At 37.0% G+C, this 233564-nt stretch overlaps 8 protein-coding genes across 30 annotated transcripts; 4 read left to right on the top strand and 4 right to left on the bottom strand.

Moving 5' to 3' along the window:
• Positions 1-1475: 1475 nt before the first annotated feature.
• On the bottom strand, positions 1476-14809 carry ATG3 (autophagy related 3). The gene is made up of 12 exons (XM_039327338.1): positions 14569-14809; positions 11587-11628; positions 10893-10942; positions 10289-10359; positions 8819-8926; positions 8500-8549; positions 6848-6929; positions 5912-5946; positions 5587-5745; positions 4623-4750; positions 2587-2655; positions 1476-1752 (listed from the first exon to the last, which is right to left on the bottom strand). Exons 1-12 carry the CDS (start codon positions 14638-14640, stop codon positions 1671-1673), a joined length of 948 nt encoding a protein of 315 aa, XP_039183272.1. The 5' UTR covers positions 14641-14809; the 3' UTR covers positions 1476-1670.
• A 389-nt stretch (positions 14810-15198) lies between these two features.
• Positions 15199-101632, top strand: SLC35A5 (solute carrier family 35 member A5). Of its 9 annotated transcripts, XR_005554751.1 has the most exons (12): positions 15199-15322; positions 16772-16828; positions 18777-18929; positions 19705-19803; positions 22538-22671; positions 24362-24429; positions 25048-25837; positions 28196-29874; positions 48647-48787; positions 50066-50132; positions 96488-96598; positions 99996-101632. XR_005554751.1 is itself a non-coding variant. In XM_039327357.1 (9 exons), exons 3-8 carry the CDS (start codon positions 18800-18802, stop codon positions 28262-28264), a joined length of 1290 nt encoding a protein of 429 aa, XP_039183291.1. In that variant the 5' UTR covers positions 15199-15322; positions 16772-16828; positions 18777-18799; the 3' UTR covers positions 28265-28270; positions 28967-31936. The 9 variants fall into 9 exon arrangements, 3 of the variants coding, with proteins under 3 accessions (XP_039183291.1, XP_039183289.1, XP_039183290.1); XR_005554754.1 differs by lacking the exons at positions 48647-48787; positions 50066-50132; positions 96488-96598; positions 99996-101632 and having other exon boundaries at positions 28196-28318; positions 28404-28492; positions 28967-31936; XR_005554752.1 differs by lacking the exons at positions 48647-48787; positions 50066-50132; positions 96488-96598; positions 99996-101632 and adding an exon at positions 41041-44169.
• CCDC80 (coiled-coil domain containing 80) lies at positions 33470-54130 on the bottom strand. Of its 3 annotated transcripts, XM_039327353.1 has the most exons (10): positions 53901-54130; positions 53340-53413; positions 50996-52850; positions 44282-44438; positions 40384-40520; positions 38363-38511; positions 36747-36850; positions 35493-35573; positions 34699-34725; positions 33470-34056 (listed from the first exon to the last, which is right to left on the bottom strand). In XM_039327353.1, the coding sequence occupies exons 3-10, from the start codon at positions 52841-52843 to the stop codon at positions 33704-33706; spliced, it is 2856 nt and encodes a 951-aa protein (XP_039183287.1). In that variant the 5' UTR covers positions 52844-52850; positions 53340-53413; positions 53901-54130; the 3' UTR covers positions 33470-33703. The 3 variants fall into 3 exon arrangements, with proteins under 3 accessions (XP_039183287.1, XP_039183286.1, XP_039183288.1); XM_039327352.1 differs by lacking the exon at positions 53901-54130 and having other exon boundaries at positions 53340-53756; XM_039327354.1 differs by lacking the exons at positions 34699-34725; positions 53901-54130 and having other exon boundaries at positions 53340-53756.
• CD200R1 (CD200 receptor 1) lies at positions 96936-116444 on the bottom strand. 3 transcript variants are annotated; one of them, XM_039327364.1, is made up of 6 exons: positions 116327-116444; positions 106437-106739; positions 104887-105129; positions 103146-103260; positions 102532-102592; positions 96936-98377 (listed from the first exon to the last, which is right to left on the bottom strand). In XM_039327364.1, the coding sequence occupies exons 2-6, from the start codon at positions 106717-106719 to the stop codon at positions 98294-98296; spliced, it is 786 nt and encodes a 261-aa protein (XP_039183298.1). In that variant the 5' UTR covers positions 106720-106739; positions 116327-116444; the 3' UTR covers positions 96936-98293. The 3 variants fall into 3 exon arrangements, with proteins under 3 accessions (XP_039183298.1, XP_039183297.1, XP_039183296.1); XM_039327363.1 differs by lacking the exon at positions 116327-116444 and adding an exon at positions 109258-109587 and having other exon boundaries at positions 102532-102589; XM_039327362.1 differs by lacking the exon at positions 116327-116444 and adding an exon at positions 109258-109585.
• Positions 116353-125546, top strand: GTPBP8 (GTP binding protein 8 (putative)). Of its 4 annotated transcripts, none has more exons than XM_039327358.1 (8): positions 116353-116495; positions 117195-117249; positions 117388-117617; positions 120880-120978; positions 121930-122060; positions 122525-122624; positions 124981-125099; positions 125446-125546. In XM_039327358.1, the coding sequence occupies exons 1-8, from the start codon at positions 116370-116372 to the stop codon at positions 125525-125527; spliced, it is 942 nt and encodes a 313-aa protein (XP_039183292.1). In that variant the 5' UTR covers positions 116353-116369; the 3' UTR covers positions 125528-125546. The 4 variants fall into 4 exon arrangements, with proteins under 4 accessions (XP_039183292.1, XP_039183293.1, XP_039183295.1 ...); XM_039327359.1 differs by having other exon boundaries at positions 116412-116532; XM_039327361.1 differs by having other exon boundaries at positions 116414-116449; positions 117195-117617.
• A 2461-nt stretch (positions 125547-128007) lies between these two features.
• TAF13 (TATA-box binding protein associated factor 13) lies at positions 128008-135656 on the top strand. 2 transcript variants are annotated; one of them, XM_039327240.1, is made up of 4 exons: positions 128008-128157; positions 130254-130354; positions 131314-131411; positions 132007-135656. In XM_039327240.1, exons 2-4 carry the CDS (start codon positions 130291-130293, stop codon positions 132175-132177), a joined length of 333 nt encoding a protein of 110 aa, XP_039183174.1. In that variant the 5' UTR covers positions 128008-128157; positions 130254-130290; the 3' UTR covers positions 132178-135656. The 2 variants fall into 2 exon arrangements, with proteins under 2 accessions (XP_039183174.1, XP_039183173.1); XM_039327239.1 differs by having other exon boundaries at positions 130254-130332.
• On the bottom strand, positions 134242-148168 carry NEPRO (nucleolus and neural progenitor protein). Of its 2 annotated transcripts, none has more exons than XM_039327238.1 (9): positions 147979-148168; positions 146744-146898; positions 146106-146182; positions 144921-145052; positions 144552-144629; positions 143202-143404; positions 142419-142486; positions 140673-140926; positions 134242-139748 (listed from the first exon to the last, which is right to left on the bottom strand). In XM_039327238.1, the coding sequence occupies exons 1-9, from the start codon at positions 148076-148078 to the stop codon at positions 139370-139372; spliced, it is 1446 nt and encodes a 481-aa protein (XP_039183172.1). In that variant the 5' UTR covers positions 148079-148168; the 3' UTR covers positions 134242-139369. The 2 variants fall into 2 exon arrangements, with proteins under 2 accessions (XP_039183172.1, XP_039183171.1); XM_039327237.1 differs by having other exon boundaries at positions 143202-143551; positions 147979-148163.
• A 97-nt stretch (positions 148169-148265) lies between these two features.
• LOC120300784 (protein spire homolog 1-like) lies at positions 148266-174546 on the top strand. 6 transcript variants are annotated; one of them, XM_039327233.1, is made up of 14 exons: positions 148266-148321; positions 148809-150586; positions 151989-152032; positions 160009-160173; positions 162510-162635; positions 162810-162866; positions 163954-164076; positions 164423-164552; positions 165150-165325; positions 166228-166338; positions 167140-167201; positions 170443-170470; positions 170764-170900; positions 172605-174546. In XM_039327233.1, exons 2-14 carry the CDS (start codon positions 150325-150327, stop codon positions 172780-172782), a joined length of 1599 nt encoding a protein of 532 aa, XP_039183167.1. In that variant the 5' UTR covers positions 148266-148321; positions 148809-150324; the 3' UTR covers positions 172783-174546. The 6 variants fall into 6 exon arrangements, 4 of the variants coding, with proteins under 4 accessions (XP_039183167.1, XP_039183169.1, XP_039183168.1 ...); XR_005554742.1 differs by having other exon boundaries at positions 148294-150586; positions 170724-170900; positions 172605-172733; XR_005554743.1 differs by lacking the exon at positions 167140-167201 and having other exon boundaries at positions 148294-150586; positions 172605-172733.
• Positions 174547-233564: the final 59018 nt, after the last annotated feature.

Here is a 233564-nt window from a genome sequence, read left to right on the forward strand (position 1 = left end):
AAAAAGACTGGATCTCCTAGAAATTGGAGGTAATTGTAATTGGCAAGGTTTTTGGTAGTTTTTGAAAATAGAAGACATGTTAATTTGTACTGTTACAATAACATATTTACTGAACAAAGAAAAAATAATGGAAATCACGAAGGTTGTTTTCATCTGGGGCACAATCTCATTTTTCCACGTTTTCCATTATCTTTCACACCACTGAAATTCAAGAACTAAATCCCAACATATGAGAAAAGGCTAGCTGTCCTTCATTTAATATTTTTTAGATGTCTTAGCCTACAACTTCCCTCATTCCTTTCCCAGCATGGCATTGCTATCTAAGAGGATGAGGATTGTAGTTCAACATTTCTTGATTACCATTGGAACACGTTATTATCCAGAAGATTCAGATGTGCAACTGGTTTGGGCCATTGTATTATTCTGCTCACAATACTAATATCTGTATCATTTTTATTTTTATTCATCTTAACAGTCTGTAAGGCAAGAAAGAAACAAAGCAAAATTCCAGAATATGGAACTGCAGTTTTAGCCTGTTGGCCTGTCACAATAGAGGTTAATGTTTTTATAGTGAAATGATTGGTTTCTAAGTTTGTACTGTTCTTTAAAAATACTTTCACTCATCTACTACAGTATATCCTGGATCCTATGTATTTAGACTTCTATTGTTCCATCCATTCAGGCTAATAAGAACTATAAGAATGTTAGATCCTAGTGTACCGTTTGGCCAAGCTTGCATAAAGTTCAAAGCTCATTAAAATTTTGTTTACTAAATTAATCCAGTTAATTACATTTCATTGGATTAAAATGTAGTTGCCTAATAGACTTCAAATTTCTAAATGGTACTTTTGCTCCTAAATATACTAGAACATAAAGATTCACTAAAAGGAGTTAAATGCAACCCTGAAATCAGAAGTTTTGATGTAAGGACTAATAAAGTCCCTATATATTCTTAATTAATGCATTTCCTAGGAAATGGAGAATGGGAAAAGGAGTCATTAGCTGCTATTCTCATTAAAACAATTGGCAGTTTTTGACTCCTGATGCAATCATATAGAGATCATATAATCTAATTCCCGCCTTCTCTATTTTTACAACAAAAAACATATACTCATATTAATATTTTCAAAATGCTTCTAGTTTAACTGCATAAACTAGAAAAAAATCAAATAAAATATTTTTTGTTATTTTTTATTTATTTTTCACACTTTTGAATCACCTATCTCCTTCAGAGAAGAACATTGGAACTTTGTATAAATTGTATAAAAATGTGCATAGATTAAAACTACTTGATTATAAACTTAGATTAAGAATATACTAAAGGGTTTTTTTAATTATCAGCTTTAGTTACTGACATAGTTATTTTAATTATGCAATAATGAATATTTTATAGAAATATATAACAACTGATACAATTATGTTTTTATTATTCTTTGCATTATGTAAAAGAAAAGCACAATTCTATAGTCAGCACAGGAATGAAAAAAAGTGATTTATTGTTTTTACACATAAAGATCTTTATTAAAAAGTAAGGCTGATAGAGGAATTTTATTTTGATGAATGACACATTACAGAAATTGCACACAATGGTGGATCAACAAGTCAGTCACATTGGGTTATTCTTTTTAAAAATTAGAGTCAATATTTACCATAAATGTTATTTCCAGTAATTACATTGTAAAGTGTCTTGTATAATCATATTCTATTGTTGGAATGACCGCTTGTACAAATTTCAAAAAAATCAGAAGGTACCTAAAATTTAATTAAGGAAAATAAACCTAGTATAATATTAGTTTCACATTCTCTCCTTTGAAATGCAAGAGAATGCTAAAAAGATACTTTCCTTCTTCCAAAATCAAACACGTTTATCTCTCCTTATCTGGATCTTTCCTAGAATTCACTCTGATATAATGGTTTAATGACTAATACCCTATGAAGCACTTCTTAGTCTGCAGATAACCTTATTTAACAATTAGTTTTTGTTACAGTCATTGTTACTACTGAAGACAGCAGGAATTTGCTGATCATCATAAATGTTCTTTTGAGTCTTCTATCCCAGACCCACCATTGTTTTTGCTAATGCTGCTTTTAAAAAAAAGCATGCATTAATGTCAAAAGATACAAGTGTTTTTTTCCCATCATATAACTAAAAGTATGTAAAAAACAAATCCACTTTTTCTAATGTTATCTCTACTTTCACTTATTTCTAGTCTTTTGAATGAAACAATGTATCTAAAACTTGAAAAAAGTAGTTGTTGAGAAGAGTTCAAGTCCCACCTTAGCCGTGAAACTGGTTGGGTAACTTTGGGCCAGTCACTCACTCCCAGCCCAACTCACCTCACAGAATTGTTGTAGGGAAAATAGGAGGAGGAAAGTGTGTTGGATATGTTTGCCACCTTGAGTTATTTGTAATAATAAAGGTGGGATAGAAATAAATATAGATAAAAGACAGCAGTAGATAAATAGAAAAGTAAAAATTAGAAATCCATGCCTTGTGCTTTATCTGGCTAAATAAAAAATAAATGGCATTGTTACTGAGTCCTTTATCCTCTTTGATGGAAAAAAGTTTGATTGTAAAAAGGATACATATGAACACCAAGTTCACCCCCACCTTCTGCCACCGTTTCGATTATTTTCTTCATCACTTCTGCATGCCTGAGAAAGTGAAAGTGAGAGAAAGTGAAAATATGTTCCATTCAGTAGTTTTCAAAAAGCATTATTTCAGTTATACCAATTCCATCAAGTTGCTCTTTTCATTGCCAATTGCAGCACACTTTCATCAGATTGCCATAGAAGGAGATGCATGGGGGATCAAACCATATAGTATGCCTTATTTTAATTTGATGTTTCTGACATGAATAAACAAACAACTTCAGTGTGCATAATGGAGAGAGCAGTTATTATTTAAGAATTAGTTTTTAATTTCAAGATTTGGTGTCTGACCTTGCTCCCCTTCATGCCCTTTTTCTTCCCCTAGTATATATTTTTCAGTCTGTAAGACTGAACAAAGCAATTGCCTTTTTAAAAATTGTTTCCTCAAACTGCTTCTCAGAAAACCCTGTCATGTATTTCTTGAAACAGGAAACACAAAAGATCAGCTAAACAGAAACAACAAAACTAATATAACCAGACTGACATGCTACAATCAATACTATTAATGATAACAGTAAAGCTGAAAATTTACACAACTCTACTCTGCACTTCAATAAACTCAGGATTTTCCTGAATTAATGAAAAAAATCTGAAGGAATTTTATAGCGAGGATCCAAACTGCTGGAATTTCAAAATACAAGCTTTGATTTCAAATCCTGCAGATTGCATCACTTCACTGAGATCCAAGAAGAATTGACAGGAAGCATACAACGGAAACAATTGCCACACTTTTTAGATTAATACTTTCTGAAGCAAAAGGAGAAAAGGACTTGTACAAAATATAGACTGAGCAAGCTTTTTATACTTTCTTTCTGGTGTTACTACCTCGGCTCCTTTTTTGCTATATTGAGCGTAATACATCTATGATATTTTCACATGGCCTTTGCTTCTATTTCTAAGAAATTTATCTTGGGCAATAGTTGCCTATAGGTCAATTCTTAAAAAAAACAATCAATACAGATCTCCTAGACTGCAAAAAAAAATAAAATAAAAAATCCACAGCAGATAAGAATAAAGCATATTTATCTAGCATTTAGTTCTAAATAGCAAAGGTACTGAGACAAATTCCAAATTATGAGAACAATATCTGAACGTATTACTTGTTTTAAATTAATTCTACTGTGCTTTTGGTTTGTTTCTAAAATGAAAGAAAATGAAGAAGCAAGAAAATTATCTTCCTTTTTTATTCCTTATTTTTAAAATATAAATTCCAAAACTAGACCAATGTTGCAATACTTAGGTATTTTTATGCAGATACAAGCCATTTTTCATTTCTTTCCCCTCTCGAGAATGCACTGATGCAATCTCTATGCACTGATCCTATATATCAGATAATGAACTTACAGTTATTTAGTATGGTTAACTGTCATATAAATCTGGAGGATCTCAGGTTCAAACATGCTGTCTGCATAAAGTTATTTTCCATCACAACAGAGTCCAGAATTTCCATCATAAATTGTTGTGGTCATTAAGCGGGTCATTACTTAGCCTAACTCAATTTTACAACTGTTTTTACAATAGTCATAAAGCGGGTCACTGCAAGCAAGTGAATCACATGGTGAGTAAGCAAATCATATGATGTTTTTAAATAAATCCATTCCCCTAAATGGACTTTTTTCCCCAAAAAACCCATACAAAATAACACAAAGCTACAGAATGTTGCAAATGCTCATAAATCATAGGCTGGTTGACAGGCACCTGAAGTGTGATTATGTGACCAAGAAAATGTGTATATGCAGCAGTCATAACTTTGAGGACAGGTCCTAAGTAACTTTTTTGGGGGGGGAGCTGCCATAACTTTAAACAATTGTTAAGCGACTGGTAATTAACTGGGGGCTATCTGTAAAGTTGAGAAACAGCTTCTGTTGCTAACAGATAATCAAACAGAAAAAAGATACCAGCCCAGAAAATTAGTATTTTGGATTATTTTAGCTATTTCTTTAAAAGCAAGAATTAAAAAAAAAAAATACCTGCAGGGATGAACCGAACACATTGGAGGCGGAGGAAGATGGGGGTGATTTTCAATTGTTACGGTCTTTTTGACATGATCTTGACTAATATCTTCATACATACTGTCTACATTTAAAGGCTGCCGTTGCTAAAAAGAAAAAGAAGCATAGCTCAAATTCAAGTCTCTGCTTCATCCATTGCAGCAGAAGATACACAAGTCCTTGTGTACCAACTTTCCCAACCTCTCCCTAACACATGAATGAGCTAAATAGGAATATAGTGCTTATTGCAACTGCAACTTCCATTCCCATATACATGAATGTATAACTGAGCATAGTTGTTATTCCAGTAATGTAATTGAAGTAATATACTGGGGAGTATATGCATAAGCTGTGTCATTGAGGCTATTCTGAAAAAAGGAAAAAAGCAGTTTTATTTCCCAGGTAATAAGAATCAGGGAGAAAGAAATATTACTTTTTCCATACTTGGATATTGATAATCCTTGGTCCTTTTACCCAAGGGCCATTATTATACAGATAGTCCTCCATATATCACCATAATGGAACCTACCATTACAGTCATATGTTGTAAATGGTAAAATGAGTCAGTCACATGGCCAAATGGGTTTTAATTTTCTTTGTGGCTGTCATTAAGATAATGCCATGGTTAAGCAAATGCTATGGTCATTAAGTAAATCAATGGTTCACCATGGGTGTGATTTTACCAAAGGCCAGAAGTGCTGGTTTTCAGCAAAACATGGTCATGTGACCACAGGACACTGCAAATGACCGTAAATGCAGCCGTGTTGCCGAATGCCCAAACTTTGGTCATGTAACCACAAAGGAGGCCTGACTATTGGAACTTCAAATTCAGGTCATACGCTCCCTTTTTCAGGTTGGTTGTAAGTTGAGGGCTATCTATAACCAATTGTGAATTTGTTTCACTACTGGATACCTACATTTCCAAATAAGGGGGGGAAATTACCTCATCATAGCCAAATAACCAAAGCCTGGGTGTTTGGTAGTATTTGTCATATGTGATATAAAGATCATAAGTCCTCGTTTGTAGAATTGCTTCTTCTCCGCCTCCAACATCAGCTTTAGTCTTGGCAGCTTCTACTATTTTTCTTGTGTCTAATGTTGCCTATTGAAGATTTCAAAAAACAATGATTCAAATTCAGTGTCTGCTGCTGTTAAATGGTGCTGCTGAAATACCATATTAAGTTTTTTCTATTTAACCCTAATATCACTTTAAGGAATACTCTGTTGAACTCCAAAGAAGCATTACTAAATAAACAGATCACACTTACATCATCTGTCTCCAACAGTCCTCTCTCCTCATATTCTGAAAGGACAACATAAAAATATCACATTAGTATTTTTGTTAACTTATCCCAGGACAGGGAGCAATGTTTAAGAACAAATCCCTTGTAGTTAAATAAATATCCTTATATCTACATGTACGAGAGATACAATACATATCAAGAACATTGTAATTTGTTTACTCCCAGCTGCTAAACTGGAACATTCTTGATCAAAAACTAGGAAGAAACCAGAAAAGAGCCAGAGAGAAAAAGTCACAATCACAACAATGCCTGAGACCACAGGTGAGAAAGGTAGGGACCTGAGGACTTTTACACTGTTTCTCATGAGAGGTTCAGAACAAATTATTGTTCTTGCCATGTCTCTTGATTAGTCTCATTCTTTAAAGAAAGAAAAACATTGTTCCACATTATACAGATAGACTTGCATTAATGGCAGTATATATATGTATCTTCAAACATTTAATGATTGCAATACTTTAATGCAGTGTTTCCCAAACTTGACAATTTTAAGGCATGTGGACTTCAACTCCCATTGCTGGCTGTGGAATTCTGGGAGTTGAAGTCCTCATGCCTTAAAATTGTCAAGTTTGGGAAACACTGCTTTAATGGAATATTTTTATTTGCCAACACCTTTCTCCTGTATAGAAATGTTCTGGCTTCTTCTCACCTAATTTGTCTCATTGATGAGTATGTCATCAACTTGTTTACTTCCAGATTGTTTAAGTTCTCTCTCTTCCCCAATTTTCTGGCTTGGATATTTAAAAAGAAGATATGGTTCTTAAAAACAAAGTGACAAGCAAAATGGACTAAAACATACCCCATTATACAATATTGAAAAAAAGCAACAATAGCAAAACAAAGTTTGGTTTTCATTTATTTAATATGATGCAATATGTCCACCTTCAGATATATTAAATATACCTTCCATATCAGCTGCTTCTCCTTCATCATCATCATCATCATCTTCACAGGAAACTAAGCGTTCTGATAACTTTGAATTGTCCTTAAAGGGCGTGAAGGAAAAAAAGCAGAGCACTTTCAATTATCAACAGACTCACAGGCCAGAATGTCCATTTGGTGAATTCAAGTTATGCTATCAGTGAGAAAATACAACCCTGATAAAGTTAAACTTAATGTAGATTTTTAAAATCATTTTATTAGATGTGCCATATTGAGTATATGAAACAGATATAATCCCAGGTTGTGTCTGAAAACACGTTTATGGTATCCATTTAAGAAGCATATTATAGAAGAGAAATGGCAGATAAATAGTTGACGTATCAATTCCTATTAGAAAATTATCAAGGGGAATTTAAAATCAAATCAAGAGAATTATTCATAGCAGAAGGATATAGTTGCCAATGGTTCTCCCATGTCGTTATCTCAGATTTAAAATGGATGAAAAGTCTTACAGTATGGAGCAAAGTAGCTAGAATTTTAAACACAATTGTGTACAGATGATGAACATGTAATTGCTAAAATGTATAAACTTTTGTTGAAATTTGAAAGAGAAAATAAAGAACGTATGATAAATTGGGCTAAGAATTTTGATTATAATATGCATAGGGATCAATGGGAAAATATGTGGTTAAAAAGCTGAAATTTACATTGTATTATGATCTCAAAGATAATTTTTGTAAAACAATGCATTGTTGGTATATGATACCAGAAAAATTGTCTACAATGTATAAAAACATTTCAAATGTATGTTGGAAATGTGAACAACATGAAGAGACATTTTATCATGCTTGGTGGACAAAAAGATAAAAAAATGGATCCAAATACATACTTTGAAATAGAGGGCTTTAAATATCAATATTCAATTAAAACCAGAATTTTCGTTTTAGGATTAATAGATAAATAGAAAAAAGCTATGGAAGATTATTTTAGTATAATAATAGTGAGATTACAATATGCAGAGATTCCAAGATTTGGCACTACCCAATCTGGAGGAATAGTTGGTAAATTTGACAGATTTTGCTGAAATGGATAAATTGACTTCTTTGATTAGAGAAAAGACATTCTCTATATTTATTGCTGACTTAAAGCCTCTTATGCACTTTGTGGATAAAAATAAAAAAGTCAACTTGTGACTTATGGTTTTGATGATTGGACAGATTATAGAAAGAAGAGCAATACGATGTAACCTTACAGAGAGAGAAGTCAAAATATATTTGTACTTATAATTGCTATAAAGAATATTGGAAGCTACTGTTTTATACTTCTTTTCTGTTCTATCTTTAACTTTTCGTGTCATACTTTTCACTTTTTAATTTCTTTCATCTTCTTTAAAAGTGTTAATTATACACATACTGTATATGTATGTATAAAAGAGAAAATATAATCCTGAAATAAACCCCATCAATTTACTCTAGTATCAAAGAACAAAGATAAAAATGTTTTGTGTATGGTTCTTATTTTATAACTAGTCATCTGCAAAAATCATGAATTCAGTAACTTATTTAAATAATTTTTGCGTTATGAAGAAGGGTTGCCTTTTTATGAAGAAGGGTATTTCAGTAAGTATGCTATATGAAAGCTTCTCTGAATCTGTTAAGTAAATCAGATAATACCTTATTTTCCACTGTGATCTCCTTAATGGCTTCTGTTACTCCTGTAATACCTGTTGGAAACATTAATAGGAATATGGATAAACCCAACGCTAATTTGTAATTCCATAAAAACTTATCACTTTACAAACCAATCATACTGATAGCAAACTTTCAAGGTTAATATATTTAAAAATTCAGTGAAGAATGCCAAAATGAAAATGCTTTCTGTAATTGCACACTTATACACTTTGGAGCACTTTATACTTCATTGAGAGTGGTGGTCACAACGTCAATATAAGCTCAACATATAAGAGAAGTGTATTAAAAAAAACTAAATTACCTGCATTGTGAAATGTATCCACCCATCCTCCATCTCCATCATCCTCTTCTATAATAGCTTCCAGCTCATCTGAATATTCCATCTGTTTACATCGCTTGTAGCATGGCACTGTATAAAAAGTGTTAATTCTGTGTTCATTCACTGAATAATAGGAAATAAAATGCTACAACATTTTAGAACTGTGCTTTAAGTAGAACGGCATCTATTGTTGATAAATGTATTTCATGTAGGTTGATACAGGCAGTTCCTGGGTTACAATCCTAATTGGACTGGAATATCTGTCACTAAGTGAAATGGTCATCAAACATTATGGGACTATGCCACTTAACAGCAGCAGTGGACTGCCTTCTGAAAAGGCTGACCCTGAATACTAGGCAAGTACAGACAGTCTTCCACTTACAACCACAACTGAGCCCAAAATTTCTGTTGTTGAGCAAGGCAGTTTTTAAGTAAGTTTTGTCCTATTTCACAACCTTTTTTGCCACAGTTGTTGATTGAATCATTGCAGTTGATAAGTTAGCAACCTGGCTGTTAAGTGAATCTGGCTTCCCCATTGACTTTGCTTGTCAGAAGGTTGCAAAAGATGATGACATGACCCTGGGATACTGCAACCGTCATAAATATGAGTCAGTTACCAAACATCTGAATTTTGATCACATGATCGTAGAGATGCTTCAAAGGTCGCAACTGTGAAAAACAGACATAAGTCTCTTTTTTTAGTGCCGCTGTAACTTTGAACAGTCACTAAATGAACTGTTATAAGTTGAGGACTAACTGTATCATTAAGTTTCCAATCTTTCCTTCTTAGGCTATTTGGTGAGACAGTGGTGGCAGACAAACTTCATAGCATCCTAGATGAAATAGATCAGTGATGGCGAACCTTTTAGAGACCGAGTGCCCAAACTGCAACCCAAAACCCACTTATGTATAGTTGGGTGCTGGATGGATGTGGCCAATTGGGTGGGCGTGGTTGCAGTAGTAACAGCAGACTGGGTAGGACTAAAAAGTTCAATCAATCAATTCCAACTTTGCAAGATCTTTTTTTCCGCGAGAAGTTGAAATTGATTGATTGAACCTTTTTTTTTTACACACGGCGGTGGTGGCCTAAAATGAAAAGGTTTTATAAAATCCAGCTGAAGGCCTAGGACTGGGGCGATGGCGCACGTGCCCACAGAAAGGGCTCTGCGTGCCACCAGTGGCACGTGTGCCATAGGTTCTCCACCACGGAAATAGATTATATGGATCTTCTTCAGATGTGGTCAGTTAATTAATGTCAGAAGACTTTGTGAGTATACAAAAAAGCAATTTAATTGAATATTCTGCCTTGAGAGTAATATTATACCTCCATTTCATCTAATCCATCCACCTATACCATAAGTACTGCCTATACATGTTCAAAATATACTAATATGCAGTTATAAGAAATATTTGATGAGAAACCTGGATATAAAAGCACAAACCCAGACATACCATTTTTAGTAACCAAAAACTGCTTATCTGTTGGGAGGTAAGCCTTGACTTTTAATTCTTCTCCAGTACCCCTTAAAATGCAAACACAAACAATAATAATAGCAACAAAACAGCAAATTATTATGTTTTTGCTGAAGTTGATATAAACATAGAAACAGTTTTTAAAAATAGTTTGCTATTTGCCTTGGGAGGGAAAAGTGACTATAAGCCTAGAGTCTAACTAACAGATAATTGTAGTTTAATAGTTATGAATCTTAGTTCAAATTTCTACATTACACCAATATTTTCAAAATGTTATTAAATGACAACTAAATCTGGAGTATGCATGAAAGGAAACTAAAACATTATTAATTTGGAGTCAGAACAGTTGTAACTATGTGGCCTTTTTGTCTTATCACTTTTATAACATAAACCTATAAAAACATGGTAACTACACAGGTAAGAAACCAAAAGTCAAATTTAATTCTACCAAAGGAGGAAATATATTTGAATTTAGATGATTCTCCCTTTCTGTTAACTCACAACTTATTGTAAGAAACACACGCATCTTCATACAACATACCTAAATGCTCTTAAGAGGCAGATTCTGCAGAATTTTACCTACCATTGCCAAGTAGGACAGTGGTGAACTAAATGGTCTCCAGCTGCTATGAACTGTCAAAACAAAACAGCAAATGTTGATATATTTTATATACATATACATACATATGTAGGTCTTTGGTTGTTCGGGTTTTCTCCCGCGTAAAATTGGAAGTGTCTTGGCAACGTTTCGATGAAGTTAAAAGGAAGAAACAGCTAAGACCACACATTGCTGCTCGAAGCACGAAGCTGAAAACACCAGCCTGAAGATGACGAGTGGGACTTCGTCGAAACGTCGCCAAGACACTTCCAATTTTACGCGGGAGAAAACCCGAACAACCATAGACCTACATACAAACACCCGCGAAAACCTCAGAAAACAAATACATACATATATACATACATAACTTACACACACACACACACACACACACATAGTGTTAGCCTACTGTCTTTTCTGGACTTAATCTACACAGGTTATATTTAGGCTCACATAAACCACTAAATAATGTAAAACATAAACAATTCCAAGTACGTTCAATGGGAGTTATTCCAGCAACAGGCCTACATTACAACATTAGCTGTAAACCTTAAATCTTAGTAACATGCTATGATTCTAGACAGATTTAATAAGAAGTAAAAAAAACCTGCCATAGGAATTTCATTTTATCGTTTTTCAATATTTACTTCAACAAATAAGTAAATCATTATATACATACCTCCTCAGGAGTGATAACTCCAGTTTCTTTAAACTTTGATTCCTAAAGAAAAAAAGTCTGTAAACATTTAAAATCAAATGCCTTAAGATAATGAAAAGAAAATGATAATGCTTTTAACCTGTACCCATTCTATTTGGTCAAATATTTCCTTAGTTTAACTTTCCAGCAGTCTTCACTTTGAAAATTTTCCCAATAACCCTTGTCTACAATAGAATACATAGAACAAGAGGTTATCCAAGCATAGTTGCACCATAGAAATTGATTAGCTTTTTTGCCTAAGAACCCAGGCAGAATCAAGCAATCACTGCTTTTATTGCTCATATAGCATTTATATTAATGAAAAATAGATATGACAATTTAAGTTTTTTCACAAGGAGAGGAAACTACTTTTAGATAAAAAAAATAAAAATAAAACACTTTCCAGGCTTTAATACAGTTTGTGCTAACTATCTGTATTTCTTGAAATTTTGGTTCAAGAGGAGATTAGACGTTTCATAAAGTGTCAGAATCACCATATTTGAAATTTCAAGGCAAAAATATCTGCTCTCTTGTATTACTATACATAATGAATCTCTGAAAATGCATCATGCCAAGAAAGTGACATTTGATTTTAATGACAGGGTACATAGATAGGCAAAAATAAAAGATAATTAATATTTAGAAAATACTGGTTTTTAAAGAACCCTGTTGGAAAGTATTTTATTTTTTTATTTTCTATTACCCAAAAGAATATTTCACATCACAAAAGACTTCTTTATTTTTCAAATATTATAATAGTGTAGTAGAAGATTCTAGAGATACATTTGATAGAGCAAAGAAGAAAAATCTGGGGACAATCATTTGTTGCTGAACTATGACTTTCAACATTTCTCACTGTTGGCCATCTAGGCCAGGACCACAGGAATTTTAGTTCATTAACTTCTGGAGGGCACCAAATCCCCAATCATGTTTTAGAGCAAGTGATAAAAATGTAATATTTCAGGAATTCTATTGAGAGCTGCAAAGTTTGTAGGGGGAAAAAAACCTAATAAAGTTTGTGAGAAAGTTAAAAGCAACCTGAGGCAACCAAAAGAATAATAGGAGTTAACAACAATATACACCAGTACAATAAAATGCCTACACTAAAAGTTAAGATCAATCCTAAAAAAAAAATACAATACAGAGCTGTCCACTATACAATTATGTTTTCTCAGACATTTTAGCCCTCTCCACTGAAACAATTCCATTTTTAACTATTTCAGAATATCAGGAATGTTGGGGGTCATTCCTACCAGCAAGAAACTGTTTCAGAGTGAGTGTAGCCACCAAAATAAAGACTGCCTGCTTTTCACACTAATAATGTGTATGGGGGGGGGGGCATTAAAGATTTCTCCTGAGACACAAATGCCAGGCAGATTGAATTTGGCTGGAAATGTTTTCACCTTTAAGTTTCACTTTACTTTGTTTTTTCTATATCTTTATTGTTAAAATATTGAAATATTGTACCTTGCTACCTTAATAAGCCTTTTTTTCTCTCCACTTATCTCTCCGCTGTACAAGAATCAAAACATTTTAAATTTTAGTCTATATTTGACATAAGATGAAAGCATAAATATGTTAATGAGTTTGATACAAGAACCAATAGATACAAGAACCAGTAGAACCATTGCACATATTCATCACACATTCATGCCATATGCTCACTCCAGAAATATGCATCTTTCTCCACTATCGTATGTTGTGACAAAATCCTGCAATGCCAGCAATCCTCTAGAGAATTCTGAACCAAAGAATTTTCAGATCCTTTATTTTTCAACAGAAAATGGCAATTTTAAATTTGCAAGCATATACATTTGCCTATCAGACTCACTTTTACAGACATAGTTTTCTTTTTCATAGACCAGTGGTGGCAAACCTATGGCACGGGTGACAGCGGCGGCACTCAAAGCCCTCTCTGTGGGCACGCGCACCGTCACCCCAGTCCTAGGCCTTCAGTTGGGTTTTATAAAACCTTTTCGCTTTAGGCCTCTGCCGCCATGTGCAAAAAAAAAAAAAAAAGGTTCAATCAGTCAATTTCAACTTCTGGCAGGAAAAAAAAAGAACTTGCAAAGTTGGAATTGATTGATTGAACTTTTTAGTCCCACCCAGTCTGCTGTTACCACTGCAGCCGTGCCCACCCAATGGGCCACACCCACCAAATTGGCCATACCCAGCCAATGGGCCACACGCACCCAGCACTGTGAAGATGCATAAGTGGGTTTGGGGTTGCAGTTTGGGCACTCAGTCTCTAAAAAGTTTGCCATCACTATCATAGACATAACTAGTGCCTTATCACTGATCTTTAGACACCTGTTCAGTTTGGAAAAGTAACAAGACTCTTGCCACTATTGCAAAGGATAATTGAGCAAAATGGTCTCCCACTTCATTCCCTTCTGTGTGTGAGACAGAAAGAGTGAGAGAAATACTCAGACAGAAGGAACTAGTTCTCTTGGGCCAAAGACCACCGGCTCCTGGACTCTTAAGTCTAGTTGGGAAACTCATGTTCCTCCAAAGTGGCTAAATTAGAATTCCCAGATTGTTTTTAAATTTCATAATTTTAATTGCCTTAAATTCTGAAAACTGCCGTCCATCAAGATCACAGATTCACCATTAAGTTAAAAAGTTTGAGACCTCTCCCTACTGACTGAAGAAGCATATTTCCAAAACCTAGCATTCTTCAGACCTACGCATTATATTTCTGACCCTTTCCAGCCTGCAAAGGAACCATACGTTACAGACAAAAAGTTTGGGGAACAGTGAAACGACCGTTCCTTTTTCCCCCTTGCAAATCTTACACACTTCAAAACTACTGCTGTCCAAGTCTATCGGACTACAATTCCCACAATCGGCCCAGGGATTATGGGATCATTAGTCCAAGTCGAAGAGGGCTACCAGGTAATGAAAAATTATCACTGCCTGTAGCTCCTCCCCTCCCCATTTTGTCCTCGGTAGGCGGGGCCTCACCTTTAATACCGGTGTGAGGTATTCGGCCACCTCCAGCGCCTTTCCCTTCACCGTGTTGATGACGCTCTGCATGGTGCCTTGCTCTGTAAGGGGGGCAGAGGAAAAAGTGCCTGTCACCAACAGCCGACCCGCAAATTCAACTGCGCCGTCGCTCTTCCCTTCTTTAGCCTTTCCTTCCGGGAGCTGAGAGGTACCAAGCGCTCCCCCCCCCACTCCCCGCCCAGTACTTTCAATGGGGGGGAAGCAGGGAGTCACGTGAATTCCCTTGACACATGACCTTCTAGAGTCCCGCCCCGCCCCTTCTTTTTGCCCGGCGGCAATCGCAGAACCTGCGCCTGCGTGGAAATAGAGAGTTGAGTTCATGGCTGAATTGCATCATCCATAGATCTACAAAATTTGTACTTTGTTTACTTGGCTTGTGCCTCTTACGTCCCCAGAGTCGTAATTCTAGATTGTCCCATGTGGTCCATTTGTAAAACTGTAAGCTAATGCTTAAATGGATATCAGAACAGCTCTCTACGGCACTTCTTGTGACTTTTCGAAAGTATTTACGAAAATACTTTCGAAATATTTTCCTAGCTCTATGGATGCCGTTTCATTCGAGTCATTGCGCATGCTTCTCCGCCGGGTGCATCATGGGACAAAGGAGGCGGTTGGCAGGTGCCGGCTCTCCTTCTCAACTCTGCGCGTGCGTGCCTGAGTGACAGGTAGACTAAGGCTGGGGCGATGCCGGGAGAGAACCCGCAACTGTCAGGTAACCGAGCCTTTGGCTGAGGGCTTAGGCAGATGGGATCGAGCGCTGCTCCTACATAGCATAACTTTTAAAAGCCCGCTCTTTTGGAGAAATTGCCGCTCCATCAAGAAGGAAAATGGGAGCTACATCGTTTTATTCTCGCTCAGTTGTATGGGCTCCAGAGTCCTAAGTCGAAAAAAGACGGGCTTTTTGGCACAGCATTGCATATGCCGGCCTTGTTGTGGCTTCCAGTGGTGTCACATTTCAGCCTCTATTACTTCCAGTTGGGGTAGACAGCTGTACATCTGGAAGGCGAAGAATTGGTGCAGGATGTTTTATAGTAGCTAAGGCTTGGTTCACACATATTAAACCAATATTAAAATATTTCGGTTTGCATTTTTTCTTGAAGTATATTACAATATGTTGAATTTAATATTTCCAAATGTAAAGGTGAATTTTCACATAGCTTAACCAAAGTAGCTAGATCTTCCATTTAATGCTTTAATGTTATTAAAAGGAATATTACATCAAGATTTTATATTTCATATTTCTTAACTGCCCCTCTCCCTTGGATCTCGGCTTGTCTGACTCTGTCTGTCTGTCTATCATGCTATTGGGCCAGTCACTCTCAACCCACTCCGTCTCTCAGAATTGTTATTTTGAGGAAAATAAGAGGCTTGCATGCATTCATGTTAGAAGCACTGAGGTGCTTCAGATTGAAAGGATTAACTGTTGACATCACCTATGGCCAGGCAATGTGCTGTTGGGGGTTTCTTTCATGTCTCAATGTGCCCACCAAAGTGGTACCTATCTACTAGTAATTACTCACTTTCGAACTGCTAGGTTGGCAGAAGCTGGAGAGAATGATGGGAGTTTGCCCTGTCACACAGCAGCACTGAGGTCTTGAACGTGAGCCACACAACACTCCTTAATAGGAGGTAGAAGGAGTGTTGCGTATTTTCAGTGCCTTGATTGACTTGTAGAGTGATAAAGGTGGGATAAAAATCGGAGAAGGAAGGAAGGAAGGAAGGAAGGAAGGAAGGAAGGAAGGAAGGAAGGAAGGAAGGAAAAAACAAATTCCAATGTTAATTCCTATTAGATGTTTCACACAGATGAGTTAACAAAGAGATTTATATGGCAGGCTAAAGCCACTACAATATCTCTGGCTAAATTGTGACTTCCTTACAAGGATTTGATTTTATTTATCAAATTTTGACACCAAACATCTGAGCTGTGCACAGATTTCCAAAGCTGCTTCAATTTTTCTGATGTCAAACCAATGCAATATTGGCTTGTTTTGTTCCTAACATTCTTTGATTTTTGTTCTTTCATGTTCTGTAAATTATTTGCAGCTGATCTTTATGTTTTTATTTTGGCTTCCAATCTGATCTATGACTTTAGGACTGGATATGAAAGTTGTTTAACCTAAAAAATGTTCATCTTATATCACTGGATTATTTTCTGTTACAGTTGCTTTCCTGTTTGGACTCACTTGAAGAGCAAGCATGTAATACTTTTGAAATCTGGGTAGGTTTTAGGGTCCAGGTATACTAAACTGGGATCTTTATTTCCTCCTTTGAAAGCTGCTAGATTATTTGGTTATTAAATAGTGAGCAGTTATATTTCATCCAAAATCAGATTAAAAAATTGAAAATAGTGCAGAAGTAATTATATGGAAACCCCTGTGTTAAAGAAGAGATTAATACTTTGTTTCAGTTGATTTTTAACAGTTGTTATAAAGATGTTGAGAAATTGCCTTTTGAGCTTGACCTCCCTTCATTATATGCTTGGCAACACATGCAAGTGAAACGTGTATTAATTGAACAATATGGCTTGCAATTCTCATTTCTTAGAGATCCTGTGCTTAAATGGAAGCAAAAATGGAAGCTTATGCTTTTTTTTGCACTGACATTTAAAATAACTTATAGAATGAAAAAAGGCATGCATGTTGTCACCAAAGTCAAACATGCTAATACTATAGGTAGTTCTTGACTTACAACCAGTTCATTTAGTGACCGTTTAAAGTTACAACAGCACTGAAAAAAGTGACTTATGAGCATTTTTCATACTTATAACCATTGCAGCATCTCCATGGTCAGGTGATCAAAATTCAGCTGCTTGGCAACTGACTCATATTTATGACAGTTGCAATGTCCTAGGGTCATGTGATCACCTTTTGCAACCTTCTGACAAGCAAAGTCAATGGGGAAGCCACATTCACATAACATCCATGTTACTAACTTAACAACTGCTGTGATTCACTTAACAATTGTGGCAAGACAGATAATAAAATAAAATGGGGCAAAACTCATTTAACAAATATCTAGCTTAGCATCAAAACTTTTGGGCTGAATTGTGGTTGTAAGTCGAGGACTATCTGTATTTTTTATGAGGTTGTAACAACAGAATTTTGCAAGTCTGAATGCATGTCTCCCCTCCCTCTGTCCCTTTATCTTTGTGAGAACTAAAAAGGGTCTTGTCTAAAACACTTACTTAGATTGCAGATCTGGCATGGACTTAACTTTTCTTTTACCTGACTCTTGTCTTGGTTGAAGTTATTCCTTCTGCCTATTGCATTGATAAACTCCTCCCCAAAAGCAGAACAAGATCTGTTATTGTCATTCAAGTTATTTAAGGTATAAATAAGATTTCTGAGCTTCATCTCAAAATCCTGATAGAAAAATTAGCTTCTCCAAACAATGAATAGTTGAGCAGTTGTATCATTTACTTTGGAATGAAACAAACAAAGTGATGTAACCGAAAAAAGATTTTTTCCTTGAGATTATTGTAGCATATTTAAATATGATGAATGGTGAAACTAATACTTAATTTTCTTTTTTTTTTTACTAATATTTCTATTCCACTATTGCGGAAGGTAATACCTACAATTAATAATAAAGTTCAGGAGAGTATTGTGGTGTGGTCAGTTGCTTCAGTTGAAATGCTTTATTCAGTGAAGGTTAAATATAAGATGCATGATGATGATGATGATATAATATAATATAATGTTGGAAAGGACCTTGGAGGTCATCTAGTCCAACCCCCTGCTCAGGCAGGAAACCCTATACCATTTCAGACAAATGCTATCCAATCTCTTCTTAAAAACTTCCAGTGTTGGAGCATTCACAGCTTCTGAAGGCTGGTTGTTCCACTGATTAATTGTTCTAACTGTCATGAAATTTCTCCTTAGTTCTAGGTTGCTTCTCTCTTTGATTAGTTTCCAAGATCAGGGAACATTTTTATTAATTTTATGTTACTAGTACTATCTTTAAAGGGTTTACTAAAATAGTACTCAAGCTTACCATAAAGGTCACTAAATTTATGTTCAATGCCTCAGAAAAATGTGCATTACAAAACTTGCATTTATGCAGTTTGTGAAGAATCAAGCACTAAACAGCTTTCTGAGTAGTCTAAAAGTAATAAATGTTATTTTAATGGACATATCTGATACAGTGTTTTGCTTTGTGGTTCAAAGGACACTGACAACATAGCAACAGCATGGATTCCAAATGTTGCAGTCAGTCTGCTCGATGGTCCAAGTCAGCTGTTTATACACTGCTCCTAGGAGGTACCTTTGTAACACTGGGTTCAAGTCGTATTCTTTTGATGAAATACTCTGCCAATGAAGGTATGTTGGAGTATTTATTTCTGTATAGATACTACCAGAATTTGTTGGCATGCTCTTTGCTGGTCTGTGACATGAAGTTAAAATAATTAGGTTTTGTAGAGTCTTGATTGCTTTTCAGAATTGCTTTTCAATATGAGTTTGGTTCCCAGAGCCGTTTTAGAAAAGAATACATCTTTCATATAGTCAGAAACTCTTTTTGTGACATCAAATACAGCACTGAAGCACTTTCTGTTAACGATCTGGTCAAAAGTGAAAAGGCATACTACACAGTTCGGATCAGAACACTAATTTATAGTACAAAGAAGCCCCAACCTTGAATTTCACTCCCTGAAACCCCTTATTTACCAATCAATCAGAATAGAGCTGGAAGGAACCTTGGAGCCTTCTAGTCCAACCCCATTCTCAAGCGGGAGACCCTATACCATTTAAGACAGGTGGCTATCTAGTCTTTTCTTAAAAACCTCCAGTGATGAAGCACCCACAACTTCTGAAGGCAAACTGTTCTACTGGTTAAGTGTCCTCACTGTTAGGAAGTTTCTTCTAACAGAAATATTAAAATATGTTTAATATTAAAAATATCAACTATTTTCCAAAAGAAGAAAATATATTTTAATTTTTTTTAATGAAAAATTATTATCTGGAAATAGAAGTGGAGGTTTTCTCAAATACATCTTGCTGAATGTACATTTCTGCATTGGCTGCCTGTTGTAGTATTTTTACTTTATTTAAAGTCATTGTGTGCAGTATTCATGTGACTTCTCTAAATATTTTTCAGATAATAAGTATGATTATCTTCCTGCAACTGTGAATGTGTGCTCAGAATTAGTTAAGCTTGTACTTTGTTTGATAATGGCTCTCTGGGTAATCAGAAGAGGTAAGCCGTTAGAGCTAAATTATGATATTTAGGAATGGTTATATCTTCTCTTGTTGCTTAGTATGTGTTAATGTACAGGTGATCCTCATTGAATGAGTTTGTACAACCAGTCGACAATGTTCCTGCCATTGCAACGTTCTCACAGTCATGTGATTGCAATCTGGACAGTTGACGACTGGCTCACAATTACCATATTGCAATCTTCACTGCTAGCTTCCGACAAGCAGGAAGTTAGCAGGAATTTGCAAATGGCAACCATATGAAATTGCATTTAATGATGGTGGGATTTGCTAAATGAGAGCAGCTGGAAGTGCTGTTGCTAAATGTCACAGTCACATGATGTTGCGCTTATGATTCCATCATTTAATGATGGAAAGTCCGGTCCCAAATTCCATAGTTAACTGAGGACTATATGTTATATAGTCATATTTCAGTCACATTATGTGTCTTTCAGTCATATCATGTGTCTTTACATCAACAGAGATCCCATACCATTGTTAGTGTTATTGTACTGAAAATTGAAATCAGGCAAATACTTCTCTTGAACTTCAAAAAAAAAAATCTGTAAAGTCTGAAATATCTTAGCAATTAACTATAATTATTGTAATATTTGTCTTTATCTCTTCTTCTATAGAAAAGAGTTCTTGCAGGATTTAAAAAATGATTTATATTTTGTAAAACTGCACAAATTCAGAGGTTTGGCTATATAAAAAGTAGTAACTATCTTCTATACAGTGAAATGATATTCTTTTCTTTTAATCTGTGTAATTACCTTTTATAAATGACATGCTATGGTATCCTTCTCTATTTGTTGTTCCGGCAAATTATTCATAGGGCATCAGTGTTGTAAAATGCATTATGTAGGAAAGGATTGGCCAACAGAATTTGGTATATCTTTTTAGTTCTGTAAATCCTTTTGTGATTAATAATTTTTTAAAATATAGTCCAGATTATGTGCAATTCTTTATAAACACTTTATAAATTTATAGTGATTTACAAAACAACACATGAATGTAAATGAAATGAAAAGCTTTATGAAGTGAAAGCTTGCTAGAAAATATTAATAAGCTGGACATTTTCAGGAGTCTAGATTCATGAAATCTGCTCCTGAATCCAAGGAAATTTCAGGTATTGGCTTCCTAGGCATAAAATTCCTTGACTGACATGGAAAAATACTGCAGAAAAGAGGATTTGAAAAAAATATCTGCATATTTATGATGAAAAAATATGAAAAAATGATGTCATATTATTGTATTGGCAGAAACCAATCCTCATTAAATTAGGCAGAACTTCAGGCAGAATTGGTCCAGAAGTCTAGCATTCTAAAATGCTTAACTAATAAGTCTCCAAGAAAAATTGCAATTATAATTTTTCATAATATTAATGAGAAATAAACTTTATTATGGTTTATAATAAAGTTTATAATAACAGAGAGAGAAAGAGAGGGATACATAATAAGGAGCTCATTGTGTTGGGGGAATTCAGTGATATCTATCAATAAATTTAGCAAGGTAATGAAATAAAAAATTAAAAAGACCCCAGCATTACAACTCCATCTACATTTAAAGGATAAAATACATGTAATTTCTAGGAAGGATATTTTCTTTCAGGAGGCTGGAAATCAATAAAAAATAGAAGGGGGGGGGGTAAAATATAACATGAATTATCCCTGGAAAAATGAAATGAAGAATAGGAACAATAATTAAGTTGGAGAAATTAAAAAGGATATTTTGAATATTGTATTGTATTTTATTATAACAGAATCACATTAATGAATTTACTTATCAGAAGTAATATAAATCCCAAATTCTGCAGATGGTTGAGATAATCTTTATAGAATTTCAAATACTAAATTACATTGTTGCTTAAAACAATGGTATAGGTATGTGAATATAAATTTATTTTGGTGCTTAATGTATTTATTCGTAGTTGTTGATTTTTAAAGTATATAAAATATTAAGGTAATTAAATTATATTCAAATTATCAAGAAAAATAATTTAAATAATTTTTTAAAAAGGTAATTGGAATAGAGAGTGTTTAAAACAGCCTTCCATTTACCACACAGGATGATTTAACAAACAAATTATATGTAAATATGTTTAATTTACAGAGAAAAAAGAAAATTATAGAGATCAGAGATCAAAATTTCAATTTGAATATCATTCAAAATCTTTAATAAAGCGTGGTAAAGTTTCATACCTGTGTTTAATAAGGAAGCTTCCAATTATGGATTTCTTAAGGCAGTGGTTCTCAACCTTTTTAATGCCGCGACCCCCAACCGGTCGTAAGTCAAGGACTACTCAACCGGTTGTAAGTCGAGGACTACTCAACTGGTGCAGCACCGTTTGCAGAATGGGACTCTTGGCGGGCTCAGCAGGGCAGAGACAGCCTGGACAATTCCTATTGGCTTTTGAAAGCCAATAGAATTAGACTCTATTCAAGAGAGTCTATTCTATTGGCTTTCAAAAGCCAATAGAATAAAAGGGAGTAGCACAGCTAAGAAAAAGGGGGAAAAAATGGCGGACTGCGTTGTTTGGCGACTCCCATGAAATGGTCGTTCGACCCCAAATGGGGTCCCGACCCACAGGTTGAGAACCACTGTCTTAAGGAGTCTGTCTCTAGTGATATGTTCTTTTTAAAATCAATAATCATATGTGCTGAGGACAGTGTAGATATGTATTGATAATTAAATGCATTGAATAATTTTTCTTGTTACTTCTTTTTCTTTTTTAGGAGGACATTCCCATAGTGGATTTGGCTGCAGCTCTTGGAGGCAATTGTATAGCTACATAAAGTGGTCAATTCCAGCTTTTCTTTATTTTTTAGATAATTTGATTGTCTTCTATGTATTATCCTATCTTGAACCAGTAAGTATCATTTCAGAAATGTAGAATGGTCTCTATATGTTCTAATGAAAAGAGAATATATATTTTATCATCTTAAGTGCTTATATCAAATTTCAATCATTTTCAGAGATTATAGGTAAGATTGCTTCCTCCTTGAATAGTATTTCAGTATTTGAGTTGATATTTTAGAGATGTTATGTTTGTTATGTGCTATAATATAAGCAGAACACAAATTTAATTGGTCAAATGACTGTATTCAATTCTTATGTTTTGTCATTTATGTTTCATAAATCTTTCAGACAAGAAATCTGTATTGTAAAGGGTGTTTTCAATTGTTTGAACATAAGTTTACGTAAGAAGCATAACTATAAGTAAAGACAAGGAAATTAAAGTAAACTTTTTAATTAGAGCCAGGGTATAAAAACCTTAGCTTACCAGAATCCATTGAACATTGGTTTAGAATGAGAACAGGTAGTCCTTGGGTTATGATAATTAGGACTGGAATTTCCATTGCTAAGTGAAGTGATTGTTAGATGAACCATCACATGACTGCATTGTTTAGTGATGGAAGTTCCAGTAGACCTGGTTGCAGTTGTTAGGCCAGGACTGTGCCATCGTTAGGCCAGGATCTCATGCTTTTCCTGCCCTACCATGAACCTTTCACTATGATCCTTTCTGCTTCAACTCCATCCACCTACATATCTCCTTCCCATCTCGGTCCTTTTCGCTGCCCTCCACTCTGTCAACACTTGCTTCTGCCAGCTCCAGCTGACCTTTGCTGTCTTGCTCCTCCCACTGCTGACAAGGCATGCCCAGCTAAGGCAGGTGGTGGTGGGAGGGGAGTGGCAAGATTAGGCAGCAGAGCACACAGTGGCAAAAAAAAACAGAAATGGGGGAGAAATAAGTGGGTGGGGAGAGTTGAAGTGCACTCTGCAGTCATAAATGTAAGCAAGCTGCCAAGCATCTGAATTTTGATCATGTGACCACAAAGGCATTGCAACAGCTGGAACTTTGAGGGCTGGGTTGTAAATATCATTCATTCAGCACTGTTGTAACTTTGAACACTCACTGAATGATCCAATAAGCATTTTGCATTTTTCATGCTTAGGAGGAATTTGGGAGGGAGGGAGGGAGGGAGGGAGGTATATATTTTCATAATAGTGTCAAAAATCTGAAGACAGTTTTACTTATACAGATAAGAACAGTGTTGAAAAAAAATAGGCTTGGGTATAGTTTTACAATTTATTAAGATGGAATGAATGCTGGCTACTTTCAGTATGACACAGGCTGATTTCCATTTGCAAAATAGAACAACCCTTTGATCTTCTCTGGTTCTTTCCATATATTCCCCCCATCACATTTGCCCTAGAGCAGATTTGAGAGAAGTCACTGCTCATTTTGATTAACCAGTAGGTTCAAAGGATGGGAAACTATTTCTCACATTCTTCTGACTTTCTGTTTCTACTCAAATCGGAATCAATAATTTGGGGAATAAGTGTTAAGGCTTTGTTTTTCTGCTTGATTCTGTGAAATGTAGGAATGGTTGCTTTCAGGACTTTTCTAGAAAGCCAGTTCATTTTTTTAACAAGTGCTATTTAGCTCAATAAAATTTGGTTCCACAACCAGCACATTTTAAGGTGGTTGTACTCTAATAGGTATCCTATTTCTAGGCTGCATTTGATTTGTAACATAATATCTTTTCTTCTTCTAGGCCATGGCTGTTCTGTTCTCAAATTTTGTTATTATAACAACAGCTCTTCTGTTCAGAATAGTGCTGAAGTGAGTAATTATGGAAACATGTTATCTTTTATCATTTCTTTGTTTCCTCAAAGTTCTCTTCTGAAGCAATTTTAAATAAGGCTCTAAAGGTAATGAAAATTAAAAGCACATCCAAAATGATTATAATATTACTACTATTGTCATTTTTTGTTAATGAATACATAGCTATTGAATTTGGTATACTTTCTATGTTTTTTTTGTGTGTTAATGACTCAGAAGGCAGTCCTAAATATATGTTAATCTTATCAAACTGGGTCATACTTGTACTTGCTCCCCCCAATGGTTGTTTTCAAAGTCAGACATAATCTACTAATATTTACTTTCATAGTGTAGGATATTGTTAGAAGAACAGCAGCTGTCCAGAGTTGTCTGGAACATTGGCACAGCTTCAGCAGATGCAAAACAATTCAGTGTGCAAAGTGAATCATCCTGTTAGGTATGAGAGGTATTGTAAGCATTTGAATTTCAGCATTATTGTCCAAAGAACTTTTCCTGGTATGATACTAGAACAGAAGTCACACTGCTGCCTTACTAAAGTAGTTAACTTTTTTTTACACCCCTTACCTATTATTTGTGCTTCTTTGAATCAACTTACTTTATTTTTTCTTCTCCATGCAGGCGGCAGGTCTCCTGGGTGCAATGGGCTTCTTTGCTGATTCTGTTCCTATCTATTGTAGCTCTGACTGCAGGGACAGGAAGCAATAAGCATAGCTTGGCTGTGCATGGATTTCATCATGACATTTTTCTCAGCCATTCAAACAGTTGCCTGCAGTATACCAAGTCAGAAGAAGAATGTTGGGGAAAAGAGAACTGCACTCTTAGATGGTCCTTTCCTGGCTTTAGCTGGAATGTCACAACTACTGCAGGTCCCATGAAAACAGTTCGTCTTGGACTGGGACATCTGCTCATATTAGTACAATGTTTTATTTCAGCCTTAGCCAACATCTACAATGAAAAAATACTGAAAGAAGGAGGCCAATTCAGTGAAAACATCTTCGTGCAGAATACCAAACTGTACCTCTTTGGAGCTATGTTCAATGCACTGATGCTAAGCCTGCGCCCTGAAAACAGGCGCCAGATAGAGTATTGTGGTTTTTTCTATGGTCACAACGTATTCTCAGTGGCCCTTATTTTTGTCACTGCCTTCCTTGGGCTCTCCGTGGCCTTCATTCTGAAGTTCCGAGACAACATGTTTCATGTTTTGACTGCACAAGTTACAACTGTGATCATCACCACAGTGTCAGTTTTTGTATTTGACTTTAAGCCTTCCATGGAGTTCTTCTTGGAAGCACCTGTAGTTCTTTTGTCTATATTTATCTATCACTCCAGCAGCCCTCGTTGCACAGAATACACTGTGCAGTGGGAGAGGGGCAAACATAATGGAGGTGCATGGCAGCGCTCTAGTGGGGTAAGGTTTGAAAGGTTACCTTTCTAGATATTCTTTGGGCCAACTGATTTCAGTGCACACCTCTGATTGTGATGTGAATATAAATGTTTGCCATCATTGTCAAAATAGCATTATGCTGCTAGAAGGGAGTCCTTGGTTATGACTGCCTGTCGAGTGACCGCTCAAACTTATAACAATGCTGAAAAAAATAGTTTGACTATTTTTGAACTTACGATGGTCGCAGCGCCCCAACCCTCATATAAACATGATTCTAGCATTTGACAACTGGGGCACTTTTACAGTGGTTGCAGAGTCCTGTAGTCACACAATTGCCGTTTGCGACCTTCACAGCTGGCTTTCAACAAGCAAAGCCAATGAAGAAGCTGGCAATAACTCTCAAGTTGAGTTTACATGACATCACACTTAATGACCGCAGGTGATTCATTCAATGACTGCAGTGGAGCTGATGTAAATTGGCTGTGGTCATGTGATATTTCACTTAATAACTGTGTCACTTAGCGATGGACTAGCTGGACCCATCTGTAGTGATTAAGTGAGGATTACCTATAAATGTGCGCTTCTGTTTTCCTTATAATTGTTTGCTTAACCGAGTGTGTCCAAATGATATACTAACATTTACAATTTGTTATGAATGCATCCAGTTAAGTTAGTTATGGCCCTGAATAGATGTTGGAGAAATCTATACATATAACTGGACACACTTAACAACAAACTATAAAGGAAAGTCATGCCATGTTGAAACATGCTGTTGGGCAGTCCTGGTGAAGCCATTCCAGCGCTCTCAGAATGTAGTAGAAAATGCTGCTGTTGTGGGAGGGGGAGGACAGCAGAGAAGTACTTCTGTGTGCAGACCCACAAGAGCTATTGCTCTTTGTAATAAAGGATGTGGTTCATTCAGAAAACTAGAATGGTAGTTGTGCCCATGCTGGAAGCTGCTTAACTAGAATGGTAGTTGTGCCCATGCTGGAAGCTGCTTAATCTTACTGTGGTATCCCACTATGAACCATTTTTTTCCTTTGCATTTCCGAAATATATTTGTGTTCCCTAATCACATCACACTATATTTGGGATGTGCAGCTCTCTAGATTCCAGAAATATTTGACATCATAAATACATCAGAGCATTTTGAGACATTCCATTTTGTTTCAGGTTTTCAACTCAGAATCCTAGTGTCCCAAGAAGTTTACAGTAGTATAGTGTGGTTTTTTGGGACATCGTAAAAGAATAGTTTGTATTTTTCAGATACATTCCATATGAACATTAAAGTGTATTTTTAGAATAGCTTTGAATGTATAAAATTCTTTTTAAAAAATACATTTGTGGCTATTTGCTTAGCTTTCTATTGAATTAAAGTGATTTTTTTTTAAAGATTGAACACCAGAGGGCACAATTGACAAACGAGGTGCACTTACAATGTGTTCCTGGGTATGCTTCAGGCATCATTTGAATAAATATGTAGATTGTATGCAAAAGGTAATATATTAATGTGTATGTATCTGTGAAAGTAACTACTTATAATTTTCATGTGAATTTGTAACTACATTAAGCCTAAAAAAAAAAAGCAACCACTTTTTACTAACTTTTTTGGGGTTTCTCTTGAAAAGATACAGAATTGGACTTATTTAGTTTCCCTTTTATCCAAGTTTTGCCAGGTGCCATTGCAAAAATTATGTAATACAGATTTAATAAATGTATTTGACAAACATTTGACAAGGTCAAATTCCTACTCTTTCTACATGGGCAAATATTTTGCGTGGCATATAAAATATATAACAATTGTTATGAAAGAGGAATAGGCAGTCTTGACAATGCATCTCAAAGTGACTGATTAGGAAGGATTTAATATTGTGTAGATGGTGTATATTGTAGGATCTGGCCTCAGTGTCCACTAAATTGTATTTATTAGTTATGGCATGGTTGTATGACAAGGATATACTGTAAAAATTGCAGCCCATGGGTCTTGTATGGCTTACCAACAACTTTTTTGAAAGCCGCAGATCCTATACTAGAATTGACAGAACTATCTAGGGGTAATTTGGAGGGAGAAAGCATCCATTTCATACTTAAGAACTCTCCTAGTTAGGATCCTGGCTCTGTCCACTTTGGGATTGTTATCTTCCGCTTGTTGTACCTCTGTGATATAATTAAAAAGGTAACTTAAATTGTAATCCAGTTTCAATGAAAGAAACACTATTATAGAACAAGGACTAGTGAAGTTCTACTACCGCAATTACTATATGGCCAATACCAAAAGTAGCTGTACTTCAAATTATGGTAAACATTAGACAAATGACATAATCTATTCATTTTATGAACTTGTTTATTAATTTTTCACTATCTTCCCTTTATTTTCTGTAGGATGGAGAAGAACTTGAGAGACTCACCAAACCAGGCAGTGATCATGATTCAGATGAGGAGGCCTTATAGCAAATGGTGGTCACAACTAAAATTTGGGGGAGATTGCCTGGACATTCATGCCAAGTAGATAATGGGAGGAGGGCTTTGCAAATTCACAAAATATCTCCTATGAGTAACATAATCAGGCATATTTCTGTTCCAACTCTAGTTGGAAGGCTCTTTCCCAGCATAGCATGTGAGGAGAGGAAACTTTTTCACAGTGGAAGTGGTGGAAATCTCTTAAATGTTTTCACTAAGGTGGGATATTTTTTTTTAAAGTCAAGTTCTGCTAGATGATATTTTAACTACTAACCAAACAGGATATTAAGGTGGGATTAGAAAAATCAGTGAAGGTTGTAATTTCTCCTAGTCCTCATAACTATGCACTACTAATGGTGTTCAAAACCATACGCCTTTGAGTATTAAATGCGATTAGAATTTTGAGGAGATCTAGATATTTTTGCCAAATGGCAGGAGAGTTTGCCTATTTACAAATTACTATTCACATAATGGGTCATAAAGCACATTTACTGGAATGCTATCAATATATTAATTGATGGGAATTATTGAGGGGCAATCACTGTCCTTTTCTTCTAGTAGACTTCCCATAGGCAACTAGTTGGTCATTGTTGAAAATACGATACTGGAGTAAATTGAGTTTTTATGTGATCCAGCAGAACTGCTCATGTTTCTGTGTATTTGATCTTCTAAAATGAAGATTTATTTTTGCAGCAAGAGTCATTGGAATGCAGAAGATTTGGATGCAGAAGGAAAGCATCATTTTGAACCATGTATTTTGAGACAGTTGGTTAAAATAAAGAGACTGGAGTGCTAATGCTGACCAAGATATCTCAGTTTAAAGATGATGTGAAAGAAGAATTTATTGATGGAATTATGAAAGCTATCACTTTATGGAAATTCAGAAGCACAGTCCTCAAAATATTATTGCATACCACAAATACAGAGATTACATGGTAACATTTTCTTATGTGTAAGATGTGCTTTATTCTTTAAGTTTTGGAAAATATTGTTGCCATCATGTGTTGTATGCCTCGAGTATCATATAAATCATTTATTTTTATATGACTACCCCTGTGATACTCAGTGTTAAAATCTGCATGTGTTTGAGCCATTTTGCATATTTCCATACAATTTGGGTACTATTTTTAGTTCATGAAAATAGATGAATTATGTATTTAAGCATAAAATTTAAGGTTACTTCTTTCAAAATATACCAACAGGATCATCCTTTCAGGATAAAGCAAAACAGGATCCAGAAAGTTATGGTATTCCAAATATTTGTTCATTCTTAGCTGGTGTAGCTAAAGCAGGGGTGTCAAACTGCTGACCCGTGGACCAGTTGCATCATATGGAGGCCATGCCCACCCCACCTCCAGCAATACTTTGTGAGGCGTCGTATGATGTGGCAAGTTTGACACACGTGAGCTAAAGGGATGAAGGGAATTGCACTCTTAACATCTGGGGTTGAGTGATAAAGGTTTCTACGCCTAGTGTAAACCATGTAATACTGGATAACGCTGCACTTAACCTTTTACATGCCATATGATCATGTTCACAAGCTATGCGTTTCAAGTGAATTGTTACTTTCCTGGTGAATAATTAATGTGCAACTATGTCAGGTTGGTGCTATATAGATATTCCATCTTTTCTGACTAATTTATCCAGCGACTATCCTTGATGGTGAATTGCAATCCAATAATATTTGGAGGTCAAGTGTTTGGAGAAGAATCTTTTAAGGCATGTCAGTCAGGAAAATTTATAATCCAGTATTTCTAATCTTTAATAGAAATTTTAAATATAGGCCATCTTTCATTTCAGGAAAATTTGTAATCCAGTATTTCTAATCTTTAATAGAAATTTTAAATATAGGCCATCTTTCATATCTAGGTTATGTACTTTAAGGAATGTTAATCCCTTAAAGAAATGTTACCTACTCTATGAATATTTCCTTAGCTTTCAGCTTGGAACCAGCAAATTAGAGTGCTTCCCAATCCTTGGGTTGTCTTGGTTCAGTCTTTTGTACACATTAATGTTTGTGTTAAATTCCATAAAAGACAAAATAAATACAGGCATAAAATGCAGTGCAACATAGAGTTTGTGCTGACATATATTTAAAGCTGTAACAATGCATGCAAATTTTTCTGTGGATATGATAAAGAAGTGTATGTTTTTCTAGCATTGGTGATTCAGTTTTGGAATGGAAATGTATAAAGAAAATAGTATGATTCAAGACATTTAGCAACTGTGACATAGAAATTTCTAAATTATATTGTGTAAAATAATGCTTAAATTATGATGTGAAGTTTCAGTTCAGTTTTATACTTCAAGTTTAAGATTCATTTGTAAAGATGCCTGCAGGGGCAAGAGTTAATATTGCAAAATTATTGGAAGAGGAATGTATGAAAATGCTAGGCAAATATTCCAATCAGGGTTATTGTGTTGATAGAAGGTGGTTCTCTTATTTGCTTATATAAGTTAATTTATATTTTTCTGTAATGTTGCTACTACACTGGTACCTGGTATAATGAAGCATCCTTTTGACCCTGCTTTATTTCATGTTTGTAGCATTTATTCAGAAATACTGTTTGAAGTAAGGATTTCTTTTACCATCTTCGTTGACGCAAGTATCCATTGTGTTTTTATTTTTTGGAAGCCTTGATAGTTTCTGAAGAAGTAGTTCTAACATAACAGAATGCATGTTCTTTAACAGCAGTTGTTTAAATACAGTTGCAAGATGAACTTTGCCTAACTTGTGCCTGGAATAAATTAAAATTTGGGAGGGGGAGCTGAGTTTCAATTGTTTTCCAGAACAGAAAAAATTACCGTATTTTCTGGCGTATAATCTGACTTTCTAAAGCATGGAAATCGGCGCTGAAGTTGGGGGTCGTCTTATACGCCGAGTCGTCTTATACGCCAGAAATTACGGTAGTTTCCGGCGTATAAGACGACTTTCTAGGCATGGAAATCGGCGCTGAAGTCGGGGGTCGTATTATACGCCGAGTCGCCTTATACGCCGGAAAATACTGTAGGTAAATGGGTGTTGGTTGTATGCATACCAATAGAATTAGAAACATAAAAATTAATATTTTAGTGACCAATATGGACTTTTCAGAGCAGTTAGGAAACCAATATTCAAATACATATTTTTAAAAGCTGGTAATATCACACATATAATTATGCTTTCAGTAATGAACAAATTAAGAGTCTTTTAAGGTACATGAAATTGTTGGCCAAACTAGGTATGTTCAAGACCTTTGATACTTAGAAGTAGCTGATTAAGCATTCCTGACCTAATATATATAAAAGTTTTTTTGTTTTGTTTTTGCAAGGGCCTACGTGGCTTTGGGTTGGATATGGAGTACTTTAATAATTTTCCTATACTGGAAAAGGTTAAATATCCATCTGTTAGCAAGTCTTCTTCAAAGGATTGTCCTTTTGCATTCATGTGGCCTGGCAGACTCATTTCGGGAACATATATTTGTCCACTAAATATGTGTTTTGTCTGTGTTTGAGAAAGAAATATGCTTTGTTTGGCTTATGTGGAATTTAACAAGAAATTTCTTAAAAGAAAATTCTGAAAGTTTTTTCATTAGTGGTATGTAGCTTTTTTTCAAATATCTAATAACAAAACAAAAATAAATAAAAACCAATACCGTCAAATTTAAAGCTAATGTTGAACAACATTGTTTTCAGTTGTGTTTTTTGATTGGTTTGGTCTTACTTATTTTAACATTACAGTTATTCCTAACATGATGTTTTCAGGAAGTTGTGAAATCAGTCATTTTAGATTACATTGCACTTAAAGATATAAAACACATTTCTGGAAAAAATCCTCTCACAAAACATTTGATAAATCTCCCTAGCATGTTTTGCAAGTTAACTTTAATCAAGTTTAGTGAAATTTTGAGATGACATATGGACTACATCCTGTCTTACAAATTGCACATGAACATCAATTAAAACCCATCTCACTATTTAGGTTTAGCTCACTATGCCTTCTTTGGCAATTTACACAAATGTTCTCTTGTGATCCATTCAGATTGGTTTGGTAATGGTAGAGGTGATGTGTGTGAAGCTGCTTTTGAGGTTTCCTCCCTTTGGTATTGGAGGATGGAAAAACTAATTGGATTCAAGTATAGGACACTATAGATTGAGAATCTCTTGAATTCCAAAACCAGAGAAATTATTTCCTTTTTTTCTTTTCTGCATAGGAATTGGGACAGTATTGTTGTTTTACTGCTGGCTTTTAGGCCTCATGTAAGTTGCAGCAATTGCTATGACATATTAAGGTTTTTCTGACATGCTAAGATTTTTATCTAATTAAGAAGAGTATATTGTACCTGTATAGAGGAATGTTATACTTGTTTCCATCTGCAGTTTGAATTGATACATACAAAGTATAGATATTTCTATCACGCCTTTATTATTTTTACAAATAACTCAAGGCGGCAAACATATCTAACACAACTTCCTCCTCCTATTTTCCATACAAGAACAACCCCATGAGATGGGTTGGGCTGAGTGACTGGACCAAAAATGTTAGATAAAATAAAGAGGGGTTATTGCATTAAGGTTCTGCCCTGTGGCTTTGCGTAATATATTGCTGGCTAAAAAGCTGAAATAGTTTGATCCTGATGGGCTCAGGGTTGAACTCAAGCCTTCCATCCTTCTGAGGTTGATAAAATGAGGACCCAGATTTTGGGGGGCAATATGCTGTTTTTGTAAAGCGCTTAGAGAGTGCTGGAAAAGCACTATAAAGCGGTATATAAGTCTTAAGTGCTGCTGCTATTGCTAAAGCTGAAATCTTTGTTCTCTTGTATTTTCACTCAGAATCAGACTATTCTTAAATTGTTAGTTCTAGAAACTCTTCAGATTGGTAATTGACAGAATCATATAGAGATTGCATATTATGAACAAAGTTATTTTAGTCAAAGCATTTTTAAAACGCCTCTAGAAATCATTTTCTGTAACAACTGTCATAAACCCTCCTAAAAAACTGCAGTGTGAAGATTGTATTCTGCAACACAATTCACTATTCTTCCTCTTCAATAAAGCTTCACAGCTTTCAAATATATATTTCCTGGGGGAGTGGGGATGCAGTTCGACAAAAACTGAAGTCCATTGTATATGTTATATCCTATCCGCCATACAATAATCATCATTAGGAAAGAGTTTCTTATTCTATATACACACAACACAAGGAAATACCTCAAGTTAGAAGAGCTCTAAAATATAAAGGAGTCTTTATTTCATAAGGCATCAGTGAAATTAATTTCACCACTTTCAGTTCATGAAAATGCGTGTTACAGAGAAGGCCAAATTTTATTCACTCCCTTGACTGAACACTAAGGCAATAGAAAATGTTCACGCAATCATAAAGCAATTTCCGCATGTGGCCTTTTGTGACTTGAATGACTAGTAGAATGCAAGCAGTCGAAGGCTAAATTGCTACTTTCTGTAGGGGTATCCATGGTGGTAACTTCCATGATGATGATAATCATCTTGGTAACCTTCCTGATAACCTTGATGATAACCATGATAGCCATACTCAGCATATTCATCTTCTGGGCATCGCATGCCAAGTGACTGCTGAATGGCCATCTCCTGTCGTCGAAGTTGCATAGAGTCAATTAAATCATATACAATCACCATGGACCACATTGGGGAAGGATACCAAGATTTGACATTCCCATCTTTGCCAACCAAAAGCATGGAAAAATATTCAGGACTGATCTGGAAATAATTGCGAATGTCTTTCACCAAATGAATGGGGACATCTTCTCTATCCACACTGGAGCTCCCTAAAAAAGATCAGAATTAGGGGGAAATGTTAACATTTTCAGATCAGCAGATAAGTTGGTCTTGAAAGCATAGCATTTTTAATTGAATATATTTTTACTATTTAAGATAACTGCTATTGCTGAAATTGACTTGGAATTAAATTAGTTGTAGTAGAAATGCTTTTTGATGCTAGAAAGAATCTTTGATTATCATATCATCTAAGAGAAAAATCCCTCCTTTTTTGTGTTTTGAAACTCCATTAAGACATTTTTCCAGTAGCAAGTCCAGTGCAATGGGAGAAATTTCTCTTTAGTGTGTCTAATTCCTACAGAATCCCTATTGATAAGTAAATTTAGTATAAAACAATAATGCCATAGGTTTTTTAAATGCAAATTTTCCTAATACTATATATTTTTCTTACTAATATCCTTTGTAATTTAAAAGGTTTGAGAACTTATTCCTGGATGCACAAATACATACTCTCTGAAGAACAAAATTAGCAAACTACAGATTCAAATGATTTCAACAGGGTTTTCCCAGCAATCTTGTGGGCAGTTAAATGCCCAGTGTAGCTCTGGCAATAGGAAGTGACCTAAGCAGTCGATATGATTGTTTCAGTAGCATCTCTCTGTTGAATAAACTTAAATTTAAAGCATATTTACCAAAATGCTGAACATCAGAAAAGATGCCTAGAGCAATGGTAGAGAAAGATGAAAAGTTAATTCTGATTGTTATGACCACCCTGCACAGCATGTTACTCAGATTCATTTAACTCTTTATTTTCATAGGCAGAGCATGACGTTATGACTGGAACAGCATCTTGTTGTCTTCTGGCCTGTATACTCAGAGAATATAATACTCTCTGGGTTGTCCTCTTGTGGGCAGGAGCCATATCCCTTTGGGAAATGGAGCATAACATATGGATCTGCAAGATTGTCTGTGGTTCTCATGTAGAAGTGGTGATGCTGACAGTATTTAAAGAGCATGTGGTATAGGACTATGAAAAGTTCCAGAGTTCACAATAATAGCTATAGTAATAAGACATGATAGAAGTTGATTTGATGCGTATGGAAGAAATTAAATCTGCTTTCCAAAATGTGTTTAGTGAAGTACTACCTGCTGTTTTGATTTGGAAACAAACAAAAATCCAACAAAATCTAATGAAAACTATATAAAACAATAATACATGTATCTACAAAAAGTAATAGAAAAAAACCGTAAAACAGCAATAACACTGGCCTCCAATTGGGGCTCCAGCACATCACATGTCAAAGAGTTAGAGAAGGATGACACTACTATGTACTTATATGAGGTTACTAATAACATTGTACTGCCTAGTCTCAAGAATAATTCACTATTTCTAAATATAAACAAAATAAATAATGGTTCAGTATAAAGAATAATATGTTTGTGTTTGGAAATTTAGGACGGTCAAAATCTGAAAAGGATTTCTTACCATTGATTGGATATAGTTCTAGGACTCCACCAATCTCCTCTCCCAGGCCTAATAACTTAAGGATAATTATATGCCGCAGACCTATAGAAGAAAGGTATCAATTACTGAATAACATCTTGATGGCAATAATTTTGATAAAGCAAAATATACAACAATTATAGAATTGAGGGGGTCCTTGGTGCTCTCTGAGCTTGCTTGTTTTCTTACAGACATTTCATTACCCTAACTAGGTAACATAATGTTAGTAAGGAGTGCTGTTTGCTGTCAGTTTAAATTCTATTTAATTATAGAATTAAATGCAACATTTTGCAAAATATTTTTACTTCAGTTATATAATCATAATTTTTATACTTCCCATGTGTGTAGCCCACTGAATATATCTAGAATTACTTCAGGCAGTTCCCCAATCATGGAATCTAATAGAGCTAGATACCGCAAGTACAATTCACATTGATATGTTATTTTTTTTTTTGAAACTCTGTATCAGGATTGCTCAAATCACTATCAAAAAATACAAAGGGAAGCTAGTCCATTGTACTATTTTAGTAGTTTACAAGAATACCATAATTTGACTAAACCTTGGTGAGAAAGGATAGTAGGAAAATCTATATTCATGATCAGTCATTTTTTTTCTCTTCATAATTCAGACACTAAGATTAATTTTGGAGATGTTTGTTTTGTAAGAATCTAATATTAAACATTTACAGTGCAATCCTATAGATGCCTATTCAATAATCAATTCTTTTATGTTCCAGGACAGGATTGCCGTTTAAGAAACCATCATTTGATCATGATTGTTCACTAAGACCTAAGAAAAAGGAGGCTTGTAATTTATCAATTGCCTTATTTCAAAAAAGGAAGAAAATATGAAATTGACCACATGGCCTTTTGACTGATTGCACTATGATCCCTCCATTTGGAAGATTCTTAAAATGATTCAGAAGTTTAAGAAACCTCACTGTAATGGAATTATTTTTAACAGGTATAGATGTAAAGCCACAAAAAAAGAAAGAAAGGAGGCAATTATTATCCCACCTTTATTTATTTTTATTAATAGTCCTTCCTACTAATATTTTCCCCACAGTAACAACCCTTTAAGATGAGTTGGGCTGAGAAATAATGATTGGCTCAAAGTCACCCATCCGGCTTTCACGTCTAAGGCAGGACTAGAACTCACAGTCTCCTGGTTTCTAGCCCGGTGCCTTAACTACTAGATCAAATTGGTTCTTATTATTTACCAAAATTATTACTTACCAAAATTGCATGCTTGCCCATTCAGGGCTGCAAGCTGCTGCGAATAGGCCCAGTCTTCTTCATTGGGAGTGGATATTACCAACAGTCTCCTTCTCCAACGGAATCTGGAATGAAAAAGAGGACATATTAAAAAAAAATCCCGACGTTACTGAGTAGAATTCATCAGTTAGTCATTACAACTTTCTGTGTAGCTTCTGCCTATGTATGACAGACATTGTAAAGCAATCAATAGCGCTCCAGATATTAATTCAACATCTGTAGCCTTAGCCACAATGGTCAATGTTGAGGGAGACTGGAGGTTATTCAGCAACAGCTGGAAACTACAGTCTCAAAAGTCCTTTTTTTTTTTTTCAAAAGGCAACTGGACTGTTTCTTCCTTGAAGAAAAAGATGTTTCTCTTCTCATCCAAGAAGCCTCATCACCCCACCCGATGATGTGGGGTGACGAACTGATGAAGCTTCTTAGATAAGAAGCTAAATGTTTTCTTCTTTGTCCTCAAGGAAAAAACAAGTCCAGTTACCTTTTGAAGAAACAAAACACCTTTGAGACCTGGATGGCTGAGAATCTCACCAGACATCTGGAAACTATAGTTTATCCACTCCTATCTAGTACAGGATGAAGCAGAGTCTATTTAAGGGAAGGGAAAATAATCTACACTTTTGGTTCAGCTGGCCTTGATATGTTGTTAAGAAACTCTCCTATTTGTTGCAGCTCTGTTTTATTAATTTATAGCCAGACTCTTCATTCCCCTGGAAAAAACTAAAAGACTACATGAAAATTGGCAGGAACTGGACGATTATGGATAAAAAGGTAGTTTGGAAATATGAGCAAAGTCTTATTTATCAAAAGTCCAAAACACTTTCTTCAGTTAATTAGTTCTGCTGGGAATACAGTTGTACTTGTTCTCAGATACCTGGGTTGATAGCTATAGTCACTGGCTGGCATCAAAAAGGCTAGCAAGATTGGACAATTGAAGCCCTGCTGCTGTTTATGTACAAGCAATGCACATAAGACATATTAAAAAGATGACAAGATTTTTAATCAGCTGTTTGTACCCAACAATTTGAAATCAGTGATCATTGCTACAAATCCCCGTTGAAGCACCCCAAAATTTACTCCTTAGGTTCATCCTCCTGATATTTTATTCTGCATTGCTCAGTTTTTGTAGGACTTTCGTAATTCTTCTAACAAACAAAATACATCATACAAGCTTGAAGTCTGTCCAGTCTTGTTCTATACCTTATGTCAACACATTTAGGGTGAAGACTTTTATTTCCAAAAATCTGACTCATTCTGGAAAGTGAGAAGATCCCTGAGGATGCGCTCCAGCATGAGTCCAAAACCTTGGAAGAATAAATCTTTGGTCCAGGTGACTGACTCAGATTGGATCCTGCAACATTATCCTATATTCGCTTTCATTCACAAAATGACTCACTGGGGCTGGAAGGAAATAAGCTTAAGTAATGTTCTTATTAGGTATTTATTTCTGAATATATAGGCTTTTTTTAAAAAAAAAAAACTCAAACTCATCAGCTGATGGCAATTGCATTCTAACATCTTCCTCATTTTATATTATTAAAAGAAAATAAGATCTGTGAGGTAGCTTTAGGAAATACCTGGACAAAAAGTTTTCCAGAGATTGTTTCTTATTTTCTTTGCAAACAATGCCTTCCCGTTTCTGCTTTTCCATTTCTTTGATACGCGACTGGAAAGTATCTATCAGATCAAACACAGACTTCATGGCAATAGGCACTTCATAGTATTGCTATAAAACAAAGAATTAAGAAGAGCTTTAATTGAAAACAAATCTCTTGGCATCTCCCAACTCACATGACTTATGGATACAAGCAGTTTAATATTATCATGATCCAAAAGCTGATATAGTAATAAATTTGGCTGTTCCTAAACTGGTCAGATGTAGTTTAATTGGAAGCTTTTTGCATGCCATCTTGAATTCCATCAGGAAAGAAAGGTATATACCCATACCTATATTTGTTTTGCTAAAGGCGACATAGTGAAAACTTCAATGACATCGTAAGGTCTTTAGAATTGTATGTCCTGGACTTCTCCCAAGGGATTGCAGGGCTCCGCACCCCGGGCCAGTTTTGCCCTGCCTGGGGACAAATAAATGGGTCAAAAGTCAGCCCGGAGAGGTGACGAAGGAAGGCTCCCCTATTGATCATGGAAAGACAGAGGTCAATCCGTTTGATCTGGGGGAAGCCCTTCAACTCGACAGGAGAAAGGCTAGCTGCATTCCAGTAACTAGCCCAAGCTACCGGCATCTGAAGTCCAAAAGCACCAACTAAGAACAACTGTGAATATCTGAATAGCTGAGAATATCAATCTTCTCTATTTGGAAACTGATTTCCTGGAAAAGATCCCCAAGAAGCAAAAAAAATCCTCCAAAAGTGAAAAGGAAGGGGATTATAACCCCACCCTTCCATAGATGTAAGCAGCGATTTAATTTTTATGGGGGACAGAAATACATTGAAATGGATTAATGTAAAGCTATAATCTGGATAAAACTGAAAACTATGGAAATTGTTAAGATTTTCCATTTGAAAGAATATTGAAATTATAAGAAAATATTTTTTTCATTTTAAAAGTTGGAAAATAATCAGCTACTGACATCTAGTGGTGGATCAGAGTATAGAACTACAGCTGCCCTGCCTCAGAAATTGGCAAGATACTCCAAAACAGAGCACAACTTGTTCCTTTGATTCTCAGTGACTCTAGCTAAATAGAGAACAGCTAGGAATAGAGGAAAGAAAATACACTGGGCTATCTATTGTAAAATGAGAAATACAATTGTTATAAAAACTGCTGACCTTCTTGAATTATAAACGCTAAGCTTGGTATTTAACTTCAGGAATCATTTGCAGGGAAAGAAAAACTTTGACTTTCTGGCTATTGTTCCAGGGGGGAAATTACTGGATTGTTTTAAAATGGTTGAACATTTTGGACTGTTCATAAACATAAGAACTATATAAGTCTATGGTGTTTGGAACTTAAGACTGGTTGGTTTGATGAAAATGGAGGTTGTGTACACAATTAAAAGTGGTAGGAAACCACACTCAATATTCTTTTCTAAAATCCCCAGTCTGGTATATCAGACATCTGCAGGAGTAATACTTCAAGACAAGACAAATATCTTCCAGGAGGAAATGCATGCTACGTTGCAATTAATCCAAATGACAATTGTTTCAAATCATGATAAGATTAAAAATAATTTTGATGATATAAATGAGCACAGCCTTGACTTAAGCTCACAATTAAAAAACTCTCAGAAAATGATGTCAAAGAATGAACAAATAAATCAGACACTAGAACAAAAGCCAGAGGAAAGTGACTCAAAAATGGAGGCTACAGACGAAGAAAATCACAGCTTAAATTATTTTAATAATTTAATTTTATTTAATTTTAAATTATTTCTGCAACTCCACTTTCCTCTTGAAAAACAACCCACTTTTATATTCGTACCCTGAATCATATCTCTCATATGATCAACTCTCCTTTCTGCCCTTCTCATCTCTATTCTTAGTTGGTCACACTAGTCAAATATCATAGTAATTATAATAAAAACCATCCACAGGACATCTGGTCTGTTCATTAATTTTGCTAATATACTTCTTCCTACCTTGGCCTTCATATCAGAATCTGTTAACACCATAAAGAAGTCATCATAGGTCATTCCATATTCTCTTCTCAGCTCATTGATGAGATTCTGATCCACCAGGTCTTCATCCTCTATCACCTTCATTGGATTCTCATTATCTTAAAAAGGAACGAAATTGGGATGAGCAGATGTCTCTGTTCTCTTCTTCAAAGATACCTATCAGATATCACATTAATTTCCACTAATGCAAGCAATGATGGTGAACGCTTGCTACCTTCTTATCAAACATGAGAAGATTATTCCTTAGATGCTACTAATAGGCAGATGGTCTGATATAGACAAAGCAACTTATGAGTCATAGGGTAAAGAATCTATGAGCTTATCTAGGGAAAGAAAAAATTAAATATGGTGGAATCCAGACTGTCTCTGTCTCTTTACTATATATATATTAGAACTATATATTAGAACTATCTCTGTTGTGCAAATTAAGCAGATCTTCCTCTCCACAATAAAGGAGAAGGTCTGCATGTCTTTTAGCCATGTTATGCCCTCAAAAGAAAGTAGGTTTGGCTTTCTGATGATGTAACATTAAAATTAACTGAGATGTATCATCCAATGACATAATTTTCATTCTCTTTAGATATCAGTGAATCATTTTAAGTATTTTTGTATATGCAGCACAACTTAAAAACAAGAATGAGCAGTCCAAAAATCTACCCAGAAATGGAGTTTGAGAAGACCGGAGAGATCACCACATCCATGGGGAAATGTGCTAAATTCCAAGATCTGTTTAAACCACTTTCCGTATTCATGCCTTTATAAATATTAAATTAATCATGTCATGGTATGTGGTTTTGTTCATTTTTATATAGCAGTAAAATTTGTTCTCATGAAAGGGATTTCAAGAGATTATTCTAATAAAATGTTCTCATTATTCAATTACACTCATTCCTAAACAGTTTCCTAAACAGAAAATAATTCAAGTATATTATTCTCCTGTCTTTAACTCTCAAAGAAAAACACAGACATGCTACAAAATGACTGTATTTCCATGCCATAATACCAGTAGCTGTAAGCTGTGTTGTTTTTTTAACCTAAACAAATTAAAGGTTCTCATATACAAATCTTTTGTTTTTGTGTATGAAAATTTATTTACATGCCACAATTGGCCATGATCACACACTGCACTCAGTCATGATTCATACAAAATGTTAATCCACTTCTAACCAAGTTACGTGGTTTATGTAATGTATGGACTCAGCTTTTCCCTTCATTGTTTATTGAATTAGCCAGAAAAAAAGCTGGCTTCACTCTGTTGCCTTTTAAAATAATACCTTGGCAGTTACTGATGCCATTGCCTATCTTCTATAGGATACCTTAACTAGTATATTCTCACAACCCCAAGATGAGACAATAAGAACTCTTACAATCTTGTATGTATACAACAATCTGTCATATTGGCAATGGAAAAAGTACAAAGGAAAATGTCTATAATGAATCCTCTTAACCATAGCTTAGAGGTTTCAACACTTCCTTGGGATATGGACCAATTTCACAAAAGTTAAGCAAACCTTATAAAAAGATGGAGGTATAAAATAGATCCAATATAAAATCCCCTTTTTACTGAAATGAACACAAATACAGTCAACATTCAAGGCAAACTTTAGGATCATGCTAACTTGCTACAATTAGTTTAATTTCCTTTGAGAAACAAGAGATGTTTTAATTTCATAATATAGATTAAAAAGAGCTGTCTATAAAGTTAATGACCTCACACCTAGTCTGAAGTATGGCTCAATAGCATTCAATAACCAAGGACACTTAGTGTTACACATTAAAAAAGAAATAAAAGAATCCAAGCTTACCTTCCAGCCAGACAGCTATCAAGTTTAATAAAAAATAAAAGACCCTTGCAACAGTTGTTCTTTTTATTACTTTTTTTTTCCTGGAAAAGTCACTTTAATCAAAAGCTGAGGAAGGCCACTTCTAGAGTATTCATTTTTCCTGCCCAAATTCTTTGGTTCTCCTAGGAGTTCTGCCTTTGTTTTTAAAGCTATCTGTAGCCCAGAGAGAGATTGGGATATTTCTCTGTGTCCTATTTGATGGAAGGTACATCACTCTCCTGTAAAGTTCTATATTTAGCCAATGGACCATGAATGTCTGAACTTGTCTGGGTTGCCAGCTGATCTTTACAACACAAGCCCAGCATCCAGATATGTCCAGTTCTTTATTCTCTTTTATTGGACTAAAAGATAACAAAATTAGTGAAGCACAAAAGCACATGAGGACATAACTGGGAGGGACAGCCACAGGAGGGGAAACAGAAAAAAATCTTTTCCTTTCCTCTGATGGAATATCAGTGTACGCTCTTCAAATTCACAAAATGGCTTCTTTGGATCCATCCTGATATTTTTAAATTGATCAACCCATCAGAAGCAACTAACAATTTTGCAACATTACAAAGAAAGCAATGGAATATTTTTATTTTTATTATGTCTATACAGCATGAACTTTCTAAAATGTAAATGTTTGTAGCCTTAAGGTATGTAATATCAAAGATCATAATACTTTAATTGACAAGAGGAAAGATGTACAGAAGAATACATTTCATTTACTTTTACTTTAGTAAAAAAGAAAACTAACAAAAAGTAAGGCAAACCTTCCTTAGAATCACAAAGCTTGTTTAGAGACAGACTTTCTCCTGCCTTTTCAATTAATTGTCAGAAACTGTTTTACTTGACTCTATAAAATAAGAATATACTAGTCTTGGCAGTATAAGCATACACTCCCTCTTGTGTATGAACAGTCTCACAACCCAGGGAGTTTCAAGAAATCTCCCCTAGTAGAAGTCTTTGAAGAAAGACTTTCTTGCCCTAAATATTCATGCTGGTGAATGGACAGTAGAAGTTAGTGTAATTTTGAAGACAGGACAAATGGGATGATTGCCCCCTACTCCCTTTCACTGTTGTCTGGCCTTTCATACAGGTAAAAATTAAGTAAACTTCAATTACATAAAAGAATTAGATATAAAATATGTGGCTAACCACATATTTTATGAGTTAAAGGATTTTGAATCTATTTTGTGATCTAATCACACTTTTAAACTTTCAGTTGTTTTACTAGTTTGTAAGCTATTAGAAAGATACTCAATAAATCTGAATATGATGCTTAGGAAAAGAAATATCCAAAGGAAATACTAGAGCCATCTGTATACATACAAAAAGGGAATACAAATATATGTTATCTGAAAAAGGGTTTTCATATTCTTCCCAACCAGAGGTTGTTCTGTCTGTCTATGTCAACACTGCAACAATCTTGGCTGAAGAAATTTTTGCTTCATTTTCGGTGCCACAGTACTGGGAGGGGAAATGAATGGTTTTAAGGTTAGACTAAACAATAAATATGTCCCGTGGGAACCCAAGGTCATTGCTGCCTGACTTTTAGTGAGCTGAGCCTTCCATTAGAATGTCAGCCAAAATATTCTATTGGGGAACCTGGATAATTACATAGTGCTGGGGTGGGAAGTTCAATTTTGTAACATGGTAACGCTTGGGAGGGAATTCCAGACTAGTTTTCACTTCTGACTGTGCTGATACTTTGTAGCCAATAAATATGTTCTTTAAGGAAACCTCTTGCCTTGGATTTTCTGCTTTTACTGATCTCATCTATCGGAACCAAGTCAGTCAGTCAGTCAGTCAGTCAGTCAGTCTGTCTGTCTGTCTGTCTGTCTGTCTGTCTGTCTGTCTATCTATCTATCTATCTATCTATCTATCTATCTATCTACACAGCTGTCCATCTCACATTTGTGATTCTAGGTGACTTTCCACACCCACCCCATCCTTTTAAATGCATACATATATTTATATATTTCATGGTTGCTAATTTCCTTGAGCATTCTATGTAATAAAATTAAACCAACCTAGCTGGAAATGATCGATCTTCATATGACTGTTGTTCATTGTGCCAAAGATGGTGATAACTGAAATTTTTCTAGTCGCCATTTTGCAAAAGCTCTCCAAATATTCATCCCTCTGTTGCGCATACATGTTGTTGTCAGCTTTGGGTGTTGTGATCAGCTAATAAAATGACAGAGCATTAGTTTCAGGAAACCAAACAACATAAGGCCCAATAACTCATACCCCACCCACCAAGACTTTTCCTTTCCCTGTATTTTAATGGTGATGAGAAACAATATTTACTAGTTGGAATTTTAGATATAATTTGTGACAAGTCAGCTCTCATGATATGTACAGTATATTGGATTTAATGCTTTGCCAGAATCAGTTTTGGGGAGAAAACACAGCTAGGCACAGAGAGTCTAAGGCTAGCTACCAAAAAATGAATGAAAATTTATTAACTTATCTTTCCAAAACCAACATTCTAATTAATAACACAATAAAATGTTTTGATAGATTATTAGCTACATGTCTAGTATTTCCACAACATTACCATATAGAGAGAAAAATACTATGGCATTAATTAAGTAAACATCCTGATTGTGGATGATAGTGTCCTTGTAAATAGAGTTTTTATGCATTTGAATTTATTACATATTGCAAATTGCAAATGTACATGGTTAAAAAAAAAGGACAGTTTGAAATATACAGAAAAAGAGCCCTTTTGAATTTGTATAATTTGCATTTTAATAGTTAACTAAGTAAATTTGTCCTCTAGAAATTATTCCTGATTATTTTTTTCAGCTAGAGTCCAGTTGTAAAAACAAGATTGTTTGAAGGCTAGCATTGTTTGCCTGCCTGATTATTCCGATGATGAAGCAAGAAAATATGACTTGATAAAAGCCTAGAATTTCTATCACTGAAATACAAACTATATCTGTAGTTTGTATTTTTTTTACACTGATAGAAGGTGGGATCCACCCTTCTTTAAAAAGTATACAATAAATAAAATGTATTTTTTATACTATAATCCAGTTAGGGTGGAATGACTTGATTTATCCATACCTTGCTAAACAAAAGTTATGTGACTGGTTTTACAAGCTACACTACAAGATCTAAATTGCAAAAATCCAGATAGCCACTGATGGCAGCATGCAATGAAGAATGTGTTCATTTTTTACTGCCATTCTAGATTTTTCAGCCCATATCTGGGAGACCTAATTCAGGATGAATATATTGTGTGAGGCCACTCATGGGGGATTATAAACCAAGGACTTTTGTTGTACAACTGCAGAAAAATATGGATTATTTGATAAACCATAGTTAAGTTAGAGTTGCTACACAGAATCTGGGCAACCCTGAGATAGCAACTCTAAATTACATAAATCATGGAAATGTAGTGTCTGTACCTAGTCAAAGAATAATCAATTATTTCCCTTATAGTGAGTGCCTTCCTAATTCCAGTTCATTTCCACAGGGTAAATTTTTTTAAAAAAATGAAGGTAGTAAAGATCTGATCATGGAGCTCTTCTTTAAAATCAAAATTTTAAAATCAAATATAATTATTTCTGAAACATAGAAAGCATATTTTGATTTAAAATTGTCAATGAATTGCTTAAATTGGAAGGGAAGGATTGGCAATTAAAATCGCTAGATGAATTAAGGCAAGAAAATATTGTTTATTCTTGGTTTCAGTATAGGCAATTGTTAGATAGGTGGAGTTTAGACCAAAAGGTTGGTATTACTTTAGAGGATGAGAATTTGATAAAACAGATTAAAGATCAAAGTCGAGCTCATATAAAGAGAGTTTATAATGTATTAGTGGAATTGGATTCAGAGACGGAATTAGTCAAAGATTGTATGGTAAAATGGGCCCAAAATTTTCAAGAGCCAATTTTATTAGATACATGGGAGGCAATTTGGGTTGGGAATGTGAAGTTTACTCAAGCTCAAAATTTAAGAGAAAATTTTTATAAAATGTTTTATAGGTGGCATTTGGATCCCCAAAAATTGTCTCGCATGTATCCCAATTTACAGCCTAAGTGTTGGATATGTGGTTGCTTGGATGCAACCTATTATCATATTTGGTGGACGTGTAGAAACATAAAATCTTTTTGGATTAAGATTTGGTGGAACATTCAAAAGGTTTTCAAGAGAAAGATAAAGTTTTCTCCCCAAATATTTTTGTTAGGTATTATTGTAGATTGTGATGCTAAAGAAACTATTTTAATGTTGAATCTTATTACAGCTGCAAGGTTACTGGTTGGGCAATATTGAAGGAAAGGAAAGATTCTTTGCCCACTATTGAAGGAAAGATTCTTTGCCCACTATAGAAGAATGGTCTCTTAAAGTTTCTAATTTAGCAGAAATGGCCAAAATTTCTGCTTATTTGAAGGATCATTCACAAGAAAGATACATCTCGGTGTGGAGAAGATGGATAAATTATGTACAGAATAAATATGGGATTAGAAAGTATCATTTAGTTTTTGAATAACTTATAGTTTAAAGGGGGAATTGTTTATATTGTTATTTTTGTTTTTAATTTTTTTTTGAAATTTTCTTGTATTTGAGTTAAAGTATTTTATGGATTTGGTTATTGGTATAGTTGGATAAGCTTAGTTAGAATTTGTTTGCTTATTTGTAACCCTGTAATCAGCTCTGGGAAGTGAGGGAGGGTTAGGGTTAGGGTGGGGGGGGAGGGAGGGAGGGATGTTGTATTGTAATAAAATGGAAAATTTGTATAAAACTTTTCAATAATAAATAAATAAATAAATAAATTCTGGAAGTGTCCATAGACCAAAAAAGGTTGATTATCCTGATCTTTATGAGGGGAAATTACAGGTTACATTCTTTTGCATCATTCATATGATATCTGCTCTGCTCTCATTATCCCCTTTTTAGTCAATAGACTAATCAATATGATGAGTTTTGTTGTATACTTAATAAGTTTGATAGATCTGAAGTTTTCAGTTATTCTCAACAGCGTAAAACTCTATGCTGCTGTTTGCAAAGTTAGGCAAAGTTGGCCCAGATCATGGTTAATTTACAGCATACAAGTAAGTGTCCAATTCAATAGGTGCAACTGGTAAACATGCTATTGTTTCTCTCATGTGGATTAGTACGATACTGTGAATTTATATACCATTAGGATCATTTCTGTACATCTGCTGATATGCTAGGTTGTTTACTTTTTGATGAAAGTCTCTAATAAATACTTTTTAAATTCCTAAAAAAAGAAATGTCAATGGGTTAAATTTAAAATTTAGTAAAAATGCTGCCTGGCTATGAATTTCTTTTATGTTTATGTATTAAAAAAAGGCATTCAAGATTTCATACTGTAATTCCACACCACAGAGTAGCAAACAAATGTAACTTGTCCAGGGTAGAATAAACGAGCCTGAAGCAAAACCACAGACACAAACAGGAGAGAGGAAAGCAAGGCCAGAATTTGCAAATGACCCCACATGTTATCTACAAACATCATTAGTATGTCCATAAGCTTGTAGTCTGGGAAATGAGTAATTCCAAGATCCTCTTTTCTGTTCTCCTCATAGAAGAGCAAACGTGGACTGGTTGGTCATGCCTTGGACCCATTTTGCAAAAAGCACCTCCCCACTTCTCTGCCAACATGAGTGTCTTCACAAGCCATCCCTAGAAATCAGAATACTCTTCACTCAAATAACTTAGCTCCACCCTAGAGAAATTCATCTGGATATCCTTAACACATTAAATAGTTAACAGACACACACAAGCAGACAAAACGCATGTACACATATATACTTTAATAAAATTACTCCCTTAGGTTTTCATCATGTATCTCCCAACTAATGTTTTTCTTTGGGTGGCAAGGAAACTAGTCAGGCTTCAGAATAAGGGAGTTGGCTGCAACTATCACCATTTTTATTTTGTAAGGATTCCTCCAGGTTCATGTAGGATAATACTGCATCTACATTCCAATTTTATTTATTTTTTAAAATTAACAATAAAGAGATATAAGGAATCCAGCAAGTTTAGTGCTAATAAAATAAAATATGGGAACAAATTAATTGCCTAAAGAAAATCTATTCCATAGATTTCTAATATTATTAAACATAACAAAATAAAATTTGTGTTTCACTTATCATGCATAATCATGTTTTGTTTTGCATTTATAATAACCATTACTTGCATAAATAATAACCAAGTATGAATTCTCACAATATGCCATGAAATTAAATGTTATTTGTTAAGGAAAACATCTGAGGAGGTTGCCATGTTGTCATCAATATGATGAATAAAATATCAACTAGAAATGTTGGAAGTTGAAATATATATAAATATATTTAGCATGAACTGTAAAACAATAAACATACATCCTTTTTTCAACTGTTGTTAATTCATTTCCTCAGATTACTGGGACACAGATTCTACCATCTCTGTTTCTTGTTTTCTGACAATTTGTGCAAATTACTGAGAAAAGATTTAATGATTTGCTCCACAAGACTTATAATTACATTTTTAGAAACATGCCATGCTAATGACAAACTAAGGTAAGGATAGAAAACTTTATCTTTCAAAATTGTATCAATCACTCTTATCAAGTATATTAATTTTGAAGAATGATGAGACACATATTGTCCTCCTCCATCATAAGGTGCCATGGTAGGCAATATTTTGGGTCCCAGTGAGCCTTATGATTCTTTTCCTAAGTCACCCGTGCACAGGGAGAAGTCCTTTTTCTATTTTCATATCTCATAGCCAAGCTGACTCATGTGATTGAAAAAGGAACAAATGGTTAATTTGTCTGACATTTAGGAACATGAAATAATCTGTTTCTGAAGTTATAGAATGTGAATAGTCCACTGTCCTTAAACTAATGTTTACATTTTAAAAATCTCTATGACAGAAGGGGATTATTAAAAATATAAGAAGTAATCATATTAATTGTACTTTATTAATTCTGGGACCTACCCACTTTTAAATGCAGCCTGTAATTCATCACTCTAAATCCTGTTCTTATGGTACTTGCAGTTTACATTGGCACCCCTTGGCAATCTGTGTTCCCTCTTAATCAGAGGATGCTAATGTTTCATATGCTAACATCTTATCCTCAGTCCAGAAGTGTTTAAATGTTCTTACACTGATTCTTTTTGTTATGGAAATAACTGGTGTTCAACAACTGGCAAAGGAACTCAAGCAACCTCTTGGAAGATGTGGCTAGACTTTTTACCCTCAGCTCCCTGACTACAAGATATATCAGCCACACCACTGACTAGGCAGTTTGAAAATATCGCCTCCCAGTCAGGGAGCACAAAGCCTTTGGTTAGCAAGGTACTATAAACCCAGGATGCCCCAAATTTGCAATGGCCCTTATTTTGCTGACTGACAGCAAAGTGGCAAAGTAAGCTAACAGTGCACGTGACCTGAAAATTTTACACCTGAAAATATTGCCCTAGAGGTTGTCAGGAAGAAAAAAAATGTGAAAGGGGGAATGGCATAATTCTTTTATAAAATGTCAGATGAAGACAGAAGGGTCCCCAACCATTCTGAGTCTAGTCTCACCCATAATTGGTAAGTGTAGGTTCCTAGGCAATTATTCCAGCAGGTATGCAGCCCAGGTGTAAAACTGAATATGGAAAGCTTTCTTAGATATGGCAATGTAAGACATCTCTTGGAAAAAAAAGCAGAAGATAGTAACAGCTGTTTCTGTGAATTCAGCACATTAAAAAAGCCCTAAACATTCGGGGATATGTGCAATATTTCATGTGTGGACCTTCACTTGTGTAACTTGATTTTGTGACATTTTTCTCTTTCTGCCCATATCTCAGGTCTATTTTGAAAGGTCCTTCCTCTTCAGCAGTAAATTTGGCACTAGAATACAGTGAAGAGAAATTGGTAAGTAGCCCCAGTTCAACTAACTAAAAGACTTGATTAATTCATTACTATATACTTCAACAACATAGACAGTAAAGACTGATCTATAAAAACAGGCTTTTCCCACAGAAATTTTAAAAAATCCTAAGAGCTGTTCTATCAACACACAATTTTTTGCCTTAGTGGTGCAGCTGGATGCAGCTGGATGAGTGCAGAGGTAGACTTTGCACCAGGTAAGGGCCCACAGTTGAGCAGAGGCCCTATCTTGTCTTTCTCATGCTCTTTACCTTAGCAACTCTCTGCAGAAATGAGTGTCTTTGTTCTGAGGTGACCAAAAATTCTTTAAAAAGTTATATGCTGGTGAAAGGAAGGCTCCCAATACTTGTAAAAGGAATGAAAATGGACAGAAGGTAGGGAATATATGCAAATATGAGTGGGAAGAATGCAGGTGGAAGCTGAAAGGACAGTGTGCATGTATAACACTCCCAAGGCCTCTTCCATTCTGGCAGCCCCTTTGGTTTACAAGAATAACATTGGCTTTCTCAGAAGGCAATTCAAGTAGAGGAATGCAGTCCTTCAGATATTGCTGGACTTCAATTTCAACAATCTCAGCCAACATGATCATAGATGAGGGATGATAGAATTTGAATAACAGAGTATCTAGAAAACTATAGGTTCATCATGCTTGATTAAGAGAAAAGCTAATATTATGGTATCATCAAAATGAAGATGTCAAAATATTGGCTGCCATCGAAAACTTTCAGAAGCCAAACAAATGCAATAGATGCTTGTTTAGAAAGAAAAGTCTATATTTATAGGGTCTCATTAAGAGACTTAATTATGAATAGATGTGAGTGATGTATGTTCAGGGATAATCTACTTACCAAAAGTCGTCTTTTGCCTTCAAAGAAGTTCAGAAGGTTTGTCACAGATTTCTGTGTGAAAGACTTAGCATGAGGTTTCAGGCTTCCTTCATTCTCTATTTTGCTCCCTTTCTTGTTTTTCTTGTTGCGCTCTTTCTCTTGCTTGCTTTTCCTTTCAGCTCTGTCCTTCTTGGCCTGCCTCTCAATTTTCTTGTCATATCTTTCTTTCTTCTTTTCAGATTTTTTTGAAGGGATGTGTTTCTTTGACTCTTTGGCTTTCTTGGGTGGAATATTTCCTATGGGGATGCTTTCCTCCAAATGAGGAATGGTAGGCTGCCCTAAGTCATATTTATCTTCATATTCATTGCTCAGTATCTTATCCTGGGCTTTCTGTTTGGACTGCTTGCTTTTAGGAGGCTTCTGCTGGCCAGCTGTGATGCCAGGGTCCCGACTCTCCTTCTTGTCTGTCCGATTGTCTTTGAATCTGCCAGCATTTGTCTTGGTGTATTGATCTGAGGTGGCCCTTGGGATTTCTGTGTAAGTGTCATAATGACTGGCTTTCCTGGGTCTTTTAGTAGCTGTTGGTTGTCTTTGACCTGGATGCTTTCCTCTGCGGTTTTCTTTCCACATGGAAAGAGATGTCTCTGTCTCAGGAGCGATACTTGTCTTGGGCTCTGTAGGAAGTTGGGTGAGTGACTTTGTGGTCCATATTCTCTGTGTAGTTGGAGTAGTTGTGATGGTGGTTGTGGGTCTGCTTGGTATTGTCGTTATTCTGGCAATTGGCTGGAGAGTTGTGGTTGTTGGAGGGAAGGTAGTGGCTCTAGATATAGTGGGCGAAAGAGATGGCACTGTGGCCACTGCCACTTTCTTCACAGTTTTCACTCTGGTTGGTTGCATTTTACCTTTTCTTGTTTCTTCCTTTCTCGGGAATGACTGCACACGACCACCACTGGGAGCTGCTCTTGTGCTGCTGCTCCCATTGATCCCTTCCTTGATGATCTGGCCCTCTCCTCCAGCTGCTTTACATTTCTGAATGAAGCCTTTTTGCCTTGCCTTCTCAATCTTCCTGATGGGACTCTGGTCAATAACTTCATATATAGCTTCCAACCTTACTGGGTAAGGGTACCGTTCCTCAACTTGTAATGTCTTCTTTAACAACACCATTCCAAATTTCCCGTTCTCTAGTTTCAAAAAGCTCATGAGTTTGGGAATGAGGCTTGGATCTAGAGGCTGCTCTAGGATTTTCCCTTCAGGGGATATCTTCCTAACTTTACTACCTTCTTCACCTTCCCCATGGAACAGTATAATCTGCTGGACATGCCTTTCCGCTAGCTCACAATAGACATTGTCCTTCAGCAGACTCATCATGAGCCGGTAATAACCATCTGAGGCATGAGGAACAGAGATGATCCAGGCTCTATTCTTGCCTGCAAAGCTAGCCAAGATATTGGGAGAACTGGACCCTAATGGAAAACGCACAACACGTGATTGGACTGCAGTGGATGTTCCTTCATCTTTAATCATTTCCAACTTAGGTCTTTTCATCTGCCGTATTTTTATCTTGCCAGTCCTTATCTGAACCTGAGATTTATTTTTTGAGGAAGACGTTGCTAGGTTTTTAGGTTCCAAAGAATCCCTTTTAACAAGGGGACGTTGCCAATACCTCCCAGAAAGATTTACACGTCTCTGAGGCATCTTGCCCAACCTGGGCTGGGTTGAAATAGATCTCCTGAAATTGCTCCTGTAAGCCACAGGTTCTTTTCTGATTCCAAGACTCCCTCTCTCAGCTTGCCTCATTGGCTTATGTGAGCCACACACTAGCCATGTTGCCCATAACACAGTTAAGCTCACAACTGGTGTCCAGTTCATTGTGACCCTAAAAAAGAAAATGGGAGGAAAAACAATTATTAGTGGGCTCTCAGAAAAGACCAAAGGTATACAACATTCTTAGAGTGAGTCGTCAGCAACAGAAATCTTGCTGATCCTCCCCAAACACATTTTTAAAAATCGCTTTGCACATTTCTACTGTTTTTTGTGTGTGTGTCAGTCTTCTCTTTAAAAGTGAGAGTATATGTGTCAGTAACAACCCCTTCAGTGAAGAACAAAACTAACCACATTCTATTAGAAGAGACTGTTGAGATTCTGAAGATGAACCTATAGATTGAAAGTAGACGAGCTCTCTTGTCCCTGGGAATGGGTGGGGGACATTCTTTAACAATAATGGCAGTTATCAATGCCTGGGAGTGCTTGATACAGAAAAGTCAAAAAGATTTGTACAATCTACACGCTATTAATACAGCCTGCCTGTCTGTCTCCCTAGACACGTACAGGATGTCAAGGGTCTCAGAACAGCAATGAAACTTACTCTTGCAGCAAGTTACTCTTCTCCAAGATTCTTTCAGATCCTCTCTTTCAGACCGCGGGGGTTGCCATGTAGCTCTGCTGGGAGCAAAACAGATTCCCCCCCGAAAGGCTTGTTAGTGTTCAGGGAAGCGGATGCAGGCAAACAGACGCTGCCGCCCGGAGCTTTCCTCTCTCCATCTAGCCACTGCTCTGCCTCTTTTCGGGAGCAGCCCCAGAGGGGCGCTTTTCACAGAATTCGCTGCTGCTCCGCTCTTTCTCTCTCTTCCACACTTTCACGGCCCCCTCCACAACAGTTCCGCTCTCTGGCCTGCAGCGGGGCGCCTTTGTCTCGCCAGAACCGAAGCACCAGGGCTAATACATTTACCAGGCAAAAGGGTTTAAACGCTCACCAAGCGAGCGAAGAAAATAACGCGCTTCTCTTTACCTTCCTAATCTTCATTCCCAAGGCTGTCTGCCTCCCTCCCTCCCTTTCTCCCCTCCTCCCCCTTTTGGAGTTCCTCCCAGAAATACTAGAAGAGAGAGAGAGAGAGTCAGTCTCTTGAACTGATAGAAAACTCATTACCTTCTTTCCCGGTTGTCTTCACTTTTGACGGAGAAACGAGGAAGTTTGTTATGGGCCTGTTATATTACTTAGGTCTTAGGACAACTATAACGGCTCCTTCAGCGACCTCTTTCCAAAAGTCCTTCTCCTTCTTAAAGCTTCCACGTTTTCAAATCGATCCTCTGTTTTTAAAGACTCGAGTAAAGGTGAGGACCAGACTTGCTGAGACTTAGTGCAGCCTATGGAAATCATCTAGACGAACTCCTCACAACCAAATTTGAACCTATTGAGTTGAGGAGTAACAGTGGACTGTTTCATTGATTTCTAACAGCAGCCTTGTGGTCAATTCTTTTATAAAAATGCAAGTATTATATTTGATTATAATGTTCTTCAAAGTAACAATATACTAACAGCAAGATGTTTCTGATGTTTTAGCCAGTGTTTGGACAGTCCATATTCTTAATTTAGTTCAATCAATCATTTTAATTTATGGCCCAAAGGCCGAAAAGCAAGTTATAAACATAATCTAAATTTGACATTGGATAAAATAGTTTAATAAATAAAAAATATTTAATATATATTTTACAATAGTCTTAAAATCCTAGCTCATAGTAGATTAAAAGTCTACTAAAAAGTTTTCTGTCCTCCCAATGTTAATACCACAACAGCCTGTTAAGTAGTTTAGACCCAAAGTTACTTAATCAACTTCACAACAGAAACTGAAGGAGATTCTTAGACACTCACTAGTTATCTTAAAACCTACATGCTTGTAATGGAATTATTGATCCACCATAAAGCATATTCCTTCCACATAACCGCCCCTTTTTTAAAAAAGGAATCGAAATTTAATAGATATACATAATCCAAGACACACACACACAAAATGTATATATATGTATGAACTTTGTCAAAGATTATGCTGCAAACAAGCAACATCTTTTTTAATAAGAATAACAGTTTGCAATTTGTTATTCTTTTTTAAACAATCATAGAGGAAGATTCTACGCTAGCATGTTAATATCTGCTACTCCTGTAAAATTATTATCTTCCAACCCACTTCCACTTCTTTTTAAGCTAGAAACCTCCCAGCATTCCACTTATTTGGCCACCACCTATTATACATTTATTTATCACTTATTATATAATGCTACATTAAAATTCCTTATTGTTTACAAATACTACATCAAACAGTAATTACATAGGAATCCTTTATTTAAAACCTACAGTTGTTGACACAGCATCACAAATACATGTCCTACTAATTTTAGGAAACTGATGTGTTACACTAAGTAAATGGAACATGTATCTGTAGTGCCCAAAATGAATGAAAGAAAAATACAAATAGAATACGGCCCAAACAAACAAACACAAAATGTTTACGTTAAAGACCTTCTTCCAACAATCTAGAAAATGATTTACATATGGATATTACTGAACTAATAATACAAAAATCAAATTATATAAGAGGGAAGAGAAAGAAAGAAAGAAAGAAAGAAAGAAAGAAAGAAAGAAAGAAAGAAAGAAAGAGAAAAGAAAGAAAGAAAGAAAGAAAGAAAGAAAGAAAGAAAGAAAGAAAGAAAGAAAGAAAGAAAGGACGGCCATTTGTCTGAAATGGTATAGGGTTTCCTGCCTGAGCAGGGGGTTGGACCAGATGACCTCCAAAGTCCCTTCCAACTTTATTATTATTATTATTATTATTATTATTATTATTAAAATGTTGACATGCAACTTAGCTGCTTCTTGCAAAATCACAACCTAAGCTAAAGAAAGCAAAATCATTAGATCATCTTTTTCAAGTTCCGTCATGTTTAGGGTGTAGTGAGCACTGATTATGGCGCCCTATTAACATAATTGTGGCTGCTCAGTTTCTTCTATTATTTTCTTGTATGTTAGTAGCCACTCTTCTGAAATGAAGTAGTCCATTCATTCCAGAATGCCAGTGTTAGACCTTACATTTTTCTCGACAACTTCATGTTTGCCTTTATTCACAGTTCTGACATTCCATGTGTCAATCTGGAATTTGCAGCCTCAAACTTTTCTTTTCCCTCTGTGACATCAGCAGCTGGACGTCTTTTAGCTTTCATCCACTCATCCATCATAAATACGTTTTAAAAAACATTAAAGACCCGGATGTACTCCAGGGCCTGGAAATGGGGGCTGGACTAGAAGACCTTCAAGGTCCCTTCCAACTCTGTTATTATTATTGCTATTATTAAGTACAAGTTACTATTTTTCTAGGGCAGCAATGCACAGCATTGACCTCTATCACTTTTTTCTCCCTTATGGAAGGCAGAGAAAACCAATCTTTGCCTATCTTTTTCTGCTACACATAAAAAATAGTGTTTTCTGACATGGGCAGTTCAAGTAGTGCTGTCTTTTCATCTGCCTCACTTCAGTTTATTGTAAGATAACACCTCCACTGCTATTGATTATTATGCATTACTGAGGCAGTAATACCATGTCCCTGACCTCGATGATGATTTTTTTTCCAAGTTTATAAACTGAATAGTGAAAAGCTAGGAATTTTGTTGGCTTGTTTATTTATAGCTTCACTGAAATTGTGGCCTATTCCCATTTTCTTTTTTTAAAAACTGGGTTAAACTGATGAGATTTCTGCCACATTCCCTTCTAGCTCGGGAAGGGAAAAGGAAGTAAAGCTATGGTGAATATGCTCCAGACAGAACTTCAGGACATCCTTTGGCCAAAGCAGTGAAAGGGATAAAATCCAAAAATAGATTTCTTAAGCTAGCTTTATTTACACACAGGTATCCATTAGCTTAAGGCTGCAGTGCAGAACCTCTAACAGATGCATATTAGTCACAAAATATAGACATTGCTCTGTATTTAAATATATGCTAACTCAGGATTATTAATTTGTGGGTAGTTTAAACACAATAGAAAGGTTTAATAATCATGCTAAGATTAAAACAAATTATGTTATAGATTCAATTGAAATCACCCCTAGTAATGTCTACAATTAGTGGTAGCACTATCTAGCTTTGATATCAAAATGCTAAGCAGGGATGGATATTATTAATATTTGGAAGGAAAGAAATCCCAAAGCTAGAAGCTGAAAAAAATGTATTGAAAGAAGACAGTGGCAAGCCACTTCCATACTTTTGCCAAGAAAAGTCACCAGGATTTAAACTGTTGTTTATGGTATGCTAATTGAGAGCTAACAGCTACTTGGTCCTCTATAAATTGTCCAGTCTTCTTTTTAAATCATCTAAACTTGTGTCAGACATCACAGTTGATGGGTACAACTTCCAAAGTTTATCTGTGGTCTTTTTCATATGCAGGGAATGCATTGATTTGAGACTGGTACCTCCCTTATGACTCACATAGCATCATGAGGTTTCTTGGATGAGGAGTAGCCAAAGCAATTATCTATTCCTGCTCCAGAAGAAATTCTGCAAAGACATTTTTATTGGTACATGAACTCTGTATAGTACAGAAATGGTATGACAAGAACTTAGTAAAGGCATTGAAAAAGTTGAACACTCAAACACTTTCAAACAATGTAATAGAAAAGTAGCAGCAACGAGTGGAAAAATGTTATGAATATCCAGATGTCTGAAATGGAGTAAGCTTCAAAGGGTGGAAAATTGGCTAATTCAATCAGGAAAGACTTAAGAGAAGGAATGCACAATTACTGAGATTTTGTACATTGTACCTTGTTGGACTACTTAAGTCAATTTTAAAAAATCTATATAAATGTGAAGTTCTGTTGGTGTGATAAAAAGTAATCTGCAAGGCCTCTCTGTCACATTTTTGAACTCTACAAAACTAAAAGAATGTGAGTAGATTAAGTCTGGCAGGGTGTCTGTTGGTTTATTTCCAAAAACACTTGTCTGAATGTGAAAGGGAGTGTGAACTGACAGGTAGAGAAATCAGATAATCTCCAAGAAGTAGAGGGTATGAATTACTTGTAGAGTGATAATAGGCAATTCCTCTCATCATCCAAAAAGCTGTTTCCAAGTATTTATTCTCATAGAGCATGATTTTATAGCCTTCAGAGGATTTTCCATAATAGGGGTTGTTGAAAATTGTCTCTGCAAATAACTCTTCATATTTATTGGATCAAATGGTATTCTATAGTTTTATTAATGCCACAGTCTTTCTCCAATAGCCATGACCATCTCAGTGTCAGCAAGCAAGCAACTGCATTCATTCACAATATCAGAGTGTAATTATTCTACATCCATTTTACAGAAATTAAACATATCTTTCATTTGTGAAAACTGTAGTTTTGAAGAATGCTAAAGTTACAGTATATTCCCAATCCTACTCAACAGTTGATCAATACGTGACAGAGATCTGCCAGGTGCAACAGCTAATTCTACCTGGAGAAAAACTAAGAGCAAGTGGGGCATGCCCACACCAGTTGGCCCACAGAGACTAGGCACTTCCCTTCCTCTACAGCAGTGGTTCTCAACCTTTTTAATGCCACGACCCCCGACCGGTCGTAAGTCGAGGACTACTCAACTGGTGCAGCACCGTTTGCTGAATGGGACTTTTGGCGGGCTCAGCAGGGCAGAGACAGCCTGGACAATTCCTATTGGCTTTTGAAAGCCAATAGAATTAGACTCTATTCAAGAGAGTCTATTCTATTGGCTTTCAAAAGCCAATAGAACAGCGTTTCTCAACGTTTGTGTGACGGCGACCCCCATCACACAAACGTGCCGCGCATGCGTGGCGTGACACGCATGCGCAGCGGTGCCCCCCATGCGTGGCACGCATGCGCGGCGGTGCCCCCATGCGCGGTGCGCATGCGCGGCATCGCCCCCTAAGGGGGGGAAATGGCGGATCACCTTGTTTGGCGACCCCCGTAAAATGGTCGATCGACCCCAAATGGGGTCGCGACCCATAGGTTGAGAACCGCTGCAATAGAATAAAAGGGAGTAGCATACCTAAGGAAAAGGGGAAAAAAATGGCGGACTGCGTTGTTTGGCGACCCCCGTGAAATGGTCGTTTAACCCAAATGGGGTCCCGACCCACAGGTTGAGAACCACTGCTCTACATAAAGGACTTACACTCACAGAATAATTGGCTAATATCTAGCGATTTATGGGCCAAAACACTATTTTAACAATAGAACGGAACAGATCATGTTTTAAGTTATCCTCACATGTAGGGTAAGGATAAGGTTAAGGCAGCATCATGGGGACACAGCAAAATAAATACATTCATATTATGGTTAGATGCATTTGATAAAAGGCTTCAGTGTGTTCCATCTCGAGCCTCTATCTTGTGGCTTTAAGCAGCAGATTTCAAGGCTGCATCAACAAGCTTAATGTTAATTAAATTTCTGTTCTATCTCTCACTTTTTAAAAAACATTTGTTCAGTGAAATATTCTGGCAATCTGGCATGTTCTTTCATGTCATTTTGATATTACCCAACTATAGATTCTGATTTTTTTTTTGATTATGGGAAAATATACAATCACTGATTTTTATTTTTTTAATATACACATTGCTGCTCATGCTGACAAAGTTATCATGGTCAAAAAATTGAATTGTAATCTTCTGCATGACAGAGATAGCTTTCTTTAATCCCTTTGGAGAGGAAATTCCAAGTGATTGATAACATTTCCACTTCTTTCAGCATGAAACAAAGAAGCAAAAGTATGAAGCTTCCTGATAAAACAGGAAACAGAAAGTCCTGGTCTCTGCAATCTTAGCCTATAAACGAATACTGAGATCTTTACAGATTCTTGTGAAATCATATAGGCCTACCTCTTATCTAAGTCTATGAGCATTTGACATTCACAATCTGTGTTTATAATAGCGACCCTAACATTTGGCAGTGTACATGAATAACAGTGCATTGGAAACTGAGCTAAATGATAATTATGCCATAAACTTTGGAGCACACTTAAATATGTCTGAAGTCAGAGTGGTTTAAAAACAAGGATTTGGCTTTTTTTGTAAACAGTTAAAACAAATAATTAGATTAGAGCACTGACTTATGAGAATTGATTAAAAGGACTAAATATATTTAGTTTGGCACCTTGACAGATAAATAAGATATGAACTCTAAATCTAAAAGAGGCAGAGGAATTTTTTTTAAGTTGAGCCAAAGGTTAGTGGTAAGAAATTCAATAAAGGCAGTCTTACATCAAAAAGAACTAGAAGAATTGTTGTCACTGAAGGGTCATAGGCTGAGCTACAGGGTTTTTTTTCTATAATTTTCTCTTGAGTGGATCTGTCTAGAAGTTATAGTGCATTAAGTAATGCTAATACAGACCACTTATCTGTTGACTTAACTGTGGACATTATATTGTGATGATGTATTCATGTTCCTTCTGACTGCTTTTATTGATATTGACAACAAATATCAGTTTTACGTGCAATGTGCTGCTTTGGGGAAAGGGTGCAATATCTATATCAGCAGGGAAAAATCAAAGTAGGGTACTTTTTCATATTCTGATGCTAATCCGTGAATTTCCCCAATGTTTTTTCATCCATATGTGAATCAGTAGAAAGCAAAACAGCAAAGATTTTGCTATCCCTGTTGCCAATCCCAATTGCCTCATTTGGTAGCATCTCATGATGAGCAAAGCAGAAGTACTGGTGGATAGCTTTGGCTTGACTAATTTTCTCTCCTTTTCCTTTTGTCAATATCCCCAGGAAAAGCCATCCATCAGTCACAGCAGTGCTGTGATTGCAATGGTCTTGACAGATAGTTGGACCTCTGAGATTAACCATTTGTTGGAAGTATAAAGATGGATAAGTTATAGAAGAGTTATAGAATAAAATGTTATTTGCAATACACTAATCTATAAAGAACACAGGTAGTCCTTGATTTATAACATTTGTTTAGCCACTGTTTGAACTTACAATGGAACTGAAAAAAGCAATGATGTTGGATGATCATGAGAGCATGGGTGCTCAGCAACAAGCAAGCATTTACAACAATTGCAGTATATGGGGTCACATGTTTGCCATTTGTAATCTTTCCAGCCAGCATCTGACAAAGTCAATGTGGTAAGCCAGATTTGCTTAACAACTACATGATTCATTTAACAACTGCAGTGAATCCCTTAATAACTATGACAAAAAGATCATAAAATCAGATTCAAATCATTTAACAACTGCCTTGCTTAGCCATAGAAATTCTGGTCTTAATTGTTGGCTATAAGTCAAGGACGAACTGTAACATATTGGGAAAACCCACTATTCAGATTTTTAAATGATGTTTTATGGCATAGTGTGTTGTGTGATTCAATTTATTCAGTAAAAATTGACTTAGCACAAACTGTACAGGTCTAGTCTTAATGTATAATTCACCAAAGTAGAATATTATAAATGTTTCATTTCAATGATTTTACTTGTTCAGCTGTCTACATTTAATATTTAGTTTTCTCTCTAAAGGACTATCAACAGTTAATCCAATATTCCAGATTCTTCTCATACATTGACTTTTTGTCGGTAGAATGTCACATCCAATATAATGCAATTTTTGTCAGGAAGACTCCAATTTCTCCTGATAGTCTTCTGTCTTCCAGAACTAAAGCCAGGAAACTTTGGCCTTACATTATCTTTATGCTTCCTCTGTGCAATTTTGTTTACATCATGCTTCCACCGAGTCTTTTTTAAATATATGTATTTGATCTTGATAATATTGATATTATTATTATTATTGCTATTATTGTTGTTATTATTAATTTGCCACCCATCTTCCCTAGAGCAGTGGTGGCAAACCTATGGCATGGGTGCCAGAGGTGGCACTCAGAGCCCTCTCTGTGGGCATGCGTGCCATCGCCCCAGTCCTAGGCCTTCAGCTGGGTTTTATAAAATCTTTTTGCTTTAGGCCTCTGCCACCGTGTGCAAAAAAAAAAAAAAAAAGTTTCAATCAGTCAGTCAATTTCAACTTCTTGCAGGAAAAAAAAGATCTTGCAAAGTTGGAATTGATTGATTGAACTTTTTAGTCCCATCCAGTCTGCCGTTACCATCACAGTCACGCCCAACCAATGGGCCACACCCAGCCAATGGGCCACACCCACCCGGCACTCGACGATGCATAAGTGGATTTTGGGTTGCAGTTTGGGCACTCGGTCTCTAAAAGGTTCGCCATCACTGCCCTAGAGCTACTCTGGGTAGTTCACAACAGTAAAAATGTAAAATTATAAAAAATGTAAATATAACAATAGTAAAATAATGAAACAATAAAAATAAACAATGAAAGTATAGCAATATGATTAAATCTTTGAATTATTATATGGGTCTTATATCACAGTTGAACTCAGAACAATGAAATAATTGAAACAGTTGAATTAGGATTCATCAAGAAATTCATTTCTATTACATTAAACGGAAAAGAAAATCTGAATTCACACATCAGGCTCATTCAGTTTTAATTACTATTTGTTGAGCAAGCTATAAAACTCTGCTTCCTACATAAACCTAAGTAATAAACTGGATTCATGCTAAAATCAAATGAGCTACATTATATTTACCAAGTTGTGTGAATCAAGACAGAATAATAGTCAGCTCAGCTCACCAATATAAGAATGCCAATACAACATCCAATAATTGTCACCAGTGGTAGGCAATTATAATCTGCACTTCCTGCATTTCATTTATGTGTACCTTCCTTTAGATTAAGTTCCTGTGTTTCTGCTGAAATGGTCAGTAGAAGTGTTTATGATGATAACATGTTCTCAAATACTTTGTGCATGAACAAATGCAGAAGTTAAGATACATTGAAGGCAGAACGGTAGCATCTTAATCCTACATGGTATCTCTTATTTTTTATAAGAACTAGGTGAACTGTGAAGTTTATCAGCAGTATTTATGATGATGAATTTATTTTCTCTAAATAATACTTACCCCAAGCTTGTAAAATCAAGCTATAAAGTATTATTTGGAAAAAATATGTTTGACATAGAATGTAGATAACAAATAATTTTATATTTAGATTTGAAGCAGTGTGAAACACAGCTTTATTTTGAAGTGAGACCCTGTGTATTCAGTGGTCTTACCCTACCTCCCATCTTCAGTATGCAGTATATTGTTACTTTAATATAACACCAACGTTTTATTTTAATGTAACATTTCTCAGTATCCAAATGAAAGTTGTACTCTGAAGAAGCAAGATAAAAACAATATTGAAACTTTTGAACTTTGGTTTTGGAGAAAACTCCTAAGGACACTGTGCACAGCTAAGAAAACAAATAAATTATTAAACAATCAATCCAGAGTTCTCATTTGAGATACAAATAACCAGGCTTAAATTATCTTACTTGAGATACATTCTATGAAGACCTACCTCTCTAGAGAAGGCTCTAAAGATGGATAAGATGGAAGAAAGAGAAGAGGGTGACCTGCTTAGCAGCAAGGTAGATGGATTCAGTTACAGTGGCAATGGATGCATCATTAGAAGACCTGAAAAATCAGTTAAGGACAGATTGTGTTAGAGAAAAACTATCTAAGTGGTTGCTAAGAATCAATACCCACTTGATGGCTCAGAATCAGTATTCAAAAATTAGGGATACTACTAGCAGGCTTTCAATGATTCAATATCAGACTATATACATAAAATACACAGAGTCTATAAAATCCTTGTGTAGTTTTAATGTTTAATAATTACTGTTCTATGTAAGAAATAATATATAAAATGGAATAGAAAAAAATTGATTAACTGGATATTGAATAAAATAATAGACTGACAAATTTTCAGTGCTATAAGTCAGACCAAACTGCAGAATGTGTTCAGAGAACTTCAAAATCATGCTGTTCTTGGTAACCAAAATGATAATGAATATATTGAAGGTTAACCTTGTTACAAATAAGTAGGTTAAATTTTAAATACATTTCTTCTCTGTTCCATGTTAAGGGGTGGTTTATATATCATATAGAGGTGAAGTTATTAAAAATTAAAATTTCACAAGGACTTCATAAACTCTTTGTATAACAGAAGGGAAATGTTCAAAAAAAATCAAGTAATTAATTACTCATGATTCTTCACTTACACCCCTGCCAGCATAGAGCTCACCCAAGGGCAGGAAAAAGAGGAATTATCATCCATTTACACATTTGATTTTTGATATCACCATCTGCTGTCTTTTTAAGGAAAAAAGTAATGTAAAAGGTATGTTTGGAAGAAGAGAAGTAATTTCTGTGCAGAAGTAAAAGAGTTCTTAATATTCTGTTGCAAAATTAATTGAATTCTCCTTTCTCAATATATTTATATTTCTTCTCTTATTGATCTTTTCCCTTATCAAGACATGGCTTAAGGTGGCTTTTTTCCCCTGATCCAAAAAAAAGTTATAATATTGGAGAACACATATTTGTACTGTTACTTAATGTGAGGAATAGGAGGGGAAGTGGTTTTCGGTTTCTTGTTTCTTAGAATGTCACCATCATTGCATTTATTTCTTAATCAGAAACAGGCAGAGCTTTTTAAATTCAAACCATAAATTTATTCCATTATAGAATATAGGATATAGAAAGGAGTTGTAGTCTCCCTCCCTTAATTATATTGCAGTGATTGACTTCATCAAGCACTTCTAATAAGCCTTCAGCTCACTTGGTAACTTAGTAATGTTTTAAATCCACAATTTATCAAAATATCCTTGTTGTTGTTAATTGCGAAGTCGTGTCTGACCCATCGCGACCCCATGGACAACGCTCCTCCAGGTCTTCCTGTCCTCCACTATCTTCTGGAGTCCATTTAAGTTCACCCTACTGCTTCAGTGACTCCATCCAGCCATCTCATTCTCTGTCGTCCCCTTCTTCTATTGCCCTCAATCTTTCCCAGCATTAGGCCCTTCTCCAGTGAGTCCTTCCTTCTCATTAGGTGGCCAAAGTACTTGAGTTTCAACTTCAGGATCTGGCCTTCTAAAGAGCAGTCGGGGTTGATCTCTTCTAGGACTGACCGGTTTGAACGCCTTGCAGTCCAAGGGACTCGCAGGAGTCTTCTCCAGCACCATAGTTCAAAGGCCTCAATTCTTTGCGCTCAGCCTTTCTTATGGTCCAACTTTCACAGCCATACATTGCAACTGGGAAAACCATGCCCTGGACTATACATACTTTTGTTGGCAGGGTGATGTCTCTGCTTTTTAGTATGCTGTCTAGATTTGCCATAGCTTTCCTCCCCAGGAGCAAGCGTCTTTTAATTTCCTGGCTGCAGTCCCCATCTGAGGTGATCTTTGAGCCCAGAAAAATAAAATCTGTCACTACCTCCATTTCTTCCCCATCTATTTGCCAGGAATTGAGAGGGCCGGATGCCATGATTTTGGTTTTCTTAATGTTGAGTTTCAAGCCAACTTTTGCACTCTCTTTCTTCACCCACATCAAGAGGCTCTTTAGTTCCTCTTCACTTTCTGCCATTAGAGTGGTATCATCTGCATATCTTAGGTTATTGATGTTTCTCCCGGCAATCTTAATTCCAACTTTTGATTCATCTAGACCTGCCTTTCTCATGATGTGCTCTGCATATAAGTTAAATAGGCAGGGCGACAGTATACAGCCTTGCTGGACTCCTTTTCCAATTTTGAACCAATCAGTGGTTCCATGTCCAGTTCTCACTGTTGCTTCTTGACCCGCATATAGGTTTCTCAAGAGACAAATGAGATAGGTCTGGTACTCCCATCTCTTTAAGAACTTGCCACAATTTGTTGTGATCCACACAATCAAAGGCTTTTGCATAGTCAATGAAGCAGAAGTAGATATTTTTCTGAAACTCCCTAGCTTTCTCCATGATCCAGCGTATGTTGGCAATTTGATCTCTAGTTCCTCTGCCTCTTCGAAATCCTGCCTGCACTTCTGGTAGTTCTCAATCCATATACTGCTGGAGTCTAGCTTGTAGGATTTTAAGCATAATTTTACTAGCATGTGAAATGAGTGCAATGGTGCGATAGTTTGAACATTCTTTGGCATTGCCTTTCTTTGGAATTGGAATGTAAACTGACCTTTTCCAATCCTGTGGCCACTGTTGAGTTTTCCAAATTTGCTGGCAAATTGAGTGTAGCACTTTTACTGCATCGTCTTTTAAGATTTTGAATAGCTCAGCTGGAATACTGTCACCTCCACTAGCTTTGTTGTTGCTCAGATTTTCTAAGGCCCATTTCACTTCACATTCTAGGATGTCTGGTTCGAGGTCAGTGACCATCTCATTGTGGTTATCTGGGATGTTAAGCTCATTCTTGTATAGTTCTTCTGTGTAGTTTTGCCATCTCTTCTTAATCTCTTCTGCCTCTGTTAGGTTCTGCCATTTTGGTCCTTTATCATGCCCATCTTTGCATGAAATGTTCCCTTCATATCTCCAATTTTCTTGAAGAGATCTCTGGTCCTCCCTATTCTGTTGTTTTTTCTATTTCTTTGCACTGTTCATTTAAGAAGGCATTCTTATCTCTTCTAGCTACTCTCTGGAATTCTGCATTCAATTGGGTGTATCTTTCTCTTTCTCCTTTGCCTTTCGCTTCCCTTCTTTCCTCAGCTATTTGCAAAGCTTCCTCAGACAGCCATTTTGCTTTCTTGCATTTCTTTTTCTTTGGGATGGTTTTAGTTGCTACCTCTTGTACAATGTTGCGAACTTCCATCCATAGTTCTTCAGGCACTCTGTCTATCAGATCTAATTCCTTAAATCTATTTGTCACCTCTACTGTATATTCATCAGGAATATGATTTAGTTCATACCTGAGTGGCCTAGTGCTTTTCCCTACTTTTTTCAATTTAAGCCTAAATTTTGCAACGAGAAGCTCATGATCTGAGCCACAGTCAGCTCCTGGTCTTGTTTTTACTGTCTGTATAGAGCTTCTCCATCTTTGGCTGCAGAGCACATAGTCAATCTGATTTCTATGTTGACCATCAGGTGATGTCCATGTGTAGAGCCGTCTCTTGGGTTGTTGGAAAAGAGTGTTTGTTATGACCATCGTATTCTCTTGACAAAATTCTATTAGCCTGTGCCCTGCTTCATTTTGTACTCCAAGGCCAAACTTGCCTGTTATTCCGGTTATCTTTTGGCTTCCTACCTTAGCATTCCAATCCCCCATGATGATAAGGACATCATTTTTTGGTGTTAATTCTATAAGGTGCTGTAGGGCTTCATAGAACCGGTCAATTTCATCCTCTTCAGCACCAGTGGTTGGGCATAGATTTGGACTACTGTGATATTGAATGGTTTGCCTTGGATTCGAATTGAGATCATTCTGTCATTTTGGGGATTTAGCCTAGTATTGCTTTTCCTATTCTTTTATTGACTATGAAGGCTACTCCATTTCTTCTGAGGAATTCTTGCCCACAGTAGTATACCTGTTGGTCATCTGAGTTAAATTCACCCATTCCTGTCCATTTTAGTTCGCTGATTCCTAAGATGTCGATGTTCAGTCTTGTCATCTCTTTTTTGACTACGTCTAGCTTGCCTTGATTCATGGATCTTACATTCCAGGTTCCTATAGAGAAAAAATCTTTACAGCATCGGACTTTCCTTTCACCACCAGATATATCCACAGCTGAGCGTCCTTTCGGCTTTGGCCCAGTCGCTTCATTCTTTCTGGCGCTACTAGTACTAGCCTTCTGCTTTTCCCCAGTAGCATATTGGACACCTTCCGACCTGAGGGGCTCATCTTCCAGCGTCATATCTTTTTGCCTTTTAGTACTGTCCATGGAGTTTTCATGGCAAAGATACTGAAGTGGTTTGCCATTTCCTTCTCCAGTAGATCACATTTTGTCAGAACTCTCTGCTATAACCTGTCCGTCTTGGGTGGCCCTGCACAGCATAGTTTATAGCTTCATTGAGTTACGCAAGCCCCTTCGCCACGACAAGGCAGTAATCCATAAAGGGACAAAATATCCTAGAGAACTAAATAATTTAAACATAGAAGATAGGAACACTTGTAAGATTTTAGGCTTTCCATAGTGCCGCCATTGCAGTCTCTATTTTAACTGCCAGAAGAAGACTTGCTCAGCTGCTATTTTCCTTTTTTTTTTTTTTTTGCTTGTTTCTAGGAAATTTCACCCACTTCTAATGTTTTCACTTTCTAATCATATCTTCAGAAAATTAGAAGTGGGTGAAATTTGAAGATTTGGGTAAGAATAAAAAAAGCTTAAAATGCCCTCTCTATGATCCCAAAGGTGCTTTTTCACGAGGCAGCTGGATTTTCTTTTTTCTCTTTGAAGACGTTTTGCTTCTCATCCAAGAAGCTTCTTGGATGAGAAATGAAACATCTTCAAAGACAAAAAAGAAAGTCCAGTTACCTCATGAACAAGCACCTTTGGGACAACCACGACCTGGATGATTGAGAATCTCCATAGATGCTCTCTCTATTAGCACTATGTTTCCAAAGTTTCTTTAAGAGTCATCCTCTTTTTCCTTTTGAACTCAATTTCTCTACAGGCTTCCACTATGACAGAGAAAAGGAGAGCAGTTTTCCACTATTTCATTTGGGGAAGAAAAGGGAGCACAGTTACACAATTCTATAGAAGCACTATTCTGAAACAAGTAGATTTCTGTTATTTGCAGAAGAAAGTACTTGTACAATTCCATATTAACATTACATTATTCTAAGGTTATTCAGGAAAACCCTTAATTTTGTTTTGTCAGCAGACCGGATGATCACATGGAAATAGGAAACCCGCAAAATAGTCGTACTGTGTGTAGGATTTTGAATGCACTCTCCTGTGGTTTTGTATGTATTTATAGTTTTAATGGTTTTTAATGGTCTTGTTTTAATGGTTTTGTTTGAATTGTGTGCTCTGCCCGGAGTCACATATGAGTCACACATGAAGTAACTACATGAATTTGATAAATAAAGTAAATAAGTAAGTAGGTCATTTTCTTCACTCTACTACTTATTGAATTTTTCCAGCAGCTTCTCAAGATGACTTGTCCCTGCTCTGTAGAACTTAGCTAGTTGCATATTCATGGCAAACTATGCCGCCTATCCTTCTGAAATATTTCAGTGTGGTATCTTCTCATATGTTTCTCTTGTATCACTTTATTTGATGGACACACAAGCCATCCGTCTCCACACAGAGTTCCAAATTAAAAACTTACTATTCATGCTTCATTCCTGGTGGAAGCAGAAGAAAAAGAATGAATCACTCTGCTTGTAATTCACAAGGGACCAGGTTGGTATAGTGGTTAAGACATCAAGCTAGAATCTGGAAGACTATGAGTTCTAGTCTTACTTTAGGCACTATGTCTGTCAGGTGATTTAGGGCCAGTCACTTTCTCTTAGCCCCATGAAGCAGGCAATGGCAAGTCATTTTCAAGAAAACTGCAGGGACTGGTTTCCAGGCAATGGCCAGGAACCAAGATTGACTTGCAAACACATACAAAAAAATCACAAATCATGATTTGTGGGAAAATGCCCATTTAAATTAGGAACCAAAGCAAATGCAGAAAGATCTTTCATTGGCATCCACAACAGGGTTACAGGTAACATACCCACTGAAAAGATACATAGATTTTATAAAAGCAGTATAAATCATGACATAACTTCTGCTGCAAGAATGTAGGATCCAATAATAACATGGGCTGATCTTACTAGGTGCTGATCTAGCACCTCTTATTTTGCTTTTTTAAGGAGACATGAAACCTATCTTTTCTACTAACATTGTCTAACAACATAAACAATGTCTTTTACTATGCCCACGTATTGGCTCCCTTCTCATCACAGAAAAGATAACAACCTGGTTTTTGTTATCTCTCTCCTTCCCTTCCAGGGTCATCAGACAGGTTCAGTTTGCCTGCTTTGCCTAATAAGCACTTCAGTCTCATGTATGCAAGGAGAATGTTATTTATCCCTCACACAGGACGCCCTATTCAGCAGTAACTTAGAACAGACACAAAAGAGCAGGATAGGAATTTGCAATGAAAACAGTTAATTTTGTGACAATATTATTTTTTGCTGACCCAGGAGAAGGCAGATAATACTTTAATTCCATAGTGGAATAAACTCTGTAACCAAACTAGTAGTGAAGTCCTTTATATTCCTTTTAACTGTGAGGCAAGGTGTGTTCTATTTCTGTGGATGTTCTGCTTCTCCTTATTCCTATCTTAGATCAATCTATTCATTTCACCATCTCCCCCATTCTTATTAACAAGTTCTATGGAATACAGCAAATCTTAGCCATAACAACTCTGTAATGTATTTAGCAGTTCTAACATTTTCAACTTTCTATTAAAAATTGTGTTATTGGATACATGCTAATGGTGTTTATATTAAACAATCATCTCATATTTTATAATATAAGTCCTTTTGTTTATGTGGATGCTCTAAAATAGGGTCTATATTTAGTGATATGAATTACTTTTAAAATTATTCTCCATTTAGAAGTAGCTACAACTAAAGAACAGTACATAAATTTGTTATATATACGTCATACAGGTAATCTTTGCCTTATGACTGTAATTGAGCTTGGAATTATGGTCATAAATCATTGCAGTTGTAACTTGAGGCATCATGTGATCAGATTCAAAGTTATGCCTGTTTTATGGAAGTCATTAAATAACTGCTGCAGTCATTATGCAGTGGTTGTTAAATAAGTCCATTTTCCCCAAATGGGCATTTTTTTGCTGAAAACTGGAAGTAATTATCAGAAAGAGGTAAAAGAGATTGCATATCACAGTCATGTGACCACATGATGCTACAAACGACTGTAAAGGTGAGCCAGTTGCCAAGTGCCAAAAGATGTGATCACATGACTGTGGGGGTTTGTGCCACCATTGTAGGACCTGAAAACGGGTCCTAAGCAGTTCAGAGGAGGTCTGTTGTAACTTTGAACTGTTGTTAAGTGACCACTCATTATCAAGGACTACTTGTACTGGGAAATATTTATTCATTTCTATACTCATAACATATATAACATATAACTGCTTATGCATTACACCTTTGTCAATTGTTTACTCTTTTTACATTGGTCCTGATGTATTTTATCAATATTTTAATTGATTTTTGTATGTAAACTAACCAATTAGCTAACTGAAACCATTTGAGAATCATGTTTGTACTGAAGAGAATTCACAAAAGAACAGAAAAAACTGTCTCTTTCACCCCATTCGTATTTTTGTGCATAATTCTATAATCATATATATCAGGTGTTGCTTATCTTTTTCTCTATAAATTCCAATATAGTCTCAGTTAAAATAACTTACTGATGATATTGATATGAGTTGCTTTTTCTATATATTTGTTACTTGTTTGTTTTATCCTTTTCAAGTAATAAAAATATGTCTAATCCATTACTTACAGCAGGTTCCATTTCTACAGCAACATCAATACAGAACAGTTTGTTTCTCAGTCTTCTTGTTACAGTATTCCAGCTCTACAAATGTCTACAGAAGCAATTCGGAAAAATAAATTATCATTTATTCAGTGAAAAATATAATTCATGATTTATGCAACATATTTCTATAAACTGCTTTCCAACCATAGAATTTTCTTTAATTTTTATGGAACAATCAAATTTAACCTTAGCTATTGTATATATGGGAAGACATACAGTTTAGATTAAGACTTCCAAATACCCGCAGAAAGGTACTTGAGAAGTCAAATGTTTCTAATTTTATCTTGGCACATTGGTGTGTTGAGCCTTGTATGATTCAGACTGTACAGGGCCATTAGTACCATAACTGCTTTAGTATGGCTGCTCTATATAACTTTTCTCAGGCCAACTAAAGATTATTGGTCGGCAAGTAAGAGCTACTTCATCTAAGCTACAGAAATCCCAGAACTTGTGAGTTGGCAGACTTTATCTGTTTGTAATAATACAGATTTTTGCAGCTCAGATCTGGTAGCTACTATAGGACATTGTCATCTTATCCAGGGGAAGATAGAAAAGATCTGGACTGGGTTGAATGGAATGGAATGGATTTAACGGAACAGTATACATCATGCTACAATATAATATACTTGAAATTATTAATCTATAGTTTCAACAAGTAGATGCATCTCTGAATGAAAAGTTCTGTAAAAAATGATATAATCTTATTCTATTTGTGTCGATTAATATTTTAAATCCCTTAAAAATTCATTGACATGTGATTTTTAAACAATAAGTAAGGTATCTTTTTTAAAGCATATGAGCTCTATAAAGGAGGCATTCTGTGAAAAAATATCAGCTGCTATCTTCTCAGAGTTCTATGTTCCACTTAGTTTATAGACATAGTTTCTTCACCTGCATTTCCAATAACACGAGTATATTCAGAATAACACACAGGTGCACTATAAGCTGATTCTACCCACTGCGGAGGCACAACCATGTAGCAGAACCAGCAGAGAGCTCAGAGAGCACCAAGGATCCCACAAAAACCCATTTGTTGGGCAAACCTGCAAAGACTATTCCCATACAAATATGCCTTGGCATGTTCCAGCCATGTCACTTATGGATGTGCAAGGCGTACGTTGTTTTTGATCATACTGATGTTGAACTTCTTAAGCAAATAGAATCCATAGATAGTTGCTAACTATAAAAAAGTGGGCTTCAGCAAGTCAAGGTAAAGTCAGGTGGCCAATAGCAGATGAAGCCAGAGAGGCTATTATGGTCCACTTCAGACTAATGCTAGTTCCTACCTCTCCCATCCAGTCTGTAGTCTGCCTTGACTAATGCTATTTTGGTGCTGTCTTCCAGCATTGTAGAAAATGTAATGAAAACTGCCAGGGTTTGAAATTGTGTAGTACAGGTAATAGCAACTGCCTCATTTAGTGATTGTTCACAGTTACAATAGTGTTGAAAAAGTAACTTTATGACCAATTCTCATACAACCTTTTCACAGGTATGTAAAACAATGGAAAGCTGAAGTAACATCATAAGCACAGTTGCAGTTTCATTTAGCGGCCGCTTTACTTAATGACCAAATTGCTGGTCCCAATTGAGTCTGCTAAATGAGGCCATTAAAATTAGACCAACTTTGCCTGTTTTGTCAAATCTGAAGCCATTCATAAACATATTTACTTATATTTAATTTTTTCTGTTTCCATCCCCTCCTTTTTCAATGACAGTGTCTTATTTCTTCTATGTGGTTAGAAGCAAACTTTACTGGAATGCTGAGATTATTTATAGATTTTCACGATCTACTTTTCAAATGCCTGGAGAAGAAAGTGTCAGGTGTACATAGTATTTAAGCTAGTGTGCAAGAAAAATTACCCCAGTCTCTAAGGTGCCTCTTCATTTTCAGTTTCTAGTTATGGGGAAGAAATGAATTGCACCCTAAACAACAATGTTCTCCTAATTATCTTTAAAAAAAAATAGCTCTTACAGCGTTTGTATTTTTAAGTTTCTTTCTGTGGGAGTGTTGGATGGCTGTTGTTATTCAGCTACTTTATTTTTTGGTCTCAGGGTCCAAGTTATGCTTTTCTTTTCTGTCTATCCACAATAATGTTCTTTAGTTAAAAACTATCATTTAGTGTGGAATCTGTAACCTGTATTCCTTCTTTACTTGTGCGGAAGAGGTATCTCAAAGCGTTAAAAACTTTGTGTTTAGTTTCTGCAAATCTTAGTAATTTGGGAACTTTAGATAGAATTAAAAGAATTATCATAGCCCTAAGTATATTGCAATCTTATTTTTGTAATAATCTTTACTCAGGCACAAATGTTACCTTGGGTTTTGGAAAGAACAGAAACCACCTTAGATTCAATTATTATTGCAACTTCTTGTAAAATACTTCATATATCATCAGCAGAAATCTTCTTTACCCTTGAAATGGAAGACTGCTTATACTGCTTACACAAATATTCCAGTTTTCTTCCCAATCATGAGTTTTCCTTTCATGTATCTCACCCTTCCAAGAAGCTGATTTGATGCACAGCACAATTCGAGTATTCACAGAAATTCCTTTGTGTTAATTGTATGTATTTATGACTGCAGCCTTAGAATTACACATACAGTATATATATATGTGTGTTTTGAATAGAAAACATAAAACAAATGTATATAAAAAAGCAGAAAGCAAAAATTAATAAAAAAGCTATAACTTTAAGTACAATAAAAAAAGAAAAACTTTAGTATACTCTGACAAGTAGTATGCCAGCACAAAAAGCATCATGCTAAATGACTTCACTGTTGGGAGGACATTATATGAACAGGATGCCATGTTAAAAATACTCTTCCTTTACATATTATCTACTGATCTACCAAAGAGTGTAAGCTGTAAGAAGCACCACCAAATATGATTACCCAGATTGACCAGGTTTCATTTAAACCCAATAACCTATTCCCTTTATTCTCAAAATATGAATTATTAACTAAGCCAGTGCAACTAAAGTATTAAAAACACTTCTACATGCTTCTCTGCCAGTTTTAATCCATATCTGGACTGCCACAAACCTGCAACGTTAGCACTATTTAAGGGTGGAGTGAATTTATTCCTGGCTCAGCTGCAGGATTTTTCTTTTTTTGGAAACCACAGTAAAAAACTATTTTTCTACAGAGTGGAGTAAGACAATTTTATTTTTCCAGGACTTACAGTAGTGAGCAGTGATTCCATGCTTCTTGTTTTCAAAACTATGAGGTTGGTAGAACAAAAGAGCATCTTCAGGCTGCTCTTATGCTACAGTTCTTTCTTTCATCCCAACAAGAGTTGGGTTCCATCAAAGTTTATAGCAAAATTTTGCAAGAACTTTATAAAATCTTAATGGGCTTCCAGTTATTGGGCAGTCAGTGCTATCCTTTCAAATGCATACATGCAACTAGTTTGTATTTTTCATAATTAATAAATTGTAATTAAATATCCTCCAAGTGGCCTCAACAACTCTCAGAATGAGTGACCAGATGACTGCAAGAATATAAATCCTTCCATTCAATCAGAACTGAAGAAGCTTCTTGGATGAGAAGCGAAATATTTTCAAGGAAAAACAAAGTCCAGTTGCCTTTTGAAAAAGCACCTTTGGGACAACCATGGCCTGGATGACTGAGAATCTCCATAGACATGGCATTTAAATGTGATGGAAAAACACAAGCAATATCAAATGGAAAATTATGACACCTGAATTCCACATAAAATTGTATGATAGGCAGGGTTATAAAATGGGAAATGTTTTCTTTAGAAGAATCCTTGATGGTAAAATGATTACCCTCACAAGCTTCCTTTTGTCTGAAGGACTCAGGTAACAATATGAGAGAGTTATCATAAATGAATTCAGAACTACAATTCCCAAGTTCAGTTTCCTCCAATCTGGTCCCTTGTAGATGCTGTGCTATTCAGAAATTCTGGAAACTGAGGTAGACTACAACACATTTTGAGGGTACCACAAAGAGGAAGACTGCATTAGCTGATCTTTAATATGATCAACTAGGAAGGCCATGAATGGCCATAATTTGTAACATAGTATGAAATATTGGCACACTTCCCTTGCTAGCTTGCTTAGAAACTTTCTTAGGTTAGTTGTATACATTACAGGCAAATGTTGAAGATGGGGTAGTTTTATATAAGGAAGAAGGGAATAAAGATGACTGGCCATAACTCTAACTTGCATATGTAGATCTTCCTTGTGCAAGAGACATTACCTACCACTTTTCAATTCTTTATCTTTCTTTGATATATTTGTTTGTCCTGGGTTTTAGAATAATCATCTAAACATGTGGTTTTTAACAAGAGTAAGCAACAGTGGCTGGTAACACACATCACACTGTCAAAAGTGGAAAACCAAGCTACACTTATGACAAGGTGCAAATCTGTGTCTTTTCAAAATTAAATAATAAATGAACAATCTACTTGAGACATTTAAAGCTTTGAGGGCCATTTCAAGTCTTCAAAGTCCCTGGGTAAGAAAAACAGGCACAAACATTTATTTTAGAATGTCAGCATTTAAACGTTCTCTGCCTTAAGAGGCATTTGAACTAAAATTAATGCAACGTTCTTTATTGCAGTCATATTTCATATCAACCAAGCAGAATCAAAACAGCATTTCAAACCTGAAACAAGAGCTACTTTTTCTGCTGTTTATTTTTTCCAGGAAGTATTTGCTTTCAATATTAGGCTAAAATTATGCTTACCCACCCATCCCAAATTCTGGAACCACCTAAGAAAATAATGAAGATTTCTAATAGCCAACAACTGAGAATGCCAAGCCTCAGAGCAAAATTACATCAGTGAGTTCAGAAGATCCTACTAAAGAATAACAAGCCAGCAAAATTACAAATTACCCACGTGGAAGATAAGCATAGTTACATTATTTATTTACTGCATTTCTTTATGTGTTTTATAGCAAAAAAAACCTTGAGTTGCTAAGAAATATGGAAACTGTGACACTCCTTGCTGTTGACCTAGAAGGGAAAGGATAAAATGGAAGGAGAATAAACCCAAGTTTAAACAGTAGCTGTATTTATTATTTCGACCAAGACACTCTTCCTAATTAGTACTCTTTCTCACATCCTGCATGACCTGACATGAAAATGCTCTACCATTTTTGACAATGATGTGAATGCACAACATCATCTTCAACCCATCTTAGCCCACAAGTCTGGCCACCACCCATTAGGGGTTCTGCATCAAAATTATTTTTTTTTCTAATTTCTGCTAGCAAAAGTGGTCTTTCTGTGGTACTTTATCTGTTATGAGTTGTTATGGTATGATAACAATAATGAGAGTTTGCCAGTAGTTTTCATTAATGATGCCATCAAAGTCAAAAATCTATGTGGTAGAGATCACAGAGCAATGCCAGATATGGTGTCATATGATGATTTAACCTATCAGATATGTAAGTCTGTTAAGGAAGACTGCTTGCTAGCCTCAAAGTTAATGGATCTCCAGCTCCATTTGTAAAACATAGAAGATAAGAAGGTAAACATTGTTGATGTATTTTGTTCAATTGAAAAAAGGCTTAAGGAATTAGGTATATAGCAGAATAATTCATTCTTTTCTATTAGGAGGCCTGGGATGATCTAAATGCTGATGAGTTTTTGAACCATATTGAAGGCATGTATGTTACAGAGCAATTTGGATATGCTTAGGGTGTTATTTACAGTTAATTGTAACCGTGGTTTTAAAAAAAGCATTTATTTTTCTGCTCCAACTGGACAGGCAGGTTCAGTGCACTGAGAATAGTCACATTATCCAGGGATATATTGGTGATAAACAATTATGACTAGTTGAAAAATCCAATAATGGGTCAGGTCTTCTATATTTCAGATTTACAGTTTAACTGTGCCAACTCATATAGTTTGGAGTATTCCAACCCATCATCTCTTGTAGTATCTTGATAAAAAAAAAGAGAGATTTCATGAGAATAAAGGAAGGGGATGAACTGAAAGGAGCAAATGGGAACAGTTTTAACGTAGAAGAAAAAGCCGACCTGCTTTTCATATCACTAAGCCGAGTTTTGATTTATGTGTCATTTCATTTTTGCTCTTATGTAATTATTCCATTCTTACTCAGGAGAGTTTCATTTCAACAGTGACTGGGGAAAGTGGATCTAGTTTACAGAAGTCTGTTCTCAAACCTGAAAACACTTTGGCAGCTTCATAATCCCAAATGCACGGCCTTTGTAGAGTATAATACATTCCAGTAGCATGAAATATATTGCAGAGAACATGGTCTGCTAACCTAATAGTAATCAAAGTTATATTACTGCATGCAAAGAGCTAATTAATATTTGAGTGATAGAACAATTAAGTCATAAAGTAATTTACTTCTTCATCCTCAGCCCTATTAGATAGATCACACTGGGAAAAACAATTCCATAGGAAGATTAAAACTACTTCTTTAAGATTGGCTATAATAATATCTTACAAGTCTGTGCTTTTCCCTTCTTCTTCCTCTTCCTTTTCCTCCTCTTTTTCTCCCATGAATTAGAGATGTATGCCTAAGTAGTTTCTGGTTTTTTCTTATTTTGGATTTTAAAAATATTTTGGCCTCTTTTTTTTTTTTTGCCTAGGTAACAGTTCCTACATATTTTTTATTGTCTCAGAATTGCTGGTCCAATGGCATCCAGATTGCAGTAGACTTTTTAAAATTATTTTGCCCTGTTTGGTGCAATATTATTAAATGTCTTCCAATATCTAATGGGTTGCTACAAAGAAGAGGGAATCAATCTATTCTCCAAAGCACCTGAAGACAAGACAAGAAGCAATGGATGGAAACTAATCAAAGACAGAAGCAACCTAGAGAAATTTCCTGACAGATGGAACAATTAATCAGTGGAACAACTTCCCTCTAGAAGTTGTAGGTCTCCAGCACTGGAACTTTTAAAGAAAAGATTGGACAACCATTTGTCTGAAATGTCATAGGGTTTCCTGCCTGAGCAGGGAGTTGGATTAGAAAACCTCCAAGGTCCCTTACAACACTGTTATCCTGTTATAAATACAGTTTTGATTCATGTACTCTTTAAAAACATTATTTTAATCAAATGGTGACATCAGATTAATAAAAATGTCTTTTCATCTATGGCAGCATTATGTTCCAGGTAGCTATGGAATGTTAAGGAAAAGGGGAATTTTAATCAGCTATCCATTCTATTTCACTTTTGTGTATCTATATATGCCAAACTGCCTTGTTCACTTGGGCTCTTTTGTACAATTTAGCTTTGCAGTCACAGCTACTATGGTTACAAGGCTGACTTCACTGGCTAGGAATTATACAACTCTGTAGTCTCTTGACATTTACAGGCATTTAAGGCAATTGCTCTGGAAAAGTACTACACTGAGGGTTTGGAGGAATGAATGAAAAGGCAGAAAAACTCTTCCTGTAAGTCTATTCTAGCAAAAGTTATTATTGTGTGAAGTCAGCTCCACGAATTGTGATAGAACTGTAAACATCTTCCTTAACATATTTGAAGTAATCAAGGCAGTTAACTAAAAGATTGGAATATTCTCACAAAATGGCTACAGTATAAATGTAGATTGCCTTGTATAAGTTTAAAGCTTTTAGCTGAAGGATACATTAATTAAAAACAATATAGGTTAAAGCAAAAAGTTGCTATCATGTTTACTTTATGTGTCTTATATTTACTTACACAAAACCAGAAAAGTTAGATATAGAGGTAAACAGTTATGAATGAGTCAATAATAATCACAGTAGTTTTCAATAATATCATCTGCTTTTGTTTTATACAGAGTATTCAAAAATTAGGAATCAATAGTTTCCTAGTGCTGTTTATTGCTTCACTGATTTTTCATTATTGTGTGTTCATGATTTCTAATCTTCTGAATACAACTTTTATTCAAAGGAAAGTTATGCTTCTTCTTAAATAAATATTCATACAATTGCATTGCCCTCCCCAAACATATATTATAAGGATGCCAATATATTTCTGATTGTCAGAAAAGACCTTGGTTATGAATTATGAATTATAATATAGCTAATAATGCATATAGAGACAACCAGAGTATTTGTGCTTTGGTTAACATGACTAGCAGATGCAACCAATTTGTCAAAAATATCATCAGGGGAAATGCTTCAATATATTCCTATGATTTGGGTCTAAAATAAAATTCTTACAAGCTGAACAAAAAGGAAAAAAATCTACAGAGTGCCTATTGAATTTTTATTATAAAAGATTCAAACTGCAATTGGCAGAATCCCTTCTACTTTAATTACCTCATACCACAGAAATCTGACTAAATCCATCAGTGAGCTTAACTTTCTTCCTGGGGGGAATAATATATCATAATTACAACAGACACCAGTTTTAGAATTTATACCCTACCATGTATCTTATCATGGCAAAAAGAAAAAAAGGTCATCTCTAAATGAGCTGACCCAGGCATACTTAAATGGAATAACAAAAATGTGTTAAAATTGCAGAAGCAGCTGAGATAACTCAAAAGAATAACATTTAGATAAAATTGCCTTCTCTGTAAAACATGCATATGCTTCTAGCCCAAGAATGACCAAGAAAAGTTATTTGCTGTTGCCTTCTTCCCATTTTTTTCAATTCCCACTTATCTTGCATCCAAAACAATTCAGATCCAGTTCTGCTTAGCATCTCAGCTCAGACGATACTATTTGCAGAAACAACGAAGAAAACAGATCAAAATATTTTACAAGCGAAGACACTGTGTACTATGCACAAGATGGTGTTTTCTTAGGTACTCATAATGAACTAAACCAAATCCAGTTCCATTCACTTGTTTGTTTATTTGTTTATTAGATTTATATCCCACTTTCATTCAGGCAATGTACATAATTCTCTATCTGGAATGCAGAGCTTAAAATCCAATATTTTCTGGTTTTTTAAAGTGTATTTTGTTTTTGTCTTGGAATGTCTTCACAACAGTAGTTGTTGTGTTTTCCATTCATTGGCAATTGACGAAGACACATGGTGAAAACAACAAGCTCTTTATTACTTTTCTCCTACACCAAGCAAGCAGCAAAAGGCACGCAGGCCTTTTATAGGGCTTTGAACCCAGACAATGTTAACCAATAGAAGCTGGCTGTTTTCGCATCTTGCGCATGCACACAAGGCTGGTGACAGCCAGTCTGGTCCCAGGCAGCTTTTGGTCTGCCCGGGACCATTTGCAACATTTCTGAGCCTGATGAATGCTTCAGCAGGCTCAGGACACAGCACCCCTCCCCCCTAGATAAAACAATATACCTTATGATGTAACAGCACAAGTACAACTGTTCAAGGGACTGGGGTTTAATGAACATCACAATAGTCTGCACACAGGCAGAACACTTTTACATTAATACTTCTTATAAAAGAAATACAACAAATAATAATTTGAAGGTAACACTCTTCCACTGAGTGCTTACTCTACATCTTGTTAAAGGACCAGTAAGGTTCTCTTAGAATTGACAGAAACCTCACATAGTCCTCAAGATGTTTAGGCAGGCCCTTAGCCCACTGTGACCTTCTGATGGCCGGTGAGTGTGCCTGGCCTGCCAGCTCGCCTACCAGGCTAGGCAGACCAGGACTTTGATTCCCCAAATACCCAGGTGACCCACCCAGCTGCTGACTGGCTGGACCCTCTGAGTCCAAGCCAGTGTACCTTGGAGGGGTGGCAGTCCCCGAGTCCACAATGGACTACTCTTGGGAACTCTGTCCCTCAAGCCCAAGGCCAGAAGTTGGAGTGGCCTGAGTGGCAGAAGTGCCCCAGTACTCTGAAGCTTCCATGCATGTGCTGGAGGTGCCAGAGTCAGGAGCTGCCTCCATGGCACACCCCCTTGCTACAGACTTCCTTTTTGGAGCAATTACTGAATTGTGAGAGTGCCCCTGATGGAATTCCCTGTCTGGGGCTGTGTTTGGATTGTTTGGATGCTCCCGGTGCACCTCCCTGTCTGGAGCACTATCTGACATGTTTGGATAATGTGAATACTCCCGATGTAACTCCCTGTCTGGAGCAATAACGGATGTGCGGGGTGACCCCCCCTTTCTGGGAATTCCTGTTTGGTGCACTTGCGGAAACTTGAGATGACCCCCAAACAGTCTCATCAGCTTGTGAGGACCTGTTAGGCCTAGGGACCTGTGACCCAGAACCCATATTATGGTCCTCCTCCCCCCCCCCAGAGCAGAGCCAGGAGCGGAAACGTGGTTGTCCAGCCTCCAACGCAGTTGGTCTATGTGTCTGCGAAGAACACAGCCATCATCCAAGGCTACTTTGTATGACAGCGGCCCAGAGACCTTGCACACTACTGCTGTGACCCAAAGATGTCCAGGCCCATAGTTCCTTGCCCAGACCAGATCGTCCACCTGAGGTCTCCTAGGTGCCCGCGGTTGTGACACCTGTGAAGTCACCTGGTCTGGGTGCAACCTGTCCAGTTTGGTGATGAGGCGGTGATCCCAGCAGAGTTCTGCAGGGCTCCTCCTGTGGCTGTGCAAGGTGTGGTGCAGTGTGCAAGAAGGAAATCTGCTAACCTGTGATGCCAGTTACTGTAAGTCAGTTTCTTGAGAGCATCTTTGGTAGTGTGCACCATTCTCTCTGCTTGGCCGTTAGATGATGGATGGAAGGGAGCAGAAGTCGCATGCCAGATCAAGTTGGCCTGAAGAAAAGCCTGGTACTCAAAAGAGGTAAATTGAGGGCCATTATCGGAAACCAGGACATCTGGAAGCCCATGTGAAGCAAAAATTCCTCTCAACACCTGGATGTTCCTGGCAGTAGTAGTGGAGGAAACAGGAATAACCTCTAGCCACTTGGAATGGCTGTCAACGACGATCAGGAAGAATTGCCCCTGAAAGGGCCCAGCATAATCTATATGCACCCATGACCAGGGGGTTTGAGTTTCCTCCCACCTATGTACTGGGGCCTGAGACATTTCAGGCCATTACTGTTGGCACGCTTGGCACCCATGCATCTGAGCCTCGATGGGTTTATCAAGCCCAGGCCACCAAAGATGGCTGCGTGCAAGCACTTTCATCCTTACTATACCTGGATGTCCCTCATGCAGAGAGAGCAAGATTCTAGACCTCAATGAAGCTGGGATCACTACCCTACTACCCCATAACAGGCACCCCTTGAAAATGGACAGTTCATGCTTTCTTCGCCAGAAGCTTTGAAACTCAGTATCTGGGCACGTGCCAGGCCATCCTGACAACACCCAGGTCAGCACGAGTGTGAGCGTGTGATCAGTGGCAGTTTCTGCAGCCACATCCCTAGCATTTAGGAGAGATTCAGGCAATTCCTGAATGGAAAGAATATTAATAGCAGGAGCAGGATCTGCCTCTATCTGTTTAAGAGGTAATCTGCTGAGGCCATCTGCATGGCCCATCTCTTTTCCCGGTTTGTGAATTAGAGTGTAGTCATATGCTGACAGGAAAATGGACCATCTCAGTATACGTGGAGAAATAATATGTGGTGTCTGTTTGTTAGTGGTAAACAAACCCAGCAGAAGCTTATGGTCTGTGTAGACCGTGAAGTGGCGGCCATATAAGAAATCATGGAATTTCTTTATGCCAGCCACTATGGCCAAGGCTTCTCTGTCAATCTGAGCGTAATTCCACTTTGCAGATGACAGAGTCCTTGAGTAGTAGGCCACAGGAACTTGTGTCCAATCAGCCTTCAGATGGCTAAGTACTGCTCCCACCCCATAAGGAGATGCATACAGGCAGTTGCTCATTGAAATGCGCTAACACAGCATTTGAAGAGAGCAAGGCCTTAACCTCATTGAAACTCCTTTCATGGACTTTAGTCCACTGACATGGAGCCTGCTTGTCTAAGAGCCTGTGTAATGGCTCTGCCACTGCAGCCTTATTTGGAAGGAATGCGTGATAGAAATTTAAGAGCCCAAGACGGCTTGCAGCTCACTTTTGGACTTGGACCTTGGGGCCTGCTGAATCACTTGCAGATTGGATTCAGCAGGGTGAATGCCTTGGGCATCAATCCTGAACCCTAAGAAGTCAGAGGAAGTGACTCCTATCTTGCATTTACCCTGCTTCAATTTAAGGCCTGCTTTGTGGAAACGAAGCAAGGCAGCCCTTAACCTTTCTGCTAAATTTTGAGATGACTCCCCAGCAATGAAGACGTCATCGAAGTAGGGACAGATCCCAGGAATACCATGAAGTGTGTGCTCCATGATACTTTGGAATATTCCAGGGGCTACATTTACCCCAAATTGCAGTCTTTTGATCTTAAAGCCCCCCCCCGTGTGTTACAATCGTCTGGGCCTCTGCAGATGCCTCATCAACAGGTAGCTGTTGATAGGCCTATGCCAGATCAAGTTTCGCAAAAATGCACCCCCCTTTGAGGGAGGCCAGAATGTGGCTTACAACAGGCACTGGATATGCGTGCTGTTGCAACGCTTTATTCAGTGTGCACTTATAGTCTGCACATATGTGGACTTCCCCATTAGCCTTTAGAGGCGTTACTATGGGGGTTTCCCATGGACTAGAGTCCACAGGTTCTAAGATGCCCTGCTGGAGCAATTTGTCCAGCTCTGCACCTATCTTGCTTTTGAGAGCAAAAGGCACCTGTCTAGGCTTGACCCTGATGGGCGTGATAGTTGGGTCTTAACGTAATGCAATGGGAGGCCTCTTGTAGGATCCTCGCTCTGAACTAAACACATCAGCAAACTCCTTGCAGACTTCTGCAAGACCCAACGTTTGCAAGTTGTGCAGCCCAGTCACTTGGATTCCCAGGGCCTCAACCAATCCAATAAGACTCGTGCATTCACCCCCACCAACCACCACATCTAGGAAACCCTCAAAATCCTTATGCTGCACTTTGAGCGTGGCCTCCCCCTTTACACTGACTTTGGAATTTTGAAAATCAGTGAGAATTAGATTCGATGGCCTGAGTTTAACTTGAAGGCCACTACTGCTGCAAATCCTTTTGAAGGTGTCAAGTGAAATGATTGATAGAGCGGACCCTGTGTTCAGCTCCATCAATAAGGGAACCCCTTGCAACTTCACATTAATGTGAAGTTTTTCTTAAGGGGCTTGTGTGTCCCTGTCCTCAGAATACTCTTGCGCAATGCACAGAAACCCAGCCTTTGTTGGCTGGGGACCCTGGTACCTTTCTGAAGCAATTCTTCCTGAGGTTGGACCTTCTGGTAACCCAAACAGATGGAGGCAATGTGGCCTTGCCTGCCACATGCCTGGCAAATGGTGGAGCGAAATCTGCAGTCAGCTCGCTTGTGGCGTCCTCCGCACCCGAAACACTGAATAGATGCTGGGGCCTTGTCCGGACGCCCCTTCGGCCTTCTTTCAGCAGACTGGTGAAGTCTGCCACCTCCTCTTCAGAATCCGCTTCTGATTCTTCTCAAGCGTCCTCTTGATGGACGGTAGTAGCGATTGGAGGGTTCCTGGCAAGCCACAAAGCCTTCACAGCACCGCCTGCTGCTTCCTTAGATGCCACCTCTCTTAACACGTCTTGGAACAAGATCTCTTCTTTCGCAAAGTTCTTCTGTTGTAGGTCTCTACTTCTTAAGCCACACACGAAGCGATCGCGCAGCCTTTCTTCCAGATCCTTGAACTCACAAGGCCTGGCCGCTTGTCTTAAAGCAGCAATAAAGTCTGCAGCAGATTCACCCGGTCTCTGGTCTCTCTGCTCGAATGTGTGCCTCCAAGCGTTGACAGATAATTTAGGCTGAAAATGTTCCTTCAGCATCTTCTTCAAAGCGTATGTTATTGACTCTAGAAGTGCAGAGGCCACCAGATTTTCCGTGATTTCAAAAGCTTCCTGTCCACAGGCACATAGAAGAGTTGCTGCCTTCAGGCCATCTTCTCTGATTTGATTTACTCTAAAGTAGTTCTCCACCCTCGCTACATATGAATTCTATCTTTCTGGGTGGGAGACATCAAAATCAGTCAAGCGGTCAAACTTCGACATCGTAAGCTTTACAACCTTCGCTAATTGCCTCCTCTGCAAGCTAATAGTTGGGAAAGGGTCTCTTTGCCGAGCTCACCTCCAGCGACACTGTACTGGCAGGCTGAGTCGTGAATGCAGGGCGCCGTCTTCCCAATTGTCAGGACTTCTGGGTGAGTCCTGTTCTTTTTCTTGCTTGCAGAGATCCCACCTTCATCGCCAGTGTTGTGTTTTCCATTCGTTGGCAATTGACAAAGACACATGGTGAAAACAACAAGCTCTTTATTACTCTTCTCCTACAACCAAGCAAACAGCAAAAGGCACGCAGGCTTTTTATAGGGCTCTGAACCCAGACAATGTTAACCAATAGAAGCTGGCTGTTTTCGCGCCTTGCGCATGCACACAAGTCTGGCAACAGCCAGTCTGGTCCCGGGCAGCTTTTGGTCTGCCCGGGACCATTTGCAACATTTCTGAGCCTGCTGAATGCTTCAGCAGGCTCAGGACACAACAGTAGTCATTCAAATGTTTCTGTAAATTGTAAGTTGTCTGCTTCTTTTCCTGCCTTATCCATTGACAAACAGCTAAATTTACCTTATTTATTTCCTGATTCTGTCATTCAGTCTCAATCCAACCCCTTTACATCCACAGTATGATTCTTAGGAATCTCAAAGACCAGAACACATTGTCAGCAACTAACCCAAAAATAAACAGAATTAATACCAGAGAAACAATCAATCAGAAAACAATACTCAATCAAGGAACTACCAAGGACAACACAACATCCCACCAACACTGGCAGAGAAAACTACTGTACAGTATATAAATAGGAAGCAAACTCCATATTCATAGCACTGCTGATGTTATATAATTGGATAATTAAATGTCTACAAGCAAACAACCAAACTCACAGAGCACCCAAAAAAATCCAAAGAAAAAAAGAACAACATCAATATAAAGCAAGGAATAATGCTAATTGGAAAAGCATTGTTTTATTATCTTTCTTCATCTCCTCCTCTTCTCTAAAGACAAAGTAATCCAACACATCATACTTATTGGTCCATCTTTGTGAGAGTGGAAACAGAGCAAGGTGTTCTACTAGCTGCCAAATTATTCTAGAAGGTTTATATACAATAATTTCTCCCTATATAACAATCCCCAGATACCATGCTGTTTGGCAATGCATACTTGAGAAGGGAAGCTATATTTCCCTATTGTATTATTGCTTGGGAAGTATTATGTACAGACTCATTGTTTGCTTTAAAAATGGCTTGTTCTGTTCTGTTTAGCATTCATGTAGAGTCTAAGAGTCGGTCCAATTTTGGATTCCATGAAGAACAAAAAACATGAAGCATCTGGAATAACTTGAGATGTGAAGGAAATGCTCAGTCATTTCATTTGGTAAAAAATTTTCTTAAACAGTGAAATCATAAGTTGGTATATTTCTCCAAAGTTTTTTCTATTGGCATTGCAAAATACTGTAGCTGTTCTGCAGATTGTTCTTTTCAGAAAACTATACACTTCCTATACACTTATCGAATTTGTGGATGCAGCAAATTACGGGGATGTAGAATTAGTTAGCAAAGATGGATTCTCCTTCAGATGACATAACAATAGCTCACCTATTACATGCAAGAACTAAAATCTAGACTAGAGATACTGAACTGTATCTCCCAACAGCCCCAGCCTGAACCACATTGAGGTACAGGGATGGCAATATCTGCCAGCCACTGATTCCTATTCCAGCAACATGACAGTTTCTCCTGAATCTCCCAACTTGCATTAATATAAGGAGTGCCTCTGAGTAGGAAAAGTGTTCTTTCTTCCTATTTAGTTAGTTAGTCAGTCAGTTATGCCATGCCTAAAATCCAGGAAGACTCTTATTTCCATGTTGTGGACCTAAGTAATGCATTTCTGAAAAAAGTTCATTGACCTAATCAATTTTCAGCTGCCTTTGCATTAGAGAACCTTTGTTACTGTATAGTAACTGTTTCAGTTAAAGACTTCTGTAATTTCTGTCCATCTGTTTTTGCTTATAGCCACTCCGTGGTCATACTCTCATATGCATGTTTTACCCACAGAAAGGGAGATGATCTGGATTTTGGCATGAACATTTGAAATAGAATGAGAATACAGATGGTTTGGCTGTCATGCATGCATGTTTTAACCACAGAAATGAAGTCAACGGCATAAATCAGATTAAAATATGAAAACACAGATGGCTTTATATAATGTTTTTTTTTTAATTGTAAGAATGGAGATGGTCTATCATAAAAATACTTGAAGAATGCAGATATGGGCAAAACACATTTTTTTCCAAAATGCCTGCCAAAATGTTATTGCTGTATTTCAGAAGTAGTAAAATCAATAACCTTGAACCAAAAATTCACTTCTCTTTCTCCATGAATTTTGAGAAGTCTGATTTATTTCTTTTCCTGCTTAAAGAGGGAAAATAGATAAAATACTTAAAAGGAATACCCAGTAGAATTTTCAGTTCTGAATCCAATTTTTCTGACATATTGTCCAGTTATACAAATGTATGTCCACAAATTCCTCTTCTTTTTAGCTTAAAAAAGCCACATGTATTTTCTACATTTATTTCTTCATTCATCACTTTCTTTAGAAAGAACCACTATAATTTTAAAAATAAATGTTTTGGAGTGTTGGAGTGGGTTTGGAGTAGCAAAAAAGTTAACAAGCAGCTATGACAGACCATCTCCAAATTCTGGCTTTCCTTTTCATAACCATCTAAACCAGTGGTTCTCAACCTTTCTAATGCCATGACCCCATAATACAGTTCTCCATGTTGTGGTGACCCCCAAGTGGGTGTGGCCACCAATAAGAGGGAGTAGGACAGCTAGGGAAAAGGGAAAAAAATGGCGGACAGCGTGGTTTGGCAACCCCCGTGAAATGGTCATTCGACCCCAAATGGGGTCCCGACCCACAGGTTTATTTATTTATTTATGAGACTTATATACCGCTTTTAAGTGCAAGCACTCTCTAAGCGGTGTACACCAGTAAGCAATGTATATATATATATTTACATTGCCCCCAACAATCTGGGTCGAGAACCACTGATCTAAACCATATTTTTATTAACATTTCTGAGTTTTAGATTCAATGGGGAATAAAGCCATTTTTCAATTGAAAAAAATTATAGTAATAAAATATATAGAGAGAACAGATTAGCCTTTCAATATGAAAAGCCCTCCTATCATGTCCACATGTACTGCAGAAATACCTGTAAATTGAGTTCTTTGCATAACCAGCTGTATTAGACAGTATACTGTATGTAGCAAAACCAGCTGACGCATTAGAGAGCAAAGGTAATGCAAAGAACGAAACAGAAGGTTATTCTGTTATGTAAATTACTGCCATGCAGTATAATAATAACTTCAACTCCCAGCTGGCTCAGGAATTCTGGGAGTTGATGTCCACGAGTCATAAAAGAGCTGAGGTTGCCTACTCCTGGACTATACTCTTTAATTCAGATTTTTTTTCTAGTATAGATTTGGACAATTCTAGAATCATTTCACAATCTCTGTTAAAAATGTTGCCCTTCCTTCTAAGAGATGTGGGAAGTTTATTGTTCTCAGTAAATTTGGGAGTACCTAAAAAAAGGAATGGCTAATGAATAACTATTTTGGATATACAATACTGTAAGGTTTAATAACTATATCATCAAATAGAAGTTCAAGATGTAATCTTTCAGGTCTGTTATAGAAGTTCTCTGTTTCAAAACCCTTTTTGCCTTGGAAATTCTAACAAAGTAGATTAATTCGCTTTCCTCCGACAGCATATTTAATTTGGTGACCAAGCACAAATCACAACCCTCTATTGCTGCTAGCTAGCAAGTTAACAATCTATTTGCAAGAACAATGATTCAGCTCCCATCAAAGCTGCCTACATTAGGTCATGTTATAATAACCTTGGATATGTTTGGGGAGAATATAGCTAGTGGGAATGTGTGTGGGGGGAGGGGGAATTCTGATACTGCTACTATTCTAAAGCATTTTAAGTGGCTTCCCATAGCTGAACCCAAGTTCCAAGCCCCAATATCCTTTCATTAAATTATATTAATGCAGATGAAGTTATATTGGCTATGTAACAACTGTATTAGTCAAGGCCTGAAAAGCCACAAAGTGGGTGGTATGAGGCTCCCTTGAAAGAATCAGTGTAATATTCCATCATATCCAACACTATTTCTAGCACCCTAACCCTAGCTTATATACTTGCATACAGACCAGTAAATTTTCCAAAAGTATCACCAACTGCCTTAAGAATAAAAGAGTGAATGTCTGCCAACCCTTCTGATTAATAACATTAATTACCTGCTTCACCATGACTTATACACAAGCTCATTTTAACTGAAATAATTATTTAAAGAAAAATAAATTGTTCTTCGAACATTCAGATTTATTTTCCTGAAAAAATGTGATTAGGCATCAAATATATATTATCTCAGCATGTACTCAGATACTATTAAAATAAATTGTTCTCTTTCAAGGAAGACTAAGGCTTATTCATTCACAAATGTTGATGGAGGATGGGGAGCTATCCCCCCAAAATTGGGCAAGAATTAGCCTGTTATAAGTTCAAACACTAATATATAATTTAAAAATGATTTATTTTACAAACTTGGCAAACTAACGCCCAGGAGAATATAAAATAAATGGATCAACACAGATTCCATTTTCAGATATTTCTTTAGAAGAAGCAGTTGTGTTTCTAATCTGGTGATGAGAACAATAAACTGTTCAGGGAATAGCCTTATTATATGGTTTGCACATTCTGTATAAACAGAGATTGGGAACTTGTGGCTCCACAGAGGCATTTTTATCACCTCAGGCCATTATCCATGCTCTTTTGGATTAATGAAATTGGACATCCAACGACATCTGGAGGAGGAGATTTCTGCCTTTGGTTGAGCTATCAGAACTGCAGGAAAAAGTCGAAATATGTATAGCTGGCTGAAGTTGCCAAAAATGTTTAGTCCTTTTTTTTTCTGTTATTTGTGCTAGATTCAATAGTAATAGGGAGTTGTTTATAGACAAGAATTGTAGGCTTTGCTTAATCCTGGATATAGATGATATGTAAACATCTTTCTCTAAACATGCAAAAGAGTCTGCTGTTTGCAATGATTTTGTTTGTTGGATAGGAGACTTGTTTCAGAGTGAAATATTCGCTATTGTTATACTACATTTTATTGTGAAGTGCTTCTAACCACTCAAGAGCAAATAATAATATTTACCAAAGGGCATAGGTTGGTGTGAAATGTTTCAAGAACACCAATCACTTAAAGAAATAAAAAAAGACTTTGGAAGAATTTCTGAAGGCCAATTAAGAATATGCAATGAACTAGTACACTATGAAAGCCTACTGAATACCAAAGAGATCACAGTGACCTACAAGAAAGACCAAATAAAGAATAGAAAGAGATATGGCAAGGCAAAGCATTACATGGCCACTATATGAAAAAAACCTGACAAGCAAAGCAGATAACAAGAAAACATGGTAATGACTAAAAGGAGGAAAACTGAAGAAAGAGATGTGGTGGAGAGAGAGGGGGGGGAGGGAGGGAGGGAGAGGGAGAGGGAGGAAGAAGAGAGAAGATTGGAGTGAGTGTGATCTGTGTGGAGGTCTGAGGGAAGAGAGAGAGAATTTGAAGCATGAGCCTAATACAGAATTGTGAAGTTGCATTGTATTTTGGAACTCAGACTTTTCCAGAGTTTACTTTTCTTTTAGCTTTACTAGTTTATTTCTGTGCTTGGTTGCACCCATGTTGGCAGTCATTGTATGAATGAGCATTCTCACAGCAGTGGTTTGTTATAGACTGATAAATGATCAGTCCCTTCCGACTGAATAATTCCTGATTCTGTACTTCATGTGAGTAGATCTCTCAATATGAATGTTATTCTGTGGCAATACATCTTAAATACTAAGAAGGGCAGTTAACTGCAATTAATCTCCTTGTAATGTATTCACTGAGAGCTAAAAGGCTCCAGTAAGACATTGCTAATGGGCAGAAATTACTCATCCTTTCTTCTCCCACTAGATAAGGGAAAGAGTGACTCCTTTTTTTGTAGCAAAATGTCACCCTGTTAGAGATGATGACTCAGAAAAGGAGAGAGAAAGCTGACTTTGTTGAAATGGCAGTAAGGCTTTTTCTACAGTCTGATAAGAATCTGTTGAAATATTAATTGTGAGAACATTCCCCACATGGTCAATTCACCTTGTTTAATACACGTTATAAAAACACCATGTATACCAAAGGGCCGGTGCTGCCATTATGAGGAAGGAAGGAAGGTGGCGGGGCAGGTGTGGCACCATGCCATGGCCCCTGCATGTTCGGCCATTGCTATCGAACCTTGTCCTCTGGCTCCACTTCACATGCGGGATGAGCCTCCCGCCTGTCACCCCACCTGGGTCGACCCCAGTGAGTGAGAAGGACAGGAAGCTCCAGTCCCCAAGAGACAGTCAGGATTTGCCTCCCCACTCTGCCCCACCCGAGCCCAGCCCTAGAGTTGCCCCCACGCCCTGTACCCATGCACGTCGGGACCCCACAGCCAGGCCACCCTGCCCCGCCACCTACCTCACCTCACCTTGTGGTGGCACCAGCTTGCTGGATGAGCCATGTGGCTGGCTGCCCCATCACAGCCATGGGCAAGCAAAGGCAGATGGTGGGACGGAGTGCGTCCAGTGGGCCGGATTGCATGCCTCCCTCTCATGGCTCTGCCTCTGCCTGCTGCTTGGAGGGCCATCCTAGCACTTACAGCACTCAGACTCACCTGTGCTGCCACCTCCTGTGCTTGTGTTGAGGGGGATGCCTGGCCATGGCCCTTGTGTTTATGTCTGTTGTACCAGTACATGAAAAAATAAGACACCACCTGAAAATAAGCCCTAATGACTCTTTTGTGGCAAAAATTAATATAAGACCCAGTCTTATTTTGGGGGAACCACAGGGTATGTTACCCCATATGACTAGTTCATGGCCCAATGCTGAAGGAAAAAGATCTTTAGGATCTTTGTAAATGCTAACAGGAGTGTCAATATTTGGATCTCAGAGGAGAGGCTATTCTGCAGAGCAAGAGAGAAGGCACTTTTCATGAGTCCTACCAATGGCATTGTTTAATAGAAAGTCTCTCAAATATCCTGGCCCAATCCATGAATGACTTTGTATTTGACAACCCAGCACTTTGAACTGCATCCAGAAGCCTACCAATAACTAGTGTAACTCATGTAAGAATGGAATTACATGGACATACCCCAATGTTTTCCCCTAACTAGTCATATTACTGCATTTTGGATCATATATAACTTTTGAGTTGTCTTCAAGGGCAACCTTATCCACAGCACAACATAATAATTCAAACAAGAATTCACCAAGGCATGGTAACCTTAAATAGGGCCCCCAATACAAAAATGGGCATAATTGGTAGACAAGATAAATTTGTGCAAAAATCTTCTTAGACATGGCTGCCATATGTTCCTCAACCAGGAGCCATGATTCCAGGAGCCCCCCCCCCCATTGTACATCAGTTCTGATCAGAGCAGCAAAGCTTTCTCCACAATTAAGATGGAAAATATCCAGGATCTTGCAGCCCCTAAATTCCAGCCGCTCCATCTTACTTGTTCCTCCCCATTCAAGCCTCCCAAAACTTCCAGATATAATCCTGAATTTTAGTGATCTTAAAAACAAACAAACAAAAAACAAACAAATTTAGACTTCCCTCCCTTAAGATTTTGGTTTGAATGGAAAAATTATCAGAGTTATGCAGTGAAAAGTCCTGGACAAAGAAATATATGTTAGGAGAAAGTCTATCAAATGCAGCTTTTATTAAATTAACATTAAGCACAGATTTCTAAATGAGTCTTCAAGTTACTATTGTTCTGTTTCATCTAGACAGCATTTTTTATTTTTTATTTTGTTTGTTTTTTTCTGGCATTTTTGCAAGGAGGGTATGTTATTCTTTTACGTGCAGTTTATCTTAATTGCTTTCACTGATCCTACACATTTTCACAATTCTGTACAAAATCAAATTTTTCAAAAATTTCATGAAATAGTTGGAGAAAAAACACACACATTTGCTTCAACTTTAAAAAGCCTGGCATGCTTCTGATACAGCTGCATTAAATACTTTGCCTGCTGGCTTCAACCTTCTCTGGCATCTCCTGGACTCTTCATCTGAATTTTACTTCTTCATACTGTAAGTCCAAAAGGCAGAAAAGCAAGCTGTGTTAGTTTCTGCAGCTGTGCACTTAAAAATATGAAATGGCAATCCTCAGGCAAGGAAAGGGGAGTACCACCATTTGCTCATGTTCAGATTTATACAGCTGTAAATTCCACTGGGGTAAAATGTACATGTTCAGAATAATTCATGATGACATCTTTTTACATCTCGTGTGTGACTATGTCTATACCTCTGTGTTCAAACAATTTCATAAAAACTTTTAATCTTTGCAAGGATTAAATTTAGTGTTCTGTTTTTCAACAGGGCAATAGTCTTACCGAGATTTCACAAGGTTCTGGATAGGCTGCCTAAATAAGCACATTTGAGCTAAGGAAGAATTTGGCGTCAGTGAATTACTTACAGCTTTCTAAAGATTTCTTTTCATGCTTTGCCAGAGCCCTGAGTACAACAAATAAGCACTGCTACCTTTAAAAACAATTTGACAAATATGCAATAGATTCAATTTGATGTGCAAAGCCTTAAGGAACAAGCAAGACATAATGGCAACTATGTATAAGCCAAAAAACAGAAGGAAGGCAAAACTGGTAATTTCTAAAGTGCTCTAGTAGGTTTAGCCTACAGTAGATTTTATTAGTTGGAAGGCTATGGCTAATGAAATACTGCATGCAAATTAATCAGAGGCATCTTTTTGTAAAGAAGATCTGTTTTGAAAAGTATCTTTTGGGTTGTAGAGTTGTAGAAAAAGATGCAGTGGAGATACCTAATCCTTTAGGTCAGGCTTGTCAAACTGCCGGCCTGTGGGCCGGATTCATCATGCCAAAACCACGCCCACCCCATTGCTGGCTAGGGGGGAAAAGTCCTGATACGTCGCGCCATGTCATGTGATGTCACGAGTTTGACATGCCTGCTTTAGGTAATAGGGTTGTGTTTATTGTCCTTAAATGTGAATTTACTCTAATTCTACAGCTTCAAATATATAATTTCCCCTTTAAAATTCACAAAAAATTGCAATGCAGTTCTCCAATTTAAAAGGAAACAAAGTACACAAAGTACAGGTAGTCCTTGACTTACCACCACAATTGAGCGCAACATTTTTGTTGCTAAGCGAGACAGTGAGTTTTGCCCCATTTTACAACTTTTCTTGCCAGAGTTGTTAAATGAATCACTGCAGTAGTTAAGATAGTACCATGGTTGTTCTGTGAATCTGGTTTCCCCATTGACTTTGCTCGTCAGAAGGCCACAAAAAAAGGATCACACGACCCAGGGACACTGCAACCTTCATAAATATGAATCAGTTGCCAGTTTTGACCATGAGACCATGGGGGTGCTGCAGTGATGCTGAAAAACAGTCAAAAGTCACTTTTTTCAGTGCTGTTGTAACTTTGAATGGTGATTAACTGAGCTGTTGCAGGTCGAGGACTATCTGTACTGAAATTTGTAGAACACTGATGATAGCCCAAGTTGCATTTGGCTTCATGTTCCATTCGGCTATGGGAGCCTTTCCATGTGCTAAGCCTGAAAGATGACTTCTTTTTTTTTCAAAATAGTTACATGTAGATGATAGGAGGTCTAATAAAGGATGATACTGTGGAAAGAGCCTGAATGGGCAGGAAGCATAAAGCATATAGAGGCAGACAAAGTACAGAAACTGCTCATTGCTTCATGGGCATGAAATTTACCTAGAAATCTGATGGTATACAGGTAGTCCTTCACTTACAACAGTTCATTTAGTGACCATTCAAAGTTACAATGGCACTGAAAAAAGTGACATATGACCACTTTTCACACTTACAACCACAGCAGCATCCCCATTCGGACACGTGACAAGTGGTTCATATTTATGACGATTGCAGTGTCCTGGTGCCATGTGATCATCTTTTACAACCTTTTGACAAGCAATGTCAATGAGGAAGCCAGATTCACTTAACAACCATGTTACTAATTTAACAACTGCAGGGATTTACTTAACAAATGTAGCAAGAGAAGTCATAAAATGGGACAAAACTCACTTAACAAATTTCTCACTTAGCAACATAAATTCTGGGCTCAGTTGTGGTCATAAGTCAAGGTTTACCTGTATACATTGGTTTACTATTCAGAAATGGGGTGCATGCTTGTAATATCCTTTGCTTCACAAAAATTCTTCAAACTAACTGATAATAATTTTAAATTAAATTGCAAAAAACATGTTTTAACAAGGCAATGAATGGATCACAGTGTAAATGACTTGGACACCTTTGGTTGTCACTTATGGTATCTCTTACTATTGGCCACTCTGTTGGATTATCAAGATGGTGCCTCTCTTCCTAAACATAAATACAGAGAGTCCTGGTTTTTCATGGTAGCTATGCTGCTATGTAACAATGGCATTCCCCCTTATTTTGTCATATATATATATATATATATAGTATGTTTGGGTATCTATAGCCCATGTTTCTTCAACAGATATTTGTCTGATTTTAGGAAAATCACTCATCATTTATTGCATTTCCTCTAAAAACAAGAAAAAATGTCAATTTGCGGTCACACATTTTCCTACAAAGCATAATGCTGAGTAATTTTGCAACTGCAAGATAATAATTTTTTTAAAAAAATCAACTCAATTTGAAACACTTTCGTTTCCATGAGAAACATATAGTCATTCACTGATTATAGCATTAATGTGAATTATCACTGCTGTAATATTCCTATATCACATAGGAGAGGTTCATGGATTTGCTAATACCATCAAAGAAATGTTACAGTGTACTAATAACCAATATCACCATGACTAAAACAAAGCTACTTTCTAAGTTCAGCTTTCATAGCCAAATGTATCTAGGATATCATGAAGGAAAACGGTGGTGAGGGGGACAAATATCATAATTCTTTCTCAAAAGTTCTCTAGGAAATAGAAAAAGCTGAAGGATCATTTTTCCCAGTCTTACTACATGAAAAATTTCCCACAATTTAATTAGCTTCGAGCTTATATGCCATCTAGTGGCTCCTAATAATTTGAAGCTTCTAATAGTGATTTTCTCCCACTCAATTTGACATACACATTATTTGTGTAATTCATATTATTTGTGGAAAGAAAAAATAATCTCCTTTTCAGTCAAATATGATATACAGTGATGTAGAAGCTCAGATTTGAATTTAACCACAGCAACAATATTTTGGCAAATAATGTGTTTCCATTATTGTTGACATAATATGCTGGCATTTCAAATTGCTGTTTTTCTCTTAAACTCCATTGAATTTTGTTTGCTGTTCTTTTTATGCCCCACATATTCTGCCATTCTCCTTCCCAGAATTCAAATCTGTATCTGTCCAGAAGGACTTCAGAAGAAAGCAAGCCAGTGGCTAGAAGTCATTTGCAGAACCATTTTGAACAGTGTGTGAAAGGAGGGAGAAAAGTAATGGTGGGTGAATCTATATGCTTTGCTTCCTTTTGGTTTTTAATTTTTACTCCTATAAATTTTTCCTTCTATAAATTTAGATCATAGATAATTGCACATTTAATATGAATTGTATGTGCAATTTTCCTTAACTGCTTAACTGATTGCATTTTGTATACTACTTTTATAGTTATGTATCTGTTTGTGAAAATGTTTTTCTAATATATTTTCCTTTTAAATTGGTAAACTGCTTTGCAAAATTTGTTTAAATTCTAAATCCAAACAAACCTCCTCCCCGTCCCTGAGAGCTCTCTGTACTGTATAAACTTTCTGTACATTCAAAATCATATTCTGTCAAAACTTACAAAAGATAGCAATTAAGGTTTATTTATGTGTGTTTACATATAATGGGTAATTACCTAAGCCTTCCTCTTAATCTAATTTAGTTTTGTGTTTATGTACACTTCAAAAAATGCCAGAACAAAACCAAATATCAAGGAAAATGTTTTGACCAAATTCTGCTTTCTTTCCACTTTCTTCATCTATTTTATTCTGACTGTAAATTTCAAGTTTACAGTCACTGTTTAGAGCAGTGGTCCCCAAACCAAGACTATGGCCCACTACCGGGCCTTGAGCTCTTCAAAACCTAGCTGCGGAAGTGATGGGCGCACGTACGCTTTCCCACTTGCATGAACAGTGGGCAAGCACAGGCATGCATGCTCCATTTGTTGAGCACCAGGAGTGCTTGCCTGTCACTCGTGCAAATGGGACTGTGTGCACACATGCACTTGCCCACCACTCCCACAGAGCCATCTCCTCTTCCCCACCACAGGCCGGTCTGCAAAGCCAGAAAGGTTGGGGAATTCTGATTTAAAGTATACTGTGTGCTTATTGAATCACTTCAAATAGCAATCTCATCCACTGTAAAAAATCAAACAATCTTTCCAAAGTCTACAAAATCTCAGTAAGGTTTTTTTCCCCATGCCTTCTGAAAGACAACAAACTAAATTTAATGCTTAGAAATTCTAGATGTTCGATTGCAAAGTGTGTGAATACAAAGAGCTAGACATATCCATACAGAGAAAGTAAGCCAGATTTCAATATAAATTCTTCTTGAATAAACATCTTGTGTTAACTTGATCCCCAAACTTCTTCAAATTCAGCTCACTCTTAGGCAAAATGATGGTAGAAGAATATCTGCTTTTTATGACTTTCATATCAGCTTTCTAAACAAATGTTTTAGTCTTTGTGAGAACAAGTAAGTTCCTGGTACAGAAGAGGCCAATAGGGTTCTTAGAAGAATCCGTGGTGCTTAAAGAGAAATAGATATTTATTGATGCAAATGTCCTCATGTTCAAGATTGGTTTAAAGTTAACAGCCGTTGCCATTCATTTTGAGCCAGTCTGATGTAGTGGTTAAGGCATCAAGCTAGAAACCAAGAAACTGAGTTCTACTCCTGCCTTCAGCATAAAGCCAGCTTGGTCATCTTGAGAACATGAGAACATTCATGTTCTCTGAGAAGGCAATGGCAAACCATTTCTGAAAAATTTTGCCAGGAAAACTGCAGGGACTTGTCCAGGCAATCTCCAAGAATTGGACATGATTAAATGGAAGAAAAAAATAAGTTGCCGTTCACTGTAATTAATGCATTTTCCCTTACACACTTCTCCTCTCAGTTCAGATCTGATGATGTCTAATGTCGAAGATGAAAGATAAGTGTTAACCTGATGAGAAATTACATGCTTTATCATAGATTACATTTTCCACTTGCACAAAGATAGCATATGGTTCCAATTCATCTTCCTATAAAACAAGAAAACATTTTGAGAAGAAAAGGCATGACATCTTCTGAATAAAGTTCTGAACCATTCTTTAAACAAGGAAACATTAATAACCCTATCTATTTTTCTTCAATTCATTCTATATACACTGTTTATATTTGACTTATACTTGATGGGGGAAATATGGCACAAATCACCTTTACATGATTGGATTTTTGAATTATATAACACACTGAGATACTAATCATTATAATTAACTGAATCCATGTTTATAACACAGGTGACATCTTGACTTCTCATTAAACATCCTCCAGCCCCAGAAAACTATCCCCCCCATACCTTATGTACAAACATAGTTACATTTTGTGGATAGTAGGATATACATTTTTATTTTGCTTTCTTTTTTTTAACCAAAAGAAGTTTTATTCTTTCTTTCATTCCTTTTCAATCCTAGTACTCGTAGATCTAAAAACAATTTTGTTTAGAATACTTGAAAGTATAGCTACCTTGAAGTTGTAGAGGATTTTGAAAATGGCACTTTATTGAAAGATATTGGTACATCTTTCAAATGTAAAAGGTCTTCGGATTCTTATTTTCTGTGACAGTATTTGTGTTACTTATGGCAGACTAACTACAGGCCTGGAGCAATAGGAAAGTTCCTTCCAGAATTAGAGACAAAAGTTAAGCTATGGATTCCTGAGCTGTGACCTTTTGCTTGTTATCTACAATTGTAATTAGGCTCAATTAAAGTAAAAGGAAACCATAATCCTTTATCTTTTTCCCCTTCTTGGAGAGATGGTATCACAGTTCTTGTGGATTTTATTTTGAAGGACAGCTTAGTCACCTAATTGAGTCCAGCACTGCTATGTTAGAAACAGGTTTTTGGATTATTATTATTATTTTTTTTGGTTTTGGTATGGAAAAAAAGGAAAAATTATAGCAATAGCTATAGCAATAGCACTTAGACTTATAGACGCCCCATAGTGTTTTACAACACTCTCTGAGCAGTTTACAATGTTGGTATATTGTCCCCAACAATCTGGGTCCTCATTTTATTGACCTCCAAAGGATGGAAGGTTGAGTCAACCTTGAGCTCCATCAGGATCGACCTCCAGATGGTGGGCAGAGTTAGCCTGCAAAACTGCATTCTAACCACTGCACCACCAGGGCTGAATTATGAATGATTGATAACATGATTAAAACATTGGAGGACAGATTTATATATTTATATTTGAATTGCGGCAGTGCTCCTTTTCTAATAAAATACAGTTTCCAGTGATAAGTAAGAAACTTTGCTATTGTGGGCATGCTATAAAGCGTAAGTTGTGGCAAAAGTGACAAAGTTGATTGAATGACTAAAAGGCTGAATCTAGCATTCAAAGTTGATCAGGAAGGAAGTAAAAATATTGAAGAGACTTCAACACCTAACATTAACTAAGTGAATTAAAGCAGCATCTTAATTTCATGTTATTATTATGCAATACATTTTTAGCTTGTTGAAACTGTTTATTATTTCATGTTTAAATGCTGGTATACAAAAATTAAATTGGGTTCCACATTATTGTTACTTCAGATACTGTCCTGCTGGTTGAAGAGGTATTATTGGGATAACTTTCTGATTTGCTTTTTGTTTATTGCAGAAAACCAATGATTATTGATGAGCAGGAAAACACTAGTTGCAAGAACTTCCAAATCAGGTGGTGAGAGAAAGGAGAAAAGTCAGCAAGAATCAAGGTTGACATTCCATTATCTACAATGAAAGAGTTAAAAGCTATTCTTTCAGATCAAATAGAGGTTCTTGAAAACAAGATAGATAAAAATGAGGACATTAGAAACAAAAATTGAAGCATAGCAAAGAAAAAAATGCAAAAACTATTTGCATCAAAGAAGGAAATACAGATATTTAATTACAGTATTTTATGACTGAAAGGAACAAAATATTTATAGCTTTGAGAAAAAGAATGTATGAACATGACCAATTACTGAAATATACAGACACAGATAACGAATAAATACATCATTTCCATTTGAAAAATAAAAAAGAATTCCAAAGACGGAGGAATAAAATATATAAGTGGTTACAAATGGTAGAAACTTAATTTTGTGCACAGAATTTGAAATTTAGAATACAAGAAGATTTTGGAAGGGAAAGCTTACTTGAAGATACCATGTTTCCCTGAAAGTAAGACCGACTCTTATATTAATTTTTGCTCCAAAAGATGCACTAGGGCTTATTTTCCGGTTAGGTCTTATTTTGGGGGAAATACAGTACTAAATGTATTGGCTGACAATCTTAACTGGGGCTTATTTTTGGGGTGGGGCTTATATTACAAGCGTCCCAAAAAATCATGTTAGGGCTTATTTTCCAGTTGGGGCTTATTTTCGCGGAAACACGTATGAAAAGACAAAATGTAGAAAATATTTGGATTTTGATGCAGATGAATTATTAGAGATTCAAAAAGCATTTAGAATTAATTCCATTGTAGACCAAAAAGGAAATTTACATTTTTTAAAAAAATAACGAGGCTGTAGTATCACTGAAGTGGCAAACTATTCTGCTAAAAGTGAGTAAAAATATTGAAATTATTACTAGTGGTATCACAAAACATGCTTAAGAAACATAAAGATTTGACATCATATTTATAAAGCATAAGCGAAAGTGGATGGTTATGTTCCATTTGGAAATATTGATGATGGGAGAAAAGTGTTCATTTATTCAAGGAAAGATGTTAACTAATTATTACTAGCAAGTATCTATGAAATATGATGAACAGCAGGGAGAAACTTCAAAATCAGAATAAGCAGAGTCAAGCCTATATAATGGTAATGTATAAAATATTTAAATTGTAAATTAAGGATAACATGGATAAAATTAAGATGTCGATAAATATTAATAACTCGAACAATTTAATAGGAAGATGATTTTTTTCGAGCTTGCTGTTGATTATTCTGCCTTGATTGCTTGTTGCACTTATTTCCTTTATGAAACAGGTTGACAAAGCATATCAGATTCTGTATTTAAATTTGAAAGTTATTACAAAAATTAAATAAACGATGTTTAATTAAAATGGAAGGATGGGAAGGAGGGAGTACTAAGAAGAAAATCTAAAAAACAGCTAATAAATATGGCATAATAATTAAGTCTACTGTTTTATTAATATGACTATAGGCTTAGGTCTCCTTGTTGCTTTGGAAAGGGCAGCAACTGCTCTTACCAAAATACTTGTTTCTGTGTGGTGCCTACAGTCCAGTACAGGAAGTCCTCGACCTATGACACAATTGAGCCCCAAATTTATGTTACTAAGTGAAAAATTTGCTAAGTGACTTTTGCCCTATTTTATGACTTTTCTTGCCACATTTGTTAACTGAATCACTGCAGTTTGTTAAACTAGTAACACAGTTGTTAAGTGAATCTGGTTTCCTTATTGACTTTGCTTGTCAGAAGGTGATGACATGACCCCGGGACACTGCAGCCATCATAAATGTGAGTCAGTTATCAAGCATCTAAATATAAATTGTATAACCATGGAGGGTGCCGCAGTGGTCATAAGTGCAAAAAATTGTCATAAGTCACTTTTTTCAGTGCCGTCGTAACTTCGAAAGGTCACTAAATGAACTGTTGTAAGTTGAGGACTACTTGTACACCTTTGACTCAGAAAAGGAGCTTGCATCTTAAGCCTTACAGCTTCCTTTCTTGTATCTCACTGTGGTCCATCAGATAAGGCCTTTGAGACTAAAAGCATTCTGTTGACTGAAACTGTGCTACTTGCAACCCACAGAGCTGGATGTGACTTAGCAGCTCTAGGCTTTGGTATTACGGTAGAATTGCTTGCATATAGCCTGGCATAACCAGGGAATGGCAGCTTGTTTTCGAACCAAGAGTCACTTTTATCTGTTAAACCACATTGCTAGAGGTTGTATTCCAAAAAAGATGGCTAGGTCAAGGCATAGCAAATTGTGATTTAAATTAATTTACTTAAATTAATGTTAAATTAGTTAAATTAACTAATTAATTACTAAATATATTTAATAGTCTTCTCACTTGCATCTTAATATGATGTCAAGCAGGTATAAATCACAGCCTGGGCCTTCTAAAATTATCGTGAACCAACAATTAATTTTAAAAAATTTAAAGGCTAATTTGAAACAGATCAATTATTGTTTCCTTAATCTTACCTGGATGTTTTGTCCTGAAATTGTGTCTATATTTGTAGTTGCAGTGATTTTTCTTTTGCTGCTGTGACAGGAGAAGGAAGGAAAATAGTTAGTTCCCTAACTATGAGCAAATGAGTTTTGTTAAATCAAAAAGATGGCATTTTAAATTTGTATCACTTATAACAAAGCATCTTTTCAGTTTAACCATCCTTTCCACATAAGATGCAAAGGTTGCAGAGGTAAAATGAAGGGACAATTTATCACTTCCTTCATGGTTCTGAGTCCTTCTGCTCTAGAATTACCATCATTCTCACATAACTCTTTCCCCTTTTGCTTTTCCCCTCATTTTACATTTCATTGCACAAGCAACACTGCAAGGGTTTCACTGCTGCACTAGTACATTGAGCTAATGGTCCTGATGTTCCAGCAGTGTCTGCAAGGGGGATGGGGAAGGGCAAGCAGAGTGACATGATGCAAACAGCACCCCTTTTGTGTGGGTTTTGAGGGGGCTTGTATTGCAGTGTTTTGCCTGCCATTTTGCCAATGCCTCTACCCCCACAAATGTTGCCGTGACCAACTCTAATAAATAATGAAAGAACCATGACATGATTTAAGTTAAAACTTGGTATTCATACCTTCTACAGAACCTCCATAGATAGATGGAAAGTGAAAATCCAAATATTCCCAAAAGACCAGTAAGACAGCTATAGAGAATTATCATGGTAGAACTTTCCTTTTCTTCAATTTTACCTGAGAATTTGTGAGAAATAATAAGTAGGAGAGATTATAGCCTTAATATGTTAAATTAGCAAAAAGGTGTCAGAAAAGAATATAGAATGACTGGTCATAATTTAGATATGTTCCTAGGTAGATTCATATTTTGTACTTAAAAAGGTCATTTAAGAGTTTGTGTCCAAACCCAGTCAATACCTTGTATTCATTGTGAAATCTTTTATTGCTTTAAGGTGTAAGAAGTCATAGAAATAAATATTAATAGAAATGTAAATATCCAATCTTTCCACAGAAATACGAGGGCAATTCGGAAATAAACCTCTGTTTAGTTATCAATGACAGACACAGAATTTTTATTATACACATTAAAAAACTACAATATTACATTACTTTTTGACATAATCGCCATTCAAATTGAGGCACTTGTCATAACGTCTTACAAGGTTTGAAATTCCTTCTGCAAAAAAATCTCCCGCCTGGGAATGAATCCACCCTGTAACAGCATCGTGAAGCACAGTGTCATTGTCAAAGCAGTGTGAGACACGAGCCACTGTTTTATGTGCCTGAAGAAGTGGTAATCACTTGGTGCCAAATCTGGACCATGGGGGGAGTGATCAAAAACATCCCAACGGCACTGCTTCAAAAGTTCTTAGGTGTGTCTAGCGCTGTGCAGGCAAGCATTATTGTGAACCAACACCACACCGGAAGTCAGCATGCCACAACGCTTGTTATAGATGGCTCATCTGAGTTTTCGTAACATTTCACAGTAGACTTCTGAACTGATGGTCAAACCACACTCCATGAACTTCACAAGCAGTACTCCTTTGGCATCCCAGAATACTGTTACCATAACCTTTCTGGCAGATAATGTTTGCTGAGCTTTTTGGGGTTTCTTTGGTGAGTGTATATGACTGCACGCACTTCACATTTGGCGGGATTTTCTATGGCAGGGTTCATTTTCAATTGATCTAGCAGATGAGTCAACTGCAACACAACCTTCTCCTTCCACTCCTCACTGCCTACTGAATTACTGCGCATGGTGCCATAGTACAGGCGTCACTATCCCCGCCTATTTCTTGCACATGCTCAAACAGAGGTTTATTTCCGAATTGCCCTTGTAACTGTTATTTTCAGACTGTGCATTTTAGGCAGAGAGGGGATCATGTATATTCTAGCCACCCTCATTGTTAGAAAAAGAAAATATTAAACAGTACTTTTAGTATTAAGAGCATTCATTGCTAGTTCTAACTTAATTTTTGAAATAACTAGTACTTTGTAACTAGTACCAACATCAATAGTTTAATAATAAGCACAGCCTTTCCCCAATTCCCATTACTTAAGAAATTAACATAAAAATAATTAAAGAAAGATGGAAATCTGTTTTATTAACATGCAAGAATGATTGAAGGAGGATCTGTCCAATTAGGGAAGAACCAACGTCTATCAGTAGACCATATGTGATGATAGGAAAGACCCTAAAAAGCTTTGCCCATCAGAGTAAATAGCACTCAGCTACATAGACAACCTGATATATTACTGATTATTGACTTATTTAAAATACCAACAAAGAACAGAGACCTCCAAATTAGTATCAACTGAATGTGACTTGGCAAGTGAAACTGATGATTAAATGCTTAAAGTTACCTGGTAGAGGTAAGTTAAGTGACTTTCCCCCAGTAGGATGGGAGATCAGGCACGTAAGCTTATCTTCGTTAACATTTTTCATATTATATGTACTGATGACGGTCTTTGTGCCATTTGCCAATATTTCTGTTATATTTTGAGAGTCTCCTGGTGGATTCCAGGATATCCTTGCAGCTGGTTTTCCTGCAGCTGCTTTGCACACATAGGTGCCATTGGCCTGAGTCAAGGACACTTGTGGAGACACTAAAATGATATGGGACATATAAGAAATAATTAATTACATTTACCAAGCTAGCACCTGCTTAGTCTAAGAGGCATCTTGCTATCAGATTTCCAGTCTGATAATCAGTAGGCATATGATACATAAAACAGGAAAATACCCATGTTTACATTGTAAACAAAAGGAATGCACCAAATAACCTTGAGAAGTAGAGGTCACAAGAAAAAAAGCATGCATTTGAGCAATTGATAATATATACGCTCAGGTTATTGCCACATATTTAATTTTGGATGAGTTTTTCTTTTCTTAGTTTAATTTTTTTGTCTTTGAGTATAAAAAAAGTAGGCGGTCCCTCCCTCCTTTCCACCCCCGTCCTCTTAACAAGTTTTCCATTCTTGCAACACAAATCTCACAAATTAATCATCAGTCAGTCCTGTGTTAATCCCCCTTAGTCAGCTGCACAGTGCTGATAATAAAATTGCTTTATTGCTCATAAAAACCATCACGGAAAGTCTTTCCCCCTATTTTTGAAAAAAAAAATAGCATCAGGAAAGATGGGTTGGAAGTTTTGCCAAATGTTCCATGTGTGAGCATTGCATGAGCAGTTAATCCAATGAAAGGAAAAAATTTGTGAGGTCTAGCCTTACTCCAGGAAACGATGGACTGATAAATATAAATGCTTTATGATCCCATATTCTACTGAATACATGCTGTACTAAAGTATTCTAAGAATACCTATAGAAATTGGAATGAAACAGTGAGATCTGTTGATGAGTTATAGGAATATTGCATATATAATATGTTGGTATTTGAAAAATATGGAAGGTGGAGCTTCAAATTCCTTCTCAAAAATTAGCAATTCCTACATTTTACATTTATCTTCATTTTAAATGAAGATAAGAATTCAGAGTAAAGGTGGCTGATACTCCGTAACAATTTGCAGTTACTGCTCCCCACTTCTAAAAGCAGAAAGATGGTAAAAGTTTCCTAGAAAATGTCTGGAAATGCCTGCAAATATTAGCAATAAATGTAAACAATGCATTGCTACATTGAAATACCTGAGGGAAGCCTACTATATAATAGGTGCAATCTTAGATTAATAATGCTGAAGGTACCGCTGTACCTTAAGCTCATTAATGAAACAGGATATTACAAGAACAAGTAAAAGCAGAACAAATGCATTAATCACGAAACTATATTTTATAAGTTTGCATTTTAATATTATAAACTCTTTTGAGATATCACCTGAAAAATGATATAAATGTTTGAAAAAAGAACAGTTCTGACTGTAAGAATCCAAAATGGTGATTTTAAATATATTGTTTCTTACCTGATAGAGATAGTTCATATTCATTGTTTAACATTCCTTTAGCAGTAGCAATGAAACATCTATATATTCCTTCATTGAACATTTGAAATGATTTTATCTGAACAGCAGAATTTTCTTCCGGTCTAGATACCCAATCCATGTTCATACTGCAGTTTCTGGCTATGGAATTGTTCTCTCTCTTAAATGATAAAAGGCAATACGTTCCATTTTCAAAGTTCACCCGCCATACTGTCAAATTATATCTTTCTGCAGGACAGTGCAATTCAATGGTTGTTCCAAGCATTGCATATTTACTGGATTTATCTGGAAAGATATAGAAATGTCATTATAGGTAAGCAGAGGTAAGGAAGATGTTGCAGACTAACTTGGCCTGGTAATATCCACCTTTAAAAGATGATTTCATTATTAGCTTAGAAAGATTTACTCACAAAAGAGTACCAACAGGCCACTATTTATTCGCTTGTTTATTTAATTGATTTATATGGCTGCCCATTTAACAAATGTAACTTTAAGTGGCTAGCAACACATTAAAAACAATAGTTAACAAATGGCCTAATCTTCCAGTGACCTCTGAGAACTCAATGCGTTTCAGAATAAACTACATTATGCAAAGCATAGAAAAATATTAAAAGTACTAAAAAGAGAATTTAAAAAGAAACAGAAATCAAATTAAACTGAATTTACATTAAACCATTCAATATACTTCTCTCCACTTTTTTATGTCTGCAAATCATTCTTTCTTCTACCATATTGATTCATCCACTACCATTTTATCCAGTAGCCTTTTCACTCCTCTTTTTCTGAGGATCTCACCAACTCTATTCAACCATGATTTTCTCTATCAGCCCTTTTTTTCAATCCCTTTATTCTTCCCTCATTTGTTTGCTTTCAAGTTCAATTGTCATTCAATCCCTCTATATATCCAAACCACTTGAATGTATTTCTTTTGCCCCAGTCACTCACTTTTGCATCATTCAGCACACATTTATTTATGATATTATAACTTCTAGTTTTACTACACAACTAATTTTTCACCATTGATATATAACTTCCAAGTTTCATTTCACATTTCCTGTCAAAGACAACTGCCTTTGATGCATTAATTTTCAGATTCATGTTTGTGGCATTATATTATGTGTCTAACATTTCCTGAATATCATTCAGGTATTTATGTAACTCACATATCATCTTCATATAAGGCAGTGTTTCTCAACCTTGACAATTTTAAGGCATGTGGACTTCAACTCCCAGAATTCCACAGCCAGCAATGCTGGCTGTGGAATTCTGGGAGTTGAAGTCCACATGCCTTAAAATTGTCAAGGTTGAGAAACACTGATATAAGGGAACACACAAATTCATTTTCATGATATCAGGAGAGCTGTGGCTAGAAAGCATTATTTTTCAGTGATGTAACCTCTGTCCAGAAGTTAGAATGCTGCCTTTTGTAATAGACTTCCAAAAACCACCAAAAGCTAAACTTATCCAGAGCATCTATGGGACATAATCCTTTATTGTCACTCCTTTTTAACTACAGGTTTTTCATTTTTATTGTTACTATTAATTTAGGGCTTTTTTAGTTCTTTGGGGCTCTAGTATTATAAAGACTGGGGCATGATTTCCTTTTTTTAAATCTCTTTTATTATTGCCTACGAAGGATGTTTTTTATTGTGTATTATTTTGTTTGTAAGCCATCAGGCATTGGAATTAATTTGTTGGTCTACGTATTCAATAAATACTCTCTTAACATTTTCAAAAACATTCTTTGTACATTTATCAATAAATAAATTAAAAAGCAAGTTGGACTACAAGACTTCCAAGGTCTCTTCCAATTTTGTTGTTCCGTTATTCCTGGTTTTTTTCCATAGCATGGGTTGGCTCAATCAATGTTTTAACAAAGGAAACAGATGATTTGACATATAACAGCATGCTTGGCATACTGAATTAATACATTTTGCATTATCTCCTACAAGCAGAGTAGCACCCCTTGAAGAACATCTTTGATCTAAATAAAATGTTTGCAAAATATCATACTCTTTTGAACAATTTCTCCTTATAGGGATAGCTCAATAAAGAGTCATAATACGAAAGCATAAATTTATAGTCTTTAGTCTTTACTGTAATATCTACAAAACTGAATAATTTATTGATTTGGCAAATAGCATTCAAAAATGTATTAAACAAGGCACCTTATTCACTAAGGTCAAATTTGAAAGTGGCTTCCAGAATCATTCAACTGGATACTGTAGTTTTCACATTAAAACATCGTGCATCATTGTGCATGTATACATAGTGATGTAAGGTCAATATGGCATAGTGTTTAGATTAGAACTAAGGTGATACTTTTTAGTTACTCACTGTAAAGTTCATAGCATGAGCTATGAACTTTCCATCTAGTAACATAGTCTGGATGGCTGTGAATATAAAATGTGTGAATGAAACACAATATGTGCAACCCTGAATTTTGGAAAAATTATGGAATAAAAACATAAACCGACAGTAATATAAAAATAATAAAGAAATAAAATAAATTACTAAGTACATATGTTACTATAACCTAGATTATCATTGTTCTCACTGTTTTTCTCACTGTTTCTAACTGTTATTCTTCAGGTTATAATATAAACACACACATATAATGCCACTTAACTTTCAACATGATAAAGCAAGAACCATTGCTTTAGGAATGTAGGTGTTGACAACTACTTACAAAATATTCTTTCTTTAAAAATTGTTTAAATATATCCTGCTCCTTTGCAAAACAGAGAAGCAAATGTTCCATGAAAAGGAAACATCTTTACTTACTTTAACATAGTGAACTTACCAGATACTGCCATGACGATCATAATAGTGAGAAAGATCCCAGCACCCCGAATCTTCATAATAAAATCACTGCATTTTGCTTCCATGGTTCACACAATTTTTTGTCTATTTGATCCATTCTATTGTACAACTATTTGTTGTTCTAATAAGCATCTTTTGGTGAACATTTTTATTTCAGATGGCATCTTTCTCCTGCTTTTAACATCCTTTAATTTCTGCAGCAACTGATTAACAATTTTGCTTCTGTCAACTGTCTTTGCACTGTGCAAGACTTCCTGTGCTTACAGTGAAAATGTGATCACTGAGGAAACAGATCAAGCATTTTTCTAATTTGTTCCCTAAACAAAGCTGCTGTCTTGCAAAGATAAGTTTTTCCAATAAAATGCAAAGAAAAAGAAGAAGGTGGCTGAATTGAGGCACTGTCTCAAAACAGTCTGCTTTAAGCTTCTCTATTTGATCTCCACAAAACTTTTCTGTCAATCTTTTCATGTAAATTGAAAAGCTATTACATAACAAATTGGCTATAATTTAATATATAAAAACAGAAATCAACCATACATTTATTGGCAGTTTAAAAGAACATTAGAACAATTAAAAACAACTTTAAAAGTCAAACAGATAAAATGTGATTACTTCTTTTTCTATTTCATAGGGAGAGAAAAAAAAGCCCAATATTTTCAAAATTTGATAAATGACTTGATTTACTGTTTGGGATTGCCCCTACAATTAGGCAGAGTCAGCCAAACCTTCAGGCAACTGATGCTTGAGGGCAGAAATAGCAAAGCCCTCTAAGGCTGTTTCTCCTGAGCTCTCTACCTCTTTTTTTCTGTTAAAGAGAAGAGTAGGAGAAACTACGTACTAGCTCTAAGCTCCCTACACTAGCTTGCTGCTTGGGTGTGATGAAACATGTTATGGGTAGTAAAATTGTCTTAGTCAAAAAACATCACTGTTCTCATTTTTTTTCCTACATCTTTACAGTATAGTAAAAAAAATGCTTAACTTTTTAAAAACCTTCAAGCTTCCCAAATACTGTATTTTGCAGTTTATGAACAAAAATATTGAAGTAGGACGGACTTCCAGTTCCGGTTTGCGGCATCACTAGTCGCACGGTGAGACTTCTCTCCTTGTCGACTAGGTTTCCCTCCGTCGGTGGACCCTTATACGGGTCCAAAGTCGCCCTGGAGGGTGCGACTTCCATCGAGGCTGCTGTCTGGCTGAGGAGGAGCAGCGGCTCCTCCAGCTGTCCGGACGAATCTCCGAAGGCCGACGGAGAAGAAGATCGCCCAGTAAAATGGCCAATTGCCCTGCCGCTTCAGACCATAAGTCAAACAACATCTAAGCTTTGAGTGCCCCCGTGGTGAATCCGGGTGAAATTTTTTTCTTATTTTTCCCTCTTTTCCGCTTTTTTTTGCTTTTGTGTACCTGTAAGAGCCTTTGAAATTATTTCCCTGGCTTGGAAAGGTGGCTTCTGCTTTCTTTGAGAAGAAAGGCATTTTACAAACACTGAAAGACTATATTTTACTTTTATTTGGACACTAAAAAGGAAAAAAAAGAAGGAAAAGGTTTTCTCTCTCCTTTCTTTTTAAGAACTTTACTATTTCTATTTCATATATAATACTTTAAAAGACAGGAAAAAAGAATTGATTTTTGGAAAAGACTTTCTTAACTCACTGAGGGCATCTAGTGGCGAAAATGTAATATTGCAACTTTGCTTATTTTTCTATTGAATTTCAAAACACTAAAGATAAGCTGTGCACCTGTGAAGCTGTGGGGGTGGATGTTTTTACATTAAACAAAGCCTCTACAAAAAAGAAAAAGAGATTTCCTTTTAAGCATTAATATTAAAATGGAGAAACCTCAGATACAACTGAATTGTGCACTTATACTGGAAAAGATTTATGAGGCCACTGCAGAAATTTGTGCTACATTTAAAAACTGTACTTTAGAATTAAGATCCAGAGATTCTACTACATTTGCTCAAACTGATGTCGAGGTTACAACTGATCATGGCATAAATCAAAATGTACCAGAAGAGGAATTTACAGAGATAGAAGTGGATTTTATTTCATCTGACAATTCTTTCTTCAGCAACTTAGAGAATCAGAAGAAGCAAAGACTAAGACCTCAAAATACAAAGCAACTACATTGCAAGGAGAACAGAAAAAGACATTTACTGCAGAGGAAGGGATTTATATTTCCTCAAAGATTACTACAAGCAACAAGAATCGATCTATTGGTTGAAAGGGAAAAAAGACGTTTACTACAAAGGAAGGGATGTACATTTTCTCAAAGATTACTACAAGCATCAAGAATGGATTTACTGGTTCAAATGGAAGCGCTTTTATGGAAGCCTTTGTGGCATAGAAAGAAACCCAGAATTAGACTGAAAAAGAAATTTAAAAATGTTTAATGGAGTAAAAGGCAATGTTGATTTTATGGAATGTTTTAAGGATAATGATCTAGAACTAGAATTAAGAAAAATGCAATTATATACATGCGTGTTTAAATTAGTAAGTACTTAAATTAATTAGGTGATTTTTGTGTATAATAATATGATTTGATAAGGTATGATAATTAATTGGATGGAATTTGAAGTTTGTGTAATGAATTGAAAGGAATTGAGGTTTAACATTATTATTTCTTTTCTTTTTTCTTTTCTCTTAATTAAGTCAGTTATAACTATATACATATGTGTTTAAATTAGATGCTTTTTTGTTGTATGGAATGGTTTGGATAAAAGAACCTTGGCTTTATGGATTGTATTAAGGATAAAAAATATATAATCATATACATACATATATATGTGTGTGTGTGTGTGTGTGTTCTCTAGTTGAAAAAAATGTTCAGTCATGAGAATGTAATTTTGAAGTGCTTAAATTGATTAGGTAACTTTTGCCTATATATGATCTGATAAGGTATGATAACTAATTGGATATCTGAAGTTTGAGTAATGAATTGAAAGGAATTAAGGTTTAACACTGTTTTTTTTAATTAAGTTAGTTATCACTGGAAGAAGAAATGAATGAGATTGGTGATAAGAAGAGGGCTGAGAGAGATTAAAAACTTCAATATACATGGTAGAGATACTTGATGTGATAATTTGTTGATGTAAAACAATATTTCATTATGGTAATTTTAAATTGATAAAGCTTTAAAACAGGTGGAGTAGTAACAGAAATTTAAGCTAGAAATGGAATATATTAAATCTATTATGTTACCTGTGAGAAATAGAGAGATGATAGTGAATGTATTAAGTTGAGCTGTTTATGTATGTTTTTTACCTTGAACTGTTTGTTTACCCAAACATCACGGTGTGTCTAAAGTACTTTTCGTTAAAATTAAAAAAAACAATAAAATATATTTTAAAAAAAATATTGAAGTAGGACAATAAAGTATGAGAGAAAAATTAAAACAAAACCAGTGCTTAAATTGGGTACTAAGGATGGTTCTATGATTTTGGTAGGTGTTTAAGTTCAAAATAAGTTTACACAAAGGAAATAACTATTAATTTCCACTAACGTAACTTAAAATGATACAATAGTTTAGTTTCTAAGAAACACAGTGTTTCTGCCAAGGTGTTGTGGGAAGTCAGCACCTCCTCCCCCAGAGAATGAAATATTAAAAGAGGCAGGATAGAATATTTCCCCTGAAGGAGAAATGGAGATAAACTTTTAAGCAGAAAAAGGCCCCAGTCTCCCTTTCCTGAGGCAGAAACCTGAGGAGGTCACTCTTTAAAAATGCAGATTTGGTAATCCATTCAGAAAGACTGGGGCACAGTATTCATAAGCAAAAGCCTTTAGCCCCTACAACTGATGGGATTAAGAATTTGCATTCCCCCACTCAGCTCCAAGGACAGGACATGACCTTTAGGACGTAACAGGATTAACTCACTACCATTAGACTAGTAAAAGACACAAAAGCCCACCTCATTGCACAACCCAGAAACATTTCCACTTCAAAGTCTCAGAGGCCTATATAGATCCACCCACTCTCAACTTCATTTGGTCAGCTGTCCCAGAACTGCATGCTGTTGCTGGTTCTGCTCATCATTAAAACCTTCTTTCCAAACAGCTAGTCTCCATTTTATTTCCAGCATCTTAGCCTCCATTTTATTTACTCCCAGCTTGGAACTGGACCTGATTATTTTTCTTTCAATAGTACCCTTTGATAATAATACATATAAATGGAGTTAACACAGTGCTTCTCAACGTTTGTGTGACAGCGACCCCCATCACACAAACGTTCTGCGCATGCGCGGCACCGCGCGCATGGGGGCGGAGCCCCCATGAGGGTGCGCATGCGCGACGCCCCCCATGCGTGGCGCGTGTGCACGGCGCCGCCCCATGCATGACGCGCATGCGTGGCGCCGCCCCATGCACGGCGTGCATGCACGGCGCCGCCCCCCCGCGTGGCGCACGTGCACGGCGCCGCCCCATGTGCGGCGCGCATGCGTGGCTCCGCCCCATGCGCGGCGCACGTGCACGGCACCGCGAAAAATGGCGGATCGCCACCTTTGGCGACCCCCGAAAAATGGTCGATCAACCCCAAATGGGGTCGCGACCCATAGGTTGAGAACTGCTGAGTTAACAGAAATGGCTAAATTGACTGTTTTGATAAAAGAAAAAAAACATAAGTACTTTTGTTTCTACTTGGAAACCACTTCTAGACTTGAGTGCTTGAGATGGAAAAAATGAAACTTTGATTTTGGTTTTACTGATAAGAAAGATTTGTTAATATAGAAATGGCTAGTTTATACTATCATGTAAAGTAAAGAGTTGAGATTTGATATTACTATCTTATTTTATTGCACCAAAGGGAGTCGGAAGTCAACACCTTTTCTTTCTTTCTATGTCTATCTACATAATAGACAAAGTGCTAATTTATTTTTCCATGAGACGTACAGAAGCAATTTTCAACAAGAAGCTAAAATTGTTATCTATTTGACAATGCTTTTCTCTCCACCAGAATTTGGCTTCTATATTTGCCATGTCATGCCTGTGTCATCAGCCTATAATTAGAAACTGTCTGAGAAGTTATAAAAAACACAACCAAGACTTACAGGCAAAATTCCTTTTTCATTCCTGTACATACTGTATGCATCAGCAGAAAAGTTCTGTTTTCAGAATGTGGCTCATATTGAGGCCCCAAGCTTCAGGCCAGCGTTTCTCAACCTCAGCAACTTTAAGATGTATGGACTACAACTCTTGGAATTCCCCAGCCACTTGGAATTGTAACAGTATTGTCAAATACATAACAAATTTAGCCTCTTGTTGAAAATTTCTTCTGTAAGTCTCATGAAAAAAAATTATAAATTATAAAAATTATAAATTTTACCCAGAAGTATTAGGAACGGTGGATTTATGTTATCTTTTATTAGATAAATATTTTATTATAGAAAATAATACATACATATAATTTAATACTAAATATTAACATTAATAATCATGCCAAATATGTAATATTAACTTTATATTTCTGAAAAATATGTCTTTCTTTTATTCCTTTCCTGAATACTTATTCATAAATGTAAATCAGATTAGATTTACTGCATAATTAATTATTGTTCCCCCTATTTACTAACATCCCAGGTCTTATTTAGCTAAATGGTGTTATTCCTACTAATGGGCATATTAACATGGTTGGAAAAGCCCAAATTTTGCACAAGAACAAAGCAAATCCATAATAACTACTCACACACTTATAAGATAAAGGACCTGAAAACTTTTTGTGACTACCAGGGTATATCCAAATAGGGTTTTTGATCAATATTTGCCATAGGAAAAAAAAGTAGATAAAAACATAAGCAAAATAGATTTGAAGGTTTGGATCAGGCCAACTGACAACCAGACATAAAGTTTCAAGTTTTTCCCAACTCAACTTTTTAACTACATTCCCAGCAAAATGTTTTTTTGTCTGTATTGCCACCTAGCTATCAAACAAGAAATTATATTGTGTTCTTACTGCTTACAGATAGAATGTAAGGGACTCAAAAGTTATTGAAACCAAACATTTTGTTCTGACAGCTTCATTTCAGAATCAGAATAGAGCTGGAAGGGACATTGGAGGTCTTCTAGTCTAGCCCTCTGGTCAAGCAGGAGAACCTATACCATTTCAGATAAGTGACTGTCTGGCTTCTTCTTAAAGACCTCCAGTGATGGAGCACCCACGATTTCTGAAGGCAAGCTGTTTCACTGGTTAAATGTCCTCACTGTTAGGAAGTTTCTTCTTAATTCCAGATTGTTTCTCTCTTTGATTAGTTTCCAACCATCGTTTCTTGTCCTGCCCTCTGGTGCTTTGGAGAATAATTTGACCCTCTCTTCTTTGTGGCAGCCCCTCAAATACTGGAATACTGCTATTATGTCACCCCTATTTTTTCTTTTCTTCAGACTAGCCAAACCTAAATCCTGCAGCTGTTCATCATATGTTTTAGTCACCAGCCCTTTGATCATGTTAATTTCAAAGAGGTTTACATACAAAAATCAAGCGGTTTAAGCTGCAATGCTTATCATAGACTTCGATAAGCTAAACCTGAATTCATCAGAAAGACGGCTCATGAAGTTGAGGCTCTACTTGGAAGCAGAGCATGATCACTGACTGTAGAGAAAATACCCTGCATATTTCATGTTAAACAGTTGTTTTATTAACTTTATAAATGTTCCAAGAATGTTAGTTATCCCAAAAGACAACTTCTGTGTCTACTCTTGATAAATTCCTATTGCTTATAAATGGTGTAAATTCATTTTAAATAAACTGACAAAGCCACAAATTCCCCGGTCAAAATGTGCGGTACTATTATTTGATCACCTCTTTCTTATGGAGTTATCCATTGTTTGATGAATAAGCCACAATGATTTCATTCACACAACATGCTACACCAAAAACTAACCGTATTGCGGCTAAGAGCAAAGGGTGAATCAAAAGTTTAATACAATTCATAATCATTGCCAAAGCCAAATTCCCACATCTGTAAACATTTCGGAACGGAACTACTTTTTAATTCATTCAGGTTCCATCACGGCTATACAACTTGATTTGTTTTTTAAACTGCCTTGTAAATAATGTCTGAATACCTTAATCAAAGAGGACCGATAGAGCTACTTCTGTTCTATCTCTATGTTCTCCGGCGTCCGGGTCAAAGACGTCAGAGCAAGCAATCCCGGCTTCCGGGTAAGGCGTGTTGGCTTTCCGTGCTGGTACGGTAGACGCGTGAATGTTGAGACCTTGGTTTCTGTTGTGTCCGTGCGTATCTTCTTTTGACCTCCGTCCCTGCAATCAGGTTGCAATGAAGTTTCCTTTCTGTGTTCATGTGTTCAGTCTTTGCCGATTTAATGTCCTGTCCTATGAAGGAAATCACATTGGAGAAGCAACTCTGCTGCTTCAAATGCACTTCTTTTTTTTAAAAAAAATCACTTAGCTCTTTTAATGCATGGATTTTATATAATAATTGCAGTTATTGCTGCACCGTCTTCCAGATTACCTTTTGTTTATTGCTAAATCTTTATTGCAGCTTTCCTCCCCCCCCCAAAAAAAAACCATCTGCCTTTAAATATCCAATCTAGCAAAAGGAAATTATTTCTTTGATGTGATTGAATCTCATTCAGTAGGAGCAAATACAGGATGGCGTGATGCATTTTTTTTAGCCAGCAACTGTTAAAAAAATGCTACAGGGGGCAGGAGTAAAAGGAAGGGTACATGTTTGCGGTATTATTTAGTTGTTAGATTTGTACATCCTCTATCTCAGTTTTTAACTACCTACGGAAGCGATCCCCAACCCAAATGCTCTCCAGATGTTTGGAATGATAACTTCCATCATCCACTGAAGATAGGGGACAGATGATGATAAGAATTGAAGGCCAACCCCGTTGGAGAGCACCAGGTTAGAGAAAGCTGAGTTAAAGCAATCATGTTGCTAACTTTTTCTTCCTTTTTTCTCACTAGAAATTTGGACTTGAAACTCCTCATTTGAAGATATACACACACACACATATATATAGTAAGTGAGTTGCCTTGGTGATGAAAAATCTCTGTGTGAAGGTGCATCAATTGTCAAAATCTAGCAGATATATCAGCCTAATACAGAGATGGCTTATGACCCAAAGCAGGATTCCTGTACAATATGCTTCATTTTCAGAAGTTCAGCAGCTCCCTGAAAAACAGTTTAGTGCCATAACTTTTCCTCTCCAAGATCTGGCAAGATTCTTGTCTCCTAATGTGGACACATCATCCTTCTACATTTTCCGACCTAACAAGAATGACGTCCAGAGAGCAGAGATATTTTTCATTCCGTCACATCAACATATTATTGATTATTCCACTTCTGCTGTCCGGATGGATCATGCCCCACAAATGTCTGAACCTGAGGTGAGATCAATGAAAAGGAGGTTCCATTTTTATTATTTAGGTTTAAGAGGAAGGAGGACAAATGGAATCAAAATTATGCTATTTGACATGTTGAGCAGGGAATCGCATATGGAGGAAAGAAAGGAGTTTCTAAAAGTCCAGGTTATAGAAATATTTTTTTAATTACAGAATTATCTCTATTATTGTAAACAAATATTTGGTCCTTGTGATGTGGATGCTGCCCAAATAGCAGACTTGCAAATGTAACTCTGTTGATGGACCATTAAGAGATTAAATATCTACTTAATCATTTATTGTTTCTTTATAAATGACTCAAAGATAAACACAGGCTGATTCATACTGTCTCTGTTTATCTCTTTTTATTTTACATCAGTGTTGTCCTTCAAGGTACTTATCTGGCTTTGTAAGAAATATAATCCAAATTCATTTTTGTTTGTTGTTGCTTTGGTTTTTAAAGGGAAGATCCACAAAACAAAAATAGTAGCAACTATAAATAAAGCTAATCTTGTAACATTGGCAACTCAATGAAAACAACTGTAGTTCAGGACTGAAATTATTATTTGAGTGCACATATTTCTCCCATATTTTCTTCTTTTAAATTATGTACATCAGTATTACCTTAGTCTTACAGGAATTTGGGGACAAGTTTGAAACACTAAGATAACTCCTATCATTTTATTGTAGCTTAGGAAGTTTTGTGAGCTTGAATTAAAAAATACTGATCCTGGCTAGCTAAAATGTCAGAAATGGGTTAACTTCACTTGTTTAGCTAGAAAGTAGAGTTTAAACACTGGAGTCTAACCCATCTTCTCAGTCTTAGCTCTGCCTTTTGCAAGAGAGGAAGGACTTCTTCTTGGCTTCATTTAATTTACATGAATGAAGAACTGAGAGAAAGAGGATTTAGGAATTTTATTGAGGAGGAGGAAGGAAGAAGAGTCATAGGGAGAGAAGCAACACAAGCATTTGCTCATGTGAGGCAACCAGCAAGGACAAGATTCCAGCTCTTTGTTCACAATGACATCATGAGGAAGGATGGATTGGTATTTAGTAGTTGCAGAGATGGCAACTAATCAGGAAAGCTCTGTCATTTTGTAAAAGAAGCAAACAGCATGACAAGTATGTTCTAACTTGTGTGGAGGGGGATTTTTCTCACCTGATTCACTGCTCTGTTTTGAGTACTAGTTGAGGGTAACCAGAAAATACTTGGCGCTCAGGAGCAGCTACCCCCTCAAAAGTGACATAAAGAGGATTGGTCACTATACCACTTGGTAATCAGCACTTATGGCTGTGGATGACGAGAAGTTGTGGATAGGTAGTAGGAACTGCTTGGTTCCAACTATAATACCTTCCAAAACACATACCTCCCTTCCCTAACAGGAGACTGCAGATGGTCCACGATTGATCTCCAAGTGACCTTCTATACAAGTGTTAACCAGCAGACAGAGATAGAGGTAGCATAGAGATCGTCAGGAAGGTTTTTCCCACCCTGGGTGAAGCAAATCACGTAAGCAGATCTGCTGCCTTCTCTTCACTAGAATGGCACATGAACAGGAGCACAGAGCTAGAAGAGGAGAGCAATTCAAGTCTTACCTAGTCCTCTTAGAGTGGTTCTGTGGGACTTGGGGAAAAACAATTTCTCAATGGAGACAATTTGTACCTCTATAGAGGGGACTTTCTAAAGTCCTCTAGCCATCAAGAGAAGCAGCATCACAAATGGAAGTATCTGTAATGTTCATAACATTTTTGGAATGGTCAAAAGCAATGATGGCACCTCCAGGTTCAGAAGTTTTTCCAATTGGCCTCAGAAGAAGTCCAAAGGATAGATTTCCCCTATCAGAAAGCAAGAAACTTTATGCCTGAATGTAGCACCGGCTTACTAAATTCAGCAATAGAAAACATCCTAATATTTAAATGTTCAGCAACTAAGTACAGTAGGTGCTCTGGTTAAATTTGGCAGCTATTCAGATGATGGCGGCAACGTCAGTGGGAAGCACGTAATGTCTGGGTTTCCTGTGATTGAACTAGACTAGCACATTGACTTGGATTCTTACACAGATTAAGAGGATGCCAAAGAGCATACACCATCCGGAGTCTTTGGGAATCAGGAAGCATATAAATTTAATAATGATGATGATGATGATGATGAAGCTTGCTCTGTCGGAAAAATGACTGCATCAGCAGCTCCGCAGCATGGCTTCCCTTGATTGATATTGTACTTTTACTGAACTCTGTAAGATAAGTATGTATCAGCAAAGATAGCTTCAGATGCTCTCATCTACAGAGAGTGTTGTAATTTATACTGACCTCCTGTTACTATAAAGTATCTTATTCCTGTCAGCTCCAACATCAGGTCCCCAAGAACAGTGTTTGGTATTATGTTAAGCACCTTCTGATCACAAAAACAGGGACCAGCAGTCTTGCCCTAGTGAAAATTACATACAGCTTGCTGTGTTCTAGAAGAAATACTGAACCACCTGATTTGTTGCTTAGCTAGCATTTGCTTATAAATTATAACTGTGTCAGTTTGTGTGAATTTGGTTTAATAATTAAAAAAACACATCTTAGACTGTCTTTTGGATGAAGTCGCTTAAGGTGACTGCTGATGAGACCTTAACTTCCTTTGGGTGGCAGCAAAGTTTAAACCTTGATGCTAGCAAGAGAAGAAATAACCAATTTGTGTCAGGACCACGTTTTGGAGACCAGAAGGAGTGTTTAAGTACAGTTCTGATTATTTCAAATATATGATTAGATCCCAATTGTCCCCTCTCCATATGCGAGGCCAAGACAAAATGCCTCCCATTGACTGATTCCTCCTTAAAAAGATCGTGGATACAGTGTTACAATGCAGCCTAAGATTCATAAAAGAATAAAATTAGAATATGGTTTTCATATGCTCACTCTCTATTAAGAATTTGCTTCTGGATTACTGAATGGCCCATAGAATTTCTCAACGGTTTCCATTTCCTAGAAGGACTACTGTACATGTCTTCTATAAATGTTCTTACATTTTGCAAACCTTGAGATTTCTGTAGGGCTACAAAAAAAGTGTTTTCATCAGGAATTCCATCTGTGTACATTGCTGGACCCAGGCCCCCTTTCAGGACTCTGCAGAGATTAGGTTGATATTAAAGACACCAGCTTCCTGATACTAACCAACACATCTGGAGAGCTCCAGGCTACTATCAACATGCCTTGTTTAAATGATGTATCTTTTATTGCATCATGAACGGAATAGTGAAATCACTCTAACTTTCTCTTCTAGGTTTGCTTTTTAGGAAGAAGCAATGTTGGGAAATCATCTTTAATAAAAGCATTGTTTTCATTGGCACCTGATGTTGAAGTCAGAATTTCCAAACATCCCGTAAGTTTCCTGTGAAGATAGATTACATTCACCTTCAAAATGAATAAAGCAAAAGCAAGACAAGTTATATCTGTATTGTGAAACTTTTGTATCTGAAATAATATAGTTTTAAGGGCAGGTGTTAGGAAATTTTTGAATAAGTGCATTATACACATTTAACACAGTTTCATAATTAGAGGGTGAAAATTTTAAAGTGTTAGGTGCCTGTATTAATGAGGGATTACAGAATATGCAAATAATATACATGTTGTTCCGTCCAGTCAACCTATTCAAGTTTTATTCATCATAAATAGGGTTACAGGAATATATCCCGGTCTTATACCAAACTTTCTCATGTGTGAATTTGAGTAGAATACTCCATGGGACCTGGGACTCTGCTTTTATCAGGGTTTTCAATAATGGGCAAATGTTTAGTTTGTATCCCAGAAACTTAAACAGAAAATCTGCTTGATCTGGTGAGATTGAGAATTTACATGGCAGACCTGTAAATACTACACAGGCGTATTTCTTTATTATATTGAGGCCTAAAATATATATGTATAAAGTTTCTGTTAAGTTGGGAACAGGTTAGTGTTCTCAAGATACTCTGGATATAGCTCCAAACTAGCTCCATCCATTGGCTACCCTGGCTGAAAATATTGCCTGAAAATTGAAACTACTTCAGTTGTTTTAATAGCATTTCAAAGTGAGATCCATATAAACAAACACTTTTTACTCCATTCTAGGTACTTTGCAGCACTGCAGTATTGCTTCAAAAATGAATCGGCTGTATATCTACAATCTACAAATTTATATTCTATTTTATTTCATGTTCAGGACATGGCAGATAAATTTTTAGGCTTTGTTGTGAATTTATGATATTTTTACAAGTACATTTTAAATAAGTTCATAGATTCCATAATGCTTTATTTGAAAGAAATAAGGAAGAAAAAGCTCCTCTTTTTTTTCCAGGGCCACACAAAGAAAATGAATTTTTTCAAAGTGGGAAAACTCTTCACTTTGGTGGATATGCCAGGCTACGGGTTTAATGCACCCAAAGATTTTGCAGAGATGGTGGAGCCTTATTTAACTCAACGCACAAAGTAAGATTGAATATTATAATCTTTTCTGTGGGGTTAGGAAAGGGAACAGTTGTAAAATTTAGAGACGTGTACTTCGGCATACAAAACAATGTTTAGGTGAATCAGCTATTCAATATGGCTAAGATACAATGCTGTTATAATTACTATTTACAAATAATTCCTAAGGTATGTGTGAAGCCATATTGCTCATATTTGCTGAGTCACTTCAATTCTATGTGAAGCAGGATATTTTCTCAAAAAAACAAAATGTATCTTCACTCAAAATGATGGTTACCTCTGTTGTCCTCCCAAAGGAGAATTTACCACATAATAATGGTAGAAATGTACAGTAAAATGAGAATATAAATGTTTCTGAATAACTGAAAAATTAGGAATCGAAACCACCTATTTCTCATACTTGACTGTTATTTTTTTTTCCTATTATGGTTATGTGAAGTTGTGGCTCGTGTTTCTATTTTCTGCAGTTTGAAGCGTACATTCTTATTAGTAGATGCTAAAGAAGGAATTCAGGAAATGGACAACATTGCTCTAGAAATGTTAGAAGAATTTGGGATTCCTTATGTTGTAAGTAGCAACACTTGCTTTAAAACAATGAGTGTGCATTATTAAGATTCTCTAAAAATCATACAACAGTAACTGGAAAGCATAAACACCATCTAGCCAGACCTATTGATTCTGTCTAAGACAATGTTTCTCAACCATAGCAATATGTGCTGACTGGGAATTCTGATAGTTGAAGTCCACACATCTTAAAGTTGTTAAGGTTTAGAAATATTGGATAATTTAAAAAGAAACTCACGAAAAAATGGAAGCAGCCAATTTTTTTAGGAATTATATTCCAGCTTAGTAAGAAATGTGCATGGAAACAATAAAATTATATTTGTAATTAAAATTCTGCTCTCACCAACTGGGGTTTTAAAATTGTACTAAAATGTATGCAGTATTTTAACCATCATATTCATAGAAATTAATTTGGAAATATAATGGCAAAATGAATACATTTCCTTCCATCTTAAAATAAGTTGTTCAATCTTGACATAAACTCTTTTGCTCCAACATAATCTGTTCTGAATATTAGCTTAAACGAAGACGGCATTACCTGTCAAGAAATGAATTTTTTAAGCATTAAAATTGAATACCTCTGCCTATATTATGTGCTTCCTTTATCACTGACTTGTGGACTTCATTTGTTAAGAAGTATATAGTGGATATAAAAAATCTACACCCCTGTTCAGTTTGTTTTTCAGTTGAATTGTACATATTATCTGTTATATTAAAAATGGAAAAAATGTGAAATGATTTATCTTGGTCTGCTTTTTTTTATATCTCAAAAACCTGGCATCATAAGGGTGCGTAGACTGTTTATATCTCTTGTAAGTGCATAGAATTTGACCCAAAATTAGTTCTATTTAACCTCACTATCATAACTTGTTCTAGTTCTTTCAGCAGGATTTAAATAAAGCTATTGTAATTTAGTCTATATCTAACCATGGCAGTTGATTGTTTGACCCATATAGATTGCTCAGTTAGGCTGTATATTTTTTTGTTGTTGTTAATTGCGAAGTCGTGTCCGACCCATCGCGACCCCATGGACAACGTTCCTCCAGGTCTTCCTGTCCTCTACCATCTTCTGGAGTCCATTTAAGTTCACACCTACTGCTTCAGTGACTCCATCCAGCCATCTCATTCTCTGTCGTCCCCTTCTTCTATTGCCCTCAATCTTTCCCAGCATTAGGCCCTTCTCCAGTGAGTCCTTCCTTCTCATTAGGTGGCCAAAGTATTTGAGTTTCAACTTCAGGATCTGGCCTTCTAAAGAGCAGTCGGGGTTGATCTCTTCTAGGACTGACCGGTTTGAATGCCTTGCAGTCCAAGGGACTCGCAGGAGTCTTCTCCAGCACCATAGTTCAAAGGCCTCAATTCTTTTGCGCTCAGCCTTTCTTATGGTCCAACTTTCACAGCCATACATTGCAACTGGTAAAACCATGGCCTGGACTATACGTACTTTTGTTGGCAGGGTGATGTCTCTGCTTTTTAGAATGCTGTCTAGATTTGCCATAGCTTTCCTCCCCAGGAGCAAGCGTCTTTTAATTTCTTGGCTGCGGTCCCCATCTGAGGTGATCTTGGAGAAAAATAAAATCTGTCACTACCTCCATTTCTTCCCCATCTATTTGCCAGGAATTGAGAGGGCCAGATGCCATGATTTTGGTTTTCTTAATGTTGAGTTTCAAGCCAACTTTTGCACTCTCCTTCTTCACCCGCATCAAGAGGCTCTTTAGTTCCTCTTCACTTTCTGCCATTAGAGTGGTATCATCTGCATATCTTAGGTTGTTGATATTTCTCCCGGCAATCTTAATTCCAACTTTTGATTCATCTAGCCCTGCCTTTCTCATGATGTGCTCTGCATATAAGTTAAATAGGCAGGGCGACAGTATACAGCCTTGCCGGACTCCTTTTCCAATTTTGAACCAATCAGTGGTTCCGTGTCCAGTTCTCACTGTTGCTTCTTGATCCGCATATAGGTTTCTCAAGAGACAAATGAGATGGTCTGGTACTCCCATCTCTTTAAGAACTTGCCACAATTTGTTGTGATCTACACAATCAAAGGCTTTTGCATAGTCAATGAAGCAGAAGTAGATGTTTTTCTGGAACTCCCTAGCTTTCTCCATGATCCAGCGTATGTTGGCAATTTGATCTCTAGTGTATTTTTTTAGATAGAGATAAACTTGTTGGTGAAATTTAGATTAAAAAAACATATTTTAAAGTAGAAAAAGTTGGAAGAGGAAAGGCCAGGATCTCATTCTTGTAAAGAACAGCCTTTGAGTATCCCTAACCTAATTCATTGCTAAACTCAAAAATAATTTAAGGTTTCGAAAAGTTGTTTTAAGCTATTTTTGGTGGGTATGTTTTTGTCTTTTGGCAGCTTGTATTAACCAAAATTGACAAAGCATCAAAATCAGCGATGGCAAAAACGGTTATACAGATTCAGGACTTCGTACAGAAAAATGCTCACACATGTTTTCCTCAACTTTTTCCTATCAGGTAACAGCTAACAACGTCATGTTGTTGTTGTTGTTTTTTTTTTGAAATAATATGAAGTAGTTTGGCATTGTCTTGTATCAAAGTATGAGTTTCAGTTGCTACTTGCTACCAATCTAATGTACAACCTGCCTTATCTCAGTTTTCCATCCCAATACTTAGCAAAGCTGACTGCTCAGGACCATGAGATCAGCTAAGGTTGACTAGGTGTTTCCATTTAACTGAATCTAAACTCTAAAAAATAGTTGTTCCTCAAGCAAAGGCAGCAAGAGCAAGAATAGTGAACTAATGCAAAGTAATTTATTTTTATGAGACTACTAATACAATATTTCTATCTTTGTTTCCACAGTTCTTTGAATTATACTGGAATCCATGTATTAAGATGTTTCATAGCTCATGTTACTGGAAATCTTCCATTATCCACTGAATAAAGCATTATACTTGGAAGCATCTTGCTACATGCTGTATAAATATAAATTATTTTGGAACAATACTATGTAAATTCAGTATTTTTACATAAATACATATGTACATGTATATATATATATATACACACTTGCATTGATTAAATGTGAATTTCAAAGATTAAATGTTATGCTTAGAAGTAGGAAAAGAGAGATCAAGTAAATCAAATTATGAGAAATGGAAGACCCTTGAGTCTTTTTAGCTTTGAAAGTTGAAAGATATGACAAGCAGGTCCTGAATGGATAACACACAATGCCTCAAAACCTTCTTTCTTTCAACACAGTGCAAATCTCAGAATAAAGAATTTAAGCTAAAAAAGACAAATTCCAACAGAAGATTAAAAAATACATTCAATAATAGTTTGACAGTGGAATCAGTTACAAATGACGTAATAAGCCCTATTTGTTAGATACTGTATGTCAGACATGTCAAACTTGCGATGTCACATGACACCGCGCAACGTATCAGGACGGTTTTGCCATTGCCGGCAATGGGGTGGGCACGGCTTCCAGATGATGTGTCCAGCCCACGGGCCGGCAGTTTGACACCGCTGCTGGATGTTAAAGCAAAGATTGAACTGCCACCAAGGGGATGCTTTTAATTTGAAGTAGAATGAGTACCAGGCTGCTTGTAATGGTCTAAGCCAGTGGTTCTCAACCTTTTTAATGCCGTGACCCCCAATTGGTCGTAAGTCAAGGACTACTCAACTGGTCGTAAGTCAAGGACTACTCAATTGGTGCAGCACCGTTTGCAGAATGGGACTTTTGGCGGGCTCAGCAGGGCAGAGACAGCCTGGACAATTCCTATTGGCTTTTGAAAGCCAATAGAACTAGACTCTATTCAAGAGAGTCTATTCTATTGGCTTTCAAAAGCCAGTAGAATAAAAGGGAGTAGCACAGCTAAGGAAAAGGGGAAAAAAATGGCGGACTGCGTTTGGTGACCCCCATGAAATGGTCGTTCGACCCCAAATGGGGTCCCGACCCACAGGTTGAGAACCACTGGTCTAAGCAGTCCTTTTCAATTCTATAATTGGGCTATTCTACAGATTATTTAGATGTGCAAGGATTGCTTTTGCATAAACAACCTTATCTTAGTCTACTTGGGCATGGGGTGGAAAAATAAGAGAAAATAATTTGCTTGTTTATTTTGTACAGCGAAAGAATATATTTTATTGAATTATTTTTTAAAATAAACGTATTTATGTGGAAACAAAAGACCCAGCACAATTCTACTGCATGCAATGTGGACTTTCTTATACAGTCAAAAGCATTCCTTCCTAAAGTGGTCAGCTTGTTGATAAGATTACTCATATCTGATTACCTCAAATGCACAACTTCTCTAATTAGCTTGGTAATGCCATCAGAGGCATATGATAGGGCTAAAGCATCCAGGTGGCTGATGCGTCTTAGTCTGCGGTTCTAAGTACTTTACTCTGCTTAAAACTGTATTATTTTCAACTCTACTATTAATTTTCAACAGCAAATGGATTTTAGCAGTCATTTCATGATTGGTGTCATTTTAATTTCCAATCCTCTTTTTCCTATCAGGTAAGCAGCTTACTCTTTATGTTTCTTGGAATTAAGACCAAATGCAATAGGTAAATGATTTAATAATGGCAGAATTTTTCAGAAGGAAGTCCAGTTTGTGGGCTCAAAATGAGCAACACAGAAGTAATTCATGTTTACATTAATATAGAGATAATATGCATTACCCTGCATACATCCACACATGTACTCACAATATTAATTCCACAGTATGTTGCATCTTAATGCATATTCTGATATGTTAATTTCATAAACTCAAAATAGTTGGAAATGGAATATCAGGGAGGAGATCAGTATTCCCTGAATATGTCAATATTAGAAGATAAAACCATAAAGGATGTTTATCCTGATAAAAGACAATAATAAGCTTTGATCCAAGCTTTTGATTTTTTAAGCTTCTGCTTCTACTTTGGCAAAAGGCAGAAAATGGCAAATAAGAAAATGTGGCTGTTTACATAACACATTAAGCCAAATTTCTTCTGATTTATATAGGGTTATTACATGAACTCAGTTTTGATGTATACAGCATTCCATTATTAAGCCAAACATAGCGTTGTATTTATGAACACTGGAAAGTGGTACCTTAGGTAGAGAAATCAAAACAGCAAACCTGACTTAATTTATCATTTATTGTTTAATATTTCAAAGTTACTTTTCTCTTTGTACCTAAACGTTAGGGCTATAAATCAGGGCTGGAAAGATCCAGATAATTACAAGAAGGCAGGCAGCCCCGAGTGCGCGTTTTCTGTATCTGTTGGCCGCTCTACGGCGTCCGTGCAGATGCTTGCAACCAGATGCGGAAGCCACTGGAGAATACCTTCGAATGCGGGTCATTCTAAAGGTTGCGCATGCGTAACTTGCCCAATGAAGCCGGTGGAAGAGGAACCGAAGGCCTATTATATTAATTTGCCAAAGGCGCATGCGCAGTTGAACGTTAGCCTTCCGGATTGAAGCGGAGAGGAAGAGTTGTTAGTCAGAAACGGTCTTTGATTTTGTAACTGGAAAGAGGTAATTCCTGATGTAACATGGCCGACGAAGAAGAGGACCCACCTGTAAGTGAAGCCGAAGCATAAGATGTTGAGTAGCCTAAAAGGTGTAAACCGTGATTAAGGACCAACTGGGATGCTGGCCGAAGTGGCAGCTGCTGGTTTCGGAAAAGGAAAGCGGCGCCCCCGCCTCCCCTAAATTCCCCGGGGATGCTGGAGTCAGTCGTAGCCATCGGTTGGAGAAGCCTGAAGTTTTAATCCAGGGTTTATTGGGTTATTATTCGCATTAAATCTAGATCCTGTTCGTTGATGACAGCGCATCACTTTGAAAAATGAGCAGGAAAAACCTGTAATAAGATGCTGTGAAATAATTCACTTGAAATAAGTCCAAATGAAATGTTTTATTCACTGGATTTCGGAATGTAAGATTCCAATCTAGATTCATTTTATGCAAACAAAACTGGCAATTAAAATTCCCTGGGCATTATGAGATTTACAGGTAGATAAACTTGAATTTGGTTTTACATTTTCTGATGTAATCCTTCTGTAAATACAAGGCAATTCCCAGTAATCTCATAGATCATAGAATCATATGACTGGAAAGGAACTTGGAGGTCTTCTAGTCCAACCCTCTGCTAAAGGCAGGAGCCCTGTAGCATCCCAGTTAAACGGTTGTTAAGGAAGTTTATTGTGGAATTAACATGTACTAAGTGTGGGCCAGCAATGTATGCCTTACAAATCCTTAGATTCTTCCTTCTATTATTATTTTTGTACTTTCATTACATCTGCTTACCATTTCCTTCATTACTAACCATGGGCTATGCTGGCTATAATTGTTGGAAGTTATAATCCAGAACATCTGAGAAGAATCACATTTCATAGTGGCATGATGCTTTGCAAACTAATATCAAACATACAATCTCTCTCATTCAAAATGCATACACAATAAGATTTGTTCCACAGGACTTCCCTTTGGTTTGGTACAGCTGTATGTGTTTGATTATGGACATTTTTTTTATTCTTATAGATTCATGGCATATAAATGAGGTTATAAATTTAAACCTTGATTCAAATTAGTTGGTGAAGGGCAAAAATACTATAAATAAAGCTTGCTTTGCTTATAGATTTTGCAAAAAAAATTTTTTTTAATTATATTTTCTCTTTCTCCACCACTCACTTGGAGCGTTAAATATTTTGGATGTCTATGACAAAGTCACAAACTTTAACAAAATGGAACACAATCCCCACCTCACTGGTTTTTAGCAATCTGCTTCTGCTATATAAGGTTTCCTATATATATAGTCAGCATATTTAACAACTGTTTAGAAACTACTATTTTTTTCTAATTAGTTTTAGAGTAGCTCAAACAGATCAGTACCTTTACATGCTGAAATATATTAGAGTAAACATCTGTATTCAAAGTGGAACAAATGATTTGGAATATGGACAGTTATGTTGCATCTTTTATTATTGACATTTTGTCAAATCATATGCATCTTTTCTTGGAGTTGCACAGCAAGATGCAGCTTGAGGAGTTGTCAATATGTGCAACACAAGTACCAACACAGGTTAAGAATCACCTTTTCTTCTTTCATTCCAAATTGCTGCACATTCCTGTGCTAAGAATTATGAATATATAGAGTTGTTCCTATTCATTTTTCCATAGTATTCTGTTTTTGCTCAAAGTGCCTTTTTTCTCAGTTATCGTAACTTTCTCTGAAATGAGTTACTCTAGTCTGGTTATCATTTGGATTACCCTTCTAGGTTTTTAATATCATTTTAATGTACTGTGGACAGAACTGTATAGTATTCAGACATTTTCATAAAGGCATTACTGTAGTCTGTTAATAAGTTTTATTTTAGATTCTTCAAATGATATGTAACATGCCTTTTTCAGTTGCCATGTTTTCAGATGTTTTTATGAACTTTGCTTATAGCACCCCAAGATTCTAGCTGAGATCAGTGTGAAAGTTGTTTTTTATGTCTGTAAGCATAATTTCATATTTGTTTACAATAAACTTATTTTCATATTGTATGAATTGTTTATTCATATTGTACAAATTGTTTATTTCCTCCAACTTCAAGAGATATTTTAAAACCCTTTGCTGTCTCTCTGCTTTTAACCATCCTAATAATCCTAATTTTGCATTTATTATCTATAGTTTGAAGAAGATACTGAAGAAACAGGAGGAGGGCCAGATGGTGGACAGGGAAAAAGGAAACGGTTGTTCTCCAAAGAATGTAAGTAGATGTCAGCCTACAGGTAAGAGTAAAGTAGATTATTTGTATGCTGAAGATACCAAAGAACTGCCATCTGTTAGTATAAGAAATAGAGATATTAGTTTTAATGACCTAATTTTTTATAAGGCAGCTTTCTATGTTCTCATAGATAGTGAGGAAACTTAATCCTTTTGTAGCCTCCACTTTTGAAGAATCGGTTTATTTATGCGGTACACTTTTTGAATGCCAGTATTACTGTGAATTATTGAATGATTATGTCTAGAATCTATATCCTATCAATCTGCATTACTAAGTAAAAAGAAATTGAGATGGTTAAGTATACTTAACATCCTTCACATTTGCTCATGTGTCATTTGATACAATTTGTAGCACAGCAAATGAAATATCCATTGAATAATGTTTCACATTTTATGAAGTCATGTAAGATGTCAGTGAGTTAGTGAAAAACAACTATGCATCAACTACTTGAAATACTTGATTTTTAGTACAGTTCAATATATTTGTATTTTGGGAGGCTGCATTTGCTAATACTTCCATGACAGTTCTAAGTTGCAGTCTGCTTTTCAGCCCACTTTTTTAACAGTAAGCCTCTCCAAGCCTCTCATTGTAAAATATCATTTCTATGAAAAAATAGTGTTGTACTAAAGCTTATAATGTAAGTGGTATAATTTCCTGAACCATAAATTGGACTTTAGAACTTGTTGGCTAATTTATTCATTAAAGTGGCAGGGGCTTTTCTCAGAATGTTCCTCCTTCAACATGTTCTATTAAAATGATCTTTCAAATACTGATATTAAAGTTTCAGCATTGTTTTCCCTTACAAGTTTGAACTACACTTTCCCCAGTATATTTATTTAAAAATACCATTACAATTTGCTCGATTGGAGAATTTAAAAGAATGTAAATAATTATATAGACCGTAAGTCTTCCAAGCTGCTGCATTCAGTGCCCTCCTGCAAATGACTTTTGCTTTAATTCCAGTGAGATGTATGATGTATGGATTTGGAGATGATCAGAATCCTTACACAGAGTCTGTGGATATTCTTGAGGATCTAGTCATAGAATTCATCACAGAAATGGTAGGTTCTTATAATATGTTAGTACTTATTAGACATTTGATGCAATAGCTGCAATATTTAGGCTTTTGTTTCCTTGCAGTTCTGTTTTATGTAAACTGAGTTGAGACACATATAAAAGCTATTATGACCCAGTAAATTTCCAGTAACAATTTGTTTTAAATTTTTACCCCCTCCCCCTTTTATTACTTTATAAATAACTCAAAGCAAAAAACTCAAACTCCTATTTTTCCTATAATAGTCTTATGAGGTGGGTTGGGTTGAGACTGACTGGCTGAAAGTCTCCCAGCTGGATTTCATTTCTAAGGAAGAACTAGAACTCAGTATTCTGTTTTCTGGGCTAATACCTTAATCAGTGTACCAAACTCGTTCTCAGACTATTAATGAACCAAGTAGTGTGTAGTGATTAAAGTGTTGGACTAAAAGCAGAAATATCACGGTTTTAATCTCCCTTCAGCCACAAAGTCAGTAGATAATCAGTTTCCAGTTTCTTTTTCATAAGCCAAGTATGTTGTCTAAATACTGTGCGCAACTAGGTAAGCATTGTAGAATTTGTTAATTTGTTTTAATTGAAATGGATTTTCTTTTTGCATAATAGACCCACAAAGCAATGTCAATTGGACGACAAGGTCGAGTACAGGTTGAAGATATTGTCTTCTTGATTCGTAAAGACCCACGAAAATTTGCTCGTGTGAAGGACTTGTTAACAATGAATGAAGAATTAAAACGGGCTCGAAAAGCATTTGATGAAGCGAACTATGGCTCTTGAGGCCTTTTTTGAGCTCATCTCATTTTTTTGATTCACCCTTTCTATAAAAGGAAGCTCTGTGAAAAATAATTCAGAACACTGCTGCCCATTGAAAATTTAAATTGTGGACTGTTTTAAGATATTCTTTGTATTATGCTGCTTCTCTTTAAAATGCTAAAATATTCTTGGACATTATTCCCTATTATATCTTGAATTTTTTAGACTGCAACCATTTGAGTGTCATAATTCTAGGTTTATATTCTTATTTAACTCATTTTTTTCAAGTGTTACTAAACATTTCTAAGGGCCACATAGCTATTATCTTTTACCTCTGTCCTTCCTATCAAACTTAGATTTAAAAAATATGCTCATAAATCTCAATACTTCTAAATTGATCTTTTTCTCCATGCTTCATTTAGTGTTGTAAAACTAAAAGATAACCTCTTTCACAGCAGAGTACAAATATTAGCAAGCAGGAACACAGCTTATTTTGACTGAGGTAATCTGACAGGATTAAATGAAAAGGATTAAAATAAAACTATACATTTATGCATTATGTCAGTAATAGTTGCTGAGCCATCAAGGTTGAGTCCATGTGGATAGGAACTTAACATAAGAAAATGCAAGAAAATGGACTTTTGGTGAACACTTATGGCAGATTAAATCTCTCTAAAAGAGTGGAGATAGCATTGCAGCAACCATGGTGGCCAGACAGTAAATTCCAGCGCAGTCTTTCCATAAAAAGGAGAGATTGTGTGCACCCAGTTACATTCTGGACAGCTATTCCTTGTGAGTAAAATGCAGGAAATGAGATTTTTGTAATCAGCCTGTGAGTTGAGCAGCTGGAAGTTAGCTACGTCCACAGCTGTAATGCAGTTCATATGGACAAAAGATTTGCACAAGCCTAATTTCTTAAATGCTTTTGGATATAATTTATAGCTAAAGAGATTTTGTGAGTGATCGGATAAGAGAATTCCACTTGTTGCATGAACATTTTTCTGTATTAAAATGAAAAAAATCAAAGATTTAAAAACTTTTGGCAAAAACCTTAACAAAGAGTGGCTATAAGAGAGTTTAAAACAGATTAAAGGTTTTAAAGCTTTAAAAGATTTTTCAGTGAAAGTGCTTTTGAAAAAACTTGGAATTAAAATAGACAAATGAGCTGGACCTTTATGGGAATTATATATATATATTGCCACTAAAAAGTGCAGATTATTGGTGAATTTTATACAATGAAAAAATATGAGCCAGATGATGATGCTGACTTTAACTATGGGAGTGCCATCTAAGATTAAAGTATTAAGGGCATGGAAAGACAAAACAAGGGGGGGGGAGTGGACTTTTTACTCTTTTCCCTTGCAATTGAAAGACTTTCACTTTGGATTACAATATTACAACAGCAACCACTACAAAATCAGCAAAAGTAGCAGAGAGGAGTAGAGACTCACTAGAGCAATTTATAGAGAGGAATTATACCACATTTACTTCAGAAAATGTTTTGAAGAATTGAGCAGTAAATTAGCTGAACCATTTGATACTAAATTAATAAAATGTATTTGTGTTCTTTGTTATCAATTGAAGTTACATTCTGCATGTATGTAAGAAAATGAGATGGATATGAAAAAAGTTATTAACAAATTATAGATATTTATTCAATTTATAAGGCACTTCAATAGTCCAAGTAACTCTAGGCAAATAATAAAACAAACAAGACAGTAATAAACAGAAACCCTGTTTTACTGTACTATTAGAGAAGGAAGTACCAATAAATAAATCTTGGTATTGGAATGATAGTCTTGTACTATAAAAAATATAAACATATGCAGTTTAGTCTCACGGCTTTTAGTGGTGATTTTTCAGTTTCTTTTTTGTAAGTCTGAATCTTTCCTGTTGTAGCTTTGATAGGTTATAACTATTGGTTCAAAATTAATTTTGTAAATTTAAACTGCATAGAACAATTTTTTAAATATTCTGTGAATTTGTTCCTTATCAGTGGCTAGTCTTGTGCCGTTATAGAAAAGATAAACATGTCATACATAGTGCATGTTTTCCCCCTTCTTCAAGAAATAAGGTTTTTTTTCTTTCTGAGATAAAACATTACCTGGGACATCTCTAAGTTGCCCCATACTAGGACTGGCCATCAGAATACCAAATATAATTCACAGCCAGATTCTTATTGATATTTAAACATGGATAGTTCCTGCAACCATCTAATATTGTGAAGTGATCTTTTGGTTCCAGGTATTTGCTATAGCTCTGAAGGCACTCCACTTTATCTCTTTGGTGCTCTTTCCCTCCATTGTCCCCACCATTCACCCCAATGAATTATTTGAGGACACTGTTACTCAAGTACTCTTAGCAGCATTTGTTTGGCAGTGCTCCAACTTAAGTTTCAGATGATCTGTGACAACACTTCTACAGATATAAAACATTGCTGTAAAAATAAATAATTGAGGGATGATTCAAATCAGTCCACCAACAATTACAACTTGCTTTTCAACAACTTGGTCTGAATTGGGAGGAATGGACTTCAGCTCAATCCAGCCTGGTTATTGGGCTCTCCAGGTTGTGTATATTATCAATATTGATTTTGGATGTTACATAGTAACTTTGTTACTAGCCTATTAAAATGGACAATGGGAGACTTTCCTTTGGTTTACGTATTCCGGCTAGAGATGAAGGGAAACTTATTTGCATATCTAGAGTCTTTAAGGAAACCTGTTTGGAATAGAAAGAAAGCTAGAATAAGATATAAATATGGAATTTAAGATTAAAGTTATGGGTTGCAAAGGCTTCATAGAGATGCGGATTGATTTGGATTTTTAAGAGATGTTATTAGGATAAAATTTAGAATTTAGTATTGAAATATAGTAAGAATTCACTCTTTGGAATAATAGATCTTCCTTCTTTTCTCTTTCTTCCTCTTGGTCTGTTTCTGTCCTTTCTTACTATTTTTTCTATTTTCTTATGTTTTTATTATTAGGCATGATAATTAATTTGTGGAGGTATAATGAGAAAAAGATTGCAATGATGGAAGAGATGAAATTAACAAATGAAGAATTATTGAATAAGAAACAGAATATAGTTAAGAAATGTAAGAATGTAATGATGGAAATAATATGTTTAAATAAGAGTTAAGTTAGGGACATCCAAATGGTAAATAATATGTCTGTTTAAGGCTAAGTTGGATATGGTATCTGGAAATTAATAATAGCTGAAAACAGGATTTTGATTTACATAGGTAATGGGTTGCTGATAACTTTTATTGATTAATGGAATTTTTATTTAGGAATGTATTAACGAATGAATTTTATTTAGGAATGTATTAATTTGACTATATTATGTTAATTGATAGAGAGGGAAATTTTAAGAAGTATTATTTGAGCTGTATATTTATGATGTTATTGTATTCAACTGATTACCCTATCTCCACATTGGTTCTTAAGCTTCTTGGTGCAAAAATAAAAAAACCAATAAAATTGTTTGAAAAAAAAAAAAAAGGAGCCTGAGTGGATAGACCCTGCTGGTTTGGTCCCGAATGCCAGCGACTGAAAAAGAAATTGAAGGTAGCCATGAGGCTCGCCCAGAGAATCCTCCTGCTCATATACAAGCTAAGATGTTGCACACAAGGGAATATAAAAAAACTATAACATTAAAGAAAAAGTTTTACCATTTCAATCTAGTCAGAACTCGAGTTGGCTGCCAGAAGTCATAACTCAGTAATATCTTGGTACTCGGTAGCAGGTGTCCTGAAGGAATGGAGATTTGCATTTGACATATCAATCTCTGCTGAGGACTGGGAGAATTATTATCAGTGTTTGTTTGCTTCCACAGAACCGGTAGAGAAACTGTCTTTAAACAGTGATTTAGTAAACCCTAGAAACCCCCCCCCCCACCTCTTTGGCCACCAGTCTCAGAAAAGGAGATACAATCCATTATTAAAAGCTTAAAAGAGCAAGCCCCAGGTGAGGATTTTTTACCAGCTGAATTATTCAAGAAATTTCCCAGTTGGTGGGGTCCTATATTGGCAGGTCTTTTAACACACATAAATAACACCTGCCATATACCAGATGGGTGGAAGATAGCAATAGTTGTCCCCATATATAAAAAAGGGAATAAAAAGGACCCTAGTAATTATGGGCCCATTAGCCTGATTGATATTGCAGCAAAAATATATGCTAGGTATCTTTTGAACAGAATTGAAATCTGGGTAGAGGAAAACAATATCAGAAGAACAAGCAGGTTTTAGACAAAGCCGATCTACTATTGATAACTGCTTTGTCTTGAACCATCTAATTGTCAAATATGCCTATAAGAGGAGACCTGTTTGCTGCTTTCATAAACCTTACAGCAGCATTTGATAAGGTAAACTGAGGAGTACTATGGAGTAAAATCACATCTCTTAAAATAGAACCTAGACTCCTGGCTTTGATTAAAGCCCTTTACACAAGTACCTGTTTGAGGGTGCGGTATGGGGTTAATGGGGCTCTAACAGGATTCACACAAATAAAGGGATAAAGCAAGGGTGTATCCTGGCCCCATTGTTATTTAGTTTATATATCTATGACTTGCCAGGGTTAATGAAGGATCCCCTGCTACACATGCTGATGATCCTAAATACTTACTGTAACAGCTTGCTTTATGCTGATGATATGATTTTATTATATTCACAAGTAGGATTACGTAGGCTATTAAGAAGATTCAGCTCTTATTGTCAGGATAACTCCCTAATCATTAGTAAATCCAAATAAAAAATAACGGTGTTTGGAAGACATCATCAGAAACGTAAGTGGCAATTAGGAGGGGCAGCGCCAGCTGTCTAGAGGGAAGACTGTGCGGAACAGCTCTCCATCTATGAGAGTCGAATACATAGCCTTTTCCATCCGATTGGCGGATTCTTTGGAGTCCCAGATTCCTTGGAGGGGAATCGGAAAAAAGAGGCGCCCTGCAGCGCAGCTCACAGCAGCAGTTGAGAGTGCGGACAGCAGGAAAGCCTCGGAAAAGTCGAGCAGGGGAAGAAAGGCGGCCCATAATAGTGGCCGTGAAGAGAGAACAGGCAGCTGGACAACAGAGAGATGGACCTGGGCAAAATGATCCTGGCAACCCTCTGAATGACCCGGGGTGAAGATCTTCTCGGGGGATTGCAAAGAGGGAAGAGTCAGAAGGAGGCCTAAGGAAGGAGGAAATTTCCTCCATAGCAAAGTGGCAAATAGTAAGTGGGGGCAAAGAAGAGACCATTTCAGCGCGTTAAATTTTCACTGGCGGAGTGAGGGAAAAGAGGAAGAAGAAATCTACTATTATTGCTGATAATTTAATTCGGGAGTGAAAGTGCTGACTAATCGGAGAACGCAGACATGTTGAAGCAAGATTGACTGTTAACTAGGATAATACGGAGCAAGAGACACTTACTGGCCAAGGGAAAAACTGGTGACAATTTAAGTAAGAAGAGGAAATTTAAAGAGAAACAAGACCTATTTTGGATGGCCTGCTAATAACTGACTTATAAATCGAGGAAACTCAAGGAGTAATTTTGGATGCGGGAAATTTAATGGAATAGTTGTAATGGAACTTTTTTCAAAAGGAAATCATCTTTTTAATTATTACTGTTCTTGTTATGCAAGCCTTAGATTACTAGTTTATTAATTTCACCACCTACTGCACCAATTATTGATATCATTAAGGGATTTAATTATAGATTTGTTATTAAGTAATTGTTGACTAAAAGGAAGGTTTGCAACCTGTAGTTGGGGTAGGAAAGATTAAGAAAGGAAGGTAAAGAATATATAAGAGCTAGTTGAGAGAGTGATAGTTGAAGGGTGCTGGAGGATATTAAGAAAAATATAAGGAAGTAGAGGTCAATTTAAAGCAGTATTAAAAATGACAAGTATCCCAAACTTGACAAACATTGGTGCAGGAAAGAGGCAAGGAATCCAAACTACAACAATGGAACTAAGCCCAGCAGGGCAAAGATCTATGGAAGGATTTTTATAGAGAGATCAAACTCATTTAAGGATCAGATGTTACAAACAATGCAGGAGGTTATGTTAAAGAACCATGAGGATTTGAAACGAGAGATAGAAGGAACGAACGACACGGGAGAAATGAAAGAAAAGATGAGATCGATGGATGATAAATTTGAATGCCTCCAGCAACAAATTTTAAAAAGTGAACAAAAACTACAGAAGATGGAAGACAGAATGGGAAGGGAAGAAAGAAAAGTGGAGGAGATGGAAGAAAGACTAATTCAAGCTAATAGAGACCTCGAACAGACAATAATCCAATTGGAAATAGACAATACTACCCATTTTTTACGATTTCAGAATGTGTGGGAAGGAAAGAATGAGGATCTTCTGGAGATGATGGTGAAGCTAGTGGCAGGAGCTTTAGGAACTGAGAAGGAAGAAATGATTAAGGAAATGGATGAAATCTATAGAATCCACACGAATTATGCACGTAGCCATAATCTACCTAGAGAAGTGCATATTAGATTCATTAAAAAATCAACTCGTGATGAGATTTTCCATAGGACTAGAGAAGATCCACTAGAGATACGAGGAAGACAGCTTGTGGTGCTCAAACAAATCCCGAAAAGGGTAAGAGACCTAAGGCGACCCTACCAAATGTTTACAGCAAAACTAACAAGAAAAAACGTAAATTTTTGGTGGTTGACTCCGGAAGGGATTATCTTGGTATCTTGGGGAGAAAGGAGGTTGACATTGGACACGGTGGACAAAGTAGAAGAGTTTTACAGAAATTTTTTTGATAGTGAGGTTGAATCGGAAGAAAGAGAAAGAAGGGAAGAAGGAGAACTACGAGAACAGTCATCAAATAGAGGGGAATCCCAAATCAAGAAAAAAGAAAATGGGGAAAGAGAGAATGTGGACATTGGAAAAGACAATGATGGTAGACACAAGGATTACAAAGAAATTAGACAAACGAGGGCAACAAACCCTAAGTATAAGTAGAGGTTTTCAAGAAGCATTAGCAATTCTATCATTAAATGTTAATGGGTTAAATTCTCCAGGGAAAAAGAAAAAAAATTCCTTAGTAAATTGTATAAGACAAATGTGGATTGGGCTAATCAATAAAGACTTATGTAATAACAACTTTAAGGAAACCTCAAAACCTGAGAACAGCTGTCTGCATTTGCTATAATGAAATAGAAATAACAATTCAACTGAACATCACTTTTATTACTTAACAAAAAGTAGCGCTAGAGACCTAGAACTTTAAAAATATCATCAATGTCATATTTCTGATCAGTGGCTTCTTTCTGTATATGGGTAGGGCGATTTTCCAACACTGCAGGGACAGAAATGCCATCATGGATACTTTCCTCAAAAATCTTTGTACCACTGGAGTCCAAAGTCCGAAATAGAAAACACTGATTGAGGAAAGGAGATACAGTTCCCTTGAAGACAGGACCCCCTCTATGTATAGAAGTAGTCTGTGAAACACAGCTCTGCTTCCGTGAGAGTCTACTACTTCGTCGAGGACTTCCTCTAAGAAGTTGCATGGGTCTCTCTCTGCAACTTTGGAGTGTAAGATATTTACAGATAGTGGCTTTAACACATTTAAGTTTCCGCTGCAATCTGTAAAAGAGAAAAAAGATTAGCAATTAAAGCAGCAAAGAGCAAGGTCTGTAACAGTCTGTAAAACCAAGTGTCATTTATTTTTCTTATTCCAGTTTTTTCACATGACAAAATTCTAGTGAGCTTGGAAGAGTTTTACCCACTAATCAAAATCTGAAACAGATTACAGAAGCTTAATGCTATGAATGCAGATGCAGGTTCCCAACACTATTCATGCAGTTTAATTTTATTAATATGCACTGAAAAAGAAGTTTCATCATTTCTGTATTATAAAATTTAAATCAAATACTTTTAGATCCGTCTGGGGACTGGAGAATCTATAGTTCTCTAAACAGATTTTCAAACTTTCCATTTCTCTGAATTATGATATGGGAAGTCATGGATTCAAAAACACCTGGTGAAACATGTCTGAGACAAGCAGAGTGTTAGGTGAGAGCTATAGGCAGACGCTGCTGGTAGGCATCAGATTATGCCCAGGTGGATGGGGGCTATGGAGCATGGGAGGGCAGATGCTGCAGGCAGTATAGGAAGTATAGGCAAGTGGGTGATTAGGCAAGCACTGTATCAGTATGGATATAAGACCCCCATACTGCTGAGGGTCTCCCCTGAAGAAAGGGCAGCAGGAGCAAGTTGCAACCTCTGCCATATTTGACTTTGCTTGTAGGGGAGGTTGCAAATGTCAATACGTGACCCACAGTCTTGTAATTGAGAGCTAGTTGCCATATGCCTGAATCTTGATCATGTGACCATGGGGATGCTACGATAGCCACAACAGGACTGGTGCTAAGTCCCCCTCATTAGGTACCACTGTAACTTTGAACAATTGCTGAATGAGTGGTTGCTAAACAAGGACCACTTATATTTCAGGATTACACAGAGCCTATTTAGAAGGTATGGAAAGACTAGGACAAACAATCTGCACACCTGCAACCTTGGGCTTCCACATGCTGCAGCCTCTTGCTTTTTAAAAGCTTCATTCCTAAAAAGAAAGCCCCTGATCTAAATTTACTGTTTTTACACCAGATAATTGTTGCTTTCAGGGTTTGAGATAGTTCTTCAAAGGACTGCACTTCTTTAAACTTGGACACAAAAAAGTGAAGATGCTGAGATCTCAGGACTTTAGAAGAAATAGGTGCGATTTTCTTTGACACAGGAAGCATATTACTGAATTTAGAATTCTGAAATAAAGTAGTAAACAATTAACATTGTAAAACACTAATTAAAAAGCTAAGACTTAGAATAAACTTTAACATATAGCATCTTTGGCTAAAAAGTACATACAAATTGAAAAATTAAACAGATGATAGTTTTAACCACTTTAAACGGTTTAGAGTTTGCATGAAGACAAATGTTAACCATGAAGAAATGTCTCATTGGGGTCTTCAAAATTTGCTTTTTGAATGGCCTCCAAAATGCATATCAAAGTAATTTCCAGGATAACTGTGAAATGTTATTTCTTCTTCGTATTAAAAAAAAATCAGCGCTATTTCTCGTGACCAAGAAAATTCTACAGAACATCTGATTAACTTATGAAATTGTCTAGGACCAAATTAAACAATTGATTAGTGCTGCTTATTTTAATTAAGAGTAGATTCCTTCAAAGTTTTCACAAGTTCTAAAGACACCAAACAAGAATGAGACAGCAATTAAAATGAAACTTTCCAAATGAAAGTTCTTTTCTGACCATCAAGCTATCATCAACTATCCCAAAATATTCTTGAGATGCTATAAATCCACATTCAATGGAATAAATTTCCATTACACAAACCTAATTAAATCACTAAAATCTATTTACAAAGGAGATAAGATAGATGAATGTTTTTATTCACATACATAAGAAATTACAAAGCACAAATAGTAGTTATGACATTTAAAGAAAAACAATAGAGACTGTGCCAGGTTCATATGTTCATATTAGTAAAGTTGGAAGGGATCTTGGAGGTCATCTAGTCCAACCCCCTGCTCGGGCAGGAAACCCTACACCATTTCGGACAAGTGGCTGTCCAGTCTCTTCTTAAAAACTTCCAGTGTTGGAGCATTTACTGCTTCTGGAGGCAAGCTGTTCCACTGATTAATTGTTCTCACTGTCAGGAAGTTTCTCCTTAGTTCTAGGTTGCTTCTCTCCTTGATTAGTTTCCACCCATTGCTTCTTGTCCTGCCTTCAGGTGCTTTGGAAAATAGCTTAATTCCCTCTTCTTTATGGCAGCCCCTGAGATATTGGAATACTGCTATCATGTCCCCCCTTGTCCTTCTCTTCGTTAAACTAGACATACAGGTGGATGATTATGGGCCAGATATTTTTTCTATAGGGTTGTTATGGATAAAAAAGGAGACAGGCGCATTAATTACGTACATTGCCTTTAGCTGATCCAAAATAAATGTGGGGTAAAATTGTTTTTCCTTCCATTCAGTCATGTCTGATTCTTGGAGACAGTCTGGACAAGTCCCCAGTTTTCTTGTCAAGGTTTTCAGAAGTGGTTTGCCATTGCCTCCTTCCCTGTGCTGAGAGAAAGTGTTTGGCCCAAGGCCACCCAGCTGGCTTTTTGCCTAAGATAAGATTGAACTCATGACTTCCTAATTCTAGTCTGATGTTTTTACTATATCAAACTGGCTATCAAATATAAATAAAAATTACAAGCCTAGAGCATACAAGAACAGAATGGAACAAACCTCCTGTGACACAGGATTCGGATATTTGCATAATGTCTTCAGATCAAACTCCAACTTCTCTGCAAGATCTAAAAGAAAAGACACAGAGATAAAACTAAAAGCAGGTAAATAATCTTGAACAACAATAGGTTTAAATCAGGGAATCTGCTACAATATCAGCCAGGCCACTTTGATCTTTCAAGATGAGCGTGCTCCAGGTTCCTTTCCTTGCCAATATATAGTGAGATCCCCAAAACATGCCTTTTCTGTAGTAGCACCTTCCCTCTAGAATGAGGTTCCTCTGATGATTCGGATTTCCGCTAATGTGCTGTTTTTCACAAAAGCAAAACTGACTTTTCACCCAGGCCTTGGAGAGGGTCAATGAGAGCCCTCTCTTCATTCTATCTTATCCATCATGCATGCCATCTTTTAATACTTTTATTGCAATTTTTTAATTTTAGGCTGGGGCAGTTTGGGGAATGGCACAACATGCAAATTTAATAAATTATTTTGTACATTAGATAGTGTAATCTTCACTGAATTCCTGAATGGATATCCTGAATTCCCACCGGTAGATATTTAATAGTCCAGTTCCAAAGAAACATCTAAGCATCTGCAATTTTTATCCCTCCCCACCTTTCGTTCATCTTATTTTCAGGCATTCTCCACTATTAAGAGAAAAGATAATCAACACAGATCTTCCAATTCAATACAAGTTATAAAACCATAAAAATGTATATTATGCTATAATATAAGCATGAGTGTGACTGTTCCTAATATTCAAGTAAATTAAGCAGCCATTACCTTGATTAGGTCTGTTGATCAAAACTGGTTCTCCAATATCAGAAATATTTTTCTTTTTTTTCCTGACTGTTGCAGGAAGAGCTACATTCAGATTCTGAGACTGGGATATAGTCTTATGTTCCGAAAGCAATATTTTTATCCATCCAGTGCCAGTTTTCTTTTCTATAAATGTTTTAGGCATTTTCTTCTTAATCTCTAAATAACTGGTTTTCAGAAAAACGTTTATTTCAGAAGGAAAGACAAATCCTTTAATATATGGCCTTTGGTGCATTTTTGCTACTTCTTGAAGCAATTCAAAGAGATCCTTATATAACATACTAAGTTTTTTTAATATAGCTCTATAAAGAATCCTAGAATAAAGGAAAAACACAAAGAGATGTAACACTTGATATTGGCTAACATAATTCCATACTTGCTTCTCATTTTCACTAAGCTCTCCAATTCAGTATGAATTAACCAGTATTGACTCACAATGAACTTTGGCAATAAAATTAACAATAATCCTGAAGAAAAAGTCAAAGAGGTTTGTCACCTAGAAGGGGTGAGTAGCTTTTAAATATTAGAGCAGTATCCCAGGATTTTTGAAAGTGCTATTTACTAGTGTAAGGATCTGTAATGCTATGAGCCTTACTTAAAAAGACAAAACATATGCACACATGAAGCAGAATTCATGTTCACTAATCAAAAGCAAAGAAAGGTAGATGGATAGAAAAGTGAGTTATCTACTTTGGTCAGAATGTCTGGCTATTTTATTTATCTGAAACAAAGGAGATCCAGTTACCAGATAATGGAGCAATTCTAACACAGTGAGAAAGACTATTTTTAGAAAAAAATGAATTCCAGTGGTTGGGCAGTACATATGCCTCAAAGCCATCTCTATACCGCTAAAAGTTTATTGAAATTAAGGTATACCACCAGACATTGTTTTGCATAGAAGGAAGATCCCAAATTGGAGAAAAGGGATCTGGATCTGCATATAAAACCTGTTACACATAAACAGTGCCCACAACCATGTCTACACTAACTCCACCTGCCTTATTTAAGTGTCTTCCACTCAAAACCAACTAGGGAAAAATAAATAAATGTTTATAACAAAAAATATGTTCCTTTTTCCCATTCCAGCTGAAACAAAGTTTCAGAGTTTCTAAAGATACCATTTAATCTCCTTCACCCACCACTTTTCCTGGGTCCACCATAGCAATAAATGCAGTTAGAACTTTATAAATTGCAGTATGGTACAATACTCATTGGTATGCCCCCCCATCTAATTGGTAAGCAAAATCTTTGTTATAAACATGTAAATGAATAACTAGAAATGAAACAATAAAAATGTTTAAGAGATGTACATACCATAACCGACTCAGCAACCCCAGAATCAAAGTGTTGAACAATACATACTCTTCCAAACACAGATGTTTAACAATTAAACTGAGAAACAAGTTGGTTAAGGCTGGATAATATTTTCCCAAAAGTTAGAAATCCAAGATAAATGTCTATTTTACAGTTACTCAACTCAGTGAACTCAGTCCTAAGACAGTTAATAGTAAAACACGTTTACTTTTTTGTTATTTACATTTTTAATTCAATAAAAATCAAAGTCATTTATACTATATTACGATGCTAGAGAACTGCAAAAACCTAAGACCAGAAAAATTATGCACCACAGCCAGTAATGAACAGGATAATAACCACTATAAAAATATATTTTTGGAAGGATACCTAAATGTCGTACAAAAACATTCGAGTAAACGTAGTATAAGCTTGCAACTACCCAGTATCTTCACCAAAACAACTTCTATTACAGGCTGGCTGGGGACCAAGGACTCCGCAGAATTTTCAGATCTCTGTTTTCTATTTAAAATAAATAGAGAAAAAAATGTATATGCGCTTGAATGCTACTCTCTGCTGCTTTGTCACAAGCTGATATGGTAACTAATGTTAATGACACAGACTATGCAATACCACCTGTCTGCAACTCCTTAAATCAAATGAACTGTTTCTAGATCACATGGTAGCTGCAGATGGTAGCCACACTGTACAAGGAGTCTTCAACTTACAACCACAATTGAGCCCCTAATTTCTGTTGCTAAGTGAAACAGTTAAGTGAGTTTTGCCCCATTTTACAATCTTTCTTGCCACTGTTATTAAGTAAACTACAGTTAAGTTAGTAACATGGTTGTTGACTTTGCTTATCAGAAGACCGTAAAAGGTGATCACATGTTCCCAGGACATGGCAACCATCATAAATATGAAGCAGCTGCCAAGCGCCTGAATTTTGATCACATGGCCATGCGGATACTGCAATAATGTGTGAAAAATGGTCATCAGTCACTTTTTTCAGTGCTGTTGTAACTTCGGTCACTAAACAAAAGGTTGTAAGTTGAGAACTACCTGTGTCAGGAAGAGCTGTGACTGTTTCAAGGAATTCCAAATGGGTGTGATGTTTGTATTCTGTGAAGCTGCTGGCCTTCCCTTGCTTGCTAGAATTTGCAAACTCTGGATAGACTGACTTCCCCTTGCTTGCTGGAAGGAAAGGCAGTTGGAGGTTTGCAAAATCCTTACAGTTTGTTGTCTTTTGCTTTCTGGGTGGAAAGGAAGCTGAAGGACTTCAAGGACCCCAGAGAGAAGTGTAGCATGTGGTGCCTCAGGGGGTGGAAGTAGCCTTGGCTTAGGGCAGACAACTTGAAAAGGCCACCCAGCATCTCCCTCACCCAAGGCATCCTTTGCTCTATTTAACAATTCTCATTTTCATTTAATGGTTGCATCAGAAAGAGTATGGGGTAAGGTTAAGTGAGGTTGTTTTGCTTAACAACCATTGTGACACGTGCCCATTACAGTCATATTTCAAGGACAATCTGTATTAATAAAACTATAAAAACATGGACATGTTAACAAACTACTTACATGAGGTCCATCTGAGCAATTTTTTGAATCGACTTTTCCAGATTCATTAAATTTAAACGTTTCAAGCATTGTTCTACCTGAAATTATGAAGGTAAAAAATGTTGCTTACTGGCCTATATTAAAAAGCAAGCAAACTGCATTCTTATTTCCAATAAATATGCTTAGCTCTAGATATGTTTTTTCATAACTCGTATTAAGAACCAGATTCTTCACATGCACTATAATATCTCTAGCATATATACTTGCGAGCACTAACTTATTCAAAATTAAATTTCAGTATAGTATAAGTGAACAGAAACAATCTCTACATATCCCAAAATTAAGCAAACAAACTTTCTGCAGAACCAATGCATTCTATTCAGTTGAAATGATTTACAGATTCAAAATAAAATAAATATAGTAGATGCAAAATCCTTATAGTCAGTATTACATAATAACTCCCATGGCAAAAATATAAGCTTCTACGTGTTGGGCTATAGCTAGCTAGATCTTTTTTAGTCTTACTTTTGGCATTTATTTATTTATTGTTCCTCCTTAAAGAATTCCTCTACTAAAGATGATAATGGGCAAATTCAGCATTTTTTTTTATTATGGAAGGCCTTGAAGATTTAATCAAGATTTCCAAAAAGGTCACCAACCTGTTTAAGACTCCCATATGTCTTTTGATGAATCATCTGATAATGGTAATTATAAATGATTGAATGCAGAAGTCTCTGTTCTGCAACCAGCACTTTGCACTTTAACATGCTGTCAATAGATCCACACCTCTTCAGAACAGCCGAAAGGCATCTCACTAGAAAATATAAACATAGGCATCAATAGGAAGCTGCAAAAATTCACTCAATAAACCAGTAATAAAGGAAGTGGATCTCAAATTCCAGTATCAGTTAGTTCAGGGGTTCCTTAACTTTTTTGCCACACCTCTTTAGTATAAATGTAATGTACATCCCCTAAAAAAATCAATGAAGTACAAATAAACAATGAAATAAAATAAAACTTTGGGAAAAGCAGATTGATTGTAACATTGTACAACTAAAAAGTTCTTTCCATCTCCCCTGCATATTCTGTCTCTTCAAGAGAGCTACACTTGATAGTGTGGGAAACCCAGAGTTATTTGTCTGCAGCAGATTAGCAAAGAAGCTATAGTGTTATGAATCTACTTTCTGCACTAAGGAATTTTTTCCTTCCAGAAATTCATTTGAATTCTGTCCAGGATCTTGTATCATTCAGCTACTTTGCTTACTTCCTGGCATGAAATTCCAGATACTTGCTGTATATATAAGTGTTTTTTTGCATGGCACATTTATGCATGTTTAATTAAGCCATGATGGTTCATTCAATGAACCCAATTTTCTGGGTTTGCGTTACAATGAATGGTTTCACCAAAAGGTGACTTCATGCAGTACGAATAGGCTTAAGTGTTTTTGTTCTCAGTTGTGCATATTCACGAGTGTTTCGTTCCTCAAGTTAACTCCAGTTTAATCAATTAACCCCATATTAATCGACAGTTTGAAAAACCTAAGAGTATTAAATCATCAGTTAAACATAGATACGTCCACTAAAATCAGTTAGAAGTAAATTACAATCCTATATACGCAAAAAATGTAAATTTTTATTAGCGGAATGAGGCATTTTTTTACAATCACATTTATATTTTATGTTGGCTCAAGCTCAAATCTGCTAGATAATAATTTAGTCCCACCACCCAAAAGTCTGTTAATTAAACTACATTTTCAAAAAAAAAAAAAAAAAAAAGACAAGGCAGAAACTTCCGCAGCAAGCGTGCTTATCTAGCACTCAAATTTAACGCGAAATGCAAAGACATTCCGCTTTAGCTAGAGAGCCTCGTTCACGTTGAAAGCTCTCCGCTAACCTGAAGCATGTTCAGCCGGCACGACTTCGGCGGAATTGCAAGCAGGCCAAGGGACATCCCACCGGTTCCACACCATCTCGCCGCCTCCGGGCGCCGCCATCTTGGCTGACCGGAAATCCCGGATTTATCACCGGAAGGAGAACTACTGAAGACACTCCCCCAGCCCACCCCCAATAGGGCGAGAGAGAACAGAAGAGGGGATTCCTTTTAAATATTCGCCTTCTGATTCGCTATTCCGTCGGAGAGGCGGGATCTGGAAGCGCGTTTTAGTTTGTGACCTCCGACCTAGGGAACCTTCCCGTTACGATTTTCTCTTCGTTTCACGCTCTCCTTTTTCCCTCTGGTGAAGTATTTCTGATAGCTTTAAGATGTTTGGACTTCAATTCCCAAACTATCAAGAGTGAAAAATACTGCTCTATTGATGGTTGGTGTAGGAATTGTGACGACACCTAGATAGCATCAAACTAATGCTTTGCTGCCAGCTGAAATGTTATGCATTCAGACATTTGCAACCCATGTATAGCCATAGATTAGTATTGTACACTATTTCATTTGTCTAAAAAGGGCATCTTTCAGTTCCTTTAATCGGTGCATAGCAATTACTGCATAGTTTAATTTTAGTCTCCGCTCTCCCCTGCACACTTAAGGTTTAGCTGCAACAGTACAGCAATAAATGAACAATGATAAACAGAATGACTTTGAAAGAAGAAAAAATTAGAACCTTTATTAATATGTACAAGGAGGAATAAAAATATATCCACATACACATTTTATTGGAGAAAGACACTTATTTTTCCAAAGTGTAATGACTGCAATTCCCATTATCCTAGAGCTGATTGTGTATGATAATGATAAAATATGAGATCTCTGAAAAGTGCCAAATAGAAGCTGGCTCACACGGCAAACCGAGGAAGGACTGAAGACTGAAATTTGGCAACAATGTTTGGTGAATAACCCATACATTTCAGTATGTAATCTACAAAAAAAAAAAAAATGCTGTAAGACTGCTCTGTTTTGCTTTTTTTCTTTTAAACTTATTACACAGCAGACCATCACAATTCCTCTAAAAGCAACTACACTACAGAGATTGCAATCTGAAATTCCTTTTGAAATTACAAATCTTTTCTTTCCCACAGCTTCATAGCATGTTATTTACTTCAGACATGGATTCTGGACTTCTTTCCTTGGCTGTCCTGCTGAGTCTTTAAGAGCTTTATGGATTAAATTATAATAGAAACCACTGCGTTATAGCCTGTTCCATAACACTAATGGTTCAAAAACATGGAGGTGATGAGTATGAATGAAATCAAGGAAGCAAAGCAGTAATCAAGTTCCCACAGCTTCATAGAGAACTGAGCTAAGAATTACTGTACTTCCCCCACAATGCCAGCTCCCCAATTCTCTTGCCATTTCTCTGAATCCTAGCAGCCAAAAATTTGTTGCCAGGTCAGGGAAACAGATCTGCCTATAGAAGGCCAATAAAAACCAGGCAGAACTAATCCCCCGACTTCATCTTCTCCGGCACCATAACAAAAATGTTGCAAATTGTATGGCAAGGCATATTTAAACAGGGAAATCATACTTTAAACTGAGACATCTTAATTCAAATATAAGATCCCTTTATAGTGGGTTGAAGATCAGGTGTTCTATACCGTTATGAATTTTACCTGGTTTTCTACCTGCCTCCTGAAGAGGTATCAGATGGTCTTTGCTGAGTTGATTTTAAAGTTCTTTTCTCTCATTTTTTAAAAATTAAGTAATAATTATAGCTATGAATTTGATACTTTGACATTTTTGCTTCATCAAATGTTCACTTTTAAGTTCACTTAAAGTTCTTATTGTACTTCATGGAGCATAATAAAATCACTATTATGCATGTTGAACTACTGTTGGTTGAATAAATTGCAATTATCATAATCAGATAGGCTAATATATAAATAATAGTTTATTTATATATTTATTTAATATTATAAATTCCCATAACATTTTAAGCTACAAAGAAATATGTGATGTTTGAAATTAGATTACAAGTATGTATGCAAACTAATGTAAGAAATTTCAGGTATTGGAGGAAGGTGGAGTATCAAAAATAAATTATTTTAATAAATAAATATTTTTAAAGATCTATCCCAGCGATCTATCTATTCCTCTACAGGAATCTGTTGCAGAGATCTAAGGTATTATAAATAAATTGACCTTGATTTTTGATCTAGTGCAAAGTTAATACTGTATATGAGATCAAGCAGTTACTTCCCCTTTAAGATATACATCCACATCAAAGGATATAAATTAGACACAATGAAAGTACTTGTTCAGTTGTAAAGATTTCCCTTAGTACTATGAAACATGGAAGAAAGGACAAAGCCAGCAATTACAATGGTTAATACAAAGGATATCACTAAGGTGTCTTTAGCTCAGTTTCTAAGCTTTTACAAACAACCCATAAGTGAAGAACAAGCCTGGGCTATATGCTTTCATGGCTGTTGTAAAATGGATCAGATATTAGCTCAGGAACTAGGTTCTGTAGTTCAGATGAAGATTCTAGATATTGATGACCTCTATATTCATTCTGACGGAAGTATATCTTTCACTATCAAACATAACTATGGTAAGAAATTCCAATTAAAATGACTAAAGTTACTCTTTCCATTTATGTGTTTCTAAAATTTCTTATTTCCCTTGATATTTCAATGTATTATGCGTTACCTTAATTAAGATGTTAATTGTTAATGTATTTACCTGGAAACATAGTCCTACTCACTATATGTGATTTGTGAGTAAATAATGAGTAATTTTATTATCTTTTCCAAAAGGGAAATAGAATAAGTCACAAAATTTAAGATCATAGCAAATGCTTTTCTGTGATTACAGATTATGAAAATTTAATGTAGTATTACATCATCTAAATTGATTTATTTTTCTTTCTAAAACAAGAATTCCAAAACATAATTCCATAGAACAAAAAAATATATTTATAGTAGAGAAAGATACTTATTAAATGTGAGCAACTCCTGTTAATTCAGATTTGAATATTTGATTTTAATGTAATCAAGGCAGCAGTCTGTATAATAAGTAGTTCCACATTTCAGATTTGTTGATAATGACAAGCTGTTGTTTGAAAGACACAGCTGAGAAAGAGCAGGAAGAGTTAAAAGAATTTATTTTAAAAAAACCTTGATTTTCATTTCTTCTCTTAAAATGATAGGTATAAATTTTTCCTTTTGAAAAAGATCTCTAGAAGACTTGAAATTGTATATATCCTCTTAAATCATAGGAACAAATTATACCAGATACGTTATATAAAAACTTTAATAAAACACTGGAGTATGTACTATATATCGAAACATTTGAAGTCTATCATCACACTTAAAAGCTAGAAAAATTTGCATGTGTTAATTCATATTCTGATAATGTGTTTATGCTGATTTATAGAAATAATTATTATAGAAATAGAAATGTAGCACACCTTCCCATAATAACTAGGGAATATGTGCCTCTCCAGTCTGCTGGCGAAATAAATTCAACATCTCTGTTCTGAGGTCTATCTTTAAACCAGACTCTTTTAACAGAAGTCAGTCCTCTGTAAAATACATGACTACCTTCATCCAGTGATTTTTTAAAAATATTATAATCCTATATATTGGCCTACTTCAGTCTGAGTTTTCCAGATGTATTTGACTACTATCATGTACCAGCAGCATGGCTGTGCAAGGAGAAACCAGTAGGTTAAGAAAGGATGCTATATGTAGTCTAGAAGAAGTGATAAATGCTGTTATTGTAGTGTTTCCTCCCTCCCCTATATTCCATTTGATTAAAGAAATTTCCCACCTATATTTCCCTGGTATATTTTGATTAATAACTAGGGTTAATGAACCATAGAATGCTGTTCAGCTGTCCTTATTTGACAAGTTTTTTTTAAAATAAGTGTCAATCTGTTGTCAATATCTTCCAGGGTCACCCTGAACATGCAAATGAAATTTAAACTGAAATTGACTAAACATTTGTTTCAGATGGTCACATAAATCAACAGCCAAGGGAGATTTTAGAAGATAAGGTAAGATTAAGATGCTTGAAACAATTGATGACATATTCTTGACATTAGCAAAATAAACCTATACAGGCAGCTCTCGACTTACGACCACAATTGACCCCAAACTTTCTGTTGCTAAGTGAAACATTTGTTAAGTGAGTTTTGCCCCATTTTATGACTTTTCTTGCCACAGTTGTTAAGTGAATTGCTGCAGTTGTTAACTTAGTAACATGATTGTTAAGTGAATCTGGTTTCCCCATTGACTTTGCTTATCAGAAGGTTACAAAAGGTGATCACATGGCCCCAGGACACTGCAACCATCATAAATATGAGTCAGTTGCCAAGTATCTGAATTTTGATCACATGACCATAGGGATGTTGCAATGGTTTAATTGGGAAAAACTGTCATAGTCACTTTTTTCAGTGCCGTTGTAACTTTGAACAGTCACTAAATGAACTCTTGTAAGTTGAAGACTACCTGTAATGATTATGTAGTGATTGGTTTGGCTGTTAGATAATTCATTTCTCTTGGATGGGATTTCATTCTTCTTGTAACCATGAATAAAAATCTGGGATAGTCTTCATTAGTAGCCTTATGACAAAAATACCTAGTGGAATAGCTAAAGCTGAGGACATTTCCATATCCATAATATTTTCACTCTTCTATTTTTTAAAGTTGATGGCAATCCTTGTTAGGTTCATCAGCCTCAAATCTAAGAAATACCATCTGATCAGCATCCTATCCATACTTACTGACTACTGGTGAATAAAATGATTTCCCCTTCATCCTATGCATCCTTTTGCTCTTATTCTCCCATCATTTTGACCATAAAACATTTTTCAGGAGCTGTGGTAGTACAGTGGTTAGAATGCAATATTGCAGACTAACTCTGCTGAATGCCAGGAGTTCGATCCTGACCAGCTCAAGGTTGACTCAGCCATCCATCCTTCTGAGGTTGGTAAAATGAGGACCCAGATTATTGGGGGCAATATGTTGATTTTGTAAACCACTTATAGAATGCTGTAAAGCACTATGAAGTGGTATATGTCTAAGTGCTATTGCTGTTTCACGCAGCATAGAACCATATTAGTCGGTAAAAGTAAAACTGTCAAGCCATCATGTCATTATTCTTCTGTCGCACTTTTAAAAAAATAACAGCAATAGAAACTTTATTAGAAGAAGTGGGAAAGATGCTAACTTGAACCCAGGAGTTGGGAAGTGGAATCAATCAAGAGCTTTTGCCAACAGAAAAACTGACTGGCCACAGAGCTACAGTGGAGCAAAAAAGTATTTAGTCAGCCACCAATTGTGCAAGTTCTCCCACTTAAAAAGATGAGAGAGGCCTGTAATTGTCATCATAGGTAGACCTCAACTATGAGAGAAAAAATGAGAAAACAAATCCAGACAATCACATTGTCTGATTTGGAAAGAATTTATTTGCAAATTATGATGGAAAATAAGTATGTGGTCAATATCAAAAGTTCATCTCAATACTTTGTTATATATCCTTTGTTGGCAATGACAGAGATCAAACGTTTTCTGTAAGTCTTCACAAGGTTGACACACACTGTTGCTGGTATGTTGGCTCATTCCTCCATGCAGATCTCCTCTAGAGCAGTGATGTTTTAGGGCTGTCGCTGGGCAACACGGACTTTCAACTCCCTCCAAAGGTTTTCTATGGGGTTGAGATCTGGAGAATGGCTAGGCCACTCCAGGATCTTGAAATGCTTCTTACGAAGCCACTCCTTTGTTGCCCAGGCGGTGTGTTTGGGATCATTATCATGCTGAAAGACCCAGCCACGTTTCATCTTCAATGCCCTTGCTGATGGAAGGAGGTTTGCACTCAAAATCTCACGATCCATGGTCCCATTCATTTTTTCCTGTACATGGATCAGGCATCCTGGTCCCTTTGCAGAGAAACAGCCCCAAAGCATGATGTTGCCACCCCCATGCTTCACGGTAGGTATGGTGTTCTTTGGATGCAACTCAGCATTCTCTCTCCTCCAAACACAACAAGTTGTGTTTCTACCAAACAGTTCTACTTTGGTTTCATCTGACCATAGGACATTTTCCCAATCCTCTTCTGGATCATCCAAATGCCCTCTAGCAAACTTCAGACAGGCCCGGACATGTACTGGCTTAAGCAGGGGGACACGTCTGGCACTGCAGGATCTGAGTCCCTGGTGGCATAGTGTGTTACTGATGGTTGCCTTTGTTATGTTGGTCCCAGCTCTCTGCAGGTCATTCACTAGGTCCCCCAGTGTGGTTCTGGGATTTTTGCTCACCGTTCTTGTGATCATGTTGACCCCACGAGATCTTGCGTGGAGCCCCAGATTGAGGGAGATTATCAGTGGTCTTGTATGTCTTCCATTTTCTAATTATTGCTCCCACAGTTGATTTCTTCACACCAAGCTGCTTGCCTATTGCAGATTAAGTCTTCCCAGCCTGGTGCAGGTCTACAATTTTGTTTCTGGTGTCCTTCGACAGCTCTTTGGTCTTCACCATAGTGGAGTTTGGAGTGTGACTGTTTGAGGTTGTGGACAGGTGTCATTTATACTGATAACAAGTTCAAACAGGTGCCATTAATACAGGTAATGAGTGAAGGAGCCTCTTAAAGAAGAAGTTTCAGGTCTGTGAGAGCCAGAAATCTTGCTTGTTTGTAGGTGACCAAATACTTATTTTCCACCATAATTTGCAAATAAATTCTTTCCAAATCAGACAATGTGATTGTCTGGATTTGTTTTCTCAGTTTGTCTCTCATAGTTGAGGTCTACCTATGATGAAAATTACAGGCCTCTCTCATCTTTTTAAGTGGGAGAACTTGCACAATTGGTGGCTGACTAAATACTTTTTTGCCCCACTATACATCCTTGAAAAGATCAACCAAAACAAGCACTATTTTTGCTTTGATTTCAGACACATCACAGCAGATTCAGGAAAAAAACCCCTCTTCATTCTCAAGTCTAGCTGATATTTTATAATAGCACAGATCTAGAACTAATTCTGAATTGTAATAAAGTTCTCACGAAGAGGTGAATAAGGGTTCAGTCAGTGATTTCATATATAGGTTATCTCAAGAGTGGATTATTGTAACATGCTATATGAGGGTCTGCTCTTGAAATGATTTCATAAGAGGCCGATTATTCAAGGCAACTCCATACTGTATATTGAACACTTGGGCTAGTGGCACTTTACCTGTAGCTTAATCATTTTTTAATATCTTCAAGACGTTAAGATAGCTTGGAAGTATGGATACAAAAATATCTGCCTTCTAGTTTAACCTTAATGTGTGGAGGATGATACTCTTTGGCAGTGGACTGTTTCTCAGTGAAACAGTTTTCTCCCCCAGTTGATATGAGGACATCCCCGGGCTCTAACCTTTTTCTAGTTTTAATATTGCTAGCTGCCTCAAGTTACTATATTAAATATGTTTTATTATTTTAGTTTTGTATTTGTTTTTATTTATAATTTTATTTTAAAACTGCTTTCGGAGTCCTAGTGGACAATCACTTAAATATAGCCAGCAGTGTGCTGCAGCTGCCAAAAAAGCCAACAGTGCTGGGCTGCATTAACAGAGGGATAGAATCAAGATCACGTGAAGTATTAATACCACTTTACAATGCCTTGGTAAGGCCACACTTGGAATACTGCATCCAGTTTTGGTCACCACGATGTAAATAAGATGCTGAGACTCTAGAAAGAGTACAGAGAAGAGCAACAAAGATGATTAGGGGACTGGAGGCTAAAACATATAAGGAACAGTTGCTGGAATTGGGTATGTCTAGTTTAACGAAGAGAAGGACGAGGGGGGACATGATAGCAGTGTTCCAATATCTCAGGGGCTGCCACAAAGAAGAGGGAGTCAAGCTATTCTCCAAAGCGCCTGAAGGCAGGACAAGAAACAACGGATGGAAACTAATCAAGGAGAGAAGCAACCTAGAACTAAGGAGAAACTTCCTGACAGAATAATTAACCAATGGAACAGCCTGCCTTCAGAAGCGGTGAATGCTCCAACATGGAAGTTTTTAAGAAGAGACTGGACAGCCATTTGTCTGAAATGGTATAGGGTTTCCAGCCTGAGCAGGGGGTTGGACTCGATGACCTCCAAGGTCCCTTCCAACTTTATTATCGATCATCGCACAGTCAGCCAGATGTTCAGACTGGATTTGGCATTTTGTCTACCTATCGAGTCCTTACCCAGGACCTGGGATAGGCAGATGTGGATGTTTGATGGTATTACAGATATCGTCGCAGGATGGAAGCAGTTCCTAGTAAGGCCGCCTTTTGCAATTGACTAATAGCGAATTTGTCAATGCCAATGGTGTTCAAGTGGTGCTCCAGTTGTTTTGGGATTGCACCCAAGGAGCCTATTACTATTGGTACTACCCTTGCTTGCTTTTGCCACAGTCTTTCTATTTCTATTTGTAGGTCTTTGTATTTTGTTATCTTCTCCAGTTCTTTCTCGTCTATTCTGCTGTCTCCAGGCACTGCCACGTCCACTATCCAGACTTTTTTGTCTTTCTTATCGACAATTGTTAAGTGTGGGGTGTTATGTTGCAGGTGCTTGTCTGTTTGAATTCTGAAGTCCCAGAGCAGTTTAATTTTATCATTTTCTATGACTTTCTCTATTTTATGATCCCACCAGTTTTTGCTTACAGGCAAATGATATTTTTTGCAGATCTTCCAATGCATCATTGTCACTACTTTGTCATGCCACTGCTTGTAGTCAGTCTGTGCAATCTTCTTGCAACAGCTTACCAGGTGGTCCACTGTTTCTTCAGCTTCTTTGCATAGGTGGCACTTACTGTCTGTTGCTGTCTTCTCAATTTTGACTTTATATGCAATTTGTCCTTAAGGCTTGGTCTTGTGCAGCCAGAATTAGTCCCTCGGTCTCTTTCTTCAATTTTCCTGCTCTTAGCCATTGCCAGGTTTTATTATTATCTGCTTTCCCAGCTATTTTTTTCATGTATTGGCCATGTAGTGCTTTGTCTTCCCATGCCTCTATTCTGTTCTTCATTTGGTCTTTCTTGTAGGCCAGTTTGGTCTCTCCAGTAGTTAGTAAGCCTTCCTGATATACTAATTTCAGTGCATCTTCATCATTGTTCTTCAGATATTCTTCCAAAGCCATTTTTTCTTCTTCAACCATCTGATGTACTTGTAGCATTCCACGCCCACCTATTTGCCTTGGTAGATAAAGTCTATCAATGTCACTGCGTGGATGAAGGGCATGATTCATTGTCATTATTTTTCTGGTCTGCCTATCCATTGCTTTTAGTTCTGCTTGAGTCCAGTCCACTATTCCAGCTGTGTACTTAATGACTGGGATTGCCCAGGTGTTGATTGCCTTTATGTATTTCCTCCATTGAGTTTGGACTTTAAGATCTTCTTCACTCTCTTGATGTATTCACCTCTAATCTTTTTCTTGACTTCAGTGTGCTTGATGTTGTCAGCTTGAAGGATACCCAAGTATTTGTAGTACTCTTCCTCATCCAGACTCTTAATGTTATTTTCGTGGGGCATCTTGATTCCTTCAGTTTTCACTATTTTTCCTTGTTTGATAGTAAGTGTGGCACATTTGTCCAAGCCAAACTCCATTACAATATCTTGACTATATATACGGACAGTGTTGAGCAGCGATTCTATTTCAGATGATGTTTTCCCATACAGCTTCAGATCATCCATGTAAAGGAGGTGGGATAGTCTGGCAGATGTTTTTGATGTTTGATAGCCATGTCCTGAGTTATTCAGTATTGTTGACAGAGGAAACAGTGCAATAACAAATAGTAATGGTGATAATGAATCTCCTTGAAATATTCCTCTCTTGATATTCACCTCTCCCAGCTCTCACCATTGATCTGCAACTGTGTCTTCCATTGTGCCATCGATCTTTGCACAAATTTTCTGATGTTTCTACTGACTCCTGTTATTTCTAGGCACTTTATTATCCAATCATGTGGCAGAGAGTCAAATGCCTTTTTGTAGTCAATCCATGCCACATTCAGGTTGGTCTTCCTTTTCTTGCAGTTTTCCAAGATCATTTTGTCTATTAGGAGTTGATCTTTTGTTCCTCTGCTATTGGGGCGGTTTCCTTTCTGCTCATGTGGAAAGAGATTGTTTTCAACTAGATGCTGTTGTACTGCATCAGCTACCACACCAGTTAGTAATTTGAAAGTTGTTGGTAAGCAGGTAATTGGCCTGTAGTTACCTGGTGTTGCCCCTTTTGCTGGATTTTTCATTATTAGGTAGGTTTTCCCAGTTGTTAGCCACTTTTCAATTTCTCCTCCTTGTAGTATATTGTTGAACTGCTTGGCAATGAGTGGGTGTATAACAGTTAGATGTTTCAACCAAAACCCATGCAGTTCATCTTCACCTGGTGCTGACCAATTTTTGATTTTCTTTGCTCTTTTTTCTACCATTTTTGTTGTTATTACTAGTTCTTTCATTTCAACTTCTGTTTTATTTGCATCCACCTCTTTTAACCAAGCCGCATCCTTGTTGTATTTCTTTGGGTTATCCCATATCTGCTTCCAGAACTGCACTGTTTCTTCCTTGTCGGGTACTGACTGATTCCTTGCAGTTTCTCCATTGATGGATTGGTAGAAATGTTTCTGATTGGATTGAAATTGGAGGTTCTGCCTATAGTTTGCAATTCGAGCTTCATATCTACTGATTTTCCTGGCTATAGCTGTTATTTGTTGCTTTATTATTTCCAGTGCTTCCTTGATCTTCCTTGTTTCTAAGTGGTATTTCTTGATTAGGTATTCTTTGGTCTTCTTGTTCTTCAGCTTCTTTTCTTTCATCTGTTCTAGCTTGCTTGCATGTGATCTTAACTTGCTGATCTTATTTTCTAGTCTAACCTTCCATTTTTGTGGTGCACTGTTTGTTTGTTTTTCTTTTTTGTTGATTTTACATCCCAGGTATTCTGTTATAACTGCAGCTGTGCTGTACATTAGTTGGTTTGTTTCTTGCAGTGAATTGGTGCTTATACTTGCTATTGCAGTATTTGCATCTTTTAATGCTTGTGCTAGCTGTTTCTTTGGAACAAGCTTCAATGCAGGCAGCCTTATTCTGTTGTTTTTGTGCTGTTCTAGATGCTCAGTTATTCTTTGTTTCAATTCTTTTATTTCTTTAGTTAGAGGGTTTTGTTCTTCCTGAGGTAGAGGTGCCTGGTTTCCAAATGAGAACAGTTGTATATCTCTGCTAGGATTCCTTCACTGCCAACTCCCCCTGGTTTGCCTCTACATTCTGAATTACTTCTGGTAAGGCTTTGATTTCTTTGCCCTGGGTAAACCTTTGCAGTTCGTCCAATTCTGTTTCTGTGAATACTTTATTTCGTGTTATAAATCGGCGTTGATCTGCTAGTCTCTGTTCTGTTATTTCTGATTCTGGATGTTGTTCTTTCCAGAACTGGTGCATTCGTTTTAGATATGCTCTTCTTGTTGGACTTGATCTGTAGTAACAGATCATTATTTCTTTGTTTTCCATCATTGTGTATCTGCGACAGGTAAACACCTTTTCTTCTAGTAGTTCTGCAGCTGCTGGCCCTGGTTGCTCAGCCAACAGTCCTGTAACCCATTTTTCACCAGATATCCAGGAACTCCAATATCTAGCGCGGACCTTGTTAACCCGGGCGACGTCCGAGCCAATATGGCATTCTGCAATTTACATCTCACCATATTTTTTATGGGAGAGACACTCTTTGTCCAACTCCTCTGATGAGACCTGTCCAGTATGGTTGAACCTCTGGCATAGCTCTCATCTTCCTCAGAGTACACAAGCCCCACAACCACGTCAAGGTAGTGTCTCACTGGGGGTCAAGGTAGTGTCTCACTGGGGGTTGTTGTTGTTGTTGTTATTATTAGTATTATTATTATTATTATACTTAGACAATTGAGAAACAGTAGCTAAATTCTTCTAATACTAGCCATTTGTGTACTGATTTTGACAAAATTGTCCTAGATTTTCAGAATTGACAGATCGCTCAATATTTCCTTTCTAGTTGGCAGAATCATTAGGAAAGTTGATCTACAAAGCTCTGGACTGGGGAATCGAGAGCCATATGGAGAGAGAGCTGAGTGAGTCACTGGCAAAGCTAATAACGGTTATGCTCAAACTGAATGCAGAGACCTCAAACACCACAGTTGCTTTCCAGGATGTAATCAAGGTCTTGTATGTTTCACATAATTTATATATTTAGCCATTTGTTCTAAATATCCTTTGGACAAGTAGAAAAAAAATCTTACACATTCAGTATAAAGTTTGTTTAAGGAAGAACAGAGAAGGAATGACTCTGTCTGTACAGGAAAAATTCCTTCCTTTCTTTTTTCTTCCTTAAATATGCTAATCTCCTTTGAATGCATTCAGTTTAAGGTGCAGCTTGGTCACTTAAATTAATTGTTCATTTAACTTTAGCAATTAGTTTAAATAAATTAATTAATGGAAAACATTGATGTAATCCTTTTAAATGCAGTTATTATAGAAGTTCATATTGAAGTATGTACATTTATAATGTAATTAAATACTTATAAAGCCAATTAGTTTTATAAGTCCATTTCAATCCACAATGGTTGGGAAAGTAAAAATAATCAAAACACAAAACTGTGCCAATGCTAAATCTCATAGAAAAGTGGTTCTCAACCTGTGGGTCGCAACCCCTTTGGGGGTCGAACGACCCTTTCATAGGGGTCGCCTACGATCATCGGAAAACACATATTTCCAATGGTCTTAGGAACCGAGACACCGCTCCTCTTTCTGTCTCCGCACGGCTTCGAGCTGGGGGCCGTTGCAGTGCCGGATTCGTTTCTCGAGCATCTTCTAAGGGAGGCTGTGCTGCTTTGCGGTCCTTTCCATGGAAGAGGCTGAACTAAGCTCTGCCGGTGCTGTCGCCCTCTTGGCTCTCTCTCTCTCTCTCTCTCGCTCTCTCGCTCTTTCTCTCTCTCCCTCTCCCTGCCTGGGCACTTCTCCAACCAGGCTGTGTGGAGCAGCCTTCCTGCCCCCCCTGCCCGGCCAGCTGGAGCCGGGCAGGCCAGCGACCTTCAGAAGTGAGGCGAGGACAGGCGAGGCGCGCTGAGCTCTGGGCACGGCGGGTGAGTGGGCAGCGTCGGTGCGCGCTTGGAGAGCCCTTAGGGTTGTACCTTAGGGTACATGAGGAACTGTATTAAAGGGTCGTGGCATTAGGAAGGTTGAGAACCACTGTCATAGAATATTGATTATTTAGATTGGTTTCACTTGTTTTGTTCACACCTGTCTTCAGTGTAGATCTGCAAATCTGGAGTTTTGTTATTTTTAGTATAGTATAGTGTTTGGCCCAGAATTCCTACTGATTTGATAGTCTACTACATCTGCAGAGCAGCATGTTGGAAATATAGAGAGTCCTTGGTGCTCTCTGAGCTTGGTTGTTTGCTTTCATGTTTTATTACCTGATTAGGTAACATCCTTAATGATAATGAGCATTTAATTTGTTTTTGGTTTATAAATAGCTTACCATGATCAATAGATATACAGTGATGAAGCACATTTATACACCATTCAAAAAAGACAACAAAAAAAACTAGGAAGGAAACAAAAAGACCACAATACATCCTCTCCAGCAAACAGTATCCAGATAATAATAGAGTAAAAACAGAAAAATAATCAAGCAGAACAAAAAAATACACTAATCTAGGAATTAGCAAGGAGAAAGCTGTCCCCCAATAACACTGACAGGGCAAGCTACCATATATAAACAGGGAGCAAACCCCACACTCCTTAGCACTGATGAAATAACCTAGTTGGGTAGTGAAAGGACCACATTTCTACCCGAGCTACATATATTCTCTTCAGTTGGAAGCTGGTTCCTTTTAAAATATCTTCCTATGTCATGCAAACTATGGCTTATATGCTAAATCAATATAAAATGTACCTGTGGTCCAAGTTTATGTTTTCCCTTGAAACTGTAATTATTATACTACAAGTATTTAGTGATTTCTCCTTCTGTTTATTAAATACCTAAGATAAAGCATAAAATGTGCATTTATTAAAATTTAAATTTATGTAAAATCAAGTTTATCCCTTGATTTGACCCTTTATTTATTTGATTTGGCTCTGCCTATGTTTTAGAAGACTTTCCGAGTGCATCGCCCAAGGCAAGAGTAGCTCTTGATATGAATTCAGTTTCTTTATTTGCTCTTTTTGTATTAGTTTCAAAAGGCAACAGACAAGATATTTTCTTCTAGAATATATTGGCTATGTTCATTTTTCTTTTTACCGTGTCTCTTATAGCATTTTATTAAATCATGTTGTATTATACATAGGTCTCAAATAAACAGGTTTATATGTTGAGTAACATTCAAAAGCTGCTCTACTCCATACTTGCCTTTCTAATTTCTGATGCTTTCTAATCTATTACAGTATTATAATAGAGAGGTTCAGGATTTGCATCTTCAGTCTATAAATTCAGTAGTTAATTTAATACATTAATTGAATATGTGTCCAGAACTGATTACTGTCTGTCCATTTTAGATCTGTGAGGATCACTTCCACAGACCATCCAAAGCTGCCAGTCATTATACAACCATCTGCCAAATGCTGTTCTCTGAGTACATTGAGCTTCAGAAACTTATGTTAACCATACAGAATTGCAAAGAGGTATTTGGGGGATGTGAGAACACAGTAGCTAAATCTTTCTTTATCACTACTTCAGTATCTTCATCCCATCATAATTTTTCTTTTGAAATTGGAGTAAAAATGTACATAAGGTTGGAAAAGCAATCGAAGGATTTACACTGAACAAGCTAAGGCATTCTTTTTACTGTATTTTAGGATTTGGGAAGAATGAATGAAGAAGACTGTTCTGTCAGGCAGAAGACAAACAATTGGGTAGGGAGAGTCTACTTTGTTATTTTCAATATCAGTTTTCTTTTTTAAAAAATAGTAATTTTATTAAAAGTTATAGTTCAAAAAATAAAAATTAATACAAACTAAAAAATAAAAGAATAAAAAAGAATAGGAAGAAATGAAAAAGCATATAGTAAAGAAAAAGAAATATAAAAAGCATTGACCACCTTTATCACAAGTATAAACAATTTTAGTAATTTATCGCTTTCATAAAATACAACAAATGATCTCTTTTTCCCATATCCCATCTCATATCTGCAAACAAATCCTTAAAACCTTATCATTTATCTCTGATCAGCAAAAGTCCATTAAAAGATAACACATATTTTAACCTTGATCAAATAAATCAACTTTTTTTCTTTACTTTTACTTTTAACAATCTTGATCTTTAATGCCTTCGAATAATCTCCTAAAACTTGATTTCTTTTCATTTTTCCTTTGTTTCTTCTCATAAAATTCTTCAAAGCTTTAATAAGTCTCTTTTGTAAATCCAATATAGAAAAATCCAGACTCTCTCTTGGTTTGTTATTTCTATATCCCATTTAACTGTTAAGACAAGAATTTCCTTGTCTCCCAGAGCTCTAACCCAGTGGAAACTAGTGTCTTGCAGTTTCTTCTTAAGGCGCAAGTGTATGGAGTACTTGTGGATGCTCTCATGTCCTCTCCTTGTTCAGAGAGGGAATTATGAAGAGCCTATGTACTCACCAGCTCTTCATTCCAAGCCTTGGTGAACACTTGAATGGATCCAGGAGAAAAAAAACCCTCAGCCCTGCACTTTCAGGAAAATTCTAAGAAGGAAAAAAAAGATTGCATTATGAAATAAGGCCAGTTTTTTGTCTTGTTTCAGATTATGAATCCCTCCCATCTATTAGCATTTTAGCATATTATATCAGTGGAAATCCTGAATATTATAAAACAATCTGTAAAATAACAACATTTTTTTTAATATGCATAACTTGTATTTTAGCAATCATATAATATGATGCACCTGCAGGCTAATATGTAGCCTTCAGGATGGGCTTACCCATTTCAGGATGATTTGTGATAAGATATATTTGGTTCCTTATAGAAAAGAGCGAAGCTGCAGAAGGTTGAGCAAACTCTGCACAGCATTCCTCCAGGAGAAGGCATCCTTTCATCCTACAGTATGGTGGTGGATGATATTAAAAACAGACGCTACAGCCTCCATTCAGTAAGTAATGGGTTGTATCAGATTTAGCTTTTATTGTGTGTATTTCTGAGACACCTTCTCTCAATGGGATGAGGATTGTAGAGGCCCCAGGCATGTTGATCCCTGGGACCACCACCCCATGTGCAAGTCTTTCTATCTTCAATTTTACTAGCTTCTTTGGCTGTCTGTGTTCTTTTGTCTCTATCTATACTTTCCTGTCTTGCCAGAGTGGATCACACTTTTTCTTTCCTTTTTTTAAAAATTAAATCAGCATGGTGCTAGATTTAGCAGTCTTTTGGGCCATAAAGACCCTGGTCCAGTCTTTGATTTCCACCATTTTTCATTTATAACTCACTGTATTTGTTAGGTATCAGTATGGAAATTGAAGGAGAAGACCTTCCGAGAACTCAGCCTGCATGAGCAGCTCATGATTGAAGTGAAAAATCCACCCAAACTTCGACCCATCTTTGTACAGAAAAGTGGCAACAATTATAAAGGTATGTTCCAATTGTTAACCAGGAAGACATTCTTGATACTGCAGATGTCTTGGGATGTTTTACTATGTACTTTATGAATTTGAAAGAATAAAAAAGCAGTTTTCCTTAAAGGTAGATTTGGCTGTAATGGCATGCCTTTTCTGTAATTTATTATGGGTTACTAGGTTAGAGCTTCCAGGGACTTTCGGCAGCCTGAAGCTATTGGACTCCATATTTTTCAGCATATACCTGAAAAAAAAAATCATACCCATTTGATAGAATTAAACTCTAAAATACAAATAATAGTTTACATTTGTACAATTCTCCCAAATGAATTGTGTGCCCTTATTAGAGCAAAATAAAATAACACCATCTTGACAAAGGAAATTTTAAAAAATACCTAATTCATATGGAATCCTGGAAGAAGCATAAGAGATTCTTAAATAACAGAAATGAAAGAGCATATTTGAACCAGACATACTGTATGTCATTAAATAATATATTCTCTGCTATATGTAGTGAGAACTAATATTTGTAAGTATTTTATTATCTCTGAAGAAGATCAGAATAGATTAACATATCTACGTACATTTTTGACTGTGTTTTTTTTTTCTACAGGAGATACTCAGAAGTTCATCCTGAATTCTCCACATAATAGTATCTTCCCTGAACAGAATATCAGCACTGACTTCTCAAAAGCTAAAAAACCACGACTGAGCTACATTCAGTCAGATTTGGAACCAAAAATAAAACTAGGAGAGCTATGTAAGGAGGGTAGAGGATCAGAAACCAAGGCAAGAACAAACAAATGATGCATATCTATTGTCCTTTTTCAATACCCATTCATTTATCTATATCTATATTGAAATGTTAGAGAAATGTCTAGTGGTTTGGAGAATTTATTGCTGCTGCTGCTCCTCCTTTTTGGATTTGGCTCTGAAGCTACACAGAACCCTACAAAGCACCGTGTCTTTCCTATGTGCTCATAATTAAAGATGTGCAATCTTTGGAATTTATATCTAAATTGAGTGTATTAACATACGGTTACCTTAATAGTTATTTATTTATTTATTTAGTATATTATTAAATAGAGGTCCAGTTTGGCCTAGAGCAGGGGTAGGCAACCTCAGCTCTTTTATGACTCATGGACTTCAACTCCCAGAATTCCTGAGTCAGCATAGCTGAGTCAGGAATTCTGGGAGTTGAAGTCCATGAGTCATAAAAGAGCCGAGGTTGCCTACCCCTGGCCTAGAGATTATGGCCAGAAACCAAAAAGACTGTGAGCCTTAAGCATGAAAGCCAGCTGAGTGACTTTGGTCATTCTCTCTCAGCTCAATCTATCACACAAGGTTGTTTTGGGAAAAATAGGAGGAGGAAGGAGTTTTACGTATATTCACTGCCTTGATTTATAAAAAATAATAAAGGCAACATATAAATAAATAAATAAATCCTCTATTTTGAAGGAAATATAAAAGTTATGTAACTTACTGTGTTTACAAAACATGGCCACAGCTGGTCTGAACTAGTTTGTTTGAATTTCTTATTTTTTAAGCTATTCACATCAAACCAGAAACTCTTCATTGGCTTCTAAGCTATCTCTAAATTCCAGAGAACTTGGTTTTGTTAAAAAATATATCATGAGCAATTTCTGAATGTCTCTCCTTTTAATTTATTGTTGTCATCTATTTACAATCAGACATGTTCAAGATGGTCATTACCAAGCATTGCAGATTTGATGGGAACAAGATATTTAGAAATAAAAGATTCCTGCCAAAGAGAAACAAGCAACTTGCCTTCAAGGGCTGAGGTAATTTCCTAATATCAGGAAGTGTGCATTGGTCTGTTGATATTTATTAAAAACAGACATGAGTATCCATATAAGTTAAATGCTTGGCAGTTAGATTTGCTTTTGCAACACTGGTCTGTCTAGTTAAGTTTGTTCTCCTATACTAATCCTTCTGCCAATAGATCAGGGTTGAGCAATGTATGGATCATAGGCTGTATCCACCTCTCCTTTTTTTTTTTTTTAGAACCCTGAAGCTTCTTTCCAGGATTGCTTACCATTTACTGCTCCTGCCAAAATAACAAGCAGATAAGGTTAATGTGCCCCATTTTATTTTATTTTTTTAAGAAAATCACCCCATCTCTCAAAAGAGAGGAAAATGAGATTTAAAAATTCCATTCCCCTTAGTGATATATTATCATATCTCGCTTTTATGAACTCCTATTAGTGTTTTTATATCGCATACAACTTTTTTTACTCAGATTAAGCATGCAAAATAGTGTCAATATTCCTGGTGAGAATATTTTGAAGGAAGCAATTAGTCTAGCATACCATAGTTTATCTTTTGTCTTTTTCTCGCTTTACATTTGTGTGCAGAGAAAGAGTATCTGCAATAAGGTAGGCTTCCATAATGCAAAGCTATTCTCAGTCTTTTCAGTGATTGGAAGGGATGGTTTGTATAGCTATAAAATTACTGCAGAAACTATAGTCCACATTTTAATCTCCAAACATTCTTCATTCTATGTATGAGTGTTATTACTTGCATTGATTTTTATCACATTATAAAAAAAAATTGGACCACTTGTCACAATTTTCTCCCTCCAGCTTTGTCTCCTTTGTTGTAACCAATTTTTTATATGGCCCTATGTGTGTCATCTCTGTAGTAGGTAAGTAAACAGAGCCTCTTTATAATTAAATTACTGTGCAAGGGAAAAACACTTCTTTTTAACTATAGTTTTTATGGGTAAGTTTTTGAAAAAAAAATTAAATGCCTAAGCTACTCAGCGTGGTAGTTTTAAATGTGCTTCTTCTCGTGTCTTTCATTATTATTTATTAGGGCTGTTAAATACTTTGGATTTCAGGGATTTGAAGTACTGCAGAATGTGCAGTGAGGCAAAAGCAACTCCTGCCTCCAATTCATTAATGGACCTATGCCATTTTCCAGGATTGCATGGCTGCTGAGGAGAAGCTTCCAATCTTGGCAAATGAGCTATAAACAGGTGCTATGTTCATGTTCCCATACATTCTACCACTCCTGAATCTGAAGCATAATACAGCTCTATCATTTATTAGGGCTATGCAAAGCATTTAAAAGAACGGGGAAAGACTTTAAAACACTTGCCTCAGCTTTTCAGAGGATATGACAACTTTAATCTTTCAGGAAAGAATGTCTCTCCTGCACTAATACATTTTTAGAAGCACCTCTTTTAAATTCTTTATGCCAGCCTACTATGTATTGAAGATATGTTTAATTCCTTTGCTGTTTTAATATTCAATTTTCTAATTCACCTAGATTTATTTATTTAACGAATGGCATATCATACATGGACTAGCAATATATATTAACATTTCATCTAAATTAGTAAAACACAATAAAATATAAATGTTAGTAATAGCAATAACACTTAGACTTATATACAGCACTTTACAGCCCTCTCTAAGTTGTTCTATAGAATTAGCATGTTGCCCCCAACAATCTGAGTCCTTAGTTTACCTCAAAAGGATGGAAGGTTGAGTCAACCTTGAGCCGGTCAGAATCGAACTCCTGGAGTTAACAATGAGTTAGCCTGCATTACTGCATTCTAACCAATGCACCACCATGGCTCTTTAATGTTAAAAATGTTAATGGTAACTGTTAATGTTAATGTTAAAAAGATCTACGTTCAAATACCAATGTCTAGGCCAGGGGTAGGCAACCTTGGCTCTTTTATGACTCGTGGACTTCAACTCCCAGAATTCCTGAGCCAGCCATGCTGGCTCAGGAATTCTGGGAGTTGAGGTCCACGAGTCATAAAAGAGCCAAGGTTGCCTACCCCTAGTCTAGGCCATCTAACCATCGAAGCACAGCATCATTTATATTTAAAAAAAAAAACAGATACTGGATGGGTATATGATCTCAGCTTACAGTAGGTCATGATGTGATCTACAGTTTGACATTGGACCCTGCAGTCACACTGAGGGGAGGATACTATGCCCCATTTATACATAAAGGTCTGGTAGAAACTGTGTGAGTTGTAAAGCCTATTCAGGATTCTCCATCGCTGAAGTGGTAGTTCAAAGCTGGTACCCTTTTTTGTGGGTCATTTATATGTCTTCCTATGTCTGGGCATTCAGCAATCCATTTGTTTTTCCACTGGGAATCGATGTTAAAGTTGTTGGACAGATAATGTGCAAGTGCCAGTGGGGGCTTCCTTGATTTGAGTCTTCTGGCAGGTAAATGGGGAAGATCAGCATGCAAATATGGGAGTGAGTTGTTCATAGTTCACCTGGAGAACTCAGTTTACTAGAAAGATTGAAATATATTAAATAGAGATCATATTCTATGAATTGATTCAGAGCTGTCAGCCTGCTAGCAACACAGAAACGGTGGTGAAACATTTTGCTTCTTCTCTTAGACGTCCTTCTAAATATGCAATAGAGTTCATGAAGCCTCTTTGAAATGGATTTGAGAAATTTCAGAATGAGGGAAAATAAGGCAAACTTCCATTTATGTAGTGGAAAAGGGAATTTTAAGATGTGCAGTCATCCAAATGTGCAACTAATGCTATTTCCATCCCATATCTGGTCTGGAAATCTAACTAGAAGAGGTACCAGATAATCTGTCTCATCCAGAATCCTCATCCAGAGCTGCAGTGTGGCCACCTTCTCAACCACCATCCTTAAAAAGGAAGGTGAGAGACTGCACTAAAGTAATCCACAGCAGTAGCATCAGCAAGACTTTCTTGAGGAGGGAGTGCAGCAACACCTTTTTAAATGGTACTGAGAATAATTTCTCAAGAATGAATTGTCACTAGGACTCACCCATATGTCATCTCTCTGGTGACCTTGACCAAGTAGGTGGTCATGCATGCAGTCCCAAGGAACCTGTCCACTTCGTCAGGTCCCACAAGATCAAACCGTTCCCAAATAGCTGGCTAAGAACGTTCTCCGAGGATCTCCAATAGATCTGCACCATCCTTAATCTTCATCTGAGAATAGATCTGAGCAATTTTATCTCCCAAGTGTTGACAATTCCTCAGCACGGCCCTGAAGATGAAACTCGGAGTCCCTTTACCAAAAATGGTATTGGCTAGCCCTAAACAGGGCTGCCAGGGGCAGTCTGCATATGCAATAAGAAATATTTACCATGGCTGTGCTCACTTCAAATTTTATTTCCCAAGGGGGAATATTTGGAGACCATCAAAATACACTCCCAGCCTCTATCTGCAACTCTAAAGTTGCAGATAGAGAAAAGAAAACAATACTGCATGATTGTCTTTTGCAGTTTTTATGAAATCTGAAGAGATTCCTCAATTGAGCAGGGGCTGGATTCAGTGCTCTAAATCTGGACATCAATGCCCTTCAACTTGCTGGGGATTCTGGGAGTTGATATTCACATATTTTAAAGTTGTCAAGTTTGATAAACACTGCCTGAATGGTGCTTTTCAAACCTATTCTTCTATTCCACAGAAAAATTGACACTCTCCTCCAGTTGTTTCAAAGCCAAAAAGTAGTTTTACCATTGCAATAACAAATACTATTTTTATTGTTTGGTTTCCCCAAAATGAGATGAGATTTTCATTCCTGAGCACATGTTGGTTAAATTCAGAGTTAATTGCAATAAAGCATTTCATAAAAGACTGCAGTTGTGGCATTTGGGATATTTCCTTTGTGGGAAAGCCTACAAATGATCATGTAGGCATCAGGAAAAAATTATAAGCCAATTTCTCAATCCTGCAACTTATTTTGTACCTTATGCGTGTGTTTTATTTTGTAACTTCTTTGTTATTTTTCAATTTATTCAATTCCTTTTTCATTTTTATTTTTGTTCAATTCCTTTATTATTATTTTCTTTTTATTCAACTCCATTGTTATTTCATTTTATTCAATTGCTATTGCTATAATTGAGGTATTATTGTTTTATTTTAGTGTGATCTGCAAAGATTGCTGCATCAAAGTAAGTTAATTTATTTTCTTTTACTAATTCTCTCTGTTTTATTGACCAATAAGACATTGTGTAAATTTAACCCATATTTAAAAAGTTTTGTTTAGGACCCATCAAGCAATTAATGTATAAAACATTTATTAAATTGCCTGATGGTACTTTGTGTCTAACTGATGTTGCATTGTCCTATTTAATAGCATGCAGCTTCATTTTTGGTTTAATGTTAATAGTGAATTCCTTTTAATTTATATTAATTGATCTAAAGGATTCCATCAATTGGTTAAGGTCCCGGAATTTTTCTCTAGATGTCTATGCCAGTCAGACCTTGTGCACGCCTTCCACTTAACTTCTTTAAAATGATACGACTGGGCAAGGAAGATGATCAGGGCCTGCACAACCAAAAAGCTGCACAGCTTGAAGTAGAACAGTGGGATTCATCAAGGTGAGAGTTTGCCATGAGGATGTAACTACACCAATAATGCAGACATTCTCTTCTCTACCTTGCCATCTCCCCCATTTACTAGTCCATAATTAACTTGTATTGATAAGATGATGCTTATATGCTAAGACAGTGTTTCCCAAACTTGACAATTTTAAGGCATGAGGACTTCAACTCCCAGAATTCCACAGCCAGCAACGCTGGCTGTGGAATTCTGGGAGTTGAAGTCCACATGCCTTAAAATTGTCAAGTTTGGGAAACACTGTGCTAAGAAAATGATTTTTACGTCGCGTGATTCCTAAATGGGAAATTGGTATTGATTTTTATCTCTATAGATAAATTTATTATTTATTATCTATTTATCTATTAATTTCTAATAGAAACTAAACTACTGTGTCAGCTTCCCTTCTGTGTAGCAACCTTCCTGCCTGAATTAATGGAGGCCATCTCAGGGTTGTATCTGCCATCCCAGGGTTTGGCCTTCCTACTTGAAATGGCTTTCTGCGCAAGCATAGCACAGAACCTTATAAAAGAATCACAGAGACCATTGTGAAGTATGCATCCACTATTACAGGGGTTTCCAGCTGGGGGTGCTCGCACCCCTCCGTGGGTATGAGACGATATTCCAGGGGGTGCGAAAACTTGGGTTTTCAAATTATAGTGTGTATGCATAATTTGTTGCTGTTATTTCGAACTTTTGTAAGGGGTGCGAGAATATATCAGAAGTGTTCTAGGGGTGCTGGGTAAAGAAAAGGTTGGAAACCATTGCACTATTATGTATATTTAAAGGCCAAGTGGAATGTTTAAAATATGACTTTATATTATCTTAAACTGTGTTTGTTGAATAATCCATAATGGCCTGGCTTACACAGTATGCTATGCTATAAACTATGGCCATATAGGATCTCTGAAAGCTTCCAGAGACTCTCCAAAATAGTAATTTTAATGAGGTAGGAAAAATTAGTAACTTCTATTTCATCTGAATTCAGGAAATTACTGACTTTAATTAATTAACTATTTAAATTTAAATGTGATGTTTGTTAAATCACATTTAGTTTTATCCTGCCACTATCTTTTATTTGGTTTGCATCTACTTTTTTTGCATGTCCTAAAAAATTGAAAGTTGTGTGCCCTACCATAAACCCTATTTTAGAACTGAGTTCACATGTTGTGCTGAGTCAAAGCCAGGGGTAGGCAACCTTGGCTCTTTTATGACTTGTGGACTTCATGGCTGGCTCAGGAAGTCTGGGAGTTGAAGTCACGAGTCATAAAAGAGCCCATGTTGCCTTCCCCTGGTCTAAGCCAAACAAACTTTTATAATTTAGTGTGATACGTGAAGACAGTAGCTTTTAATTCCCATCATGTTGCAAATTAAATTACAGAGTAGAAAATTCTTTCGTTTTATTTTGTTTTTTCAAATTAGATTTTCCATTTTTAAAATTAAACATTTAAACATATATAATAATGATTTGGAAGAAATGTTGTGGACATCCTGTAAGCACGCAGCTTCTCTCTCTTTTTTTCCAGGCTTGTGTGGAAGTTATGCTTATTTGAATGAAGAGAAGAAAGTTAGCCTGCACTCATATGTATTCACCCATTTCTTCCAAAACATTTTTTAAATGTACACCTTTTCAATGGGTTCAAAACATATCAAGGTATGAAAAAGACATATTTGAAAATAATCTGAATTCTTCTCATAATTTCCAGAGTACCTCTTGTGTTTGAACCTCATTGCTTAACACCATCTTTTGCCTGCCGCATAAAAAGTATGATGGATTGGCCTTCTATGGACATCTGTATCAAATGTGAGCAATACCTTCTGGAGATGCTATCCCATCATTCGCCTTGTAGAAAACGGCGTCTGTCATGGACTGATTTGAAATAATGGTTTTTACTGCTGTGTAAAATTGGACAAATGTAAACCAGTGATCTTACAGATTTAAATGAATTGATCCTTGTTATTTTTCCCCCTCTCTTCTCACCCAACATGACAAATTCTATTAACCTGATCTGGAAAACTATACTTATAAAAAAATGTAAAACACCATATACATCTTTGATCTTCTTACTTTTAATCAATAAATACTTTCAAAAGCCATGCTTTAAGTCTTTTCGTCACAGTTTAAATCTATATATTTAATGTTAAACCTAAGTGGTTGCAACTGTACACTTAAAATAAGGGACTGTCATCAAGGAAGGATATAGAAGATTATCACCTATAGTGTAACTGTAGTTAAATGTACAGTGTTGTGAAAAGTTGAAATATTTAGATAAAGACATAGCCATTGCTAGATATCTGAGAATTTATAAGTTCTAACCTATATGGTCTGTATGGCAAATATTGGCAATACAGACCATAATGATAAGCCAATATTTGCTAAGCCAATATTTGTAAAAAACAAATTCTCTATCCTGATTCCCTCTTAATACTAAATTATTAAATGGTGGGATTTATACATCATATTATGTCAAAAACAAACTAGCCACATTAAAGCTTAGCATAATATGTAAAGCAGGCTTTGTATTAGAGATATGATATAACTCTGGAACAATTTTTTCCAAATCAGTGACTCAAAGGGTTTGTCTCCAACTTCTGTTGGATGTTGGATCTTTTTCTTTATCCCTTCTTCCAACTACTCATAAACTAGAGGGAAAAAATCTCTAGAAAGAATGAAAATGTAAGTTTCTTCTCTAGATGAAACATGTTAGAATAGCCTTCCTAAACTCGTGTCTCCAGATGTCTTGGATTTCAATTCCTGGCAACTTCAGCCATCATGAAGTTTAACACTTGGCTTCCTAGCTATCACTGTAACAAAACTTTAGAAAATACAAAAGATCTTAAGTCATATATTTTTCTCCACTCCTGAATTCCAGCAATTAAATAGTGTATTGCCTCAAAATACTATCATTACATGTTATATGATAAATTAGTACATGTTATCAGTGTTCTATGCAACATTTTCTAATTTATTTGTAACCCCATTTGACATAAATTTGACATAGTAAAAACATTGATTAGTGAATTCAAGGTTTTGACATTTTTTTATCATGTCCCAAAATCATTGGTGTAAAGTTGTTCTCTAGAACTGACATGGCCATTACAGCTGTGGTTCTTCATTTTAGAATAAGAAAGGATATTCTCCAGAGATTGCTTATCTATAATTTCCAGCAACCACAGCAGGACGGCTAAAGGGAAGGAAGGCTGAAAGTCAAATTCAGCAGATATCTTTAGAGCAGAACCAATAGTCTTTTGAGAAAAAAAATTCTTAGACAATCTAAGTGGTCTCAGTTTGATGATTAGACATGGGGAAAAATATCTAGCATAATTTGCTCCTCTGACAATTTGAGAATCACCTGTCCAAGATTTAACCATAATGTGCTAAAAGAACAAATTAAAATTATTTAATATGCCATGAAGATCTTTTTGATACAAAGTTAGTTTTATGAGCTTGTTGTTTGCAGAAATGCTTCATGTGTAGTTCTCCAGAAGAGGGAGCAACAAATCCTGAAATTTTGATTCATTTGCACCCATCAACACCCAGATGTTTAAATCAGTTTTAACCCTAACCTTTTCTGTTTCAACAAGAATGTAATATTGAAATTGTCAATAAATAGTTTTGTATGTGATATATATTGAATTAAAATATACTGAACAATAGGCAGTCTTTTGAATTACTTCTGAGATTAAATCCCATGATACATTTTTACACAAGTCTTATATCAAAGAAAGAGGAAATGGTTTACTAAGAAAAGCATTTAATAAAATTATGTTACTATACTTCACTCAATATTTTTATTTCCAAAGAACATGTGGAGTTATTCTTCGATTAATAATCTGCCTGCTGTTAGAGTGTAGGCCATCCACATGTCTATGAACACAGCATGCTTTTGCCTGATCTGTATTAATGAAAATATTTGTTTAACAACTGCCTCAATCCAAGGAACCTCTCACAGCATACAGTGAAAAATAATTCACAAAAACAAGTAAGCAAGTGAGAACACCAACATAAAAGTAAGATCTGATACAAAAACAAAATAAATGTTCTTGACTCTATCAGCCAGGGCCACTGAAATAAAATACATTTAACTAATTTTGGGAATATATTTTGCAGGATATATTGTATAATTCCCACAGGATGGGAATTATACAAACAAAGCAATGTTATCTTGTCCACACCCCATCTATCTTGCAAGGATGGGACATTTTCAACAAGGCCCTTTCTAGGTGACCAGATCAGAAAAGCAGAATCTATTCCAGTAAGCATTGAGTAAAGCATTACAAATAAAAATGGGTGCTTCGTAATGCTTTGAAGATAATAACCAGCAATTTGAATTGGGCAAGGAAGCCTACTAAGGTAGTGACTTTAATATAGATGTAATTGTACATTAGAAGCATCTTGCCAGCAGTCTCATAACAGCATTTTGTATCAGCTGCAGCATTTAGATTATCTTCAAAGGCAACATGACTAGAAAACTTTGCTAGTCCAAATGAGCGTTAAGCAGGGTATGAATTACTAGTACTCTGAATCTCTGCTTTTCAGTCTTTATAAAACTTCTTCATTGACAAAGCTCAGCTGCATAGTAGGGCTATGTAAAGCGCTGAAAATGAGCACTCAGCAAAGCACATTGGTGTGAACAAAATGCCACACCTTGGAACCTTAAAGCATCTGTATCCTGCAAAATTTTTCTCCATTTTCTCCTCATTGTGTACACACAAGTGACTCATGTCTACTTAGCATGATAGGTGTCAACGGAAGGTTTACTTTAGTTTAAAAAGAAATATAATGTATTTCCCTTGAAGGAGACTATTTTCATCACAGAAGACTCTGTTTCCTATTTAGCACTCCTTTAGAATGCTAAAACTCCTGAATGAGTTTATTTTATTATTTACATTGGATTACTTTTTAAATAAGGGACTGAAAAGTATACCGTCTTCTATACAGTCAATGAATTACATTTTCTCTGTAGAAAAATATTATTGTAGTTTGAACACTATTGGAATACAATAGTTTTCCCCAGTATAGGACTATGTTGTTTAGGAATTCTGGGAAGTGTAAAATGGATAGTACTAGATAGGGATGCCTGGAACAAGAATTTTCTCCAGGTGTTTCTCCAAGCTGTAAAAAAAAGGGAATACATTTGCACATGTTTACTGTGTAAATGGATTGGCAAATATTCTTAAAATTCATTATTACTTGGAAGAATCATTCTATATCTGTTTTCATATAGTTGGTGGCAAGATTGCTGGATTTTTTTTTTTTAAATGACTCCAATAGCTCTCTCAAGTGGAGGACATGATACACAACATATAGAAGGAAGCAATGCATTCCGTAAGCTCACTATTGCATGCAGTTGCATTTTCTTATTATTTTTCTTGGCTGCTGCATTTTATTTATCAGCCTTTAAATATTAGTGACATGGGGAAATAAATGGGTTAAATATATTTTATTGTTAAATTGTTTGTTTTCTACAACTCTTCCTTTTAGGCTGTGTGTAATTTCAAAATGCTAAGAACTAACTACTGTATGCAAAGTAGCATGAGGCAGAAAGAAAAATTTCCAATTATCAACGTGTCACAACTTTTTGTTACAGAAATTTCTATTCCATTGCTTCTCTAGAAATATCAATAGCACAAAGCTTTGCAAAAGAGCTTTGAGAAACACATTCTAGCTTGATTTCAGTACAGCTCATAACCACTTAGCTCATAAGCTCTCACACTGAGCTCTTTTGTTGTCTGGAGTTTTTATGAGACTGTATCTGCCAAACTAATCTATGGAGATAAATCAAGCCCATAGTCATGTCTGTTAAAGGCACTGTGAAGGCTTTACCCCCTTTACCATTTATTGTGACTAATTATAAAGAAAGTGTGGTGATATGGAATGGAAAGGAGGGATGGCAAAAACATTGTCTTTCTTAACATAGGGATTTTTTTTTCAGTACAGAATAATACCAGTTTCAGGCTAGCATATCAAACAGTGAGGTAAACTACCATACTGTTTTGAAAGCAAATGCTCTTAAAGGCACAGCCAGATGGCTACATCAATGTACAGTCCATCAATCCTTGAACCAACATAAATTTATATTAGCAGACTATTTCCTGCTCTAATTCCTATTCTGATTCAGGAATGAGGCTAGTGAACAATGCTTTTTAAAATAGATTTAATATGAGATAAGTTAAATATTTGCTGGCTGCTACCAGTGTTTTTTACATTCCCATGAAGCATCACTGCAGCAGGGAAAACAAGTACCCATCACTGTCCCTAAGATGAGCTGAGGCTCAAGAAGGAGGCAAGGCACACAGCAAGACCCAAGAGTAGCCCTCCCCATCTTGCAGATAGGTTGCAGATTGAAGATATGGCAAGTAAGAAGTGATCACTGCTAGGCCTTCCACGCTTCTCAGTATGGAAAAAGAAGCCTGCAAAGGTTCGTCAATATTTGTTATCCAGCTCAAACAGCTGAGGGGACAGAGATAATCTTGTCAATTTATATCAGACTACTTTGAAACACAGATTTAGCACTCTTTCAGAAGAGCACTGAACTCTTCTGCTCTTTCCCACATCACCTCTTCCCCAACACCCTGCAGCTGTTTTTATTGCTATTTTAAACCTAGGTTTTGTAGTCTCTTAAAAGAGACAATGGAAAACAATGGCTACTGACTGAGGGGAGGGATTATGCCTACAGTAGAGCAGTTACGGTTGTCAATAGAAACTGAACAACCTTTGACTGCATCAAGTATCCCAAATGACCATGGCAAAAATTGGTTGAGAGAAAAGAGAGACACTAGTTTAAAACCGGAACAGTTGAAGACAACTTTCAGCTGCATCAACTAGGGATAAGGATGAGATGACAGCAGTATCATGGAACATGTGAAATGAACCCATCATAGAGTGGCATGTTTGTACTGAGATGCAGAAATAGCTCTAAAAGAAAGAGGCACCCATTTATTTACTTATCTCTAAGATAAGGACTGTCCTCCCTCTGAATTCCAAGCTCCCTGGTGCACTAGTAAGATCTTTATTTCACTACTTTTCTAGCGTACTTTCAGGAATACACTTAATAAAGGAAAAGTGTCTTTTCAAGGGTTGTATATAATTTGATTTTATTTTTTGTTTTTGGCCTTCTGCAAAGTGATAAAGCATTTTGCTGTTCAGGGAAGGCAGGCCTGTGCTGGCTAGAAATAATGGGGATTGTAATGCAATCACATCAGGAGAACTCTAAGTAAGAGAAGGCTGATTCAGTGCACTGATATTACTTCTTTCCAGTGGTAAGATTCAGTTTGACCTCTGGATACTACTATACAGTACAGCACATTACAGGGGAAAACACTGCTTAAAAAGTCTTTAATATCAACCAGAACTGTATGAGTTTAGCTGCAAAGTAAATTGATAGAGCATATGGGAAGGAAAAACTTTAAAGCTATGCATATAGCTATGAAGGTACTCAAAAAGTGATTCTTGGAGTGTTAAAATTAACCACTGGTCATTAACTGAAGGAAATCCTAGGAATTGTGACATAAGACTTCTAGGGGCCCCAGATTGACAAAACTTGGGGTGTAAGGTTGAGCAGGATTCTGAGTTCCCTACCAATTTAGAGAAAGGACACATAAGGTTAGTATACTACAAGGACTGACAAAATCTCAATCAAGAGAATGATATTACTGCAGTGATCAAATGCCAATGTTTTTCTCCATCATTATTTTTTATAAAGCATTCGATTCCAACAAGCTTGCCCATCAGTTACAGAATCTACTATCTGCAAATGTAGTAAAACACAAAGAAATTCTTTTGGTTCAAAATCTGATTTTGTGGCCATTGTGGGAGATACTATTAGAATCCATGTTCTCTTATAAATGATTTTGAAAAGATACTAAGTTTTATATTATGAGGAAAATCTGGGGATTATGGTGCAATCTATCCTGTATCAGTTTACAATATCCCTCTCCCTTTATATTTACTTTACATACTTTATATTTGGCTACAGCTGCTGCATGAATAATATATTCCATGTGGCTGCTCTATAAAATAACAGCAAAATCATGCATCATGTGAGAGATCTGTGATTAAATTTCCTGAAAACTTTTGAAAAACTCAGTAACAGCTGTCCACAGGAGAATTTATGAGTATGAGAACAGGGTTTGGGCAATGACATTGAGAGATGGGATGTTTAACCTTTTCGCCTCCTCCATTTCCCAGATTGAAATCATACCTCCTCCAAAGAGCTAATAACCCCTTGATGTGAAACAAAAACAATTTGGGAGTACTTGTCTTTTTTATCCCAAATGAGGAGAATGGCAGCTATACAAGACTAATTTGGAGACCTGAAAAAGCAGTGATGCCTAAAAGTGTTAATGCCACTGTCTCAATTCAGTCTTTTCCCCATGTACTTTTATATTTGTTTGTTTTAAAGTATGAGTCACTGGACTCTAGCAGACAACCTCCAGTGCCATTGAAGTCCAGTTTTTCCCAGATAATATCACTCTCAGAGGATCCCAGATGCATCTGCAATAATGGGGAGCTCAAAGGGTAGTGATACCTAAAACTGTCAATGCCATTGTGATGGGGCAGGTGGCATAGCAGCTAGCCATGGAAATTCATTAAAAGAAATATTTCTTTTAATGTTGCATCGATCTTTGAGTCAGAAAGACACGAGAAGAAACTGTTTCTCTATAGGAGGCCAAGATTTAGACTTTATTCATGTTTTTTTTTCATGTGGGATAAAGGTCATAGTTACAGTAGTCTAACATCATATGTAATGTTCAGTCTTTAGGAACAATTTTGAATATTTGATGCTTTATAACATTTTCATTCTCAGTAAAGAATCATATATTTTCTATTTCTTGGCAAGTGCTTTTCAACCTGTCCACTAAGATCTGAGAAAGAGAATTGCTGCTTAGAATATCATCTGCAGGGACCCTTCTTGTGTTCCCTCACGTCTGGAATAGGCTATCGCCAACTGTTCAGACCATCTATGTTCATGAAAATATGGTTGCTTAGGAGAGCATTTGGGGACATGGTAGATCAGGCATGTTGAACTTGCAATGTCACATGATGTTGCACGACGTATTGGGACTTTTTCCGCATTGCCGGCAATGAAGTGGGGGCGGGTTTGGTGTGATGCATCAGGCCCATGGGCCGGCAGTTTGACATGCCTATGATAGATTATATCATATCTCAAGATGCATTGGATTATTTGTTAAATTGTTTTTATATGTGTTTGTGCACTTTCAAGTCAGTGTTCACTCATGGTGATTGCTTAGACATGTCCCTGCAATTTTTTGGCAAGATTTCAGAAGTGGTTTGCCATTGCCTGCTCCCTAGGGCTCAGAAAAAGCAACCAGCTGGCTTTGTGTCTAAGACAGGACTGTGAATTGTGTGCCTTAACCATTACACCAAACTGGCACTGACTGATGGTCACTAGTGGTCTATAATTGATTATTTTCACACTTAATACATGTAGCTTTATGTGAGCCATCCAGAGTCTTCATACTGGAGCAGTAAATAAATCAGAATCAGTAAGTTAAAAAATTATCCCAAGGACTTCTTCTTTGCATTCACCTTGGTCAGTATCAGCTTTATGCAATTATTGAAGATCAACTTTTAAATGCCTCTTATGGACCACAGCTATAAGTTATTTTACAACTTTAATGGCAAATAAATAATGGCACAAATAATGTCGCTTCATGAAAAATCTCATAAGAGCCCAGTAAATAAGCTGGACCAACAGAAGCCTAATGGATCATTTTCAAAATGGTTAGAAAATATAAATACAAGTTAAGTGAATAGTGTGTTCCTTCTCTTATAGAGCTAGTTTAATAGGAATGAATGCCCCCAGACCGGGCCTTATACCAACTATTCCATTACTTTTCAGAAATATTGAATTAAGTTTTTAAATCTTAAAAAATAATTGGGTCCAAATACTAGAAAGTTGCCTTGTTTTCTTTTGTAACTACTATCTTTTCATTCTTTCATATGCGTGTGTCAAATCCAAATACCAAATATCTTCCAAAACGGAAAAGAAATATTCTTCATCAAATATTGTATTCTTCAACAATAGAATTTTTCTTTGAAAACTGAAGTCAAAATTTGAGCCTGTTTAGAGAGTTTGAATTAGTCAATTAATAATTGTGATAAATTGATTATTAAATATGTTCAATACAATCAAAAGTTTATTGTATTTAAATAAGGAAAGAATAATTTTTAATGTAATTTTAAAATTATGAGAATAATCCTGCAGTATAAATAGAGGAAAAGTCTATCTATTCTGGTTGTCCTGTTTCTTATAGTGGCCAGACAAATAAAAAATCTACTAGTTTCTTTCGTTCTTGTACACCATTGACTGGTATTTAAAAGCTTGCAGTCTCAAAGTCTAGAAATAGCATTCAATCATCATTACTAGATGAATTATCATCTATATCTCATCTATTCCATACATTGTGTGCTGTTTGAAAAGGCTTTTTTCTTCTTTTTTATCCTTAGTATTCCACCAATTAACTTCATTGATGATTCCTTCAGGGATTCCATGGAAATTTCCACATATGGCATTTGTGTTGCTTCCAGATTGGCTCTCAGTGCCCATGAGCTTTACCAGTCAGCTCTCTGAGAATGAAAATCTCAGCTACATCTCAAGTTGTTAAATCATTTTTTCCTAAGTTCAGCTTTTCAAATTATTTGATTCATTAGAGATCTCTGCTTTTTGAAGTGAAACAATCTTAAGAAGGATGATTCATGTGTTATTATAATTGAATCACTTATGTTGGATAAGGTATACTATCTATGACCCACCACAAATTTGTTTTTTAATGGAACTATTATTATTGTCCTAAATGCTGGAAAAATAAATGGCACCTTTTACCATTTTGAGTTGGAATTCAAACTTGAATACAGATAGCTTAGCCACATTGACCCTTTAATTCAGGGGTCCCCAACCCCTGGTCCATGGACCAGTACTGGCCACGGCATGCCAGCAACCAGTCTGCACAAACAAGCAAAGCCCCATCTGCAAGATGCAGGTAGAACACAAAACCACTCCCCCTTCGGACCATGGAAAAACCTCTCTCCACACAACCGGTCCCTGGTACCCAAAAGGTTGGGGACCTCTGCTTTAATTTATAACCTTACATCTTACAAGGTTACCCATCTATGAATTTTAGATTTCTTTTCCCCCTATAGACAATATGACTCTGATACCTTTTTTATTTTAAGCTATATTGGCAGTACACCATGTATCCCACAATTGACATGAGGATCCTTTCTCCAAAAGTATGGCTTATGGATCACCTAAGTGCATCCTTTCCTACTATGATTTGATCAGCAGCCAAAGGTGAGAAATAGGTCACTGTTGTTTCATTTTATTTATTTATTTATTTATGAGACTTATATACCGCTTTAAGTGCAAGCACTCTACTGTACCTTGAGCTGGCAGTTAGAGTGAAAAGTTTCTTTACATAGTGAATTTGTTCAAAATAGCTCAATATTCACAGTGAGAGTCATTGAACTGCGAATAGTTCACTGAGAAATAGGACAGCCTCTTGTTTTGCCTTCCATCAAAGTTCTTGTTCAAGCCTGCCGAAAGGGATGGGATTGAAATCTGTAATTTGTGTATGTGTGTGCAGACCCCAACCTCTGCATTTGGGGTCATGTGGAAAATAATGATCTTTTTCTTTGTTGTTTTGTTTTGTTTTAAAAGAGACAGTTTAATCAAGAGTTGAGCCACATAATACACTGAGATTATGGTTTCATGTCTTCCTTGATTCCTACAATGTCAAAAGTCCATTAAATCCCATTTATAAAGATTATTTTTAGGACTCTCTTGTTTAATCAGAGAAGGGATGGAAGAAAGAACTCTGTGTTCAGAAAATGTCTGGCAGGAGATGAAAAATATTCAACTTTCAAAAGAGAGTGCTACAGAACACATCTACACTGATCTGTACACATTTAGATTTAGGGGCAGGGAGACAACTGGCTTAGTAAGCATCCCTAGTTCAACTTATTAGACCCCACTGAAAAATAGATAAATGTTTATAAAGTTGAGAGCTACAACAAAAAGAGGAAACAAAACAAAAATGCTTATTGGAATCTATGTCTCATTTTCTATGATAAACCTTTCATTCCTTCAAATAAAGCACTTCCCTAATTTTCTACTGATTTCCATGTATGGCAAATATTCCATAATATGGCAATACCAACTCCTTAGAGTCAGACAATTTTTGCAAGCTTCAGCCAATCCTGGAAGCTTCAGCTAATCCTGCTGCATAACAGTCCAAATTCAAGTTAACCCCCCCCCCTTTCGTTGTGAAATCCAGACAAGGCCCTTGGAATATGTCAGCCAGCAGCTACAGGGAGTTGACGGATACATTGGACAAAGTAGAATATATATATATAGTTACAGTTCGGTATCTCAGTAATGGAACAGTCTAATAAAGAGAAATTGCATGAGACAGTATGTTTATCATTAACCATCAAGGAGAAGTCTATGTATTTAGGCGTAATAATAAGGCATTAATGAGGCAATGACTTTTGAAAATTTAATAAACAAAATAAATGTTATTTCTGCATGAACAGAATTCTTTAAAATAATAGATTTCTTTACAGATGCAAACATGAAACACAATTGTCATGCATGGAATACACATCCATAGGGGAAAATTGATTACAGCTTGGATTGACAAATTGTTTTGGAACTTTTTTTGTTTGTTAAATCCTTCCTCCATCAACTGATACTAAATTCAGGTGATTTCTACGTATGTAATTCTACTGAAGGGTAATTCTAGGCAAATCTCTACCTCCTGTTTGGCTTACCAGCGGAATTGGCTGCTCATGGTTTCCTAAGTGCAGGAATGGATTATGTCATCCTCTTCCAATACCAAGGCTATTGTGAATACATCCCACACTTGACATTCCCAGTTACAATTCAAAACTGTTTTCCAGTTCAAGCCATTCAGAGCAGATCGTCTCCAGTGTGTCATGGTTCCGAAAGAAGAAGCTTTTCAAAGAACTTTGAGGCTTTGTTTACCTTAAAGAATCCTTTTATTGCTACATAGCTCCGGCATGTACATAATGAAGCCAAAAACTGAATCCTCCCTCCCCCAATCACCCGTAACAAAGCATAACTCACTCCTTCATTTAACGATCATCAATCACATTTTCCAATTAGTTTGAAGTGTGAACTTTCCCTCCCGTAACTCCTCTGATTACAACTGACCTTGGAAATACTGTACTGAAATATTGTTATGGCTAACTATCCCCCAGTACATACTTTCCCCCGCTATTCTAACATTGTCTGACTTTAACTCTAGAAGTGATACACAGGTTAAATAAAACGTGTTTGCTTCTTCATATATGTCAAGCAAGAACATCCGATGTTAGCAGCCTTGACACAGTGCTTCATTTCATTCTAGTAGAGGACCAGTTTCACTTGGATGCTATCTCTGGTACATCCCCTCTCCTCCCTTCCTGAAGGTGTCTGGTTGCTGACTTGGGCAGCCATTTTGTCCTGGGATTCCAAATAGCTATGTTCTTTCCTAGTTAGTGATTAATAATATTGTGGTTTATTCAATAGTTGACTGTTAACTTCATGAGAGGTAGGATTAGGGATAATTATCCACATTAGAAGCTTATGCTCCATTCAACCCTTTTATCTTCCCATGGGCATACTTTCAGTTTCTGTTGAGGCTAGCTGAAACATCCTTCACTTGCTTCTCTTAATGCAAAATACCCCTCTGAAGGGTTCTGTAACTGGAACAAAAAGAAATTGTTTAGCGTAATTATTGCTATCATGCTTCTGTAATCAGCGTTTGTGTCAGGGAGAAATTTCATGCAAGTGTGGGAAACATGTACATGGATGGGATGTACTGAAGGAAGGAATAAGGGAGTGTACAGGAATGATTGATGTTTTCCTTATAACGTAATGACTCTGTTTTCTGATTTTCATTGGCTAACAAAATTAATAAAGGAATGCTACTAACTTTCTAAGGTGTGGCACTTCTGAACACAACACTGCCAGTGTTCAGATTGTGTTCCCACCCAGGACTTATTTCATTCGAAAATAAAGTGCTGTATCTTTAGGAAGCCTCTGCTTGAGCTTTCATGGTTGGATTTTTTTTATGATTTCTCAAGTTTTGCCAAGGGCCAGTGACCTTACACCCTCCTTCCCTCTCATCTCTCATCTCTTTCTCTCTTATCTGTCTATCTATCTATCTATCTATCTATCTATCTATCTATCTATCTATCTATCTATCTATCATATTTAAATTACAAAATAGGCATATTACTTCTTTCCTTTTTAGAAAGTTCTTTCTTGCTACAGAATTTCCTATAGACCTACAGAGGAATTGTAGGATTGAAAGACCAATCTACCGCAATCTAGATTGCCAGACTGGAATTTCTGAAATTGGCTTTTGAAACAGCCTGGAGCAGTATGGAAACCAGCAGCTCAGGCTGCTATGTGGAATTGCCCTCCGGCAAGAATTAAATCACCCTGAGAAGTTTCAGAGTAACTTGAAACTAGCCAGGCATTGCCATAGAAATGATCAGATGGAACATAAGCACATTAAAAAAAAAACCAGGAGTTCTTTCAATTATCCAGACTGCTTTTGCATTAGAACAGTACTTAATGTAGTGCTACATATTTTTTAAAATTGTTTGCTATGGCTGAGATTCTTTTCAAAAAAATTCCCAGTTATTATTTTTATATTATATTTTTCTATAATTATTGGACTCTTATATAAGCTCTTTTTGAGGGACAATTTCAATAAAATCTATTAATTATGCTAACTAAAAATGTTACTTATGGAAGAAAACTGATATTCAAAAGCAATATCAAATTGAGCAGTTTATATAATGAGTAATTTTCTACCAGCTGGAGATTGTACTGCTGCTCTTTTTTTAACAAATGAAATCCATTTCTATTTTGGTGACTCCAAAGGAACAATACACGGGGTAAACAGAAGAAAACATGACAATGACCAAAAAGCCACATGCTAGAAACAATAAGACATCCTAATTTTCTCTCTTATTTTTTCTTTCCATCTTGAAAACTTTGGTGCACATTGTAAAACTTTGAAAATGCAAGATGGCTATTATAATGCCCTGAGTACAGTACAGTATTTTCAGATTAATTGTTCATAACACTGAGTAAAAAAGCCTTTGGCTGCTACTCTGTCTCTTCCTTCTCAACCCTCTGTTTGACCATGTACAGAATGGGGAAAAAAAGTGAAAAATATAGTGAGAAAATATTGTTGAAACTCTATCAATGGGATTGGTAGTAAGGTTATACTTGGAGATGTTGGGAAACTCCCAGCCAGGCAAGGAAAAGGGTCAAATGGGGAACTAACCTTCAATCTTTGCACAGCTGCAAGAAGCATAAACCTGACTCTTCCTAAATCTGTATATAATCCTACAGAACAAACAGTACACAGTCTACATGTGCTTTTCTGCTTAACTGCAACAAGGAAACAGGAAACTTTATTTGAAAAAGACATAGAGTATACCATAGATGCAACTACAAACCTGTAAACACTGCCATCTACTGGTTGAAGAGTATTTATCACTACTGTATTCCAACACCATGGGATCCTATCTGTTTGTTCCCAAGAGAAGGCAAGCAAACTGGGGAAATGCTTGTAATATCCATCAAGAGTGGATCTGGTTGCTTGTGCCTGATAGGAGGTGACCTTAATTTTCTGATCTGTTGGAAAAATTCTGTTGATTTCTCCCCCCCCCCCCCCAGAAGCTTGCTCATCTTAAGCAGAAACACAGAGGCACCAAAGACACAAAACCCAGCTAAGTTTGATCCAGCCCATTAACCAAGCTGCATTTCAATGCTTTCCCCCTTGTGCCACGTTCTACTGTATATTCCCCTTCTGTCTCCTCCATTGCCTCAGGTAGGTCCCCTCTGTGTCTCTCCATCAATCACCAGGCTACATTATGCTGCTCTGCCCAATGAAATGTGGCTTCTTGGCACTTGGACAGCAGCCAGGGATAAAAGGGAAAAGGTTGTCTGTACATTGCCAAGCTCTTAAACTCAGATGCAAAAGAAAATAAAAAATGAGATTGGACAGGCCTTGCCTCTACAGTGCACTCTGATTAACTGAAGGGCAACACACACACAAACACAAAATAGAGGGAGAGAAGCAACTGTAAACAGAAGCAACAACAGCAGGAGCCCTTGAGAGCAAGGGAGTCCTCCTACAGGAGCCATCAATTATATGGCAAGGGGTTTTGTTCGGTTTTGTTGTGTGGGCTTGAACTGTAGCTCAGCTGATGAGGCAAATTGGGAAGAGGTGAATAAGGGATTTTCCCCAATCCAGTGACTCTGAATGGGACTTTCAGACTAAATTGAGGGGCCTGGAGTTGTGCAAGTTTGGAAGGGAGAAAAAACTTCTGGGACTTACAAGAGAAAATGGGGGTGGGTGAGGGTGGGCCATGTCCAGAGGGTGGGTAGGAACAGTAAGGACTGGGGAGAAAGGGGGGAATAGCACAATAATGAGAAAGGGGAGGCCAGGAGTTCTCATTTCAAACAATGATTCCCATGTGGTTCCCTTTACCTCTTGCTAGTCAGGAGTCAATAGAAGGGAGGTTTTTATTTTTTTAATTTCCACTCTGATTGTGCAATCTTCATCTTTCCTTCCGCAATTTCCCTTTCCTCTCCACAGTAAAAGGTGGTGAGAAGATTTTTAACATCAAAAATACAAAATGAGCTTGCAATATCTTAGAAGAGAGTGTAGTCAACAAGGATTTTTTGTTTGTTTGAATTTACCTGGTCCTACTCTCTCTCTTTGGATACACATAATTTATCATTATATGGGTCTGTGATTTTTTTTCAGCACTTCTCCTTCTATTCAATTTGCTTTATTTTCTTTATTTTTAAATTTTATTTTCAAATTTGCCACTTGTATAATATGGGTGTTTTGACGGTATCAAATTATTACATCTTTCTTCATTTGATAGATGAATACTCATGCATTTATCTTGGCACCATAATAGATAGTATTTCTTATGTACTCTTTTCCTTTGGAATATAATAGCTGAACTATTCTACTAAAAAAGGGAGCATAATTAGATTAAAATGAAGGCTTTTTTGCTTTCTTTTTAAATAAGCACCTTGCTTCAAATTCCTAGGGTGACACAATATCATTCCATGAATTTCCTATCTCTATGAAAGGTATGGAAGATTGCCCAAACATGAAGAAGATTCTCATGGAGAATGGGTTAAACTATTTATTATTATTGATTGAATGATTCATTATATTAGTAAGGTGACCAACTTTTTTACAATGAAAAGGAAGACACAAATAAATTGAAGAAACAAATATCGTAAATAAAAGAAACATTTTATTCATTGCAACAATAATACAGAATACAATATAATATGATAAATGCATAATAAAAACATTTGTAACAATAATATTTTATATTGTAATTATCCTTACATGCTGCGCCCCCGTCCGCAGCCGCCCCGCCAGCACTGCTGCCCCACTGTGTAGAGCAGGCCCCATGGCTCCCAAAGCATCAGCTGTACTGGCTCCGGCCCTGGGGGACAGCCTGCCACCAACACATCCTGCCTGTAGCCGCCCCACCAGCACCACCACCCACCATGTGCAGTCTCATGTAGAACAGGTCCCGCAGCTCCCACAGCACAGGGGGCAGCCGGCCACCACTGCCCCTCATACCGCCACCCACAGCAGCCCCGCCGCTCTTGCCTCTTGTGCCCGCAGCCATTATTGCCCTAGCAGGGCCGAAGATCAAGAGAAACTTACCGTGGTGTCGCCGCTCCAGTCTCCTCCAGGTATCTTCGGGGCTAACTAGGAGATGGTCTAATTGGGTAGCAGGGAGGGGTGCAAAGTTCCTGCCAATTCGCCTTCGCTGCAGACAACTTACATGTGCAAAGTTTGCTGGCCGGCTGTTTTGGCGTGCTCAGCAGCAATTCCTATTGGCTTTTGAAAGCCAATAGGAGTAGCACAGCTCATGCAAAAGTTGAAAAAAAACCCATCAAAAAAAGATGCTGGAACGCCGTTCTGAGCGTTCTATGAGGGAAAAAAAGCCCTGCAGATTAGTCTTCAAATATCGAAAAGGAGGAAACTTTTCGAGGGAGGACAGAACTCACAAAAGGAGGACTGTCCTCCCTAAAGGAGGACAATTGGTCACCTTAATATCAATTTATATAGTTGCCCATCTCATAGTTGTGACTTTGGGTAGCACATGAAGACAAACTTGACATACATAAAAAAATATAGAAAACATAATGGTGTCCAGAAATAAAGTTAATTCTAATAATAAAAAAGGCAAACTCACAATGACACACTCAGATAACCTTCAAATCCCATGTCCAAGCAAGTATATTTGTGTTTTAGGCCTCAGACCCCACCATGCTATGCAAATTCATGGGCATAGTTATAGTTAGAGCAAAGTTTTCACTATAGTGTTTCTTCAGGATTTCCTCCTTTGGGAAACATATGGTGGATAAAATTTAGGAGCCAGGATTTGATGACATTTCTTTTAAGACAGATTCAGGACACTAAATATCCAATATTTCACCTGACAGCCAAGGATCAGCTTTGCCCAGCCTAAACCTTTTCTTTTTGGAGGGTAGAAAGCTAGTTGAAGCAGGAAGTTTATCCTCATTTTCCCTGTAATAAAAACATTCTCATTTTAATTGTTAATCATAAAAGTGTATACATTCTAAGGACATTTTAATATTACTGTTTTTGAACTGATGCAGTTACATATTCCTGCCAAAGATTTAGAAGCCTATAGACCAGCCTTAGTCATCTATGGACTTTCCAAGTATATTGGAACTACAATTCATTATTATCTGACCATTAGCTAGATTTACACAACATGTTAGGCTATAATATGACAGAAGTGAGAGTAAATAAATCACGTTATGGGCTCAGCATGCTCTCAGTGCCACATCTGAAAAACATCATAATAGAATAGCAGAATAACAGAGTTGGAAGGGACCTTGGAGGTCTTCTAGTTCAACCCACTGTTCAAGCAGGGAACCCTATATCATTTCAGACAAATGGTTATTCAATCTCTTCTTAAAAACCTCCAGTGTTGGAGCACCCACAACTTCTGGAGGCAAATCGTTCCACTGATTAATCGTTCTAACTGTCCAAAAAATTCTTAGTTTTAGATTGGTTCCCTCCTCGATTAGTTTACTCTTCTACATAGAGGGCTGCGTTTCATGAAAAGCCACGGTCAACTTTCTCCACATCCAACTGATATTGCTTGTTTTTTTTAACCAGATGGCAACTTTGCTCAGTTTACTTCACATAACCAAACTGAGTAAAAGAAAAAGGATGAAACATTCAGATTTGCTTGTAGTTGTCAAGGATTGCTTGATTCTTGAAAGAGGATGTATTTGCTCAGAAGTGGTGCATTATCAAACAGCAGTTACAAATATTTTCAGAATACGTAGAATCAACTGTATGATCCATGAATCCTGTTACGATATTAAGTAGCTTCAATCAAATTTGTGCTGAAACAATTCCTCAGAACATTCATTCAATAGGTTTGACATATTTTATTGAAGTAATTATTCCTGATCTAAAAATTAGATAAAATGAAAGGACACCTCCTTATATATAAAACAAAAAAATGTTATTCTAGTAAAAATAGTCATTTTGTATTATGGATGTTTGCTTTCCAAGGCTAATATTTGTCAGGAATACAGAAGAACCCTATATGATATGGGAATTATAGCTATTCATACCAGACAGATTGCCCTTGTAATCAGACTTGTGAGATCTATGCCTGCTGAGTACTTTATCATAACTGTATTCATTACAATAATTGCCTTTGAAGAAATGTTGACAGTCTGTTCCAGAGGCATCAATATTATTGGGACCTCAAAAGAGAATTTCTTCTGAGGATTAAATTCCTTCTTCTATGAGCCTTCTTCATTCCCTCATGTTCTTGGCTTTAGTCCATGCCAGGGAACAAAGACTGATATGTAGTAGGAGCAATCTTGCCGTTAGAAAAATGCACAATAGATTGCCTGCACATTTCATACTAAGTCATATGCTGAAGCACTGAAAACAGCATGCTTGATATGGGAACAATCAACATGAAATAATGCATTTCACACAATTCTCTCACTCTTCTAGTTTGTTGGTTGTCTTTGCAAGCAGAAATCCAAGGTAGGTACAGGTAGTCCTTGAATGACAACAGTTCTTTTAGTGATTGTTTGAAGTTACAATGGCACTGAAAAAAGTGACCTATGACTGTTTTTCACACGACCATCGCAACATCCCCAGGGTCACATGATCAAAATTCAGATGCTTGGCAACTGCTCCTATTTTTGATGTTGCAGTATGTGATGCCCTTTTGCAACATTCTGACACGCAAAGTCAATGGAGAAGCCAGATTCACATAACAACCATGTTTCTAAATTAACAAGCAGTGATTCGCTTAACAACTATGGCAAGAAAAGTCGTAAAATGGGACAAAACTCACTTAACAAATGTTTCACTTAGCAACAGAAATTTGGGGCTCAATTGTGGTCATACGTCAAGGATTACCTGTAATTATTAATGACCGGTCACATGTATAAAGCAGGGACAACAAGGACACCTGATCTGATCAATGATATGTGTCACTGAGGCCTATTCTTTCTTTCTTTAGCAGATTGCTAAACTGAGAAGAAGAAGAAACAAAAATGAAGAAGTAGGAGGAGAGTTAATTTCATCTTGACCTCATATAAAATTCCATGAATTTTCCACAATGAATTTTTTTTGTAAAAAACAAATATTAATAAAAATGATTAGATTATATTAATGATGATGGGGTTAAGATAAACAGGAGCAATTTTAGATCTTAACTATCACAATTAATATAATATTATCATTTTTACTAACATCATTGCATCAACATCATTGCTTGAGGGAATTCAATTTACCAGAAACTGAATAGTTAAATGTTTGTAAGCCTAACTTAAGGACCTCCAGAACAGAAAATAGTCACTGTATCACGTTGGTTTCTTCCAAATGGTTCTAGGAATATACAAAATTCCAAAGTTTGGAAACTTAGCAATGGTGGTCTAGGGAAATGTCAGGTACAGAGATAATCTAAAATCTGTCCGATTTGTATATGTACCAGAACAAAAGGGATGGGGTTTGGATTTACAATACTTGAGCCACCATCTTACAGATTTTAACCCCTGCTGCCGAACATGTTGACTCTTTAAAATGCAATTCAACTCTTTATTGATGAAAGATATGATGTAAACGCATCCTGACTATCTTGGCACTGGCTAAACCTGATGGGAAGATAGTGATACAGATCCCTTTTCTCCTTTGAACATACAAGAAAAACTTGTGTATGAAGTGTCAGATGAGACAATATTAAAAGTTACTTAGCAAGCTTGGTGGATTGCCTCTTCACATGTTATTGTTTTTATTTTCTGTCTCTTAAGAGACAAAACTTATTTTAAGAGAAGTATAAAGAGATGGAAAAAGCTCCCAGACACCTGGAACTTCAGAGCAGACTACTGTTTTTCAAACTTGGCAACTTTAAATAGCATGAACTTGAACTTCCAGAATTTGCTAACTAGCATTCTGCAAAATTCTGGAAGTTGAACTCCTTCTAAAAGAATAACAGAGTTGGAAGGGACCTTGGTGGTCTTCTAGTCCGACCAAGTTTGAAAAACATTAGTGCAACCTAATGTATGGGGAAAAGAGTAACACACAGCCATTGACTATCTCCAGGATCCGTCCACTATTACTTTAGGAATTTCTGGTAAGCTGAAGAGACAGGAATATCTTTTCTCTATAACTCTCTCAATAATTATTCCATACAATCCTAAAGAATCTGCTATCTCCCAGCTGGCCACCAGATGGCAACACACGTTGAAAGACTCAATATGAAAAGTATACTCTGGAACAGAAATACTTGTAAACTGAAGTTTGATGGGTTTTATTTAGCAGCAAAAATAATACATATAAAATTCATTCCAGTATATTGGTTGAAAATGTTTCTCTAGATAGCTAGATAAAGGTGATATGATAAAGATTAATAATATGTGAACAAGTATAAGGTAAATAATGTTTTATTTTTTGTCTCTCATAATTCAAGGACACCCGATTGAACCAGACCACCAGTTGATACTGCTCAATCCAAAGAAAACACTTCATTAAAAAAAAAAAAAATACATAATGAACTTTGAGAATTAGTTGTCACAAGATGAGAGACAGCCATTGGTTTAGGGTAAACCTAAATATAATGTTATATATAACATTTGGAATTACATCAATGCTTTTTAAATTGCATGTGTGCCATTGTATATGTCAGAGAAAAGTTCTATAATTACCACACACAGAGATAATGGGTTTAATCTACTTTTAATTCAAAATCACAATCCAATATTGCATATAAAGTAGGTATTAATCTCAGAAGAAAAGCTTCCATTTTCCTTCCTTCCCAGCATGGAAGTTCCAATGAAATTCCACCATTTAGGAAGGAAGGAAGGAAGGAAGGAAGGATTCCACACGACACATATAGTGTTGTGTTCTCAGCCTGCAAGAGCTGAAAGCAGGCTCAGAATGTTGCAAATGGTCCCGGGCATTCCAAAAGCTGTCCGGGACCAGACAGGGTGGCGCCAGCCTTGGGCGCATGCGCAAGGCGCGAAAATGCTCAATTCCTATTGGTTAACACTGTCTGGTTTCTGGCCCTAAAAAAAGGCCTGCGTGCCTTTTGCTGTTTGCTTGGTTGTAGGAGAGAGAAAATAAAGAGCTTGTTATTTGTCATTATGTGTCTTCATCAATTGCTGACGAACCAAAAACACAACACTGACGACAAAGGTGGGATCCCTGCAAGCAATAAAAAAAAGAATTAAGAACTCACTCAGGAAATCCTGACGAGGGGAAAGACGGCGTCTGCATTTGCGATTCAGCCTGCCAGTACAGCGTCGCTGGGGGTGAGCTCGGCAAAAGGACCCTTTCCCAAAAATCAGCTTGCAAAGGAGGCAATTGGTGAAGGTCGTAAACTTTACGATGTCGAATATTGGCTTGCTTCCTTTGATGTCTCCCATCCAGAGAGATGGAATTCCTACATAGCACGGGTGGAGCACTACTTTAGAGTAAATCAGATAAGAGAAGACGGCCTGAAAGCAGCAACTCTTTTATGTGCCAGTGGACAAGAAGCTTTTGACATCACAGAAAATCTGGTGGCCCCTGCACTTCTGGAGTCAGTAACATATGCTGACTTGAAGAAGATGTTGAAGGAACACTTCCAGCCAAAGTTATCTGTCATCGCTTGGAGGCATGCGTTCGAGCAGAGAGACCAGAGGCCAGGAGAATCTGCTGCGGACTTTATTGCTGCCTTAAGGCAAGCGGCCAGGCCTTGTGAGTTCAAGGACCTGGAAGAAAGGTTGCGCGATCGTTTTGTCTGTGGCTTAAGAAGTAGAGACCTACAACAAAAAAAATTGCGAAAGAAGAGGTCTCCTTCCAAGACGCGTTAAAAGAGGTGGTAGCTGAAGAAGAAGCAGGTGGGGCTGTGAAGGCTTTGCGGCTCACCAGGAACCCTCCAGCCACAGCTACCGTCCATCAAGAGGACGCTCGAGAAGAGTCAGAAGCGGAGGTGGACAGACTTCACCAGTCAGCTGAGAGGAGGTGGACAGACTTCACCAGCCAGCTGAGAGGAGCCCGAAGGGGCGTCTGGACAAGGTCCAAGCCTCTCTTCAGTGCTTCGGGTGTGGAGGACCTCACAAGCGAGCTGACTGCAAGTTCCGCTCTGCCATTTGCTGGGCGTGTGGCAGGCAAGGCCACATTGCCTCCATCTGTTTGGGTTGCCAACCTCGGGAAGAATTGCTTCAGAAAGGTACCAGGGTCCCCAGCCAACACAGGGTGGGTTTCTGTGCATCACACAGGAATATTCTAAGGACAGGGACACACAAGCCCCTTAAGAAAAAACTTTGCATTAACATGAGGTTGCAGGGGATTCCCTTATTGATGGAATTGGACACTGGGTCCGCTCTATCAATTATTTCAATTAACACCTTCAAAAGGATATGCAGCAGTAGTGGCCTTCGAGTTAAACTCAGGCCATCGAATCTAATACTCACTGATTTTCAAAATTCTAAGGTCTGTGTAAAAGGGGAGGCCACATTCAAGGTACAGCATAAGGATTTTGAAGGTTTCCTGGATGTGGTGGTAGTTGGGGGTGAACGTACACGTCTTATTGGACTTAATTGGTTCGAGGCTCTGGGAATCCAAGTAACTGGGCTGCACAACTTGCAAACGTTGGACCTTGCAGAGGTTTGCAAGGAGTTTGCAGATGTGTTTAGTTCACAGCTAGAATCCTACAAGGGGCCTCCCATTGCACTACGGTTAGACCCAACTATCACGCCCATCAGGGTCAAGCCTAGGAGGGTGCCTTTTGCCCTCAAAAGTAAGATAGATGCTGAGCTGGACAAATTGCTCCAGCAGGGCATTTTAGAACCTGTGGATTCTAGTCCATGGAAAACCCCCATAGTAACGCCTCTAAAGGCTAATAGGGAAATCCATACATGGGCAGACTATAAGTGCACACTGAATAAAGCGTTGCAACAGCACGCTTATCCGGTGCCTGTTGTAAGCCACATTCTGGCCTCCCTCAAGGAGGGCACATTTTTGCAAAACTTGACCTGGCACAGGCTTATCAACAGCTAACTGTTGATGAGGCATCTGCAGAGGCCCAGACGATTGTAACACACAGGGGGGGCTTCAAGGTCAAAAGACTGCAATTTGGGGTAAATGTAGCCCCTGGCATATTCCAAAGTGCAATGGAGAGCACACTTCGAGGTATTCCTGGGGTCTGTCCCTACTTCAATGACGTCCTCATCGCTGGGGAGTCATCTCAAAATTTAGCAGAAAGGTTAAGGGCTGTCTTGCTTCGTTTTTGAAAAGCAGGCCTTAAATTAAAGCAGGATAAATACAAGATAGGAGTCACTTCCACTGACTTCTTAGGTTTCAGGATTGATGCCCAAGGCATTCACCCTGCTGAATCCAAACTGCAAGCTATTCAGCAGGCCCCAAGCCCCAAGTCCAAGAGTGAGCTACAAGCCTTCTTGGGGCTCTTAAATTTTTACCATGCATTTCTCCCACATAAGGCTGCAGTGGCAGAGCCGTTACACAGGCTCTTAGACAAGCAGGCTCCATGGCAGTGGACTAAAGTCCATGACAGGAACTTCAATGAGGTTAAGGCCTTGCTCACTTCAAATGCTGTTTTAGCACATTTCAGTGGAAGTGTTTGTATCGCATGCGATGCATCTCCTTATGGGGTGGGAGCAGTACTTAGCCATCTGAAGGCTGATGGGACACAAGTCCCTGTGGCCTATTACTCAAGGACTCTGTCATCTGCAGAGCAGAATTACGCTCAGATTGACAGAGAAGCCTTGGCCATAGTGGCTGGCATAAAGAAATTCCATGATTTCTTATATGGCCGCCACTTCATGGTCTATACAGACCATAAGCCTCTGCTGGATTTGTTTACCACTAACAAACAGACACCACATATCATTTCTCCTCGTATGCTGAGATGATCCATTTTCCTGTCAGCATATGACTACACTCTAGTTCACAAACCTGGAAAAGAGATGGGTCATGCAGATGGCCTAAGCAGGTTACCTCTGAAACAGGTAGAGGCAGACCCTGCTCCTGCCATTAATATTCTTTCCATTCAGGAGTTGCTTGAATCTCCCCTAAATGCTAGGGACGTGGCTGCAGAAACTGCCAATGATCACACGCTTACACGTGTGCTAACCTGGGTGTTGTCAGGATGGCCTGACAGGTGCCCAGATTCTGAGTTCCAAAGCTTCTGGCACAAGAAGCATGAGTTTTCCACTTTCAAGGGTTGCCTGTTATGGGGTAGCAGGGTAGTAATCCCAGCCTCATTGAGTTCTAGAATCTTGCTCTCTCTGCATGAGGGACATCCAGGTATAGTAAGGATGAAAGCACTTGCACACAGCCATCTTTGGTGGCCTAGGCTTGCACGGGTGCCAACTGTGCCAACAGTCACGGCCTGAAATGCCTCAGGCCCCAGTACATAGGTGGGAGGAAACTCAAACCCCATGGTCACGGGTGCATAGAGATTATGCTGGGCCCTTTCAGGGGCAATTCTTCCTGATCGTCATTGACAGCCATCCAAGTGGCTAGAGGTTGTTCCTGTTTCCTCCATTACTACTGCCAGAACCATCCAGGTGTTGAGAGGAATTTTTGCATCGCATGGGCTTCCAGATGTCCTGGTTTCAGATAATGGCCCTCAATTTACCTCTTTTGAGTCCCAGGCTTTTCTTCAGGCCAACTTGATCCGGCATGCAACTTCTGCTCCCTTCCACCCATCCTCCAACGGACTGGCAAAGAGAATGGTGCATACTACCAAAGATGCTCTCAAGAACTGATTTACGGTAACTGGCATCATAGGTTAGCAGATTTCCTTCTTGCACACCATACCACACCATGTACAGCCACAGGGAAGAGCCCTGCAGAACTCCGCTGGGGTCGCCGCCTCATTACCAAACTGGACAGATTGCACCCTGACCGGGTGGCTTCACAGGTGTCACAACCGCGGGCACCTAGGATACTCCAGGTGGGTGATCCGGTTTGGGCAAGGAACTATGGGCCTGGACATCTCTGGGTCATAGCTGTGGTCTCCAAGGTCTCTGGGCAATTGTCATACGAAGTTGCCTTGGATAATGGCCGCGTTCTTCGCAGACACATAGACCAACTTCATTGGAGACTGGACAGCCACCCTTCCGCTCCTGGCTCTGCTCTGGGGGGGGGAGGAGGACCATAATATGCATTCTGGGTCACAGGGTCTCAGACCTAACAGGCCATCACTACCTGCTGAAGTTGTTTGGGGGTCATCCCAAGATTCCACAAGTGCTCCAAACAGGAATTTCCAGGATAGGGGGTCATCCCGCACATCTGTCATTGCTCCAGACAGGGAGTCACACCGGAGGTATCTACATTATTCAAACATGTCAGATAGCACTCCAGACAGGGAGACTGACTGGGGGGGTATCCACATAAATCACAAACCGCCATAGAAAGGGAATTCCAACAGGGGCACTCTCACAATTCAGCAATTGCTCTGAAAAGGAAGTCAGTAGCAAGGAGGTTTGCCATGGAGGCGGCTCCTGACTCTGGCACCTCTGGCACATGCTCCGGGGCTACGGAGTACTGGGAAACTTCTGCCACTCAGTCCTCTCCAATTGCTGGCCTTGGGCTCGAGAGACAGTGTTGCCAAGAGGAGTCCATTGTGGACTCAGGAACTTCCACCCCTCCAAGGTATACTGGTTTGGACTCAGAGGGTCCAGCCAGTCAGCAGCTGGGTGGGTTACCTGGGTATTTGGGGCACCAAAGCCCTGGCCTGCCTAGCCTGGTAGGCGAGCAGGTAGGCCAGGCACCCTCACCAGGGTCACCTGGGTATCTAGGGCACCAAAGTCCTGGCCTGTCTAGCCTGGTAGGTGAGCAGGTAGGCCAGGCACCCTCACTGGCCCATAGAAGGTCGCAGCAGGCAAAGTGCCCGCCTAAACATCTAGAAGATTATGTGAGGTTCCTGTCAACACATAAGTAATCTTGCTATGAGGTTGCTGAATGAGGGGGTTAACACTTAGTTGAGTCTCATATACTATTTTGATTTTGAATATATTTATTTTAATTAATAACTATTTTGAAAAGGTGTTTGCCTTCGTGCAGACCCGAGCATTTCCACCATTCTTGCATTTGAATAATGTATCTGTGTTCCAATCTCCCTGCATGGCACAACGCACCTGTGTGTAAGCTAGGTGTATCCCATCTAGGGGGGAGGGGTGTTGTGTCCTGAGCCTGCAAGAGCTGAAAGCAGGCTCAGAATGTTGCAAATGGTCCCAGGCATTCCAAAAGCTGCCCGGGACCAGACAGTGTGGCGCCAGCCTTGGGCGCATGCGCAAGGCGCGAAAATGCTCAATTCCTATTGGTTATCACTGTCTGGGTTTCTGGCCCTATAAAAAGGCCTGTGTGCCTTTTGCTGTTTGCTTGGTTGTAGGAGAAAGAAAATAAAGAGCTTGTTATTTGTCACCATGTGTTTTCATCAATTGCCGACGAACCGAAAACACAACATATAGCATTATGTTTAGCATGCTCCTAAATAAAAATTATTATGACTGAGGAACTAAATGTAGCTTAAGAGCTGAATGTCCTTCTGCATACAGGCTGGACTATAACAGAAAGTATGGCTTCATGAAAAGAAGCCCCATCTGTTCCACCTTCTGGCCATCTTTCCTAAACACAGGTAGAGCAAACATCTCAAGCTTCTGTATAAATAGAAGGTGATTTTGAGTTTAGAGGGGAGGATCTTTGCGTCAGGGACCTTGCAAGCTATCTTCAGTCAAAGGCCTGGAAGTTCTCTGTCTCTAGATTAGAAAATTCTGGGAGCCTAGGTCAGGGGTAGGCTGCCTGGCTCAGGAATTCTGGGAGTTGAAGTCCACGAGTCATAAAAGAGCCAAAGTTGCCTACCCCTGACCTAGGTCTACCCACATCTATTAACTACAGTAGCTGTATGAAACTAAGGTATATGAGAGAGCTATTGGCTTGATTCTAAAGCATCTCAGGTAGTATGGCAGCCCATTATTTCTATTATATCTACTAACTGGTTCCAGTCAGGAGGCTTTTTCAGGGTACAGGTAAATATGGCATGTACAGTAAGTCAAGATCTCCTCCAAGGTTGTTATTGTTTAAGAAAAAATGCACCAAGTATACACACTGATCATGCACTTAAGGGAAAATCATTACCTCCTACTATTCTAATTAAACTTTCTTTCAAATAGTGGCAATTCAAGGAAATCACAACCTATGCAACTGTATTGGACCCCACTTTTCCCAGTTCCCTCTGACCACTAGAAAGGTTCCTCCAACACCTGTTGCTGCCACCAGTCATTTACACTATTGTTGACTAAGCTGACCATTGTATTCTTTGAATCCTGGACAATCTGAAGGTACAAGGCCAGCAGACAACAGAGAAGTAGTAATGCAGAGGACTGCAAGATGAGCAGGGCTAGCCACTCAACTTTATTAAACAGGCCTAGGTATTGGTTAAGTCCAAAAATGATACTATAGTTGCTATCAATAAACAAATAGTTGATATACAAGGCAACCACATAATTGCATGACAATCAGTGATGACAATTAGCCATGGACAGGTTAAAACAGGAATTTTAACCCAATAAATTGTTAATAATGCTATGGGCAACCAACTGAATACAGCAACCAGCACATTTTAAACCAACTGCAGAAAGTGGGAGATGAAGATTATAAAAGGAGATGAAGATTATAAAAGGGAGAGACTAGCAAAGTTGCTGAGGTCGGTTTACACTTCAATGGAGTATACCCATAATTCAGCTAAAGGCAGAGAATCTAGAGAAATAAAAATAGAGACTCAACAGTTAGTCCTCTGGTCAAGGCAGAAGGTATGGAGGAAAGCTGAAAAGTATAAGCCTGGGAATTGATCCTTCTTGTCATAGCTCAAGAGACTGGTTAAGAGCCAGCATTCACACAAACATACATAGGGCTCTTCTTCATAACGTATTAATATACATTCCTGCTATCTATCAACTGACAAAAAGTATGCTGGCATAATTTGTGCTTCCCCAACTGTCAAGCTCTAATCTAATCATCAGAGGTCCTGTCTCTGTATATTTTACTGTACACTTGACTGTGGGACAACTAAAGGTAACTTTAATGTAAACTTTAACAGTAATTATTGATTGGCTTCATTTCTTCCTAATCATCAGGAAAACTCATCAGCAGTCTTTCCCTTAGCAAGTAGGACAGAAGCTTGGAGAATTTTTGTGCTGCCTGAGTGACAGGATGTTTGTGCCAATAATCTGTCACTCAAGCAATTTCTAAACATAGATTTACTAGTTTTCTAGAAGACCAGTACACCTGCATTCAAAAATTGGAGGCTGGAGGGGAGGAATGATGTGGAGTGAAGTGAAAGGAAATCTGTATTATGTCATGGGTCTAAAACATGCTCTCTAAAAACCGCAGGGCATTTTAATGCTGCAGTGAGAAAGACAAGATGAGCTGCCCACATGTAAACACATGCTAAGCACGCAGTGTTTCTCAACCTTGACAATTTTAAGGCATGTGGACTTCAACTCCCAGAATTCCATAGCCAGCATTGCTGGCTATGGAATTCTGGGAGTTGAAGTCCACATGCCTTAAAATTGTCAAGGTTGAGAAACACTGTTTAAGGGGAACACACTGACTCCTTTCCCCATCTGTCAGGACTGAGGAATCTCTGAGAGGAATACTGCCCCGCCCTCATGGCTGCTTTGCTACTGCCTAGGCATGGCACCGGGAAGCTCTAATAGCAGCTCAGCAGTAACAGACCCGCATTTTCCTTCTATTCTATTTGAGGCCTTCTTTGTCTGGAGAGTAGGAGGCAAAGGAAAGTTAGGACAATTTTAGAATATAACTAGCATATAACTACAGGTGAACTAGAGGATGCCGTACTCCCAAAAAGCTTTTGACAGAGCAAATGAAAAGGAACTTGGTTGAATAGGTATTCTAGAAATTAAGAGAGCAGTAATAGAAATAATACAAGAAGAAACCAATTTACATGAAACAAACTAACAACAAAGAAGTGGAAATTTTCTCTCTAGAATGTATTATAGGACCACATTCTTACCCTCAATTTGAATTACATTCTATTGAAAAAGAACTTTAAAATTGATTTTCCAGCAATCTATAATCAGAAAGTTCTTGTACTCATCTAATCCCCCCCTCCAAGATGTTATTTTTGTAAGAGAGTGAAAAGCATGAAGGAGATAAATGTCCTAGAGCTGCATAATTGAGAGGAAGTTTTGTAATAGGAACCACTCATAAGAGTGGCCACAGAGGAGCTGAGGGAAACCAGGAGGCCTTAAAATAATTTTATTTCAGCCCGTCAACATTTCTTCAGTTGGTTCTGTCCTGTACCAAAAGTTCTCACAATCAGGCACAATATGCATGCACATATGTGTATGGATGTGTGTAGATAGGGGGCAGGGGCAGCTGTGACAAAGCCTTGCTGAGAAAGGTATTTCTTGTGGAAGAAAGAAGGCAGGCCTCTTGCTCCCTACTGAGACCATTTCTCCTGCTTTGCCAGAGCTGTCAGGCATGAATCCCAGGAGCGTTCCGTAACTAATTGACAGGAATGGGGGGCCATTGGAAGTCTAAGAATACATGGCATTACCCAGCATGCCTGGGCAAGCCAGAGCAAGGGGGGGCTCGGGAGGCAGCTGTGGGGAAAATAAAGAATGTCCTTTAAATTCTTTTCTTTCCCATTTTTGTAACAGAAATCAGGGGCAAGAAGAAAGCTAAGCAGCAACATTACTTCTGGGAAACATAATTTCTCTAAAATTAAGCAACAAATCTGATGCACGCTTTTTGTCTGCTTTCCATGGTAGTTCAGTTCCATGGCACTCGGTCTCCCTAAGGAAGAAACAGATGGAATTTCCATTTAAAGAGAATGCAATCCGAAGAAAGCATCTTAGCTGGAATTTCCTGAAACCCCCCCACCCTCTCCAACTGAGAATAGCCTAAATTGGAAGATGTTTTGCTGACAACAGACCTCACTGGTTGAAAATCCCCTACAGGTGACCCTTTTACATTAAAAAAATAAAATAAAAATAAAAACTCCCAGACTTCAGATTTGGGGCAGAGAGAAATAAGGACAGTAACACACATAGAGAGATCTATATATTTGCGTCTCTTCTGCTATACCACATCATTGATTGTTCTGGCTATGTGTCAGGAATATACATACTTTGCAGTATTGTGGTTTTGTGTGTGATAGTGAAGACTCATTTTATTCCCACTAAAGATGCAAGGAAAATTCTTCAGATTCAGGCTTTAGTTTTGAGGTAATAAACTGAGTGTCATATTTTTAATGAAATGCTCTTATTATAACTGGAAGATGGTTACCTCATTTTAGTCCTCACCCAAACATTTTGGGGGCTGTGATTTTCCATCTGTGCACAACAACTATTACGTTAATCTGAAAAGACAGATTTGCAAGCATAGAACAGGCCTAAGAATGTTCTTAATTCAAGTGAGACCTCTCCAAAAGATGACCATAAGTATTTATTATATATACCACAAAGCAATATTTGCATAATAAACACAAAAGTAGACGAAACTAGTAAAAGCTGTTTCTATGTGCCAACTAGTTGTTTTAAAAAAAAATAAAGCAGAAAAGTCTCCAAGTTGCTAGGAGGTATCCATCATGCTAGCCCCTATTTATCAGGGAAGAGAAGGACTAAATCTCAGTTTGTGAAACAGCAAATGGCAACACTTTGTTTGTTTGTTTGTTTACAGAGCAGATAAGAAAGAACAGAGACTTCTTAATAATTTTAACATTTGTAAAGAAGCTGCTGTTGGGCTTGGACAGATGACATAAATTGCATCAACTAAGATTCTTGTGATTGCGAACTATTTCTCTTCAATAGCACTAAAGAGAAGACCCCTCTTTGCTTTCCAACCTCAGGAATGTAAAACCTTTTGGGGTAGAAAATATTACATTCATTCAAATGAAGAGCAGAAATAAGAGTTTTCTTAGGAGACGGTGGCCCCCTTCTAAGATGGCAGATAGGTAATTTCCAGGCTGGATTAAAACTGGGGCAGGAGGGGTTCCCATATAGAAGCAAACCTTCTCATTTGGAGTTTGCCTACAAGAGGATGCAGCTTGCTTCAGATTGCACTGGAAAGTATCTACAAGTAACATGTTCCCATAACATTTTAGGAGTGCTGGCTTCAGGGAGGGGAGTCTTACTGAGGCAGCCAGTGTCTCAAACCAGCATTGCTGTCCTTCTTTGCATGAGATCAGCCTGTTTGGTCCTATTGTCTCTTCTCCCTCCTCCTTACTTGTTGTCTCGCTGATACAGGCTGACTCCTGAATTCAATATGAGCAGAAGTTAACTTCCCACATGTAAATAGTAATGAAGCACAGTCCCTGAGGTAATTCTAACTACGGTAATTGAGAAACTGGTTAAAACCATTCCAAGGCTGGGTCAACTTCAAAATGCAGTTTCCAATAAAGAAAAGACTTATCTACATGCAGATTTCAGAGCAAAGCATGCTACATGAACATCTAGAATGTTACTTTTGTATTTGCAAGGATACTAGTCCCTTTCCCTTGGAACTTAACCATGCCAAATAATTTCCTGCAGACCAAAATGTACCATCCAGATTTATCAAATTATTTATTGTCCACTTTAGAATGTTAAAATGTAGCATAAATGTGGAAAAATAAATCTTATGTTAAACTTGAGGATTTTTATTGTTGTTGAGGATTTTTACTGTTGTGGCTATTTTAAATGCACCCAGCTTATCTCCCTTTGTAAAAAAAAACTGCACTTGGTTTTATCCAGTTCTGTACAAAATGTAATTGCACTATATATATATATATATATATATTATACCTGCAAGCAGTACGCTTGTTCATATGTATCAGGATAAACCACAAAGCACTTGGTTTGGTGTTAGTGAGAGGTATGAGCCCATGAAACATTATGTATAAATTCTGTCACGCATAAAATGCTGAATAAAACAGTCTAGGCATTGTGGAGTCCTTGGTATTCTCTGAGGCTGATTGTTTTCTTGCAGATATTTCATTACCCACTTAGGTAACATCAGTGTTAGTATTACCTAGCACTGTTACCTACTTAACTAATGAAACCTTACCTAGTTGACTAACGAAGTGTCTCCAAGAAAACCATGAAGCTCAGAGAGTACCAAGCGCTACTGGTACAACCCTGAGATACAAATATCCTCTTTTATTAGTCCTAGCATTACCATGAAATCAGCCCACCATTAGGTAGAGTGAAGCAGGCAGCACATTGATACCAGGCAAAATGTTCTCACCAGCAGCTATATCCGCTTGCTGACAGGTAAGGCATCTAGAATAGCTAGCTGGAGACTAAGGGCCAGTGCTACCACTGTGGCATAACATTAAGTGTATAGCAAGTGTATAGCAAATGGCAAGTCCTCTTGGACCTCTTGAACCACTTGTCATGTGTCCACGTGTGGGTATGGTTCATTAGATGTGTGAGGGGAAAAAATATGTTTTTCTAACAGCACTTAAAGAACATGATGTTGAGTAATTTGTGCTTCTGTGTAGCAAAATAATGCAATTCTCCCAGAGACAAAATAGTCTTTAAAAATTTGTAAGAGTAACAGCCATTCAAATTTTCATCAGCATAATGAACAAAGGTAGCCATACCATAAAATCTTTGGGCAACTTGCCATGGAGCACCCCACCATTATTTTAAGACAGCTTGTCCAAGTTTAAGGACCACAGTATCATGTTAACATCACTCTTGGCAGTACCTGGCACATCCATCCTGAAAAGTCTTTTTGCTACACATTCACACAATATGAAATCATATCAAATAAAGTTCTTATTCCTTAAACCAACCAAACTACACTTATCCTGATTGTTATAGCTTTTGTTTGTAGTTTTCACTGTGTAGCACATTATCGTGAGAAGCAGCTAATGTAACAAAAGTTGGGCATCCGCGAAGGGGATGGGAAGCAAGATTTTAAATAAAAAATGATAAGTGATGAATAGAACAGCTAATCCCGGGAAACTTTGAGAATATAGAGCAATGCCTGGGAGGCCTCCCTTTTTTCTTTTCTTTTTTAATTTTTTTTTCTTTTCTTTAATTTCGTTGCAGCACATATAATCAATTATGGCCTGAATCGGGGATAAGGGGTGGGGAAGCACTTCATTTCATAAATCAATTTTATACGGTCATCAGTCAGGTTGTGAATGCAAATACCTCTGTCGGTTTAGGTTATTCAGAATTAATTGACTCCCACCGGGCTAGGCTGCAGATGGAGTGAAGCTTTCTCACAAAGTCTACTCAGGCTCAGCATGGGGGTGGGTGGGTAGCCTTCCTTGTCTCCTTTCCCCATTTCTCTTGTATTATGCTGTAGTATAGACTATAGAAGATGTGGAGGTGAGGGGTGTGTGAACTTGAGAAAGAAAGTGGTATGCCTGTTGCCTCTTTAGCTCATGGACTCTTATACATTGCTTCCAAGGGTTAGCATTTAAGGCTTGAGTTTATCAAATAAGAAAACAAACAGAAATCCCAAGATTCAGTGCTCAGAGTCTGAATTGGTCTCTCATGTAATTAATAGGCCACATTGTATGGCCACTTTCACATCTGGACTACTTTTTCAGAGTCAGCCCAAGGTCAGCAGTGGCCATAAGTCATTAACCTCTGTGGTTTGTGTGTAATTGTGAACAGAAACCTATCTTCATGGAAATAGTAGTATCTTAGTGTCAACTCACTATTTCTATTGATAAGAGTATGAGAGTAATTCTCATATAAACATTTACCATATTAGATCTCTCATTTCCATATGATTCATTGCAACTATGGTCACTCATGCAGCAGTATATGTGGATAAGAGTCCAGATATAAGAGGTACAGGAACCTAGTGTTATGTGTACCTGAATATTAGGATTTAAAGGAGTGCATTGTTATGAGTGTCAGGTTCTGTCTCTGTGCTTTGAATATACACATGCAAACAGCCTCTCCTTCAGCCCTGTGAACACTATGATAACTCAGGTTTAAAGAGAAACCAAGCTTCCAGTACCTATTACTTTCCACTCATGCAGTCAGAAGTGTCATAACAATAATATGCCTAATAAGATGTTGGTAACAGGCATTTAGGCTGGACTCTAAGATATTCAGGCTATACATGTATCTTCAGGTTTATATCCTTATTCATTCCTTTTTAAAACAATTCATGCAGAACTCTAGAATATAATTCATATACTGTACAATATGCAAGAAATTTCCAAGTCACTTACCTTCTTTGGGGATACTTCCCCTATATTGCTCTATGATTCCCCTATAAATTAATTTTATTACCAGCTTAAGAGTAGAGGTGGGATAGAAATGGCCAGAATTGCCTTGAAGTGAGAATGTAGACTTCAGACGTTTGCTTGCTTTAGACCATAACAGAGCAGAGCAGAGCAGAACAGAATAGAATATTCTTTATTAGCCAGGTGTGATTGGATACACAAGGAATTTGTTTCCGGTGCATAAGCTCTCAGTGTACAAACAAGCAACAGTGATAAATCATAAATCATAAGATACGATCATAAATCTAAGATACAACCAACAAAGTGATATCATATTCTCTATGACAGCCATATTCCTAGAACACAATTGAGATTATATTCATGAAGAGAAATGCTTATGAAGCAAAATCAAATGAATTTTAGATGCCTAGGAGAACATTTGGAAACATTTCCAATTGTACCAATGCAAGTGGATCTATGTTATGTTAATGTTAGGGGGATTTGAAGCTATATAAGTTATAATTTTTTTAATATTATGAAAGGGGAGATATAATAATATAGGCAGAATTATGTAGAAAATTTGGAGCAGAAAATAGAAAGGGCAAATTGGTTATTAGTTAGGAAATGTGTTCACTACTACAGAGACAAAGTTGGATTGCTACATTTGGGCTACAAAGCTCTGGATCGCTAGCAGAGAGTTTTTATACTTTTTTGCTGCTTGTCTGTTGGTCATTCATATTTTTGTTGCTCACAAATTTGCAGCACTCATTAACAAGGAATGGTGTATTCTTGAAATAATATTTTCCTGATGATCTACTGGTAGTTAGATCATCAAAGAAACCACGGACTGTGTTGATTTATGTAGTGGCGGAAGATAACTCAACTCTCTCGCCAGGGATCTCAGTTTTGAAAATGGCGATTATCTATGTTAAGAACAAAAAATTGTTTGAAAATTGCAGTAGCGTAAGGAGGGAGCTACTCTGGATGACTGGACAAGGCATATCCAACACCACTCTCCTTTTGCCCAGATGTCATCTTACCTCTGTATACCATAAGGAATTAGAAAAATGATTTTTTAAAAGGGACAAAATTAAAGTGTCGGGAAGGACCCTATTTTTGCAGGGCTACTGTACTCTGTGATGTTTGGGGTCTAACTACTAGACCAGCATTTTTCAACTTTTGCAACTTTATGACATGTATAATTCAATTCTCTATGCTGGCTGGGGAATTCTGGGAACTGAACTGCCCACATCTTAAAGTTGTCAAAATTGAGAAACTCTGCATTACAGAGGAAAACTCTTCCTCTTTCTTCATGGTATGGTAATGGTATGGATTGTTTAAGGTAAACTACCAATATTAATTAGATCTTGATTATGATCTGGAAACATTTAGATTTTCATGGCATGCCAAGTCTTTTAATACAGCCTTAGAGGTAAGCATTAGAAACAACTGAGTTTAAATAAACACTTGTATTTTATAAGATTCTTTCCTGATTCTGAAATGATTGGAAAGATCAGATGAAATACCAGTTTTCAAAAACAAACTAAGAAGCAACTGACTTTGTTAAGTGAAAGTAAGCTTAGACTGCACTTTTTCATTGCCATAAGTTGGCCAATGGAATACTACTGAGAACCATTTGTAAAGGGAGCTTTGGAGTTTAGGAAACAAAAGGAAAGTGAGAACAAAAGATCCTTGCAAATTCCACGATACTATTTCTTGTTGACATGTGCAGGGTGTTTGTTGAAGCCAGAGAGGCTGGTTTTATGGAGAATCCTCTCCTAAAAACTGGCAAGGGGAAGGGAAGGTATGATGCAAGAGAAAATGCTATGCCTTTTCTCATTCCTCTGGTCCAAATCAGAAAAACTCTTCCTGCCCTCAAATTTGGAAATTTTGCTACTACAGTAGATTGAGGCAAAAACTAAGAAATTATTCTGGGACCTGTGTAATTGAGATGCATGCTTTATGGGGTGGAGGGAGAGGTAGGAGAGCAGAGGGGGCATGGGGAGAGAGATCAATTGAGAAGGAAAGGAGAAAAGGAACTTTCTGCTGATATACGATTATTCTTTGTTCTGGATAAATTGGGTAAAGCAAGGCAGGCCACCAAAGCAGATAAACTTTAACTAAAGCAGAGCAGCTATGAAGACCATATTGCTTTAATTAAGATATTCATTATGGTTTTATAACCATTAGGAGACCTTTAGGCACTCCTCTAAATTTCTAGTATAGGATGGGACAGATGATTATCAACCATTAAACCTAACTGAGGTGTGTTTACATCAAACATTAAGCTCCCATGCATCGTATACAGTTATCAGTATGTTTTCTCTTAAATAGTATCGAAGATTATCATGTAAAAAACAAGAATGCATAAAGAAAATGTACAGTACTTGACTGAAGAAAGAAAAGTTAACATGCACAGAGGACGAAATATAGTTCTTAGAATTCAGGTCCCATGCAGTCATGATACTAATGGAACTGAATGTCACCTATGTCATGTTTTAATTTATCTCATATAGATTAAAAAAGACAGTGGGTTAAAAAAAAACCCTCATATGACCTTACATCTTTGGGAAAATTTTGGAATGTAAATGTTTTAGTGTTATCAAGATCATGCTGGATTTCTGGAGCTGAACATTTTATTTTAGCATATTGTATTGAGGAATTTATTGTTATGTTTTTAAATTGAAATAAATTTATGCACAATTTTTCAAACGAACCAGACTTACTAATATATAAGTTGTCTTATTCTTATGTTTGTTTATACAGAAGGAAGAATCAATCTATCCAATGGGTCTGGGTAATTGTGCAGATGAGTGTAATCTTATAGATTTTTGTCTGAGAGCAAATTTTAAGATCTTTTTATAAACTGATATACATAGGGATGTTTTGCTTACCTGTTTTTATATTAGAATGCCTTTGTCAAACATTATACTGCTTCCAATTATGTGTGTGTTAAGATTGTAAGAAACATGTGGTTATGTAAATGTGTACATTGGGGGGAGGATTCATTAAAGCAATGTTGAAACCTGTTTAAGAACAAGACTATGAATTAACATTTTAAGGCACGTAATATTTGCTGTGCCAAATGCTCAGATATATTAATGACATCTGCAGTTCCCAAATTTATTGCAGAGCCTCTTTCATGGTGCTTGGGGAAAAGAATGAAATCTTTAACACTCTTGGTGGGAATTCTGAAGAATTTACAACCCTCTTTCCAGGAGACACTAATGTTTTTATAGCCTTGATAGCCATGATTTCAGTGCCCTATGGAACTCAAATTTCAGTTAATGCCAGGGGCCCGGAGCAGAGCTCATAAGCTTCTGGAAAGCAGCCAATAATATTGCATGGAGCCATTTATTTCCAAGAACTGAAACTGGGGACAGGAAAGGGGGGGCATGTTGGAGAGGAGATAAATACTCAAAACAGGTGGAAAAGAGGAAGAATAAATTCTCATTTATCTCTACTGTCACATGGTTTTAGCTCTCTGGACAAAGTTCAGCATTTTTAAAAAGTTCTGGATTCTCTCTGAATAAAAAAGAATTTTAAAATAGGAGAAAGGTTACAATGGGTATAAACAATAATCAGTAAGTAAAAACTAATACATTTTTCTAAAACTGATGGTTTCCAGATGTGGCCAGAAAACTACTTTCAGGGCTTAAAGATCTTGATTTAGAACCAGACTCAGAAACTTTACAGATAGTCCTTGACTTACAACAGTTCTTTTAGTGACCTTTCAAAGTTATAACATCATTGAAAAAAGTGACTTATGACCATTTTTCACACTTATGACCATGGCCCTGTGATTTACATTCAGAAGCTTAACAACTGGTTCATATTTATGACAGTTGCAGTGTCTCGGGGTCATGTGATCCCCTTTTGTGACCTTCTGACAAGCAAAGTAAATAGAGGCCAGATTGATTTAACAGCTGTGTTACTAACTTAACAATGCAACAATTCACTTAACAAATGTTGGCAAGAAAAGTTGTAAAATGGGACAAAACTCAATTAACAAGTTTCTCACTTAGCAATATAAATTTTGGGCACTATTGTGGTTGTAAGTCAAGGGCTACCTGTATATGTCATATGCCACCGTATTAACTATATCTGAGTAGCCTTGCACACATATTAAAGCCTCCATACATTCTGAGTTCTTAGACTGGGATGAGTAACACTTCCAGAGGCTGTAAGTCTGGTCTGCATTTTTTAAAAACAAGTTTCATAATAATGTAGCAGCAAATGCGCCTCACCTGAGTGGCTTCCAAAAAATGGTTTGGTAGTAGAGTACAGCTACATTTAGAAATATTTCTGTAGTGTCATGGCACTAAACCTATGGAAGTAGTGAGGAGCCAAGGAAGGTTAGCTGCCAACATGAGAACATGAATGCTTCATCAACAAGCTAATGTATTAAAGATCTATGGGGATGGGGGGGGTGGGTGGAGAGAAGGACAACTGCTTTATCGTTCCTTGTTTCCCATTGAAATGGAAAAGTCAAGCTGAGCACCATTGATGCAAGAAGCTGGCAAAAATCTCTCCAAGGGAAAACCATGGGCCAGGAAAAAGGCTAATAAATAACATGAGAATGCTGTAAAAGTTGAAATTGGGTATATTCCCCTTTCAGAAGGCTATGTGAAAACCCAACCAAAGTCATGGGTCATTATCCTACATTCAAATATGTCTGCCTACATTCCACTGTTTTAAGTTATTTTTCAACTTTAAAATTGTTGGTCTCTTAACAACCTCCACATGAATGCAACCTTCCCCCAGAGTTAAGCACACTGAATTAAAAATGAACAGACAGAACAATGACAAGTTGCTAGCATGCCATGCTAAAACCAATCAGTTTCAAGATCTCATTTACAAACCTGCTTTGTTGTATGGTAAATCGTTGGGTTCACATATCACATTAAGTCATTTTATAAAAAATATAGTATATTGAACAAGTCTAATTTAGTATGCTATTAGATCAAACCCAAAAATTGGCTTAATGCAATGAAACTCAAAGTTATATAGAGATTTGCTTGATACATTATTCAAAACCATATTATAGTTTGATTGGTTTGGGCTCTATATATTATTTAAAAACCCAGTCTTCATAGTTTATGGCTTAACATATTGTATCACTTCCTCTGCCCCAACTAATCCCAAATAAAGGAGAACCACTGTAATATCTTCTACTTCAGTCAAGGATAATCCAGAAGGATACAACAAACTATGGAACTGAAAGCAGTTTAGGCAACTTGCCAAACCCCTTTCCTAGTTCAGACAGAAGACATTAACAAGTATAATGCAATCTTAGTACTCTACCCAGACCTGAACTCTGGCTGCAATGGGTCCAAATACTCTTTAACTAGGGCTTTCTATAGTTACAGCCCTACTACTTCCTCTACAGCCCTACTACTTCCTCTACCACTGCCCTAGAAAGGGAATTTGGACACTAATTAAAAATTATCTAGTGCTGCTGAGTCCACAGATGGCTACCTCATGAAAGGATGCCACACCATCTCCTCCAAAGATGGTGGAACCAATTCCTCAAAGAAAAATCTACTGTTCCCTAAACCCAAGGACAAGGATTTAAGATGCAAGTGGCAACACTATCATCTCCAAGAACTCTGTCCATTTCTTCAAGACTGACAGTTGATGTTTGTTACAGAAGAGCAAATAAGTCTTACTGAAATAACATTTCAGTGAAAGGCAGTGGCTATATTTATTTATTTTGTGCCTTCAAGTCAGTCTTGAGTCCTGGGGACTGCCTGGACTAGTCACTGCAATTTTTTTTTTTTTTTAGCAAGATGGAATATGCAATATGTAACCCATAACGGACATTCTATCAAAGCTCATGAGTGGCAGGACTGTTTGGGGTTCAAAACTCTTGGAAACTTATGAAAAACACAGAAAACAGTTGGGAGGTTAAGAGATTCAATAGCAGCTTTGCTTGAATGAAGAAATAGGGAAATTAGTGTGTTGAACAAATATCCTAACCCAGATAATTGACAAAAAAAAGGTTAATTTTAACTCCAAACACTTCTAGGTTTGTTTGGGGCTAAACTAACTCCTGCCAATCAACTGTGTTATGCAACTACTTAGCAGAGGTTTAACTGTTCTTTTCATGTCCCTACAGCCACATGGAAAGTATGGGAAAAGGCGGAAGGGGGGGGGATGGATAACTCTCCCTTAAACTGTTAAAGTGGCATCAACACTAATTGTGCCACTGTTGTTGTGGGTTTTTAAGGAATTTTCCTCAAACGGTGGGAGAGGGAACAGAAAAGTGAAATCCTCCGTTTGCTTAGCAGCTGCTGGGAGGATTAAAAAGGTGGCTGTGACACCACTGATTGAGTGTTCTCTGATTATATGTTACCAGTGCAAAGATTCAAGGTTCTTGACCAAGGAAGCAGATGGCTCAGCCGGTTGGTTCATCCAAACAGGTACTGAATCAGGGGTCTCTACCCCTTCCCCCACAGTTTCTATTTAATAATAATAATAATAGTATTTATTTCTGATTTAGGGCTGTTTAAGGATGAATCTAATTAAGCTGTCCTATTGGTTCACATGGTTCTGATCTCCATCAGTTCAGAAATATCAGATAAGATGTTATATTATAGGACTGGGAGAGAATGAGCAGCAGTAGATCTCTCAGTGATGTGCTAACAGAATTGAAAGGAAGCAAAGTGGGACAACGGTAGATATTTTTTAAAAATAACCTATTTCCATTGTTTTTTTTCCCCCTCTTGTTCCCTCATCCCAACATTCTTAAAGAGTTATAAAAGTAGTGGCTACAGCTGCCTAATTAGTTATATTAGTCACCAAGCATTTGTCCAGAAACTCCAGGTCAGTAATACTGAATAAGAGAGTTTAAACTCAATTGTTATAATTCTGAATTTTTAAAATAAGTTTCTTCCTGGGTTGGGATGGCATGGTATTAAGTTTTTCTTTTCCTCTTTTTCCAAAGCAAAGGAGGATTTTCCAGAAGTATTTATCAAAACATTGGAATATTTTCTTTGTATTTTTTTCACAAATTTTTATTCTCATGGCACGCCTCCCTCTTTGCACTCAGAGATAATGATTTAGGATAACGCACCACACATTTCAATAATTTAAGTTTAAATTTAATAATTATTTCTATATAACAATCAAGAGTATGCTTTGTAATAATATTAATAAAACAGTTCTTCTAAGGAATTTTTTTCCAAAGAACTGCCAAATATCAATTAGTCAAGTATCAATGTCTATGGAGATTCTCAGTCATCCAGGTCAGGGTTGTTTCAAAGGTGCTTTTTCAAAAGGCAGCTGGACTAGGTTTTTTTCTTTGAGGAAGAAGATTTTCACTTTTCATCCTAGAAGCTCCATCAGAACTGAATGAAGCTTCTTGGATGAGAAGTGAAATGTCTTCTTCCTCAAGGAAAAAAACATACTCCAGTTGCCTTCTGAAAAAGCACCTTTGAGATAATCAGGTATCAAGTAGAACTGTGGTCTTTGAGGACTTAGAAAGATAATTTTATCCAGATCAGGGTAAGCCAAAAACAGTTTAGTGGGAATTATATTTGGGGAGCTAATTGGAGAAACTATCATGGGCTCAAAGTCAGTGCATTACTTTTGAAATAATGTAGTCTTGGAAGAATCAAAGCATTTGCCTATTTGCTTGATACCTGTCCATATAATATGTACATTACATATTATAAAAGAAACAATAATCCTTCATTGTTCTTTCATCCATAAAAGTAAAATCCCTATGTAAGATTGCCCAGAACTTCCTGTCACTTAGAAAGTGCTTGGGGGAACATCAAAAATATTCACACTCAAGAGTCGCATGTACACGTACAGTGATGGAAAAAACAAGTGGAGACAAGGCAGACTGGATTATAATCAAGTTAAAAATATATACCTGTTTCCAAATGTACTGGAAAATAAGCCCAGTGCCAGTTTATAATATAGTTCTTCTAGCTATACAGTTCACTGACATGTTTTTTTAATTAATCAGAAATTACCTGAAGTTACTTGTGCCTTGTTTTTTCTACCCTTCCCATTTTCATTCACTATCCTTTAAGTATTATCCATGTTTCAGGACAAAAATGCATGTGGGTAGATGTCTATGTGGGTGGGTGTGTTAATATTTCTTTGGCACAGTCTCTGCTATCATGGCAGCTTAACTTGGCCTGCTGAGGCAGAATTTCCTTTTCTCTTTCATAGTCTAGAAATACAATAATGTCTGCCAATTCATTTCATGAAGGAGACTCTCTCTCTCTCTTTCTGCTTTAAGATGCCAGTTGGCAGTAAAACATCTGGCAAATCTGAATAACTGGACCAAGAGCAGGCCTATGGAGCAACAGTTATAACTTCAAGCCTGTAAAACAGAGTAATTCTTGAATGTGAAGAAGAAAGAAGTCTCCTTAGAGAAAATTTTCTTTGAGATAGGATAGGATTAGAGTCAGTTATAAAACAAATGGTATCAATCTTTTGGTATAAAAGTTAGAGGCCCTTGGATGCTGAAGCCTTTATGAAGATACCTGGGGAACCAATCCCACTCACTCACCTTGATAAGGCTATCTGAGTCACATTTCCAAAAATGAGGATAAAGAAAGAAATAAGGAATGAACTTCCTGACATATGATTGTCACTTACCCTGCTAGCCTTCAGTAAAGCTGTCAAGATACGAACTACAGAAATAATAATTTAGAAGTTGTACACTAGATGAATCTGTGCAATTGGCTGCCCTGGATAGAAATGGAAATTGAAAGCCAACAAATGTGGAGAGTAGCAGTGAGCATATTATTAATTTAATCACACAAGTGAAACCAACTAATTTGCTACCCAAGACAAAATATTCAGCTGCAGCTATCTATTCTTTTTCTAAGTATTATACAGAATCACATATGGAATAATATGTCATAAAGTCTGTGGACTGATAGCACCTACTCGCTATACTGTGGATTGTTATCAGATGCGAACTAAGGACTTTGAGTTCAAGTAAAGAACTCATCATATCTTAATAAACATATCATTTCAAAACTGTATAATGTATCTAAAATATATTACATTTTGCAAAACAAAAATGACTATGAATACAGAAAAATAGTAAAAAAATTCAACATTTTCACCTCTCCTGAAAAAATCCTTTCTCTCTGTTTCTGCCTCTCATACAAATAAGGCCCCTTTCTCACAAGCACAGATGACTTTTCCATAAGTATTTGATTATTTAAAAATATGGTGCAATAAATCAAGGGAATTTGGGGTAATTTTAAAGAAACAGCATAGTCAAATCTCAAAGTCTCTGAGGAAGAAGAAGAGAAAGTTATTCTCAGATATACAATATTCTAGAGTATCTGAAGAACAATTTGGTATAGATTTTTCTTAATTCAAGATACTTAGTCTCAGTATAACTCAATAATCACTTATGAAACAAGAAGGTTCAATGATATGGAGAAAGCAAGTCCCATTTGGCTTACAGCGAATTTTGGGCATTCTTAAATGACTTCTTTGGTTTGCATAAGCTGCAATATGCATATCCAGTGACACAATTCCTCCACGGGAGAGAGAGACTGGAAATATTTGATCCTTTTATTTTTTTTCTTTCTGGTGGTTTGGAAAGGCAAAGTACAAAATAGTGTTAAGCTTTCCAAAAAATTAGCACTCCTCTTTTGTGTCTTTTTAGTGAGAAAAAAAAATGGAACATCATGCTGCCAACAATTGGTGGCTTTATTGCTAATTTTAGAGGGGTGATTGGGGGGGGGCACTTGGAGCTATAATTCCATCTGTATCTTTGAAAGTGCTAAACCATCTGAAAATAATTGGAACATTACATGTTGCTTCTTATTCCAGCAAAGGCTAAGTGTTTCTTAAATTTACTATTCTAGTATACTGGGTAATTCATTAAACCAACAACTCCAAGTGCCAGCACCTCTCCAAACAAAAATCCCTTACTTAAACATCTACACACCTCTCAGTGCACCCCCAATTTTATGTCTGCTCCTACCAGGCTCCTAAGGATGCACAGTCTTCTCCAAAAGTGAGTTACGGGCTGCTGCTTCCTCTCCATCTCTTTTCACCCACATGGAGATGCCTACAGTATCACATTCAACCTTCCTCAATTCAGCTTACAATACCTCTAATCTCAGATCAAAATTCCTCCAGTCCAAAGACCAGTGATCTCCAAGGAAAGATGAAAAAGTCTATAAGGATTGATATGTGGCCAAACACACCCTTGGTTGACCTTCCATTATAACCCACTCCAGGATCCACACTGTGGTAACAAAATGAACAAAGTTCCAAACATAAGATGGTAAAGCAGCTTCAGGATGCAAGTCAAATCAGCACCACAGACACCAACCTTTTCCCATAGCCAGCAACCCACAGAAATCAGGTGCCCTAGGCCTCCAGCATTCCTGGTCTGGGCTACTTTATTTTATCCACATTGCCAACTCCTCATTGAGGTCCATTGTCACCCAATTCTACACAGCCGTCTCCATCAATGACAAAATCCATGCTCTACTGCCTTTTACACTGGGCAAACTAGCTAGTCCCCAGTGCAGTGATGGCGAACCTTTTAGAGACCGAGTGCCCAAACTGCAACCCAAAACCTACTTATTTATGGCCGGGTGCCAGGTGGGCGAGGCCCACTGGGTGGGTGTGGCTGTGGTGGTCATGACAGACTGGGTGGGTGTGCCAAGGTGGGCATGGCCACCTCGATGTTGCTCATGGGGAGGGATGCCTGTGGGGGACTGGCAGTGTTGGGGGAGATCCAGGGGGATCTCCAGCACGTGGGGCAGTGGGCAGGAGGCTCATCCTGCAGGGTGAGGCAAGGCAAGGTGAGGCAGGGCGGGGGTGCCATTGTCGCAGGGCAAGGCAAGGCAGGACCGGGGCGGCTGCTGCCTGACACCATCGGCCCCCACACACAGAGGCCAGTGAGCGCATGGGGGCCAACAGTGTCCGTCAGCAGCCACAGCCTGCTCCCCCCCGACTGGTGCACTCTGGGGCTCTGAAGCCCCCCGCCAGCAGTTCAGAGAAGCATAGATGCAGTGAGTCGTGCCCGGAAAAAGGAGAGCATGTGAGGCCAGGAGGGATGGGATGGGGGGATGGAAACCAGCCATGCTGGGATACATCCGGCCATGTGGGACCTCGGCGAGTTAGCGGGCAGCTGGTTGACGAGGGACGATTGCCATTTCCGGGGCATGGTGCGCATGCCCACAGAGAGGGCTCTGAGTGCCGCCTCTGGCATGCACTACTGCCCTAGTGTAAATTAATATAGGCTTGACACCGGCAACATGCACCTCCCCCCCCCCAAAAGCCCATGATATATCTCATGCCTCTGACATAGGAATCACCACTGAAGGAGGAAGGGGAAAAGCAAGATGTGGTAATAAGCAGACATGTCTAAGTCCTGTAGGTCCACTAAAAATAGAAGATGGCAAGAAAATAATAGGCAATAGGGATAAAGCAGAGCTGCTTAACTCATACTTTGCATCAGTCTTCACACAAAAAGAAACTATAGCCCAACATACCAAAAAACCACTGCAAAAGACAATTTAGAAACAAAAATTAAAATAAGCAGGAAAATGGTAAGAGAACACCTATCTGACCTTGACAAATATAAATCACCGGGACCTGACAGATTACATCCCAGCGTTTTGAAGGAACTGGCAGATGTTATCTCAGAACCATTGCACCACAACTTTCAAAACTCCTGGAGCACCGGGGAAGTACCTGAGGATTGGAAAAGGGCTGATGTGGTTCCCATCTTCAAGAAAGGAAAAAAACGGACCCAGGAAACAACAGACCAAACAGTTTAACATCAATACCTGGGAAGATCCTAGAAAATATAACCAAAAAACAGATCTGTGAACAACTAGAAGCAAACTGGCAGGAGTAGCCAACACCCCAGAAGACAAACTCAGGATCCAAAAAGATCTTGACAAACTTGAACAATGGGCCCTATCCAACAAAATGAGTTTCAATGTGGAGAAAAGCAAAGTTTTACATTTAGGCAAGAAAAATCAAAGGTACAAGTACAGACTGGGAGAGACCTGGCTTAAAAACAATTACCGTGAGAGGGACCTTGGAATCCTAGTAGACAATCACTTGACCATGAGCCAGTAGTGTGCAGCAGCAGCCAAAAAATCTAATACAATCCTGGGTTGTATAAACAGAGGCATAGAATCAAGATCACGCAAAGTACTAGTACCATTTTATAAAACCCTAGTAAGACGACACCTAGAATACTGCAGCCAATTTTGGTCACCATATCACAAAAAGATGTTGAGAGTTTGGAAAAAATTCAGAGAAGAGTAACTAAGATGATCAAAGGCCTGGAGACTAAAATATACAAAGAACAGCTGCAGGACTTGGGTTTGGCTAGTCTAAAGAAAAGAAGAAATAGGGGAGACATGATAGCAATAGTCCAGTATTTGAGGGGCTGCCACAAAGAAGAGGGAGTCATGTTATTCACCAAAGCATCAGAGGGAAGGACAAGAAACAATGGTTGGAAACTGATCAAAGAAGAGAAGCAACCTGGAATTAAGGAGAAACTTCCTGACAGTGAAGACAATTAACCAGTGGAATAGCTTGCCCCCAGAAATCGTGGGTGCTCCATCATTGGATATTTTTAAAAAGAGGCTAGACAGTCACTTGTCTGAGATGGTATAGTTCTCCTGCTTGAGCAGGGGACTGGACTAGAAGACTCCAAGGTCCCTTCCAGCTTCTATTCTATTCTATTCTATTCTATTCTATTCTATTCTATTCTATTCTATTCTGTTCTGTTCTGTTCTGTTCTGTTCTATTCTATTCTATTCTATTCTATTCTATTCTATTCTAGTCTATTCTATTCTATTCTATTCTATTCTATTCTATTCTATTCTATTCTATTCCATTCCATTCCATTCCATTCCATTCCTTAGCCAGCAACAGAGGTGAGACACAGTGATATTCCACTGGTTCTGATTTTGCAGCTGCAGGCTCTGATCCCAACTACCCAACTACTGACAGCATTGCTACCATCAAGTCCTTAAATAAAAAGCCAGAAGAGGTGAAGAAGTACTTGGTATCGTAGAGATGTATCTTGGGAAGAAGTATGTTATGCCCAAGTGCAATCAGAGCTGAGTGAGCATCATTGCAGGCTGGGAAATTCCATGTAAGGACTCTGTCTTAGAACAGTGAAATGTTGGATCACTGTCTGTGACAAACCACATTGTATACTTTTATTTTTTATATGAACTCAAGTTTGCCTGTCTAGAAATTTCAGCCCTTCACCTTAATGTGATAAAATGTTTTGTGTTGCCCCTTGAACACTGGGTACTGGGTTTTGCTAATTTTGAATCTTGAACTATGAATCTTGGACATAATCTATAATTTTGTCTATTAAGACCCTTAATACTCTACTGATGTTTACACTGGGCTGTTAAGAACTTTGCTAAAACTTTAAGAGTAGACCAAGGGGGAATAGAATTCCAGAGATGGACATTTTCGAGGGAAAAATAAAAGTATACAAATCAATTTCACCATGAAAATTTTTCATTTCACATTTTAATGCCATTTCTTATATATTAAAGAGAGACCAATTTTTTAAAATTGTTAGGTGTGATACTCATAAGATAAGGCAATGCCATACTGTGCAGAAAATTATTTACTGACTATTATATTAGCAATACACTAGCAGACTAACAGAGTTTTGATAGCTCTATGGTTACAACTACTGGAAAGAATGTCAATGTTTACAGAAATATAAATAATAAAGTTAAAAAATATAAACATAAGTGATTCCCCTTTTCTAAAGATCAGTAAGAGTGTGATTGTCCAATACTTATAAAATATTAGTATCTCTTCATAGAGAGAGAAAAATGGATTGGAGAATCCTGAAAGATTCACAGATTCATTTAGGTACGTACAAGTACCTGCAGACTGAGCTGTTTCTGCAATTTTCTACCCTTGTATCCAAACATACTACTACTGATTGCTTTTTTTTTCTGAAACTTTAAAACTCTGTAGTATGCCTGTCTGTTTTTCTGGCTCTTCCTTCTTATTGGCCAAGATCAGATTTCATCTGGTAAATGAATCACAGTCTACAGTGGAAACTCCCTATAAGATCTGCCAACAATTGCTAAGTTGATGAAAGAACAATTTTTTCAACCAAGAATATTTGTAAGTTTCTGTTGGCTTAGTATAAGTAAAGACATATGGACTCATGAATGTATGGTTTCACAGTTTGCTAAGATGTGTGCACATAAATATACAGAAGAGGTCTAGTGGTCCAGGCAGTGCAGGTTACTACCCTTCAGGAGTCACACCTGCTATTTTTTAAAAATTATTAAAATAATGATTATACAGTGAGCAAAGAATCAACATATATTGGTAGTGACTAAAGTACCAATTAGAAAAATTAGTTTTAAAAAAAGAAAAAAGATCCAGGATATGTTCACTGCCTCATGTTATTTTTAAAATAATAAAGGCAGGATATAAATAAATACCATCTTTGTAGTATCAATACATAATAAATCAAATCCTTAAGGTTATCATTTAATTTAGACTATATGGAAGCAATATTGCTTCATTTTCTCATTTTTAGATCATTAATTGTTCTCAGAAGTAGAGAAGACTAGTATCCTGAATCCATTCCTTGGTATTAGGAAGAAATTATTATTTTTTATTTACAAAAGATTATCTATTTATTAAATTTATTTGCCACCTATATCACATATATTCTAGGCAGTTTACAAGAATAAAAAGGAAGACAATTGAGTGGAGTGTAAACAGAAGTAAAATAATAGAATCCCCTTATAATCTTTTAATTGGGATTTTTCTTTATTAGATTCAGGTGCCACCCAATTCCAAGACAATTCTAGGTGGCTCACAATTTTTTAAAAAACAATGTGGAAAATTAAAAATACAAAGTATACAAGATCAGGCGGCACCTAAACAATAAACTATAAATATAGGAACCCATCTAGCGAGAGGTCTACATCCATGCTACCCCAAGTCCTGAGAAATCAGAATTAGATCCCCCTAGACTAATTTGACATTCTCTTTTGCTTCTGAGCTTACAAACAGCAATGAATGCAAGCAATTGATAAAAGGAAAAAATGCTTTAGCTTCAGGTTTGCAGCACATCCACCCACAACCCTACACCTTGAAAAGGCCTCTTTTTTAGCTCAGCTCCAAGAAAACCATCTCCAGTAGGTCAAACCAACAGAGGCCCTGCATGGGACTAGTGTTTGTAACATCCAGGTGTGTTATAGCTCTGTGTGGCTGTCAGCTTTAGAACATGAGCCTCCCTCAGAGTAAAGTATTTCTTGCCAAGTGATTGGAAAGAGCTATGGAGGGCCAGTTAAAGCAGGTGTTGGGTTTCCGCCTGCAGAAAAAAATGAAGTTATGCTGTCTGAAATCACATACATACCATTTCACTTGCAGGAGTCCCAGACCTTATCGGAATTTAGGTTCTAGTTGTGCTAGATCCCCTCCCCCTTTTTCAAATATCCTCCCCTCTCCCCCTCCAATGTGTTTTCTTTGACACAGGTCTCAGGGACCTCTGCCAGAACTCAGTTCCATTAGTGAGGTGCCATGCTGACTGAAGCACAAATGAAGATGGATCCAAGTGCAATTACCAGCTGCTCACACCTCATCTGGAAGGCATTAGCTTGGATTAAGGCTGAAGAGAAGAAAGAAAAAAGGAAATAACTGAAGATACCAACCAGGATAAATGAGAGCTTATTTTACTATACTTTAAAAACTGTATTTAGTTGTCAATGACTCACATTAATATCAGCAGGTAGAGATGGAAACAAGCAGTGCAGGAGACATTTTTTTGTGCTGCTCATATGTTCTTGTTTGATTCTATACTGTACCTACATTTATATTTACAGATCTGAAATGGTGTCACACAGTAGCTATCATTAAAACTGCGTGCTTTGATCAAACAATGAACAGCATGATGCTGGAATGGCAAATATTAGCCAAACTTTGCTAAAATATTTCCAAACTTGAACCTTCAGGTCTTCTATGCTGAGCAGCAGAAAAAAGTAATCATCAGAACTGTCTTCTTTAACTCAAGAGATGCAGACGTGTTGGACTATAGTTCTCATTATCTCTAGATTGGAGAAATTTTCCCTAGTTCATTCCTATGTATGCCTAATCTGAGAAAAGCCTATGCAGTGTTTCTCAAACCTTAGCAACTTTAAGATGAGTGGACTTCAACTACTAGATTTCCCCAGCCAGCCATGGGGAGTTGAAGTCCACCCATCTTAAAGTTGCTAAGGTTGAGAAACACAGGCTTACTGAATTTAAAACAATGAACAGAGAGTCACCGGGTCACTTTATAAGGCAGATAGGCAGAATAAATAAATAAATAAATAAATAAATAAATAAATAAATAAATAAATAAATGGTTTCAGACACAGGTGTCAAACTCACGACAGCATGTGACATGTCACGATATATTGCAATTTTTCCCCCATTGCCGGCAATGGGGTGGGTGCGGTTTTGACGTGATGCATCTGGCCTGCAGGCCGGCAGTTTGACACCCCTGGTTTAAGAAATACAATTCTAAATAAGCTTATTTGGTGGTAAGATGGATACCAATTAAGAATTTGGAGGAATTCTTACTGCAGCTACTAAAATATGAACAATAATTGATTAATAAAAAATAATCATGATTAGGAGTTGTCTTTCATCAAAAAGAATTATAACAACAATTTCAAACCCTAAAATAACTGATTAAATATTTGTGAACATATAATTGTTTTTAATGTCACAAAAACATTTATTAAAAAGAAGATAGGCTGTTGGGCACATATACGACAAGGAAAGAGTGAGAAACATCTCTCTTCAGCATAGATAGCAGTATTTATAGCGTTCAATTTAATGTTCCACATAACCATAATAAAGTATAGGAACAGTGATGTTTACATTACAATAAATAGGCCCATGCAGCTACTCTTAGAATGCTAAGAAAGCCAGTGGTCCAGGGTTTATAATGTTGAATGGCAATCCAGAAAGTCTAACACAGTATCTCTAAGTTCCAACTTGAAGATGTCTGGAATACAACTCCCAGAATTCCCAAGCCAGCATGCTAACAGGGAAATTCCAGGAGTTGAAGTCCACATATTTTCAAGCTGCCAAAGTTGGAAAATGCTCGTTTAACATGTGTTCAGTCAGACAGTTCACAATGAAGTGTGGAATCAGAAACTAGCTATGCACTGCTATGCACAGTTGCATTATGCATAGGTCTTATATAATAGAAAATGGAGTCTTCTCATTTACAAATGTTTCTATAGTCAGATTACATAGTTTTCTAAGTTTTCAAGATGCACTAAAGCAGAGGTCCCCAACCTTTTGGGCACCAGGGACTGGTTATGTGGAGAGAGGTTTTTCTGCGGACTGGAGGGGGTGTGGTTTTGTGTGCTGCTTGCATCCTGTGGATGGGGCTTTCCTTGTCTGTGTGGACCGGTTGCTGGCATGCTGTGGCCGGTACTGGTCCACAGACCAGGGGTTGGGGACCCCTGCACTAAAGTCCATGGATTGGCTTCACACAATAAATCAGATTAAAATATGACCAGTTGATTTATTGTTTGTGGTTCACGTTGAGTATGTATGAATTATGTATGCCACCATTACTTTCCTGGAAAGGTAAAAAGAAACGAATTATCTGATTGCTCCTGTAGGAAGTCAGCCCGAAAGAAATATTTTTGGGAATATTAAACGGCAGAATATTATATTTCCCCAAAGGATCTTAAAGACAGAAACCAACCCTCTCAAGTCTCTTTGCCCCAAATAGAAACCAGGTTTTCTGAAATGCAGATGTGATAATCTTGTCAGAAAGATTGGAGCCAGGAAGCTGGGATTGGAAAGACAAAGATCCCTAGAATCAACAATCCTCACACCAAAAAACCCACCACCATCAGAATACCAGAAAGGCACATTCAGACTCAGGTCAAAGTTCGTGCCACAGGAACAACTCCAAACAAAAGCTCAAGAAGGTATAAAAAGCCACCACTCCCTACTACATGTGGTAAGCTTTCCCAGAGCCATGTTTCTGTCTGGCCCTCCTCTTCAATAAACTACAACCTTCTTTCTAAAGCAGTCTCCATTTTGTTTATTCCTGGCTTGGACTGGACCTTGATGAAGATTTTTCTTTCAAAACTCCTAACCCATTCAATGTACAATAATTCCATAGGACAATTATTCATGAATAAAACAAATATGAGGATTTTAACATATATGTATAAAACACAGATCAATTTTAAAAGCAATCCTGGGTCTCACATGATATACACAAAACCCTACTTCATGTATTTCAACAAGAGTTTTTTTAGTTTTTTATGTTTATATCTGGTATGGAAATCTACTCTGCCTAGAAGTATGAACAGAACAGATTACATACAGAGTATCCAAGTACACTGAATTTTTAACATTACCACCTCAACAGAGCTTTCTCGCTATTTTTTTTAAAAATTGGCATCCAACAGTTTTACATTTATTATTTATTTTCATTTATTTATTAAATTTGTTTGCCACCTATTTCACTACAAGGTGGCCCTGGGCAGCTTACAATATTAAAAAGAATAAAACAATATGAGAACATGTATATAATAAGAGTAAAAACACTATGAAAATACAAATACTATAAAAATACACTACAAATACAATTATGAAATGATATACTTCCTTAGTTGAGATGAAGATATTTAAATGTCAGTTGATCATAGTTCCCACAAACAGTTTGCTGGTTGTGAAAAATGGGCCCAATCTGTTATCCAACCACCACCAGTGGGTGTCTTCTGAAATAAAGATATTTTCTTCATAGTGACTTAAATTCTGAAAATAAAGTCCATTAGATGTCCTTGTATATCTTGGACTTCACGTGGAACAAGGCAGTACAATCCCACTGTATCATTCTGAAACTTCAAAGGACATTTTATTCCCATTGCTTGGTTGAATTGTTCTGGTATTACATTTTGGCTTGTAAAGATGTCTAAAGTAAAGTAAAGTTCAAAAGTTGCTTATGAAAAAGCATTGCAAGGTAGGGTCTTATTCTCTCTTTTCCTATATTATTTTATATTCAGGCCAATCCAAATTGCTATTATTCCAAAATTTTGAAAATGTAATATTTAAATAAACATAGGTGACTGAGCAACTGTAGACATCAAGAAGAAAAAGCATTTGCTTTGGGTGGCCCTTATTTGTAAGAACTTGGAGCACTATGATGAAATGAAATGAAGCAAAGGAAAATGTAGGCAGAGTATCAGAAGTTCCTTAGAATTAAGTCCAAGAAAAGAAATATTTGTTGAAGTTTTGAAGAAATTTGATGCCCTGAGCTGCTTTGAAAGGGAGGCCTGAAAGGTATTTTAGGGTTGAGCCTAGTGGGTGGCATGAAGAAACATATTACTTCTTTTAATATCCTTTAACAAAGCATGCTGTATCCCTAAAGGGCTCTAAGCTGATTTATTCTTCATTGTCCAGGAGATGGAGAACACAAATGGATATAATGGACTTATTTAAGGTAGATTTCCCAACATTGTGATCTTCAGATTTGCAGGGCTTTGAGGCCAGTTTAAGATTTTACTGTTGCTAGGAATGGGAGAATATGTTTGTTTGTTTGTATCCTGCCTTTATTATTTTTACAAGTAACTCAAAGCAGCAAACTTAATTTTGGTTTCTCATTTTTGCCAAATGGTTAAATTTATTTTTTTCTGGGTTCTCAGATTTGCATCTTTGTGAATTTGACATTTTTTTAAAAAAAAAAATCTACAGTAAATTTTGTGTGTATTTTCATGCACACTTGTCTATAGACATACGTAACATCCGGTGGTCTACAGCATCAATACATGTGAAATCCATGTGGCATAAAATAGGGGTATAGTCATTCTTTTTAACAGGCGAACACCTCCTCATTGGTAATATAAAGGTGTTTAGAAAAAGTAAGTTTCCTCTTCTAAGATAAGGTAGTAACATTCTATGTATGCTTACTTAGACTTAGGCTTGCAGAATTCAATGGGCTTATTCCCAAGAAGTTATGAACTGGACTGCAATTTCCAGCAATGTTTCTTAACATATCCCCTTCCTTGCTGGTCTTAAACCTGCTTTGCCCAAACGACACTTCCACTGGGAGCTATATCATATTGCTGAAATGCTGCTGTTAATAAATAGTAGCTGCTCAATATCTCAGCCTCTTATAATAAAAGGAAGTAGCAGTGAAATCATAATACCTTGTTCTCCTTTCTTTATATAGTATTCACTTTGTGGAAAGAACATCAGCTGCATTTTTGACTCAAGCAGTGCAGTTGCCTTGAGAAGACTAAGCATTTGTGGATCATATTAAGTGGTTTGTGAATCCAACCTTTATTAAGTAAGGGCTTTTCCACAATGTTGCCTGGTAGCTCCATTGCTAGAATAGGCAGCAACTGCTTCTGGAGGGCAGAAATAAATGATGACACCCTTTATTAATCATCCACTCACCATCAAAATGATGTCAGGGTACATTTCTCTGTTGTACTTCCAACTTACATTTTGCTGGTGCCTTAAGTATTCCTATCCTTCAGAGACTAATTGCTCTTGTCTGCAGGTGGCATAGGGAGTAAGGGAGAGTATAGAATTTATTACCTTTCATGATAAGCCATGACTCAATTGAAGGGGCAGTCTGCCTGCTGCAAAGTACCCAGTGAGCTGACCAAGATTCTTATTCTGCTTTCCAGAAACATTTGCTAGCCAGTCCTGACATCAGGGCAAGAAGTAACTTTAGCCTCAAGTCAGAACAGGGTTTTCTTAAGTTGGCATAAACACTGTACAGAAGCATCTTAAATAAATCTATCAAGTTGATTTCCAGGAATTTTTGGTCAAGAAAGCGAGTCCAAGAATGAGAGGTTCAAAGGGAAAACATCCAAATGCAAAATTAAAGTATTTTTTCCCAGCAAAACAGGATTTCTCTGGCTAGAACTAGTCATACCAGTCCTACAGGCATTTCTTTTTAACTTGCAAAGATGTGCACTGCAATGGATACAGGGGTATCTTTGGCCTTGTCTATTTTGACCCTACCCGCTTCTAGGAGTAGACACTTTCTGCAAGTTTTTTTTTTTACTGCAATCCCTGATCCAAAGGAGATCAACCCCTCCTGTGGCAAAGCAACCACATTCAAATGAACAGTCAATATTTCTTTTTCTAAGTCAGGTAACTGAAGCAGGCCCCCTTGTGTAGGGAGATCTGGCAAAGCTGATGCACTGAAGCAGAACCAGAAAATGCAAAGAAAATATTCTCCATTTCAAGATGAATTAAGAGATTTGGGACGTCTGTTTCACCTCCTATTCTGAGGAATTGGAAAACCTATTAACATCCCTGTATAACTTTCTCCCCAGTCACAACACAGAAAAGAGACCATTTAGGTTAGATTTGCTGAGGCAATAGACTGGTTGAGAAGTGATGGAATTTGATTTGACCTAGTAATTATGTAGGTCATTTTGCAATCTTTGGAATGTTTTGGATTAGTTAGAAAGAAAGAGACAGGTGTTTTTCTTCTTCTTTGAGGTAGGCTGAGGGCCCTAACGAGGTGATTTTTTTTATTGCTTTCCTTCCTCTTTCTCTGTCTCATGTTTTCTGGAAGACTTGCACAGCAGCACAGCACATGAAGTGATGGAGATTTTCAACATTATTTCTATGAGATGACCAGGGCTTTTTTTCTCATAGAACACCTAGAACAGAGTTCCGGCACCTTTTTTGGATGGAACCTTGTTGGGTAGGCAAGGCGGGTTGTATAATGTGTGTGAGTTCTCTCACCTTTTTTTTTTTTTTTTTTTTAGAAAAAAAGCACTGGTGATGACTAACAGAAAACAGCAAGGTTGCTTTTATCAGAATTATACAATTTACTGAGTATGCTATCATTGTGCACAATGTGCTTCCTGATGCATTAATTCAGCTATGATTCACAATCAAGTGCAGCAAAAATAGAGAAGACAGTTCCACATTGCCTTTTTAGTATCCACTTTCCTTTAGCCAGTGAAAACTAACTTCTATCAGTTATTTTCATACAAAACTCATACTTTGTGCTGTCCCACTCACTCACACACAAACATAACTGTGGTTTCGTGGGCTTATTAATATTCCCCAGCAATTTCCTTCACCAAAAATCCAGAACTGTCATAATTAAGTCCAGCCACAAGTAGACCAATGGCCAATGAGTCCACAAGGCACTTGAAAGTTTCCCAATCAAAATAAACCCACCAAACAAAATTAAATCCACAATACAAGAGAGTTCATGAGGCAAGAAAAGTCCAGAGTTCACAAGGCACAATCCAAGTTAAAGCACAGTGTCAATCCAAAACAAGGCAAGAATCACAAAGACCAGAAAACACACAGCTAGGAAATGAACATGTTGTTCCCAGCATCGTCTCCAGCTGTCTGATGGACTAGCCAGTTTCTGGTGCAGCCCATCAAGAAGGGCGAGGCTTTCTCTTCACCAGTAATCTGGCTGACCTTCACTGCTCCTGCCTTTTCTCTGCCCTATGTGTTCTTGGATCAGATGCAGAAGGCAGTTTCTCATCCTCATCCTTGACCCGCTGTAGCTGCATGCTTTCCCCATCTGATGCCTCAGGGCTGTCCTGCTGCAGCTGTGCTTCAGCCAAATTGCTCTCAGATGGCTGCTTGGAGCCATTGACCAACTCCCCTCCTGACGTGCCAGGAACTGGTTCATCCTCCCCTGAGCTGACATCTGAAGTGATATCTGGGGAAGCATCTAGGGGAGCCATCACATACTTTCTTTTTCTGCATTTATTCTTTTTTCAGTTTATTTTGCTTATTTTTCTATGTCTTTCCCCCCAAGATCCAGTCTTGACATTACCTAAACATGCTTTGCCCAATATTCAGAACCTCTCATTATCCACGTACCTCTCAATATTTTTCTCAAACTCTCATCTTGAACAGTCAAATCATTTTTTTAAAGGTTTACATTCATTCCTTTGCTATGTGTATATCAAGGTCTTCACAATGCTTTTTAGAAAGGTAAAGAAAAAATAGACGAGATTGCCCATGTAAGTTGTATCATGTCAAATGTTATATACCTTGTAACATTAAAATGACAATGCTAGTAAGTTTGGGGTGTATTTTGACCAGTATTACACATGCACAACTAAAGCCCAATATTAACCCTAATGCTAATGTATGCAAGATGTCACCTTTAATCTAAAGATGACCTTGCAAATCAATATTATACATGGTGTCTGCAATGTACTGAAACTCTGAAAATACTCCTTTGTTTAAACATTCACAATCTTGTTGACACCTCAAGTATATATGATTTAAATTTCCTATTTGCACTGATTGAACTATCACAGTCAAGATTTTGTGCAGTATTCAAATAAAGAAATTAATTATCTTTCTTTCAGGCCACTTATACCTACTGTTTTAAGTTGCTGTTTTAGGGACAGGGAGGAAGTAAAAGGCTGATTTGATCATAATTCAACAAAAGTATAAATGGGGTTTATTTGCCTTTCCTTCTATAATTTTTTCAGCTTACTATCTTTCTTTATGTAAATGTTGAATATACTGTTCAACCTTTTATAATGTACACAGACATAGAGCATGCATGAATTTATTTTATGTACAGGTAGTCCTTATGACCATTATTGAGCCCAAAATTTCCATTGCAAAACAAGACAGTTGTTAAGTGAGTTTTGACCCATTTTACAATCTTTTATTGCAACAGCTGTAAAGTGAATCACTGCAGTTAAGTTAATAACACTTTGTCAAGTGAATCCAGCTTCCCCATTGACTTTGCTTATCAGAAGACTGCAAAAGATGATCACATGACCCGGGACACTGCAATCGTCATAAATTCATGCCAGTGACCAAGTATCCAAATTTTAATCATATGACCATGGAGATGCTACAGTGATTGATTGGAAGTATGAAAAAAGTCACTTTTTTCAATACTGTTATAACTTTGAATGGTCACTAACTGAATGATCTAAGTTGAGGACTACCTTTGTTTATTTAGAATAGATCAAAGGCTTCACGTTAAAAACCCTAAATGAATTTTCCAATCAAATTATTTTTTAAAGTAATCATACTACATGCCAGATTTTTACAATATAAAGCAAACACATTTAAATGTCATGCTTTATGTTGTTTCCTAAAATCTGTGCTATTGCTTGCTTTTTATAGGAATGCAGATTAAAAATGACTAGATAGAATATTCTCACCAATGAATGATCTGGGAGGGAGATAAGATGACATGACATGACATGAGATAAGATAACATCCCCTGCAAAGATTAATGTCAGAGAAACAGGCACAAGTTTCCCATTAAAAGTGTGGTAAGTGGGTGTAGAGATAGTTCTCAACTTACGACCACAATTGAGCCCAGAATTTATGTTGCTAAGTGAGAAATTTATTAAATGAGTTTTGTCCCATTTTATAACTTTTCTTGCCACATTTGTTAAGTGAATCGCTGCAGTTGTTAAATTAGTAACATGGTTGTTAAGTGAATCTGGCTTCCCCATTGACTTTGCTTGTCAGAAGTTTGCAAAAGATGATTATATGACCCTGAAACATTGTGACCATCATAAATGTGAGTCAGTTGCCAAGCATCCAAATGTAAATCATGTGACCCTGGGGATGCTGCAACTATAATAAGTGTGAAAAATGGTCATAAGTCACTTTTTTCAGTACTTTTGTAACAGTCACTAAGCGAACTGTTGTAAGTTGAGGACTTTTTTTGGTTGTAAAATTTTTGACACCTTGCCAGGAGACTAGTGGTACTAAAATATTGCCATATCCTAAAAGTGGTACAATCTGTGAAAAGCTTGAAAAGCCCTGCTCTAGAGACTCAAACAAGTCAACCATGTAGTTTAAAAAAAAAAAAATCTAAGCACAGAAGAATATTTCCTATTCACATTAGAAATTCGTTAACTGGCAGTTATTATTCTATAGCCAAAATGCTTCCTAGTTGTATTTTCACTTGATTATAATTACTCAGAGTTCATCCTTTTACACAATTTAAGCTCTGGAGAAATCTGCCTAGGAAATTCAGGATCAGGAAACTAATAGATATTGGGGGGAAAGATGACACATTTGAGTGTTATGAAAATTGTGCATTCCTTTTCTGAACTTCTGCAACTTGAATTCACTTACCTAGTTGTTTTAGGTTACATTATTAAAGAAGAAAACAAGCTACAACATTCAAAGCAACATCTAAGTTAGTTAAAAATTATATCAGGAACTTTGGAGTTGGGAACAATCCCTTATTTTTTTTTTCTCATAACATTATTTCTTGTTTATATGCTCAATTATAATGGAGATAGTTACAAACTGTGGCACAGATTCTAACCACTTTCTCTGGGATGCATATCCAGGCCAAGATAAATCTGAGCTGCAGAAACAGTCCTGCAAATATTGAAGTATCAATCCATGTACAGCTTTATAGATAATGCCAACTCCTTGAATGAAACCTGGACATCTATTAGCACTGAATGCAGTAACTGAAGGACAAATGTAATGCTATTAAACTAGCTTCTCCCTGTTAGTGATCAGGGTACTGCAGCTTAGAACAACTGCAGTTTCTAGTAGTTTTCAAGGACTGATCTAAATACAGCACATTACAATAGATTAAGTACAAAGTGATGAATTGATATGACTTATCTTATACTTTACCTCTTTCTATGTGTTTTTGGAAAGACATAACAAAAACAGGGGAAACTTTAGAGCTCTGGTTTCACGTTTATTAGTTTTCTTCTAGATCAGACATGTCAAACTTGCGACATCACTTGACGTCATGTGACATATTGGAACTTTTTCCCCATTGCTGGCAATGGGGTGAGCGCAGTTTCCTTGTGACACATCTGGCCCACGGGCCAGCAGCTTGACACCTCTGTTCTAGATAAAACAATTCACTTTCAACTGCAATTCCTCAATTGCAATTCCTCAGCTAAAACAATTCACTTTCAACTGCAATTCCTACTCACCAAACCAGTTGTTCACATTACAAATATTACAGGTAGTCCTCAACTTACAGCAGTTCATTTAGTGACTGTTTGAAGTTATAATGGCACTGAAAGAGGTGACATATGACAATTTTTCACACTTATGACTGTTGCAGCATCCCTTTGGACACATGATCAAAATTCAGATGCTTGGCAACCGACTCACATTTATGAAGGCTGCAGTGTCCTTGGGTCAAATGATCACCTTTTGTAAAACTTCTGACAAGTAAAGTCAATGGGGAAGCCAGATTCATTTAACAACTGTGTTACTAATTTAATAACTGCAGTGATTCACTTATCAGATGTGGCAAGAATAGTCGTAAAATGAGGCAAAGCTCACTTTACAGATTTCTCACTTAGCAACAGAAATTTTGGGATCAATTGTGGTCATAAGTTGAGGACTACCTGTGCTTGTTTTTACCAATTGTTTATCTGTTGACTGTATACTGCCCAGGGTTGCAATAGCTCAAACAGAGCAGCCATACAGAATTCTTACGATAAAAAATCATCATCATCATCATCATGACTACCAACCACCATCATTATTGCAGCCTGATGCATTTGGCCATCCACAGCTCTGGTTAATTGATTCCATGATCAAATAGCTCTTACTATTAGGATGTTTGCTTTAATGTTCATTAATGTTCTGCCTTCCTATGAGTGAAATCTTTTATTTTGGATTCTGGTCTTTAGAATGAAGTTTTTATCCTCCTCTGTGTCATCCTTTCTGGTGTAAAAAAGATCTGTCCTTTCTTATCTCTTATCGAGACTAATGCCTGCAATCTCTCTTCATAGGGTTTATTTTCCTGTCTAAAGCCTGCTTGAAATGATCTATCCCTCCATTATCACACCTTAAATTACCTTTGCGATCCGTGGCCTGATTGGTTTGCCTTTTTTTTTAAACAAAAGAT

The sequence above is a fragment of the Crotalus tigris genome, unplaced genomic scaffold (assembly GCF_016545835.1).
Source record: "Crotalus tigris isolate CLP2741 ecotype Arizona unplaced genomic scaffold, ASM1654583v1 scf7180000024359.8030256, whole genome shotgun sequence".
Taxonomy (NCBI): Eukaryota; Metazoa; Chordata; class Lepidosauria; order Squamata; family Viperidae; genus Crotalus; species Crotalus tigris.

What these genes read in the sequence shown, in the direction of transcription:
- ATG3 (XM_039327338.1), bottom strand. Translation starts at nt 14,640, where the DNA reads ATGCAGAGCGTCATCAACACGGTGAAGGGAAAGGCGCTGGAGGTGGCC. An exon ending in GGATACATTTCACAATGCAG is followed by an intron (nt 8,550 to 8,818) that starts GTAATTTAGTTT and finishes TGTTTCCAACAG; the next exon opens with GTATTACAGGAGTAACAGAA. An exon ending in TGTTCGGTTCATCCCTGCAG is followed by an intron (nt 2,656 to 4,622) that starts GTATTTTTTTTT and finishes TCACTTTCTCAG; the next exon opens with GCATGCAGAAGTGATGAAGA.
- SLC35A5 (XM_039327355.1), top strand. Translation starts at nt 18,800, where the DNA reads ATGGATTCCAAATGTTGCAGTCAGTCTGCTCGATGGTCCAAGTCAGCT. An exon ending in TATTATCCTATCTTGAACCA is followed by an intron (nt 22,672 to 24,361) that starts GTAAGTATCATT and finishes TTCTTCTTCTAG; the next exon opens with GCCATGGCTGTTCTGTTCTC. An exon ending in CATGGCAGCGCTCTAGTGGG is followed by an intron (nt 25,838 to 28,195) that starts GTAAGGTTTGAA and finishes TATTTTCTGTAG; the next exon opens with GATGGAGAAGAACTTGAGAG.
- CCDC80 (XM_039327353.1), bottom strand. Translation starts at nt 52,843, where the DNA reads ATGAACTGGACACCAGTTGTGAGCTTAACTGTGTTATGGGCAACATGG. An exon ending in AAGGCAAAAGACGACTTTTG is followed by an intron (nt 44,439 to 50,995) that starts GTAAGTAGATTA and finishes TCATTTTATTAG; the next exon opens with CTGATCACAACACCCAAAGC. An exon ending in TGGGCAAGCATGCAATTTTG is followed by an intron (nt 35,574 to 36,746) that starts GTAAGTAATAAT and finishes TTTCTTCTATAG; the next exon opens with GTCTGCGGCATATAATTATC.
- CD200R1 (XM_039327362.1), bottom strand. Translation starts at nt 109,342, where the DNA reads ATGGAAGCAAAATGCAGTGATTTTATTATGAAGATTCGGGGTGCTGGG. An exon ending in GATCGTCATGGCAGTATCTG is followed by an intron (nt 106,740 to 109,257) that starts GTAAGTTCACTA and finishes ATATCTTTCCAG; the next exon opens with ATAAATCCAGTAAATATGCA. An exon ending in ATATGAACTATCTCTATCAG is followed by an intron (nt 105,130 to 106,436) that starts GTAAGAAACAAT and finishes ATATCATTTTAG; the next exon opens with TGTCTCCACAAGTGTCCTTG.
- GTPBP8 (XM_039327358.1), top strand. Translation starts at nt 116,370, where the DNA reads ATGTTCTCCGGCGTCCGGGTCAAAGACGTCAGAGCAAGCAATCCCGGC. An exon ending in AATTTGGGATTCCTTATGTT is followed by an intron (nt 122,625 to 124,980) that starts GTAAGTAGCAAC and finishes GTCTTTTGGCAG; the next exon opens with CTTGTATTAACCAAAATTGA. An exon ending in CCTCAACTTTTTCCTATCAG is followed by an intron (nt 125,100 to 125,445) that starts GTAACAGCTAAC and finishes TTGTTTCCACAG; the next exon opens with TTCTTTGAATTATACTGGAA.
- TAF13 (XM_039327239.1), top strand. Translation starts at nt 128,131, where the DNA reads ATGGCCGACGAAGAAGAGGACCCACCT. An exon ending in ACGGTTGTTCTCCAAAGAAT is followed by an intron (nt 130,333 to 131,313) that starts GTAAGTAGATGT and finishes CTTTAATTCCAG; the next exon opens with TGAGATGTATGATGTATGGA. An exon ending in TAGAATTCATCACAGAAATG is followed by an intron (nt 131,412 to 132,006) that starts GTAGGTTCTTAT and finishes TTTGCATAATAG; the next exon opens with ACCCACAAAGCAATGTCAAT.
- NEPRO (XM_039327237.1), bottom strand. Translation starts at nt 148,078, where the DNA reads ATGGCGGCGCCCGGAGGCGGCGAGATGGTGTGGAACCGGTGGGATGTC. An exon ending in ATTGCTCAGATGGACCTCAT is followed by an intron (nt 145,053 to 146,105) that starts GTAAGTAGTTTG and finishes TATTTTAAATAG; the next exon opens with AAAACAGAGATCTGAAAATT. An exon ending in TGTTTTTGTACGACATTTAG is followed by an intron (nt 144,630 to 144,920) that starts GTATCCTTCCAA and finishes CTTGTTTCTCAG; the next exon opens with TTTAATTGTTAAACATCTGT.
- LOC120300784 (XM_039327233.1), top strand. Translation starts at nt 150,325, where the DNA reads ATGGAAGAAAGGACAAAGCCAGCAATTACAATGGTTAATACAAAGGAT. An exon ending in GTAGAGGATCAGAAACCAAG is followed by an intron (nt 165,326 to 166,227) that starts GCAAGAACAAAC and finishes ATTTACAATCAG; the next exon opens with ACATGTTCAAGATGGTCATT. An exon ending in ACTTGCCTTCAAGGGCTGAG is followed by an intron (nt 166,339 to 167,139) that starts GTAATTTCCTAA and finishes TTCTCCCTCCAG; the next exon opens with CTTTGTCTCCTTTGTTGTAA.